General features: G+C 43.5%; 1 protein-coding gene and 1 pseudogene across 2 annotated transcripts; both read left to right on the top strand.

Moving 5' to 3' along the window:
• The first annotated feature begins 119227 nt into the window (after positions 1–119227).
• Positions 119228–237658, top strand: SATB2 (SATB homeobox 2). The gene is made up of 11 exons (XM_083628900.1): positions 119228–119365; positions 120486–120713; positions 145607–145783; positions 166102–166228; positions 166918–167041; positions 173222–173324; positions 179913–180385; positions 195852–196064; positions 201066–201221; positions 216461–216658; positions 236822–237658. Exons 2-11 carry the CDS (start codon positions 120545–120547, stop codon positions 237275–237277), a joined length of 2196 nt encoding a protein of 731 aa, XP_083485026.1. The 5' UTR covers positions 119228–119365; positions 120486–120544; the 3' UTR covers positions 237278–237658.
• A 45128-nt stretch (positions 237659–282786) lies between these two features.
• On the top strand, positions 282787–283998 carry LOC310743385 (transcription factor BTF3-like; annotated as a pseudogene). Its single transcript has 2 exons — positions 282787–282959; positions 283402–283998. The product of its transcript is annotated as a transcription factor BTF3-like (transcript).
• Positions 283999–288358: the final 4360 nt, after the last annotated feature.

Genomic DNA, 288358 nt, shown 5'->3' with positions numbered 1-288358 from the left:
GCAGGACCTTCCTAGAATGGGGTGTCAGAGGAGGAGAAGAATCAGTAGGACAGGGACTGTATGGCTGCTGGGTGGCAAGGTCAACCTATGACTCTTCTCTGTCTGTGCCCACACTGCGACTCTCAGCCTCCAGTCCTGTCCTGGAAAGGCCTCCTTCTCCGACACCCCTTGACCACTCAAAGCTCCTGCTTCTAGCACCTCCCAGCTCACCCCTTCCCCAGACTGCTCTCCTGTATCCCACCACCACAATCCAGAGTCTAAGGCTTCTTCTTCCATGTTGTCCCACTTGGGCAGTCGACTCCCATCACTCTTCCTCATCCAGCCAGTCCCTGACACTGCCTGGGCAAAGTCCGTGGGCCTTTTGGTGGACTGGAGACCTTCTTCGTCTTCTTCTTTGGCAATCACTAGTAGCCGAGTAAGATTGTCTTCCATAAACACGGTTTTAACAATGAGTCCGTAAGTGACTGTGGAGACCAATTCTGGACCCACACGTCCTTCCACAGTGGGGACATTGGTTCCCGGGCAGGAGTTGATCACGGTGTGGATTTGCCAAGCGTGCCTTCCTCTTAGCGCGTTTCTCCCTTGCGTTCTGATTTTGAGTGTCTTCAGAGTCCATGACACCTTTGGTAAAGGCTGTTCTCCAACTGGAGGCTCGCAGGCCAGTGTTTCCCAGATGTTGGTGTTTATACTACATTTTTTAAAGATTTGACTTGAGAGAGTCTTTAAACCTCTTTGTTGACCACCAGCATTACGCTTTCCATTTTTAAGTTCGGATAGAGTACTTGCTTTGGAAGACGATCATCAGGCATCCACACAAGATGAGCAGTCCAACGAAGTTGATGTTGAAGAATCATTGCTTCGACATTGGTAATATTTGCTTGTTCCAGTGAACTGGCATTAGTTCACCTGTCTTCCCAAGTGATGTGTAACATTTTCCAGAGACACCATTGATGGAAACTTTTGAGGAGTTGGAGATGGCGTTTATAAGTGGTCCATGTTTCGCAAGCATACAGTAAGGTTGGTAGTACAATAGCTTTGTAAACAAGCATTTTGGTTTCGCTGCAAATGTCCCCATCCTCAAACACTCTGAACTTCAATTGGGAGAAAGCCACACTCGCAGAGCTCAGGCGATGCTGGATTTCGGCATCAATGTTGACCCTTGTGGAAAGATAACTGCCTAGGTAGGAGAAGTGATCGACATTTTCCAGCGTTACACAATTGAGTTGGACTGGAGACCATAAGGGGAAGACAGCAGCAGGCTCTTAGAGGTCCTGCGATTACTTAGCACATGTTGGGTGGGATTGCCTGCAAACCATTGATATTTCATGCGCATGTGCTAGAGCATGAGCGAAGCATCAAGTTCTTTCAGCGCAAATTGGGGGGGGGAGCTTGCAGTCTGACGTAGTGTAAGGCAGTCTCTGAAGGGACACAGACTCCCCACCCCTAGAGGAATGGATGATTCATTAGTTTTCAAAACATGGGAGCAACCAGTTACTCCATGAGCATGCATGCTGCAGAAAGGGAAAATTAGGTATTTAGGTATTTCCATCTGGAAATGTAAAGAAAAAGAAGGTACCTTTTAACACATGTGGTGGACCTGTAAGGTGGTAAAAGCTTTCTGGGAGATGATATACAATGAAATTTTAAAAAAAATATTAAATAACTTTTGTTAAAAAACCAGAACCATTTTTATTAGGAATTATAGGTACCGATATTCCAAAGGACCAGAAAAGACTTTTTATGTATGGGACAACAGCCGCCTGGATGCTACTAGGCCAGGGATGGAAAGAAGATAAAGTCCCTACCAGAGAGGAATGGCAAGCTGAGCTGATAGACTATGCCGAAATGGCAAAGCTGACTGGAAAACTCAGGAACCAAGAGGACAAAAACTTTGCAAAAGAATGGGAACAATTTATAAGTTATTTAAGAGACCACTGTAAGCAGATGGAGACATTGGCAGGATTTTGATTTCACTTGTATTTTAACAATTACTGTGGAAAATATGGATTGATACAATACTTAGAGCTTAGAAGAAAATGCAGTTTTAAATGTTTAAATTGGGACTCCAGGGAGGGGGTGGGGATAGTCCTGAGATTCAGAGGAATCTCTGCATATGGATATGCATTTGAATTTCTTAAATAACTTTGTATTGTACTGTGAAACCAAATAAAAATGATTTTAAAAAAAGCCCCAAAGGGAAAATGAGGCAGATTGACCATAAAAGTGCAAACTGAATTTATCCCCCTCTCCTATGCGCAGGTCATTGTGGCTGCTTGTGCGTAGAGGAACCTGACTGTGGGAACCGGGTGCACATTAAGCTCCATTTTAGGGGCCACCCAGCCATGCGGGAGGCTGAAGGGAACCTGCTTCCTGCAGCATCAGGAAGCAGAGGGGAGCAGACATGAAATGAGGAACTGGAGTCTGAATGGAACAACCAGACTCTGTAAATTGCTGGTCCATTGGGGTTCCTTTTCACTCAGCGGAATGCCTTGGGCCAGCACTGCCTGATTTTCATAGGCAAGCAGCCTACCTGGTGGAAGTCAACACTGGGATAAGGGTTAAAAGGTAAAGGGACCCCTGACCGTTAGGTCCAGTTGTGACCGACTCTGAGGTTGCAGCGCTCATCTTGCTTTGTTGGCCGAGGGAGTCGGCGTACAGCTTCCGGGTCATGTGGCCAGCATGACTAAGCCGCTTCTGGTGAACCAGAGCAGCGCACGGAAACGCCGTTTACCTTCCCGCCGGAGCGGTACCTATGTATCTACTTGCACTGGCATGCTTTCGAACTGCTAGGCTGGCAGGAGCAGGGACGAAACAACGGGAGCTCACCCCATCGCGGGGATTCGAACCGCCGATCATCTGATCAGCAAGTCCTAGGCTCCGTGGTTTAAACCACAGCACCATCCGCGTCCCTGGGATAAGGCTTACGTCTACTTAAAAGGCAGGGAGACCCACCTGCTGAAATGATGTACAGTGGTACCATGGTTCTCAAATGCCTTGATACTCAAACAAGTTGGAACCCAAACACTGCAAACTCGGAAGTAAGTGTTCCAGTTCGCAAACTTTTTCGGAAGCCGAACATGCTCTGTTTTGAGTGTTAATGCTTCCGTTTTGAGTGTTACGCTGTGGTCTCTCTGTTTTTGCTATTTCTTTTGCGTTTTATATTTTATTTTTATTTTTGGGGGGTGACTGTGTGGAACCCAGTTCAGCTACTGATCGATTGATTGTGCGACTGCAGTACATTGTTTATTGCTTTCATTTTATGGATCAATGGTCTCGTTAGGTAGTAAAATTCATGTTCATTTGCTGTTTTTAGGGGTTGCTTTTAAAAGTCGGGAACGCATTAATCCATTTTGAATTACTTTCTATGGGAAAGCGTGCCTTGGTTTCGGAAGGCTTTGGTTTTGGAACGGAGTTCCGGGACGGATTAAGTCTGAGAACCAAGGTCCCACTGTAACCTCAACAACTGGTGCTTCGTTTTGCTTGCTTCACTCCCTGTTCCCTTTCCCCCTTTCATGTCATGTCTGCTAGATTGCGAGCCAGTGGCAGGGACTGCGTTATCTCTCAAACCCTGGACAGCACCGAGAAAAATTCGTAAGAGAAAGCGATGTCGATAGTGGGCCCGGCATGCAGAAGCTGACCTTGTTGTTGCTGTTTTCATAAGGCAAAAAGAGAATTTTGATGTCACCAAGTATTCCCCTGCTTGCCATAAATCCCTGAGCTCATTTTATTGGCTTCCTTGCTTGAAGGTCAGGATTAACCAGCTTTCAGGACTGGCACTCCTCTCTGCTATCTAGGCTGAAATAGACCTCCAAGTCCCACCGCTGCAAAAGAGCCAAAACCTTAATATAGCCGCCGGCCTGATATTCCAGCGCCGCCCCTGCCTTTGCTGAGCAGCCTTAATACGTTAATAACAGGGGTGCGAATAATATCAAGTGGCTTTTATTATTTCTCCTTGTGTGGTCCTGCACATTGGGCCCGGGGAGTATGTCGGCAGCGAAACCACCATCTCGCCCTTAACGGAACTCTAATAACCAGGGAGCCGGGCAAGTTCCTTATCTTTAAAAGGATATATTCCGTTTTCTTTGGTAAGCAAACCCCCTTCCCCTTATTTCATAATATTTCAGAAAGTGGTATCTCAACCAGCGCTTCGGGACTGAAAGGTTAACTGTTTGCACATATGGGGCACCTATCAAAGCATAGTTTCCTCTCTCTCTCGTTCTCGTTAAATAAAAAATTAAAAAAATGTTTCACCACCGGCATCATAATCCCTCCCACGCAACTGTGCACTCTCTGATTAAGTGCCCATTAGCACCATGGTGGGCTTGCAGAACTGCATCAATTAGTACTATAGACACCATGATTAATTCACATCCTGGAGGAAGCAGATAATGCCTTGTGTTAAAGTGACTTTTAATTAGAGAAAAATAAATAACGGAATGAACAGCCATGGCTTATTTTTAGAATACAGAGCGGGAAAACGGCTGGATCTTTTGACTTCTCCCTTGGAAGGCAAGTGGAACGTTTCAATGCGTGGTGAACAGAAGGCAATCTACTGTGACCCTGAAAGGCGTGTGTGTGTGTGTGTGTGTGCGCGCGCATTGTGTCTGTGTGTGTCTCAGAGGTCCCCGCAAGTCCATCAATAAGAAATCAATCTTAATTCACTGGCTACTAGGAATGCCTAAGATCTCATTGAGTGGATTAGTTATCCTTGCAGCAATCCGACCATGCCATCATTTGCGGTTGGGTCAAGCTGGAAACTGGGGAAGAACAATTTACACACACACCTCAGTTTGTTCAATCAGTGCCCAAATGTCATTTTTCTGGAGCTTGTACAAACAAATTTATTGTAAACATTTCTGAGCCACCCCTCGCCATTTTTAAGATGCCAGCGTAGTATGCAACCAGTTGTAATCACAGCTAGCGGATGCACAAATATGTGTGTTTCACTTCCTCTCAATTTCTTTCTTTCTTTCTTTCTTTCTTTCTTTCTTTCTTTCTTTCTTTCTTTCTTTCTCTCTCTCTCTCTCTCTCTCTCTCTCTCTCTCTCTCTCTCTCTTTCTTTCTTTCTTTCTTTCTCTCTTTCTTTCTCTCTTTCTTTCTTTCTTTCTTTCTTTCTTTCTTTCTTTCCCAATCTTAAGATCAGTTTTCCACATCTTGACAGCTTCTGATTTTTTTTAAGTCATCGCGAAAATTCATAGCATTTTAGCATGGGTTTCTCAGAACATACACATCCTTGCATACCTTCCAACATTTCTCCGATGAAAATAGGGACGTCCCCTTCCATAATGATCATTTCACTATTTATACCCCACACATCTGACTGGGTTGCCCCAGCCACTCGAGGCAGCTTCCAACATACATGAGGCAAAGGTAAAGGGACCCCTGACCATTAGGTCCAGTCGTGACCGACTCTGGGGTTGCGGCGCTCATCTCCTTTATTGGCCAAGGGAGCCGGCGTACAGCTTCCGGGTCATGTGGCCAGCATGACTAAGCCGCTTCTGGCGAACCAGAGCAGCACACGGAAACGCCGTTTACCTTCCCGCCGGAGCGGTATCTATTTATCTACTTGCACTTTGAGGTGCTTTCGAACTGCTAGGTTGGCAGGAGCAGGGACCGAGCAACGGGAGCTCACCCCGTCGCGGGGATTCAAACCGCTGACCTTCTGATCGGCAAGTCCTAGGCTCTGTGGTTTAACCCACAGCGCCACCCGCGTCCACATACATACAAACATAATAAAACATTAAACATTTAAAAAAACCCTTCCTTATACAGGATTGCCTTCAGACGGCTCAGGGGCCAGATAACTCCATACCCTCCAACATTTCTCCAGTGAAAATAGGGATGTCCTAAGGAAAAGTGGGACATTCTGGGGTCAAATCAGAAACTGGGATGGCTTCTCTAAATCAGGGATATCCCTGGAAAATAGGGATAGCCGGAGGGTCTGTCCTTGTATGCAATTTTGCCCAACACACACAGTTTTGCAAAGCAACCCATCCCCCCACATAATGCATTTCTGTATTTTGTTGCCACCAATGTATGCAGTTTTAGGGACCCCGATATATGCATTTTTGTAATAATTTCTCAGCTGGCACTGCAAAATGTCAAAGGATGGCTATGCTTCAGTTTTTGTATTGTTTCAGAAAGCACAAATTACCGTATTTTTGCTCTAAAAGACGCACCAGACCATAAGACGCACCTAGTTTTTGGAGGAGGAAAGCAAGAAAAAAAATATTGTGAATCTCAGAAGCCAGAACAGCAAGAGGGATCGCTACGCAGTGAAAGCAGCAATCCCTCTTGCTGTTCTGGCTTCTGGGATAGCTGCACAGCCTGCATTCGCTCCATAAGATGCACACACATTTCCCCTTACTTTTTAGGAGGGGAAAAGTGAGTCTTATAGAGCAAAATATACGATTCTCCTAACAGCTCTTGTTTATTCACAGGTCAGAACAGAACTGAACTGAAGGGTTCAGCCAGCCTGCTTATATAGAGCTCCAGTGCAACGTAACTGTAGCAGCTTTCTGTAACTATCCAATCACTGAACGTCACTTTCGATGCCTTATTTGCATATGTGGACCTGAACTATATACAGTATCCCCCTGCTGGCCCAGGGTGAGAACTTCAGTACATAACAGTTCGGATCTCTCAAGTGCCGGTTCTCTCCAGAGCTTTCCTCCAACCTTCCCTTTCTTCATTACATTTTCATTCCACCTGCCACTCAAGGAGCTCACGGAAGCTTTTTTACTCTAAAATAAGGTTCAAAATCGGGGTGAGTCTTATACACGGATAGTGCAGATGCGGGACGGGCGATTGGTTGCAGCTGCAAGCAGGAGCTTGTCAGCAGCAATTAGGTGGCTGATTGGTGGTTGCGTCAAGGGCTGCTGTGGATTGGCTGCCGCTGCAGCAATTGACAATTGTGCGTCCGATTGGCGAGTGGGAAGACACCCCCCTATGTGACACACGTGCGATTGGCAGCGTCGGGTGAGTGATTTTCGGGGCATTCCCCTCCCCCCAAAGCTCCACAAATCTGGGCAATCATCCCCCCAAAAAGCTCCACAACTCTGGGCGATCTCTCCCCATTTTCTTAATTTGGGGTCCCCCAAAGTAGGGGGCGTCTTATACACGGAAAAATACAGTAGATTGGACTGAGAGGAAAGCAACAGGCTTTATGCTACACCAACCTGGGCACTGCCCAGTCTGAGTGCTAAAACCAGGGTGGACTCTAGGCACATATAAAAAACCATTCTGAAAATGCTTTATATATATAAAAAAAGCCTTTTAAAAAATACATTGAATTTTCCATAAGGCTCACCATCGCCATCCAGTGTCACATTGTATATTGCACTTAAAACACACTTACAACGTTTTATTTGCAGCTGTATAACTGAGTCCCAGGAAAAGCAAGCAGAACAGCAAGCAATGCCACCTCTGTATTTGGTTTCAAGTTACAAGAAAGGAAGTTCTGACAAAACACCAGGAAGAGCTTTCTAACAGTAAGAGCTGTTTGACAGCGGAATGGTCTCTCTCGGGAGGTTGTGGACTCTCCTTCCTTGGGGGTTTTTAAGCAGAGGTTGGATAGCCATCTGTCATGGATGCTTTAGCTGAGATTCCTGCATTACACGAGGTTGGATTAGATGTCCCTTGGGGTCTCTTCCAACTCTTCCAAGGGACCCCTGACCATTAGGTCCAGTCGCGGATGACTCTGGGGTTGCAGCGCTCATCTCGCTTTACTGGCCGAGGGAGCCGGCGCATAGCTTCCGGGTCATGTGGCCAGCATGACTAAGCCGCTTGTGGCGAACCAGAGCAGCACACGGAAACACCGTTTACCTTCCCGCCGGAGTGGTACCTATTTATCTACTTGCACTTTGACCTGCTTTCGAACTGCTAGGTTGGCAGGAGCAGGGACCGAGCAACGGGAGCTCACCCCGTCGTGGGGATTCGAACCGCCGACCTTCTGATTGGCAAGCCCTAGGCTCTCTGGTTTAGACCACAGCGCCACCTGCGTCCCAACTCTACAATTCTATAATTCCGTGATCCTGGGTTGTTGTTTTCTTTAGCCCTTCCTGTTCATCAGAGAGACCCCAGGCTGACAGGATTTACTTTGGGTTGCTGTTTTATTAGAACTTAGAGATCTACCAATCGGAGGCAGGTGCAAAAGATGTAAACGTGGGATCAAATAATCCAGAGCCTAGGAATTTGTTTGGAGGACCAGAACTGAATGGAGCTCACAGTCCTTCTGCATCCAAAATCCACTCTTGCTTACCCCAAGCTCTCTTCATTCCACAGCACAGTTTAGCATGGCTGGGTGGGAATCGTTTTGTTGCTGCTGTTGTAGAACTAACGGGAGTCAGGAGTCCTTGCTGATATTCTGCAGATCCTTGAAAGATATCACAAACAATAAATCCAGATCTCTCCAACCCAGAGCAAACCTGCAAACGCCAAGGTTGCACATTCAATTCCCATATGGGACAGCTGCATATTCCTACAATGCAGGGGGTTGGACTAGATGGACCACGAGGTCCCTTCCAACTCTGCAATTCTATGAAATGCATACCGCCCAAATTATCATATCCCAAACCACTGAAAAGTTTAACTCAGAGTAGAACCACTGGTATTAAGGAACCTGGTGGAGTTTGCTTATTTGAAAGGCTCCACTGTAAGTAAAAGGGACACGGGTGGCGCTGTGGGTTAAACCACAGAGCCTAGGACTTGCCAATCAGAAGGTCAGCGGTTCGAATCCCCGCAACAGGTGAGGTCCCGTTGCTCGGTCCCTGCTCCTGCCAACCTAGCAGTTCGAAAGCACATCAAAGTGCAAGTAGATAGATAGGTACCGCTCCGCCAGGAAGGTAAACGGCGTTTCCGTGCACTGCTCTGGTTTGCCAGAAGCGGCTTAGTCATGCTGGCCACGTGACCCGGAAGCTGTATGCCAGCTCCCTCGGCCAACAAAGCGAGATGAGCGCCGCAACCCCAGAGTCGGTCACGACTGGACCTAATGGTCAGGGGTCCCTTTACTGTAAGTAAAACGTAGCAGAATGCCATCCTTGATCTTTGGGATATTTATTGCATTTCGAACGTCAGGTGATTTGCAATGGAAATTTAAATAAGTTTTTCCAAAGAGTTGTATTCAGATCTCTCACCCTGACTTCGTTTTTGCAGCTCCTTTGACAGACACATCTGGCGAGGGACTGCAATACCCACTATGTTCGGAAGAGGGTAGCATTAAACTTCTAATTACGTGGAAGAGTCTTCCTACAAACCTGGCAAATGTCGAAAGAGGAAGGGAAAAAGCTTCAGCCTTGGTGGGAAAGATTCCAAAAGCTTTACTAAATAACATTTCCTGAACACAAATCCTACGGTTTGGTTTGTTAAAACCAGAATCTCTCCTCAATTCTGACAGAGTAAATCCGTAATCTGGAATTACAGACGTTTTCATGGTGTCATGTCGCATTATCTTCACGCAGGGAGGCTGAATGGATTGGTCCAGGAATCGGGTAGGCTGAAGTGGTGCCGCTAGCTCTTTAAATACTTCCCCCTAACATATACAGCCACGGGTTTGGTTCAGGGATCGTGGGCCTTGTTGAGAAGGCAAATGGAAATCAGATTGGAAATAAAGCTGGTCGGAATTAATTTGGTCCGAATCGGACTTTTCTTAGCCAACTTTCCAATTTCCTTCTCTAAAGACCTGGTTGGGCAGCTGACATGAGAGGAAATCTTTGTTACTAGTCGGCCGCAGCGCAAGCTTGTCACCAAACAGTTCGTGGCAAGAGACTGGAACTGGCGAAAAGGCTTCCTGTAATACTGGCAGGACTTCAGCTGGGCATCGCCCGGGCCAGTTTTTGCGAGGCGTGAAACAAGTGGCCCTTCGATAAGAGCAGGAGAGCTTTCTGATGAGTTAGGGGCTATGGTTTCCAGTGGCATCCTGGGTTTCTCTGACCACCCACACTTGACTGAAGCTCGCCTGTGCTTGGTGTTTATCAAGGTCCTTCACATATCTCAGAATTGGCCCAGACGTGGCTCATATTGGTCTGATTAGTAAAAAGCAGACTGAGCCAAAAGGCAGGATTTAGTCAAAAGGCTGTGCAATGTTTTCCCCCTCCTCCCCTCTCCACTGGGATGCTAAGTTATATATATAATTGGGGGTGGGGAGACAGCTTGTTTTCAGTTCCGCAAGAACTGAACTCGGTCGGCGTGGGGTTGAAAATGCTGGGGGGCAGAATTCATCAGTCCTTATCATGTCTGCTTTTAAAACAATGTGTTTCTAGTCCTTATGAACCCAGTGTTTACAGGAACTCTTAGAGTAAGCCAGCACTGCTCACTTTATCAGACCCCGAGTGGGCTTCCCAGTTAAGTTCCTAAGTTAAGACTTCCTGATTTTCTTTCAGTGTTTCTGATGGGCCTCATGTTGAGAAGCATTATCCTCATCGAAACAGCAATTTATAAGGAGTATATATGACACAAGGGACGCGGGTGGCGCTGTGGTTTAAACCACAGAGCCTAGGACTTGCCAATCAGAAGGTCGGCGGTTCGAATCCCTGCGATGGGGTGAGCTCCCATTGCTCGGTCCCTGCTCCTGCCAACCTAGCAGTTCGAAAGCACGTCAAAGTGCAAGTAGATAAATAGGTACCACTCCAGCAGGAAGGTAAACGGCGTTTCCGTGTGCCGCTCTGCTTTGCCAGAAGCGGCTTAGTCATGCTGGCCACATGACCCGGAAGCTGTACGTTGGCTCCCTTGGCCAATAAAGCGAGATGAGCACTGCAACCCCAGAGTCGGCCACGACTGGACCTAATGGTCAGGGGTCTCTTTACCTTTACCTTTATATATGACACAAAGTAAATTTTGATATATTTTTGGGAGAAATGAAGGGAAGGTTGATGGTCAGTGGTCATGCCTCACCTGGGATACGGGCATGAACATGACAGAAGGAGTTGATGGTCCCTCTCAGAGCCTGGGCCTGGGCAGACAGAGGTTGCCACGGTGATGGGGTGTGGGTTTGAAGTGTCAGCAAAAGAGATTCTTTAGCAAGGTGTGCTGGGAAGAAGAAGTGTGTGGGGGGGGGGTAGAGAGAGACGAAAGATTGGGATCCATCTTGGGCAGGTTGGCCAAAGGCAGGCCGGGAGAGAAGCCTGGGAGTTCAGGGCTGCCCTGCTGTGGGGGACAAGCCCCTCTTGAAATGACCATGCTGTAAGATCTGGACTCTCTCCATGTAGAATGAAGGTGTAAATAGGTGAATAAACCATATTTCTTAAAGTTACAACAGTCTCTGCTGTGTCTCAGTTCTCTAAAGGAGCACAGACCCTGGGTGAGTGGCCGGAACCCCCTGGAATCTTGCAGAAAGTGGGGATGGCACCCAACTTTTGTAATACCAGGAAACCTCACCCTCATTTTCCCCTCAATATTCCTCAATTGCAGTACATCTGACAGCCACGGGATAGGGGAAAATCCTGCTGGTGCAACTTCTATCAATGCACGCATGCGCTCTGATCTCTCTTTTGTTAAAGTCCAGCTCTGGGACAAACGGATCAAAATGCAATGGGCACAATGGTGGAAATGCATTTTCATTCAGAAGCCAGAAGGAGGGTGGGCAGAGGGAGATCTGGTGCCAGTCGACTTTCAGTGCTTTGGGGGGCAGCGTGATATTGTCTCAAAGGCAGAAGCATAGCTCAGGGGGCACAGATATTCCCCACTCCCTATTATTATTACTTTGTGGTTCCATTATGCCAGGGCTAGGGAAGGCGAGGCTCAGTAGATGATGTTGGCCTCCATTGCCCGTTGCCCCCTGCCAGTGTGGTCAATGACCAGGGATGATGGGAGTTGTAGTCCAGCAACATCTGGAGGGTCACACAGTGTGGTGTGAGAGCCAGTGTGGTGTAGTGGTTAAGAGCGGTAGTCTTGCAATGTGGGGAACCGGGTTCGCGTCTCCGCTTCTCCACATGCAGCTGCTGGGTGACCTTGGGCTAGTCACACTTCTCTGAAGTCTCTCAGCCCCACTCACCTCACAGAGTGTTTGTTGTGGGGGAGGAAGGGAAAGGAGAATGTTAGCCGCTTTGAGACTCCTTCGGGTAGTGATAAAGCGGGATATCAAATCCAAACTCTTCTTCTTCTTCCCCATCCCTTGCACTATGCCTTTGGTGGTACTATGATGCCTTCTGACAAAACAGGAGAATTTTGGTGATGGGTTCTGAACAAGAAAACTATAGCTCTAGCTCTGTATCTAGATAGATTTAGATAAAAAGGAGTCCCTACCTTAAAAAAGAAAGTGGTGCTGTTGTTCTTATTGCTGCCTGGGCTGCCGTTATACAAGGAAGCAGCAACAACCCACTGCAAAGTCCCCCAAAAAGGAGCACTGTATTTTTCCATGTATAAGATGCCCCCATGTATTTTGGGGGACTCCAAATTAAGAAAACACCCCTCAGCACTACCTGTGTATGAGACGAGCCCCAATTTTAAACCTCTTTTTTTTGGGTCAAAAACCCAAACCCCTAGTCTTATACATGGAAAAATACGGTAGGTAGCAGAGAGGTAGATAAATTAAAACGTTACAACAACTTCTGTGCCAAAAGGATGTATATATGCTGGAAGCTGCCCAGAGTGGCTAGGGCAACCCAATCAGATGGGTGGGGTATTATTATTATTATTATTATTATTATTATTATTATTATTGATTTAGTGTTTTTTTTTAAAGAAAACAAATTCCTTCTTGCAGAAATACACAGGAGCTCCTGTTCAAAACAATCACCCCAATTTGTCACATTGTGCCTCCTCCTCCTCAGAACGGATGCACATTCATAGCATTTTGGGGCACATCTAGAAGTACCAGGAATTAAGATGCCATTCAGCTGCTCAGCCATTGCTTAAGCACTTTTAAAATTCCATGGGAGGTTCTTACACACGTATTTAATGCCTTCTGAAATCAGTCAGTACAATTTAAAGAAGTGCTTGACTTTGCCCAGGCGAAAACCTTTATTTGTGTTGACCCGTGTAGACGACTGCTCCCTTCTCCCTCAGACTTTTCTGAAGCATGTAAGGGGTTTTGTCTCAGTCTTCCATCCAACCTTCCCTAAATAAATTTGATGAAAAGAACCCTGCTTCTTAAAGCTGCCCCAGTTTCCAGAGTCAAAGGAACTGGAGCATTATGCTGTTTTGATTTTGTAGATCTCAAGGTGGATAATTTAACCTTGAATTATGTATCAAAATCCCCTGTTTCAGCATAAAGGCTTCCTATGTGAGCATTTAATGAATAAGACCCTTATGGCTGCAGAGAAGCTAGATTTATACATTCCATTAAACATGCTCTTCACAGGCTAATTAGCCGGTAATTTCACCCTTGCTTGTAATATACACCAGTTTATGGTCAATAATAGTAAAATGTATGTAAACCATGCTCTTTATTAATAAACATTATGTGCTTCTAGCTTTCCAATAAAGTAATGGATGACTCTTCTCCCGCTCATTGCCTCGGTGCTGTCAAAAAGTCAAGAAATTGGAAATATCCATCGAATGCGTGGAAGTGAAAAGGGAAATAATGCGCAAGATGTACAGGTTCCACTGGGTGTCTTCATACCATCACGTTTCACATCATCATGACGTCTGAAGAAGGCAGGCTGTCTGGTCCAGCCTTATCCCTCTGATCACCTGCTTCCAAGGGCACAAGGCTTCCCTCGGCCTGGATTGCCCATTTGGTGATGCCAAAGAAGGATGTATGGCCACACAAGGAAGAGGTGTGGGAATATCACCCCCCCCCCCGAAACAACAAATGGCTGTCTTAAAGGACCCCTGACCATTAGGTCCAGTCGTGGCCGACTCTGGGGTTGCGGTGCTCATCTCACTTTATTGGCCAAGGGAGCCGGTGTACAGCTTCTGGGTCATGTGGCCAGCATGACTAAGCCGCTTCTGGCGAACCAGAGCAGCGCACGGAAACACCGTTTACATTCCCGCCAGAGCGGTACCTATTTATCTACTTGCACTTTGACATGCTTTCGAACTGCTAGGTTGGCAGGAGCAGGGACCGAGCAACGGGAGCTCACCCCATCGTGGGGATTCAAACTGCCGACTTTCTGATTGGCAAGTCCTAGGCTCTGTGGTTTAACCCACAGCGCCACCTGCGTCCCTTAATGGCTGTCTTCTGGCAAAATGTCTTAGGGCAGATCTACACTCATGGTTTTTCACATTAAGGAAGGGTTAAGGAATGGTTTTGATAACATGGATGGACACGTGACATCCTACTGTTTATGTTCATAATGCCTTATTACCTTGTCTTTTCCCCCGCTTAATTTTTAATCGTTTTATGCTCCACCTGTCTGTGAAATCTGGCCCACGAGAACGATCCTGATAAGGATCTGGCCCATGGAGCCAAAATCCTTTGCAACCCCTACCTCAGAACCTAGACTAAGGGTCAAACTAAATGACATATGAAATGCACAATTACATTTCCATGAGAAGGACTCTTTGGAGAGGAAAACACCTTCCGGCATGCTGTGGTCCCAATCCATACCAGGACTACTGCAGGTGCCTTTTCATTTATTTAATGCAGTGATGGCCAAACTTGGCCCTCCAGCTGTTTTGGACTACAACTCCCATTATCCCTAGCTAACAGGACCAGTGGTCTGGGATGATGGGAATTGTAGTCCCAAAACAGCTGGAGGGCCAAGTTTGGCCATCATTGATTTAATGAAAATGGGATCGCTCCTTTAGCATTTAGTCTAGTTTCTCCTGACAACACTGTTTTCTAGAGCTGAGCACTTAAAACATTTCCCCAAGGAGCTCTCCAGGCTACAAATTCTATGACTTGCACTTTCTCTCACACACTTTAGCACTGACTGACAATTGGGAGCCAAGATTGGAAAGGTGCCGTGATGCTGATTTCACAGCGAATCTCCTGTCTCCACTTCCAGTTCTAATTCCACAAACTACATCAATTTGTTGGTTTGTTGAAGAATTGACAATCACCCTTCCCAAAGAGTCCCAGGGAGGGTTACCATATGAATAAAAACAGCCATAAGTAACATTAAAAAGCAGATTGACAATGGGTGACAATACAGAAGCAGATAACAACCAGATCATCGTCATAATAATAGGTGGAGAGCTTTATACTCCAAGTCATCTAAATTAGGTGCTCCTAGTTTAATTTTTTTTTTTAAATGATAAGCACCTGAGAGCTGTTTCCTTTCTCGTCCTAGCACAACTCTCTGTCTCTCTTTCTCTCTCCCCTCTCCAATCGCAAGGGCTGTAAGAAACGATGTCAGAGGCTTCTGCCCAATCCCAGCTCTCTTGCCATCCAGCACCCCTTCTACAAGTTTGTTTACAGGGCTTGTTGAGAAATGGAATCCAAACGTGGAAAAGAAAGAAAGGCAGCAATGCCCATCAACTTTGGTGGGTGGCTCAAATATGTTGTTTTACACATCACTTGGGAAGACAGGCGAACTAATATCAGTGTACTGGAAGAAGCAAAGATCACCATTCTTCAACATCAACTTCGTTGGACTGGTCATGCTGTACGGATGCCTGATGATCGTCTTCCAAAGCAGCTACTCTATTCCGAACTTAAAAATGGAAAGTGCAATGCTGGTGGTCAACAAAAGAGGTTTAAAGACTGTCTCAAGGCAAATCTTTAAAAATGTAGTATAAGCACTGACAACTGGGAAACACTGGCCTACGAGCGCTCCAGTTGGAGAACAGCCTTTACCAAAGGTGTCATGGGCTTTGAAGACACTCAAACTCAGGACGCAAGGGAGAAACGTGCTAAGAGGAAGGCATGCTTGGCAAATCCACACTGTGATTAACTCCTGCCCAGGAACCAATGTCCCCACTGTGGAAGGACGTGTGGATCCAGAATTGGCCTCCACAGTCCCTTATGGACTCACTGTTAAAACCGTGTTTATGGAAGACAATCTTACTCAACTACGAGTGATCGTCAAAGAAGAAATTATTGGGAGGGGGGTGAAGGACTTGTACTGTTAGGAGTAGGCACCTATGGCCAGAAAGTGCCATTGGCCCACCCCCTCCTGCCTGCCTCCTTCCTTGCAACCGGTCCAGGCAGTGGCAGTGTGGCCACCTTCCTACTCCTCCTTCATCTCAGTGTTGTCCTAGTAACACTCAGGGAGGAGGATTGGGTCGAATTAGTTGGCTCTGCTTGGCATTCGTTCCAGCTCTGCCTGTCACTGTGTCAAGGAGCTGTCAAGGAGCCAGGTCAACCACAGGGCAGGCACAGAATGCAACCAGCTCCTTATTAACAGAAAATGACAACACAGCAGAGTCCTCTGGTTCTACTTAATCCAGATAAGACGTTGCTGAAACTGACCGCTGGCTCCGCCCTTCCCCCTCTAGCCTTTCATTCTGGATCGCACCCAAGCAGACGAAGGCTGCGTCGAGAGGGCAAGCTCATTCTCTGGGCCTGTGTGGCCCATTGCTCAGCAACGTGCAGGACTCTCCTTGATTTACCTCGATCGTGGTGTCAGAAGGTGTCAGGGTCTGAGCAGAGGAGGAATGGTGGAGACCACCTCCCCAGCTTGACCCTTCCAGGGAGGAGGAAGAGGAAGGCAGTTTAGATTTACAACAGGGGTTTGAGGGAGGTCACAGCTCAGAGGCAGATGAGGGGAAAAGTTGGGAAGCAATGGGAGAGGAGGAGGAGGAAGCAACGGGGGGGGGGACAGCTGACGGACACAGTGTCTTTAGAAAGCATTCCAGGACACACACACCCCAATCTCCCAGAACCCGGCGAGCCTTGAAAGTAGGAGAGCAAAAAGCTCAAAGACAGAGGGCAGCACCCGTAGGAGAGAGGATGAGAATGACGAATGCAGAAGTGGGAGAGACAAGTGGTGGAGATTCACTCGGGACAATGCCATTATCCAAGAGGCTGGGTTCTATAGCTTCTCTCTGTAAATACTGAATAAAAAGCAGACGGTAAGAAACACTCTCTTGTCTTTGTACATTCCTGGGCAACAAGCTGGGAGTCACTGGCAGCAGTCTGACAGAGGGGGAGCAGAGCAAGGAGGACTGGAACTGTCCTGCTGTTGTGTAGCAACGCCAATGTGCTGGTCCCAAGGGTTAACCGTGTGGCGAGGTCCGAGTCCAGTCCAAGGTCGATGGTGCGGTATGGAGGCCGTCCGTCAAAGCTGTAGCTGGGTCCAAGGCGGGGAGTCGGGTGTGGTCAGGAACTCTGGCAGAAGAGCAGGACAGGGTGCAGGCAGGAACAGGCTACCAACAATGTTGCTCCCGCAACCTGGGACTGGGGCTGGCTAGCTTTTATCTGCCCTGAGGCATAGGGCGGCCCCGGTCCACAGGTGACTCGCCTCCCCTGGCCTGGAGGCGAGCCCTCCTCCTGTGGGAACTTAGTTCCCTCTGCCTCTCTGCCCTGAGCCTCTGCAGCTCAGGAGAGGCTGGAGGGTTACTGGAACCAGAGGCAACCTCAGCTTCCCCTGACGGGGCTGAGAGTGGAGCACCTGCAGGCAAGGGGTCCTCCATCACCTCAGGAGCCAGAGCAGACTCAGCTGGAGCCTGCACCTGAGGATCCAGCACAGGTGAGGACCCTTCAGGCTCAAGCCCCAGCTCAGCTGGTTCTGGAGGCGGGGACTCCTGTGCAGGTTGGGATTCCTCAGGTTCAGCCTCTGAGTCCGAATCCCAGGCCATCACAGCCAACTTCTGACTCCTCTCTATCTGAGTCTGAGCTCACACTGTGGCTCTCAGCCTCTGACCCTGTCCCAGAAGGCCCTCTTTCTCCTTACCCACTCGATCGCTCTCAAACCCCCTGCTTCTAGCACCTCCCCGCTCATCCCTTCAGCAGACTGCGCTTCAGTGTCCCACCACCAGGCTCCAGGATCTAAATCATCATTTTCTGTGCCCTCCATGGGGGGCTTGGGCCTCCATCACTCTTCCTCATCCAGCCAGTTCCTGACACAGTGGCTCTGGCTCCACCAACTGCTGGGGTCTCTAACTTCTGCCTTAGCTGCCCCGCCACTGGTGCGAGCCATATCATATCAGCATAGGTAGAAAGCTCTTCTTCTTCTTCTTTTACAGGCCGGAACTGCATACATCATTAACGACGCATATTGTTCTGCTGGAGAGGAACAAATCACATCAGTTGTCCATTTTATAGCGAAACGGTTTGCCTTTAGAATTCGGTTGCTATTCCAGTAATAGCCACACGCAGTGACCAGATGTTTTCAAACTGTTGTCACACAATAGACAAGGAAGGCCTGAATAACTTTTTGTCTGTGTTTTGTTTGTGACCATGGAAGGCAAAGCCTGGGTGATGAATGTCTCCTCCTAGGCAGCCGCCATTTTGTTTCTGAGGGAAATGCTTCCATTAGTATGCATACGAGTGTGCTCTGATTTCTTTCGGTTTCTAGCAAACATGACCCAAAGAAAGAAATTAAATTATCTATCAGGTTAAGACAAGCAATCTCTTTCACCACAGCTGTATAACTAACTTATGTCTAATTGTTTGGAATCTTCAGAAGGGTTTGAGCATTTTTTTATTGTCTTCCTCGCCACACAATAGGCTGGGCAAGTTAAAGAGCTCTAAGTTTTCAAAGGCGAAAGCATTTGAGCGTCTGCCAGAACATATCTGTTTTAACAAACAAGCTTCAGGGTACTTATTAGTTGGCTGTGGTTTGCAAGCCATGAAGCCCCTGGAGTCAGATCTGCTGATCAAATAGTTAATTTCTGTATATCACTGAGGCCATTAGATGAAAAGTGAAGCTCAACTACATATAAATATGGGTTTTGGTTATACCGCTGTAAAATACTTTCGGCTTGGTACTCCAGCAAATGAAATATTAAACATTAGTAGAAACCAACGCTTGGCTTAGAGCAGGGTTTCCCAAACTTAGGTCTCCAGTTGTTTTTGGACTACAGTTCCCATCATCCCTGACCACTGGCCCTGCTAGCTAGAGATGATGGGAGTTGTAGTCCAAAAATAGCTGGAGACTCAAGTTTGGGAAACCTGGCTTAGAATCTCCTGATGGGGAACAGAGTGCCTTAGAACTTTGGGACTGAGTGCAAAATTGCTTTGATTGTCAGGAGGAGATGTCAGTGTGATGGCCTGGGATTCGGACTCGGATGCTGAACCTGAGGGATCCCAGCCTGCACAGGAGTCCCCGCCTCCAGAACCAGCTGAGTCGGAGCTAGGGCATGAGCCTGAAGGGTCCTCACCTGTGCTGGATCCTCAGGTGCAGGCACCAGCTGAGTCTGCTCTGGCTCCTGAGGTGATGGAGGACCCCTTGCCTGCAGGTGCTCCACTCTCAGCCCCGTCAGAGGAGGCTGAGGTTGCCTCTGGGTCCGGTAACCCTCCAGCCTCTCCTGAGCTGCAGAGGCTCAGGGCAGAGAGGAGGAGGGAACTAAGTTCCCGCAGGAGGAGGGCTCGTCTCCAGGCCAGGAGAGGCGAGTCACCAGAGGATTGGGGCCGCCCTATGCCACGGGGCAGATAAAAGCTGGCCAGCCCCAGTCCCAAGTTGCAGGAGCAACATTGTTGGTTGCTAGTTCCTGCCTGAACCCTGTCCTGCTTTCCTGACCTGAGCTCCTGACCCACCCTGGTTCCCTGCTTGCAAGCCTGTTCCTGACTTCACCTGACTCCCTGCCCTGCACCCAGCTTCAGCTACTACAGACTGCCTCCATGTTGCACCTTTGACCATGGACCGGACTTGGACCCCACCTCTCGGGTAACCCACGGGACCAGCACCGTCAGAAGCTGAAGAGGTAACAGGGTTTAGTGAGCTGGGAGAATCCGTGGCAGAGAGAAGTGTAGAATCAGAGGCAGAAGCTGAAGCTGGCAAGTTGGAAGAGGGAGGTCAAGAGGCACAGATGAGTCAGGCTGCTGAAGAGCCATGGGTGGCTCCCCTTCCTGCTGCGACAAGCTCCCCTCCCAGAACCAGGAGAGGCATGAAAAGGGCAGAGGAGAGATCAGCTGCACACAGGCGCCGTCTCCAATTGCTTGGAAAAAGGCCCAGACATAAGAAACCAGAGGCCTTTCTCCTGGGCATGGTGGGCCAATTGGTGCCAAGGAAAGATAGGACGTTCTTTATGTACGCTACAACAGCAGCAAGAGTTCTTTTAGCAAAGTATTGGAAGATACAAGAACTACCCACGCTGGAAGAGTGGCAGACGAAGGTGATAGACTATATGGGACTGGCTGAGATGACTGGCAGAATCCGCGACCAAGGGAAAGAGACGGTGGAAGAAGATTGGAAGAAATTTAAAGTTTATCTTAAGAACTGTTGTAAAATTAATGAGTGCTAAAATGTCATGGGTAATGTAAAACAGAATTGCAGTGACAAATAATTGGGTAAGAGAAAAAGGATCAAAGAAAGTGAATTTTAAGTAATTGAAACTAGGGGTTGCTGGAAAAGTTTAAAACAGGGATGCAGAAAAGGGAGGTCTGGGGAAGTCGTTGAAATAAGGTTTAAGAAAAAGAGATTATGAAATTATACATGTTTATATGTTTGTTTGTTTATGTGTTGTTAGTTGTATTGTCTTTTAATATATGTTGGAAAATCAATAAAAATTTATTTATTTTTTTAAAAAAAGGCCCAGAGAGGAGGGAGGTTAGCCGGCTGTGGGGATGCAGGGACCTTTAGTCTCAGCAACTGATTTAATGGTGGAAGACCCACAGGGAACAAGCAACATTTAGAAGACACAGTGTTAGTTCCCCACAGTCCAGAGATTGCTCTGTGCGATTTTCTGGTGCACATAAGCAAGATTAGACCAGGCTGAATTTACTCTGAAGACAGTCATTGTCACCTCTGCAGCCTTTTCCTTCCCCCTACACTCAGGTGAGCAGAGGTCCATGGATGAGCCAGGAATTGATGTAGGCCTTTGCACACATTCACTGCTTAGTGCAGATGACTTCCCAACTTCTTGAACTATAGATCCCTATATTACGTGCTGTAAAGCACATAATAACACAACCATTCTGTAATTTGGCAGCTCTGGATTTGGTCAAGGTAGACGACCACTGTATACACTGACTTGATATCCAAGGAAGGAAGGTGAGATAGAAATGCAATCCTGTATCCTTTTTGTCAGCTGATGCCAATTCACAACTGGTCTCGAATTCTGGATCCCATACATCCATACATGGCTCAAATATCTGCACAGGGCTCAGCAAATGTAACATATATTGAAGGAGATGACCAAATGATTCTGCAAACAATTCTCCCCGAATCAATTTGATCTGTCCCAGCAAGCACTTAATTAAGTAAATTTTTAACTGATTGCTCTTCATGGCTTATCCATCCATAAGCAGACATCAGTTGTTACTAATTAGTCTGTGACTCAAAAATTCTTTGACAAATTGTTTATAGGACTGGATTTCATGCTGCGAGTTGCTCATGAATAACTCACTGTGACTACCGCTCCAAGTGTTTGTTATTTGTGGTGAGTGGCTGGTCTCAACAAGTCATCTGGTTTCCTTGCCAACCGGGGAGTCAATGTCCATCAATTGATAGAACATCGGAGATGGCTGAATGATTAGTCAGCAGCACATATTCCCCCCCCCTTCTTTTTCCACTTCCAGAGTTTTTGGGAACAGAATTTCCCTCACAAATTGTTTACAGGGGGGACTTTTAAAAGTTTGAGAAACTCCTTAGCCAAACAAATGTTCAGATTGCATAGCTCCATTTACTGATAACTATAGTACACAATAGGGAACTCTATTTTAGCTTTATTTAAGCAAAGGCATTGTTGTGTTTCAAGAGTGGTCAGTGAGGTGCGGTGGGCAGAGGAGGGTGGCTGCGATGGCGCAGCTATGTGGTCATATTTAGAGGAGAGGCAACAGATTGGTTCCATCTGTGTGCTCATGCATCGCCAACTTTTTGCCCCACCCCCCACCCCTGGTGGCAGTTGGAGTTTAAATGCATCAGCAGAAGTGTTGCTGCTGGCCTTTAAAGTCCTAAAGGGCCTCTGCCCGGTATATACCTGAAGCAGCGTCTCCACCCCCACCATTCAGCCCTGAGGTCCAGCTCCGAGGGCCTTCTGGTGGTTCCCTCCCTGTGAAAAGTGAGGGTACAAGGAACCAGGCAGAGGGCCTTCTTGGTAGTGGCGCCCGCCCTGTGGAACACCCTCCCATCAGATGTCAAGGAGATGAGTAACTATATAACCTTTAGAAGACATCTGAAGGCAGCCTTGTATAGAGAAACTTTTTAATGTTTAATGTTTTATAATTTTTTAATATATGTTGGAAGTTGCCCAGAGTGGCTGGGGCAACCCAGTCAGATTGGTAGGGTACAAATAAATTATTATTGTTGTTGTTGTTGTTGTTGTTGTTGTTGTTGTTGTTGTTGTTGCCTGGAGGAGTACACTTACTCTTGATGTAATCACACTGAGACTTTGATTATGGAAATATATATATATATATATATATATATATATATATATATATATATATATAAAATTTTATATATATATTACACACACACATACATACACACACACCCCCTCTAAGTTTATTATAGGAAATGCATGTTGGATAGGAAAAATCCTAGTTCTAGCTAACAAAGGTGGGGACACGAATAGCCATGCTTGCTCTTTCCTCTCTGCAGGAATGAGACAAAGGATGCTACTCGCTTGTTTCAACAGAGGCTCAAATATCGATTTTCTACAAGTCACAAAGTCAGAGAAGCAGGTATTTAAGTGCCTTCAAGAAAGATAGTCAAACATGGTGGAGGGAAATTATTTTCCTAGGGGCGTGAAAATCTATAGCTGTACATTTGTCATTTGGCAATGCAGCTATTACAAAGGCAGGGTTCACGGGTTCAGATCCTAAGAAGGCATCACCGGGGAATAATTAATGTTGTGACACTTGGTATAGAGGAAGAGGAGTGAACTTTAAATGGAGACCGCCCTCTGAAGAACCATTGCAGGGTTCATTTGATCGTAAGTATGAGGATAATAATAAGAGAGGTTGCAACAAAACACCAGGTAAGCTTTTATGATACGGAGAGAACATTGTTCGGCAGTGGAGTACTGAACTGGCCTGCTGTCAGGTATTTTCAGGCCTTTAAGATATTTTGCAATTCCCACAGGAAATGGAATCCTGGGAACAGAACATCAAACATATCAAACTGTAGGGAAATGGTGCGTTTAGGGTGCTATAAAATCTTCTTCTTCTTCTTCTTCTTCTCCTTCTTCTTCTCCTTCTTCTTCTTCTTCTTTGGTGATCACTCATAGCTGAGTAAGATTGTCTTCCATAAAGACTGTTCTCCAATTGGAGCACTCACAGACCAGTGTTTCCCAATTGTTGGTGTTTATACTACTTTTTTAAGATTTGCCTTGAGACAGTCTTTAAAGCTCTTTTGTTGACCACCAGCACTACGCTTTCCATTTTTAAGTTCAGGCCTGTAAGATATTTTGCAATTCCCACAGGAAATGGAATCTTGGGAACAGAACATCAAACATATGAAACTGTTGGGAAATGGTGGATTTAGGTTGCCATAAAATACGACAGGCCTGGCTCATGGTTTGAGTGCCCTATGGCGAAGTGCGAGCTGTGGGTTCCCTCCTCTGTTTGTGGGTCTCCTTGGGGGCAATAGCAAGTGGCTATGAGTCACCATGTAACATTTCCCACAATGCCCCAGAGTGATGTTACATCAGATGCCCCAGGGCATTGTGGGGAATCTAAAGCAGCATCAGTTAGTAGTAGTAGGCATAGAGAAAGAATTGTGGGAAAATAGGGGCTTCATGTCCCTGCTACATCCAAGGAAACCCACATAAGAGAGAAAGCACAGAAATGCTCTGATTGGAGGGAAACTTCAGCCCATAAGCAGGTCTACTGAGAGAATTCACATAGGAGTGAAACCTTTTAAAGTTTTTAGTATGTAGGAAGAGCTTTGGTTCGAATTCAAACTGTATTCCATCTGGGGGAAAATAATAATAATAATAATAATTTATTATTTATACCCCGCCCATCTGGCTGGGTTTCCCCAGCCACTCTGGGCAGCTTCCAACAAAACACTAAAATACAATAACCTATTAAACATTAAAAGCTTCCCTAAACAGGGTTGCCTTCAGATGTCTTCTAAAAGTTTGGTAGTTATTTTTCTCTTTGACACCTGGTGGGTGCCACTACCGAGAAGGCCCTCTGCCTGGTTCCCTGTAACTTGGCTTCTCGCAGCGAGGGAACCGCCAGAAGGCCCTCGGCACTGGACCTCAGTGTCCGGGCAGAATGATGAGGGTGGAGACGCTCCTTCAGATATACTGGACCGAGGCTGTTTAGGGCTTTAGGAAACATTTGAATGCTCAGTTTTCATAGGAAAAGCTTCAGCTCCAGTTCCAGTTTTACCATATACGGGAGAATTTGTGAAGTACTGTATGTAGACAGTGGAAAAGTTCAGATCTTTGCAGAGCACATGGATAGGGCCCCATGGCTAGAGAACAATACAGCACCAAGTCATATGAAATGTGCACTACATGGGGGGCCACTCAGAACTCCCTCCGCCTTGAAGATTTCCAAAGCAAACTAAGACCCTGAGGAAGGAAGTCAGAGATGTCTCTTGCCAATGCATTTGACAATGAAGGTGCTACCTTTATTGTTGAATGCCTTCCCAAGAGACATTTCAGGCTTCCTTTCACCAACAGGTAAAAACCTGCCTTTATTTGGAAAGTTGGACCAATGACTGTTTTTTGTTAATTATTGCTGTTGTCCTTTCTTGTTAGATTTCGTTGTTTCTAAAGTTTAATGCTTTATCTAATTGTTGCCATGTGATTTTGTATTCTTGTACAGTGGTACCTCGGGTTAAATACTTAATTCATTCCGGAGGTCCGTTCTTAACCTGAAACTGTTCTTAACCTGAAGCACCACTTTAGCTAATGGAGCCTCCTGCGGCTGCATCGCCACCGGAGCACAATTTCTGTTCTCATCCTGAAGCAAAGTTCTTAACCCAAGGTACTATTTCTGGGTTAGCAGAGTCTGTAACCTGAAGCGTCTGTAACCTGAAGCATATGTAACCCGAGGTACCACTGTACATCACTTTGAGTAGAGGTTTCTTGCAGCAAGCTGACATAGTAACAATGTTGATCCATTTCATTTCATTTTTATCCTTCCTTTCCTTCAAGCAAGGTTACACACACACACACACACACACACACACAGAGAGAGAGAGAGAGAGAGAGAGAGAGAGAGAGAGAGAGAGAACTTGATCTCCACAACAACCCTGTGAGGTAGTAAGGCTAATCATAATTATAATCCACCTTCTGGCTGATGGGCCTGATGTCCTCAACTGGGAAAATACATTATTTCGTAGCAACAAACAGATTCATATTTTATTTGGAAATCCCATAAGAAAAGGCACACAAACAGAATACACATATAAAGTGGTACCTCAGGTTAAGTACTTAATTCATTCCGTAGGTCCGTTCTTAACCTGAAACTGTTCTTAACCTGAGGTACCACTTTAGCTAATGGGGCCTCCTGCTGCTGCCGCCCTGCTGGAGCCCGATTTCTGTTCTTATCCTGAAGCAAAGTTCTTAACCTGAAGCACTATTTCTGGGTTAGCAGAGTCTGTAAACTGAAGCGGATGTAACCTGAAGTGTATGTAACCCGAGGTACCACTGTAGGTTGCTTCCAGACCCACTATTTTGGGGATTCAGTCACACACCGGCAAATTCAGATTGTGCCGTTATAGTTCCTTGGGAAATCTTGTGCAACAAACCTGCTTCCCTCAGATCTTAAGGCCTTTTTGTGATAAGGAAAGTGAGGGAAAACTCACTGTGGAAAGTTTGGGATAGCACTTACGCCGACTCTCCGTCATCTAACCTCCCCACAAATGAAGCAAAATTAATGCTCACTGAATAGTCAGCATTGTCTAATCTCCTCCAAAATGATTAGAAACAGATGCTCAACAAACAGGTCACCTGGAAGCGCCCTGGCTCTCTGACGTGTGTCAGTCAGGATTACATAATGGATCCCAACACAGACATTTTCACCTGCTAAGACTGGCTTTGCAAGCTCTGCTGACTCCTAAATTGGAGCTGGTGAACCAAAGAGGTAGATGAATCTGTCCATTTCCATTCTCTCCATTTCTCCCTTTTCCTTTCTTAAATTCAATTCTCCACATTTCCATGTCAGTTTACTATTTTTAAACAAATTTTTAAATTTTTAAAATTCATCATGAAAATTCATCAACACTTTGTTATGTGTAGTTGTTTTGACTAATATAAACATTTTTCAAGCAATCTCCCCTAATATAATGCATTTCTGCATGCGATTTTCACAGATCTATGCATTGTATGCCCATTTTAACATAGCACATGCATTTATTTACCATATGTTTTGCTCTATAAGACTCACTTTTTCCCTCCTAAAAAGTAAGGGGAAATGTGTGTGCGTCTTATGGAGTGAATGCAGGCTGCGCAGCTATCCCAGAAGCCAGAACAACAAGAGGGATTGCTGCTTTGACTGCGCAGCGATCCCTCTTGCTGTTCTGGCTTCTGAGATTCAGAATATTTTTTTTCTTGTTTTCTTCCTCCAAAAACTAGGTGCGTCTTGTGGTCTGGTGTGTCTTATAGAGCAAAAAATACAGTACGTATTACTTGGTTGGAGATCAGAATTGCAAAATTCAGAGAAGCGCAAATTTCAGAGGTTGGCTTCTGTTTCGGTTTGTGTATTGTTTCAGAAAGCCCAGGCCACGTAGGTTCACCTTTAAATGCAAACGGAATCAATTTCCTCCCTCATCCTTAGTTCAGGATAAGACGGCAGCGTCTAGGCCGCGAAAACTCAGGATCCTCCCAGCTATATTAGGAGGAGCTGTTGTTGGCTGAGCGCAGAAGAAACCTCACAGCCCCAAATTAAGAACAGCGCTGTAAGGTTTTAAAAACCTAATTAAAGTAAATATGTTGAAATGATTAAAAGGCACACACCATTTTTCAAGATAAAAGTTTATTATAGTTTTAAAAGGAAGCTCTTTAATTTGAAATGGAAAGTTTATGAAGCTGCAGAATAAACCTCAGCTGGGAGTAGGGGGTGGGATAACAGTTTTCAGATGTTGCAAATATCAGACGTTAACCCCAAGTGATCCTGCCACAACACTGTTTTCCACAGTCTATGACACTGGAAAGCCAAGCCCCCGATGTCCGTTGAGCGAGTAACGGGGGGGGGGGGGGCAGTTGCTGCAGGTTGTCACCTATAAAATGGTCCTTGACCCAGACAGACATTCTCAGAGGGAAGATTTAATAGCAGGCAACCTTACGCATCCAGTGACATGCGAGGTGAACGTGAATTATGAATTATGGTGCTGGAGGAGACTCTTGAGAGTCCCATGGACTGCAAGAAGATCAAACCTCTCCATTCTTAAGGAAATCAGCCCTGAGTGCTCACTGGAAGGACAGATCGTGAAGCTGAGGCTCCAATACTTTGGCCACCTCATGAGAAGAGAAGACTCCCTGGAAAAGACCTTGGTGTTGGGAAAGATGGAGGGCACAAGGAGAAGGGGACGGCAGAGGACGAGATGGTTGGATAGTGTTCTCGAAGCTACCAGCATGAGTTTGACCAAACTGTGGCAGGCAGTGGAAGACAGGAGTGCCTGGCGTGCTCTGGTCCATGGGGTCACAAAGAGTCAGACACGACTAAACGACTAAACAACAACAACAACCTTACGCGTCCAGTGACATGCGAGTTGAACATGAAGCAAACCATTAATGTAAAGATGTACTCTGACATGTGAGTTTTGCAAACAGATGTGTTTTAAAAGTAATAACTATTAAATACCTTAGAGGTGAGTTTTCGTACTCTGAAAAGCACTGCAGAAAAATTGGGTCTAAAGTCTAAAAGATGCAACAGAGAAGCATGAATAGGCTCTCTCCTTCCATCTACATTTTAATGGGTTAATAGCAGCTGCAGGGGCTGATTTAGCTTGAAAGCCACAGAGCTGAGAGAGCGTGGTTTTTGAGATGATGATAATAATAATAATAATAATAATAATAATAATAATAATAATAATAATAATATTTTCTTTCCCTGCCATCAAAGAGAAAGCTTTTAGCTAGATTCACATACTCAGAGATGCTGGAATTTGGGGGAACTCAAATTCCACACACACCTATTTTAAGGTGACAGGGAGGCCACACGCATTGGTTCTCGGAGCTGTTGTCATCTGGAATAATTAAATGGTTTCGTTGTGTTTTTAATAGTTTGTTGGGAGCTGCCCAGAGTGGCTGGCACAACCCAGTCAGATGGGTGGGGTATAAATAATAAAATTATTATGATTATGATTATGATTATGATTATGATTATGATTACACCTGGTGTGTGTACAGTACATTCTGTCTGCCACAGAAACAGGAGCGAATGGATCACAAGAAGATCAACAGTGGGTGATCAACAGCTGTGTGGAGCCCTCAGAATGGAGGGTCTCTATGAACTAGTCCTAGAATGTGATCATATCCCAGATTTTCCCTTGACTTGACCACGTGAAAAAGTCCTACCTAAATGGATGGTATGCTCCTGGACAGTAGCAATTTGGAGCGATTCTGCCCACTTGTGTGGCCCAAGTCCATCAACAAAAACTGAGGGAAGCCCAGAAGAATTTGCTTTTCTTCACAACCACACCACCGCAGTGAGCAGAAATGGCAACGCTCCGTGTTTACTCCCTTCTGCGCTATCCGATAGCATTGAAATTAAAACGGTCTAAACAAAGAGCCATCGAGGCCTTTTACAATGGAGTCGACGCGGCTCTGATAAAGCCCAAAATGGATTCTTCTGTGCAGACAACATGTCGCGACCCTTAATTTGTTTGTCAGATCCAAAATGCGAATCCTAAAACACACACACACACTCCCCTTCAGCAATGGTGATTTCCCTCTGCGGCAGGACCGAAGGATGTGCTGTAGTCTTAACTGTTAACATTCAATCTCTAGAAATTATGCTTGGTTACATTGCCAATTAGATTGGCGTTTCCTTGTGATTTTGGCAGAACCTTGTATTAGTCAGGAAGATCCTCAGAGGCTGGGGAATCAGCATGACAAAGAGGAGCTGGTCCTGACCTTTGTCAGACAGAACACCCACTGACTTCTTGGACGGCTTCCTCAGCTTTTAAGAAGTCAGCAGAACTCCAAAGAATTGTTTTTGGCCTGGGTATATTACTAGCTAGTCTTATGAGTGGAATTTGTGTGTGTGTGTGTGGCATGGTATCTTTATGAAGATAATAACTAGTCTTTGGAAAGCACTATATATATATTACTTGTCAAGACTGTTAACGTTTTAAAAGTGAGTTTCTCTTCCAAGTGAAAATGTAAGGCACATTGGAATCTGCCTTATAGCAACTCAGACAGTTGGTCATCACTGTCAATTTTGACTGGCAGAAACTTTCCAGGATTTCAGACAGGCAACATTCCCAGTACCTCAGATGCTGGGGACTGAATTGAGGACTTTCTGCAGGCAAAAAAAAATGCTCTACCACTGAGCTATGACCAAAAAAGGATCTATTGAAGGGGGAGCAGGACTGAGGAGACAGGCAGCATCCTCTTAACCAGGGGTCAGCAAACTTTTTCAGCAGGGGGCCAGTCCACTGTCCCTCAGACCATGTGGTGGGCCGGACTATATTTTGAAAAAAAATAAGGAACAAATTCCTATGTCCCACAAATAACCCAGAGATAAAAAGGTAAAGGGACCTCTGACCATTAGGTCCAGTCGTGGCCGACTCTGGGGTTGCGGCTTTATTGGCCGAGCGAGCCGGCGTACAGCTTCCGGGTCATGTGGCCAGCATGACTAAGCCGCTTCTGGTGAACCAGAACAGCACACGGAAACACTGTTTACCTTACCGCTGGAGCAGTACCTATTTATCTACTTGACTTTGATGTGCTTTCGAACTGCTAGGTTGGCAGGAGCAGGGACCGAGCAACAGGAGCTCACCCCGTCGCGGGGATTCGAACTGCCAACCTTCTGATCAGCAAGTCCTAGGCTCTGTGGTTTAACCCACAGCGCCACCCGCGTCCCAACCCAGAGATACATTTTAAATTAAAGCACACATTCTACTCATGTAAAAACACCAGGCAGGCCCCACAAATAACCCAGAGATGCATTTCAAATAAAGGGGCACATTCTACGCATGTAAAAACAAGCTGATACGCGGACTGTCCGGGGGCCAGATTTAGAAGGTGATTGGGTCAGATCCGGCTCCCGGGCCTTGGTTTGCCTACCCATGCTCTTAACTCTCAACGTGTTTTGTAACACAGAGCCTAGACACATACTGCCATCAAAGTCATTTCAACAAGAGCCCGGAGAGAAAAGAACGCTGAACCCTAACCCTAAAAGAGAGACCTTGTCTTTCTTGCTTCAGGCCTTTGTACATGGCAGGTGACATTCAACTAAAACATACGTAGGAAAAACTCCCTCAGTTTTTCACAGCCAATCATAGCCTGCGCATTACAGATGCCTGCTAAATATCATTAGGGAGGGGATTCCAGAGAGTAGGCACTGCAATGCTAAAAGCCCTGCTTCAGCTTATAAAAACCATTCTAGCCAGGCTAACTAAGTGCAGAGCGATTAAGAAACAATGGAGAACCAAGTACTCAGCCATTAAGGGTCATTGGCAATGCTATGAAGAGTGGGCGGAGGCAGGAGAATGGGCAGGTGATGGAGGGAGCGTGATGTCACAGGAAAAATGGTCCTTTTTGAAATCTAAAAGTGTTCTGGGAACAGGAAGTCTGCTGCTTTGTACCCAAGCTTGCTGAAGCTATGAGAGGTGCAACGAGAGACACGCTTGGAGCATAATGTACTGCACCCCCCCATTGAAGACTTTAGGTGTAAATATGTGTAAAATAAACAATATTTCTCAAAGCCACTAGCCTCCACGGTGCCTTGATTTACCCGACGGAAAGACAACCCCTCAGCAGAGATTGGGGGTGCCGCACAACCTTCTTAACAATCTGTTAATATTTATAATTCCATAAGAATTCTTTGGCTGGACAGATTTTGTTCTGTGTACATTCCAATACATTTGAAGCTCATTCTTTCCCCCCAAGTAATTCTGGCCACTGTAGTTTACCCCCACAGTGTAACTATTCCCAGCAATACCTTTTTTTAAAAAAAACAAACTACAGTGCCCAGAATTCTCGGGGGGGGGGGGGACTGTGCTTTATTGTGTGTACGCGGCCTTAGAGATCTGAGACGTGAAGAAATATTAGGTGCAGAAGAACTTTTCCTTTCCTTTACTGGCTTACGTACCGAACAATAAACAAAGGATCTGGGTGGCAAACATTACTCATCCACAAAGCAGCATAAAAATACTTAGCCGACATCTGGAAAGCGAGACAATGATGGTTGAGCTATACATCAGAAAAAGCCTATATAAACAGAAGAATCTTAAGTAGACGTCCAAAACAAAGTCCCGATAGCCGTAGCATAACAGTAACGGACAAGGATTTCCACAGCACAGGCACATACTAGAGACTTGCGGAAGCAAAGTGCTAACATCATGCCATACCCTTCCTAGTGCCTCTCCAGCTGAATGCAAAAACTGGGCGGTCGTATCCGTCCCTCTTTATATATACTTAAAGAATTTGCGTAGCAGGTCTTCTGTTTTATGCTTGCGCCGGGGTGAATGATTTTGATTAACTCGAAGGCAAATCACAGCTTTGTTAGCGCATTCTCACTCTGAGCAGCTCTGCCTGATTCCTTTGGAGTTGGCTAATGCCGTTTTCTGTGCATGTAATTTCATATAATCTGATCATTCTGCATGCTTTTTTTTTTTAAACTGTCACTTACATGGGGGAGCAACAACGATGCCGGAAGAATTTCCTGGTCTGCTCTGAATTAGGGGGCCGGAGCAAAGCTGCTGAAGATTCCTTCTCTACCTAAAGCGTTTCAAAACTCCCTTGGCTGAGAGAGGGGAACTCAGATATGGTCTGTTCAGGGTGTTCTCTGCAACCCACACGTTGTTTAAAGATGGTGTGCTTTAGGATGGATTCGTGTGTGTACGCAAATTGCTGAAGAGCCCATCAAGGGCCCATTCATCAATGTGTGCACACTGAAAAAAAGGGTGTGTGAGATCTTTCCGACCTGTCCTGATTCCTCCCTCCTATAACCACTTGTTGTTGTTGTTTAGTCATTTAGTCGTGTCCGACTCTTCATGACCCCATGGACCAGAGCACGCCAGGCACTTCTATCTTCTACTGCCTCCCACAGTTTGGTCAAACTCATGCTGGTAGCTTCGAGAACACTGTCCCACCATCTCGTCCTCTGTCGTCCTCTTCTCCTTGTGCCCTCCATCTTTCCCATCATCAGGGTCTTTTCCAGGGAGTCTTCTCTTCTCATGAGGTGGCCAAAGTATTGAAGCCTCAGCTTCAGGATCTGTCGTTCCAGTGAGCACTCAGGGCTGATTTCCTTAAGAATGGATACGTTTGATCTTCTTGCAGTCCATGGGACTCTCAAGAGTCTCCTCCAACAGCATAATTCAAAAGCATCAATTCTTCGGCGATCAGCCTTCTTGATGGTCCAGCTCTCACTTCCATACATCACTACTGGGAAAACCATAGCTTTAACTATACGGACCTTTGTTGGCAAGGTGACGTCTCTGCTTTTTGAGATACTGTCTAGGTTTATCATTGCCCTATAACCACTAGCTAGCCATAACATACTGCCATCTTGCTATGAGAACTTATATTTGCGTACAGCAAAGATGATCTCTCCCTTAGGCTAAACTTGTAGTGACTAGATAAGGGTAAAGGGTTTGGGGTGGTAATTCAAAACCTCTCCGGTGGCAAAGGTGTTTTTCCTTTTTCAGAGGGGTGGAGCTAATTTGGAAAGGGGGAAAGTATTATTCCACCTGTGGTGTTTTATTTTTTAAAAAAATGAAGGTAGCATGGCATTCTATCATAAAAATGGAGCTTTGACTGAGCAGGGCAGTTTGATCTTGACCTCTCTCTTCCTGTTCTACAATGATAATTAAGGCATACCTGTTTTGTGGTGATCTGCGCAGACTGCTCATAAGTTACCGGGATAAATGAAAGGAGTTGAACAACTTGAGACCAAGATACTATTGGACTATATGGAGATGGAGAAATTGACGGCAAAAATAAGAGTCCCAGGACTCAGCTACATTAGTCGAAGAACAGCGCATTTAATGCATTATAAACATACAACAGCAGATGGCGCCAGAGAGCAAACAAATTTTCTATGCAATTTTTACATAGGGTTTTTTCTTTTCTTTTGTTATAATGATTTAATTTCCGACATATTTATAGCGTCCCCCCACTGCATGTAGCTCTACCCCCAAAAGATGAAAAGTTTGTCGAAGAGTGGAGACCCTTTTTAGATTATCTGAGAAAATACTATGGCCAAATGAAATCACAGGTAGGGCTTAAAATATAAACAAAGCAATGAGAACGTAATGTAGGATATATGCTATAGAAATAAATATTATATGTAAGGCAGTAGATAAAAGGATTTGAACAGAAACATCATGGAAGTAAGGATGGGAAGTCAAAATGCAAAGGGAATATTGTGTGGAAACTTAATTGAATTTGTTAAATTGTAAGAAGATCAATAACAAATTATGATAAAATGTCCTTTGCTGTGGGTCGGAGGGAGTGAAGGGTAGGGCCTTCTAGGTAACTGCACCCTGACTTTAGATGTCCTGTCCCTCAGAGACTTAGGACTCAGCTGCAAATAAAACGTTTTAAGTGTGTTTTAGGTGCAATATACAATGTGTCACTAGATGGCGATGGCAAGCCTTATGGAAAATTCAATGTGTTTATAAAAACGCTTTTTAAAAAAGCATTTTTCAGAATGGTTTTTATATGTGTATTCCATCACAGATGGTCTGAAAGTCAGCATCAAAAAAACGAAGATCATGGCCACTGGTCCCATCACCTCCTGGCAAATAGAAGGGGAAGAAATGGAGGCAGTGAGAGATTTTACTTTTTTGGGCTCCATGATCACTGCAGATGGTGACAGCAGTCACGAAATTAAAAGACGCCTGCTCCTTGGGAGCAAGGCGATGGCAAACCTAGACAGCATCTTAAAAAGCAGAGACATCACCTTACCAACAAAGGTCCGTATAGTTAAAGCCATGGTTTTCCCAGTAGTGATGTATGGAAGTGAGAGCTGGACCATCAAGAAGGCTGATCGCCGAAGAATTGATGCTTTTGAATTATGGTGCTGGAGGAGACTCTTGAGAGTCCCATGGACTGCAAGAAGATCAAACCTATCCATTCTTAAGGAAATCAGCCCTGAGTGCTCACTGGAAGGACAGATCCTGAAGCTGAGGCTCCAATACTTTGGCCACCTCATGAGAAGAGCAGACTCCCTGGAAAAGACCCTGATGTTGGGAAAGATGGAGGGCACAAGGAGAAGGGGACGACAGAGGACGAGATGGTTGGACAGTGTTCTCGAAGCTACCAGCATGAGTTTGACCAAACTGCGGGAGGCAGTGGAAGACAGGAGTGCCTGGTGTGCTCTGGTCCATGGGGTCACGAAGAGTTGGACACGACTAAACGACTAAACAACAACAACAACAACATCACTGCTCAGTTCCCATCACTTAATTAAACCCCCTTCTCCCAGGCTTCTGGAGAGCTTAGCTGACTCCATTGAGATGTTTTAGGATCGTCTGTGATATGTAATGAAACTGCAGCTGGTTAAGGGTGCTGTGAATTGTAGATCATTGAGGGGAAAACTATGGTCCCCAGGATTCCTGGGGGGGGGGGGAGATCAGGTGCTTTAAATGTGGGTCTTCCCTGAGACTTAGTCAAGACAATATTTAGGTGCTGTTGGTTGGTTAAAAAAATAATAAAACCGAAGGACATGGATTTCCCTTTTTTCTAAACAGAAAGGGTTGGGCGCACAGCCTGAGAGTTCTCTTGAACCTCACCTTAGTCCTGGGAGCTCAGAGGGTGGCTGTCGCCAGCCGTGGTTTTGCACAGCTTTGAGTAACATTGCAACGGCGTCCCTTCCTGCAGAAGGCGGATCTGGCCCCTGTCAGACATGCTTAGGTCAGATCCTGGTTAGAATATAGCAACGTGCTCTATCTGGGATGCCTCTCCAGAGGATCCATATAACTCGTGCCAGAATGCAGCTGCCAGGGTGGTATCAAAGGCTGTCATCTTAGAACATTTGATTCCTGTGCTTTCCTAATTGCATCGGCTCCTTGTCTGTTTCCGAACCCAATTCGAAAAGCTGGTTTTGATCTTGAAGGCCCTGAATGGCTTGGGTCCAGGGTGTCTGGACTGCTCGCTTCCACATGAGACTGTCCAGCTGTTGAGATCTTCAGAGGGGGATCTGCTCTGCATCCCACTGTTTTCTGAGGCCAGACTGGTGGAGGACTCAGCCTTTTCCAGGGCTGGTGCCTCTCCCAAGAGGTGCATTTAGACTGTTTTCGTCTCTCCTTCCAACAGATGCTGAAGACCACCCTTTTTCCATAAGGCAACTTATGAGCTGGTTGTCCCAACTCAAGGGTTTTTGTTGATGTTGTTTTTAAAAAGACTCTATCATCTATCTATCTATCTATCATCTATCTATCTATCTATCATCTATCTATCTATCTATATCTATCTATCTATCTATCTATCTATCATCTATCTATCTATCTATCTATCTATCTATCTATATCTATCTATCATCTATCTATCTATATCTATCATCTATATCTATCTATCTATCTATATCATCTATCTATCTATCTATCTATCTAATCTATCTATCATCTATCTATCTATCTATCATCTATCTATCTATCTATCTATCTATCTATCTATCTATCATCTATCTATCTATCTATCTATCTATCTATCTATCTATCTATCATCTATCATCTATCTATCTATCTATCATCTATCTATCTATCATCATCTATCTGTCTATCTATCTATCATCTATCTGTCTAACTCTATCATCTATATATCTATATCCCTTTAAATACAATTTGTTTAGAATTTTAATTTATTTGATCAAATTGTTTTCCACAACTGCCTGTACATTTTTTTCAGCCTTTTCTTAAATTATTCCATTTGTAATGTTCTGTTGTTAGCTGCCTTGAGCTCTCTTGAGGAAAGGCAGGATATCGTTGTTTTCGTTTTGTAATTTAATTTTAACGCACCGCAGTCTGGGGGCTGAAAAGCAGCCTAGGAATGAACTCCAGCACAAGCACCGCACTTTATGATTATTATTCCTGGAGAGGGGGGACTCACATGATTCAGACGCTTTTCCAGACCACATTTTGTTTTGCTGCTCTCAAGAACTTCTGGGTCTGAGTCCGGCTCCTCCGTGTGGTGAATTACAGGACTGCAGATGACCTCTTTTCAAGGAGGGACTTTCAGGCCCTGGATTGAGTCACCCCAGCCTTGCTGGTCATTGGCTTTTTCTGGATAGGAAGGCATACAAAGATTCAACGACCAGCCTGGTTGGGCAAGTCAGTCCAGGACCTGAAAGTCCCTCGCTGGAAAGGGGTCGCCTGCAGTTCAGTAATTCGCCACAAGAAGGAGCTGCATACTTCCTGTTGAAACCTGGGCTTCCTGTTCCAGCTGAGTCTTGCTTGAGCAATGAAGTCTTACTAAGCTCTGCTGTGGTCCTGCCTCTTGTAATGTCCTTCAGGCCTAGCTTCTGGCTGGCTCTTTACTCCTGCCTCTTTTGTCCTTTGGTCCCCCTGACTTGCTCTTCAGTTCTGACTGTATACCCTCCACCATTTTTCCGATGAAAATTTGTTGTTGTTGTTGTTTAGTCGTTTAGTTGTGTCCGACTCTTCGTGACCCCATGGACCAGAGCATGCCAGGCACTCCTGTCTTCCACTGCCTCCCGCAGTTTGGTCAAACTCATCCTGGTAGCTTCCAGAACACTGTCCAACCATCTCGTCCTCTGTCGTCCCCTTCTCCTTGTGCCCTCCATCTTTCCCACCATCAGGGTCTTTTCCAGGGAGTCTTCTCTTCTCATGAGGTGGCCAAAGTATTGGGAGTCTCAGCTTCAGGATCTGCCCTTCCAGTGAGCTGATTCAGGGCTGATTTCCTTCAGAATGGATAGGTTTGATCTTCTTGCAGTCCATGGGACTCTCAAGAGTCTCCTCCAGCACCATAATTCAAAAGCATCAATTCTTCAGCGATCAGCCTTCTTTATGGTCCAGCTCTCACTTCCATACATCACTATTGGGAAAACCATAGCTTTAACTATACGGGCCTTTGTTGGCAAGGTGATGTCTGTGCTGTCTCCAATGAAAATAGGGACGTCCTATTCCATTGTCATCACCATACTTTTATTCTTTATAGCTTGCCTATCTGACTAGGCTGCTACAGCCTCTCTGGGCGGCTTCCAACATACAGTGGTTCCTCAGGTTACAAACGCTTCGGGTTACGTGTTTTCAGGTTGTGGACCGCGGGAAACCCCGAAGTACCAGAAAGGGTTACTTCTGGGTTTCACCACTCATGCATGCGCAGAAGTGCTAAATTGCAGACGTGGTGCTGCAGGTTACGAACGCTGCGGGTTGCGGACGTGCCTCCGTCACGGATTACATCCACTACCTGAGGTTCCTCTGTATATAAAAACATAATAAAACATTCTGCATATTTTATTATGTTTTTATATACAGTGGAACCTCGGGATTGCGGAATTGGCCAAACTGACAGACAAATTACGTGACAAAGATATCTTAACTGTGATTTTAAAGATGAATGGGAACCTTTTACGAAATATTTGAAGAAACAACAATACGAACTGGACTCCTCGGCAGGTTTTGAATAAACGTTCACAAAATCTTTATTGGCAATATACAGATAGATAAATTGAGGACCATTACAATTTTATAACATGCAGATAAAAACATATGTTGAGAAACCAGAGATAGGAGCTGAGGGAAGTCGCGGGGAGGGATTGGGAGGGTGGGCATATGTTTAGGAGGGGAGGGGGGAAATGGGGGAAAAAACAATGTGGATGATGTATTTTTGTTAAAATTATTGTGTTGAAATTCTTAATAAAAATATTTTTAATAAATAAATAAAATTCACCACATGTTATAATTTGAAAAAAATAAAATAAATAAAAATAAAAACATAATAAAACATTAAACATTTATTTTTTTTAAAAAACCTTCCCTGTACAGGGCAACCTTCAGATGTCTTCTGAAGGCTGTATAGTTTCTTATCTCCTTGACTCAGTGGTCACACGACTGCAAAACCTCCAACATTTCTTGGATGAAATAGGGGTGTCCTAAGGAAAAAGTGGGACATTCCAGGATCAAATCTGAAACCATGACGGCTTCTGTAAATCTGGGAATCTCCCTGGAAAATAGGGACACTTGGTGAGTTGGGCTTGTCCCATTGCTCCTTACTCACGTCGGAATGTTGCCCACGGCCCAGCACTGACAGCATCATATGAGAAACTAGAAGTTAACGAAAGTGATTCTATCATGGCCTTTCCCCTGGTTCACTCATTTGCTATGTGCAGCGGTTTTGATTACAGTCGTACCTTGGTTCTCAAACGTAATCCGTTCCGGAAGTCCGTTCAACTCCCGAAACCGTTCGAAAACCAAGGCGCGGCTTCCGATTGGCTGCAGGAGCTTCCTGCACTCAAGCGAAAGCCAAGTCGGATGTTTGGCTTCCCAAAAATGTTTGAAAACCAGAACAATCACTTCCAGCTTTTGGGTGTTCGAGAACCAAAACGTACAAGTACCAAGGTGTTTGAGGACCAAGGTACGACTCTATTACTGTAGGAACATTGTTCCCTCTTGTGAGTTCTCCTGCACAGTCTAATGGAGTACAGGCCAGTCAGTGGAGTCAGTGAAAACTGACCTATAAACAATTGATTTCAGTGGGAGTTTGACCAAGCTTGGCTACTCACATATGTATAATAAGCAGGCCCTTATTTTCCGTGAATCTCTGGGAAACAGAGGGTAAAGGTCAAATCCATGCCACACATTTGAAGCACATCCATTGGACATTTAAAGCATGTCACTCTACCCCCCAAGAATCCTAGGAACTGTAGTCCCCCCTCACAGGGCTAGAATTTCCCGAATCCTTAAACTACAGTTCCCAGAATTCTTTGGGAGGAGTCATGTGCTTTAAATGTCCGTTGAATGTACATTGGATGGTGTGAGTCTGCCCAGAATTGGTCTCAACAAATGTATGTGTTTGTCATTCTCTGGAAAACATATTTTAGGCCAGCCTCAGTCCTCCCAAACCATACACACTTGGGCAGAAAAATCAGCATCTATTAAAAAACAAGGATTATCTTGCCTTCCTCAGCATATTTGAATTCGAGGATTAACATTGTTCCTCATTCTTTCTTTTATTTCTCACTTAATTATTAGGCAGTCTCTTTGGATTTTGAAGGACTCTCTGTGGCTGGACTGTGATTCGGGGATGCCATTTCCTCCTCATGTGGCTTATTCCCTGCATAGCACTGAAGCCATGTTTGTGGGACTGCTGTCTGCTGAAATAGGCCTACAAGTGGTGTGTGGTTCTTTCAGAAAGTACCATGGTTTTCCTAAAGACCATCAAACATGTGGAGAATATTCCTTGTGCTCCAGAGAAATGAAGAGAGACAGCACTGGAATAAGGGAGTTTCCCGCCAAATAAGGGAAGGTTGACAGCTATGCCCTAGAGAGTGCTTGAAGCAGAAAGCCGCCCCCAGATGATACAAGAATGGATAGGTGAGCAGTAAATTCTTTTAAAGTAAAATCATCCAAAGCATTCTTTGTAAAATGAATGTGTGGTGTGTTAATTGTTGTTGTTTTTGCAGGGAGGTGAGTCAGAGCCGATTAATTATTCCCGTTTTCCACCAGATGGGAAGTAAGCATCTTCTTTTTTTCAATGAGCGTATAAGGGAAAATGGACCATACAGACACACACACAAAGTCAATTCTCACACAACATGCAGACAAAACATCAAAGCCAATCCTCATTATGTTCAGTGTGTGTGTGTTTTCTAAAAATGTTTTTTAATGAAGATTCCTTAAGTATACAAAAACAGTGAGATGTCTCTTTCTTCAAGTTATGATTTCTACAATTCAGTTGCATTTGTTATGAGACATTCATGATACATACAATGTTAAAACAAACAAAAAAAATTTTTTTTCTTTCCAGTAGCACCTTAAAGACCAACTAAGTTAGTTCTTGGTATGAGCTTTCGTGTGCATGCACACTTCGTCAGATACATCTGACGAAGTGTGCATGCACACGAAAGCTCATACCAAGAACTAACTTAGTTGGTCTTTAAGGTGCTACTGGAAAGAAAAAAAAAATATTTTTTTTTGTTTTGACTATGGCAGACCAACACGGCTACCTATCTGTAACATACAATGTTAGGTTAGGAAGAAAAGAGGGGGAGTGGGGTTGGGTGGTTACCGTATTTTTCACTCCATAAGATGCACTTTTTTCTTCCTAAAAAGTAAGGGGAAATGTCCGTGCGGCTTATGGAGCGAATGTGTGATCCCTGGAGCCAAATTGCCCTGGGGCAAAAATCAGATCGTGCTTTTTTTTTTTTTTTTGAAAGAGGGAAGTGGGTGTTGAAACAAAGCCACTGATCCTTTGCCAATCGGGGAGAGAGATAAGGGATGCTAGAGATAAAGGAGGCTGCCTGGGAGCGGGGAGGTAAAGACAGCAAACTTGGAAAGGGGGAAAACAGGAAGACTAAAGCAATAAGGAGAGAAATTAGAAGAAAAGGAAGAGCAAAAAACTGTTCCAGCTAAGGAAAAGACACTAAGGCAAACAATAGGGAAGGGAGCGTTGAAAGGAAACATCTGATCAGTAGGATCGGAAGAGAGATAAGGGATGCTAGCGGAGACTGCCTGGGAGGGGGGAGGTAAAAGCCCATGGATCCTCAGGATTTTTACATTGGGTCACCCCAAATTCACCATCAGATCACATAGCATGTCCATGGCTACAGCCTGCACCACAAAAATCATACACCCACTGTTGCGTGGGGCCGCAGTGGCGCAAAAACGTGGTTACAAAGCACGGATCCTTAGGATTTTTGCGTTGGGTCACCCCAAATTCATCATCAGATCACATGTCTGTGGCCACAGCATGAACCACAAAAAACATACATCCACTGTTTCGTTTAGAATTTTTTTTTTCTTGTTTTCCTCTAAAAACTAGGTGCATCTTATGGTCCGGTGTGTCTTATGGAGCGAAAAATACGGTATGTTTCTATTCTTCTACTTAGTGTATGTGTGGGGTTTTGTTTCAACGTTATGTGTATGGGTTTTCTCACTATTCACTTGTTGTGTTTCCTTGGTAGAGGGTGGCCTAGGGTGTGATTGGTTGTCCTTGGGTGACTGTAGTGAGATCTATTTGTGTGTGTGAGCGGGATGTGTGAGTGTGTATTTTAAAAAACAGGTTAGCTAGTTTGATTTGTATGCTGTTTTGTCGGTACCTTGTTGGGCTGTGTACGTGATAAAGGGGAGCCATACCGGGGTGAAGGTGTCTTCTTCTATTTGTCCCCGTGTCAGTTTCAGTTTTGGGGTTAGTTTTTCTAATAGGGCTGTTTCCCATACTACTTGATATCAACGGTCCATAGTTACTCCTGATGTTCAGAGTGTGTTGATGTTGCAAAAAGTACCTGGTAAATGCAAGTTAGAGGTGAAACAAATTTGCTGCCTGTAAATCCTTGTTGGCAAAATTCAAAGTCTAACGTCTACTAAGTTTTAATATCTGGCAATAAACTGGCTATGGTGATGGTTTTCACTGTTCAGAATTAATAGTTGTTGGGGGAGGTTGTTCTTTGCTTAGGAGTAGGGATGGGCGAATCTCTCCATTTCAGTGTCTCTCAGATTCTTGTCTTTCCACTCTCAAGTTCGGCTCTCCACATTTCCTCATCAGTTTGCAATTTTTTAAAAAAGAAATCTCACGAAAATTCATCAGCATTTTAATGCAAATTTCTCCTACTTTACTCATTTTGCAAAACATTTGCAAAATAGAATTTTTTGTATGCTCTTTTCACTAATAAGTGCATTTCTATGCCCACTTTGCCCTGATATATGCATTTTTGTAAGTATTGCTTGGCCATTGCAAAATTTAAATAAGTGTCAAATACGAAGGATGACCCTTTCTGTAGCCTGGAAAAGGAAATGTACTGATAATGTGCTGATAAGTGTGGGATGAAAAAATGACGAATGAGAAGACTTTTCCCACTCATAAGGTTTTATTAAAGCATTTTTAATAATACAATAAGATAAAAGAAACTAACCTAAATAAAAACAAAAACAGAGAAAGAAAGAGAAAAGAAACAGAAAGTTTTGGGTCTTCCCAACTTTTACATGGGAGTTTTCCTTTCCTCTCCCAGTCTCCCACCCTGGGAGATCTTCCCTTCCCTGCATCTCACTCAGGTTCCTGCCACCAACCACCTACCACCTTCATGTGTGTGTAACCCTTTGACCATGAATGGGAAGACTTATAAGCACTGCATAAGCAAATCAGGATGAACTCAGGATCAGTGGCATAGCATGGGTTGCCAGCGCCCCGGGCTGCATGGAAGGGGAGTTGGACATAGTATGCATGTGCATTCAACTGCCTAACGACATCCACGTCACCCAGAAGATCACAGAAAACAAAAGTTGTTCTGTTGTCTGGAGAAATCACTTCCTGCTTCTCATGGAGAAATCATTTTCTCTTGAGTCCAGTGACAGAAGTGAGCAGCTGTATTAAGTGCTTAAATTTTGCACCCTTAACAATTTTGCAGTCGGGGCAACTGCCCCTGTGCCCCCCTGCCCACTACGCCACTGCTCAGGATGAATAATCATTCATATATAGCCTCCCTACAAAAAAAAAAATCTGAAGAAACTCTTAATAAAGACCAGGCACAGTCTAACCTCTGAGTAAGCTTTGTGAAAGCAAATTGGAACGAACGCTCAATAGGCTGTTGGATGAGCCCCAAGAGTGGATCTATGCCCTTTGCTCTGGGGTAAGAGGGGTCTGAGAATACGATGAGACATTGCCTCTTGAGGAGAAAACCACAAAGCAATCCTGGCTCTCAGATGCAGGTATCTCCAGGCATGGGCTTTATCTCATTCACACCGGGTATTTTCAGGCATATACTTAAAGCATTTCCCGTGTATGCCTAACAACAAAAAACGTGTGAAGAATCCCACAGGCCAGCCCACATCCTAGCCAATGGAAACGACCTTTCCAGCTCGGAAAACAGGGCTTGCCAGACTGCCTCGGGAAATGTTGCGCAAATATAAACCTTGAAATGAAAATCAGGGAAGAAAACGAAGGGAAAGCCTCGCCAGCTCGTGTCAGTCTGCTCTTCACCTTGCAGCTTTTTCAAAAACAGTCTCCTAAAACCGATACTCTAAATGTGATTAAACTCTGAGCGCTCGAGGCTTCAGCCAACCAAACAGACTTTCAAGTGGCTTTTCCTGTTAACATAATGTTACATGTAAGCAGTCGGCTGAGCCAAGTTTTACCAGGAAAAGGGCTCTCAATGAAACGTCAAGCTGGGTTTCAGCAGGTTCCCCGTTCCTTCCTAGATTTACACGTCTGGGGCTGCGCCGATCTGCAAGTGGCGGAGGAGGATTAATTCTACATCTTGCAAATAGGTTAGCATTGCCTGTGATAATGAGACCCTTTAACACACACACACACACACACACACACTCATACGCCCACCAGAATAATTGTACCGAATCCTGCGAAGGTTCAACCGTTTCATTAGCAGACTGAAAACAGCAACGTTTCAGATTTCATTGAAATCAGATGTAAATGCCTGCGTTCCAAGATCAATTGGAAACAAAAAGAAGGGACTGCGTTAAGCCACGGTAACTAGACAAGGAAGAGCCGGGCAAATTGTCAGACAAGAGACGCGATGCTGAAATAGTTCATCTGGCACCACTAGCTTCTCACGGTCATCCTCTGCAGTTACTATGAAAGAAAAAAATGGTGTGCATTCAGGTAGCTGTGTCCATCGCAAGCAGGTGTCTTGGTATGCAAAGGGTAAAGGGGACCCCTGACGACTAGGTCCAGTCGTGACCGACTCTGGGGTTGCGCGCTCATCTCGCTCTATAGGCCGAGGGAGCCAGCGTTTGTCCTCAGACAGCTTCCAGGTCATGTGGCCAGCATGACTAAACCGCTTCTGGCGAACCAGAGCAGCACACGGAAACGCCGTTCACCTTCCCGCCGGAGCGGTACCTATTTATCTACTTGCACATGACGTCCTTTTGAACTGCTAGGTTGGCAGGAGCAGGGACCGAGCAACGGGAGCTCACCCTGTCACGGGGATTTGAACCGCCGACCTTCTGATTGGCAAGTCCTAGGCTTTGTGGTTTAAACCACAGCGCCACCCGCTTCCTGTGTCTTGCTATGAGCTGCATCCTAATTGACGGGTTTGTTTGAGGACCACTTACTCTTAAAAAGCACAGGAACAATCCAGTTAAAGTGAAGCATGTGTACGTCCTTTTAGTTTCAGTGGGAAAGTTATGCATATGCTTAAACTTATTCCACTGAAATAAATGGAATGTGAAAGTACTTAATTTGTGCTGGACTGGGAGTCGGAGGAAGCCATCTCCAGTTGCTGTGCCAGGTAGCTGAGGCATACAGGAAGTTGTGTTCCATCAGGACTTATTCACAAAACTACTATGTGTACAACGACAGCTGCATGACAAGGTGACAGTGTGTCAATCCAGGCATCTCTGCTTCTCCACTTCCCGTCCTTGCTGCTTCCTGTCCTATCAAACTGCATCTCCCAGCAAGAACTGCCACCAAATCTGTTCTTACAACCAATCTCACCACTCCGCTTTTCAGTTTACATACCAGAGGGGTGGAAGTCCAAAAACTGAACTTCCATGCCCTTGACATTGTCTTTTGGAATGGAACTTCAGGAAGGAAGGCTAGGATTCTGTTGGACAAGCAGAAGAGACGTCTCTTATAGAGTGGTGGAGTATCTTAACAGTTCCTTCTAATTTAATCTTTGAACCCAAGTCCACGCCATCTGGAACTACTAAGATAACGTTGGAAGCACTCGTGGTTTACTTTCTGAGACCCTTTAATTAATGTGTATTTTCTCTGAGAAGCTGAACCGATTGTGGGTTGGGTGTGTTTGTTGCCTCCAGTATTCAGGAGAGACCACCCGATTGCTTCCAGTGAGTATTCAGGACTGATTTCCTTATGAATGGATAGGTTTGACCTTCTTGCAGTCCATGGGACTCTCAAGAGTCTCCTCCAGCACCACAATTCAAAAGCATCAATTCTTCAGTGATCAGCCTTCTTTATGGTCCAGCTCTCACTTCCATACATCACTACTGGGCTTTGGGTTTCAGGGGCACCCAAAGTTGTTTGCCATGACAGTGGAAATACCAAGCCCATCGCTTCTTCCAACTGAGTCAGGAGAAAGGTGGAGGTCTCCTGTCTGACCCAGTTTGCAATGGACTTAAGATTGAAGCGTTTATTCTGCCCTTGCCCCACATTCCTTTAGACATGCGCCCACTTGCACTCCCATCCCTGTTCTTGAAAAAGCCATTTCTGCTCCAGCTTGCCCCATTTGTTCCCAGCTATAAGCTCCAGCTCATTAAACAACATGTGCATGGCTTTGCATAGAGACAACAGCCTGGGGCTGTTTATGTGACCATTTCTGCGAGATTGATTTTTTAAAATGAATGCTTTATCTGCCTGAGTTATTTATAAAATGTGCGTGATTTTTAAAAATGTAAATAACTTTCAACCTATTGAAGAGCAGTGTGTAATGTTAATAAAATAATGAAGAACTGAGAACTGGAGGAGAGAATTGCTGGATCAGAGCAAAAGCCCATCGAGTCCAGAACGCTGTTCATACAGCAGCCAGCCAGGGAGATTTCTTTGCTGACTCAGAAAAGACAGACTCGTAATGCCTTTCCGATGCTTTAACACTCCTAAAATAAATGCCACACACACACAAACACACGCCTCAGTATAGGCTCCTGCACACTGGCGGAGGAACGGGGGTGCGGAGGGAGCGGACCGGCCCTGGCACCACTATTCCGGTAGGGTGCCATTGCAGCTCCTCCCCCGACATGCGCCGCACACCCCCTGCACGCCAGGAGCCACGCCCCCACAGGCGGAGCTTCATGCCCCCAGAACGCACATCGCACCCTCGTGGGCGGCATGCCACGCCCCTGCAGGCAGTGTGCCATGCCCCCGGGGGCGCCAGCCACGGCCCCACCTGCTCTCCGCCCCCAGTAGTGGAGCATGCAGCTTTACCACTGCTCCCACAACGTAACACCAACAAGCAATGCAGGCTAAACTCAGCACACAAATAATTACCGTATTTTTCGCTCTATAAGACGCACCAGACCACAAGATGCACCTAGTTTTTGGAGGAGGAAAACAAGAAAAAAATATTCTGAATCTCAGAAGCCAGAACAGCAAGCGGGATCGCTGCGCAGTGAAAGCAGCAATCCCTCTTGCTGTTCTGGCTTCTGGGATAGCTGCGCAGCCTGCATTCGCTCCATAAGATCCACACACATTTCCCCTTACTTTTTAGGAGGGAAAAAGTGAGTCTTATAGAGCAAAAAATACGGTAGTTTAGATGGTCTATGAATAGGTGCAGATCCTACTCAGAGTCAGGGATACAAGAGATGTTCTGAGATATGTGCAATTTGGCCATCAAGTGAAAGGGCTCTTCCATAGGCTAACATTGGAGGTAATACACAATGTCACCAAGGGATTCCTGGCATCTTCAGGGTGTGGTGGTGGTCAGATTAATGTAACTGGTCAAGTGAGAACATGTACGGAGCACAACTAGGATGTGATCAGGAGATGCTCCTCCATCCCAGCAGAGCCTGTTTATCATTCTCTCTAACCTCCACCTAGTGTTTGGGCTTGGGTTCCAAGTTGCCCTTATCTACTAAGGTTGTTTATACTTCTTAGCAACCTTCCTAACGAATGCAACGCTTCACTTAATTAAAGATCACACAAAAATGGGTTCCACTCTCATGGGAAGTCCCTTCTGTGAAGTCCCCTTTATTAACCCATGTAGTCATCTATATCATTCCTGCTTCACTAGGCCCAAAGCCTAGTGTAAGGGCAAGACAAAAACTGAACACAAGGTTTGGGAATCCCTGTAGAGACTCCCCCACTTCAGAGCATATTGCTAGGGGTGGTATTCTTTGAAGGTTATCCCGAATGATACACTGAGATCCTGCCACACACACCTGCCTCAGGCACACCTTCATATCCATAGATAAAGGTCTGTGAACAACTGCCATGTACATAAAATGCTGTGTTTGAATGTGTTATCTTTAGAATACTGTAAAGAGAAGTTTACCTTACGCAAGAGGTTCCACTCTGGGTGAAAGTGGAAGGCCGGTGTTTTTCCATTTCAGTGAGTTAAACTACCTGATCGCTTATCGCCCCAAAACCTAAGCTGCAGCTCTCATGGCAGGAGAGGAAACTTGAGAAGTCAGAGATGGCTAGTAGCAGTTGCAGCAGAAAAGCTGTGCAATGGTCAACAAACTTAGGATCTCTCTCTGGGATATGAGAGAGGAAAGTTTACTGAACTACTTAAAGGACTGCATCACACTGATTGTTTGCAATGTGCTATTTTATCATTTTGTTCTTAGTAACATTTACAGTGGCACCTCAGGTTAAGTACTTAATTCGTTCCGGAGATCCGTACTTAACCTGAAACTGTTCTTAACCTGAAGCACCACTTTAGCTAATGGGGCCTCCCACTGCCACCGCGCGATTTCTGTTCTCATCCTGAAGCAAAGTTCTTAATCCGAGGTAATATTTCTGGGTAGCAGAGTCTGTAACCTGAAGCGTATGTAACCTGAAGCGTATGTAACCCGAGGTACCACTGTATATGCAACTAGTTTTAAGACTGTTCTGCAGCAAAGCTTTGAATCTCATTCTTGGGATGGAAAGCTCATTTATTTCTGCACAAGGTCCAGATCAGGGATTAATTTTTATTTCATTTATTAGATTTATATTCATTCTTTATTTTATTTATTAGATTTATATTCATCCTAAAATCTCAGGGCATTTCACAAAAAAAATACAGGATAAAAACAAGAAGATAATTAAAACAAAGCTTCAAAACAATAACTTCTCCTTTCCATAGACACATTTTAAAAGCTGTAGAATATTGATCAGCCCAAGGCCTGGTTGAAGAGGAACCTGGCGCCTAAAAATATATAATGAAGCTGCCAGATGAACCTCCCTGGGGAGAGCATTTCACAAACAGGGAGCCACTACAGAGAAGGCCTGTTCTCGTGTTGCCACCCTCCAGACCTCAGTGGAGGAGGTACACCAAGAAGGGCTTTAGATGATGAACACAGATTCTGGGGCGGTTTATATGGGGAGAAGTGGTCCTTTGAGGTTTTGTAATCCTGAGCCATTTAAGGCTTTATAGGTCAAAACCAGGGATGCGGGTGGTGCTGTGGGTTAAACCACAGACTTGCCGATCAGAAGGTCAGCGGTTCGAATCCCCACGACGGGGCGAGCTCCTGTTGCTCAGTCCCTGCTCCTGCCAACCTAGCAGTTTGAAAGCACGTCAAAGTGCAAGTAGATAAATAGGTACCGCTCCGGGGGAAGTTAAACGGCGTTTCTGTGCACTGCTCTGGTTCACCAGAAGCGGCTTAGTCATGCTGGCCACATGACCCGGAAGCTGTACGCCGGCTCCCTCAGCCAGTAAAGCGAGATGAGCGTCGCAACCCCAGAGTCAGTCATGACTGGACCTAATGGTCAGGAGTCCCTTTACCTTTACCTTAGGTCAAAACCAGCCCTTTGAATTGGGCCTGGAAACTAACTGGCGGCTAGCGCAGGGCCAGGATCAGTGTAATATGCTCAAACCATCTTGTCCCAGTGAGCAACATGGCCGCTGAATTCGGCACCGCGGCAGCTTCTGAGCCGTCGTCAGAGGCAGGGATTCCACTGAACAACACTAACACGACAATCACTGTCCTGATGTCCTCCAGATATTTTGGACTACAGTTCCCATCATTCCCAGCCAGCATTTGGCAAAGCCACTGTGTAACCACAGTGGAGTGGAGCGAGCCCAAAGTGTCTTTCATAACAGTGATTTATTGTGCCTGTATGCAACTTAAGATGCAGTTTCCAGACACTAAAACAAAAACCTGGCCCCTTCAACGGGGGAGCTTGAAAGCCAAAACAGAAAAAAGGGGGAAGCGGAACAATAAATATAGAGCTGTGTTTAGATATAAATATTATGGTATGTGTAGGTTTGCTGCCAGACATGAAAGACAGTAAAGCTGTCCAGATACAGTCTAGGAATATTCTTTCTGATGCATACAGGTTCAGCCTTTGGACTTGGGAACCCAATATTTTCCAACATTAGGTGGGTTATCTTTATGGGCACTGATTTGCCCTCCTAGCAAGGCAGAGACCAGGGAGAAATTCAGCTGAATTTTGGAACAACCAAGGACCTTCAATACAGGCCTTGTTCCCTGTTGCTTTTTTCACCTGTACACCATGGTAACCTTTAAGTACATAAGAAGGTCCTGCTGGATCATGCCATTGGCTGATTTCTCACAGTGACCAACTAGATCCCTGTGGCAAACTCACAAGAAGAGCCTGAGCACAAGAGCTCCAGTTTCCTGCAAAACGTGTTCTCCCTAGCAGAGAGCGCGTGTTGCGGTGGGGGATACAAGCCACCCCATTGTTGCTGGGCGGATTTGCGGAGGGACCCAGGCAGTGAATTGGTTAATCGGGTCGCTGGGGAGATCTGCTTGTTGCCAATTTTGAAGGAGGGGGTCAGAGGTTTTAACTACTGGACGCCCAACTTTGAGTGTCCTCTTGGCTGCTTGCACCGGATCACCCGCCCACCCTCCCTGTATTGGGGGGGGGGTTGTTCGCTTTACCTTGCTATGCCTGTCATGGGGTCGTCTGCTTTGAGGCAGGGGCCTGGTAGGAATTTGTCCATTTGGCTGACTGGCTGGTGCCATTTGGTTTTGCCTACTGCGTAGCAAATCGTCACAACTTGTAAGGTTGGCGGTTAGGCATTGGTTCAGATGGTTGGTGGAGGGGTAAGCGCCTACCCCTCCAATGGTGGTGCGGAAAGGGAATTCCGTTAAAGGAATCCAGGGGCTTGCCATTCTTTTTGTCCTTGTCCCTGGCATCGGACTTGGGCCACCAGGAGCATGAGGGTGAGAAGTGAGGGACTGAGGCCCAGCTTCATTTTCTCCCCAAAATTTGTTTCCCTGACTGGCTTCCGCTGGAATCCGGAAGTCAGTTCTGTCCCTGGGCAAGGACAGATAGTCGGAACCAATTCCTAAGCAACCACTCACTTGGGTGTATTTAAATAAGGTTGTAGCCAAAATTGTGCCAAAAACCCAAACCAAAATTGATGTGTGATGTGTGAGTTATTGGGGGGTGGCTTGGGGACCTCGACACGCAACAGGTATTCAGGAACAATACACTGTGAGTTGGTGAGCTGCAGATCAGTTTCTTGTGACCTGCAAACCTCCAAAGCCAGGGCTAAGTTCTCCATTGGCAGTACCTAAGGGGTTTGCCAACTTCTTCCTCCTATCACAGATCCACGGTCAGGGAGAATTGCGTTGTCACCTTCCAGGGCGGCTGTCATTCCCCCCACCCCAACCGCCTCTGACAACTCTCCATTCCAACACATCTGCTTCATGAGTGGCAAATTAAAATGTCTGAATTGGGTAGAGACGGCCTGCCGCCAGCACACATGGCAAGCATGTGAAGTTGTGGCTTTTGCTGAATTCCCCACTGGGGCACGAGGACAGAAATGTTTTGGAACTCACACAAGAGGGAGTTCCAGGCAGCCGAAAGAAAGCAACAAGATTTTGCAGGGTTGGGGGAAAGAGCCAGAAAATATTTCTGTTCAATTCAGCTGTCTTGACTGCTCCTCTAATATTTTTTTGTTTTGTTACCAGCTTTGTGTGTAGAAACATCTGTCCTCTGTCCTCTGATCTACCTCTGCTAGGGAGAAATCAACTTAGAACCATTGGCTCAAAGTCACCAGCTTCAATAACAGTGGGAACACCATCAAAAACCTAAACCTAGAGCCTGTGCTTTTTTTCCTGGGGGAACGCAGGGGTACGCATACCCCTAAACATTTTGTGAATCTTTGTACTTTTGTCCATTTACTGTATTCATTTTTCCCAGTTTGAACTATAAAATGGTGGTTTTCTTTAGTCAAAATGAGAGTACCCCCAAACATTCTTTAAGGAAAAAAAAGCACTTGCCTATAGCTACCTTGGAACGAAAGAATTATTCCAGACCCTCCAAGTGTCCTTATTTTCCAGGGACAGTTCCAGATTTACAGAAGCCATCCCGGTTTCGGATTTGACCCCGGAATGTCTCGCTTTTCCTTAGGACGTCCCCTATTTTCATCAGAGAAATGTTCGAGGGTATGGAGTTATGCGACCCCTGAGCCAAGGGGACAAGTAACTATGCAACCTTTAGAAGGCATCTGCAAACAGCCCTGTGTAGGGAAGTTTTTTAATGTTTAATGTTTTATCATGTTTTTATATACAGTGGTACCTCGGGTTAAGTACTTAATTCGTTCCGGAGGTCCGTTCTTAACCTGAAGCACCACTTTAGCTAATGGGGCCTCCTGCTGCCGCCACGCCACCTCACGATTTCTGTTCTCATCCTAAAGCAAAGTTCTTAACCTGAGGTACTATTTCTGGGTTAGTGGAGTCTGTAACCTGAAGCGTCTGTAACCCGAGGTACCACTGTATGTTGGAAGCTGCCCAGAGTGGCTGGGGCACTCCAGTTAGATAGGCGGGGTAATGATGATGATGATGATGATGATGATGATGAAGAAGAAACAGGACCTCTCTATTTTCATCGGCAAAATGTTGAAGGGTAAGTCATTTCTCTTTCCAGGAAGTGAAAAGGAGCCTGGTGGATGTATGTGTGAAAATGAGGTGCCCATATTCCTATCTTGATAAAAGTTCTGTGGGTTCCAGCACAAAGAAAGAGGTGTTGGTATTCCATACGAGTGAATACCATCACAGAAATACCACACAGACAAACACATCACATGCACACACACACTTAAGGCTGCTCTTCTAAACATACGTGGAGGCACAATACACATATTACAAACACCTAGAAAAGATCTTTCCCTTTCCCTTTCAGTAAGCATGTTTAGCATCAAATTAACTGTTCGTGACAGCTAACCACAAGTTATTAAACATGATTTCGCTGCTATATTGCAAAGCCCACTGGAGGTAAGGGAGGAGATACAGAGACAGGCTGTTGGATTCCTTGCTATTTGATACAAAGGGGCTTTCAGAAGGAGAGACGTGGAGAGGCTTGCAGTTTAAAACGATTTTTACTTCTCTTCTGCCCTTTAAAAACAGTTATGTGAGCTGAAAAAGACTCGTGCTTTTCTCCTGGCGCAGACCCACCCTTTTCCACCGCTCCCCACGGCACCCCAGCAAATCCTTTCTGAGTGTTCAGCTGCAAAGTCTTAAAGATATTAACAAGCTTGTGAAAAATGGCTGTGGGTAGCCAAGTGAGCAGAAGCATTCGAAGTCTGTGTCAAAACTAAATTTGTTTGACAAGTGAGACCCAAATGTTTGAAGCTGGCATGATGAAAGGCTTTTCCCTTCTTTTAATTCCACCCCCCCCCCTTAATGGCTAGCAGTGCAGTTCTATACATGTCTACTCAGAAGTAAAGCCATATTGAGTTCAGTGGAAATTACTCCCAGGTAAGTGCATGTAGCGTTGTAGCCCAGGGCAAGAAATAATCAGGTTTCCTCTTGTGGAAGAGTTTTATAGATGTGCAGAGGAAAACATAATTTCCTATCTGGCAAGGAAGCTGAGTTGTTGTTGTTGTTTTAACCCTCAGATGCAATCCTAAACATGCGTACTCAGTTACCTGTGGTGAACATAGGATCAGGTTCTACAGAGACAAGGCCAATGTGAGATAGGGAATACAAACAGGGAAACAGGTGCACACAGAATGAGTATACAGTGGTACCTCGTGTTACATACGCTTCAGGTTACAGGCTCTGCTAATGCAGAAATATTACCTCAGGTTAAGAACTTTGCTTCAGGATGAGAACAGAAATTGCGCAGCGGCGGCACGGCGGCAGCAGGAGGCCCCATTAGCTAAAGTGGTGCTTCAGGTTAAGAACAGTTTCAGGTTAAGAACAGACCTCCAGAAGGAATTAAGTTCTTAACCCGAGGTACCACTGTATATAAAATTATGTATAGTTTGAAATTGTGCTATTGCCTCAGATCACATTTGGTCCTTTAAGAAAAGACTTGTGAGGTGAGGGCTCATGTCTCCTTGCAAATTGTACCAGCAAACCCATAAATCACCCAAGGTGAAAAATCTGGGTTTGGTTAATGGCAAGGAAGGGCACTCTCTATGTGCTCAGAGATAGTCCCATCTTTATTGTGGGCCATATGCCCTTAAGGACTGGCCTAGAAGCATCTACAGTTCACCAGTCTTCTTTCTTGCATCTCCCAGGGTTTCCCCCCCCTTTTTTTCTTGCATCTCCCTGGGGTTAATCCAGAATTATCTGTGTTGTTGTTGCTCAAGGAACCCACAAAGGCTCGTTCTCTGCTACAATTTCATCCTATTAGGCGGCTGTCATCATTGCTTGTGCTTGCGTATTAGAACGGCAACAAACATTTCATTTGGCCCAAGGAGGGTCTGGGAAGGACAATATATTTAATGTAACAAATGGCCTACTCCCATGTACCTTCCCATTGCAGCGGTACCTATTTATCTATTTGCACTGGCGTGCTTTCGAACTGGTAGGTTGGCAGTAGCTGGGACCGAACAACGGGAGCTTACCCCGTTGCGGGGATTCGAACTGCCAACCTTCTGATTGGCAAGCCCAAGAGGCTCAGTGGTTTAGACCACAGTGCCACCCGCACCCCTGGCTTAGTAAATACAGTATAAGAGTGAATAGAGGTGGACTGACCACAGCAGAAGATTATTCCATTCTTGGGCAAGGTGATTGAGCGCGTGGTTGCTGAACAACTCCAGGCACGCCTGGAGGATGCGGACCATTTGGATCCCTTCCAATCGGGATTCAGGCCTCATCATGGGACTGAAACTGCCTTGGTCGCGCTGGTTGATGATCTCCGGCGAGCTAGGGACAAAGGTGAGAGTTGTTTCCTAGTTCTGCTGGATCTCTCAGCGGCCTTTGATACAATCGACCATAACATCCTTCTGGACTGTCTAGAGGGGCTGGGAGCTGGGGGCACTGTTATACAGTGGTTTCGCTCCTTCCTCCTGGGCCGTGTTCAGAAAGTGGTGGTGGGGGATGAGTGTTCAGACCCCTGGGCCCTCACTTGTGGGGTGCCTCAGGGTTCCGTCCTCTCCCCCATGCTTTTTAACATCTATATGAAGCCGCTGGGAGAGATCATCAGGGGGTTTGGACTGGGTGTCCATCAATATGCAGATGATACCCAGCTCTACCTCTCTTTCAAATCAGAACCAGTGAAGGCGGTGAAGGTCCTGTGTGAGTGCCTGGAGGCGGTTGGAGGATGGATGGCGGCTAATGGATTGAGGTTGAATCCTGACAAGACAGAAGTACTGTTTTTGGGGGACAGGGGGCGGGCTGGTGTGGAGGACTCCCTGGTCCTGAATAGGGTAACTGTGCCCCTGAAGGACCAGGTGCGCATCCTGGGAGTCATTTTGGACTCACAGCTGTCCATGGAGGTGCAGGTCAATTCTGTATCTAGGGCAGCTGTCTACCAACTCCACCTGGTACGCAGGCTGAGACCCTACCTGCCCGCGGACTGTCTCGCTAGAGTGGTGTATGCTCTGGTTATCTCCCGCTTGGACTACTGCAATGCGCTCTACGTGGGGCTACCTTTGAAGGGGACTCGGAAACTACAACTAATCCAGAATGCGGCAGCTAGACTGGTGACTTGGGGCGGCCGCCGAGACCACATAACACTGGTCTTGAAAGACCTACATTGGCTCCCAGTACGTTTCCGAGCACAATTCAAAGTGCTGGTGTTAACCTTTAAAGCCCTAAACGGCCTCAGCCCAGTATACCTGAAGGAGCGTCTCCACCCCCATTGTTCTGCCCGGACGCTGAGGTCCAGCGCCGAGGGCCTTCTGGCGGTTCCCTCATTGCGAGAAGCAAAGCTACAGGGAACCAGGCAGAGGGCCTTCTCGGTAGTGGCGCCTGCCCTGTGGAACGCCCTCCCAGCAGATGTCAAAGCGATAAATAACTACCTGACATTCAGAAGACATCTTAAGGCAGCCCTGTTCAGGGAAGTTTTTAATCTGTGATATTTTAGTGTATTTTTGGTTTCTATGGAAGCTGCCCAGAGTGGCTGGGGAAACCCAGCCAGATGGGCGGGGTACAAATAATAAATTATTATTATTATTATTATTCACACTGAACAGACTACAGTGGTACCTCAGGTTAAGTACTTAATTCGTTCTGGAAGTCCGTACTTAACCTGAAACTGTTCTTAACCTGAAGCACCACTTTAGCTGCCGCCGCACTGCTGGAGCACGATTTCTGTTCTCATCCTGAAGCAAAGTTCTTAACCTGAAGCACTATTTCTGGGTTAGCGGAGTCTGTAACCTGAAGCGTATGTAACCCAAGGTACCACTGTATCATGCAAAACAAAGATGGCTGCTGGGAGGTGGTGCTGGCCTGAAATACGTATTTCTTCCTTCAGTGAAATTGTCCTGTGGGACCTGTAAAAATGGGGTTTAACGGGAGACCCACTGCAGGCCGCTGCAGGAGCTGTTCCCTGGGTGGGTGAAAAAGCAGCAGAAAAGGAAGGGCACAGACCCTCCAAGTGTCCCTATCTTTCAGGGACAGTCCCGGATTTACAGAAACCGTCCGGGTTTCTGATTTGATCCCAGAATGTCCCACTTTTCCTTGGGACGTCCCTATTTTCACCAGAGAAATGTTGGAGGATATGGACTTATGTAAGGACGTGGGTGGCGCTGTGGGTTAAACCACAGAGCCTAGGACTTGCCGATCAGAAGGTCGGCGGTTTGAATCCCCGCGACGGGGTGAGCTCCCGTTGCTCGGTCCCCGCTCCTGCCAACCTAGCAGTTTGAAAGCACGTCAAAGTGCAAGTAGATAAATAGGTACCACTCTGGTGGGAAAGTAAACGGCGTTTCTGCTCTGGTTCGCCAGAAGCAGCTTAGTCATGCTGGCCACATGACCCGGAAGCTGTACGCCGGCTCCCTTGGCCAATAAAGCGAGATGAGAGCGCAACCCCAGAGTCGTCCGCAACTGGACCTAATGGTCAGGGGTCCTTTTACCTTTTACTATGGAGCCAAGGAGCTAAGTAACTATACAACCTTTAGAAGACATCTGAAAGCAGCCCTGTATAGTGAAGTTTTTTTTAATGTTTAACGTTTTGTTGTGTTTTATATATGTTGGAAGCCACCCAGAGTGGCTTGGGCAGCCCAGTCAGATGGGCAGAGTTTGAATAATAAAAATATTATTGTTATTATTGTTGTTATGTTGTTGTTGTTGTTGTTGTTGTTGTTGTTGTTGTTGTTGTTATTATTATTATTATTATTATTATTATTATTATTATTATTATCTAGGATGTCCCTATTTTCAGGGAAATGTTGGAGGGTATGGACTTTTGAGCTGCCTGAAGTAAAAGAAGGAAACAATAAATATAAAAATTGTATGGCTTATGGTCCCTCTCAGGGTGGGGGAGGACAAAGCAAACTCCAGAGATGCAAAGGCCAAAGGCCACACATGGACCAAACTAGGTTCACCCATACATTATTATATAAAAACAAAGCAAGGTGTAGTGAAGACAGAAACGCAGGAGATCATCTCTGTCGTATGTTTTAGGAAGAATATGGTGCAAAGCCTTTCTGGTTGGCCTAAGGCCCAAACTACACATCATGTTTCCTTCCTCGCTGAAGTGTCAAAAATCACTCTGCTTTTTCCACAGTGGCTTTATTTGGTGGTGGTGGGATTTTTTAAAAAAAAAACACACATTTAACGAAAATTGCAATTTTTCCCTTTGGTGTTTGTTGCTTATAACATTGTAATTAAAACTGTTTTTCCCCCTTTAAATCAAAGATCTAAAGATCACCGTTGCAACCGACAACAGCAGAAAACAGTTGGAGACCGAATGTTATTTTTCGGAGTGAGAAATGGAGATTTCTAAACGGACTTGTGATTCTCTAGTTTGAATATTAGCCATCAGAAAGGAGCAAGAATCTTAGAAGGAGCAAATCTGTCTAGAAGAATATGAGGAGCTAGCGCCCTTCCCCATAGTCAGTTTGGGGGCCTGCTTTCTGTTTACACCAGAAGGACCAAAAAGATGCTCTTGAGTGTGGAGAAATTTCCTACGATGACACAGGGTGGCTCCTTCGATTTTTTTTTTTTAAGGTGGCAAAGACAGCAGCCATTTGAATGCCAGAGAACGGCTTCCGAGTGAATATAAAAGAGCAGACAGCTCCACTTATTCCTGAAATTAGATGCAATCATATCTGTGAATCACAGAGTAGCAAATCACAGTAATTGACATTACAATGCATTATCCCACTGTACTACCTAACTGCAGTGTACCGCCTCAGCAGAACTACTCCTTCGTGACCTGGGCTGTTATTTGCCTAAGGCTCTGAGCCAGACCAAAGCGATAAAACTACAAAAAGAAACGCTTTCTGCTGCAGAAAAGGCGCAAATTAGAATGGGAGTCAAGCCCCCAGCTAATGCAAGACTAGCATCTTCTTGTTCACAGTTTGCATAATTAGAGATCATGAATGGTTTTGTTATTGTGCTAAAAATACTCTGGCTTTGTTTAAATCAGCTATTTCATTAACAGCATGACTTTTGCACAAGCATTAGCAAGGTAGACAGGGCAGCGGAGGGAGAAGCTATATCCTTTAGTTAACACTTGAAAAGTAAATTCAATTTTCCCCCCACCGCGTCGCAGCCCACTTAATTTTGATCCGCAAAGGCACTTGAGACAATTTGAGGAGACCCTGTTCTGCTATCTACCCTGTGGTGTTAATAAATGATACCCGCTCCCTCCCTCTTTCTCTAAGCGGTGGGGTGTGCAAGAAAGGCTTTCTGTGGCTATTTTCCTTCCCGAGAAAAAGAGCGCCAGAGTTTTACGGTGTCCCTGTGCAAATGGCTTTAATTGTGACACACTTACAAGTCGAGGGGGGAAAGATGAGAGAGTAACAAATGCAGAATCTGGGCTGAGAGTCTGAAGTCCAGGAAGTAGCCAGGCTGTTTCTCCTCAGTTGTTCTGATTCCAGGGAGAACTCATTTTAGGAAAGAAACACATATTTGGCATGTACAAGATCTCAGGTTCCATCATGGCATCTCCCTAAACGGCCTTGGTCCTGTATACCTGAAGGAGCGTCTCCACCCCTATTGTTCAGCCTGGACACTGAGATCCAGCGCCGAGGGCCTTCTGGCGGTTCCCTCATTGTGTGAAGTGAGGTTACAGGGAACCAGGCAGAGGGCCTTCTCGGTAGTGGCACCCACCCTGTGGAACACCCTCCCTTCAGATGTGAAGGAAACAAGTAGCTATCCTATCTTTAAAAGACATCTGAAGGCAGCCCTGTTCAGGGAAGTTTTTAATATTTAACGCTGTATTGTTTTTAATACTTGATTGGGAGCTGCCCAGAGTGGCTGGGGAAACTCAGCCAGATGGGCGGAGTATAAATAACAAATTATTATTATTATTATTATTATTATTATTATTACTCCAATTAAAAGAATCTTGGGTAATGGCGGGGTTGCAAAAGACCTCTGTCTGACAACCTGATACGTTGTCAGATCACACTGGAGGACTGGGCTAGTGGGACTGAAGATTTGACTCAATACTAGGCAATCTCCCAATTTGGGAGACCAAATCGTGTCAAAAGGTATCCTTTTTTGGAGATGCCTTTTATTAGTCACCGATGGTATATGCTGGATTCTGATAGACCAATGCTACAGATGTTATTAACTCAAGCCTCTATTGGTATATTAGAGGTTTCTTTCCATCTTTGGGTAATAACTAGTCTAGCTGCTGTGAACAGGAGGGAAATTAATTCTTTAGATTTAAGGGTAGAATTTGGGGTTAAATCTAGTGACAGGAAGGCAAGTGCCGAATTAGGAGAGATACAGTGGTACCTCAGGTTATGTACTTAATTCGTTCCGGAGGTCCGTTCTTAACCTGAAACTGTTCTTAACCTGAAGCACCACTTCAGCTAATGGGGCCTCCCACTGCCGCCATGCGATTTCTGTTCTCATCCTGAAGCAAAGTTCCTAACCCAAGAAGGCCCCATTAGCTAAAGTGGTGCTTCAGGTTAAGAACAGTTTCAGGTTAAGAACGGACCTCCGGAACGAATTAAGTACTTAACCCGAGGTACCACTGTAATGCAGTTTTCTAGGTTCCTAAATGAACTTAGAGCCTTCTGTATGCAAAGGATGTGATTTACCGCTGGACCATGGCCTTTCCCCAGTGAGAAGCATTATTTTTATTATTACATTTAAGCTTGCATGCAATTCTCACAGTCTGTATTCTTTTCTCTCTCTTTAGCATTTTGGTTTTTCCAGATAAGTTGACGGGTGTGTGTGTGTGCAGCTGCCAACTTGTTTGAAGATTGTCTGGCATCTTTCAGATTTGTTCCCTTGTGAAAGTCTCTTACATTCTTAAGTCCCTGATTCGTACTTCTTGCCTGACATGGCAGCATGGCATGCATACATAGCCAGTATACACAAGTGGTAAAAGCAATTTAGATTCTGTTCCCTTCCTTTGAGTTCTGTTGTCTCTTGTTCTTCTCTGTGCTCTCAAGACCAGAAGCCAAGCTCATTTACTCTCATATGCCCGTGCGGCATAATGGTTAGAGTATTGGACTATGATCTGGGAGACTCAGGGTTCGAATCCCCACTCACCCATGACCTTGGAGTCAGCCACCATCTCTTAGCCTAGCCTACCTCACAGGGTTGGTGTGAGGCTGAACTAGGGAGGACGAGAACTAGGGAGCTCCTTGGAGGAAAAGGTGGTATATATAAATGCAATAAATAAATAAAATAAAAGCACTAAAAATAATCAAATAAAAGCCCCCGTGAGATGAATTCATAAGCCATCGTTGCCACATCATAAGGCAGCAAGAACAGCAGCGTGTAAATGCTGACTCCCTTTTTCCGTGGTGATGACAGGCCAAAATAGGGCAACTCACCAAAGGCTGCTTTCTTTCAGACACACAGACTTTGGTGGCACAGGATATCCAAACACACACACGCTCCTTGGGGTAATTCTGTCCCATTTGTGGGCGGGATGATTTTGCAGCGGGTGTTGTTCCAGGCAGGACTAGCCATAAAATCCTGGAATAGATCAGGACTCGGAACTCCAGTGCATTATTGTGGCCACTGTGGTAACCTAAGAAGTCAATGGAAGGGTTTTCATGGGTTTCGGCAACAGATTTAAAAAAGAACGAAGTTGTATTTCTGGTAAGCGACTGAATTCAGTGGATCAGGAAAGGAACTGTGGCGTGATCATAGAGTTCTGGCCTTTCCAAGTTCCTAGTCTGTTACAGGGAGACCCTCATAAACAGAGGGACCTCAGAGTCAGAGGTCACTCTCTCGTTCCTGCTGAAGATCATGGTGGTTCATGCCTCTTCTTTAACGTTACAGGAACAAGGTAATTCAGAGAGCCTTTCCCAAAGGACCTTGGGAAATAAAGTCAACCAGCAGATAACTTTTGAATGGAGAAATGCTATCAGCTAGGGGGTTCCAACCTATTCAAGAGTTCAGATCATGTATCCTGGAAGCCTCAGAGACAGGATGCTGGATGCTGGGAATCACAAGTGGGGAGAGTGTGGTTGAGCTTGTGGGTCTTCTCAGAGGCATCTCGTTGGTCACTGTGAGAAGAGGATGCTGGAGGAGAGACCATTGACCTGACCCATCAGGCTCTTCTCATGTTCTTAGGCTGCAATCCTGTACACACTTGCCTGGGAGTAAGTCCCTTTGAAGTCAGTGGACCATACTTCTGAATATACATGTATAAGATCTTTAGAGCAGGTGTACCCTTCTATTCCCGATAACCTCCAGGACAGGCATAGGCAAACTCAGCCCTCCAGATGTTTTGGGACTACAATTCCCACCATCCCTGACCACTGGTCCTGTTAGCTAGGGATCATGGGAGTTGTAGTCCCAAAAAGATCTGGCGGGCCGAGTTTGTCTATGCCTGCTCCAGGAGAATCACAAAGAGGCCAACAAAAATGTAGAAAACACACACACACACACACACACACACAATTCATCAGATAGAAACAATGAAGATGTAGATTAAAAACAGCAAGTCAGACTTTCAGCAGCCAGAAACACCACAACCAGATACTGGAGAGACCTGTCAGGAGTAAGCATGGACCAATGGTACCAAATAGTATGGGAAACAGCCCTACTAGAAAAATTAACCAATAAACTGAAACTGACACGGGGACAAACAGAAGAAGACCCCGGTATGGCTCCCCTTTATCACAAACACAGCCCAACAAGACAATGACAAGAATCCACCAACAGCATACACATCAATATGGCTAACCTGATCCAAAATACACACCCACCCCACTCACACACGAAAACAAAGATCACCACAGCCAATCACAAACAAACAACCACACCCCAGGCCAGCCCCAACCTCTCTCACCACCAAAGAAACACAAGTGAACAGCAGAGAACCTGCACGAGCAACGCTGACACCAAACCCTACATACGTTAAGCAAAATAGAAACATTACCACCTGACCCCACCCATCTTCCACCCCTCCACCCCTTTTCTTCCTAATGTCTCAACAAATGAAACTGATTTGTAAAAATGTTACATGGAAAAAATACGAGAGACATTACACATACGTCTGTAAAACAAGAAAATCTTTAATAAAAAACAAAAACAAACAGCAAGTCAGCCAGTTAAAGGTGGGGCAGATATCAGTAGAATCCCAAAAGTCAGAGTTTCTGACTTGGGTGTAAGATCAGTATCTCCATTTGTGGGTGCTCTCTGACCAAGGGTTCATTGAGGGCTTCCCAGTTGACTGTACAAAAATACAAATATGTGGGCAGTTTCCTCCGGATTTGGGCACCCAGAGTATAAAACATTTAAACCCCTTTCTGCGGAATCACAGTAAAAAAAAAGTAAAATAAAAATAAAAATTCTTCTGAAGTGGGAAGCCAATAGCCAAGCCACCAACCATTCCCGCCAGAATGACTATCTTAAAATAGTTCTGAAGAGTAAATCATACTCTCAAGAATCCTGTGGCACCACAGATCATAAACAGAGAGTGGCTTTCCACCTCGCTCAGCAGCCCAGGTTGAAACGAATGTCCAAGAAGTCATCTCCAGGTCACCTACTTGGAGCCACCTTCTGTTGTGGTGACCATAAGATATGACCAATGAACACTTGCTCTCATGTGCTTGTATTGTGCTGAAATGTTCCTGGTTCTCAGATGGAATTTGTGAGCAGATATCCTTTAAAAATGGGACACGGGTGGCGCTGTGGGTTAAACCACACAGCCTAGGACTTGCCAGTCAGAAGGTCGGCGGTTCGAATCCCCGCGACAGGGTGAGCTCCCGTTGTTCGGTCCCTGCTCCTGCCAACCTTGCAGTTCAAAAGTACGTCAAAGTGCAAGTAGATAAATAGGTACCGCTCTGGTGGGAAGGTAAACGGCGTTTCCGTGCGCTGCTCTGGTTCGCCAGAAGCAACTTAGTCATGCTGGCCACATGACCTGGCAGCTGTCTGCCGGCTCCCTCGGCCAATAAAGCGAGATGAGCGCCGCAACCCCAGAGTCGGTCACGAATGGACCAAATGGTCAGGGGTCCCTTTACCTTTTTATCCTTTAAAAACATGGTGCTTACACTGAAATGAAAGTCATGGCTGCATACCAGTCAACCTGTTTGAAGCATAGACATGTAGTGTTTCTCAGTCGAGAATTGTTCATGCTTATCCTCAGTGAGCTAGATTGATAAATCTAGATTGATTCTTTTTTTTAAAAAAAATAATTTTTATTAACTGGCCAATCACATCAACTTAAATCACATCACATAAATTCCAAATTACAAAGCCAAATTTTTAAATTTTGTTGGGGGAACCCATACTTCAAGATCCAAAGGGGGATTCAGATCATCTTCTTATTACTGCGTTAATGTCCAAATCAGTCCCAATCAGTCCAAACAAAATTCATAATTCTATCCAGTCTTATCTTGGTGTTTCCACATCATATCTTGTTCATATAATTTCTATTTTTCCTTTACGATCTCTTCTGTTAGTCTCCTTAAGCCGATAAGCAAAATAATAATCCTGTGTGGATTTCCCGTTCCTCCACTAAGTCCAGATGGTTTCCATATATCTCCTTCGTAGATAACATCGCTCTTTCCATCATAAATTTGGCATTTGTCGCTCTTAAGTCCCACCGAGAAGTTGATCCACGATATGTAAACAACTCTATTTCTCTCTTTCTCCTCCCAGACCCAAGAGCTCCAACAATGCCTCCCAAAATGGTGACGGCATTTTTAACTGCGTCATTCCAAAACTCTTAGCTTTCCAGCTTCATCTTGAAACATTGCTTTGGTTCGAAAGTTTATCTCCACACAGCCTTAAATCCACAGCTTAAGTCCTTAGTTTCTGACTCATTAGGGGAGGGGATTCTTGTTAAATCACATAAGAAAAAGGAAGGCAGGTTTTCCCCCCCTCCCCCCTCAGTCATACCGTATCTTGACGTATCTTCTCATATTTTATTCTTGTCTTGTTATCAGAGATCTCTTCTGTCAGCAGTCTTTACTCCCCCTTTTCCTTGAAGCATGTGCAATTTATCTCGTCCAAATTGTTTCTTTTGAAGATGCTTGCAACTAGCGGCGCGAATCAGGGACTGCGTCCAGGAGTGCCGGAATCCCACAGGAGGGCTTTGTGCCTAGTGCCCCCACCCCCACAAATTCGGGGGTGGTATAGGGCACAGCAGGCAAGGGCCGTCCCCCCCACAATCCTGGGGGGGTTAAGGAGGCTAATTACCCCCATCATAGCCTCCAAATTACCTTGTGTGGGTCGGAGAGATGTTATTGTCAGCCATCTTCCGATGCGCCACCTAGTGGCCCCTCCATAAATCTAGATTGATTCTAGAGCTTGCCATCCACAAGTGTAGGGGTGATTACTTGATACACATTTTAAAACCCTCCTTTGATTAGTAATAATGATATAATAATGATTTGTTTTTTATACCCAGCCCATACAACAGGGTTACCCCAGCCACTTTGGGTAGCTACCAACAAAATCTAAAGGAACGAAACAAAATGCCAAGTGTCTATGAAAAGTCCTATACAGTGGTACCTCAGGTTAAGTACTTAATTCTTTCCGGAGGTCCGTTCTTAACCTGAAACTGTTCTTAACCTGAAGCACCACTTTAGCTAATGTACCTCAGTACATTTCCGAGCACAATTCAAAGTGTTGGTGCTGACCTTTAAAGCCCTAAACGGCCTCGGTCCTGTATACCTGAAGGAGCGTCTCCACCCCCATCGTTCAGCCCACTGAGATCCGGCGCCGAGGGCCTTCTGGCGGTTCCCTCATTGCGAGAAGTGAGGTTACAGGGAACCAGACAGAGGGACTTCTTGGTAGTGGCGCCCACCCTGTGGAATGCCCTCCCTTCAGATGTGAAGGAAATAAGCAGCTATCATATCTTTAAAAGACATCTGAAGGCAGCCCTGTTTAGGGAAGTTTTTAATATTTTATACTGTCTTATTTTTAACACTCGATTGGGAGCCACCCAGAGCGGCTGGGGAAACTCAGCCAGATGGGTGGGTATAAATATTATTATTATTATTATTATTATTATTATTATTATTATTATTATTATTATACCTTGAGTTTTAGGAAATCCTCCACTGAGTCTCAGCCTAACAGGTTTGCTCCAATGAAGTGGCCACATTCCTTAGTTTAAATGCCCCCAGACCCATCAGCAATAAGCTTACACTGAGTACCCTAACCTCCAAGTAATAGGCAACAGCCCTCAGATTATTCTAGCAGGGCCACTACAAGGTGTCAGGATGGTCTCTCCTTTGTTTCTCTCAGCCTAAAGGTAAAGGTAAAGGGACCCCTGACCATTAGGTCTAGTCGTGGCCGACTCTGGGGTTGCGACGCTCATCTCGCTTTATTGGCTGAGGGAGCCGGCGTACAGCTTCTGGGTCATGTGGCCAGCATGACTAAGCCGCTTCTGGCAAACCAGAGCAGCGCACGGAAACACCGTTTACCTTCCCGCTGGAGCGGTACCTATTTATCTACTTGCACTTTTACGTGCTTTCAAACTGCTAGGTTGGCAGGAGCAGGGACTGAGCAACGGGAGCTCACCTCATTGCGGGGATTCGAACCACCGACTTTCTGATCAGCAAGTCCTAGGATCTGTGGTTTAACCCACAGCGCCACCTGCGTCCCTTCTCTCAGCCTAGCATTATGGAAATCTCAGACATAAGTAAGTCATTTGGTTTTATACACCGAATAGGGACGTAGGATCCCGTCCCCCCCCCCACTCCTGCACTTGATAAAACGAGAGCAATTTGCTAAAAGCCTGAGGATTACCTACTGCAACATTTCACTCTTTGCTGATATTCACAGAGAAATTGGAGATTTTCAATCCGAGCAAGGTTGTGGAATTCACAACGATTAAACCATTTGCGGGTGTGGAAATGTGTTCCTGAGCGTTCCACCGACAAATTGTCTACAATTTGGGCTGAAAAAAGAGCAAGTGGGGGGGGGACATGACGTTACAGCGTCTCCAAAACCGGGAAGAAATAATAAATTCCAGCCTGATTTCTTCCCTGGTGATTTGCAAAGTCACCGCCACCTCCCATCTGGCTCAGCTAGGCTTCCTGTGTAATAAGTTAATAGAGCAATAATAGCTGATGAACTGGAAGAGCGTCGGGCGGGCAGGGGGGGGGAAGGCAGCGATGCTGCACTCGGAATGGAATGAGGTGCCCTTACAATGATAAACTGATCCTATTCCATCAAACCACAAAGCTGTCTCCACTCTTCATCCCATATAAGTGGGTGAACAAGGGCGGGGATGTGGGGGCAGGATCGTGGAATTGCTATCGCTCACTGCAGCTGTCAGGAAATGATACTAATTAGTTTAATTTGCAATAACAGAAGCACTTACTCTCCAAATAATCTAAGTTGGGAAGTCAGTGCGTATCTATATATATATATATATACAACGACACAGTTAAGAGACTCAGGAGCATGGATTTCTTTAACCTTTGACACAAAGGTCTTTAGGTAAAAGTAATGTGTCTTTTGAATTATGGTGCTGGAGGAGACTTGAGAGTCCCATGGACTGCAAGAAGATCAAACCTCTCCATTCTTAAGGAAATCAGCCCTGAGTGCTCACTGGAAGGACAGATCCTGAAGCTGAGGCTTCAGTACTTTGGACACCTCATGAGAAGACTCCCTGGAAAAGACCCTGATGTTGGGAAAGATGGAGGACACAAGGAGAAGGGGACGACCGAGGACGAGATTGTTGGACACTGTTCTCGAAGCTACCAGCATGAGTTTGACCAAACTGCGGGAGGCAGTGGAAGACAGGAGTGCCTGGCGTGCTCTGGTCCATGGGGTCACGAAGAGTCGGACACGACTAAACGACTAAACAACAACAATGTGTCTTCAACAGCTTGTCCTCCAAGTCATCACCGCATGCAAGCAAAATGTGGAGCTTCTACAGACTGTGCCATACTGTCCAAATGCGTTTTAGCCGTGGCGCTGGGCTTTGAACCATGATCTGCCAGCAGCGATGCTGAGAAGACACCTGTTGATATAAGAAAGAAATCCTGAGATGCAAAATATCAAAGAACCTATTTATTTGGACATGAAATTTGCCAGCGTGACTTTGAAGATATTGAGCTTTGGAAATGAAGAGTCATAACTCCGTGGTGGAACATTTGTTTTGCATTCAGAAAGTCCTGGGTTCAGCCCTTAATAATAATGGTTAAAAATAATTTTATTATGTATGTGCCGCCCATCTGACCAGGTTGCCCCAGCCACTCTGGGCGGCTCCCAACAGAGTACTAAAAACACAATAAAATATCAAACATTAAAAACTTCCCTATACAAGGCAGCCTTGTCTTGTATAGACATTTAGATGTCTTCTAAATGTCAGATAATTATTTTCTGGACATCTGATGGGAGGGTGTTCCACAGGGTGGGTGCCACTTCTGAGAAGGCCTTCTGCCTGGTTCTCTGTAACTTCTTGTCACACCAGAAGGCCCCCAGAGCTGGACCTCAGTGTCTGGGCTGAATGATGGGGGTGGAGATGCTCATTCTGGAATACAAGCCTTTAAAGGTCAGCACCAAAAGTTTGAATTGTGCTCAGCAATGTACTGGGAGCCAATGTAGGTCTTTCAGGATTGGTGTTATGTGGTCCCGGCGGCCACTTCTAGTCACCAGTTTGGCCAGGGCAATCAGAATAACGTCCACTATTTGACTGCTGATTCAGGACTCCAAACTGCGTTTTATATAACCGACTTTTTATTTTGTTCTGTGTATATCACAGTGCCAGTGTGGTGTAGTGGTTAAGAGCGGTAGACTTGTAATCTGGTGAACCGGGTTCACGTCTCTCTTCCTCCACATGCAGCTGCTGGGTGGCCTTGGGCCAGTCACACTTCTCTGAAGTCTCTCAGCCCCACTCACCTCACAGAGTGTTTGTTGTGGGGGAGGAAGGGAAAGGAGATTGTGAGCAGCTTTGAGACTCCTTCGGGTAGTGATAAAGCGGGACATCAAATCCAAACTCTTCTTCTTGTTGTTGTTGCTATGGCCAACGGCTGATGCAAATAAAGTTTCATTCATTCACCAGTCTAGCTGCTGCATTCTGGATTAGTTGTAGTTTCCGAGTCACCTTCACAGATAGCCCCATGTAGCGCGCATTGCAGCAGCCCAAGCAGGAGATAACCAGGGTATGTACCATTCTGGCGAGACAGTGAGCAAGCAAGTAGGGTCTCAGCTGGTGTACCAGATGGAGCTGGTAGACAACCGCTCTGGACAGAGAATTAACCAGCGCTTCCATGGACAGCTGTGAGTCCAAAATGACTCCCAGACTGCGCACCTGATCCTTCAGGGGCATGGTTACCCCATTCAGGACCAGTGAATCTCCCCCGCCTCTCCAGGAAGCTCTAGGAAAGGCTTCCAAACCCAGAGAGCTGTGCTGCCAATCAGCATTGACAATACTGAGCTAAAGGGACTCAATACAATGTGTCTGTGGCTTTCTCCCTCAGAAATCAGTCAGATCAGTGGGGCACAGAGGTCCTTGGGGGCCTTTGATTGATTGTACAGTGGTACCTCGGGTTACAGACACTTCAGGTTACAGATGCTTCAGGTTACAGACTCAGCTAACCCAGAAATAGTACCTCGGGTTAAGAACTTTCCTTCAGGATGAGAACAGAAATCGTTCGGGGGCAGCGTTAAGCCCCATTATCTAAAGTGGTACCTCAGGTTAAGAACAGTTTCAGGTTAAGAACGGACCTCCGGAACGAATTAAGTTCTTAACCCGAGGTACCACTGTATTATGTTCATAGACCACCAATGTCTATTGGAGATATTGCAATATGTCTCCATTTGTCCAGAATAAAGGATCACTTTATGGAAGAGATGGAAAAAATTTAAAGTCCCTACCAGAGATGAATGTCAGATCAAGTTGATGGATAATGCCAAAATGACTAAAATGACTGGAAGAATCAGAAATCGGGAAGACCAAAATTTTAATAAGAAATGGGGAAAAGATATAATTTATCTTAAAAACCATTGTAAACTGTTAAAATCGTTAGTAGGATTGGAATAACACTTGTAGTTTACCAGCGAATTTTGGACACAATGGAGAGGTAAAAGATTTGGATTATCATAAAAGATGCGGGAGGAAATGATTAACAATAGGCCCCACAAAGGGGAGGAGGAAAGTCAAGGAGATTCTTTGGAATCTTGTTTTTATATTGTATGTTGGATATGCGATTGGAAAATTGTAATTTGAAAAGCCAAATAAATAAATTTAAATAAGGTTCACTTTCCCAACTGCTGGAGCATCTACACGGGTTCTAGTTTGCAGAAAATGACGTTAACCTGTGTGGTCATGTGCTGAGATGGCTGCATAACTTCTTTCCACACACTGAACTTAGCTCAATACTGTCTGAACTCTGCATGCGGAGCGTTCTTCTGTTTGCTCTGAAAATTTCAAAAATAAAATACCGTATTTTTCGCTCTATAAGATGCACCAGACCACAAGACGCACCTAATTTTTGGAGGAGGAAAACAAGAAAAAAATATTCTGAATCTCAGAAGCCAGAACCACAAGAGAGATCGCTGCGCAGTCAAAGCAGCAATCCCTCTTGTTGTTCTGGCTTCTGGGATAGCTGCGCAGCCTGCATTCGCCCCATAAGACGCACACACATTTCCCCTTACTTTTTAGGAGGGAAAAAGTGAGTCTTATAGAGCAAAAATACGGTATGTTTGCCAAAAGAACAAGGAAAGAATGGGAAAGAACAGAAACCATGTAGACAATATTCATGGTCGGTGGGCACTCCACAAACCCTAATGTGTCCCTGTGCATGTCTAGAGAATCACAACAGACTCTTGGGAGAGGTGACCATGTATCTACTTGTGAGGAAAAGACTGACATGCGCCACTACAGAGTGTGCGCCACAAATTGCTTGCAGCATCGCTTAGAACCGCAGGTCCAAGTAGTCAGCTGGCTATATCGGTTATCTGACACCAAGGCCTTAAGCCGTTAATTAACTGCTAATATTGCAGAGTGGGAAATGACCCTACAGTTAAACAGGCCGCCAGACTGCAAGCGAAAGTATGTTTCTCCCTTCCTTTCTGTCTTTCTTGGGGCGGGGGGGGGGGATGAAGAATGCCAGCTATGAATGATAGCACGATTCTACTAAAATATGTAGATTCTCTTTTGGCTGTCTTTTGAATGGACTGTTATCTTGGTGCTGTTCTGTCCCCATGATGAAAAATACCTTCTTCTAAAGTATATAATTACCCTTTGTCACTTGTAAATTTCCCCTAGTTTCTGAGCTCATTTAATAATGCTGGAGAGAAGTTAACAATAAAGGGCTCTTGCCAATTTAGCACCTTGTACATAATGTACCTATAATGATAGTTTGATTGCCTGCGCCCATTATTTCCAGCTTCTGTCTATTTTCTATTACTACACAGAGAGCCATTCCGCTCGGCGGAAGACGAATGCAGGAGATGAATACAGATGTTCGCCTATAGAGAACGGCGCACACAAAATGGCGTTGGCATTAGTCAGGATCTTGGTTTTACTTCCTGCTAATAAACAGAACTAGGACTTGCCGATCGTATGGTCGGCGGTTCGAATCCCCGCGGCGGGGTGAGCTCCCGTCGTTCGGTCCCAGCTCCTGCCCACCTAGCAGTTCGAAAGCACCCTTAGGTGCAAGTAGATAAATAGGTACTGCTTTATAGCGGGAAGGTAAACGGCGTTTCCGTGTGCTGCGCTGGTGCAGGCTCGCCAGAACAGCTTCGTCATGCTGGCCACGTGACCCGGAAGTGTCTTCGGACAGCGCTGGCCCCTGGCCTCTTAAGCGAGATGGGCACACAACCCTAGAGTCGGTCACGACTGGCCCGTACGGGCAGGGGTACCTTTACCTTTACCTTTACCTTTACTAATAAACAGAAACAAAGATCTCTGTTGCAGGTTCCCCTGGCTTTGTAGCAGAGATGACCAAGAGTTGCACATCACTACCCCGATCTCATCTTCACATTGATTTGTCTCATAAAACAATGTGTTCTTAAGCTGAAAATTATGAAACACATCAGTGGCATGCAGTGAAACTTTTTCATAAGGGAACAGTTAGGGCCAGCGGTCCCTGCTTGCGAGGGCGATTGAGAGGGGGATGTTGTGTGCATGATGTCCTTGTTAGGTTTCTGTTATGCCACTGTGCAGTTTTTGGAGTCACAAAACTCTGTTGACATTCCAGACTGTTGGAAGTCTCACGGGAGACGGATGTTGATGTTACTGGTTTCCTGTTTCTTTGTTCTAATTGTTCACTGACTCTCACAGAGAGCAGATGCATATTCTTTTCTGTCCTGCGTAGTTAGAAATAAACGTAGCGATGTAGCACATATTTCTCGGCTCCTTCTGCTGCTTGGATACTCTGCGTAATGGAGGAGTATGCCTGAAGCGTACCTGAGAAGCACACCTGAAGGAGCGTCTCCACCCCCATCATTCTGCCCGGACACTGAGATCCAGCGCCGAGGGCCTTCTGGCGGTTCCCTCATTGCGAGAAGCAAAGCTACAGGGAACCAGGCAGAGGGCCTTCTCAGTAGTGGCGCCCGCCCTGTGGAACGCCCTCCCATCAGATGTCAAAGCGATAAACAACTACCTGACATTCAGAAGACATCTCTAGGCAGCCCTGTTCAGGGAAGTTTTTAATGTGTAATATTTTAGTGTATTTTTTGTTTCTGTGGAAGCCGCCCAGAGTGGCTGGGGAAACCCAGCCAGATGGGTGGGATACAAATAATAAATTGTTATTATTATTATAAATTATTATTATGAAGCCTCATCAAAGGCTTAGGTCATTAATCACCGTCAAAGGAGGAGAGCCTGATGGATTCGGAAGATACAACGAGGAGGAGAGCTACTTCAGCTCTGTCGTACGGAACCTCCGACAGTCCTGAGGTCCCAAGGTCTCGTGCGTTAGCATCGCGCCTCCATCCCTAAGCTGGGCAGAAGCTTTGGGAAGGAGGCACTAGGAGAACATTGAGGAGACTACTGAAGCTCAATCCAGATAAGACAGAGGCACTGTTAGTGGGTGTGTCCCTAGACCAGATGGGTGGGAGGTTGCCTGCTCTTGATGGGGTTACAGTTCCCCTGAAGGAGCAGGTTTGTAGCTCCCGAATCCTTTGCTGTCACTCAAAGCCTTCCATCTGCTTCGGCTGGTGGCCCAGCTACGCCCCTATCTGGACAGGGATAGCCTAACTACTGTTGTCTATGCTCTGGTAACCTCAAGGTTAGATTACTGCAATGCATTATACGTAGGGCTGCCTCTGAAGACAGATCAGAAACTTCAGCTAGTGCAGAGTTCAGCAGCCAGGTTGCTCACCGGAGCAAGACGGTTTGAGCATATTATACCCATCCTGGTCCAGCTGCACTGGCTACCAATTAGTTTCCGGGCCCAATTCAAGGTGCTCGTTTTGACCTATAAAGCCTTAAATGGCTCAGGACCGCAATACCTCAAGGACTGCCTATATGACTATATGAACCAACCCGGATCCTGAGATCATCTTCTGAGGCCCTTCTTCGTTTACCTCCTCCTCAAGAGGTTTGGAGGGTGGCAACACGAGAACGGGACCTTCTCTGCATCTCCCCATCTGTGGAATGCTCTCCCCTGGGAAGTTCACTTGGCGCCTTCATTATACACAGTTAGGCGCCAGGCAAAAACATTCCTTTTTAACCAGGCCTTTGGTTGACCTGGTTGACATCCTATACCCTTTTAAAATGTGGGTCTTTTGGGGGGGGTGTTATTGGGTTATTGTTTTTATTCCGTTTATATATGTTATAATCTTTTCTGTGAACCGCTCTGAGACCTCCAGGTTGTTGCTGTTTAGTCGTTTAGTCGCGTCCGACTCTTCGTGACCCCATGGACCAGAGCACGCCAGGCACTTCTGTCTTCCACTGCCTCCTGCAGTATAGGGTGGGTATAGGGCGATATATAAACTCAATCAATCAATCAATCAATCAATCAAAATAATAGTCCCCCTAGTCCACTGACCGCAGGCCACTGGTGCTTATCATGAGAGGCCCACCAGCCATGCCCCCAAGGAGAATGTGTAGCTATACAGTGGTACCTCAGGTTACATATGCTTCAGGTTACAGACTCTGCTAACCCAGAAATAGTGCTTCAGGTTAATAATAATAACGATGATAATAAATTTTATTTATATCCCGCCCTCCCCAGCCAGGCTCAGGGCGGCTAACAACAATCAAATAATCAAACAATCAAATAATCCAACATTCTAAAAACGTTTCATTATAAAAATTAATTAAAATCAAATTGATGGCAACCGTTAAGCAAAATTCTGTGCAGGTTGCCAGAGGAGGGAGTCAGGCTGAGCCCTGACCAAAGGCCTGGTGGAACAACTCTGTCTTGCAGGCCCTGCGGAAAGATGTCAGGTCCCGCTTTGCTTCAGGATGACAACAGAAATCGTGCTCCGGCGGCGCGGCAGCAGCAGGAGGCCCCATTAGCTAAAGTGGTGCTTCAGGTTAAGAACAGTTTCAGGTTAAGTACAGACCTCCGGAACGAATTAAGTACTTAACCTGAGGTACCACTGTACCAGCTTTGCTGACCCATAGACACTCAAAAGAGAAGCAGTATACATAATGACTAATCTATTAGATCACCTGGCAGTCACAGAATAACGAGGCAAAGGTTGCCGCAGTGGTTAGACTTTGGCCCGGGAGACTTTTGATCCGTCAAAACAAAGTTCACTGGGTGGCCTTGGACCAGGCACTTGCTGAGCCTCACTTTGCCAGCAAGGGGATTGCATGCCACGTCAAGACTGCCCTCCAATGCTGCAAACTTGGAAGTGCCGCTACAGCAGGTGATGTCATTGCTTCTGCTACCAAAAGGACTGGAACTGCTCACTGGCAGGTTTCTGCTCCACTACACCCCTAGCTGCAATGATTTCCCCAGATAGCTCTAATTGGTGGGGTTGGATATTCGGGGCCAGAAGGTCCCATGCTTGTGGTCCAGGCTTGCTGAATGGATTGGCCAACATTGGCTGCCAGCCTTGCTAGCGGAGGAAATCCAAGAAGCAGGGATTAACATCTTGTGCAAAATAAGATTAATAGAAATGGGCGCGCTTGTACTATATATTAAATTTCCTGTTTGTTGACTGGAGTGCAGCCATGCTTCCTGTATCTAAAATCAGGTTTGTACTGCCAGTCAGGCTAGTTGTTCTTCTGAAATGTACATGGGAAGAAGGGAAAACAGGGCCATTCGGGGATCAAATCAGAAACCGGGATGGCTTCTATAAATCCGGGATTTGATCCCTGAATGTCCTGCTTTTCATTAGGACCTCCCTATTTTCATTGGTGCTGGAGGAGACTCTTGAGAGTCCCATGGACTGCAAGAAGATCAAACCTATCCATTCTGAAGGAAATCAGCCCTGAGTGCTCCCTGGAAGGACAGATCGTGAAGCTGAGGCTCCAATACTTTGGCCACCTCATGAGAAGAGAAGACTCCCTGGAAAAAAAACCCCTGATGTTGGGAAAGATGCAGGGCACAAGGAGAAGGGGATGACAGAGGATGAGATGGTTAGACAGTGTTCTCGAAGCTACAAACATGAGTCTGACCAAACTGCGGGAGGCAGTGGAAGACAGGAGTGCCTGGCGTGCTCTGGTCCATGGGGTCACGAAGAGTCGGACACAACTAATGACTAAACAACAACATTTTCATCGGAGAAGTGTGGGAGGGTATGGAGTTATGTGACCCCTGAGCCAAGGAGATAGTAACTATACAGCCTTTGGAAGACATCTGAAGGTAGCCCTGTATAGGGAAGTTTTTTGAATGCTTAATGTTTTATTATGTTTTTATATATGTTGGAAGCTGCCCAGAGTGGCTGGGGCAACCTAGCCAGATGGGCAGGGTATAAATAATAAAATTATTATTATTGTGGAAGAGGGCATCACTGTTTTCATCAGACAAATGTTGGAGGGTATGAAATGCCAGTCAAATGAGTCAAGCTGAGTCAAACCGAGCTTAGCTCTTTACTCTTTACCTCACTAGTCAACTAGAAATGTCAACTTGAGAGCAAGTCTGGCCCTTGGCTTTTTAGATTCCTCCCTTTCACTTGCTAAGAAGACACTGGCTCAAGTGTGAAGACTTGAGTACGAGGTTTCTCTAAAAATATATTCCTATGCGCTACCATATTATGCTTTTAAGATGTGGAGATGATTTAGAGAGATAAGACAAACTGAACAGATGCCACATTGATGGTATGCAGATACATGCAAATAATATGCAAATTAGGAGCCCTTTATTTTGGGATTGTGTGATTCTGCTCCAGGCAAAGATGAAGTCAACTTTCTTGGACAGCCTTCTGGAAGCCATAGGATCTGGAGCTGGCGTTTGTGATTCTAAGCCTGCAGGTTACATTTGGGTCAAGTCCTTCACTGTAATGCTGAAGGCTAGCAACTTTTAAAAATTATTTTCACATGAAAGACAAGGTTTTTCTTTGTTTTGTTTTTTTTGTAAAGGCAGAGATGTAGAGAAAAACTTCACTTCTGCTTCTGAGACCTGGTGGCTTCTCTGCAAAAACGGGTGGCGTAGCTCACGATGATAACTCCCAAACCTTTCCAGTAAATAACTACGTAAATAAAGGAGCCTGGTTGTTCCTTTGTGCAATGTTTCAAGTAGCATTACTTACGGTGTAGCATTCTCCAGCAGTCTTGCACAAATGCTGTCCTGAGAGAGCATCATACAGATGGGGCAGGACTCTGCTGCGACATTTTTTATGAGCAGTCACAAAATCCCTTCAGGGCAATTGCTTGCTCTGCTACACTCAGGATAAGGTCAACAACGATCTTTTTCTTTTCTTTTTTTTCAAGAAAAGATTTCTCTTCTTAAAAAACAACAACAAGAAGACTGTTTTGATGTTGTCTAACGTCGCTCTGCATCACATATTTATTCCTCTAGAATGAATTACCAGGCTGGTTTGGGGTACTGGCAGACATACCAAATATGATAGTTACGTGCGCATCAAGAACTGAAACCAAAAAATGTAGGGCTTTGTTATTCTCAGGCACAAATTAAGAACAAGCAAGGATAAATCAGGATTTGCAAAGGCACAATTACAGGATTTGCAGAGACACAATTACAGCTAACCCTTGCTTGACGTTTTGAGAATCTTTTAACTTTGCTCACAGTCATCTCTCGTTCTCCAAGGGTCTGCCATTTCTTCCCTAATTGTTGTTTGTTACTCTCAACTCTCCCTCCTTACCCTTTCTTGTCTCCTACCCTTTGAAATTTAGACTGAAAATTCAGGGACTTGCATTTGTGCTCCCACCCATCCCCACTCGAAGGAACTAAGTAGTAGTAGAAGAAGAGTTTGGATTTGATATCCCACTTTATCACTACCCGAAGGAGTCTCAAAGTGGCTAACATTCTTCTTTCCCTTCCTCCCCCACAACAAACACTCTGTGAGGTGAGTGGGGCTGAGAGACTTCAGAGAAGTGTGACTGGCCCAAGGCCACCCAGCAGCTGCATGTGGAGGAGCAGGGAAGCGAACCCGGTTCACCAGATTGCGAGTCTACTGCTCTTAACCACTACACCACACTGGCTCTCACTGTTGGTACTAATGGGTATACCAGATAGATAGAATCTCATTCATCTAGCACAGAGACACCTATAGTATCTGAATTCACTTGAATGTTTGAATGTGTAGTCGAAAATTTAGATAAAGAGGAGAGCACAAAATATGGTCTGAAGCTCAATATCAAAAAAATGAAGATCATGGCCACTGGTCCCATCACCTCCTTGCAAATAGAAGGGGAAGAAATGGAGGCAGGGAGAGATTTTACTTTCTTGGGCTCCATGATCACTGGGCAACCCAGTCAGATGTGTGGGGTATAAAGAGTAAAATTATCATTATGGAAAGTGACATCGCTATTTTCATCAGAGAAATGCTGGGGTGTGTGGGACAGGTTGTTCCTGAGCTTCGTTCTTTGAGGAAGGTTGTACTAAAGGCTGACTGGGGATCTACTGTGAGCTCATCATTCAAACTGTGTGCATCTGTATCCACTCGTTGAACAGATAAATGTGGTGTGGATGTGCATGTGAAGGCCTCATCTGCCCTCTCAATCGTAGCCTCTACAACTACTTCGGATATTGAAAATGAAAAGGAAGGAAGGAGCACTTGGTTGCATTGAACTTTGTCTAGTTTGGCCCTATCGCATGGTTGCTGTGTGAACACAACTGTAAGAAAGTTCAGGATGCTTGGGTCCCATTGCAAATCAGTAGCAATGTGGGGAGACATTAAATGCTGAGCTCACATTGATTTCAACCAGATAAACACACCTAATTCGCCCTTGCTTGTATCTTTTAATGGAGGGGAAACACAGTTAGCTCAAGGCTAACACTATTTACTCGGAAGTCATCTTACTAGCCTCAACAGAATTTACTTCCTGATAAGAATCGAAACCACCTTAGGCTGTTGTTGCTATAACAATTCACTGCATCTTCAAATAATCAAATGATCCTCTGATGGATTTTTTTTTGTTCTGGGGTCACAGAGATTCAAGCTGGCGAGCGTTACGAAAACTATTCTCCCATAGACTTCAGAGGTGCAAATGATTTCCACCATCATTTACCTTTCATATAGTTTTTCATAATTTTCCATCACATGATTACTAATTTTCCCAAGCTACTGGTGTTTAAACAAAGGGCTTGTTCATTCCCAGCCTATCTTCAATTTCGGCTTGATCTTGTGTTGACAGGCGTCATAAACGCAGGGCTATTATGATTTTACTGCCGTTGGACGGATTGAGGAGTTAATCATTCAACTTTAATGAGAGCAAAGGGGAGGCAGGAGGGGAGGAGCTTATCGGCATTCAGGCTCCTCCCATTTGCATTGGCCAGACTTCCAGTTGGTGCCTTAGCCCTAAATCCATACCAGGTTTTGTTGGCGCTCCAAATAATCAACTAATTGATTGGTAGCCTTGCTTGGGAGGTCTCCGGGCCTCTTTCTTCATTTTCTCGCTGCCAGTTGCTCCCTAACCCCCCTACCAGCTCACTTGTCCACTTGCTAAACTGCAAGGCCTACCACCATCCATGTTCCACCTTCCTCCTAAGATAGGCATCTTCTCAGTGCCAGTGTGGTGTAGTGGTTAAGAGCAGTAGATTCGTAATCTGGGGAACTGGGTTCGCGTCTCCGTTCCTCCACATGCAGCTGCTGGGTGACCTTGGGCCAGTCATGCTTCTCTGACGTCTCTCAGCCCACTCACCTCACAGAGTGTTTGTTGTGGGGGAGGAAGGGAAAGGAGAATGTTAGCCACTTTGAGACTCCCTAGGGTAGTGATAAAGCGGGATATCCAAACTCTTCTTCTTCTTCTCAGCTCAGAGCTTGGCTTGCACCCGAATCTGCCTTTGGGTTGATGCATCTGTGCATCTGACCCACTCCTTCATACATGTATAGGCGTGGGAAAACCATGGTCCCCTGGTTGTTGCTGAACTACAACTCCCATCAGCCCTAGCAAAGATGGCTAATGAACAGGGATGTTGAGAGCTATAATTCAGGAACACTTGGAAGGCCAAAGGTCATCCACACCTGCAATATCCACGACTGCAACCATGGTTTCTTAATTATGGAATGCCAATCAAATGTTTTAGTAGATTAAACATCCAACGTGATGGATGAATCAATTCATTTGCATTTAGTCAGAACCTCACTGTAGTTCTGGAGGGAAGTTTTCAAAGAGGAGATAACCCTACAAGTGAATACATTCACACATGACATCATTTGAAAGCCAGGCTTGACACTGGTTAAAACTAAACACCTGTGGTTCCTGTTTCATAGAATGATGGAATCGTCAGGTTGGAAGCGACCCCGAGGGTCATCTAGTCCAACCCCCTGCAATGCAGGAATCTCAGCACACGGTCTCCCATCCAGTTTGAAACCACACCAGACCTCGCTTAGCTTTGCAGCTATACTGGCAGTTTTGTTGCACAGGCCCCTTGGTGGCTTCGGAATATCTACCAGCCATGGATACAAACTCAGGGTTGCAGTGTATGTAGTTCCAAGGAGATCATTCTGTCACACAAACATTTTTGTTGGCTTGAAGGACAATCTCTGCTCTTCACTCCTATGCCCTGCTCTGAAGAAGAAGAAGAAGAGGAGTTTGGATTTGATATCCCACTTTATCACTACCCGAAGGAGTCTCAAAGCGGATAACATTCTCCTTTCCCTTCCTCCCCCACAACAAACACTCTGTGAGGTGAATGAGGCTGAGAGACTTCAGAGAAGTGTGACTAGCCCAAGGTCACCCAGCAGCTGCATGTGGAGGAGCGGGGAAGCGAACCCAGTTCACCAGATTACGAGTCCACCGCTCTTAACCACTACACCACACTGGCTCTGAGGGTTCTCCTGACCTTCTGGAACAGATTTTGAGAGGGCACAGGGGACATGCAGGGGGAAAGTCTCATTGAGGTGGCAGGAACTGTAGCCTTGATTTCCACTGTCACAACAATCTAGTTGAATGTGGCCTAGAGAGTTTCTATTTCATTAAGTATTGCAGCGCTGACATGCCTGTGCAGCCTCAGGTGCGCTGATAACTTGGAGCGTGGGGAGAGGGAGATCTCAATCTGTGATTAGAGATTTAATAGATTAATTTGACATTCAGTTCGCTGAGGTTTGCCACTCTAACGATTTCCTTCCATTTTAGCACAACCAAACCCCAGTTAATGGAGACATGCTAACAAAGAATGACCTGTGCATGATTGAGGTGAGATTGCGAAGGAATGTTATACTTTCCTGGTTGACCATTCTGAGTTTCTGAATTGCAGCCCTAACTTGATGCTGCCCAGCGACACAGCAAAAACAGAGACGCTCTCTCCAGCTCGATACCTTTCAGCCTGCTGTTCCTAAAAGTTGCACTAGTGGGCGCCCCTCCATTTCAGCGACGAGATGGGAGCACCTTGTTTGTTCATTAGAGATCATCATTGCAGTTTATAAAGCAAGCCGGATAAAACCCGAAGAATTAGCTGTATGACTCACATGTACCGGGTGATACAAGGCAAAATATGGTACTAACCGTGAACTAAAGAAATAAGGATATGCTTTAATAGACTTAAAAGAGGCCATAAAATGTTCAATCAATTTAAGTGTAGGCTGTATATGTATTGATTTCTTTCCCCCACCCACCCCTTACAGCTAGAGGATAAAAATAGAGTTTGGAAGGAGGGAGAGGAAGGTGGAGGGAAAGGAATCGACAACATCCCCAAGCTGTTGCTCTCTGAATCATTCAAATCTGCCGAAAACCATTAACGTGTATAATCCATACAGTGCTGGCCCTCCATAGCTAGGATTCTATACCCTGGACAGCTGCAGGTGAAGGGGGAGCATGTAATAATAATAATAATAATAATAATAATAATAATAATAATAATATTTTATTTGTATCCTGCCCTCCCCAGCCGAGGCTGGGCTCAGAGCGGCTAACATCACAAAAACAACACAATATGCATAAAAACAGACATCAATTAATTAAAATACATCTTAAAATTAATTCAGGCAAGTTAAAATCTGGGCAGGTGGCAATTATCAGGTTGGAAATGAGAGTAGTTAATACTTGCCAGGACCAGCTATTTCCCCTGATCATACAAGGACCTGTGAGCGGGTTGGGGGCCTCCTTAGGGGTTGTTTTATACAAAGGGAAGTAAGTCAAACTGCATCCTGCCCAAAGGCCTGTAAAGCCATGACATCATCATCATTATGTTAAAAAAGATGGCAAGATCAACAGATAACTCGCAGCCTTTTTCACCCCTGGCACTGCATTCCCTTTCAGAGACTACGGAACAGTGGAGAATGGAGGTACCGTATTTTTCACTCCATAAGACGCACTTTTTTCTTCCTAAAAAGTCAGGGGAAATGTCTGTGTGTCTTATGGAGCTAATGCATGGTCCCTGGAGCCGAATTGCCCAGGATTTAGTGGAGCACAACCAGTTTTCCCGCACTAGGCACCAAGCTGAGCATGTGTTTCAGGGGATACTGTAACGACGACGAGCAATGGAAGGTGAGAGGTGGCTGGGAGTAACAAATTTTGGCAATGCACAGGGCGCCGCTGAAATTTTAAAGCCCAAAGTCTGCCGCTGCTTAATGCATGGGTAGGCAACCTAAGGCCCGGGGGCCGGATGCAGCCCAATCACTTTCTAAATGCGGCCCGCAGACGGTGAAGGAATCAGCGTGTTTTTACATGAGTAGAATGTGTCCTTTTTAAAAAATGCACCTCTGGGTTATTTGTGGGGCCTGCCTGGTGTTTTTTTACATGACTAGAATGTGTGCTTTTATTAAAAATGCATCTCTGGGTTATTTGTGGGGCATAGGAATTCGTTCATTATTTTTTTCCAAAATATAGTCCGGCCCCCCACAAGGTCTGAGGGACAGTGGACCGGCCCCCTGCTGAAAAGGTTTGCTTACCGCTGGCTTAATGTGAGCTGACAGTACATATTTTTACTGGTTTTTCCCCCTTTGCTTCCCCCACTTCTTTAAAATTGACACAGTCTCTCTCCCTCTCTCTCCCTCCCTCCCTCTCTCTCTCTCTCTCTCTCTCTGTGTGTGTGTGTGTGTGAGTAACTGTTCTTAACCTGAAGCATCACTTTAGCTAATGGGGCCTCCTGCTGCTGCCACGCTGCCGGAGCACGATTTCTGTTCTCATCCTGAAGCAAAGTTCTTAACCCGAGGTACTATTTCTGGGTTGGCGGAGTCTGTAACCTGAAGTGTCTGTAACGCAAGGTACCACTGTAATGTACACGGAAAGCTACAAAGAACTGCGGTGTGCAGTTCCTCCCTCCTCCCAGTTAAAGAGATATGTGATATATGGAGGACCGCAGCATGTTTTGGGTTGGTGTAGCCACATACACAATTCAGTTTCTTTTAAAGTGCTCCTCATTAGCTCGGTTACAAAGTTCCATGCAAATAAAGGAGCCAGGAGCTAGTCTCCTTTAGCCTCGTACCTTCAGCTGTGTTTGTGGTGATGCAGGAAGACTAAGCCTTCATAATCTGTCTTCCAGCTTCTCTTCTGTACCTCACCCCACCCCCCGCCCCGTCTGCCAAAATGTCCTTTTTCCAGCCACTATCAGGCACCTCTTTTTAGGAACCCTGGCTTAGCACTGCCCTGGCAACAAACGGTATAAATTGTGATCCAGCTGCAAGCATGCAAATAAAAACAGACCACAGACTTCCTCTTCTTTTTCTCTCCAGCTCTTCCATATGCGTGAGCCTGGATGAACCACAGAGGCAAAAGCATTTTTTTTAAAAAAAAGTGAAAAGGAAAATAAAGCTTATTCTTGCAGTGGGGGGCATAGCAACTGCTGTCAGCTGTGGGAGTGCATGCTATGAGGGGCACTCAGAGCCTCATATTGGGGTGGGGGGAGAGGAAGAGGTTTGGTACAGTTGGCCCTTAAAGGCAAACCTACCCAATTTGCCGTTGCTGAAAAAATATGCAAACCAAAAACACAGCCATCCATTGACATTCACCCTCCTCTGAATTTTGCAATGCAGTTCCCCAACCAAAGAATGTGTACCAAACATGCACATCATCATCATCATCATCATCATCATCATCATTATTATTATTACATTTCCGAGCACAATTCAAAGTGTTGGTGTTGACCTTTAAAGCCCTAAACAGCCTCGGTCCTGTATACTTGAAGGAGCGTCTCCACCTCCATCGTTCTGCCCGGACACTGAGGTCCAGCGCCGAGACCCTTCTGGCGGTTCCCTCATTGCGAGAAGCAAAGCTACAGGGAACCAGGCAGAGGGCCTTCTTGGTAGTGGCGCCCACCCTGTGCAATGCCCTCTCATCAGATGTCAAAGTGATAAACAACTACCTGACATTCAGAAGGCATCTTAAGGCAGCCTTGTTCAGGGAAGTTTTTAATGTGTGACATTTTAGTGTATTTTTGGTCTCTGTGGAAGCCGCCCAGAGTGGCTGGGGAAACCCAGCCAGATGGGTGGGGTACAAATAATAAATTATTATTATTATTACAATTTATAAAGCAAAGGTAAAGGGACCCCTGACCATTAGGTCCAGTCGTGACCAACTCTGGGGTTGCGGTGCTCATCCCACTTTATTGGCCGAGGGAGCCGGTGTACAGCTTCTGGGTCATGTGGCCAGCATGACTAAGCCGCTTCTGGCGAACCAGAGCAGCACACGGAAACGCCGTTTACCTTCCCTCCGGAGCAGTACCTATTTATCTACTTGCACTTTGACGTGCTTTCAAACTGCTAGGTTGGCAGGAGCAGGGATCGAGCAACAGGAGCTCACCCTGTCGCGGGGATTCGAACCGCCGACCTTCTGATCGGCAAGTCCTAGGCTCTGTGGTTTAACCCACAGTGCCACCCGCGCCCCTTATTACAATTTATACACCACCCTTTATCAGAAGATCCCAGGGCAGTGTACCACATTAAAAACACATTACAGAACATCAATGATAAAAAACCTTAAAAAGCATACTGATAGACAGCCTAATAATAAAATAGTCATCATAATAACAGTTCTCCAGCCACAATTTTCACAGGCCATAGATGATTAAATAGCCATAGGCCTGGGTAAAGAGGAATGTTTTTGTCTGGCACCTAAAGACATGAAGTGATGGCACTAGGCGAGTCTCTCTGGAGAGAGCATTCCACAATCAGGGAGCCACCAGAGAAAAGGGCCGTTCTTGTGTTGTCACCCTCCGAACCTCACAGGGATGGGGGACATAGAGAAGGGCCACAGATGACAAACACAAGGTCCTGGTGGGTTCATATGGGAAAAGGTGAACCTTAAGGTATTGAGGTCCTGAGCTGTGTAAGTTTTTAAGGGTCAACACCAATCCTTGGAACTGGGCCGGGCAGCCAGTGCAGTTGTGACGCAGGATTGGTGTTATACACTCAGTGTACTAGGGTAAAGTGTGCATTAAAATGCATATATCACTGACAATAACATACAAAATAATGTTTAAGCTGGGGGGCAAGGCCTGCAAAAATGTGTATAAGAGGCAAAACTGCCTACAAGAATGCGTATACAGTGGTACCTCGGGTTAAGTACTTAATTTGTTCCGGAGGTCCGTTCTTAACCTGAAACTGTTCTTAACCTGAAGCACCACTTCAGCTAATGTGGCCTCCCGCTGCCACCGCTCCACCGAAGCATGATTTCTGTTCTCATCCTGAAGCAAAGTTCTTAACCCAAGGTACTATTTCTGGGTTAGCGGAGTCTGTAACCTGAAGCGTATGTAACCTGAGGTACCACTGTACAAGTATGAGGGGAAAGCTTTGTGAATTTTCATGAGGACCTAAAAATATCACAAACTGACACAGAAATGTGGGAAACTGAGCATAGGACTGGAACAACGAGAAAAAGAGAGGTACCAAAATTGTCAGGTTTGCCTGTCATCTGTTTCATAAGGCAAGGGGCTTTGGTCATTTCCCAGCATGCTAACTTTTTCTCCTATCCTTTGGCTTTGAGCATCAGCTACACTGCTTTTGCCCAATAGGTCACTGTGTTTTAAAGAAACAGATAAAGGTATAGGGAACATGCTTTTTGAGGTTGGAAAGGGGAGCAGAAAAGAACTTGACCCATCATCTTCTCAATTTCCAGGCTGATTATATGGTCTTGTTTTTTTATGAGTGGCCCTATAGTGGACGTGTGTGTGTGTCTGTGTGTACGCACACGCACACATTCCTATTTACAATGCTTCAGAAACGTTCAGACAGTAAAATTTCCATGAACTTCCAAACCCGTTCACTCCCATAAAGTAAACACAAAGAGCCGTCCCTTCTGCTTGAAATAATGCTATTTTCAGAGCAATCATGCGCTGAGGAGACCAGAAATTGAGTGTCCCTCATGGCGTTGGGAGGAAAAGGCCCCACTGACTCCTGCTATAATGATGCAGAAAAGGCGAACGCTGAAATCCTCAAGCAATAAGTCCCCCTCCCTCCGTTCTTCTTCCCCTTTCTCCTCCCATTGTACAAAACATCCATTGGTTTTATTACGGCCTTGGATGTTTTTCAGTTTGGGGGGAAAGAAAGGAGAGGAAAGGAAGTCTGAGGTCTATTTTTGTTCGTAGATTTTCAATTAAGACAATTAAGCAACCCACACAATGTGGCAGCTACTCCCTTCTAACAGTTTCCTCATTTCTTGCAAAGACAGTTTACTTACTGTGGCTGCAACAGGCTTCCTGATCCTTTTAAAAGAAATTAGAAACAACAGCTAATAAAGAGACTAAATAGGAGGCGGGGGGGGGGTGGAAATAAGGCATGGAAAGTCACCAGGGAAATGCCAGAGTCCCGGGTTGCTTTCATGTAGCTACAAGCAAGGAGTATGTCGCAAAGAATTTTCTCCCAAATCCTAGCATATAAATGCACCGGAGGGGAGAATGGGTTGTGTACCAAAGAGAGAGGCTTTAATTGGTTCTGCAGTCACCACAGACTTCCTGCGGGCGACCATGCTATTCTCCTTGTACGTGGATGGAGAACGGTGTTGAGGCAAACAACTTTGGCCCAGTTAGAGACTGGCAGCTGGTTGTCCCAGAGCCAAGTCTGCCCCTAGCCACAGACTTGCTCTCCTCGCTGCCAAATCTTCTCTCTCTTTTATCCCCTTCCTCATAGGGGACGGGAGGGAGAAAGGCGGAATAAACAAAGGGAGGAATAGGACTGTGGACCCCCTCTCTCCGAACATATCCACATCTATGTACAAACTGGTAGCTCGGTCATCATTCTATAGCCTTGGAAGCTGGAGTTCTGGGTGAGACATCATGAATTCTTAGCACGGTCACAAACCTATGGGATTCCTTGGGAGAAGCTGTCACAGTGACTGGGAGCGGCCACCGAGACCATATAACACCAGTCCTGAAAGACCTACATTGGCTCCCAATATGTATCCGAGCTCACTGGAAGGACAGATCCTGAAGCTGAGACTCCAGTACTTTAGCCACCTCATGAGATGAGAAGACTCCCTGGAAACGATCCTAATGTTGGGAAAGATTGAGGGCACAAGGAGAAGGGGACGACAGAGGACGGGATGGTTGGACAGTGTTCTCGAAGCTACCAGCATGAGTTTGACCAAACTGCAGGAGGCAGTGGAAAACAGGAGTGCCTGGCGTGCTCTGGTCCATGGGGTCACGAAGAGTCGGACACGACTGAACGACTAAACAACAACAATGTTTCCGAGCACAATTCAAAGTGTTGGTGCTGACCTTTAAAGCCCTAAACGGCCTCGGCCCAGTAGACCTAAAGGAGCGTCTCCACCCCCATCGTTCAGCCTGGACACCGAGGTCCAGCTCCAAGGGCCTTCTGGTGGTTCCTTCACTGCGAGAAGTGAGGTTGCAGGGAACCAGACAGAGGGGCTTCTCGGTAGTGGCGCCCTCCCTGTGGAACACCCTCCCATCAGATGTCAGGGAAATAAACAACTATCTGACTTTTAGAAGACATCTGAAGGCAGCCCTGTTTAGGGAAGTTTTTAATGTTTGGTGTTTTATTGTGCTTTTAATATTCTGTTGGGAGCCGCCCAGAGTGGCTGGGGAAACCCAGCCAGATGGGTGGGGTATAAATAATAAATTAGAGGGGGGAGGAGGAGGAGGAGTAAAAAAAACACATTTTACGAGTTAGGCTGTCTCCACACTGTACTTTTAAAGAACATTTCAAGTGCACAACTTTCCCCAAAGAACTGTAGTTTACCCTTCACAGAGCTACAATTCCCAGCACCCTTAATGGGGGAAGCCCTGTGCAGCCGCACAGGACTGTAGCTGACAAAGTCATGCTCAAGAATAGACCCATCAAGATAAATGAACTTAATTTGATCGTGGCTCAGCTGCATCCATTGACTTTGATGGGTCTATGCTGAGTATGACTTAGTCAGATGTGGTCCCTGGTGTAGACATGATTCTTCCTGAACCTGCTAGAGATTACCTTTCTACACACCTGGCAGTGAACCTGGGTGCTCAAATAGGAGTTCAGGCACCTGAGATGTGGATAACATGCTCTCAATGGGACATGCTCAACAAAGAGGAGATCATCACCAGACAGAAACTGTGTGCAAGCCAGCCTTCTCCATGTGTTTAGGAAGAGCTGCGATGCAGCCCATTACGAACCCGTCGGTCTGTCATCATAAAGCAATTGTATCAGGCTCTCCTACACGTTCTCCTGCTGTGCCACTTCCTTTGTGTATGATCTTGCATCTGGAAAAGTGGCAGGCGTAGCTGCCTGAAAATGCCTTTTGGTTTCTTTCTTTCTTTTTCTTTGTAGAGAGATTTGAGAGAGGGAAAGAGAACTTTCTCTCCACCTGTCCAAGCCCCGCGAAAACAATTTGGCAGAGCTCACTGTGAAGTCTTGAAGGAGAGCTTTGCATTTCAAAGATGGCCTCTGTTTACAGCTGACGGACACACAAAAAAACACCCACGATATTGTCTGAGAGGTAATTATGTTAGTCAGTGAGTAGAAAAATACATTTTGTGTACTGTTCATGTCCTGGGTTTATGTAGAACTCTGCTTGACTCTTGCTCTAATTTCCAAGTCCACATTCTCCTGGCTTTGAAATACAGTGGTACCTCAGGTTACATACGGTTCAGGTTACAGACTGTACGGAAGCTGTACGCCAGCTCCCTCGGCCAATAAAGCGAGATGAGTGCCGCAAAAATATCTTGTTGTTCCTCCACTTCCGGGTCATGTGGCCAGCATGACTAAGCCGCTTCTGGTGAACCAGAGCAGTGCATGGAAACACCATTTACCTTCCCGCCGGAGCGGTACCTATTTATCTACTTGCACTTTGACGTGCTTTTGAACTGCTAGGTGGGCAGGAGCAGGGACCGAGCAACGGGAGCTCACCCCGTCGTGGGGATTCAAACCGCCAACCTTCTGATCAGCAAGTCCTAGGCTCTGTGGTTTAACCCACAGCGCCACCTTTAGAGACCAACTAAGTTTCTTCTGGGTATAAGCTTTCATGTGCATGCACACTTCTTCAGATACACTGAAACAGAAGTCACCAGACCCTTATATATAGTGGGAGGGTGGGGTGGGGTTTTTCTAAGAAGCTAGTAGGAGACGGGTATAGTAAACCTGTTGATGACTGTTAACGACTGCAATTAGTTCTACAGGAAAAAGCAAGGGATGGTATGCAGATGACCAAAAATAGCTTTAGCATATGTAAATAAATGCACAAGAAAGCTTATACCCAGAACAAACTTAGTTGGTCTCTAAGGTGCTACTGGACAATTTTTTAATTTTTTAATTTATTTCAAAAAGCTACCTGTTTGCCCAAGGCTTCCCCTGACCATTAGCACTGACACAACTTCCCTGTGCTGTCGCTGTTGACATCTGTGACGCTGGGGTGGTGTGTGTGTGTTTGGTGGTGAGAGAGGTTGAGGTTGGCCTTGGGTGTGGTTGTTTGTTTGTGGCTGGCTGTGGTGATCTTTGTTTTCATGTGTGAGTGGGGTGGGTGGGTGTTTTGGATCAGGTTAGCCATATTGATTTGTATGCTGTTGGTGGATTATTGTCATTGTCTTGTTGGGCTGTGTATGTGATAAAGGGGAGCCATACCAGGGTAAAGGCATCTTCTTCTGTTTGTCCCCATGTCAGTTTCAGTTTATTTCAGGTTGATTTTTCTAGTAGGGCTGTTTCCCATACTATTTGCTACCATTGGTCCATGCCTTTGGTTTTTGTATTTTAATATGCAGGACGTTTTGTTTTATCGTGAGGAAACCAGTCAGACATGAAATCCTCTAACCTGTAGTATGAAATGGTCCAGGAGTAAACTCTGCATTGCAAAATTTTTCTGGATGCATAGGTTAGCTCTCAGAGGCCAGATTACCCTACCTAATTGGTGTGGATCATGTGATTGCTCAGAGCATCACCTGTGAAATCCTTCACTCGAATGAGCAAGGGACTGCCACCCAGTCTTAACCAGTTATTGAGATTCATTCATTTCATTTATTAGTTTATAACATATGAGGTAATGTGTGTGAGTGTTGAACCAGGAAATCCCAGGAAATCAAATCTCACCTCTGCCACCAATTTGCGTAGCAAGCTACTTGTGTTCCTTATGGCCCCAGCCCCTTCCCTACTTGTTTTTGCAGAGAGAAAGGAGAGGAGAATAAAATAGAGAGGAGAGAGAAAGGACTCTAAAAACTGTAGTGAAAAGGCGATGGACCAAGAAGCAGCATGTTTGTGTCTTGAGCTCCTCTTGAGAGAGAGATACATTTTTAAAAAAAACTAGAAGCATTTTTACTTGGTATTATAGGTCAGGACATTAATAGGCAAGGTGTTAAATTGTTTTTATATGCAACAACTGCGGCAAGAGTGTTCCAGTTACAGATAGGTAGCCGTGTTGGTCTGCCATAGTCAAAACAAAAAAAAATTTTCCTTCCAGTAGCACCTTAAAGACCAACTAAGTTAGTTCTTGGTATGAGCTTTCGTGTGCATGCACGAAAGTATCTGAAGAAGTGTGCATGCACACGAAAGCTCATACCAAGAACTAACTTAGTTGGTCTTTAAGGTGCTACTGGAAGGAAAAAAAAATTTTGTTTTGGCAAGAGTGTTGTTAGCCCAGAAATGGAAACAAGAAGAAATTCCAACGAAAGAACAGCAGACAAAATTAATGGGCTATGCAGAATTGGACAAGCTGACAGGAAGGATCCGAAACCTGCGGGACCAGAGATTTATAGAAGATTGGAAGAAGTATATGAATTATTTGAAGAGCAACTGTAATCCACAAATTACGCTAGTGGGATTACAAGAAGTTTTGTAAGGAGAAATATACAAAGTGTTACAAAGTAGAAAAAGATAGTGATATTGGTTATGAGTTTGAAATGTAATAGGGATAAGAAATGCATACTGAGAGATTAGACTGGAAAATGTTCAGACAGGATTGATGGAAGTCAAAAATTTGAATAAGATGTAAAAGTATGTTTAATTATTGTTGAAAATGATATGTTAAAAAACTAATAAAAAATTATAGAGAAAAGAGAGAGAGGCCTACTCTTCCCCTGGCCAGTGGGAGATAACAGTACTGGTGCAAGCCTACACAATTAGAAGTAACGACTTAAGTTACAAAATTGTCATAGGCATTGTGAAGCACTTTGAAGGCTCCAAACATCATCTCTCATTTTGCTTCTATGTTCTAATGCACCAGTGTGCATGCTAAGCATTCCTATTGTCTTAAGAAAAAACTGCTCCTTTTCCCTTAGAGCCTGTACAGAGTCCTTATGTAGGTTCTCTATCGGTAGGAGAAAATAACAGAGACCAACCAGAGAATATTGAGAAGCAAAGCAGCTCGTGAGCCTGATCTTTATTAAACTGTTGCAACAGGGTGCTCACCCCCCAACGCAGGAGGGAGGAGGAACCCAGAACAAAGGTGTGCAAGCTCTTATATAGACTTTTGAATTTGCCACCCTGTAGCTCAAGACCCCCCCCCCCATACATCATACATACATCACAGAAGGGGCGGTCTGCAGCAGAATCCTGTCTAGCAGGAAACCTGTTAATGGGTTTACCTGGGCAGCCTGGCCATTCTTTTGTGATGATAAATACTTAATTCCTGAGTCCAGGTCACAGGCTCAACCTATTCACACACAAATGTGCCTTTAAGGCAGCATTTGTGAGCACAGAGACAACGGGGAGGCTTTTCCCATTTCCATCCAAACTGTAGAGGAATATTTGAGGTCACTGAAAGAGTCAAAATGGCTTTAGTTCTGTTTTCCTGTACTGTTTCAGACATGTGGTTTATTTATTTGTTTGTGTGTTTGCCTGGTACATCTATGAACATTTATTTTATATCTTAGACCTTATAATTCTCAGAACACTATGATGGGAATTGGCCAGGTCAACATGGAGGATTCAAGCAGACCTCGGCTGTTGACAAAGCTTCTCATGTGTTTCATTCATTGGGGTGTGGTTGGGCAGCCTGAAATCCAATCCATGTTTGCTGCTGTGCTGCCACTTCCAGCAGCTTCACGGCAAATGCAGTCTGATTCGCGAGCCTCACTTTCCACTGATCCACTAGAGGCATATTGTCGACGGTTTGGTCAAATGGACTGGTCCTTCAATTGTGGTCCTTCAATCCATCTCTATGCTATAATTCCTAGGCACATGAATACGCTTGAGGGAAGGGCCATTCTGGCTAGGGACATCACTCAGTTGCAACACCCTAAGCCTTTAATTAAATTCTGACATTTGTGTGATTTGGAGAACATAGCGGTCTAGCATCTGCAGACTCATAACAATACTTACCTGGGAGTAGGTCCAGGGCTGGATTTAGGTTTGATGAGGCCCTAAGCTACTGAAGGCAATGGGGCCCTTTATATGTCCAGCTGTCCTTTGTCAACAACAAATTGCCGCTGTTTTTGTTGAATATATGCTGTAGACAGCATCTTAAAAAGCAGAGACATCACCTTGCCAACAAAGGTCCATATAGTTAAAGCTATGGTTTTCCCAGTGGTGATGTATGGAAGTGAGAGCTGGACCATAAAGAAGGCTGATCGCCGAAGAATGGATGCTTTTGAATTCTGGTGCTGGAGGAGACTCTTGAGAGGCCCATGGACTGCAAGAAGATCAAACCAATCCATTCTCAAGGAAATCAGCCCTGAGTGCTCACTGGAAGGACAGGTCGTGAAGCTGAGGCTCCAATACTTTGGCCACCTCATGAGAAGAGAAGACTCCCTGGATAAGACCCTGATGTTGGGAAAGATGGAGGGCACAAGGAGAAGGGGACGGCAGAGGACGAGATGGTTGGAGAGTGTTCTCAAAGCTACCAGCATGAGTTTGACCAAACTGCAGGAGGCAGTGGAAGACAGGAGTGCCTGGCGTGCTCTGGTCCATGGGGTCACGAAGAGTCGGACATGACTAAACAACAACAACAACAACATATGCTATATGGTAATTTATGGACCTACACAACACAAAACACTGTTGCTGTATGTAGTTTTTATTTTATTGTTTTTTTATCTTATATTTTGGAAATGCACATCCAGTTTTTTTCTTCTTTAATTTTTTTGGAGGGCCCCAAGAGAGCGAGGCCCTAAGCTATAGCTTGTTTAGCTTATATGTAAATCCAGCACTGAGTAGGTCCCACTGAACTCAGCGGCGCCTGCTTCTGATTAGACATGTTATGGACTGCACTGCAAGTTTGCTATATTTTTGATGTTGCCGAAAGTAGCAATACCACAGGTGCCCCTAAAAACACAGTATGGTGCTTCTCTTTGTCCAAGATGTATGAGAAAGGCCAAAGGAAATTCGGAATCTTTCGGGTCTCATGGCATCTGAAGTTCATCTTATGATTTATGGAGGTTCTTCAGTTATCTGAAGTCTACATAAGGCTATATCGTACACAATGAACCTATGCCTTCTGCCTGAGGTTTGGCACCATCCAGCTTGATGCAAAAAACATGCAAACGGTTTTATTTATTTATTTCTTATAGCCCAGCCGGATGCAAACGAACCGCTGCCTGCTGGCTTGTGGTGTGCTTCCAGCCTGAAATTCCAGACCTCTGTCTTAGAGGACTTTCAAATATCTCCCCCTCCCCTTAAATAAATAAGACAGCCAGTGTCAAACTGACCTTTGTTTCAGGGCCTGAATGGATGAGTTATAAAGATCAGCTACACCGCAGAGAAGTATCTTCCATAGATGTGGAATCTTTCCCTCTGTGAGCAGCCAAAATGCATAGAAAATAGCTTGAGAATAAAGACAGAGGTATATCGGCATGCTCAAGATTTGCAGAAGTACCCACATGAAACTGAGAAGGGGAAAACACTAAGGGGCCAAAAAAAATCTCCAGCAAGGCTCAATGAAGAACGGACATGTTCTGTGGTCATGAAATGCCAAACATCTGGGGTGGTTGGGAAAAGAATGGTGCCAGCCACACAGTGAGCGAGGAAGCCATCCGTATCCCTTCACCTTGGCATTTGCCACTGTGGCGATCACACAGGGTCCCCGGATGTTTGACAGTCTGTTGACCCTGTGCCACCACTGTGATTGCTTTCTTCGCTGCCACCAACCCGTTTCTCCTCACGGGTAATCACGGAGTCCAGACAGTTGTTAACGTTAACAAATAATCAAGTTTATTTATAGGCATGAACAAGCTTATGGTTTCAGTTAATTTTCCTTGGCAGTTTCTTAATCTTAGTTCCTTAACTGTCCTATGCGTTCCTAACAACTTCAAACTGATTATTCCAACTATCTATCTGACTCCATCTAACAATTCCTCTCACTCCCTCACCACACAACTCAACCGACCCACAGACTTATATCCTCCCTCTTCCTTCTTCAACTCCCAACTCTCAACTAACTTCCACACACAGCTCCGACTCTCACTCTGACTCCTCCTATCAGTTTCTCTCTGGCCAGTCATATCACACTCATTTAACCCTTTCCATATGACCCATCTAGGAGGCAAATGCCACAGCCACCTTTTTGTTGAGAGCTTTTAAAAAAAACTGTTCTCCGTGAGTCATTGTCTGCAAACAGCCGCGGGCAGGAACAAAAGCTAGTAAGCAGGAGGGAGAAACCGTGATGAAAAGAGGGCCTGAGGTCAGAGTGGAGAAATGTGTGACACAGAAATAGGCTGCCTACACACCAACTCTGAGGGAAGCAGCTGCCTTCACAAGTGGGCCACCAGGGACAAAGTGCTCAGGCATGGTCACAACTTTTCAATTCGTCACAACTTTCTGGTTTTGGCGGTTAGGCATTGGAATATGTGTGCTGTGTTGGAGGATTGGGTATGCGCCATCTACCTTGTGATAGGAATTTTGAGGTCTTAGATATATGGTAATGTTCATAACCACACGTACCTAGATCAGCACAGGAAGACCGACCTGAAGCCATTTTGATTCCTAAACTGAGCAAATGTTTTCTCTGCAAGGTCAAAGTGGAAAAGCCTCCCCATTGTCTTTTCCTTCACAAATCCTGTCTTAAGGGTATGTCTGTGTTTGAATAGGGTGTGAGTCTGTGACATGGCCCAGGAACTAAGTATTTATCATTACAAAAGACTGACCAGGCTACCCAGGCAATCCAGTCAAGACAATCCTGCCAGACAGGAGAAAAACAAGGACAGGAGAAAAACAACATTCAAATTTCTGTTTAGACCGCCTTTTCTGTGATGTAGGTATGATGTATCTGAGGGGTGGTCTTAGGTTACACCCTTTCTGTGATGTATGTATGATGTTTCTGGGGGTGGTCTTGATCTACAGGGTGGAAATTTCAAAAGTCTTTATAAGGCCTTGCACAGCATTTTTCTGGGTTCCTCCTCTCTCCTGTGTGTGAGGGGAGCACCCTGTTGCAACAGATCAATAAAGATCAAGCTTACTAGCTGCTTTGCTTCTCAATATTCTCTGGTTGGCTCTGTTATTCTCTCCTACCAATAGGGAACCTATGTAAGGACTTTATATGGGCTCTTGGATACCCCATAAGGGAAAAGGGCAAATTTTGTTTACAACAACCTCTTCTCTTTTGGGTATTCCGTTAAAGGAATCCGGCAGTCGTGGATCCTGTTCGATGCCTTCTGGTGGCTAGGGCCATGGCATGACCCCCGGTGACATCAGGGGGGAGTTTCCAGTTGTATTTGCATCAACAAGCTCCTCCCATTGGTTGTTAACCCTGATATGACTCCCGGCTGTGCGGGGTGGAGTCTGGTATTGCTGTTTCATCCAATGCCTAAGCCAATACTACTCACATGCTGTAACCAATAAAAGTTGTGGCCTAATTTTGGCCGTTAACCTAAAATAATGTGTCTGTATGTCTTATTATAATCCTATGCAGGTGGAGGGTCCTCGACTCACAAGTACCATATTTTTCGTCCCATAGAACGCACCGCCCCATAGGATGCACCTAGTTTTTTTGGGGGGGGGGAAATAAAGGGAAAAAAATTTATTCCCCCCCCCCCGGCGCAGGGGCTGGTGCGGGGGAAGCCTGAGCTTCCCCCAACCCCAGCCCCCAGAACAGGCTGCCGCCCCAAGCCTTGCTCGCCCGGCGCGAGGCTTATGGACATCTGCCCGAAGCAGGGGGCGGGCTCCGCAGCTGGCCCCCTGCTTCGGGCTGCAGGCTGCAGGCTGCTGCCCGCAAGCCTTGCGCGCCCGGCGGGACCTCCCGCCGGGCACACGAGGCTTGCAGATAGCTTCCTGAAGCCTGGAAAGCGAGAGGGGTCGGTTGCCACCGACGCCTCTCGCTCTCCAGGCTTCAGCGAAAGCCTGCATTCGCCCCATAGGATGCACACACATTTCCCCTTCATTTTTGGAGGGGAAAAAGTGCGTCCTATGGGGCGAAAAATACAGTAACCTTTTCATTTGTGCCTACAAGAACAATTGACAACAGAAGTTCGCATTTTCCAGTCACAACTGGTGCTCGGCCTTTGTATGGAGGAAATCAGCAGAGCCACCCTCAGAATAGCTTCATTCAGTGGGCTCTGACCTGCTGTAGGCCCCTGTGGCATACAGAGGACCACATTTGTGCTTGTTCTTCCTGTGACATACAACACTTTGCACGCTGCGAGAAAAGGAAAAGGTTGCTTTTTCACAAAAGGTCAAAAGGCCTCAAACAGTTGCAACATCTGACAGTGGTTGTCAACCTGTGGGTCCCCAGATGTTGTTGGACTACAACTCCCATCATCCCTGAGCTCTGGCCTTGCTAGCTAGGGGTGATGGGAGTTGTAGTTCAACAACATCTGGGTACCCACAGGTTGAGAAAGGCTGCAACAGCTCAGAGAAATGCTGGAGGGTATGGAGTTGCGCAGCCTCGGAGCCAAGAAGATAAGTAAGTGTGCAACCTCTAAAGGTTGTACATCGGAAGGCAGCCCTGTATAGGGACTTTTTAAAAAAAATGTTCAATGTTTTAATATGTTTTGATATATGTAGGAAGCCATCCAGAGTCTCATATGGGCATGGTATAAATAATAAATAATAAATAATAAATAATAAATAATAAATAATAAATAATAAATAATAAATAATAAATAATAAATAATAAATAATAAATAATAAATAATAAATAATAAATAATAATTGAATGGAACATCCCTATTTTCACCAGAGAGGCTTCCCTGGCACCATCACTTCATATCTTTAGGCACCAGGCAAAAAGCTGTTAGACCCCCAAGCCAAAGAGATAAGTAACTATATAACCTTTAGAAGACAGGGAATTGTTTGGTGTTTTCTTGTGTTTTTATATGTTGGAAGCCACCCAGAGTGGCTGGGGCAACCCAGTCATATGGGCGAGGTATAAATTGTAAAATTGTTGTTGCTGTTATCATTATTATAAAAGACGCCTGCTTCTTGGGAGAAAAGCAATGACAAACCTAGACAGCATCTTAAAAAGCAGAGACATCACCTTGCCAACAAAGGTCCATATAGTTAAAGGTCCAGTAGTGATGTATGGAAGTGAGAGCTGGACCATAAAGAAGGCTGATCGCCGAAGAATTGATGCTTTTGAATTATGGTGCTGGAGGAGACTCTTGAGAGGCCCATGGACTGCAAGAAGATCAAACCTCTCCATTCTCAAGGAAATCAGCCCTGAGTGCTCACTGGAAGGACAGATCGTGAAGCTGAGGCTCCAATACTTTGGCCACCTCATGAGAAGAGAAGACTCCCTGGAAACGACCCTGATGTTGGGAAAGATGGAGGGCACAAGGAGAAAGGGACGACAGAGGACGAGATGGTTGGACAGTGTTCTCGAAGCTACAAACATGAGTCTGACCAAACTGCGGGAGGCAGTGGAAGACAGGTGTGCCTGGCGTGCTCTGGTCCATGGGGTCACAAAGAGTCGGACACGACTGTACTTGGAATCTTTTGCAGCATCATTCTGTTGTGATCTGGAGACGCCCAGAAGTGATGCAGGAAGGGGCGCATGGCCTGAAATGGCACAAATGTCAACCTTCCATTTTAAAAAAAATAAACAATGAACTCTCATGACTTCAGAGATGAACTAATGTGATTGCAACATGCACTCTGCAGATACTGGGGATTCAGATGTGAAATACAGTGGTACCTCGGGTTAAGTACTTAATTTGTTTTGGAGGTCTGTTCTTAAGCTGAAACTGTTCTTAACCTGAAGCACCACTTTAGCTAATGGGGCCTCCTGCTGCCGCCGCGCCACTGGAGCACGATTTCTGTTCTCATTCTGAAGCAAAGTTCTTAACCCGAAGTACTATTTCTGGGTTAGTGGAGTCTGTAACCTGAAGCGTATGTAACCAGAGGTACCACTGAGGTCCTTTGCTCTATCCAGCAATCCTACAGATTGAAAGGTTTCATTGTGCTGCACAGAGGGTTATTATTATTAGTAGTAGTAGTAGTATTTATATATACATACATACATGGGACGCGGGTGGTGCTGTGGGTTAAACCACAGAGCCTAGGACTTGCCGATCAGAAGGTTGGAGGTTCGAATCCCCACAACGGGTTGAGCTCCCGTCGCTCGGTCCCAGCTCCTGCCAACCTAGCAGTTCGAAAGCACATCAAGTGCAAGTAGATAAATAGGTACCGCTGTTGTTTCCGTGCACTGCTCTGGTTTCGCCAGAAGCGGCTTAGTCATGCTGGCCACATGACCCGGAAGCTGTACGCCGGCTCCCTTGGCCAATAAAGCGAGATGAGCGCCGCAACCCCAGAGTCATCCGTGACTGGACCTAATGGTCAGGGGTCCCTTTACCTTTACATGCATACATACATACATACATACATACATACATACCCCACCCATCTGGCTGGGTTTCCCCAGCCACTCTGGGCGGCTCCCAACAGAATATTAAGAACACAATAATACATCAAACATTAAAAACTTCCCTAAACAGGGCTGCCTTCAGATGTCTTCTAAAAGACAGATAGTTGTTTATTTCTTTGATATCTGATGGGAGGGCATTCCACATGGAGGGCACCACTACCGAGAAGCCCCTCTGTCTGGTTCCCTGTAACCAAACTTCTTGCACTGAGGGAACCACCAGAAGGCCCTCGGAGCTGGACCTAATGAGGAGAGCACTTTGCAAGCCACAAGTTCACAGATGTCATAGGATGCCCACTTATCAAAGGGGGTGGTTCTGGATCTGGACCTCCCTGGTGGGTGAGTTAAAGCGGGTGGATGATGTATTGCAAACAGGTTTCTTTCGCAGATCAAGGGAAACTAACACCTGACAGAAGTGACCCACTCAGAAAGATGGGGGGGTGTCTTCCCCATCCCCCACCAGTTTAAGGAACCTGATTTCATTAAAATCGGTAGCAGCATGTTTGGGGACCAAAACTTGGGGCAAGATGCTGTCTGCTCAGAAGCCACCTGGGAGCTCAAGATCAGACTGGCCTTCGCAGCATCTGTGCCAAAGGAGCCAATTGGAGTCTCCTTTTGCCGTCCCTTGATATTGCAGGCGCCTCGTTGTTTGAAGAATCTGATTCACGAAAGCCAGCGAGGCGGACGCTGCGAGTCGCAGCCGGTCCCAATCCGCACAAAGGGAGGGAGAGAGGGAGAGAGGGAGAGAGGGAGAGAGGAGAGAGAGAGAGAGAGAGAGAGAGAGAGAGAGAGAGAGAGAGAGAGAGAGAGAGAGAGAAGCGCCTTTGAGCCGCTCTAAGAGCCCGCGCGTCTCTTTGACGCGGCTGTCTGAAGCCGCCTCGGCGAACGGGTGTCCAAAAATCTGGCTCGCCCAGGTGAGGCCCGCCTTGCTGGCAGCCGGATCCAAACCACAGCCCTTCTCCTGCGTGGCATAGCGATTTCAAGCCCAGCTGAGCGAGCCACCGAGATCTGGGGCTTGCGGAAGCTGAAGCCTTGCCAAGAAGGCTCCGTCCTGCCCATGTGGTCTTTCCTCCCAGGTCGCAGCACTGTGTGCCAAACTCGGTTATAATGCGGGAAGGGAAGTTTCCCTTCCCTTCCAAAGGGACTTGTTTGGATGATGAAGTGGAGGGGGACTCCCGGCACACCCCCCGCTCCAAGATTTGATTTCCAGGTATTTGTGCTTAAGGACCGAAGCTTAAAGCGTGACTCCGAGGCTGGCGACGCTTCGACCATTCCCAAGCCGAAAGGCGCGCGCGCTCTGCGCTCCTGCGCACTGCGAGGCTGCAAATCAGAATCCCGCAAACTTTTCCGCTTGAGAATGGACTGGTTTCCCCGCCTCCCCTCCCACGAAGAAATCCGGGGGTAGGCTCGGTTTTCCCCAAGCCGGCGGCGGCTAAAGTGGCAGCACTGAAGAGAGAATCATGTCGCTGATGGAAAGGCCGGCAAGGAGACTCGACCACACCGCCCCGAAAACAATCTGCGAAGCCTCGACGATTGTGGCAAAGGAGGGAACTGCAGAACTGGGACGAAGTCTGCCAAACGGGGTTAGAAGAGGTCGTGAAAATGGTCAGGTCCGTTATTGGCAGTCAGTGGCGTAGCGTGGGGGGTGCAGGGGGGGCCGGCCGCACCGGGCGCAACATCTGGGGTTAGGGCAAATCCATGGGTTAGGGGGCGCAAATCCACGGGTTAGGGGGCGCAAATCCACGGGTTAGGGGGCGCAAATTACTTGCCTTGCCCCGGGTGCTGACAACCCACGCTACGCCACTGTTGGCAGTCGCTACAATTGCGATCCAGTAGTGATGTATGGAAGTGAGAGCTGGACCATAAAGAAGGCTGATCGCCGAAGAATGGATGCTTTTGAATTCTGGTGCTGGAGGAGACTCTTGAGAGTCCCATGGACTGCAAGAAGATCAAACCTCTCCATTCTCAAGGAAATCAGCCCTGAGTGCTCACTGGAAGGACAGATCCTGAAGCTGAGGCTCCAATACTTTGGCCACCTCATGAGAAGAGAAGACTCCCTGGAAAAGACCCTGATGTTGGGAAAGATGGAGGGCACAAGGAGAAGGGGACGACAGAGGATGAGATGGTTGGACAGTGTTCTCGAAGCTACCAGCATGAGTTTGACCAAACTGCGGGAGGCAGTGGAAGACAGGAGTGCCTGGCGTGCTCTGGTCCATGGCGTCACGAAGAGTCGGACACGACTAAACGACTAAACAACAACAAGAATTGCGATTAAAATTGGGTTTGGAAGGGTAAGAGAGACGGGACTCCCTGGTCTAGCCTTGCTGGTGCTGAAAGCAGGAGACACTGAGCAGCTCACAAACGTATAGGCGGTCACTTCTCGATCGCTTTATCCAAGTTAAGAGGCCGGTTGGCTGTACCAGTCCTCCCTCCCTCCCTTTCTCACACACGTGCCTCTTCCTTTCTCGGTTTGGAAGGAGCCACGCAGCCACAAGCAAGCAAGAAATTCATCCAGGAAGCGGCGGCGATGCAGTTTAAAGGGCCTGGCTAGGGCATCTTAAGAGAAACTCTGGGCTTGCAGATTTTGTTCACATCTGATCCAAAACAGGGAGGTAGCCCCGAGGAGCTCTGTGCAACCTACTTCTAGGAAAAGCCGTGCTTCGCCAGGAAGGCAGCAGCTACTCTTGGACACGCTCGCCTCTTTCAGAGATGCTTCCAAGCCAGTCCAAATAGCTCTGCTTAGCATCTTCCGCCCAGACTTTCAAACTCTTTCTCTGTGATGCACACACCGCACAGTCCCTTAAACGCACTTAGACCTGGAGAAGTCCAGCTAACTACCAAGGAAGGGCCCGATCCAGCCCAAGGGCCAAGCAGGCGACTCTATGCCCCCTCGCTTCGAGGCTCGACCCACTGGCGTTTACTTTGGAGTAGCGGCTTCTGCGATTTTATGGGCAGTAAATTACCGTAGGATTAGTCCTCTTGAGCTCAGTGGGGACTTCTAAGTAAGCGTGGACAGGATCTGTACGCAGGCCCCATCCGGATCCTGACCATGCGGGGAGAATGGCAGCGGGTGCTGAATTATTCTAAGTGAATCTACGGGGAGTCAGGCTGCAATCCTATAAGCACATGCCTCGTTGAACTCCATGCGACTGATTTCCGAGTCAGCGCTGTGAAAGTGCTTCACTTTGACTGGATTGCGCCCACTCAGGCGGATTGAGCGCCCTTCTCCTTTCCGATCAGGGCTCCTGAGTTTCTCTTCCTTCTTCCCACAGGGCATCGACCCTTAAAAGTTTGTCCATCTTTTCCTCAGAAAGCCCTGTTCGTAGATGGCAGACATTGGCATAATCAGGGCGGCAGCTGACCCTCCCTAAATCAAGCAAATAAATAAAAATACTTAACTAAAAGTGTAAACAATCAGAATATTTGAAATTGAAGAGACAGGTTTTTCTGAGCACTTGGGGTCAAAAGAAAGCAAATTAAATCAAATGTTGTTGAGACATTTCATTCCGAATCTGCTAGGCGGAGCCAGACAGAAGATGACGAGAGGTGGGGGCCCCGGGGTCCTGCCACCCCGCCCCCCAACATAAATCCTGGCTATGCCCATGATGACAGACCCGAAGTCCTAAGTCTTAAGAGAAGTTTACCCATCTTTCTTGCTCGCTGAAGGTGGCTGCGTTCGCAAACCAAAGCGAAAACAAGCGCCCTGAGCCAGGAGAAGGCACGCGCGCGCGCAGAACTAAGGCGCGCGGCCCAAAGCGGAGCATTTGCAACTCGTTGGAGATGTCAGGTTTCCCCGCGTGCTGACGAAGCGCAGATGCCTCTCGAGCCGAGAGGAAAGAGGCGGCGAGGCTGTGTGGGTCGCCTGCGGTGGGGCACAGCCTGGGCAAAATGATGGGGAAGGGGGCGGCATCTCTGACACGCAGCCGGGACCCCTTTGGGAGCCCTCAGACATGTAGCGAGGGCGGGGAGAGAGGGATTTCTGAGCAAGGGTTTCCTGGAATCGGAGCAAGAAGCCACGCCGCCCTCCATTCTCTTAACTCAGGGTCTGGGAGGTCTCCCAATTCGGTGTGATCGCTGGGAGGAGGGGCTGGAGCAAAAGAAAGGTACCGGTGGCTGAAAACCGCAGGTGGGGAGAGTTGCTCTTACGCTCTGGCCCTGCGCGCGGGCTTCCCACAGGTATCTGGTTGGCCAAGGTGAGAAGAACCGATGCTCGACTAGATGGGCTGGATCTGATCCAGGGCTCTTCTTCTGGGCTTCTTCACACGCTTGCAGAATATGATGGTGGCCCCTGGATGTGGGTGACCTTAATTTAGCAATATTTGGTTTTGTTTTGTTTTAATAATCCCTAGAGAAAATGATCTCTAGCTCAAGGGCCATGGGTCAAAACAGTTTGAAAGAATCGTCTACCCTGTCGGTTTCAATGGGAGAACGTTGGAGCCTCTCCTTGAATTTAATGTGATTTTAAAAGGTGCTTTATCTTCCTTTGACTGAATCGTGCTCGTGGGATTAGCTGTTTCAAAATTAAAGTTTCCTGGGTGTTAAAAGGGGGTGGGTGGGCGGGGAGTGGGCAAGAGAGAAATAATAATAATAATAATAATAATAATAATAATAATAATAATAATAAATTTTATTTATTATTCTGCACCGCGCGCAAAGAGCAAACAAGCGCTTGGTGCCCCTCTCAGCGGAGAGCGCCACACTCCCTGCTAAGCCGGCAGCCAATCGGAGGCCAGCAGAGGCGCCTCTCGCGTCCGACCTGGTCTGTCTCTGCAGCCTGGGGAGCAGCGTGCGGCGACGCGGCCGCTGGCAGATGAAAGTCACCTCTCCGCTCCGTCGCGTCTCCGGGGAGCAGGCAAACGCGAACATTCGTGGCACTGGCTCCGCTCCGCGCAGCCGCTGCCCACCCTCCAGTCACCCTTGGAGCAGCTCCCGCCAGAGGGGCGCAGGCTGCAGCGCAATGGGATCCAGCTGGTTGCTGGTGGCTGACTGGCTGCTTGCCTCCCCAGAAAGGACCCGAGGGAGGTCGTGCGCCAGAGAGAGGGCGCAGAAAGCGGGCAGGGTGCCCGGGGCGCGGTGACAAAGCTGTCCTAGGCTGGCTTCACCCAGGCTGGGAGTGAGCTTCGCAATCTCTCTCTCTCTGCCTTCTCGATTCCCCGCTTCAGTCTGCAGTATGGGCACAATCAAACGGGCACGCATTGTCTGCTCTAAAGGGGGAATAAGGCACGTGGAAGAGGCGTGCACGGTGTCGGCTCTTTGGGCACTCGGTGGAAGAGGTGTGCTGGCGCAGCTCGATCCTCCGTCTGCCGTTACCTCGGTCAGATCAAGTCCCCTTGCGTTCCGCAGGACCTGCGTGCGGATAACTGGGGCCTTAAGCACCTGCAATCCTTACAAGGGCGTAAATCCCTCGAAACCCGAGTGGGGCTTAACAGCCGAGCAACTTCGGCTTTGAGGTTTTGTGACGATCCAGCGGCGTATGAACGTGAGATGAAATCCAGCATCTCGCGCGGAGCCTCCAGCTCTGCAATGGGTCGGCCCAACGTTGTTTAGAGGCTGCGTGGAAATTATGCCAACTCCTAGCGACTTTTAACGAAGCTAACGGATGCTTTGCACCCTTCTGTCTCAGAGGTGTGCCATAGTATCAATTGCCATTAAGGCTAATTAATATTATAGCACGAATGCTGGGAACAGTACAGTACTGGTACGAATAATGCCAGGGTATTGATACTGATCGCAGCCTCCCCATAGCCACTAAGCTCTCTGGGTCACCCTGAGCCAATCACAACCTCGTAGCCGACCTCGCTGGGTTGTTGGGACAAAAGGAGACTTGCTACATAACCACTTAAGCCGCCTGGAGCTCCTTTGGAGGAAATGGGGAATATGAATAAAGAAGTACAATTTAAAAACCAGTGTGGCTAATAATTGTAATAAGCATTTATATACAGCGCTTTCATCCTTCAGGCGCAGGTATCGTGTTCCAGCGAAGACCTTGTAACGTCATCGATGGGACTGATAGATGAATATACAGGGAAACTGAGGCAAGGAGAGAAAAAGAAGCTTTCCTCCGGTCCCACGGCGATTTAATGGTAGAAGTAGGAGGATCGAGTCCCTTGCAGTTAACCATCTTATTATTCTGTGCATGTTGCTACAGCAGCTTCCACACCAAATCTTGCTACTACGCACCTATCAACTCCCGCCCCGGGCCCTTCCTTTCTCCCTCTCCTGGGTCTGCCGCCTTTTCCCGTTTCTTAGCGCGGCGCAGTGTCTCCATTTCCCGAAGTCGCATCTCTGTTTGCACGCGAACCCACAAAACGCCCAGCGAAGCCGATAGGAAACCCGGGTCGAACTACCCGGAGAGGGAAGCAGCCTGGGAAACAGCAAGCAAATTGTGCATCCGTTTTATTTTTTCTTCTCCATAATATTGAGTTTTTAATATACGGTTGTCGTTTTCGATTATTGTAAGCCGCCTTGGACGGGCTTCTCCAGGAAAAGCGGCAGGCACATATTTTAAAAATCCACGCCATTTACTTCAATGAATTTAAAGACCTTCGGCGGCAAACGTACACCCACTTAATCTGAGGATGAACTCAACGGGGCTTATTTTCTTGTAGACATATATAGGCTTGCAGTGCTGGAAGTAAATCGTCCCGCTGAAGTCATGCCCTGTAGCAGGTAGAGCGCTGGTACTGTCCCGCGTGGGATACTAGGTTCACACGTGCACATTCATTACTTTGTGGCTTCGACGTCCATTCAGCATGACACGTGCTTGCGCTTCAGTTTAGGTCTTCGCGCGTGCACCAAAAGCGTAAGCAACCATCAGCACACACACACCCTCTTCTGCTTTTAACTAATTCCCAGAGCGGGATACCCGTTTAAAATAAATCCTGGCACTCCGGATTAACTGGTTATGTTTAATGCAACCTCTTGACCCTTAGCCCGCCTACTGAGAAAAAAGACGCCTCCGTGGTTATTTCAATAGGCAAGGGTTGCGCTCGGCCTTTCCATGAATCCAGAGTAGTTACTCCGGTTTACTGGCAGAGACCCTGCTCCCCTTTCTCAGCCAGATTGCTCTCCCCAGCACCGTTTTCTATCTATTTCAATAATACAATTCCATTTCTTCTTGCGATCCTACCTGAACTCAGTAGGACCGACTTCGGAGCAGTCTCCTATAGGATTGCTTGGTGAGGCGACGCGCGGCCTTGGAGCTTAAAAAGCCCCGCAGGGACTTGAGTCCCAGTAATGTGATGATAGATAGATAGATAGATAGATAGATAGATAGATAGATAGATAGATAGATAGATATAGGATCGGGCTTGTCAATAGACGTTCCCTCTCATTTCCCGTTCCCTTCTCTCCAGCCGCCGTCACGTGGCCCTGTTGGCACTGGGAGAGACGCGCAAGCAGCGCGCACCACTAGGCGCCACGACTTTGACACGTGTCCAAATAGGCGATCCTTCCTGGTGGGGAATGTTTGCTCGTCGCCTAAGCAAGCCTGCGCTCCCCGTCCGATAGATCGCTGGAAAACGTGGGAGCAGCGAAAAGGTAAGAGAGAAGATAAATTTGCCGAACTTGGCTTCTTTGCTCAAAGGCGTTGCTTCTGGATCCGGGGCGGACCAGAAGCAGGTTTTCTTGGGAGTGAAAGGCCACGCAGAAAGGTCAATAGAGCTTTACTCCCAAGAAAGGCCACTTTGTAGCAAGTCTCACTAGCAAGATAGGAAGGCGACTTCCTAGCAAAAAGGTGTCGGAGATGGCAGGCCCCCGGGTGTGTGGAGAGGTGCGATGACCCGTTTTGTTGCACGGATGAAGATTTCACACGTGCCGGGTCCGGAGCCTCTTAAGAGGCACTCTTACGGACTCGGCAATGGCTTTCCCGGAGCCCGGTTGATTTAAACGGGACTCCCGGCCTTAACGCCGGCGCTCTGCCTCCATGTGGTGTACCGCCTTGAAGGTGAGACTTTGGCAGGATATGAGCAAACCCCGCGCACGCCCAACCCCAGATCCCCTTGGCCCCGCGACCACAAGCACGCTGACTTGGTGGTAAGCGTCCTTGGCTTCAACGAGACCCTTCTAGGGTGTAAACTCCGCCAAGCTGGGTTCTCGGCAAATTCCTGCCCAAGGATCGCGATGGTCTTTTGCGCAGGAAAGCACTGGCAGAGCAATCCTGTCTCCGCTTTCTCAGATGTAGGTCCCGGGGGGTTCAAATCCGGGTAGAATTTTGAATCTTCTCAGAGCAAGCCTAACCATGTCTACTCGGAAGTAAGTCCTGTGGAGTTCAATGGGGAGTTTGCTCCCTTCGATTGCCACCGAACTTTCTTCCAGGTATGGGAGGGGTGTGCGCGTGTGTCGGAGCTGGGGGTGCCTTCACTAAACCGACTTCCCTCCGAAACGTTCCGGCTTAAACCAGGCCGCCTCTCTCACCTGTCTATCAGGTCTCTTTCTTCAATCAGAGGCAATAAAGGTGTCGCTGGGGGAGGGTGGGGGTTGGTCTCTTTAGCGGTGTGGCATTAAAAGGCAGAATAATTGCCGACGGAGGGAAGAGAGCCAAGGAGTTCTCGCCTTAAAAAAAAAAAAAAGGAAGAAGGAAGAGGTGGCGGGGGAGAGAGAGAGAGGGAGAGGTTGAGTGAAGAAAGCCGAGGAGGAGAAGAAGAAAAGCACCAGACGAGCCCCGCCGCGAGATGGGGACACCGGAGTAGCTCTCTCGCCTCGCTGCTTCCCGGGAGAGAAGCCAAGGGGGAAGGAGGCGGGCGCTTCGTGGACTAGCGGCGGGCGGCCGCGGCCTGACCTGGTCCCGCGTGGGTCCCGGAGAGCGCGCGCCAGAAGGAGGCCCTGCGACCGGTGAGCCCCCAAAGGCGAGTGGGTGGGTGGAAGGCGCCGTCGGGGGGAGGCTCCGTCGCCTGCCTCTGCTAGCCAAGCGCACAGAGGGCGCTGGGGGGGAGTGTTTCCTCGGGAGGAAGCGCCCGAGCTCCTCTGCTTTTCGCCACCATTGGGAGCCCCTCGGGGCGGAGAGCCGGAGAAAGAAGGTTCGGAAAGGAGGCTGGGGAGCAGGGAATCCGCGCGCGCACTCTTCTCGACGCGCAAGGAAGGGCTTTTCTCAATACTCGCGCGTAACAAGGGTCCGGCATTTGTGGAGGGGGTGTTTCCGGACCCTCTCCCCCGCTTGACAAAAGCCGGTCCTGTCATTCTCCCTGGCCACTGCCCCCTCCCCACCCTGGTCACTGCCCCGTCAGCCCTTCCTCACCCTTGGAGATACTCGCGTGTCTTCGGGGGGGGGAGGGGAGGGGAGAGGAGGCTGAAATGGAGGTGGGGGTGTGAGGATCTAAGCAGACTTTGCACCGCACCTGTGGACCTTTGAACTTCATTCTTGGAACTGCTCCGTTTCCAGCTGATTCCTCCCCACGTCTTAACATCCAGGGTCAAAACAGAGTGCTACAAGGTCTTTCTCGCGCGCTCTCTTAGCGGGTGGCGGTCAATTTGCCTGGCAACACCCCATATATTTGGGCCGTAAAAAAATCCAGGAGGGATGCGCGCAGAGGTCCCAAACTTTGGCCAGCCGCCTCTCCAAACTCTCCTCTGCAAAGTCCCTTGAGATTAGGTGTAAGCCTTGAGGCGAACCGAGAGCTGGACTTTTGCTTTTCGCTTTGCTTTGAGATGTTTTCGTCCACCGCCGCACAGATTAATTTTGTTTTTAAGCCTAACGTTATCTTTGTGATGTGCCTGGGAGAAAATAAAGCACATGCGGCGGCGGGGTTGAATCAAAACGTTGCTGTTTTTGTTGTTGTACTGTTCATCTTGCTGTGTCTGAAACTTATTTTATCGATTTGCGTGTGTGGCGAGGGGGGAGGCATTAATGAGCGATCGGAGATAATTATCGGTGCAAATCTAATTAAGAAAATAACATATTTGCAAGGTCATAGGTTGAGATCGGTCATCGGGACGGCAAAGGGGACGCCCCCCCCCCAGTTCAGGGAATCCGCTATGTGGGTTCAGATACCGAATCAACACGTGTTTGGGTGCATAGCGTCCTGTGCAAAACGAGGGTGCGTTCAACATCACCCGCTCTTCATGTAAATCCATGTAGTGGTCGTTTCGACCTGTTAATTTTCCTTTAAAAAATAAGAAGAAGCGAGGGTGGCTGAGACGCGATTTTGAAATGAAATCGAGGTGCAAAACAAAACAAAACAAAACCCCTTTACTTCTCTGCTTTCTTTCACACCTGCAGATAATTAAGAGTGTGAGAATATACTGAAAATCTTTAATAAATTTGAACCACGGGTTTAAAAAATAAATCACGGTTTTGGGAACAAACCGAGCCAAAGGATTTTTTAAAGTTTGCGCGCGACCTACTAATTAAATGTCCATAATATTCCAGCCGTGATATCCCCCTTGGTGTAAATGCGCGGACGCGTGAAAACAAATTTAGGATCTCGCCTTTTTGTCTCCAGGCGATGCAATGGCAGCGTGGATTTCTTAGCTTCCTGTGTTGTGCTTCCAGGGTCATTTGAGGGAGAGCAGAGTTTGTGCGTCATCAAGGCTCGGCTACGACCTCCAGGTCTGAGAGCCAACTGTTGAATTGGAGTTTAATTTGAATGGAACTAGGGTCGGCGTGCTTTTTAAAATCGAAGGCGTCTGCTTTATCGGTCACAAGGGCGTCTATTAAACAGTGAGAGTTGGAACAAACGAAATGACACCCCCCATCTTTTTAAAAAAATAAAAACCATTTAGATCTCTGGCGCCACACCCTTGTTGAGACATTAATTGTGTGCAGTCACGGAGAGGATACAATGATGTGTTTATTTATAGCATTTCTATCCCATCTTTCACATTTAAAAGCATAATCGCTTACCTGCATGATAGCAATGTATAAAATATTTGTGGGATTTACAACACCAGTTAGGGCAAACTGAATGATGTTCAAAACTGGTCGACAGGGAACAATTAATTTAAAACCAATTGGCGTGTAAATAAAACAATACGAGCTGCCAAATTGTTAACATCCAAGTCTGAATTAAATAGGTTGGTTTCATTAGAAAGCGTTAAAAATTAAAAAAACTTGATATTCCCCGGCCTAGACACACTTGTTTACCTGCGCGTGAACCACCATAGATATGTGGTTCACGCGCAGATAAACAAGTGTGCTTAGGCCGGGAATATCTAGTTTATATTTTTACGCTTTATAATGAAACTAATGAAAATTACTTAACAAGCTAATGGACACGCGGGATTTCGGGGCAAGTCTTATTAAACAGCTGAGTGGTGATAATTAACATTAACAACAACTTTTCCCAGGCGCAGGTAAATTATGTGATGGGTTTGGGGGTCTTCCTCGCTTTTCAGATCGGATTAGGCGACTTCCCTTTCCAAAGTTCCCTAGCTCTGGAATGTTCTGATAGATCGAGTCTGGGTGCGAGAGATGCGTGTGTATTTCAAATTCTCCGAAACGCCGAAATCACGCGCAGAGTTGCCGCATGCCTGATAAACAGCCCGATCCCTGTGCTTCCATGGAAGTAATCCATAGAACACAATGGGATTAACTGATCTGCAAGTGGGATTGCATCCCACGGTGTGGCAGAGGTATTCCTTTGAGAATGATCTAAAAGCAGAATTTAATAAAATTCTGAGAATGAAAACAGGCTCCTGCGGCGTCCCCCGGTTAATGTTTAACATTCTTTTCTCCTCCTCTCTGTTCTGTTATAGTTAAGGCCGCGCGATCCATAACACGCTTGGATGGAAACAGTTTTGCTCTTTATGGGCTGCTTGCTGAAACGATGTAAGCCGCCTTGGGCGTCTCTTCGGAGACAAGAGGTGTGTAAAATACCCCAAACAAATAAATAAAGGTCTTTGAGAATCTCTTCCCAAATTTGTGATTAATAAGAGGTTGCCCATTCGTACTCGGTTAAGTCAGAATCTTCCTTCTTTATCACCTGCGCTAATCCCCTTTTAAACGGTCTCCTTTGCAAATCAGACGCATTCAGTACTTGACACACTTCTCTATAAATTTGTTCCATAACTTTTTTTTCCCTTATAGGAGTGGGTCAATAGGCCTCCCTTCTTCCTTTAAAAGGGTTCTAACACATCTTAAACAAACGTGATTCAGTTCGGGGTGTAAGCGAGCGCAGTTCACGGGATGCTGCAACTCAGATTATACAGGTTATAGAGCAGACGAGGGCAGGCCAGGAGGAGATTTGTCTCCTTGCGCTGCTTAGTCGTTTCTCAGGAGTTTGCGCGCGACTCCCCTAACCCTTTAGTCTTCTCCAGCAATGAGTGCTCCCTTTTGCGTCCCTGAATGGGTGTAAGGCGTGTGAGCGAGGCCAAGCTGTGTTAATTGTGTTCATGCCTTGAAATTCGCGTTTAACGCACCATTCAGCTCAATGCCGGTATTTGGCCTTTAAAGTGCAGGCGTCCACGGCCTCTTTTATACGCCAGCTGCCACAAACCATTCGGCGTGCCCTCTTGCAGAAATATGTTTAGGATGGGGCGGGGAGAGGAAGAGGCGACTAATCCTAAACTCGTTCAAGTTCAGGGGAGCTGGGTGGGATTGTAATAGTTTTTATATTGGGAGATCAGCGCAATCCATTTCAGCTGAGTTTTATTTCGAAATAATAGAGACAGATAAAATCTCAAACGAATACCGAGTCTCCTTATTACCTATTATACCTGTTATATCTCAAGGGGTGGGGTGGGGGCTTCTGCGTCAAACCCGTTTCCTAAGCACATCCAGGAGGCGAAAGCCGTCTCGAGAACTTTAGCAGTAAGAGGGAGACGCGATAAAAGCTGGGCATTTTCTCCTATGTGCAGACCGACTGCGTTAGGCACGTGAGACTTCTACCTTGCCGAAGCTAAGCCCGTCTGGTCAGTGCCTGGGAACCCACATGTAAGCCGCCTTGCGTTCCCTGGTAGAAGAAGAAAGGCGGGCTACAAATGTAAGAAAATGAAATTAAAATGATATTAAAAATGCGTTTATTTGGGATAAACTCCCATTAAGGACTCATGGAAAACGCGCCCAATGCAGGGTGTGAATCGAAGTGTTCCCAGTAATCCAGTTTGACCGCGTGAGATTGGAGATTGGCTCCCTCTGGAATGTAACTATCGGCGGAGCAAACCAGATTCCTTTCCACCAAGGGCGAACCCACCCTTTCGGCCTGTTTCGACCGTTGAAAGGTTGTACAGCTTGGTGGGCTCAACTTCCGAGAGAAAGCGCAGAATAGGATGACATTCCAAATCCGACGAATGAGACTTGTATAGCGCTTGCATCTGTCCAAAGCGCTTCGAGGCCATACTACTACTGCTTAATCTCAGCCTTTAACAGGGCTGGTATTTATGACTATGTTGCTTGAAGCGAGTTAGTGATAGAATAGCAGGAGGGAAGATTTGAGCCTGGGGTTTGTTGCCAGGGAAAGAGCCCGAGCTCAGCGGTGGAGCCCGCTGCTTTGCATGCAGGTGGTCTACTCGGTACAAGAGCGATGATTCCCAGCTCAGTATGTGCACCCGCTCCCTCCCTCCCTCCCCCCCAGCACTTGAGTCTCCTAACCTTTGAACAAGTAGTTCTTAAGCGGACTGGGATCCTGAATATGTACAGGTCCCATTGGGTTGATGTAAGGAAGAAGTTACAGGGAACCAGGCAGAGGGCCTTCTCGGTAGTGGCGCCCGCCCTGTGGAACGCCCTCCCACCAGATGTCAAAGAGAAAAATAACTACCAAACTTTTAGAAGACATCTGAAGGCAGCCCTGTTTAGGGAGGCTTTTAATGTTTAATAGGTTATTGTATTTTTGTGTTTTGTTGGAAGCCGCCCAGAGTGGCTGGGGGGACCCAGCCAGATGGGCGGGGTATAAATAAATTATTATTATTATTATTATTATTATTATTATTATTATTATTATTACGCCCCTCGCTGCTTCATCTGAGCTCGAGGAGGAGAAGGGACGGAATTCATCTGCACACCTTTTGTCCAGGGATGGGGAAGTTGTGGCCCTTCCAATGTTGTTGGATTACTACAGCTCCCCTCATCTCTGACCACTTTAGCTTTAAATGCAGCCTCCATCCCTCCCCGCAACAGAGCACGTGAGAATTTGCAGGTTTTACGCAACCGTGTCCCGCTACGTCTGCCGGTGAGTGAGAATGCGGTCGCGGCGAGGCAGGTAGGCAACACCAGGGAAACTTTATCCTTCGGGCTCTGGAGCTGAGCGCAGATAGGCGAGGAGGAGGTTACTACAGCGCGCAACCCGAGAGACGCTCCCTCGTCCTTCGGCGCGCGACACCCGGCCTGAACGCGCGGGGGCGCTGCTCCAAGGCGAAGCCTTTGGAAAGCCGCGCAAGAGCCGGATGCCCGGGACGCCAACCAGCCTGGTCGCCTCCTCCGACTTGCAGCGCAGAGTCTTTCCCTCCGGATTATTGCATTGTTCAAAGGCAGGTTCGGGACCAGGAGGACCAAGCCCCGTTTGCTCTGAAAGGGGAAGCACGGGGATCCAGTGCAGTTAAGCTGGGGACTGCGCGGGGAAAGGAAGCCCCCTTTGCGCCTTTATGACGCCGCGATCCAAAGGAACCTTGTGCGCAAAGAGCAAGCCTCCTTTCCCCGCTGTCCTTGCCAGCGCATCCCAGCGGATGAGCAACAGGAGTCCGCGGTGGTGTTTCTGTTTTTGTGTGTTGATCCTCGTTTCCAGTTCAGGATGGGCGCCTCCCGCTTGGCCAAAGGGAGATGGAGAAGGAGGAGGAAGGCCTGCAAAACTCACAGCCTTCCTCTCTGGAAGCAAGAGCAGGACTGGCCCTCGTTATCTCCTCCTCGTCTCCTATACTTTAGTCCAGCAGGCATTTATTTCCCACAGCCCTCTCCAGCCCATTAAAAGAAGTCTCTTACAGACACTTCCTTGGGAGTTAGGTGCCGTGGAATTTAGAGGGAGTGGCATTTCCGACAATGAAAATGCAATTTAAACGCGCATCGGATCTATGTTTAGGATCGGAGGGCCCATCTCTCCACTACGACAAACGGAGGCGTTCCTCCGCTTCTCACCTTCGGGAAAGTTCATTCAGTCGGCTTTGTTGGCAACTGCGAAGTGTCCCCCCCCCTTTATCTCAAGAGGGGACGTTCGGGCCCTTTCTCACGTTACACCGAGCCAAATTTAGTATATGCCGGTAACTGGGAGTTGCGGCCAGTCTCAGGTGCCTGAGGCGCACGCGTCTCTGATGCGGGCACTTTCCACATTCGAAACGGACATGTGTGTGTATATAGATACACACATATACAAACACACAAAAGGTGTACATATATATATATATATAAGGTGTATATTTCAAGCATCTTAAGTGAAACGTGTGAATTGGGTAAAACATAGACACGCTGCCTTTCTCGCACGCAGCCTTTCACTTTTAAATATGTCCTCCAATCACGTATGAGGACATAGCCTCCCTCTTCCATAGACTGTCCATTTCCCCCCTCTGCACCTTTCCCTGTATGACTTTGGCGCGCGCGCGCGCACACACACCCTGCGCGCAGACCCTTCTTTGCTAAATGCACCCCCAGGTTGCGATTCACAGCCTATTTACTCCCACAAAGTTCTGCAGCCACAGCCTCTAATCTTCAGCCGGTGTCGCTGCCCTGCCAGTGTCGTCACTGCGGGACTTCTTTGAGAAGTCTCACGGTGTAATGCTAGCCTTACCTACTCGGAAGCAAGCCCCACTTGGGTCAATGGGCCTTACTCCCAGGTAAACAGGCATAGGGTTGCAGCCGAAGGCGCAGGGCCCGGCCGGCTACAGATATTCTCTTGCTCTCCATAGAAGTCAAAGGGCCTCTCCTCTCCCACTTCCTGGGCCTTTCCTCGGAGGCCGCTGCGGCTGCCTGGACGGTATTATTCTTGGGCCCATTCCGCAGAGCCGGTGGCTTGAGGCTGCGGGTCTCCGCCCGTTCATTGGAACGATGTTAATTCACTTCCATGGCGGCCGGGCTCCAGGAGGAGGCCGTCGCGGATTTCTTCGCCTCCCCTAAGAAAGGCAGTGGAATTCCCTCTCCCAAAAAGAGGCTTTCCCCGACGCCTCTGATTTTTTTTTAAAACTAAATAGACTGTAAGCCCTTTGGGCGAACTATTATCCTCTCCCCGGGCAGATAAGAGACTCTTTTTAGTCAGACAGAGGCGCCTCAAGGCGCAATTCGTCAGCCAGGGCGCTGGGAGCCGAAGCCAGCAAATAATTTGGAGGGTTTGCGTGACCTTGGCTCCAGAGCTTGTTGCTTCTGCAGACCTCCGAAGTCTGAGCGCTTGGCTCTCCAAAGGAGATGGAGAGAAAGACGGACTCTGTAAGACAAGAGTTCGGATGTCAAAAGAAAGCATCAGAGAGGCTCTCCTTTGGGTTATTAAATCCAGATCGGAAAGGGGGCGCAGAAAAAGGAACCCCCCGCGATTCTTACGGAAGGAACGATGCTGCAAAAGTACTTTCAAGAATGGCTAATGCTGTGAGTGGCTTGACTGCCAAGGGAGACCCCCACCAACCTAAAAGGGTCTTAGTTGGTTTAAATCAAGCTACAAGACGTTTTGACCCGAAATGTATTGAGAACTCTTTCAAAGGACAACCTCCATTTTATGCCACTGGATTTGCCCTGAACTAAAGAGTCCTCTGTCTTGGTTTTCCTTTTTCCTTTTCAACTACTCAAATATGCCAAAGAATAAATGCCTCCTCGAGTTGGATTATTTTTTTAAAAAATGCTGAAAAAGTAAGGTTGTTAGATAATGCAAATTGATTTTATATTTAGCAGGAGGGGGGAAAAGTTTTTCCTCCTGTTCAAATAAAGACAATATGTGAAAACGATCAACTAAGAAACCATACATAATTTGAAACAGAAAACGCCTTTATTGAGCGGGGAGGATTTGTAAATTTATTAAAAACTCTTGTGCCCATCCATTTATTCCACCCCATGCAAATGTGCTTATTTCCGCAACTGAAGCATACGATATTATTATTATTATTATTAAAAACAAAACACTTCGTAAGAGCCACTTGGTAGATGTTAAAAGGCAATAAGTTCAGTTTCATGCCGTTTTACAATAATCTGAGTTTAGGAATAACAAGGCTTAAAACCTTTTGGCGCTCGGACAGTCACAAGGGTTTACTTTTCATAAGGGGTTCCGGGGGGGGGGAGTTTAAATACGTCAAAAGAAATCCAAACTGAACGAGGAAGGAAATGGCGAAAGAATAGAAGCTACATTCGCAAACCGTTGCGACCAATTTTATGCACGTATTTAATTGTATGCATTATTCAAAATGATCCCAGGAGCGGCTGAATAATTTAAAATCAATAGTTTCCCTAAAATCTTTATAAAATATTAACACTTTATAAAATATGAATAAGTTAACAATCCGGTTGTATTCGCTGCAAGGAGGTTGAACTTGACCGTCCTGCGATCAGCCTGTTCACACAGAGCGGCGGCGTGAAACGCGATCAGGGACCAAATGGCAGTCAGGATCTTCAGCTCGTGGGCTACATGAAATCGCTCATTTAAGGAGCTTGGGCTGACTGTCTCCAGCCATCGGTGAGAAGAAGAGTGACGAACCAACCAGGGAAAGGGGAAGATCCTTCCTTTAAACCTAATCCTACCATCAGAACAACTCCCTAAAAACCGCGCGTTCTTCCAACTTTGGCCACCAGTCCGGATCCTAAAGGTAAGAGGACCATTGCCATTCTCCTACTACCCACCGGTTTCTGAGATAAGGCCTCCTGGCAAATTAAAACAGCCCCTAACCCCGCCCGGAAAATCCCACTAGATTTAACTTCTTTTTTTAAAGTTCTCACACATTCAGATCTTTTCCTCGCTCCTTTTCCAAATCCGCACAATTTACTTGCACTAGTTCGGGCATGGTTTTGCCAATGCTCCAACTTCCAGTCGTTTGCAAAGAACACCACGGACACCGAACGACATGTCCAGGACCAGGGCAAGAAGATAAGAGACATAACCCTCACCTTGAGTCGTCGGAAGCCTACGCCCGTGCCCCAAAAGTTCAACCGCGCACGCGACCTTCGCCCTCGCCTCCCCCCCCCCCCGCGCCTCTTGCTGCCAAAGCAAGATGAAGACGTCTGTACGAAGGTCTTCAAGAAAAGATCTCTTAAGATCCAGAAAGAAAGAAAGAAAGAAAGAAAGAAAGAGAGAGAAAGTTAGTTCATCCTCTGCTGCAGAACCGCTGCCTTTCCCGGGATGGGTGGGGCCCTCTTGCAACCTACTCCGATTTCAAGTGGAAACGATCTGGAGTTAATCTCTTACCCGGATCAGGGGCTTCTCCGTGGTTCCCAGACTGCCAGCCAGCAGCACTTCCTAGTGCGGGCCGAAGCCCGGAGAAGAAAAGAGGAAAAGAGAGTGGCGAGCCCTCTGCAGTCTATAATGATTCCCATCCTTTGGAGACGCGAGAAGCGAGAGAGCAAGAGCCGCCGCCGCCGCCGCTCCGCTTGCTGCGCCAGGCTCCGAGCTCCAGCAGAGCCCAAACCCCAAAGAAACAACAAGCGCCCTTGACCGAAGCCCAGGCATCGGCGGGCGACTGTTACTATGTTTCTTTTCCTTTGCGATTGTGCCCGCGGGCGCGTGGCAGCGGGGAGCTGCTCCAGCTTTTGTTTTCAAGCCGTCGAAGGCAGGCAGGCAGGCAGGCAGGCAGGGCAGGCCTCGGGCCCAGATCGTCGCGGTTCTTCTCGACATTCTCCAGGGCGAAGCTCGCGGGTCAACATGACCTTGGGAGCAGCACGCACCTAAGCGCACAGGAAAACAAGAAACGAAACCAAAACCCACCCACTCCGCTTCGCTTTCGCGGCAGAGATCGAAGGGATCGACGGCTGCTTTGGGGTTCCGATTGCCCCAAGTGTGTGTGTGTGGGGGGGGGTCTTGCGGGACAAAAGCCCGGGCGCTTCGGCTTCTCTCAACTTTCTGAACTTCGGATTTAGGAGGGCCAAGTTAGGCTCTCCATGGATCACTTGCCTTGCCGTGGCGAAGGGGCTTGAACTCAGAGAAGCTATGAGTCACGCCGTGCAGGGCCACCCAAGATGGACAGGTCATAGTGGAGAGTTTGGACCAAACGTGATTCACCTGGGGCAGGAACCGGCAAGCCACTCCAGTCTCCCTGCCAAGAAAACTCCGTGGACAAACAACAAGGAGAAGTTAGGCTCTGCGAGTGCAGGCGCACCTAGCTCTGCAAAGGGTCCCTGCGTGCTTATTTCGGAGCGACTGAACGAGAGGGAAAGACTGATTTACAACACCTTCCTCTGCGAGGATGTTCTGGAGCCTGTTCCATAACAATCGAATTCTGATTATTTTTTACTTTGGTATAATAAACTGATAGTGCAACCCCATCGGAGTGGCTGGGGGAACCCAATCAGATGGGCGGGGTACAAATATAATAATAATAATAATAATAATAATAATAATAATAATACAACCAGCAATAATAATAACAATTAAATCAAGCAAGTCAGCCCCTGGGTTGTAATCTAAACTGTCTCATCTGCGCTGCAGGATCCCGAATCGGAGGTTCGGTCACAATTACTGCCATGTCCTGCTCCCCGCACAGCGCCACCATTTAAAACATTTAAATGTATTACAAGTTGTAGGGCAAAAGGTCGGACTAAACCGCTCCCTTCGCAAGATTGAAACGCGTCCCTCTTTGGCCGCAAAAAAAAAAAAACCCCAACGCGCATAAACGCACAACCCCACGCACGCTTCCGAAGAGGGTGGGTGGGTTTATTTTGACCCTCTAGCGCCACCGTAAAACAAACAAGCCGGGCTCTCTTAAGGTGGACGCGCCAAGTTCCGGAGCTTCATCGGCAAAAGCACCGAGCTTTTGGGGTCTTTTTTTTTTTTAGGCGCGGTGCAGGGGGACGACTTGGAGGGTGTGGGGAGAGAAGGAGGGGCCGGGGGTGAGCGGCTACCCGTCTCCATAAGAAGATGCGGGAAGAGAAGTTTTTTCAAAAGGGGAGGGATTCCTTCAGCGCCACCTTAAATGATGCGCGGGTGCCGCTTCAATTCCGAGACAGAAGCAGGTCCCCGTGGCCTGGCCTGGGTGGGGCGGAGGAGGCGAAGGGAGCGGCGGCCCCCCCTCAGGGAAAAGGAGGGTGTTGAGCGGCTTCTCTCCCCCCCCCCCAGTCTATTAACTACCCCCCCAAAGGGGGCTGGCAACGGCTCCCCTTCACGGGGCACCGCAGCCTCTTCCGTCCCTCAGGGATGGCCGTTTCGAGCGGGAGAAGCGTCGCCTCAGCTCTCTAACCACTGAGCGGCACCACCATGACCTCTCCTCACGGCCGCCCCCGAAACAACAACAACAAAAGACCAAACCCCCCCTCCCCCCCGCCAACAAAGCGGCTCCGCAACCCCGGAGGTTCTCGGCCGCCTCACGAGCCTCTCCCCACCCCACACGCGACCCCTCACGCCACCCGTGCCGGACGCCTGGAATGCGCGCGCCGAAAAGCGGCACGCGCGAGATAGACCGTTATCAGGCTGAGGAGAGCGGGGGTCGGTTTGGTGGGAAGAGCGGAAAGGAGCGGGCGGCGAATGTGTGCGCGCGGTTATTCGCTCGCGCGCTTTCTCCTCAGGACTGAGGCGGCGGTTGAGGCGGTTCCCGCTCTTTCTCCCCCTCATATACCCGGGGCGGTGGCGGCTCCCTCTCCCTCTTGTGTGAGGGCGCTTGTTTGGAGGCCTCGGGTCGCTGCGGACCCGGGGAAGGAGGCGCCCGGAATGGACCCTCCCGCGTTTCCCTTCCGCCTCCTCGGGTGTCCCGGGCGGCGGCGGCGGCTGCTCTTCTCCCCTCACTCGCTCCCTTCTGCCGCCCCAGCAGTCAACCCCCCTTCTCTCCCCGCCGCCCCACCATTTCACACGCCTCTCCTCCCTCCAACCCGGCCCCCTTTCCCTCCGCGTTACTTCCCTCGCTCCTTCTTCTCTCCTCCCCACCATTCCCGCCTCTCCCCGCCCGCCTGTCCCTCCCCGCCCGGCGCCTTAAGTTTGCTCTTCTTCTGCCTCGCCCGTGTGCTTGCGCGAACCGCCGCGTGTCTCCCATTTATTATATATTTATTGGGCTTTAATTTCCTGCCAGGCGAGCCTCTCTCTCTCTCTCTCTCTGTCCTCCGCCTGCATGCATGCATGCAAAACGGCAGTGCTGGCGGCCGGAGCAGCAGCAGCAGCAGCAGCAATCGCAATTTGCAACCCCCCCCTCTTTTTTCTTTTTGCCAAGGCTCTATCCTGCCCCTAAGCTAACGTAGGGAGACTATTTTTAGGGAAGAGAGGAGGAGGAAGAAGAAGAGGAGGAGGGGGGGGGGAAGAAAAGAAAAGTAGGAGGGGAAGCAGAAGAAGAAGAAGGGAGGAAGCTGAGCTGTTATTTTGGATTCCAAGAGGAGGGAAGGAGGAAGGGAGGGGAAGGCATCGCCACCAGAACCACACCAACCCTAAAGTGGGGCGGGTGTGGGGGGGAAACAAAAAAACAAACCCCAAAGCGAGGAAGGACAACCCCAGAAAAGGACTCACTTTGCTTGATGACTCAACGCAACTAATAATCATTTGTCTCCTCTCTGGCGAATCCCTCGTGTTGTTGCTGTTGCTGCTGCTGCTGCTGCTGCTCTCACTGCCTGGCGGAGGGAGAGATTGAAAGTGACACATCGGGCGCTGCTTGCCTGCTCGGCGGCCACCAGAGCACCGGCTCCTGCTGCCTCTTCTTCTCCTGCTCGTTCGGGATAGCATCTCTCCCTCTCCCCTCTTTAGAGGCAGCCTCTCCACCCCTTTTTTTCTCCCCCTCCCCTCTTTGATTTCTCTCCCCCCACCACCTTTTTTTTTTTTTTTTTTTTGCTGAAGGTGAGAGAAATTAGTGTTTCCCTCCCTCTACTTCCTCGTCGATCCCAGGGCTCACTCTGATCTCTTCTTTCGCATTCACAACCACCTCGGGTGCCCTTTCGGGAAGAGCTCTTTCCTCCAAGCACCTAAAGCCCACTTTGGCGCAAGACGGCGAGGCATCCTGACCTGGGAGCTCAAGCCTCCCTCCCCCCAAAACCATCGGGACTTGAGGTGGCGGTGGGTTGGGGGAGACGAAATAGACGAGGAGAGAATAATAACGTGCAGAGAGGAACCCAGAAAACTTTCCACCCTGGATTCTCTACTTTTGATCCATGGACAGAGCCCAACTCAGCCAAGTTACGGACAGACTATAAGCAGTAAGTACTCCAGGAAAGCTCTCCGATATCCACGGCGGTGGTCCTGAAAGGTTTCTCTTAAGCAGCTAGATCGAAGCAAACAAAATAATTTACGGATGTCTCTCGCTGTGACGGAGGTGCTTTTGGCTGAAATGTTGCTATTCTATATTACGCTCCCATTTGTTTGTTTCTGCGTGACTCCGCAAACTGCTCTAGCCGTGGCTTTTCTCTCTCTTTTTTGGTTTTTGCTGCGCTACGTTGTGTAATCAAGCTTGAAAACTCAATCTGCTTGAGATAGCAGTTCGGCACAAAATATCGAACCGACCTGCCAATGCACATTCTAGCAAAGGGGAAATCCCGGAGGATGCAGGGATTTTTCCCCCCCTTCCCTGCCGATCAAATTTGTACTTTAATGTTCCTTTGCCTAAGAATAAACAAAACAAAGCGGGAATGAAGCGGGAAAGAATAGACTTAAGGCATCGATTTCTAAGTGTGTTTAAAAGCAGAGAGGAAGATGCCTGGCACGCAGTATTTTTTTAAAAAATGCTTTTTAAAAATTAAGTTTGGAAGTGGGGTTACATTTTTAAGTGTCCTTAGGTGTCAAAATAGATCTGCCTGCCATTCCTTCCTAGTTCTCCCGGTACTGGACCCATTTTTAAATGTATTACTAGGTACTTAATTGAAACTCTTTACTGGTTCGCACGCCATCTGAAATGCGTTAGTCTATTGAATACAGTGTACTGCATACTTGCTTCTAAATAGATTTGTTTGCCCAAGTCCCTTGCTTTTCTAAATTGCACTCGACCCCAAAGACGAAAACCGTAGCCTGTAAATAGCTTCGGTACTAGCAATAGCTTGGTTTACAAAGCTGAAGTTGAATGAATGATCAACTTCCGTGACCCTTCCTTGTTAGCTGCCGGCTCGCGAGCAGCAGCAGCATCGGAAGCGCGTTCACAAGTCAGGTGCAAAAGCGAAGCCTTCTGGCTAAGGTCCTCCATACTTATGCAGATCGTTTTAATTCTGGCTTGAAGTGCTCTTCCTTTTTTAATGTATATGTGATTAATTGATACATTCAGTTTGGATGCTTCTGAAGTGGTACTGCTCATTTCTTTTCTCCCTCTTCTTCTCTCTCTCTTTCTAGGTCCTTGCTCCTTTTATTGTGATCTGCCTGTGGGAACATTGTCTCCAACTCAAAGTAGTATGGACCGGAGAAGTGAGAGTCCCTGTCTAAGGGATAGCCCAGACAGAGGGAGCGGCAGCCCTGATGTCAAAGGTCCTCCCCCTGTGAAGGTGGCCAGACTTGAACAGAATGGCAGCCCTATGGGAGCCCGAGGGAGGCCCAATGGCTCTGTCACCAAATCAGTGGGAGGTAACAAACCTAGTTGAACTAATGTATACATAACAGGCTGACGGCTGTGTTACAATGGCACAGGGTGTCAGGGTTCAGGTTGGTGAAGCTTGAGTGTCTCTTGGTGTAGGGTTACAGGAAGAATGACAGTGGCAGACTGCTAACGTCCCTCTTGCTTCTTTCATCAGTAACCAACAGCCTCATTATGGTTAAACAGGAAAGTGGTTTATACAGAAGGTGGCATATTTTGGGCATGTTGCCACTGTGTATGAGGTGTTAGTTGGTTATGTCACTGTTAGAGTTCTTAGCTTTTCCTGGAAAGCTTAAAGGTGTTCCGTTCTCTGCCCCTGTGTTAGAAGGACATATAAAATGTTTTGGGGTTTTTTGTTTGGCTTTTGTTCTGGGTTGCTTTCTAAATCGTGGCTTTTTTGCACTGTTACTGTATTTGCATCATGGGACAAAGATATTAGTTCTTTAACTCAATTAAAAAGGATCTTAATTATATCCCTAGTATTTTACAGTTTAACCGGGAGCTAATTTAGAATATTTTATAAAAGTTTTGGAATTGTAAAGTTAAGCTTATCTTGTATCTCAGAAAGCGGGTTGGGGTTTTTTTTTTAGTCTTGTAATGGGGAAAATCTAGTCATTTTTGTTGCTAAGAATGCATGGAGAAAAAGAATTTATTCTTCAATAGTTTATGAATGGCTTGTTTCTAAATAGGAGTACCGGTAAATTGCTGTACTATACACCTTATGAGTCCAGTTTATTTGCCATACTGTTACTGTACCTATTACTAGTCTAGCTTATTTGAGATTTATGGAATCTAGTTGAGTAGCTTAATGATGTTCTAGGGTTGTGATCCCAACACACTTACTTGGAAGAAAACTTCATAGCAATCAGTAGATATAATACCAAGTAAATGTACAAGATAATAACTTTATAGAATACTCTCCGAAACAAAATGGGATATTTTTTTCCTTTTATGGACAGTTGCTAGAGTGATTTTTTAAATGCACTGATAGAGTTGTTGGACAGTGTATATATCATTTTCTCTAGATACTCTTTCTTCCATGTTCTGTGGTGTGATTTCAGTGTCTCAAGTAGATGACTTAAAATCCCAAACATGCAGCTGCTTAAAGATCTTTAGTTCTGAATGTCATGATTTCTCACTTCTTTTACCTTATCTTTGGACCTAGATATAAGTGCAGGATCTAATATTTCTGCACAGTTTCTAAAGAAGAAAAAATACATACAAAACAGGTTGTTCTGCAAAATATGTAACATATTACATATGTCAAAAATCTTATTGCATAGGAAGAAATGCAAGAAAATACGGCATAATACCATTGCACTGCTTTTAACAAAACATTTCTTGCTCAGTGGGATTAGTAATTGCCAAAGATTGTTAAGAAGCTGTAGGTTGAGGTTATCTTCTTCCCTTAAGTTAGTTATCTGTATATTCTAAGATAATCTTGAGTAAAGACAGCTAATAGTGGATACAAGAGTTTAGACAACGCTTAGAGAGTTGGTGAATGAACCTTTTTCTCACTGTTGCTCTTATTGATTTGTTCTTAGAGGCAAAAAAGAAAAGAAAAAGTGTTAAATTAAATATTACGCTAGAAAGAAAGTTTAAAAAGTAATAATGGAGTACTTGTGGATTTGCTGCTGACTAAATCTTTCTGTAAATATTTCGAGATATGCCCTGCAGTAGCTGGGGGCTATTTGAAGCATTATTGCTTTTTAAGAAAGGGTTTGTGGGTTTGTGTTAATGTCTTTTGGGTTTCTAATCTACACTGAGGTGTGTGTGGGAGGCTTATTTTTAAATTTTGGGCTATGTATGTTTCCAAATTGCTTCAGTGCTTTGCCACAAGAAGGTCACAACAGTTTGTGATATCAAACTGTTCAAACTGTAGACGTTCAGTCAAGTGTGATGTTGGATAGAGGATTTTATTCAGTTTTACATGGAGACTTTCATTACTGAAGGCCAGCTCCTAAGGGGTTACCTTCATATGAACTGCTGATACATTTTTTTCTGTTAACTTCTTTTTTCATAAAGTTTCTTGTAGTCCTTGTACTTGTTGGCTAGTGTTCCATTTTTAAGTAAGAATGAAAAAATGTTTGATTTCTCAACTCAGCAATACATATTTTTTAAAGTACTTTTAAGTCCTACTATCTTGATAGGGCAATGTTTGTTTTAAATTGATCTTCATTTTATATTAAAATCTTTTAGGATAACTAGCTTAACTGTCTCATGAATGGCTTTTTGCTACATCCCTTTCTAAAACGACGACACTTTTCAGTACAAATCACAATGTGGCTTTAAAAGCTGTATTGCAATGGTATGAAAGTTGTACCTTTACTGTAACTGTAACACTCAAATACGATTTTTATAGAGGTGAAAATAGTTATACCAGCAAGGAAAACTAAGGCCATATGTAAAAATCTCTGGCCTATGAAAGTTAGTTAACAAGATACTATCTAGTTACGTTAATATTCAACATGTAGTATAGTTAAAAGAATTTCCAAGATTTTTCATGTATGGTGGGTTTGATATTTAATGAAAAGCTGAGGAAAGTTCCTGAATTTCACATCAGTTGCTTTAAAAATAGCATGACTATAGAATCCTACTTCTCTTGTTTCTCTTTGGGGGTGAAAGTAGATAATACACGGATTATCACTATGTTCTATTTGATTAAATAATGAGTTAACAGATCTGAAGACACGGCCAAGTGATGAACCTATATTGGTAGACTTACTATTTTTAGAATTCCTTATTCTTTATAATGATATCTCTAAGTAAAGGCAAAAACTCGCAAGGATATGCAATTGTACTTCACTGTTTTTTTGGGAGGGGAAGGCATGGTAAAATAGATTTTACGGGAAGTTGTTCTGTAACTAGTGGCATAATAGCTGTTCTAGAGTGAAACATTTTTTGACATTGGGAAGAGAGATAAAAGTCTTGAAAAATCCTAAACAAATGTTAAGCAGGGTGTGGTAGAAGTAAGTTTCCCTGGGGACTTAAAAACCTTTTACTATTTACAGTGTTAATTTTAGTTGAAGTAGTCAGGGTTAACTTTTTTTGCCTTAGGTATTCTAGCACTTCCTGCAGTTACCTAAGTAGTCTGTTTTAAACATCTATGTAATAAAACAGAAGTGCTGTGATACTCATGATTGGCAGTTTTTATAGTGAGACTGTGGGAGAAAAAGGCGAATATCTCTTTAAAACACATATGACGCCTGGGAGAGAGGTTAAAGCAAGCAAGAGCTCTGTGGTGTTGACAGCTTTATATCCCTGCTGGGTAACATTCACTTACTAGAATTGGCGTCCCCTCTCAGTTAGTAATTCGCTCCATAAGGATTTTGAAAAAGGATGATTAATGGCCAGGAAACTCAGATTTGTAAAAATCCTGATTAAAATGTATCTGTGTTCACGATTCTTCAATTCTCATGTGCATTTACATTTTATTAGTCTTTAAGAGATGGAAAATCAGTCTGAAGAACTCAAGTAAAAACTGTGCTTAATAATTAAGGCTATGATCCTAATTTTACAGATTTAGAAGTGTTAAAATCAGTGGGGGTTACTTTAAACAAATCTTCTATTTTGTCCTTTGGTGAAATAAACTGAAATATAGAATCCACTAGCGCCACATGCTAAAATCTAGTATAATAGTAGGATATTTCACCTATACCAATTGATTCCTATAGTGGTGGTAGAAGCTTGAAGTGCATCTTTTTTACGATGTTAATACTGATTCAAAAACTATTAGAAATTTACCTAAATAGAAGTTGAGGGGCGGCGGCGTGTTTAACAAAGTTATATTTTAATATTTTATTGGAAGACCAACCTTTTGTGCTATTTCTCAATGGGCTATATAAAATAAAATGATAACCTGTACAGTTTAAATGTTAAGAGAAATACGCATATTTTGATACAGCTGTTTTGATTATAAAATATTCAGTTTCTGTCTTTTTGGAAGTTAAATATAGGTACACTTCTTAATCTGGTTCAGTGTTTATCAGATAAATGATAATTATGTTTTAAAAAGCTAGCAGAATAATTTATAGCTAGGCCTTAATTGGTGTTAACTCAGAATAAAAGGCCCATTGCATTCAGTGGGAGTTACTTCAAGAGAAGTTCAAACATGGTTGCAGTGTTAGATACCAAACATGAAGCCCAGTGTTATGAATATTTCTTTAAGTGTCATTGAATTCAGTGTTTCTTACATCCAAGTAGAATTACAGCCTTTGTTTTCAGGCCTCGCGTACTACTGTTGACAGCAGTAACATATAAGTAATTACTACTACTAGTAGAACCAGGTGTAGGAGTATGTTGTGACCCTTTATTACTGTTGACAAATCTAATGATGGGAAATCAAGGTTAATGTTTGAAGCATTCAGATAGGACACATTGATCAGAGCATTGATATAAGTTGTCATCTGAATATTGTGTGTGACAACTGTTAATGTGATTTACTGGTAGAGAATAATACTTTGTATTTCATTACTGTTCCTTCTATTCATTGTAACTGTGTGAGAGATATATTGCATTTCCTTGTATTTGTAAAGGTTGAATATACCTTGATAATGAAAGCTAGTTCAAATGACAAAGACAGGTTTTCTCTTGCACAAATTTGGATTACACAAATTTTATATAATATAACATGTTGGATAATACACATTTTTTTAAAAAAATAGTGCATGTTAACATTTTTAAAAGTATTGATTCATATATATATATATATGTTACAAAACTAAACCCTCTAAAGTAAAATTTGAGGAACAGTATTGCTCTTTAGATAGTATAATGAGTTTTATACTTTTTTACATCCGTCTTTGTCTTTTAAACATGAACATTGCATACACTTGGAGTCACCTAGTATGCCATCTCCTTTCTCCCAGTGAGAGAATAGTCTTCTGTGATTTCTGTATTAACAGCAAATCTGTAGTTGATTTGGTTTCAAAATATTTGCAGCTCAGCATCCACAAAAATATAAAATATCATCCAATGAGGAGTCATCTAGGATCATTTTGGAACATTTTACTTGAAATGTTCTTCATAAAGTTGTAACCATAAGAGATTTGAAACATCAGTATTAGCTCTAAGTCTTTTATGCATGTTTGTTTATACTTTGGAAAAATTGGATCAGATGCTTACTTGGAAGTAAATCCCAGTGATTTCAATAGAATGCATGACTGTTAATGTTTTGAGAAACACAGTCATGTTTTGGATTTAGGTGCAGAGTAAATTGTCTAGTCAGGCTTTACATTGCCTGTCTATCTGCATGTGCATTAAATTTACTTGGTTAGAAGTGTAGCTGAGTTGATTGAGAGAAGCATGCTTAGGATCAAGACCATTATAATATTTTTCCAAACTTCTCTGTTGATCAGGGCCCATTAGCTCCTTTATTTCTGTTAATGTAACATTAATACAGACCATATTTCCCTAGAAAGTGAGCAGATCTGTAGGCTTTTTTTTTGTATGGATAACAAAACAGTATGATTCATTTCCAATTAAATGTGTTTTGGACGAGCCAATATTCTTATGTTTTGTACATGCATTCTGATGCTAACATCTATTTACTAGAAACCAAGTTTAAATGATTTCTTACTACATAGCACTGGGGCTCTAGTGTCAGCAGAAGTACATGGAGTAGACTAACTCTGTGTCTTTCAGTCTTGTACTAAATGTTGATATATGATAGGTTTTTTAAAAAAAATTCAAATCTATTAGTAGCTTATCTGCTGAAAAGTGGTTATGGTCAATGTAGCCTATCTGTGTATACAATAAAGTATACAAAATGTAACATTTTCTCCAATGCACATTAACTGGTAATAGTGGAATGCATTGTATCACCTGCGCAAGAAATGTATTTCAGTATCGCTTTATAAATCTTGATGTTAATTTTTTACACTGAAACTGTGCACTTAGAAGTTGGAGAAAAAAAGTGGCGCTTTGTAAAAGGTATACTGTATACTATTTTGACAGACTTACATTCTGTAGGACTTCAGAGCTGGGCAAAGTGTGACAGTTAATGACAATATAATGTAGAATGTATGCTGATATAATTCTCAGCTAATTTATTGTTACCAAAGCAAGCCACAGAAAAAACCCCTGACGGTAGTATAGTAAGCATGAAAGTGCAACAATGAAACAATGCATCATCATTATTGTTAATGAAATTCATTTTCTCTTTGGGAATAACTGAAAATTATGTGGAATAAGTGAAAATTAGGAAAGCATTAGGCCATTATAACCCAAGACATTAAGCAGACTAATCTCGTTCCATATCATATAACGTTGGGTAACTTATACGGGTTATTTACTGGGTTCTTTTCAATAACGGTCAACAGCATTTTAAGATTAAAATACCATCTTTTAGGGTACTAGGGCTCAGCTCCTGCCTGTCTAATGGTGCTTCACAATCCAAGATAGTGCTCAGCTGACACAACGTGTGTATGTGACAGCACCCTCTGAAAGAGAAAGTGCTCATTTGGCAACACAGAATATTAACTTTGAACTATAGTGTGTGCTTAGCTACCCCCCCAATAAATGATGAATCAATCCTATGTTAATTGATTCCTACTGTATAAACTCCTCAGAAACAGATGCACTTTCATATGAAGACATTCTATAAGTGAAACTGTTTTAAGAGCTAAAGCCACAACTGACAAACATTTGAGAAACTGAAGATTTCAGAGAAATGTACTTAATTATCTCTCCCGTGCTGCATTTTCCCACCACATTTAAGCTGAGCATTCATCAGGGAGTATTAAGCATTGATCTTGTGTTTGTGAAGAATAAGTTTCAGTTAATTTGGAGTGCAGAAAAAAAGGATCAGCATTGTGCAAGGCTTTCTCTATTATCGTATCTTTTTAAAGATTAGCACTAATATTTTCTTTTAGGGCCTTCATTATGTCCACTGTATTAACAATATCAATTCTAAAATTAGTATAGTTATGCCAATTTTACAACAGTATTGGGGTAGTAAGTTCAGTAGGCTTTCTATTCTCTAAACTTACTTTGATTGCTTTGAATGTATTGTCTCTGCTTGTTCATAGCAATGCATGAGTTGTCCAACAAATTGATTACCCAAGTGATATAATATTTACTTTGTACCAAATAATTCCCCCCCTCTCTATAACTTTTAATTTTTAAAAGTGTTTGATGCAAAAATATTTAAGATTAAAAATTAATTTTGCTAATGAGACAAGTAGAGGATATTTCTAGAGGTGTTCTGCTCTTTGGGGATTTAACACAACTGTCTTACAATAATGTCAATAATTTAACGAAAATCTGTGCAGTCTTAGACACAAAAGTCTTAGAATTTAAGGACTGTTTTACATGTAATGGGTTATGGAAATGAATGAGTTTACCACGTTTTAGTGAGTAAAATGTAAAGTGCAAGACAGCTGTGTGTGTGTGTGTGTGTGTGTACACACATGTGCATTTTCTGTGCAGAGCTACAATTAGCTCTGTGTGTTAGTGGTAGTGAAGCTAATGCAAGCATTTTTCAAGTTATGGCATTCGCTGGAAAAATGCAGTAAACTGGTTGTGTGAGATGCAAACCATTTATTGGTGGATGTTTGATGATGCAGTTAGAATTGTTTACATGTCTCAATTGATGATGATGATGATGATGATGATAATAATAATAATAATAATAATAATAATAATAATAATAATAATAATATATTTATACCCTGCCCATCTGGCTGGGTTTCCTCAGCCACTCTGGGCGGCTTCCAACAGAATATTAAAATACAATAGTCTATTAAACATTAAAAGCTTCCCTAAACAGGGATGCCTGCAGATGTCTTCTAAAAGTCTGGTAGTTGTTTTTCTCTTTGACATCTGGTGGGAGGGCTTTCCATAGGGCGAGTGCCACAACCGAGAAGGCCCTCTGCCTGGTTCCCTGTAACTTGGCTTCTCGCAGCATGGGAACCGCCAGAAGGCCCTCGGTGCTGGACCTCAGTGTCCGGGCAGAACGATGGGGGTGGAGACGCTCCTTCAGGTATACTGGACCGAGGCTGTTTAGGGCTTTAAAAAATATTATTATTAAAAAATGAATTGGACCATTTCCCCAAGTTTTAGGTTGTTAAAGATTGCTGTGCTGTTAAAAATTAATAATTCTATGTGTGTTCAGTAGGACTAGAAATATACTTGCTATCATATGACTTGCTTCTTTGCAGTTTATGAGCAGTTATTCATGCCTTTCAGTAGTTATTACTGAAACTATGGTCAAATGTTCCTACGTTGTATCTAGAGATAGCAGGATTATGCATACTATAATATAATCTTTGCATCTGTGCAAAATAGAATTTCAGTTAAAGAAGAAACATACAAAAGGAGTCTTACGGTGGTATCCAATAATGCACTTCCGTTAGTACAGTAATTCCCACTCATGCAACACAACTTCCCTTCCCTCTCCACTTCACATGTACCCTTCCCAAATTTGGTACAAATTTAGGGAGTGCACACAGCAGGGGAGTTTTGTTGCATAGACGAAAGTCAATTTGCTAACAGAAGCATGTTGCTGCATTCTACTCCTTAAATAATGGCTGGTTGACACAATACATCACCCCCAATGATTCCAGATGTGAATCAGGTAGTTATGGATATGGAAGACATTCATTTTTCCAGCAGTTTTTCTAACTGGTTTACTGCCCTGTTCCCATATTAGCCTGGTTTGCATATAATGCTAAACCATGGTTTAGAGTTATATCCATAAGCAGGAAGGAACCTTGCTCTTGCATAGTTCCTCGCTTCCTGCCTCCTGTTCAACTGCAAGAAGAACTTAACAGGTATTTAGTTCCAACTTTCAGTTTATCCTGACTTGTGTCATATGTACCAGAGATTGTGGTTTAAAACAAACTCTAGTTAGTTAAACAAGCCAGCTTCAAACCCCATAGTTCCAAGTTGGTTTGTTTTGATGCTGACCAGAATTTGTTTTAAACCATGAACGTTGGTTCCTCTGATATGACAAGCTAGGATTAGTGGAAAGTGAAACTAAACTCTGTTAAAGTCTTCTCCCAACCTCAAGGGAGAAAGAAGGAAGAAAGCATTTGAGCCTGAGACTTTCCTTAGGTTCCTTCCTGATTGTGCATGTGGTGCCAAGCTGTGGTCATCATGTTGATCCATGTGAATGTGCACCCATGGGCAGTCTGTGTACATGGAGAAGAAATGTATTCTGCATAGTAAAATTGGAGATATATGCAGACTTGAAAAGCAACTTGAATCCTAGGAAATATGTTTAAGATCATAACCTAAAATCATATAGGTGGAAGTTAGTTCCATTTAAAACAATGGAAATAGGTTCCCACATCACATTTTTAAAGATACAAGGTGTCATTGTTAACTGGCAGATATTTACTTGTTACATGACACTGTTTCTTTGGTAAACAAAGAAACTTGTCTTCAATAACTTGATTTGCAGTTTTTCATAACATGTAATAGTGTTGGGCCTAGAAGCTACTTAAGTTTATCTCTAAGATACGTGGTTTAGGCTACAAACCTATTCACATTTACGTAGGTGTAAGACACATTGAAATTAGTGTGGCATTAGTTCTGAGTTTATGTGGGTAGGATTGCACTGTTAGTTGGACTAATATGAGACAACATAATAATAGTATTGTGAGAAAATTTTCTTTTTTGTTTAGCGTATTTATTTGTCAGTAGGTTTCTGGGTTTTTATTTCATTCCATGTAAAGGTGTTTAGGATTATGTTTAGGATCTTCCTTTTAAAAGATAAATATTGCTGATGCAGTCATATTACAAATGAAGCATGCCCTTTGAATAACCTATATTTTAAAATGGAAAATAAAATCATATTTTTATGTGATGTGCCTTTCCATTATTTATATGTTACAACTGAATATGCATATCTCTTAGATTTGCTATTTTGTATTTTATTGGCTATTAAGGAATAAAAATCTCACTTATGAGTTATGCATTACTTTGCAGTAAAAGGTGCCTTTCATAATGTCTTTTCCCAACTTACAAATAACTTTTTTGCCATAATACTCACATGCTAGCAGAGCAACATGATAGATGTCTCCTTAAGTGTCGTAGTAAAAGAAAATGACTTGAATTTTGAGGCTGTGGATAGTTTATGTTGTTTTGGACCAATTTCCCAAGCAGTGATCGAAAACAGATTACAATAACAATTATACAGTCAGAAGATGCAATATCCATTTCTGTTTTAATTGGGTGAAAGAATAATAAAAACATCATTAAGAAAAATGAGATGGACCTGTCACATAGTCTACCAATTTTTAGACTTTGAGAAAATACAGAGTAACTGAACTGGTGTTTAGTTTACTTCATCTTGTTAGCTAAAATCTGTATTTATGGTGGAAAATATGCGACTTGTGCTCACAGACATGGACAAGTTTTTAGTAACTGCTGTTATTAAGATTTTAAAGTAGAGGTGAAATAATTGGGCTTATGCCTTTTAAATTCAGTGAGAGGAAGCACTTCCTGTTGCCAGTTTAATTCCCCCTCCCCTTTGTTCATTACAACTTGATTCGTTTGTCATCTGCCAGCTTTATGAAATGGAAGGAATATCTGAGTAGTGGAGACAGTGAAGTTTTCTTCCCAAAATGTGTCTTGGATCCTAACTTTTGTTCCATGAATGGAAAATAATTCACATTCATGGAACAGGGCTATTCTGCCTTACCCATCCCTCCCCAGGTCCCTGAAAATATGCTCCTGGTTGTTGGATGGTACAGGATTTGGTGCAGCAAGCTACAGATGGATGGAGAGTTCATAAAAACTTATCCTTATTACACAAACAGAGGAGCAACTAGGATGTAAACCATTGTACACTTTTCTCAGCTCTTTGTCCTAATTCATGCAGCTACTTTTTGTGCTCCATCTCCCCACCCCACCACTGCAACCTTTCTCTCCATGAATGTACAGTGTGAAAGCTGTTGTCTGAGTGGCGTCAGTTCCCAGTTTAATGGCCTCAGTTCCCAGTTTAGTATGCTATTGCAAACTGTTGAAGTACTGAAGCTGGGCCTGCCTGTCGTGTAGCATTCAGCTGACCTCTTCACCAGTGACTACCTGCATTTTTCCTCTGTGGGGATAGAAGAAAAGCTTTCAGAGTGGTGACTATAAACAAGTCCTGCATCTAGATCAACTGAATTAATAATTAGGGATAAAGTAAGGTCTCTGGCAAACTGTAAGCTTTGTTATGATGAAGTTATTTGCAAGGTTCCCAGTACAGTGGGTGTGTTTGCTTATTTCAGAGCTTTCCAAATTTTTCATGTTGGTGAAACATTTTTTAGACATGCATCATTTCATGACATAGTAATTCAGTTTTACTAGCAAACCAGAGGTTAGACTAACCCTTTTCCAGCTCCAGAAGGAGCAAGGGGAGCGTTCGCGCAACACACCTACACACTGCAGCCGACAGACAAACGTGTCTCGACAGACAGTTTGGAAAGCTTTGGCTTGTTTGTTTGTTGAACTCTGTAAGCCCGTAAAACTGACATGATCCTCCCCAGTCTCTTAAAAATAGTATTTGCCAAACTGTACACCAGAAAATTGTAATACGTGCAATATTCAATTATGATACAATAATTTACCAATATCATACAGCGTAACAAAAGTGTTGTGGTGGAAATAAATGGTGATTATTTCTGATAAAATAGGAAAAATGAAAGATATTAGAGCTACCTTATTACTAACAGATTCTATTAATATCACATAAGGATGTAGTGCATCTTGTACTTTATTGTACTTCGTTATTCTAATACAAAATAAAAAGGCTCAGTTTCTCTATAAATGTACAACTTGCTGCCTGCTTTCTCTGACTTTTGCTGTGTTTTCGTTTGGACATGCATACTGTATCCCAAATTCTTATAAACTATTAATCAATATCAGATCAATAGCGTTTGCTTTTCTCCTAAGAGATTGCCATACATGTTGCTTTTGAGAGATGAGTCTTTTATATTCCAATACTATCCCTTTTTAAATTACAAGAGGATCATTTGTAATGTTATATCCAGTAGTATTTTGGATTTCTTTTATTGCCAAATTTCAATGTATTAGTCTAGGGGTATGTCCGAAAATGTAAAAAATTGCCCTCAAAGCCCTAGAGTGTCAACATTTATCACTGACATTTGGGGATATTGTGCTTAATTGTGTTGGTGTAAATACTAACTAAATAATAATGTGTGGAAATTCCCCTGAAAGTTTATAAGCATTTTCCCAGATCCATTTTCAGATTTCCTGTTGCATTTCTTTTGCAAGATCCATTTTGTTTGATCTGAATTTATTGTTGGTTCCAAATTAGCTTGAATTTTATCCATACAACCTAATGCATTGTTTGATTGCTCAGAATTATTATTTCAATCTCCTTGCAGTCTCACAATGAACCATATATTACGAGTGATTGTGTAATTATGTATTTGACTTGGGAGATATTGAAAGGTGAGGTATATGCTGATTTCTTCCTGAATTGACTTTTAAGTGTTCCTGCCGCTTAGAACAATGGTGCCATGAGAGGGCAAGATTAGGAAGAAAGGAGCCTTCCCATTTGGATGTTTAGACTGCAGAATATACGGTGGCTCAGAATATGATTTAGTGTAGCGTTCCTTGGTTCCTAAACTGGCAGAGTATAGAACCATATTTTACTTGTGATGTAAAATGAGGCCTTTCAGACTACCAATTTCCTTGTACAGTAATCCAAGATCTTTATAGCACAGTTCAGGTGGAGACTAGGCAGAAATAAAAGCAGGTTGTATAGTAGGAAGGTGATCTCATGGAACATTTATCCTTACATTTCAGGCTAGGAGCTTCTGGAGTCTAGAAACAGAATTGTTAGTATATTGTGCAGATGATTCAAATCATAATGGCAGTACTTTGTGAGCAAACTAGTCACAGTAAATTTGAGGATATTTCTACAAGCAACAGCATTATGCACACACCAGCAAATTGATTTTCTTAATATCCATGTACATATCCTAGTTTGCAATATGTATGTTGCTGTTCATTCAGCTTGCATAGAACTGAAAGGTAATAATACTTCAAATTCTTTGATGAAAAGTTAACTAATAAACCTTTGTTTGCAAATTCAAGGACTCTCAAAAGTTAAATGAACATGGTGTGAAATGAATATTATTAACATCTGTTATTGCAAGACCATTCTACCTATAGGGAAAATAGGGTAATAGTCTTGGAAATTGATTATAGTAGCTGCCATATAATGTTTGGCTGCTTTTTTTTTTTGCATTTTGGGTAAGTAGACATAGAGTATAGTGAATGATAAGCAAATACAGAGATGTATGTTTGAAGTAAAAAGTTTTTTTAAATATAAATTCTTCAGAATCACCCTTGGCACCATCAGCATGCAGGGCTAAGACTCACCTTGGTAAAGTATACAAGAGTGCCCCTGAATGAGGATTTATTTTTTATATGCATTGGACTCAATAAACTTCTGTGCACCTGGAGGCTTCCTCCCTTCTTTTCCTGTTCTTGATGCCTTCCCATGTTTCCCTTTTTCTCTGTTAGGTAATATAACCTAGTTTACATATGTATAACTGAATTGTGCCAAGGCAGCCATAAGCTTGGGAGCAATGGTGAGAGGAGAGCAGGAAGAAAAAAGAATTATTTTCCAACCTCGGGCCAGACCCTGGTAACCATACAGTTCAGATGGCTTAGAAGCAACTCAAGGGACAAAGCAAAATAATTAGTATTTGGAATATATTAATAGGGTTGGTTTATATGTAATAACAAAAGTGCTTTGAGATTTTTTTATTTAAAATATAAAACGGTATAGAAATGAAATAATGGGGAAATCGTAGTATGGCATTAAGTGATCAAGCTCTATGCTTGTGTGCTTCTTTCTTCCCTTGGATAGGTTGCCCAACTTTGGATGTAATGGCAGACTCTGGTTTGACACTAAATTGGAACCGAGGGAGAAAATTGGAGTATGTAAAGAGAGTAGGGGACACATGTGCTAAGGCCAATGATGTGGGTTTTCTGGGAATTTTTGGATAGAGAAAAATCCCAGAAAACCTTTCTTTTCAAATTAATATAATTAATGTAATTTGCACCATAAGTTTTTTAGTTTGCATCAGAATTTTTTCTGATGCCCTAGAGCATGAACTAATTTAGCATGTTTATTTTACTTGTATTCAGTAAACAAAGCTAAAAACTTTGAAACGGCCAAGCTTGCCTACGCTTTATTTGAAGTTGGCACCCATTGATTGTTACTAATGAATTTATAAAACAGAATAAAGCACTGGATAGTTGCCATATGTCCTCCTTTTTCTGGACACCTCTTTTTCAGGATTAAAATTTCTGTCCGGGAGGATTTTTAAAATTTGGCAGAATGTCCAGGTTTTTTTATTTGGGTTTTTTGTTTGTTTACAATATCCCAATAATTTGTTAAAATAGAAACAAATTTAAAAGCCCCATGCATCGTGCTCCCACCCCTTGTTTTTCATGAATGGAACGGGAGAACTCTGCAGCATGTCTGCACCCTTCTTCCCAGGGCCAATGAGGAACAGTGGCTGTAGGCCAGTGTTGTGGTCACATGGGCGTTTGTAATTGCGGCACCCACGGCTCTACTCTGGCAGGCTCGTTAAAGTTAAGAACATTGCTACTAATAATATACCACAGTTTCTATAGCCTACATATAGTAGGGGTATTTAAAATGAGAGTCATCATAGCAATCCGTTGTTAAACGTAGAAGTCTGTAAATATGTTCTCCTTTTTCAAAGTATAGCAACCCTAGCACTGGAAAATCTTCCACTCCACATTTCTGTCTATAGCCTAATGATCAAGCTCTGTAGCCATCAAGCTATGACTGTACCAACATGCTCCAAATCATGCTTTATTGTTGCATTTAAAATGGCCTACAGTGCTCTAAATTAAGAGTGCTTCCCTTCATCACTTCACTTACATTTCCTTCTCATGAGCTATATGCCTTCATTAGGTTCTGTTTTACTTCTGGGTGCTATGTCATCATTGGTCAAATACAATCAAGTATTTAAAGCAGGAGTGTTTTTAGAAGTCCTTAATTGTTTTTAAATATGTTTTTATTTTATTTTTACTTGTACTGTTTTACCACCATGTTTTCCCATTGTGTGCTCTTTTGGGAAGAAAGACAGGATAGAAGTTTAATAAAAATAAAATAAAATACCCTTAGTTTTGGAGCCTGAACAAGCCCCCTCAGCTAAATTTTCTGCCTCCCATCCCAATTTTGGTGGCAGTGAGAAAAAGTTATTTTTAAAAGTAGACATAGTGGTAGGGTGTGCTAATCTCAGGGCCCTAATGCAGTTGTAAATCTCTCCCTCCCTCAGATTGATTGAGTAAATTGCCCCCTCAGCTGATTTGCACAGGATTGTGTCCCTGTGTGTATGTTTACCTGTGTGTGTGTTTGTGTGTGACCATACCCACCCCTTGCATGTGGCACCCAGAGGGTTGGTCAGAGACTAATGTTGTTCTTAGACTAAAAAAGATTAGCTACCCCTGATTGAAATCACCATTTAAAAATAATTATTACAAAGGATATGAGTTGCAAAACCAAATAACGTTGATTGTTTTGGAACAATGAAATCAAATTTCTGTACTTTTGTAATCAACCATTATTTACATTTTTTGTAGCAAATAGATCTTGGTTTTTATTAGAATGGTAGGAGATACTTAAACAGCTGCAATTTTATTTCAACTGAAATTCAGCTAACAAAGCACACAACATCCATAAAAGGCTTCAGTTTTTAAATGTGATAGTGTCTTAAGGCATAGAGCAGAGGGTGCCTGCTGCTAAACAAAGTGTGTATACATGTATACATACCCAGATTCCTGCGGGTATGGAAAGCAAGGGGCCCTTAATCTTGCCTTTGTTGAGGTCATATCATGTTAAAAATAAATAATTAGGCACCAATGATATGAGAGCATTGTGACCTCATGGATTATTTACACAAGTTAAAATACCACCAAACTACAGTACATCATGAGCAACACTCTTGGACTTGGGTTAGCAGGCCCCCATAGAAGACCAAGATGAAAAGAATGTGTGTGGGGTGTTGTGTGTGAATTGTGGGACCTGGATTGGTGAAGAGGGGAATTTCCATTTCAGTTGCTTTGGAAGGAGGAGCAGGGATGCTAGCTATCGCTCTTGAGCTTCCTGCGAAGTTGAGAGGGCTTTGATCACTGGAGTGGGGAGGCTGTTGCAGTCCTGCTGCCAGGAACCAGGTGCCACCTTTGCAGATGGGAGCAGACCCACCCACCCTGGTGGAGTGCGCACTTGAAAACTCAACATTCCCACAAGGCAAGAGAGCCTGTGAACGTGTCATAAGGTAAAGGTAAAGGGACCCCTGACCATTAGGTCCAGTCGTGACCGACTCTGGGGTTGCGCGCTCATCTCGCTCTATAGGCCGAGGGAGCCGGCGTTTGTCCGCAGACAGCTTCTGGGTCAGGTGGCCAGCATGACTAAGCCGCTTCTGGCGAACCAGAACAGCGCACGGAAACGCCGTTTACCTTCCCGCCGGAGTGGTACCTATTTATCTACTTGCACTTTGATGTGCTTTCGAACTGCTAGGTTGGCAGGAGCAGGGACCGAACACCCCGTCGTGGGGATTTGAACCGCCGACCTTCTGATCGGCAAGTCCTAGTCTCTGTGGTTTAACCCACAGCGCCACACGTGTCATACCTTGTCTTTAAAAGCTTGGCAGGAGGGATGGAGAAACTTGGTGGGCCATCTTTGTCATTTCCCTGCAGTTTTGAACTTTCTGCCTTCCTCCTGAGTGCACTGTGTCTGCTACTGAGCTTGTGCCATCACTTGCCTGAATAAAGATCTATTTGTTTTGATCTTTCAGGTAAAACACCTGTGTCTGGATTTCTTGGGTGGGAGCCAGGACGTAGTATTTGCCTGGGCAGTTTGGTAGTTCATCTTTTAGCCAAAATATCAGCAAATATTTTGTAATCCACATTGAGCAGGGATATGGGGCGGTAGTTCTTAAGTTGTGTCTTTTCAGACTCAGTTTTCGGTATAAGCGTAATATAGGCTTCCTTCCACGACTCTGGTGCTTTTTTCCCCTCCAAAATTTCATTACAGACCTCCTTTAGTGGTTGAATTATCCAATCCTTCAAAGATCTATAATATTTTGAGGTTAGGCCATCCGGCCCTGGAGATTTGCCCAACTGCATATTCTGGATGGCACCTTCTACCTCCTGTTCTGTAATTTTATGGTTCAACATTAGCTTGTTTTCTTGAGAGATTTTTTGTAGTCCATTTGTTTTTAAGAATTGGTCTATATCAAACTCTTTCTGTGGCCCGGCAGTTTGGTAGTTCAGTCCTGCAGGTTGTCCACTTGTTGTTGGACTACAGCTCCTATCCTCCCTGACCATTGGCCATGCTGGCTGGAGATGATGGGAATTTTAGTCCAACAATACCTGTAGTGCCAAAGGTTTTTCCAACCCTGCAATATAATATATTGTATAGTAGAAAAATCCGCTAATAATAATAATTCACTAAACTTGCCTTTTAAAATCAACAGGGTTTTCTAGTCTCTTAAGATGTGAATACAGTAGTTTCTTCACTTTTCTTCCTTTTGGAAAAAGCTTTTACTGTAAACTTACATATGATGACATCCTAATATTTCAGTACAAGGTCTATTTGTAGTTTCATTTTTAAGACATTGTAACGTGACCATTAAAATTAATTGTGGGTGGAATCTGGCATAGAAATTGGCATTTAAAAATTATAGCTGTGCAGGGAATTCTCTTTAATTCTCTCACCCTGAACCATTTTTTAAAATGCCGCAGGCATCAAAAGCACTAGTATGTATTAAATAGGTGGTTTTATAAAAACATCTAAGGTACTAGTTCTAAAATGGCGTCACTCTTTTGAAGTGAAATATTAGTATATTTTCCATTAGTTCATGTTATTATATATAGTAGTGTGGGATATTTGTAAAACAACAAATGAAATGGCTAAGTTGTATTAAGAAATAACTAAGTTATGTTATGTTTTGTTTTTTAATATGCATTAACATAAATGGAAAAGTTGGGTTTGACAGGGTTTTTTTTTTTCTCCTGGTAAGGAATTACATCTTCAGAGGAAAATAAAGATAGTAGCAATATGTATGCTATCTTTTCTTTAAAATGATGTATTTTATCCAAAGTTGTAGCTCAGCTGATTGTAAGGCTTCTGTTAGCAGATTGGGGTGGCATGCAATTTTTAGCAATTTCCTCTGCCCCCAGATTTTGTTTTGGAGCATCTTGCAACCTTCTGGAGTTGGTGAGGGAAGTATGGAGGGTTGTAGGTGGGAGACGTATTGCTGAATATTGCTACTATCAACTGAGTGGAACTATTGGATATACAGTATTTTCCTCTCTCTCTCTCTCTCTCTCTCTCTCTCTCTCTCTCTCTCTCTCTCTCTCTGTGTGTGTGTGTGTGTGTGTGTGTGAGAGAGAGAGAGAGAGAGAGAGAGAGAGAGAGAGAGAGAAAGAAAGAGAAAGAGAGAGAGAGGATGGGTGAGGGGAAGGAAGAGAGTGAGCTAGTACTGTAACAAGATTTGTTGCACTAGTCATGTGGAAAAAATCATGAGTGTGTGTTTTCTCAGATACTGAAGTATGTGTTGGACAGTACAGTATCTTAAAGAGCAGCAACTTTTCAGTTTGTGAACCATTTGTCTATGAGCTTGCTTTTTTAAAAGAGCTATGGCTTGTCTGTGAGGTTGATTAGCTTGAAACAGCTGAACATTGCTGTTGCTTTTGATCAGGGATGAAATAATTAGGAAAACTGAGACTATCATTTACAGTGTTGTCACTTTCTTACTATGCAGTGCTATGCATGACTGTCTACTTGTGGTGGACAATGCAACTGTGATCATGAGGCAATAACTCTTCTCCATTTGGCTCTTACAGGTTCTTTGCTTTGTGGTAGAAAATATATGAATCTTAATAATAATAGAAGATAAGAGTTAATCATTTTACACTGAATTTTCTCTTTATCCTAGGAAATAGTGTTTTTTCACTAACAAGTGCCATCCTATTGTCTTACCTTTTTTTGTCCATTTTGTTTTGGTACTTACTGAGTTGTTTTGTGTTTTTCTTTGCTTTTACAGTACAGGGGGGGGGGGAACCAAAGGGAGAAAAAGCAAATCCCATTGGATAAATGAGCTTTACTCCCAGGTTTATAGGACTGCAATATCAGGCTACTGGACAAAATGAATTATTACTTGCCTTGGATTTTGGCTGCTTCTTATAACTACACATGCACTAAAGATACTAGAAATAAAAACACTCCCCCCATTTCAGTTACATTAAAGTTACAATTGTAGACTCACTTATTTGGGAATAAGTCCCACTAAATGAATTGTGGCTTAATTCTGAGTAAACATGTACAGAATTGCACTGAAAGTGTATTTTTTAAAAAGGAGTAAAACCTGAATGTAGCCAACTACATTAATGTCTGTATTTCTCATCTCTTCCAACTAAAGCCATGACCTCTCTGTCAAACCCATTGGACTCTGTGGATACAACACCTAGAAACATAGGATTACATTGCTCAGTCATTTCTCCATCTTCACCTCTGGCCTATATGTATTCAGTGAGAATGACAGGCTCTAAGGGTGTATTGAGAAGTTTCTATATGCCCTCTATTGCCCCCTCCAGCCCTCTTATCTACTTAGTGCAGGTTAGTCAGTTCTTTTACCCTCTCTGATTCTGGCTTAGACACCAGATGACTATATTTCTCCCCCCCCCCAGAAGTAAACAGGAAAATCATCATTTCCTGAGATGTGGAGCCTGTTGTATCCCCTTTATTCCTATGCTCTCCCAATCTACCTTTGGCTTGTGATTATCTTTTTGTGTTGGCTTTTATAGACAGAAGAGTCTTTAGAAAACACATAGCATTTGTTTCAACTTGAAACTTGTTCAAATAATATGACAACCATATTAATTTGCCAATTGATAAATAACTTGTTCATATTACAGATTGTTGACCCAAATAATTTTGTAATCTGGTTGTTGTATAGTGCAGTCCTATCCATGACTACTCAGAAGTATGCTATGTTGAGTTCAGTGGGACTAATGTGGGACAGTATCCCTAATGTCATGTGTCAAAATGTGGACCAGCATTGCAGTGGACTGCCAGTACAATCTCTGGCTGTTGTATTTCCAGAGCAACGGGTAGGTGTGATTTAATGGAAAACACATGATTTTGACCTTCAGAATTCCTATGAGAAAAATGATAAGGCATGATAACTTACTCAACAGATGACAGGAGTGGGTGCCTGGCCCCTTCATGGGGAATTTTGTGGGTGCTCGGGCACTTAGAGCTTCAGGGAGTTGGCACCTATGATAGATTTTGGGCAATCATTTAAGGAAGCCACACTGGTGATGGTGGTGTTAGTTGAGGCATCTTCAGGTTCTGCTCCTATTCCAAACTGAGACCCTGTTACAAATTCTTGTTGTTAACATCTCTTCTCTTTAGGCAAACATTTCCACTTCTGTATCTGCTAGGTTGGCAGGAGCTACAGAACTATAGGCTTCAACATAGTAACAGCAAAATTTTCTGTTACAAAAATGTGAAATGGGCACCAGCTCCTGGGGATGGAGTCCTTTTGGCCCCCTGAATATTTTTGGTGTGGGGGCTACCCCCATGTCCAAAAAGTGTGGAGGTAAAGTGTGGAGCCAAGCACAGTGTGGCTCCAGTGGACAGCTCTTCCTCCTCCTCCTGAAGAGGAGAAGGAGAGTGGAAGTGGCCTTCTACTGGTAGTGCCAGGAGGTGGTGGAGGAGGAGCCGCCGGCCATTGAAGTCATGTGCTCCCCCCTCCCCCGTTCAGCTTCTCCCCAAGCTCCTCTCAATGTCCTGATGTCAGGTGTGCAACACTGACTCCCTCCCAATGGCCCTCACAAGCTGGTGCCTCTGATGTGAAAAGTTTGCTGGATCTGAAGTACTGTAGAGCTTGGACAATCCAGTTCATTTGAGTGGCCATTAGAGTAATAATAATAATAATAATAATAATAATAATAATAATAATAATTTATTATTTATACCCCGCCCATCTGGCTGGGCCTCCCCAGCCACTCTGGGCGGCTTCCATAGAAACAAAAAATACAGTAAAATATCACACGTTAAAAACTTCCCTGAACAGTACTGAAGAGTACTGCTGTATTAGGAAGCTGGGACAGGCTTTGTACTGAGAACCAATTCTTTTTATCTAGTTTCTAGACTCTTTCCCAGATGTAATTGGGTACAAGGTAATATCCTGATGATGAGTCTGAGCAAATGTAGTCAGTGCTCATTTAATGTTTGGAATTCCATTTTTATGGTCTGCATATTCTGAATATAATGTTGTAAATAAATAGCAATGGAAATGGAAGCTTTTGATGTTCTCACAACTGCACCAGAGGAGAGGGGTTAGATAGTACATGAGCCCAAGACTCATACTGCAGTAACCAGTAATTTTCACTTTTTGTACAAAGGGGATGTAGACTAGAACATAGTAAATATATAACAAACTATATTTAATCGGGTACAGTAAAGTTTTGTGACACAAAAAGAAAAAGCAAGTGGAATTTAAAGTTTGTTCAGAAGCAAGTTTCACGGAGCTTAGTGAGATTTATTCTAAGTAAATCTGCAAAGCTTAATAATTTTTTTTTGTATGCATGATGAATGTCAATGTTCAGTCACTATGTTGATAACATTCTACTGATACTATGTTTCTTCTAATCTGCTTTGTTGAATTAATTATAAAGGGAAAGGGTTGATACTAGTAACACTTGGAGAACACAACTACATAGAATTACTCAATAAGATCATGCCAATGTTAAGCATATTTAAGTTCCGTTGATTTTAGTGGGAGAGCTAGAGATATGCTTAGCTTTCTTTCCTGTTGTCTGTTAAAAGCTAACTTTGGCTGGATTACATCCTCATATGTGAAATTTGGCCTTGTTTATAATAGGAAAAGGATGCGGTTGGCACTGTGGGTTAAACCACAGAGCCTAGGGCTTGCCAATCAGAAGGTCGGCGGTTTGAATCCCCGCGACGGGGTGAGCTCCCATTGCTTGGTCTCTGCTCCTGCCAACCTAGCAGTTCGAAAGCACCGCAAAGTGCAAGTAGATAAATAGGTACCCCTCCGGTAGGAAGGTAAACGGCGTTTCCGTGCGCTGCTCTGGTTCGCCAGAAGCGGCTTAGTCATGCTGGCCACATGACCTGGAAGCTGTACGCCGGCTCCCTCGGCCAGTAAAGCGAGATGAGCACTGCAACCCCAGAGTTATCCGTGACTGGACCTAACGGTCAGGGGTCCATTTACCTTCACTATAATAGGAAAAGATTTGTTTTCTAGACAAATTACTTTTCCTTCCCCTGCTTTTTAAAACTTTTTTCCTGGATGTGGGAGGACTAACAAAAAATATTTACTACATCATCATACAATCCCAATTTTTAATAATTTTCATGGGCTTCACATGCTGTAATACTGCACTGTTAGAATGAACCAAGCTTTTGTATGGGAGTAAGTGACACTTGTTAGAGTGCAAAACGTATTTATTTTGAAATAGATTTTAATCTGGCAAGAAATAATTATGTTGTTCCCTACTTTCATCTGCTGATTTTCATACTGAATTAGGAGAGCAGGCAACCTCTCATGCCATAGGGCTAAAGGTGGGAGTACAAATATGATATATTGCAATGACAGAACAAAGGAGCATTGCCTAATTAGTTGCTCTTCTTGCAAGGTTCTCAAATCAGCATTGTGAGCATCTCCATTCCAAATGAAGGTAGCATCTCATGGTTCAATACTTTTCACTGGCCATTTTACTAGCATGAAGCTACAGTATATCTTCATGCAGCAGAAGTAAGGGAGCCATTGACCAAGCTTTATAATGCGTGGCTGGAAATTTCTTTTTTAGAAACTGACCAGTGTTTGTGATAAACCACTGCAATCTCAGATGGGGGGAAAGTGGATTGAAACACTGACCCAGTCTTTCCCAGATCTGTGGGAGGATGAGAAGAGCGGGGAAAGTGTGTAAGCCTGAGGCTTCACTTCATTTTGTTCCAGCACATGTCAGTTGTGCTGCCATTGTGTTATGTGTTCAGCCCATTCTCTGTTTACCTCCTTTTTTCTGCCTACCCCCCCTTCATTTGCTCTGTTATCCAACTCTCTTTACATGCTAGAGTGCTTTCTTTCTTTCCCCATCCCTTTTTTCAGTACACCTTTTCTAGTCATCTTGTTCTGTGTGTTCTCCACTATTTCTGCTTCTTCTCTCTAAGTTTGGTGGCAGCACTACACAAGACTTGCTCTCTCAGATGTACCTCAGTGCCTGAGATACATGTGGGTTGTGCAGCATAGTTGACTGCAACAAACTGGAAAAAACTGGTGCCAACTTCAGGAGGAGCCATTGAATCCAGTGAGAGGAGAAGCAATGCAAATATAGTGATGCAGACATTCTTATATTTCCAGGTTTTTATGAGCTTGAGAGAGCTTATATATTTCTAGAAAGAGGTGGGAAAGAACAGCAAACCATGGGTAGTTGGAATTCCCTAGGAGGCAGCAAATGTCAAAGAGGAGACTGCAGTTGGCCGTGCACCTTATGTTGTGCAGGCCTGTGCTCAAGGCTGGGAGATTGCTTAACAAAATAACCTCTGGTGGGTCCCTTCTGATCCTGGCAAGCTCCTGGCTGTGTAGTTACTTGGTGACAGCAAGAACAGACAGCCATTTAAATTCCCTACAAGTGCTTTATTGGGGTTAATGTGGGAAATTTTAAAATATCTGTTTGCTGTAGCTGCTGCCAGACACAGATGCCCTGGGGTGACACAAGTTCTGACTGGCCCTGGGTACCAGTTGCTAATTCCTGTGTTAAGGCATTAGAAAGCCTGAGCTCATGTCCTGTTTCAGGAATATATTTTGTGGGTATTTTTAGCTAATTCAGTTTTAATTCCCTATATGTAAAGTAGGAAAATTAGTGGTGTATATAATTGGATTGTTCTGAAGATGAGTTTTTCAGGATTGAAAAGCACTTTTACACAATTAAAAACTATAGACATGATGAATAATATACTTGATTTATGGTAAACTGGACCTAGGAAGTTAGTGGTTAGAGCAAAGTGATAATGATTATAATGTGCTTGATGATTTATTTGAAACAACTCAATGACATAATCTCCTTCTGAAGACCTTTTCATAATCTATTTATTAATCTTTAATAAATGTTGAAGGATTTTTGTGTGTGCTTTGTTAGCAAAGAGAGAAAAAGAACTATTCCATGTAGTTCACAGTTATTCTGTGGTGGTGATTCCTATAAGCTTGGCCTTGTGTACTTGAAAAACCACCTGGTTCCCTATAAGCCTACTTGACTATTCAGACCCTCTTGGAAGGTGCTCCTCAGAGTGTCTCTGTCTTTTTGAAGGTGGCAATGTAGTCTTCTCAGTTGTTGTACCTTTGTATCTTTGGAGCTTCCCGCCCCTATTGGTTTGTCAAGTGCCCACCCTAGCTGCTTCTAACCAACACTTTAAAACATTTCTATTCTTTCTAGATTTTAATGGAATTTGATCTTATGGCTGTTTGAACTGATTTCTTGTTTATTGTTCTGCTTTTGTATAATGTTAATAGATATGTATAAAAACGTTTTTAGCTGCCTTGGGAGTCTTTGACTGAGAGGTGGGATAAGACTATTTCAATTTGGTGATGAACACTAGCTTAGATTGCTTTTTTAAATGGTTAGACAAATCCATAGATATTAGGTCTGCTAGCTAAGTGGAAATCCCACGCTTAAGAGGCAGTGCACTTCTGAAACCTCGGTGCTTCTGGGTGTACAGCAAGGGAGGGCTGTTCCTTTAGGACTTGCTTGTAGGCCTCCCAAAGGCATCTAGGATCCTGGATTACCCGGAGCTTTGGTCTGATCCAATAGCTATGGTCTCTAATTGTGGATTCAACCATCTTTTCCCCTCCAGGTTTGATGATTCCTGTCTTTTGTGTGGTGGAGCAGCTGGACACTTCTCTCGAATATGATAATCGAGAAGAACATGCAGAGTTTGTTCTGGTTCGCAAAGATGTGCTTTTTAGTCAGCTGGTGGAGACAGCACTCCTGGCTCTCGGATATTCTCACAGCTCTGCTGCTCAGGCACAAGGTACTGCATAAAAGTATTTGATTGTTTCGTCACTAGCATGCAGTAAGTTCTTCCATAGTCTCAGGATGTATTCTAAAGGCAAATAAGGAAGCTAATAGTAAACCTTAAATCTGCTTACATTACATGGAGGAAATCCCATTGAACAAAAGCCACTTTGCTCCTTTTTCTGCTGTGCGAAGCTCAGCTATGCCAGCATTTGGCTTAGTTTGTCATCCTAACCCAGGCTCATGGTTAAGCTCCCTGCAATCTAACCATGAGCTGTTAACCAACGTTTGTTCTTGGGTACAACATGTGGTTAGTTTGGAGAGGGCATCACCATGGGTCCAGGCTAAGCCAAATCTTGGCTTAGCTGGGGGTGGCAGCAAAAAGGACTGGAATGAGTAAAGTCACTGTCAGGAGCCCACACATGCACGCTAAGCCAAAGTTTGGCTTTATATGATATGCAGACCAAGCCATTAGCAGATGTTCCTGATAAATATAAAGACTTTACAACAACAATAATTTCTTCCTCCAATAGAAATTTTATAGCTGATTGCTTCCTAACAATTAGTGAGACAAATTAAGGAAATCTACTTCAGTTGTCTGGTTAGATTTAGATTATAAAAATACTAGATTTGAGAGACCTTTCTATGAAGGAAAAAATGATTAAAAACAAAGCCAAACTTTTAAACTTACAGTCCAGAACTGAATATATTAATTGTTGTAACAGATGAATGTTTTAAACCTTATGTGTTATGCAGCTTTTGTTTTCAGCATATGCGTTTACCTGGAGAGAAGCTGAACATTCCCTTACAATTTTAATGTCTTCTTTCTTTCTTTCTTTCTTTCTTTCTTTCTTTCTTTCTTTCTTTCTCTCTCTCTCTGTCTCTCTCTCTCTCTCTCTCTCTCTCTCTCTCTCTCTCTCTCTCTCTCTCTGATCTGTCACCCAGTTAAAGAAATCTCGGTTGTTCCCATGAGCTTTAGTTGATTACTGATTAAATTTACATAAATTGAATGAGTGAAAACAATGACAAGAAGCATACTTAGTTTTTAGATGATGTATAGATGTATATGTGTATTATAGCCGGCATCCTATTAGAAAAGACATTGCCTTCCATGAGTGAGAAATGACCGCTCCCCGCTTAAAACGGGGGGCGCCCTTTGCGTGGACGCGTGCAGCCCCTAGATCTGGAGCGGCTCCAACAGCATAGGCTTGGCTTTGCCTTCCCTCAGGTGGGATACCTGGAGGTCTCCGCCTACCTCAGTCAGTTGTCCAATCCCACCTGGGGGAAGCGTTGCCAAGGAGACCAGGCCAGGTATGGGAGGGATTACCTGCCCACACAATAGAGGGAGGATCTTACCTGGGAATCCTCACTTGGCTCCAGAGCTTCCATGAGTGAGAAAAGAGAGAATGTTTATTTTAATATGTAGCTTTAGAAGTACTTTAATATATATTTTAAAAGTCTGCTACCCAATTTATTCACAGTACCTTTTTGTAGACCATAGGTACTGTTTATTCAGTTAATCTAAACGATTAATTGTTTAACAGTACAATCCTTTACATGTATATTTAGCAGTAAGTCCCATTTTGTCCAACGGGACTTACTCTACTTTTTAGGATTGCAGCTGAAATGTTGAAGCCCTAACCAGCATCACCCCACCCTAAAAAGAGGAAGTTGCTGAAATTATTTGTCTCTGCATTTTAGTAGATTCTTTATAAAGGAGTGGAATGATACTTCTTGAGTCAATAAAAATCATTGGTCTTTGCTTTTTTATATATATAAATAATTTGGATGGTTTGCACAGTTATACTAATTTAAGGCTGTGATTCTAAGCATGTTTACTTGCAAATTAATTTCACTTAATTCAGTAGGCATTCTTGCTTAGCAAAGCTGGTTAGAATTGGACCACAAGTGGTTTTTAAATAGTTTTGGGGCACAAACCAGTATTTTCATTATTTACTATAAAAATGCACCTGACAAATTTGGATATATTCTGTAAGAGTTTCAGTTGTCAATAAAATCTAGGTATCCTGGAACATGGACTACTAATAAAACAGAATTTTGAATGATTTTAAAAAATCAAAGCAGTGTGATAAAGAATATGAATCATCACCAGCTTTATGAGCGAGCTTAAGGGTCTAACTGGAAATAAAGCGTATGTGTAGTAATAGTCTAGCGATGTTGCACTCAGTTACCAAACATAAAAAAGCAAGAAAAGTGTTTTAAAAGAACCACTTCATGCCATTTTAAGGACATTTCTTTTTGAATATAAAGGTCACTATATCCCACTGCTTCTGTCATGCTGAACCAGCTTCCTCTTTGACAGCACTATCCATCTTGGTTAACACAGTTGCTTAACATGTTGTGAGCTAACATGTGGAACATTCTGAATTAAGCAGCCAAGGCATCATTCTTGGCATCTACAAAGGGAAGGAGATCCCAGGAAAGGGTGCTTTATGGAGGCATGCAGCTTCATTCACTGACCCACACACTTGCTGAGCATTTCACTAGGGGAGGTATATGGGAACTCATGTGGAGGAAGAGAGATGGACTCAAATAGGCTACTGCCTGTTTCATCCTTAGGAAACAGTAGCTAGGCTAACAGGTTAAACATTTATTTTCTTGGCTTGCATATTTTGTACCTGTCATGGTCCAGAGACTGCTCTGTGTTAATCCAGATGCTTCTACGCACATTGGAGTGACTTAGAAAAAATACTTGGAGGTAAGGCAAAATGCTACATTTTATTCTGGGGCCTAATGTTAGTAGTTGCCACCACATCACACTTTTAAAAACATTTTACTTCTAGCCATCCTCTGTGAAGCATCTATACAGTCAGCTGCTGTGAGTTTCTGCAGCATTTGCTTACCATATAAGCTGACTTTCCAACTCACCATCTATCTGTAAATGGACTGTATGCTATTTTTTCCATGGACAAATGCCTTTCAAAATTTCAGTACCTTTTTTTGAATGAGGTGTGGAGTTGAGAGAATAGAAACTCAGGTGATATGACTGAGCTGCTGGGTTAAGAAGGGAAGATATTTCAGTTTTGATACTTGGTTTGCGGTCATAGGCAAACTGCTTGTCTCAATCTTTCCCAGAAGGCAGTTTCTGGTTGGCTGGTACCAAACATCTCTCTGGGAAGTTTACAAGCAGAACATGAGGTCAGCAATATTCCCATGTTGATTTTCACCAATATCTGGTATTTATGAGTGTATTGGGGAAAGGTTCTCAATAACTGAGTTCATGTTTGTGTCAGTCCTTGGCGTCTCTAGATGGGGGTGGGCAAGACTTTAGTCTGAAATTCTGGAGAGCCCCTGCCAGTCAAGGTAAAGGTAAAGATAAAGGGACCCCTGACCATTAGGTCCAGTCGTGGCCGACTCTGGGGTTGCGGTGCTCATCTCTCTTTATTGGCCGAGGGAGCTGGCGTACAGCTTCTGGGTCATATGGCCAGCATGACTAAGCTGCTTCTGGCGAACCAGAGCAGCGCACGGAAACGCCGTTTACCTTCCTGCCGGAGAGGTACCTATTTATCTACTTGCACTTTGACATGCTTTCGAACTGCTAGGTTGGCAGGAGCAGGGACCAATCAACGGGAGCTCACCCCGTCACAGGGATTCGAACCGCCGACCTTCTGATCGGCAAGTCCTAGGCTCTGTGGTTTAACCCACAGCACCACCCGTGTCAAGGTAGACAGTACTGAATGAGATGGACCAATGGTCTGACGCAGTATAAGGCTTTTCCTATATTCCTACATTGCCTCTGAGCTATCACCACTGACAGGAAATGTCTCCATTGACACAGTTTAGATGTCTCAATAGACAGAATTTGAATGGTGCAGGGGAGAGGATCCAATAGTTAGGTGGGAAGTTGTGGTGGGCTTGGCAGTGTGAGTGAGACTGGCACCTTCACCTCCTGGAGGGGTGTCCTGATTTTTGTTCTACTTGCCTGCAGGTAAAGGATAATATAGCTATTCAGACAGTACTAATGGGAATGTTTAAGGTCAGGTGTATGATGTTTCTATCTAGGTAGAAATTAAATGTGGATTTAAGTGACTCAGTGAAGAGTTTTTGCTATCCCAAGCAATTGCGTTTATCTCTGTAGGGAAGTCTGCTTCACATATTATGAAATTCCTGGATGGAAGACACATCTGAATAGGAATTATCATTATCTCCTTTCATGCAGGCTGTCACATACAAAGGTTATACAGGGTGAGTCCTTTAAAAGAGGCCTTGTGGATACAGAATACACATACAGACTCACCCTGTATATGCGAGTAGTACATACAGCTGTTGAGAACGTCTTGCAGGGTACGCACTGAATACATAATAAACCCCCTGCTTGTCCCCTGAGAAGAGGGGCTGCAGTGGTTGTCCATGGAGCTGTGTACTCTGGTCCATGAAGCTCTGCATGTAGAATCAGGCTTTCAAGGACATGGGTGGATCAGAAGTGAGAGGACGTAAACTGGATACACACCCCAACGTGCATTTGAGTGCAGATGCTCTCTAATCACATTTCAGTATTTTCAATGGATAGACATCTCTGCTTGGATGCATATTTAATTTGCATCCCGTTTTAGCCTGTTCCTGATCCAGCTAAAGAGATCAACACTTGGATGTCCATTTCCAATGCAGATCTCCTTCGCTGGACTGGAGTAAGGTGTGGGGTAAAGAAGGAAGCTGAAAGGGGATTAATGCGTCTTCTTTATGCCCTGGCACACTTTCCCCTAACTATGGGGTTTTTCCATGCATTCACATTTATAAATAGAAAGGCAATATTTTAAAATTAAAATTAAGAAACAGAAGGAAACATTGTATTTTGATATACCAGATTTTTCATCCGTTTACCCCACTTTAATAGGGAGGGGGAAGAGAGATAGGCTGTAATGTAATAATATAAGAAGAAAGGAGCAAAATAAACCATGAAATGTTTTCATGGGGCTACATTTGTATATTTTATTTCTTAGATTAGTTTGTATGTCTTTGTTATATTCTCCTTCCTCCCAGTGTTACGGAGAAGGGTTAAACTTCACACAATTTTCCTTTTCATCCTGTTATATCTGCTTAGAAAAAATGCCCTGAACTGGCATTGGAACCAGAGTTTCTTACAATCCAGCCCAGGAATGGGGAGCCTGTGTCCCTCCAGATGTTCTTGGACTACAGCTTCTATATACAGTACCTGATAATTGACCATGCTGTCTGGGGCCGTTGGAGTTCGACAACAGCTGGAGAGCCACAGCTACCCCACCCCGCCCCGATTTTGCGATAGCAAAGAGCTCAATGTCTTTGGATAATTGTTCATGTACAGTAAAGAGAATCTGAGAGATGGAGAATGAGTCTGGAAAAAATGTGTGAGTGCTTCAGCATACCGCAGTCATTTTTATTTACACAATAACACTACGACCGGAGCCTGGATAAAGAAATTGTATCTCAAGTGGCATCTGAAAGACTAATCCATGAAAGCCTATGACATTATAACTTTGTTAGAATTCACTTCATCAGATGCAAATGAAGTCTTGTCTATGAAAGCTCTTGCCATAATAAACTTTGCTCTCTGGAAATTATATCTCAAGTGTTAACCATGTAATCCAAGCAGTTGATAGAGCAGGGATCCCTCCCCCCCAGTTCAACAAGGGTACTATTGTTAAATCCCTTTATTTTTGTTTATACTGTTTTCATTTTAGTGTCAAATGAACACTGATTGAAGAGTCACCTTTATTAGCATCCTGTCTAGTCAAGTAATGGTTTAAAAACATTCAGTCACTCTTCAATAGCACATACACCCACTTCTGTTTTCCAGCACAACCAGAGTTGTTGATGGTCAAACAAAGATAGAAAATCATTTCAGGAAAAATCATACAGCCATTTATAAACAATCTCATAAGTTCCCATTCAGCCTCATTGAATGTTGCAGGTGTCCTTGTATCTATTTTACCGCAAGATTATACTTGACATCTATGTATTTGTTGGCGCAGAAGAGAAAATTTTAAGTTGTGGCTTTTTCTTTATTATAAAATCAGTTTTGTTATGTACTGAGTTGAATAGGATCCAAACTGCAGCAGTCTGATTGGTCCTAGAACAATAGGATCCAAAAGGCAGCAGTCTGATTGGTCCTAGAACAATGCAGCAGTATGATTGGTTGGCAGGAACCACCCAATCATGCTCCAGATAGAAGTGAATCCACAACCTGATTGGCTTACAGTAGAATTCCGGAATTAGCCAATCATGTGCAGCCCATTGTGTAAATAATGTATATAAAGCAGATACCTTGAGGGGACTTTCATTCATTCCTCCTCACCACTATGAGCTGAATAAAGAACATGAAAGCACTTTGCGACTCTGAGTATATTTCAAGTTTGTAATGTTAAAATAAATTATTGTTGAAGTAACTTTGATTATGTGCTGAACACCAGATTAGTATATTAAATACATGCATATTTAAAAGGCATTTCCCTGACAGATTGCTTAAAAATAGTTGGATGGCTTAGAATTTTAAGATAAACTTAAGGCTTACTACTTTAAATATCTTTGTACACTTGATAGTATGGGAAAAGGTTGGTCTTGCACTGGGGAAAATAATGTCTTAATACTGTTCAGCTACCATATTTTCTGCTCATTATATTTTCATGTTAATTGTACATTATTCTTACTCAAATGAGTTCAGAGAAGTTTTAACATAGTAGTTTGGCCAGGGCCAGAATGCTGCTATATAATTTTAAGCTCTGAAGTTTTGTACGTGTGCTATAATTTTAAGTGATAGTGTGTGTTAACTCTGGTATCTGGGCATAGCTGTTTTCCAAAGGCTTGCAGCATTACTCGTGTACACAGTCATAGAAAGCAGTGCACAAGGGCTAACGACAACTACTATTCACTCTATCACAATACTTTTGGTCAGTTATCTCTAACCGTTTTTTTTTCTTTGTACGCATGAGGTTGAAAGAGAATGTGTGTGCCGTTCATGACTCTTAGTTTTGTCTCCCCCCCCCCTTTGCATATTTTGTTTTTGGAATATATTTATTGCATAAGCATGGTTGGCGGAGTTCTCCTTCAGCTCCAGACAAAAATCATTAGTGGACTAAGTAGTAGATACTTCCTACTTACATTCCCAATGGAAACCCATGGCAAATACGTTGTTCATCCCAACAGCCGTTACCAGGGTGTTGTCTTTCCAAATCTGTAGCTTTTCAGCACCCTGTGTGAATTCTGTGAAATACTTGTAAGAGAAGTGGTGAGGGAAAAATGTTGATTTTTAACATTATCTGGCAGAGATCAACTTCTGGGCAAAGAGGGCTTGCCAAGTCGCAAACTGAGTAATAGAGACAATCTTACATTTTTACTATTACTTAATTTTTCTAAGGCTTGAAATAAATTATTAATCTATACACTGTTTAGTGAAAATAAAATTGTTGTTTTAGCAAGCAGTTGCAATTCAACCCCCCCCCCCCGCATGCAAGTCACATGCATTTAGTGTTTCATCCTTATAAATAAATAGGTAATTTGACAGTAACCTGTAATGTTGTTACAATAAGAGTGGCATTGAAAAACATTATTTGTGATGCATTTTGAGATTCTGGTTAAAAAAACCATACATCTGGCAAAGTGGACTCTAGTCCACAAAAGTTTATGCCGTAACAAAATTTGTTCTAATTTAGAGCTAAAGAGCAAGTTTTCCCTGGGAACAGAGCGGGGCAGGGGAAAACCACCCGGATTGTCCCTAGCAAGCACGGGTCAAGTGGAAAACCACTCAGACCAGCACTTTCTAGGCATGGGATAAGTAGAAGTGTGGGTGAGCCCCAACCCTGCAATCCAAACCCCTGTGTGTTGGATTGGGTGGCAATCAGCCTGTGGAAAGCCCCTAAATGGGGTGTTCTGGGGGAGAGTCTGAGCCAGTTCAGGGTCCACTGGATGCTCAGCAGGCCCCACTGCCATCACTAGATAGCACTAGGCTTGAAATAGGAGCATGCTCCACCCATGCCTTTTGCCCGGTTCTGTATTAGTGATGGGACTATGGATGTGGTGGTTCGGTTAGTGATGGGGCTATGGATGTGATTATTTGGCTCCTGATTTATTGACATGTATCTATAGAACACAGCTTATTAAAACATGCTTTCTGTTTTCAGCTTTGTATTCTTTAGGTGTACACTTATAAGTGTGGTGTGTAAAGTAGACTTGTGATTGTCCTTTTGTACAGACTCCCCACCCCTCTCAATCCCCAGAAAACTGAATTGTTGTGTGGGTCTAAAGGCCCATGTTCAGCAAAACAAGTAGAGTAGTATCTTGGACATTTAAAAAATGCAAGTATTTAGCAGAAGACTTTCAAATGGTTCATAAATAGGCAGCTTTGATTCACTTTGTTTAATTTCTTAACAAGATGATTATAGAGGGAAAAGTCACTATGCACTTTAAAAGTCATGTGACTTTGTGATGCCATATGATGTCAGTACACTGCAATGCCTGGATTTCTAAAATTTGAGGGAGACCACCTCTGTAACTCTCATATGAAGAATGGAGTATTTATTCATGCATTCTAAACAGCAGCATAAAATATTCCACAAACCTTAAAATGGTACCACATGATTGCTTCTGGATAAGCAGTGCAAAGCATCACCAAGGCAGGTATAGAGTCACATTTATTTTGCTTATGATACATTTTTAGGATACAAGTTTTAGGGTGGTCTTTTTGGTTTTTTTGCTAATTCTTTCTGCAGGGAGTGACTGAAGGTAAGTGTGAAGAACTTGTTGCAACAACAAATGCAATATGTAACTTCTTTCACCCTGAAACTCCATTGTAGATAAGGAGTAGCTTCGCAATTGGGTTTGCAGGATTTTTGTGAATGACTGAAGAGAAGCCAAACAGTGCTTTCTTTATAAAGCTCAAATAGTTGACTTCGTCAATCCTGGGCTATATGAATGATGGGAGGGAGGAGGAAAAAGCAAACTGAGACACTAGTTCTTAAATGTAGGTCTTGTAAGGACCAGCTGGAATGAAAAGAGTTCAAGAGAAGAGGAGCAAAAAGATCCTGGTCTCTCAGCACAGCTGATGGAGAGGCTCTGCAGTCCCATCTCTCCCTCTGCTATAGCCAGATAGAATGGCTGCTCATTCATATCTCCAGAATTCTTCTCCCCCTGCTTTTGTTATCACTCCAAGTATGTTGTTGATGGATGCATTGCCCATCTCATCCATTCTCCATTGCATGGGGACATTTCTCATCAACTAAATGGTCATGATTTCAAATAAAATGCCTTGGATTGATTGTATTAACATCTGAGCTCAGATGCATACAAGCAAAAGGGGGGAAAAAAGTCCTTCGGGATTTTGGAGCAATGAAGTCTCCTCCTTTAGTATTTTTCTTCAACATATGCCTTACTGTTAGAAGTGATTACCTTGGCTCCTTGGAGGGTACGGTCGGTGTGTGTATGTATGTTTAATTTATATGTCATGAAGTTGTAGTTTGCAGAGGAGAAAAGCATTTTAAAGAAGTCCTTTTTTTGAATGGCAGCCAATTCAATTTGGAATATTGCTTATTACAATTAACCAGACAGATTCTGCTTGTTTCTCTGTCACTGAATCTTGCCCCTCCCAGAGTTGGAATTGTGGTGTTCCCTGTTGAAGCTAGATGCAGACCAGATCCATATGTGAGTTAGAGCAAAGATCTCCCTCTTTATACCAGAGCTTAACATTTTCCTTTCCACGGTCCATCCCCTGGGGCATCCATATCCATCTCTTACTTTACGAGCAATTTTCAACCATTATTTAGAAAAAGATTGATTTCAATGATACATTTTAATGAAATTTACCATTTGTACTTCAAATGCTTGCGCGCTTCCCACAGGCATCTGGTGGACTATTGTGAGAACTGGATGCTTCAGTAGATGGGTCATTGACTTGATCTAGCAGGCCCCTTCTTATGTTCTTACATAGGTCCTGACCAAAAGTGCATATCAATTGCTACATGGAACCATTAAAATGTTTTTAGTTTAAAATCAAATGCACATTTTAACAATAGTTTCTGTTTCATTCATTAATTAAATATATATATTTTACCCTGCCATTTTGAAAAAAAGAATGTTTCTGAGGTGGCTTAAAAATAGTAAAAGTAAATAGTAACAGAGTAATCCTAACTGGGATGTGGGTGGTGCTGTGGGTTAAACCACAGAGCCTAGGGCTTGCCGATCAGAAGGTCGGTGGTTCGAATCCCCGCGTCGGGGTGAGCTCCCGTTGCTCGGTCCCTGCTCCTGCCAACCTAGCAGTTCGAAAGCACGTCAAAGTGCAAGTAGATAAATAGGTACCGCTCCGGCGGGAAGGTAAACGGCGTTTCCGTGCGCTGCTCTGGTTCTCCAGAAGTGGCTTAGTCATGCTGTACGCCGGCTCCTTCGGCCAATAAAGCGAGATGAGCGCCGCAACCCCAGAGTCGGTCACGACTGGACCTAATGGTCAGGGGTCCCTTTACCCTTTAATCCTAACTGGGGCCAGTGACAATCATAGCAGTGGAGTCATCACTGGATCCAAATCCCTGTCCTCCTCCTGCCAGTAAAGCAGAACTTAGAGGGGATGGTTTTATGCCGATTTTTGTGGTGCCAGCTCCAGGATGGGCACAGCTGAAGCCCTTGTGGGGATCCACAAGGCTTCAGAGCCTACAGATCCAAAGCCTCTGGCACCCTGTCCCCAAATAACCGATTATGGGGCTTTGCGTAGGTTATTGTTGGTGCGAGAACTACCAACAGTAGCTTGCCGCCCACTTGTGCAGAGGTTAGACTTTCACCTCAGTGGACTGCACCCCCCCCACCAGTGGAGGCTGGTAAGGAGGCACCTGTGCTGCTTTCTACCCTTCCTCCACTGTCTCTGAGAGCCAGTGTGGTGTAGTGGTTAGGAGCGGTAGACTCGTAATCTGGGGAACTGGGTTCACGTCTCCGCTCCTCCACATGCAGCTGCTGGGTGACCTTGGGCTAGTCACACTTCTTTGAAGTCTCTCACCCCCACTAACCTCACAGAGTGTTTGTTGTGGGAGAGGAAGGGAAAGGAGAATGTTAGCCGCTTTGAGACTCCTTCAGGTAGTGATAAAGCGGGATATCAAATCCAAACTCCTCCTCTTCTTCTTCTTCTTCTCTAGCATCAATATTAGCGGATTAGGATTTCAGCTGAAAACATCCAATAAACCACTGCAAAATCAAACACCAGGAAGGCATTAAAAAATGCAACAAGCCATTTAAATTTGGAGCTTACAATTTAAAAGAGATAAAATCAATCGGCCAAACCTCAAATTCTAAAATGGCAACCAATAAAAGAAAGATACATTACGAATTTTCAAAACCAGGTTGAATAATATAATTTATATTTGCATGAGCTCAGGAGTAGGAAATGGGTGCATGGAACAATATGGAGCCTTCCAAAGATGGGGTGCCACTATGGAGAAGGCTTGCTTTACTGTCATTGCCTGGCTAACCTCCACAGGTAGTGGTGCCTTGCATAATGGGTGGGGTCATATTGGAAAAGGGGATCCTTGAGGTGTCCTGGTTTCAAACTGTGTACAGCTTTATAGTCAAATACCAACATTTTTAATTGTGCCCAGAAATGCATGGGAAACCAGTGTGATTCTTTTAAAAGTGGTGAGATTGTTCCGTGTAACCCAAGTCTCAAAAAAGAGTCTGAAATATCAATTGTGTTGCCTCTATATCTGGGCCAATATTTTGACTGTTCTTTGGGAAAAAACCTTTGAAATTAAATAACTGCTCCTAAAATAATCAGCTTCAGAAAGCTTTATTTAATTCTTGGACTAATTGTGTTCTCTTCATAGAGTTTTTATTAATTCAGTCTAGTTACTTAGATTAGATTAATTTAATATAATCTCTGAGTTAGGGCTCTGTCATAATATTTCCCAAATGTGAAGCAGCATCTATTACATGAGACTAATCTTCATGCAACAAAACGCAAAACTTCTATATAAAGTTACATGGCACTGAACTGAGACTGATAGTATATATTATTATACATTGGTTGAAGGGGATGGAGGAAAATAATGCAATCTTATATACATGCCTACTCAGGAGTAAGCACCATTGAGTTTACTATTGGCTAAATGCATATTTGATTGCAACCTAAGCCATATATCAGTGCAACTCTCTGAAAGATAAAAGCAGCAATGTTAAGCACTTCACGTTCCCATTCCTATGCGAAGATTACAAGAATTGAGTGCAAGACCTTCTGTATGATCTGTGGTCCTAGGTGTTATATATGTTCACAGAATATTAACATGAGCAGACTACTCTGTTCTCTTCAGCTTTGTGTTACTGTCAAATGAGCATTTTCTTTAAATAAAGGAAATACAGCTATGTGGGAACCACATGCAAACCAGAACTCAGCTTTCTTACTGCTTCAGAACTAGTTATACCACAGCAGAACTGTGTTAGGTTTCTCGGCGGGCTGTTCATTCAGCTCATGGGCCAATTTGTGTGGGATTGTGGGAATAGTCCACTCTGTTAATGACATGGATATGTTGCAGCCTGCATAGCTGAGCCAATTTTTCTGTAGCTTTCTTCTTGGTACCTAGGGGTAACAGCTGTATTAGGAGATTTATTTGAAGTGGAAAGTCAATGAGACCACAGTCGGACTAGTCCTCAGAACTTACAACAGAACCTCTCTTGCATGGACTGACAAAGTTGTCTAGGAGGAGAAGGCTTTGTTTCTGCTCAAGTCTCATTGTTTACAATAGGAAGGGAGGATGTGTCAAAGGAGAATCACATGCCTATGCATGCCCACACCCCTCAGCGCTATTACAATCATGATAAACATCATCTTAATATTTGCAGCTTTGATTATGACCCGCAAATGTGTCTGTAATACGCCCCTTTAGCATATGAGCTGCCTGCTGGCCTGTATCTATGTGTGTCATTATTTAAATTGTGATCCATTAATAAAGGAGAAAATACAGAGAAGGAAACTATTTTGTAGTAGCACTGACCAGTTTGAGCAATATGGCAAGCCCTTTGCTTATTGTTTGTAATGAAATCTCTTCTGAAGTTTATAACATGATAACTTGACATGCCGACATATCTTGTCACAAGCAATCTTTAGCCAATTTGGCAGCAATTCTATCTTTTATTGAAATTTGGATCAGAAATGAACTCCGATAGAATTCTTCTAGAAGACAAAAAACAAATGTTAAGTTTGGGATGCTTAACCAAGTGAAGGGCCTAGTTTAGGCCTATTGATTCATAATAAAACTGAAGGTTCTAGCTGGAGAATGACCTGTTTTTAATTCTTAGAATTTAAGTTCTACTCAATAACATTGAGCCTATATATATAAGTGTATACTTTAGAACAGTGATTTAGTGATTGGAAGATACCCAAAGTTCCCAGTCCAACAAAGCTAAAAGTATCCAGCAAATGAATGCTAAATACTCATCCTGTAACTGAAGGTCACCCTTCTGTTCTGTTCATAAATTGAAGCCTCCGAGTCAAGCACATTGGTTAAAGTGTAATTCACTATGTGTGGTTTTCCAGGTGATTTGTAGGTGCATATGTCACTGTTATCACATTGTTTATTCCTGTTTGTCCACTGAATTGTTTATTACAGTAGACCTGAGGCTTATGTGGTGAATGTGGGGTGGGGATGGCTCCTTTTGTATTGACATTAACATAGTAATTTGCAGCACACAATAAACATAATCATAAATCAATGCGTTGGTGAGCATAATGCTTTCCTTGGAGAGATATTATGAGGTTTAATTAATTAATGTTGGTAAAGTGTTTTGAGATCCTCTGTTCCAAAGCAGTTTGGAACAGCAAAGCTGTGTTGAAGTAAAACCCTGCCATCTATTCTTACCTTATCATCAGGGCCGGCCCTATGATAAGGCAGAGTGAGGCAGCTGCCTCTGGTGGCAGATGCTGAGGTGCAGAGAGGGGACAGAGCTATGAGTGCCATGTAGCCTGCCTGGTACCTCCTATGGTAGCCTGCTGCCCTAAAGTACAGTAGAAGATACTGTCCTACTTTCACCAGTATTGTAGTAAGATTCAACTACCAATGAAATTGGCTTCTGTGCATGCTGGGGGAGGCTGCCGTCTTGTCCTTTGCCTCAAGCAACAAAATATATTGAGCTGGCCCTGCTTATCATGCAGACAGTGCCATATGCAGAATTATACAAGTGCAGATACTTTGTAGCGTTCATTCAGTTGCTCCACAAGTGCTAAACTGTATCGGGTGCCTTGCTGAGAACTAGCGGCATTTTAAGTGCAGCGAGAACCTTTGTAGTGTAGGTGAAGGGAGTTGATACTAACCCTTGCTTTCTTGATCAGCAACACCTGAGCCAGGTAGTATAGATTTATTATTTGCTATGCATTCAATAGTATGTAATCAACCTGCTAGAACTGTGGGCACTTTAACTGATATAATGAACATTAGTTAGTTTTTGTACCATTTGGTGCAGTACTGTCATGTAGTGGCTGCTGGCTATGTTGTTGACATGTGATTCTATTAGAATCAGAGGTGCCATCTTGCATCTAAGATTGGGGGGTCCTGGCATGTGACGTTGCATCATTGGGAGGAGGCTGAGCACGGAGTTCAGCGTGGAGTGGCTTTCTCTCTCATGCTCAGGAGAAGCTGGCATAGGAGTATTATCTTAAAAGGTAAAGGGACCCCTGACCATTAGGTCCAGTCGTGGCCGACTCTGGGGTTGCGGCGCTCATCTCGCTTTATTGGCCAAGGGAGCCGGCGTACAGCTTCCGGGTCATGTGGCCAGCATGACTAAGCCGCTTCTGGCAAACCAGAGCAGTGCACGGAAACGCCGTTTACCTTCCCGCCGGAGTGGTACCTATTTATCTACTTGCACTTTGACATGCTTTCGAACTGCTAGGTTGGCAGGATATCTTAAAAGATGTCAAAATAAAACCTTACAAAGGAGATCAACTACAGAGTATCCTTTCTACATTATTTATAGAAGCAACAACACCTTTTGGGGTGTTCAGGTTATTACAGAAAGCATAATCTTCTTTTATAGCATATCTAGAGCCATGTAATTGAATGCTGCACTTACTGAACCACATTTATGTTATTTATTTATTTATGAATTCCATTTTACAGCAAACACATTCAAAAGTTAGTTCCCCAAAGAGAATTTAATATTAATCTTAAGAACTTTCACAGGTATGGTACTTTTGCAAGGGAAAAACAACAACATAATCAATGGGAACACTTAAAATGAAGTGTACTACTATGACTTAAGCAAAAGTTTAAAACAGAGTAGACTAGCCTAAACCTGTACAACAGCAGGATACAATCTGCTTATCTTTCAAATTTGAAATGGCAAGATACGCTAAAATATCACTTGTATAGTCTTCTGCTAAGATAAAGTCTTAGAATGAAGACATGTGATCGTCTGCTATTTTATGAGAATCATTTGCAGTAATGAGTGGCCTATGCTGATTAAGAGGTATTTGAAATTCATTGATAAACTTGTATATGTTGCTTGAGTATGCTGATACTACCATTCTAATTTCAGACCTGTTCTTAATATAGGTCATTAAAGCAGGTATTTTATTTGTATTTATTTAATTAAAATATTTGTAACATGATTTTCAATTCCATAAGAAACCCCAGAGGCAGTTAGCCACAAAATTTGAAAAATAATGTGTAAGCAAAATAAATCCAGAATGGAGAATCACTGTTCATCAATCAGATCTACAGAGAATGGCAGAAAATGAATTCGATCAAAAGGCTTGCAAAACAGAAAGGTATTTACAGCATGCTAGAATCTCAGTAAAGATGAGGCAAATCAGGTCTGATGAGGAAGGGAGCTACACAATCTGGGTATCTCAACTGAAACAGCGTATAGCAGACTGGCTGAAAACCAGCTTTCAGGCTAGCTTAATTTCGTAATTCTTACAGGTTAGTTATGCATTTGGACCAAAATATGCAAGCACGCACACACACCATATCACATGTAGTGATAGGAGTAAAGTTTGAATGGAGTTTGGAATATGATCATCTCAAGTTGAAACGGCCTCTCTCCATTGCAAGTTGTGCCTGGTGACTTGGAGTTCGTCTTCCTTGCAATGGAATTTGCTGCTGTTCTTGCCAGTTTCTTGCCCACTCCAAAAGTACTAAAAAGTCTTACAATGGAGAGGTGGAGGGGTTCCCTAGTAAGAAAAAGGGCTTATTAGGTATGGGCAAAGCCTTCACAGCTCTCTGCTTAACTGGAGACCCCCATGTTCAGGAACATGATTTCCTGCCAGAGAGCATGGATTTGTACTTTCCTTAGCCTTCCAGGGCTAAGTAAACTATTGTCCCATAATACAGGAAACCTATGATGAGCGGTTTTAGAAGCATCACTTCTAGTAAAGAAGAGGACTAGCAAGTCCTTTTCTGGCTTGAGCAGGTGATGCCTCCTGTTGACGACTGTCTCTTTCATTTCAAAAGCAAGTTTTTTTGGTGCCTGAAAAGGTTATAGGATGGGGAAAAAACATTCCCAACCCTCATATTTTTTCTCTCTCTTCTTGTGAGCCCTTAAAAGGTCTGTCAAATACCTAAAAAGATATGCAAGTAAAGCCTGTAAACCAGAACTGAAAATCAGTGAGCTAATCACTAATCACATAGCACTGGCTGAAGGAATAGTATGCATTTTCAGTACTGTAACAAAGAGAGAGGACTTGGAGCAGGTGTTAATGCGCAAAAAGCACTGAGCGTTATGGTAACACCTGTGTTTCTGTACTGTTAGCCAATACAATTTCTTCTTCATTTGTAAGGCAGAAGAGGAAAAGCACTGGTAGCAACAGAAACTAGCATTATGTCTTCTGCATTGCTTTTGTGCTAATTTCATAAAACAGCTCTTAGTTCTGAAACTTTCACTGCTTGTTTCTCCCCCAGTGTTGTTGCTTTAAACTTTATGGATAATATTGCCACAGAAATTCCTTTTATTGACTTAAGAGAAAAGCCTATTGAGTCATATAAGCACAGAGGCTCTGCATATTATTATCCACATAATAATAATAATACACTATGTATTTTAAATATAGGAAGACAAGTGTCTTCCAGCACTACACAGTTTTATGATTCTTTGTAGAACTTTTTAAAATATTGTGTTGCTTACTGCAGCAAACTAGCAAACATAAAAAGTAAAATAGCTTGAATAATTAGAAAGTCAATTAGTTGACATATATAATGTAACAAGTGCATAGACATGTTCTATCTCATTTTAAATGTAGTGCACACTTTTATTACAGAATATGTTATTGTTTCTTCTGTCCTGTTAAAAGTCAAGATCAAACCTATATTTTACCCAGTAAAGTATAGGGATTATTTCAAGCTGAACTTTATAATTCCAATAAGAAATTGAAACCTTCGATTTATCTATGCACTTGTCCTATCCTATTTATTAATTTGGTTGTATAGGCTATGTCCCATATTCTTTTTTAAAAAATATTTTTTTATGAAAAGTTTTCAAAATAAAGTACAATACTGTAAAAGACAAACTAATATGCAGAAAATAAATAAGAAGCAAGAAGAAAATAAAAAGAAGTAATAAAATAAATACAAGGTCCTCTATCACAATTATATCTTAACTCTTATTCCCCACACAGAAGAGTGAACCCTCCCAGCTCTTAACTGGGAGCTTCCCCCTCTTTCCCCAGCATCCCATTCTGGAGATCCTCTCTTCCCTGCTCCTTATGCAGGGCCCTTCATCTACTAAGCTTCATATTCTTGTTGGCCATGCACCAGTTGAGGGTGGCTACATCTTTAAAAGATCTTTACTAGGTAAAGATATCCAAGTGTGTTGCTAAGGGATCGTTAGATAGGTGTCAGACAGTACCATAATTTCTTGATCTTCGGTCAGGTCCATTTCCCTCCCCCCCCCAACATTCATCTTTATTAAAATATATTCATCTTGCTTGATTATTACCTACTAGAATGAGAAAGTACTCTGTAATCTACGCTTAGGATAATATTTTATTCTTTTGCTAATTATGCTATTTTAAATGTGCATTTTATATTTGACTTTCTTTAGTAATGTTTTCTTTTGAAATCTTTAAGATGATTTTTTTGGTTAACTTTGCTGCACTAAATGTGCACTCCGGTAGCTGACCTCTTTAGTAATGCTTTATTTTCAAATCTTTAAGATAATACTTTAGCTCCCTGCTAATTACGTTGCTTTGAACATATACTTTGTATTTTACTTTCTTCAGTAATGTTTTATTCTGGGTTGTTTTATTTGATGTTTCAGTGTAGGTTGTGAACCACGTTGAGATTTTTTTCTTAAAAATTTAAAGTGGTATAGAAATGAATGATGATGATGATGATGATGATGATGATGATAATAATAATAATAATAATAATAATAATAGTATAGACCCTTAGCAGTCATAAATGAAGCATATACACATATTACATTATTACAGTTGTGTTTTATGTATTTCTTACTGCCCTAACAAGATACAGAGGACTTCCTTCCACAGTCATGTTGAGTTATGAAAATGCTATAGTTGTCTGTAGTCCAGACCTTTAACATGTACAGAGCAGACCACATGTCCATACTCACCAAGATGGCTTTCTGATTTGCTTGGCAGATCTTCCTCAGTCTCATAGTGTAAACAATGTACTTGGGAAAATTAGGTATGAAAACCCTGGAGGGTTCTCAGTGACAAGTGTTTCATATAAGTAGAAAGGGCTCTTGTATCCCCCCTTTTTTTTGGTCCTCAAAGTAGGTCAATATGGAGCATTTGCAAGTGGCACTGTGCTGGCTGTTTTTTGGGTGGTGGGTAGGAAGAGAAGCTAAAAGCCAGTTTGAGGATTCTTTCACCTGTATGTGAATAAGTTCTGTGCTAGGAAATGATGCCCTTTAAGAAAAGCAGGCTTTATGTTGGCAAATGGAATATGGTATAAAGAGCCAGCTCAGAAGACATACGGTATTGTGAATGAGTTTTGTGTGTTATTGTGCAGGATCAGAGTCTAGGCACTATTTATACTATAGCATATTCAGCACCAGATTGTGAAACCTTAGTACTGGAACAGTGGCATGATTTTAATGTTTTGTTCTCTTTATGCCTGTTTTAAACACTTTATGTCAAGCAAGAGATACTTGTTTTTCTTCTCCTTGGCAGTCCTTCCAGGAGTGTTTTGACCCTCGAATACCAAGGAGTTTATTCCAAAGCATTTTGTTATGAGGTGTCTGTTAATTTAGCCTTCTGTGTCAATGGAATGTGCTGAACTAAATCCCAGTTTTGTTCTTCTTAATTTTGTTGTTTCTGAAATGTCATAATTAGCAACCTTTTGTTCCAGTTTTATACAGGAGCGAGTAAAAACATTCCTGAACTATTAACATTTTACTGATCTCTCCCCAGAATCTTAGTGCTGGCCATCACAACTGGGATGCTTTCAGTTTTTTTCTGGTTGTGAGGCAGATTGACTGCTATCGGGTTGAATAAGGAGGGCTGCTGCTCCCTGCTTGCACTGGTCTGTCTCTGATTAACAGAGGCATGAAGCAGAATTGGTACTGGAGCAGCAGGGACCAGTACTTGAGTTTGTGGATGTTTCTGATGGCATTGTTATACACACATTTTTCTTTTTTTCTTTTACCCACTTAAGTCTAGAGAGTCTAACATGTCTAAAGTGATATCCCGATTTCTTGAAGAGGAAAAATCAGGATATCACTTTAGACACGTTAGACTCTCCAGACCTAAGTGGGTAAGCGAGATGTGTGGAGTAAGGTCTGTAACTAATTGGAAGAAGGAAACTTCTATGGACAGGCTCATGGATAACACACTGTTATGTGTATGAGCTAGAACTAGCGTAATCAAAATCTTGGGCTCATGTATTTTCCCTTTCCTCTTTGTCCCACATGGCTGGGGAAGAAAGATGTCTGCAGCATTTACTTTCAGTTTCGAAGTATCCTGGCTTAGCAGTGCATACGAACTAGAGACTGTGGTTTAACATAAACTTAGGCCAGTTTCTAAACAAGCCATCTACAAACCATGGCTTTTGAAATTTGCTTGTTTAACTAGCCAGATTTTGTTTGAAACTTTAATTTTGGTTTGTTTGTAATGACAGGCCAGGATACTTTGAAAATGGAAGTGAACATTGCAGGGATCTATGGATCTACACATGAAGAGTGGTATACAGATTAACTAACTAGCTAACTAATTAACTAAATTTCTCCTGACCAGGCAGGAGAGGGGGAAGCTGGTGCCCGAGCCCAGGGCTTCACTCTGGCTTGCTCTAGCTCATGCATAGTTAGCATTATATGCAAACTAGCCCAATATAGTAGTAAGCCTCAACTCCCTGAACAAATAATTGGATGACTTGGTAAACTGCAAATATACATTAATTTGTGTGTTCCATTCTTTCATTTCAGGTATAATCAAACTCGGGAAGTGGAATCCTCTTCCGCTCAGTTATGTAACAGATACACCTGATGCTACAGTTGCTGACATGTTACAAGATGTCTATCATGTTGTGACATTGAAAATTCAATTACAAAGGTGGGTATTTCTGAGCATCTGCCCTCCTCTGAGCTGCTCTGCCGATCACAGCATTACTACTGAGATTAGCACATCCTGTCTTCATTAATTTCTGGGCTTTTGTTGAAATGCAAAACAAAATGCAGGAAGAGTGGCTCACCTGGCAGCTCTTCCTGGCCAATATTCTAACTGTTTTGATATGATATTGGAGTACAGACAAACTCAGTCAATCATTTAAAGAGCTTTTCCTCTAAGCAGTTCCCAGTTTAGTAGTTCCTCCAGGCCTGATCAAATACTTAGCACATTATATCAATCAGATAAATCCTTTTTTTTATGTTTCTTAGACTTATTTAGAAATTCAGAGCTAGAATTTGGACTGTAAAACTTGAGTCATGTTGCCTTTTGCTGAAAGCACAATGGCAGAGAGCTAGTTTCAATCAGAGGTAGGGAATGTGATAATTGTTCCAAGTTCAGGCTACAGTCCTGCATTCAGTTATCTTTGCTCAATCCTATTCAGTTCAGAATGTAGCTGGAGGAAATAGCTACACCATGGGAGGGAATGCTCACATTAAAAACCTGAAAGACACAAGCATGGGATTCTAACTTGTGTCTTGCGTCACAGAGCTTTATAGCTCTTGCATGTAAAGAGCAGCGATCCTTGCAGGTGATGTTTTCCATCTGTTTTAGTCTTCTGTTCTCTGTTTTCACAGTTGTTCAAAGCTGGAAGACTTGCCAGCAGAGCAGTGGAACCATGCCACAGTCCGCAATGCCTTAAAGGAGTTGCTCAAAGAGATGAATCAGAGCACGTTAGCCAAAGAATGCCCTCTCTCTCAGGTCAGTGCTTCTATCAGTGGCAGAGGTACTCATCTTTATGAAATCCTAAATTTGGATCACAACACACACAGATACATTTCGGGGGGGGGGAATATTGCATCCTAAAAGAAAGAGGAAACCCTAAGTTGTAGGGATTGTAAGGACAGGACCATAGGCAGGTGTGGTGTTGGAGTGAAAAGAGTATAAGCCGGAAGATAATTGCTCTCATCACTGTTATTTGGACTCCATCCCATGTTTGGATTTGAAGCATGTGTTGCCTGTTTTGCCTTTAAGCTTTCTTCCTGCTTGTTGTGATCTTAACCTCATCCCATGCAGCCAGCATGTGCCTAGCTATCTTTGATATTGACATTATGATCTAAGATATAGGATATAAAATTTCAAACAGGGAGCTATTTCCTCTAAACATTAAAAAACACAAATAAAATGTGTAAGTTAGCATTGTCAGGGTTTATAAATTAAAATCAAATCACAAATATATTGTCACTCATACACTATGCACTGATTCACCAAGATTAAAAACATTCCAGTTTGCATTGTAAACAATGTATATGTGGCAATACTTGTAGACAGGATTAGTAAAATAGAGGCTTTTGTGATTTTGCGGCTAACCAAAGGGGGAGGGAAAGGGAAAGGCAGTAGGATACAAATGCACTGGAAGGAGCACCAGATTAGCTTCCCAAGCTCATTTGCCTTGTCCTACTAGGACTAATTTCAGATCTTGGAAACAAAGTTGGGTCAAGCAAAGGCTACATTCTAACAGGCAAGATCAGGCAAATCCGAAGGTCAAAGTTCACAAGGCAAACAAGCAAGGTGGGTAGCACACTAGATAAGTGAGTAGAGCCCAGGCTGGAAGTTAGACAAAGCAGGGCTGAATGTGGCTTCTGTGTATAGCAAACCCCGACTGAACCTCAAATAGGACTGTGGTTCCACTGAGCAGCTAAGCTGATACGCAGATCTAGTCTATTTTAGAAACGGTGGGTTCTGTGGCATAGAGGAGGGCATGTTTCTACTATGATCTCCAACCTGGAGTCCTTTCATTCTGAGGATACATTGTGGCAGCCTTAGAAAGGCACTGGTGTCATAGGGTCCTCTAATGTTGTAACCCCATATCAGGTGGAGATGTCAAAGGCTGGTTCTGAGGACAAATTACTTCCTGGTCCAACATGTCCTCAATATCCATGAGGATTAAGGGCCAGGGCCCTGAGTCATGATACAAGGTATGACACGATCCACTTAGCCTCTCTGAAGTGGAATTCAGTGTTGTGTTTATGAGAATCACCTTTTTGTTCACTGTTGAATCTGAATTCTTTAACAATGCGGAATGAAACACAGTTCCCAGATGTTTTCTCCACAGACATGGTAGATCAGCTGCATATTGTATCAGTCAATTCTGCACAAAACAGAGTAAACAAGTAAAGTAGTGTAGATTGGCCCTGTCCCATCCTGTGGAACTAAGCAAACACTGTGAAGGATTAATATATGTAACAATGGCACTGATGAAGGCACTCTTTTTGTTTTACGATGTTAGTTTCCCCTTCCCACTTCTTTGTTGTGACTCATGTAGTGCAAAAATTGGGATGTTTTAGATAAGCTGTCTGTTGCCATCATTTGACTCTGCCTCTAACACAATCCCTTCTCCCAAATCAGTTTTAAGAAAATATTGTGCCAAATGTGAAATGTCATTACAACCCCCTTGTGATTAATATATTATTGACAGCAGCAAATTACAGAGCTGTCTCCTAGGAGTGAAACTGCAGAGTAAATGCTGCTGTTTATTAATGTGCTCACAATGCATCAAGTATTCCTCTGTAGAGAAGTGAAAGGAGGCAGCACAGGGAGTCCCTTTCCCACTGGTGACAGTTTTCTATTTCTTGTTCTAGTGCATGAGCTTTACTTCCAGTTCAGATGGGGATTCAGATTACCGTTAAAGGGAAAAAATGTGAACTCTTGATTTGCGTTTTTAAGAAACCCTCTCCATTAGATGTATTTTGTATCTGTAGCTTGGTTGCTCTTAGTATTAGGCTGTTAATAGAACCACAGGAAATCACCTTAACCAAGGATGGAATTGTATTATCCAGCCATTTCTGCTTACTAAAAACTGTGTAAATTACTTCAAACTTGTTCACGTGGCTTGCTTTCCTCCAAAGAGTTAATTCTTTTGAAGAGCAGGGTATAAATACCTAACTACATTTTAAACAATTAAAAAATAAATAAAGCTTGCAGCTTTTGTTCTAAGGAACTCTGGCTGAGGATTCAGCTAGATGTAATGGCTGATTTTTAGCTCCAATGACTGCCTTGTTCATGTATAAAGGGGGAGGTGTGTATGTACAGTAGATATAATTTAAACAGCAATAGGGGTGTGTGCCTTAATTTCTTATGGTTCATCAGCCAAACTCATATTTTGCCCATCCTGGTAAATGAGCGAGATTGTGATGCCTTTGGTGATGGACCAGAAGGAAGTGGGGATGGAAAACATTCAGCTGCCACCACCCACATGTGTATTTGCATGATAAAATTATATATATGTAGATATGTATACAAAGTCAGCTTCGTGTCTTGTTGACACTAAGATCAGGCTATATATTACAAATTTACCACTATTATAGTAGGTAGTGGCTTGTAAATTATGTAATGTGTGGGACTGGCTAAGAGCTTTGAAGCAGCTTACTGATAAATACTGATTCAGTTAATTAATAGTCAGATGCCATATCTGTGATCTCTGGAACCTAGGGCAAGCCTTACCACAAGATAATGTGAAACAAAGCAATTATTGAGATGAGACATCATTTTTCTCCCTCCAATTTTCATTTTAATATCACCAAAGTAGCATGCCTAAAGGGAGTAGGGTGTTCTTTTTCTAACTTTTGCTTCAGGTGTGAACATTATTTAGATGATAATGGCAGAACCCCAACTTTCATCACTGAGAGAAATTATTTTTCAAAACGAAGATATTCCACTTTGTGAGGGGGATAAAACATCCACAGCCTTGATTCAGATGATATAACCATGATTTAGAATGACTGTGAAAAAGCCACTGTGAGTTTTTCCAGTCCTACTTATCTCTACGTTATGTGTGAGAGGATGGGGGATAAAGCTTCTGCTTTCACTTTAGAACAAGCTACAGTTTTATGTTACATTCATAACTTGTAGAAGCATGGTTTTCTTTAGCTAAAGGTAACTCATTACAATGTCAGACCACAGTATGACACAACATCTTTTAACTAACTGGTTGAAACAAATCACAGTTCTCTGAGTTTTCACTTAATGGAGAATTGTGATTTGTCAGTGTAGCTACAGGCTTCATCTAGTTCATATGTGATCAGCTCAACTGAACCATAGTATCCACAAGTTAGTATCTGAACTCCTGAGCTTAGACCTGCTACTTCTCTGGCATTTCACTTCCAGTGTAGAGTTCTCCCCGAATCCTCTAATAGAAGAAGCTTGAACCTGTCTCCAGCTTTCTATCTGCATGGCTTTGTGGTGAAACAGGCCACTGAACGGCATCTCTTCTCTCTTGTCTAATCTTATTTCTTTTAAAATATCAAGCTAAATTCACTAGTCTTCATATATTGTGCTTTTGTGTGCATGTTTTTCAAGTTCTGCTATCGCAGCAACTGCACACGTTGGCTCTCCTTATTACTTGTCGTAGAAGCTTATCAAGGCTTCTCTGTAAATAATAACAATAACTATAGCCCTCTAAATACTGTTGGAAACAAGTTACAGCTATTTAATTTCAGCTCCGCTAAGTATATACAAATGATACAAAGATTCTGCCCTGAAATGGTACTAGGGTGGTTTAACCCTCTTGCCAGGGAACTCTGGGAACTGTAGCTCTCTGAGGTGAAGAGGGGTTTACTAAAACACTCAGCACCCTTCAAGCTACACTTTGCAGCAGTCTCTGGGGGAAGCTATGATGCTGCTTTAAATGTATAGCACAGGTGTGGCCTTAGATGACCCTATCTCCATCCTGAGGTTTGTATTCACAGCGAGTGCAAAAACAGGTTTATCATGTTCCTGGTGGGCTGCCATGTGTAGCTGGTGGCCTGTATTTCCCTTAGTCAGGGCATGCATTGTGCTGGCCTGTTGTGCAGAATATTTAACTTAATAAAAACTGTTTTTCATAAAAAAGTTAAAGGTTTTCTCTAGAGCCTCTTTTCCTTGGTTTTCCAACCATATAGAACGATTATCTGGGAGGGGGGATTATACCTGTTGTCCTAATCCTTGCCTTCCTTGCGGAAACCGATGCACAGCACATTGATTGTAAGGACAGCAGACATAAGACTACTTCCCCTCGTCATTCATTGTATATGCCTTTTTTGTTCCTCACTCCCACTCCCATACATAGAAGCACCACCTCTCTTTGGGTGTGCGTTACACTAGATGACCTGCTAGATCATCTAGTGCTAGATCTGCTAAGGGTGTGCCTATGACTAACCATGTTGTCTGAATGTTGGGAATATGCCCATGCTAAGAATGGTTTCATTTTAAGAGCTGGATAAGAGATTAGCAGGGCTGGTCCCCATTCTGTGGCTGTGGAAGTGCTGCCTGGGAGGTGGAGGTGCTAAAGATGCCTTTTTGAAGATTAGAGGGTAAGCAGGGGAAAGTGTTTGCAGCTGAGCTGAATCAAAAATTTCAGAGACAACTGCGACAGTTAAAGTAGTGAATTAACATCTGCTCACATACGACACTCTCGGAGAGGCCAAAAGCTTCCTGAGGGTGCTGTTGTGGCTAGTCTGAAAATTTCAAACTGGATATTTTACTGGAACATCCTCCCTGGGGTGAGGATGATCTGGTTTGGAACCTTGAGTTTAAATATCCCAGTTTCCCAAGCTGTTTTCCCCAAATCTATTTATCTTCAATGGTGAAAAAAAACTACAGATCCATACGACTGAGAATCCCCATATATACTATGTTGAATATACGGTATTGGATTTCTTGCTTTGATAATCCTTTTGAATATGGTTCTTACTTTTGTACTGTAGATCAGAATTATGCCAGAATCTTGACTTTGGAAATTAGGGACAGTTAATAAGGAGTGAGGCAGGTCCATGTTAGATATATGAAGAACCCATTGTGTTGTGTTATGGAAGTGAAATCAATTATGTTGAAAAGACACAAAAGAATTCAAGCAAATCTAATTTTTCCAAAACTACCCTTCATGGTTTAAGACTAACATTTCCTGATCACCCAGAATATATAGACAGCTACCACATTATCATTTTAGGGATTGTTCCATAGCGTTTGAATACATTTTATATATTTAGGAGAAATGGTAATAAATTGTGCTTTTCATGTGAGCTAGAGAGAATTTTGATGATTGGAAGATATAATAAGTTCTGAAATAAATAAAATGAATAAAAATATACTCCATAAAAGCAGAAGAGTAGCAGAAGAGCAGAGCCTTTTATCACTCTCTGTTCTGTGCGGCCAGACTCAAAACTAGTGGTGTGTGCTGAAATGGTAAAAAGATCTAGCACCTAATGTCAGTTTCCAGTGGTCCAAAAGTACCCTTTGTTTCAAATCCATATGCTTGTTTGATATTCTACTATTTTTAGTTTCATCTATTCACAGTAGCTCTGTAATTTGTCTCCTGTGTGGATTTTCATACAAGGATTAATGGCACGTTTCTATAAATTATATTAATTTAACTTATTTGCCTAACTGTTGTTCTGCAGCAAGTAGCACGAATGTTCCCAGATTCTTGGCTGTGTGGTCTTTGTTGCAGTTGGAAGCAGAAGAGAAACATCTGAAAAGCATTATTTGGATTATGCATGCTGGAGCACTAATCTTACCTTTAGGATCCGGTTCCTAAATCACAACTCTTCTTACCCTTTGTATTCCCTATTGTGACAGTGCTTCTAGTTATGCTTTTAGTAAGAGGATTCTTTTTATAATACCCAGTATAAATTAAAGTGACAAGTGGATCTAAACTGGAGACATAAGTCTTAAGTCATACAGGATCTTTCCCCCGTAATTAATAATGAAGGTAATTACATCTAGTGATACAAAATAGAAGATAAAGCCAATTTTGAGAGCTATGAAGTAGGTTTTATGGAGTGCCGTTCAGTTTAAGAATTAAGATTTGATGAGTTGAGTCTGCACTTATATATCATTTTCTTTTGAAAGGATTTTGATTGTTTTCTTTGTGGAAACACTTTTTCTTTCTCTCTCTGCTTCCAGAGTATGATATCATCCATTGTAAATAGCACATACTATGCCAATGTGTCAGCAACCAAGTGCCAGGAATTTGGGAGATGGTATAAAAAGTACAAGAAGATTAAAGGTAAATAAATTATGGCTACCATTCATTGCCATACCTCTGAACAGGTTTCAAATGCTTGAAATTTATTGTGAAATGATGAAGTGACCCAAAGGTGGGTTTGTATACAATATTATCAATATTTTTAAGAAACAAAGACTTTCTTTGGTTTAAGCAGACAGTGTATGAACTTGAACAAATTCTTTAAATGTTTTGTCTCAAGGTAAAAAAAGAATACTTGAAAATGTTTTTGTATATATGCACTTAACTTAAAACGAATCAAAGGAACTGCACAGCTTCAAGGCCGTTTAGTGGATCCCTTTCTCTTATAAAAGAAAAGGGGATGGTTTTCCCATTCCATTGGACTGTTGTGTAAGAGCATCTTCAATCACGCTGGAAAGCCTTCCCATATGGAATTCTCAGACTTTCCACTACAACCACTAAGTGGGCTTCCACTTTCTTAGCATTCAGTTTTTTAAAGCTCTCTCTCTCTTTCTTTCACTCTCACTCTCTCTCTCTCTTTCTTTTTAGTTAGTAAGTGTACAGTTAAATTGTTGAGTGCAGTGAAAGCAGAATGAGACCTTGATTTCATTCAAAAGGTCAAGGATCTAAGCCCAAATAATTTTCTGGATAATTGTGTGTGTGTTCAAGAGATTCGGCCTGTTTGTAGCTGCTCAGAAGTGTGTGTGTGTGTCTGTATGTGTATGCTTGAGGAGGAAGGGAAGGTGAAGGTATGTGTGAAATCAACAAAAGCTGCTCTAAAATGGCTCAAGTGGTGTTGATGCATCAGCTAAACGTGGGAGGTAAAACAACAATGAAAAAAAATCACAGGTATAGTGTGCATGAAAAATAAACAGATACAGAACTTTATTATGGTCATCTAAAACCATCTCAAAGGATGATTTTGGCATTTTTTAAATTTCACATCTTCTCAATTTCTTATGATTTTAATTTCCCCTTCATAACAAAATGTTTAGAAATAAGAATTTATTTCATGTGTGAGATCAGTGATTGTTTGTAAACTTCAATCTCAATGCATTCCTTGAAATTTAAAGAAAAGGGGCCTAGGGATTTTGAGTCTGGTCAGCAAGATTACCAACTCTTCAGGGTCAATCCAGTTGAGGCAGCAAAAAAGCAATTCTAATTTACTATTGTAAATGGGAAGTAGAAGAGGGTTTCAAAATTATTTTATTGGCACTGCAGTTGAACATGATCTGCTGTGTGAAATGTGTTTCTTATTTATGTACTAATGTCTCTTTTAATAAAGCAGTGGGAACTAACTGGTTCCTTCTTAATCAAAACCATGATTTCCTAAACATAAGCTATGTGATTCTGTTACAAGTTGCCACATATAGATCTCTTTGGTCAACCTTTTCCCCCTCCCACTCCATCGAAATAAACAAACAGTAAAATAATTATACATACTGGAAGATCAAAGTAAATATGACTAATGCACAGCAAAAATTTAAAAAACTCTCTGGAAGAAGAAAAGCATTAGGTTGCAGAACATATACTTAACATTTAAACAAATATAAGAAACTGAACAATCAATAATTTGATATCATTAGCAACAGATGGAAAAGCTTTATGCAAAGAGAACTTGAAATAAACATGCTCGCTGTATAGTTTGTGAAACCCATTACAAATGTAGCAGAACTATTTAGGCTTGAAATATTTTAAGGTTTTCACGCAGCTCATGGCTATGTGTCTTTACGCCATGTATATTTGATTTTTGGAGTTTGATTAGCTGCATCTGCATCTTCATATAAAGTTCTAAAAAGAAGTTTGGCTACAGTTGTCTATGAAAAAGCCATGGGCTTTTGTGGGTTTGGAATTGCTTGCTGAGCGAGATACACAGGAGAAACTGAATGTACACAGTCTTGCCAATTTCAGTTGTAAGCCTCTTGTCCTTTTTTACCTTTCTTACTTTTTGTCTTATTTTTACCTTTTAGGTTGTGAGTTTGCAAGATGAGCTTGTGGTTGTTAGTGTTGTTCTTATTGTTACTATTATTGTACCTATAATAGTATTATGCTAACAACAGTCATTGTTGAATCCCTCTTGGGCTATGTGTGCCATGTAATTATGAGAATTTGTATAACTTTCCTCATGTATGCTTTTCTGTTCAGATGAAAAAAACAAGCCAATTGAAGCCTCACTTGTAAATAAATCTTTAGTCAACAGTCAGCATAAACAACAGCTTTGGAAATAGTGTGATAGATATCCTTGTTCTTTTCCTGCCTTCTAATGTAATTCACCATTTACGACTGATCTCCATGACAAAATAGGATGGGTGCAGTTCAGAAAGAGTACTATTTCTTTTATTTAGCTGTATGCTGCTCAATTTCAGTATACAGTTGACGACCATTGTTACGGAGGTTCTGTTCCCAGTCCCTCTGTGTGTCGGTGGAGTGCATATAAGCGATCCCAACCCAGTTATCCCGACTATGCCCCTGTCACACCCTTTTCATGACATGTTGAGTGACATTTTTGGGTCACTTCCAGGTTCGGTGCAGGTTTGTGTGTGCACGATCGCTTTTTAGACACGTGTTAATTGGTCTTTTCCTGTGTAAATAACGAGACAGCATTTCCCCCCCTACACAGTGCCTTGGACAGTTTTGATAGGCAGATAAATATGTAAAGTGCAATTGTTAAACCAGCCTGAACAAGTTAATATTAATATGAATATTTTCTGTACCTCTCCAGTATTGGGGAGATACTTTAGCATGCCTCAAAGTTTGCATATCTTTATTTCACACTAATAACTTCCACACCCATTTCATTAGTGCAGGGAAGAATAAGGTATCTAAGGCAGTTTGTTTCCTTGTAAAATTTGGGAGACATTACAAAGACGTATCTTAAGTGTATAAATCAGAAGTCCATGGTCAGTTTTGGAGTAAGCATATAATAAAGAAGATGCCAACCCAAGTTGTTTCAGATGTGTGGAGAAAGTGAAGATTCATTCTCTCTCTCTCTCTCTCTCTCTCTCTCTCTCTCTCTCTCTCTCTCATCACTAAAACCTGTGGGCACCCATGGAAGCTGAATGTTGGAAGATTCGGGACTCACAAAAGAAAGTACCGTATTTTTTGCTCTGTAAGACTCACTTTTTCCCTCCTAAAAAGTAAGGGGAAATGTGTGTGCGTCTTCTGGAGTGAATGCAGGCTGCGCAGCTATCCCAGAAGCCAGAACAGTAATAGGGATCGCTGTGCAGTGATCCCTCTTGCTGTTCTGGCTTCTGAGATTCAGAATATTTTTTTCCTTGTTTTCCTCCTCCAAAAACTAGGTGCGTCTTATGGTCTGGTGCGTCTTATAGAGCGAAAAATACGGCACTTCTTCACACTGCGCATAGCTCTCTAAATATGTTAAAGGAAATATAATCTGTCTCTCTGACTCAGTCTCTCTGCTGATCTTTGGCTGTTCGACTGTCCTCAACTTTTCAGTAGTTTTGCGCATGTATCTGAATGTATTATTCAACTTTGAAAATGTATTTCCTAAAAGTAATGGGAGTTTTCCAGAGCAAATTCATACTGCTCTCCAATGTGCCCAAGGATTGCCTGCAGAATAGGGCATAGGTTCCTCAATATATCTGCTAACATTTTTGCAGCTGCTTCTCAAATATCGGAAATTATTTTCAAATGTTATCTTTTTTATTGATCTTGAACTTTGATACTCATCACTGCTCGCCAGCTTAGCTCAGTATTATGACATACCTTGTGTTGTGCTTACCTTCTTTTTTCAAATAGTATACTTTGAGGGAAAATCTGTGTCTTGAAGCTGTAGAAAGTTATTTAAATCCCAAATACTTTGGTGCTCAGCAGTTTCTCTGGCCATCATCTTGCAGACGCAGGAAGGCTTCTAGATTAATTCATGTTCCATGTGCTACTGGAGTAGTCCATCAATGGAACTTGCCTGTAGAAGCTCCTGTGAACTACAGCTTGGCTCTGGATAATATGATTTCTTGGATCATTAGCATGCATAGCGTTGTGATGACCTATTTTGCGCTAAATTTTTCACTTGTATGTAGTAGTCACAGGAGATCACTCCAGGAGTGACCCCGTGGCTGCCAAATGCTATGGTGGAACTAACCCTTTGGCCTTATCCATCACAGATGTGCAAATACAGTTCTGTTGGCCCGAGAGAGTAAATAGCAATAATGGAAGGTTGGGGTAAACATAAAGATAAATGTTGACTGGAAATGAGATTTTGAAATTACCCCCTTGCTCATAATTGGGTTAAGTGGGTTGTGATGAAAAGAAATAAGTAATTAAGATAATCACAGTTTTTAAATAAGTTACCACATGAAAAGCACCTCCCAGGCTATAGAGTGGTTCAGAGCCTAGTAATTATGTAGTCTGTGTAGCAGCATACCCCAGACAGCAACAAAACTGCCTCCTTGAGGCTGGTAGTGGTATTGTGACCTCATAAACCCATTATACCAGTGGCCAAACACATATGGGTTCAAAAACTATAATCTGGACAGAATCTAAGGTATTGCCTTTTTCTATACCTATGTTATGTGGAACTTACAGCTTTATAAATGGTGCTATATAGCCACATTTTTATGTGGTTGATCAGTGCAGTAGTATTTCTTTGATAAAACATTAAATTGCAGATGTGGCAATCTCACTTCCTTTCTAATATGGCTCTGTTAAACTTTGCCACCATTGGTGGGTTGACTGTCCAAAGTCCACAGGTTTAAATATATGCCATGGTAGCAATACAGAATATGATCTGGGCTATTAGAAAGTGACATAGTCTGCCAACAGGTTGGAAAACCTATTGGTAATGACATTTTCCATGCATTGGGGAAAGCTTTAAAAGGCTGGAAGTATGTTTCTAGTGCGGTGGTGCAAAAAAAGGGCCCTGATAATGAGGGAAATGTATGATACTGAATACTAGCCGGATAGTGTGTGCACTATTGCTTTAAGAGTTGGCAATGAAAAGGTTAATGGCCTAGCAACATTTCCATTTCAAAATGTTATTTTTATAGGGGTATATAACTTGGCTCAAAAATAGGGTCTGTGTGGAAACTTGGCAAGAATAGCATCAACCAAGAAATGTATTTTCAGTTTTGCAAACTTTGAAATATATTTGGCTGCATTAATTAACAGATTTAGGTCTCTATTTTTAAAATTCTTAAATACTAATTAGTAAAGAAGGCCAATCTTTACATCGGGGCAAACTTTTCTTGATTTTACAGCTGTATCAATGCAGGCATAATTTTGCTCTCTATATACTTTGTTGAAATGAAACAAAATATCAGGTGTTTAATTTTATAGTAGTTTTGATAGAACTTAAAAAAATGAAACAAAATAGCCCTCTAAAGAAAATACCTCACTGTTCACAAGTACCCTGTCAAATCTGGCTGTAATTCGGTAGAGGGCTTGAAAGTTTCTTAGAGCTGATTCGGATGTTACACATTAGCAGGGATTAAGATGCGAGAACTACTTGCACTTTTGAATTCTTACTAAAAATGTTTTATCTAAAGTACTGAGACGACAGGGTGTACGTTCCACATTTCAGTTTGAATTGCCTAACTCTGTGCTGTGTACAGTAGTTGGAATCTTGTGTGTATAGAATACTGAACTACTCATATATTTCTGCATGGGAGATAGAAAGATCTAGCTAAAAAAGCATTTTCCTAGTGAAGAAGATACTATTGAATATTTGGTGAAGTGGTCTACGTTATTAATTGGTTTAGTGATTTTTATTGGTGTATCGATTTTATTCATATTTTGTGTTTCAAATTATTTTAATACTATGAACCGCTTCAAGAGTTTATTGAGGAGTGTTAGGGTAGTTGAAGAAATAATGAAGCAACAGCAAGGAGAGCAGAAGTTTGCCATACTTTTCATTCCCATGTGATGCTGCTATGCATTGCTAATCTAACAGACATGTATGGGGATGACTGTATGTGACCGGATGTATATGCCCATGCAAATATGCATGGAAGTCATCTTGTGTGATTCTGATTGTTTCTGCACCATGCAGCTAGAGATGTGCATCCGCCCCCTTCCTGAAAACAGGGCTTGAGGGTGCACATTGCACTCTGGGGCACTGCATGTGATTTTTTCTGATGTGTGTGTCTTTCCTAGCTGTGTCCCAGCCTTGCAGGAATACCGTGGTACCTCGGGTTACATACACTTCAGGTTACATACACTTCAGGTTACAGACTCCGCTAACCCAGAAATAGTGCTTCAGGTTAAGAACTTTGCTTCAGGATGAGAACAGAAATCGTACTCCAGCGGCGCGGCAGCAGCGGGAGGCCCCATTAGCTAAAGTGGTGCTTCAGGTTAAGAATGGACCTCCAGAATGAATTAAGTACTTAACCCGAGGTACCACTGTATAGCACAAACAGACTGAAGCAGGAAGTGACTCTTGTTCTGGAATTCAGTATTTTTTTGCTAATATCCTTTTCCTATAGTGTTTACTGCATGTAAAAGTTATGGAGGTAGACATTACTAATTTTATCTCAGCGTAGAATATTGTGGCATTAGCTGATTTGGCATTAGACTGGTTGGAATTGCTGGTTGTATCAGGTTTTTTTTTATTTTAAATCCTATGTGTTCCACTCAAATTATGATATAATTATGTTATTTTATTTTTTTGAACAGTGGAACGAGTTGAAAGAGACAACCTCTCAGAATATTGTGTTCTTGGCCAGCGTCCCATGCACTTACCAAATATCAACCAGCTGGCAACCTTGGGCAAAACAAACGAACAGTCTCCTCACGGTCAAATTCACCACAGCACTCCGATCAGAAACCAAGTGCCAACTTTGCAGCCAATCATGAGCCCTGGTCTTCTTACGCCTCAACTCAGTCCACAACTTGTCAGGCAACAGATAGCAATGGCCCACTTGATAAACCAGCAGATTGCAGTAAGCCGGCTATTGGCTCATCAACACCCGCAAGCTATTAACCAACAGTTTCTAAACCATCCGCCCATCCCTAGAACAGTCAAACCAGAGCCAACAAATTCATCAGTGGAAGTCTCTCCAGATATCTACCAGCAAGTCAGGGATGAGTTGAAGAGGGCCAGTGTATCCCAAGCTGTCTTTGCAAGAGTGGCTTTCAATCGCACCCAGGTATCACATTTTTATTTCAATTTCTTATTCCAGTCCAAAATTGGAACATGGTTACATTTTAACAAAGATTGGTTGCATGTCATTATAAGCTCATCTAGGAAATAATGTGTTCCCTTACAACAGTTGTTACACATAGGCTTTCAAAATTATCATTTTTTTATTGAAAGGTTTTCATGGAATACAAGGGTACATTTAACATCTCTAATTTCAATTCATAGAGTCCTTTCTACAGGTCAGTTACATTTGGGGTGAGACACTGCTGTCATTGGCCTTGTGAGGTTGTGGGGAGAGGGGGCGGGAAAAGGAGGGGGGATAATGATCTTTCATTCTTTTGCATAGTGTATTTGTGGAGCATTTATGTTAGTATCACGAGGCTAGGCTCTTGAATGTTTACTTAAAGCCTGATCTAGATGATTTTGGGAGTGTAGGAAGAGAACCTCCAGATTTCCTACATCCTTTCTCTCCAGCTAGGAGGAAAGGCATGGCAGTTATCCCAAAAGAATCTATCTGTGTACTTCTGTCCTTGTTTGTTTGGTTCTTAGTACAGACAACAAGAACTCAAGGACAGTCCTGATCTTCAACCAATATCTCCTCAGGCTGTAATAGTTTGCTTGCCTGCTTGCTGTTTTAAATTGTTAAATGTTTTGAGATACGTTAATTTTTCAGTACAGTACTTCATTTCCAAATAAACATGCTGTTATAAAATATTATGGCCAGGGTATGAGTAAATAAAGGGTGGACAAAGAGAAACCGCTTTATCCTTTCCCCTCTGGCCCATTTCAGCTGAAAAATGTCCTTCCCAAACTGCTTTTTAAAGATGCATCATTCCCATATATTTCCACTCGGCAATTTGAGGGAGGTGATTTGGAGCTTGGAGTGGGGAGCAGGGAAAACAATTAAAGAGCCTGTCTTCATGTGCCCTTCTTCTGCTCATACCCAATCTACCTAGTCTGCTAAAGAAAACAAAAGGTTAAAAAAAATCATGGAGGAAATAATCACAGAATTTTAGGGTTGAACTATATGTGACATGCATATGTGTGTTTAAAAAAAGTGACAGTTTTGTGAGGTGGCAATTTGCAATAGAGAACTGAAGAGGAAGGGAGGCACAATTCTTTCTGCTGCCTACTATTTCTCCATTCCAAATCATTATGCTCCTCCTTACCATGGGCTTCTTTGTATGGTTGTGGGAGCTGAAATGCGTCTTGAGCTATTTGTTTATTTGGAGATCTTTGGGTCAGTTCAGAATAAAGGTGGCAGACAGGAAAGTGTAAGCATGTATATTAGGGATGGCTAACCTATGGACCAGATCTGTGCCCCCCCTTCCCACCTACACAAAGTCTTTTCTAACCTCCCAAGGTCGCCCTGCCAACAATTTGCTGCTCATAATATTCTTTTCATTGACTGATCCATGGTTCTGTGCCAGTGTGTTCACACATTGCCCAAAGGTGGCAAAAAGTTGTTGTCAGTGGTAGTAGCACCACATCATGTAAGTTGCCTGCCACTTTCTTAAATGTGAATGCTTCCGTAGTGTAGTGCTTGAAAATCTTCATTTTCAGCACTTCCCGTTGCTTTGTTTATGAGAACAATATTTGTTGCCTCGTCTCTGTGGGCCACGTCCCATTGCATACCGTGCAGTGGTGTCCAAACTTTGTTCAAAGAGGGCCAGATTTAATGAAGTGAAGGGCCGTGAGGGCTGACCAAAGGGCCAACCTAAGTTGTTGAGGTTTTTTTTAGGATTTTACTGCAGGAAATAAACTGCCACAAGGGCCGGATTAGCCCCCTGAAACAGACTTTGGACATGCCTGGCCTCACCTTGGCCACTAAAATAAATGTGGCTGGAGAGGGTGCAGCACTGAGATGGGAAGAAGCCTATCTAGAGAGGCTGTTGCTGTTTGCCAGTACTTCTGAGTGAAAAATAGACAGTGGTGGTCCAGCACCATGAAAATCAGTGAGTTAAAAGTGGGGTGTGGGAATGGCAGGTGACAGTGGAGACAGACAACATGGTGTCCTCCAGATGATGTTGAAACCACCAAGCCTAGGGCTTGCTGATCGGAAGGTCGGCGGTTCGAATCCCCGCAACGGGGTGAGCTCCCGTTGCTCGGTCCCAGCTCCTGCCAACCTAGCAGTTCGAAAGCACCTCAAAGTGCAAGTAGATAAATAGATACCGCTCCGGCGGGAAGGTGAACGGCGTTTCCGTGCGCTGCTCTGGTTCTCCAGAAGCGGCTTAGTCATGCTGGCCACCTGATCCGGAAACTGTACACCAGTTCCCTCGGCCAATAAAGCGAGATGAGCGCGCAACCCCAGAGTCGGCCACGACTAGACCTAATGGTCAGGGGTACCTTTACCTTTACCTAGCATGAACAGTGGTCAGGGATGATGTGATTTGGTTACTTCTGATGTAATAATATATACTTCTATTCTAAGGCAATGTACATGAAACACGTCCCATCCTTGCAGTGCACTATATAAATGCTGTTATTTCATGGTGAAATAGCAATCTCATTTCAAAATACTTTATCCCTGAATAAATTGTGTGTCCATCCAACATTTATGTCTATATTTATGTGCATGCATAAAAATGGCTGCAGTTCCAGGCAGTCATAGAACTGCATATCTCAGCTCCATCCTTGCACCTTGCAACATTGTAAGTGTAGGCCAGGAGTAGTAGCAAAGATGGCAATACTGTCTACTTTTTAAAAATCTCCTGGAGGTCTACTCCACACACAGCACAGGCCAGTTGTCTGTTCTAGTGGATTAATGATTTTTTTTGGCACTACCATGCTGAAAATGCCATGTTATGTGGGAACTAATTAACGTTCGCAGCATACTTTTATTACTTCCTTTCTGCTATTAAATTTATAAGACGGCTACAGCCAGCAAAAACATTCACTTTGAATCAAAATGACTGAATTTTTCAGGTTAGCCTTGAGGATATCAAATAAAAATTATAGTGGAATGCATGAGTATTTCCTTTTTCAAATGCTGTTTTTAATTTGGAAAAGGATTTCATCCCTCTGGAACTCTAACCTGTTTTGTTTGTATATGTGTATGTATGCTCAATATAATAAACATAGACAGTATTGACACAGTAAAATACTTTGAACTTGAGGAAGAGGTCAGCCGTTAATATTGGCTTTGTAGTTTTTCTACTACTGTTAATGAATAAAACACTATATTTTAGCAAATTTGTTAAATTTATAATGATAGTACCCAAGCCTACAGTGAAACAAACAAAAGCTATTCCCAGGGTCAAAAGCTTCTGGGTGAAATTTATTTATTTATTCACTTTATATCCCATCCTGCCTCCTGGAGGACCCCAGGCAAATTTTACTAGATAGTATGTGGAGTGCAGAACTGGGATTAGTGAAACAGTGAAATGTCAAATATTCGGAAGAGTGGTAAAACAAGCACTGCTACAATTTCCCCAAGAAAGTATGTATGCACTGTGCTGATCTATAACATTAAAAGTGGGTATCACCTTTATTCTTGCTATGTGACTGAACTCCCTAACAATTAAACACTCCACCACCACATTGACATTAAGTGTTCAGTGACAGCTCAACTTTTTTGGGTCCTGTTTCAGGTGTAACTTTGGTCAACTTACTTCAGTGCTGTTTCTCTCCCTTATTGTTTGGGTTCTTATTCCCTCTGTATTTATCTCATGAAATAATCTGAGGTGCAGGGGTTGACCTTTATTTGAGAGTTTACATGAGCTGGAAGGGCAATAACTTTCTAAATTGAGTTAATGAGCATTTGTATTATATATGCAAGGCCCCAGTTTCAATCATCGTCATTTCCAGATAAAAGCTTTCAGATGGCTGCCACAAACAAATTTGCTCACAGTGGGCTCGGTTCAGATGATCATTTCTCATCAGCCACTTTGATCCTCCCTTTGTGAAAATGAACAAATCGGGAAATCTTCCCATTAACTATGGCGAATGGCTTCAGAACAAGCCAGAATATGAAGCCATGCTTTGAAGTTGGCTTCATATCTTGGCTTGTTCTGAAGCTATTCAACATAATTTTAAAAAGCAAGGAACTATAGTTAATGCAGTCTTCCTAGTTTGTTCACTTGCTCAAAGGTGCGTTGTGTGCAGCCAAAAGTTTGTTCAGAGCTCTACTTATTAAGCCAGTTTATTTATTTCATAAAATTTATACACCACTTGGCTGAGGGGGTGGAGAGAGCCCCTCAAAGTGGTTTACAAAGAGAAAAGAAAAAAAGAGCCAAAAGAATGATAACCTAAACAGCTGATATTTGTATCAATGTGGGTAGTGTGCCTAGAAGATGGGAACTTGAGGTAACAGTATACCTGTGGTAAAGTTACAGAGAACTCCATATATGCCATATTCAGTTTGAGACCTTGATAGGTTGTTAGAATATGATGTTTGCAGATGCAGTATTAAACAGGAGGAGAGGAATTGTGATAGAAATATAGGTTGGGGAATAAATATGGCCGCTGGAGCCATGGGAATTAACAATCATATCTAGAGAGAAGGATGAAAAGTAAGGAGCAAAGGCTAATTTGCAAACTCACCCTACTTATATCTCTGGCAAGTAAATTAGATTAAGTTAAATACTCTGACAAGTATTAAATTTTACCTTCAAAATACATATTTATTTATTTAAAAAAAACATTTCAGTAAACTAGCTAATAGAATTTATTAATCCCTAAATGATGGACTAGTATTTAATCCTTATATAGTGAGTGGTGTGTTGTACATTAACCTGCAATTAAGTCCAGCTTCATAAAATATGTACTGTGGGGCTTGTTTAATAGATAAACTATTCTCTAATTTATTTTAAAGTCCAATGACCTACATACTTGGAGGCTGAAAAACCCCTTTTACTAACATTATTTCTCCCTTGAGAACTTCCATCCAAGTAAATCTGTTAAATGAAGTAGAGGAAGCTTTGATCCAAACTAGGCTAAATCCATTGGAACAAATTGCTGACACACATGTGTATTGGGGAAAGGGAGAAATCTCAAAATGAATCTTGAAATGTGGTTAGATCTCACCCTAGATGTAGTGTGGGGACCTTGTCTATAGTGTTTCCCCTTCCCCTTGTTCACGGACAATATAAGGAGGGATGTAGCCAGTTTCTGGATACTTTGGTATTGTAACTATATCAGAAGGACCTGCCCACTTCCTCACAAATCTGCCCAAATACTAGGTGACTGGAGAAAAGGTCATCGCAGTTGTAGTACTCTAGGGAGTCTTGTTGGATGCTAAATCTCCTCCTTTTTTTTGGCACCTGGGGATGGCATTAAAAACAGCAATGGCTCTGTTATACATTAGATCTGTTTTTATAGCTGCTGTACTTTTATCTTGCCCTGCTGCTTTTAGTAATATTCTCTACTGTTGGTATGCATTTATTCTTGTTCGTAAACTGCTCAGGGAGTTGTACAATGGGATATATATATATATTTTTTCTAAATAAGTCCACTGAGCTTACAAACTAAATAGTTCTTTGTATTAATCTAATGCAAGTTGCCTTGGGAGATCATTTGAAGGCAAAGTTTTAATTTTGTAAATAAATTAATAAATTAAAATTTTGGGGGAGCTTTGCTCTCATTACTTATTAATGGAATTTCAGAGAACGGATAAAATTACTACTACTCAAAATTGCTTCCTGTTGCTTCCCCATTTCAGCTTTCTACTGAACTCACTATGTTGTTCAACAGTGGTTGGATTTCTCAGCTCCTCTTCTGGCACTTAACATTTCCCACCTCCAAAGGCTGTACTAATGATGTCATCTAGGAACTGGGCTCACATTGCATCCAGAACAAAATGTTCCTTTAGTTTAATGAGCAGGGAAACCCCACATACCTTAAGAAAGGTTTGTGTACAAGATAAGCTTTCCCCTTCATGGCCAATGGCAGCACCCAGTATGATGAGGCAGCTACTGCTGCTGACAGCCCAGTATTGGGGGTGGGTGGGCTGGTTTTTGAGCAGGACTGACACTTGCTCCCCAGCTTGGATTTATCATGTGATGGCAGCAGGCAATGTTCTGCTGTGAGGAAATGGTACCCTGGACAGCTCCATAGAAGATTGAGGCTGAAGACTTCATGAGAGTGGAGCTCAAGTGTTGCTTCAGCAAGAGTCAGCGTTAGGCTGAGCCTTAAATAGGAGCTGCAGCTAGATCTACCATCAGTGAGAGGAGCCTCTTCCCTTAAAGGAAGTGGCAGCTTGTTCTAGCAGTTGTTTACTCAGTGTCAGAGGAGGACAGCATCATGTACTTGGGCTGGAGGGGTACTGGCACCACAGGGTTTTCTTGCAGACATGAGTGTGTGTTTTACTTGTATCTGTTTAACCCTAAGCTGTAAGCTGTCTTGGGTCCTGCACTGGGAGAAATGCAGGATATAAACAAAGAAGTGATTCTGGTTGGCTAGGTGCCCTATGGGCACGTTCCTCTCCCAGTCTGAATCCCCAGCCTTATCCCCTGAAGAAAGGGAGTGTGAACCTAAGGTCATGATAGGCAGAAAGCTGCTAAGTTGATGTTCCCTGGAGTGACATTATGTCGGTTCATTGTGGGAGTGTGTAAATGACATGTGGATTGCAAGTCATGACAATGCTGCTGTCACCACTGCAGTTTTGAGAAATAAGCCTAGCTATTCACGTGCCAGTTTATTGCACTTGAACTCTGAGATCCACCAACCAGAGCAAAAGACATACCTTTTGTATTATTCTTTGTCCAAGGATTGGCTCTACATTACAGAACAAAACCAGGTCTTTCCACACAAAAATCCACTCATAATTATCCTACTTCCTTTATTTCACCACTATAACATCTTGTTGTTACATTGTGAAATAATTGGGAGCCAGGAATCCTAGATGTCCTGGGTGATCTACCCAGAGATCTACCAGTAGATCACAATTGGAGTGTGCCAGAAATTGCTATATCAGGTTAAAAAATGCTTGTTTAGAAAATCATCATACCACAAGTAAAATTTATGTGTGAACGAATCTTTATAGTGGAAATACTTCCTTTTTTGCAACAACATAATATTTTTGCTGAATACTCCCCCCCCCCAATATCTATTGTAGAAACAAGGAATGGTTTGGCTTTTCTAATACACAATAAAACCCAGAGAGTGGAATATTTATTGAAATCTTTGGATGCATAAGCACTGCTTTCTGTGATGTCAAGAAACTGAGCATATTTCTCCTTCCAAACTTTTTAGTGAAAGTATTTGTGCTCCCACTTGAGGCTTCAGCTATAAACTGAGGACTAGCCCATTTTGTGGGCACCAGCAGGGTGATGTGTTCTTGCTCCAGGGATACAATTTATCAAGCCTCTCTATATATTTTTGTGTTTTTTGTTTTTTTTTAAGGACTTCCCTTTTTGTGAAATTGGGCCCGGTAGCCAGATTTCCTTAACTAGTTGGATGATTAGCAATACTTGTTTTATAGAACAAACACAGAAAATGGGAATATCTATGGAGCTAAAGATTTTTCTTATTGATAAAACTTGTCTTTTGCTTATATAGGTGGAATAGATATTGGCCATCAGAATGGATAATTGTTGAAAGCATTATCTTTTAAGATCCTCACTTTATTTCCAGTTGCTTTGTGACATGCAAGAATTTTAATTAGCAGCTGTCACCCACTTATTGTTTGTTACAGTATATCTTTCCTCCCCATTGAAATTTGAATGGAAACACATTTTAAAATCTGACAATGAGAAAGATACATTTTTCTGGATCTGTAGGCTGGTTTCAGTTTGTGGGCTCTAAATCACTTGTGAGGTGCTCTTGTGTGCCTGTCATCTCTTTTCAAAAGAATCACAACAATGGCAGCATCCATGTAACAAAATGTAAGTCTGTAGCCTTGATAGTTGCAAAGAGAAGATTAGAAATATGAGGGCAAGGTATAAAATAACTGGACGCAAGAAATATTGCAAAAAGTGGTTTTTTAAATATTGTGAATATAAATATATATATTTTCAAAGTAAAGGTCACTTTCTATACATTTCATAATAATAATAATAATGTATGAATATGAATCTCTGAATTGTTGGGTCAGGAAGAAACTAGCACAGCACTTTTTTTGATTATTTCCTTTGCAATAGATATGTAGAGAATAAATTGATCATGTAAAATTATGTATTGTGCCATCTTGATGAAAGCTGGTTAGTTTTTGCATTGCATGCTAAAGTTGAAGTGATATAGTGGATTCATATTGTATACAAAGGGAAGATGCCATTGGGCAAAAAGGGCAAAAAGGCTAGTGATTTGATTAGAAATGTCTTTTTTTTCTAGCTCATTGGAAGCCAAATATTATCTGACCTTTTTCTTGTCTGCTTGAAGAAGGGCAAGATAACATTTTCTTTTTTTCTGTATTTATTAGGGGTATGAATCTGCTCTGTATGAACCCTGACTCATGAGCAGAGGGGATGGGGATCTGTGCCTTGTCAGAGTGAAGCAGAGCTCCTATGAGGTCTGACAGGGCAGATTGGAGACCACACAGCACACCTCATTGCACTTTGTGACTCAGGCATAAAACAACAAGACTGCAGAAAGTACATACAATATTATGCCTTAGCGCAGAAAAACTATGTCTCATTCTCTAACTGCAAGGAAAATGCAAGGATGGAGTGGATGAAGGGTGTAGCTTTGCAGAAGCAAAACTCAGAGCGCATAAAGGAAACATCGGAGTGGGGACAAAAAAACCTCCTTTGTGACTGACACATCTTGTTTTCAATCAAAGGGAAAGATTTCCCATGGCTCTGTAATCACAGTGATTTGGGAGTGGGATAAAGAAATATAAACAAAACCACATGCAGGAAAATAAATCCCTTTTTTATTATACGCCCCCACCTGCTCAAAATCAGTTTTAAAGGTGCATAGCAAAAAGTCCGTGGACCCATTTGTGTGCAGTTTGCCACATTTGCTACACAGGGGCACCATTCTCTTGTCTGAAATTTTCAGACCAATTCCCCACAAAATACTAAGTGAGCTTAAGTGATTCCTTTTTTATATTCCCCCAACTGCAACAGCTGTCTTTGTAGGAAAACTACTGTGGCCACCCTTCTGAAATTTGGTAGGGTTCAAGCCTTCAGAAAAGGTGATTATTACTGCATCCTCCCCCCAAATCTCTTTCCTCAAGCTAAAATTAAAAATACACATTTTTCTAAAATATTCAAGGAATTCAACATTGTGCTGTAGTGAATGTCCCATCAGCTCAAGCTCTTCAGCTTGCCAGGTCGAATGAGCCTCCTTTCTTCCCTGTCACACACTGTTCTGGGGGTTCTCCCTACCTGCCGAGCCAATTTTGAGGGTGTGTAGGGGGAGGAGCGGGGGAGAAGCCCCATTGCACAACCCGAAGCTCTCACGCAGGACATGGGCTGATGGGACTCATTAGGTGAACCTTGCGAAAGGTGTCAGGTCCACTACCCTCTGGCTGTATTTGCCTGTAATTTGGTGGGCTTAATCCAAATTGGAGGGACTGCCATGCCTGCAAAATCCATCCATTTCTAAATTTACAGCCATTATTTTTATTCCCTGTAACAGTGATTTTTAGGAAACAGAGCTTTGTTTTTAACAAATCGGCTTCAGACTCAAAACATGAATTGAATCAAACAGACCACAGAGTGACTCGGAACAGATTGGACTGCTTCCTAAAGTGACAGATATAAACCCAGTTTGTAGCTGCTTTACACCTCTAGTATTTTTTAAAATAAAAATGTACACCATAGTTATTGTTCATATGTCTCTTAACATTAGTTACAAAAGCCATTTTCTGAAGCTAATTTTGTGCAATTTTCTGATCGCCTGAAATTTTTTTCATGCTGAGTGCTTTATGGCACAAGGGGGGTGGGTGGGAAGGGTGTATGAATTCAATAGGACTTATTCTCAGGAAATTGGAGATAGGATAGCAGCCTTTTAAGTTGTTAGAATTAAAAGACTTAAATTAAGTCTTAAATTAAAAGGACCCCTGGACAGTTAGGCCTTCTGAACATGGCCTTCCGCTTTCCTCCCAGCTCATAAATGTATTCTGGTTCTTGGAAGCAAATGTGTTGCAAGAATTTTGGATATCAAAATATGTTGCTTCCTTTGTGACGTCGTTCAAAATGGTCTACTTTATTAAATACAATACTTAGCAGTTGCATGTGGTTTATTTTGCTCTTTCCTCACAATTCCCCTGAGCTCCACAAGCACACACTGCCCTTCCTAAAAAGAGATACTGTAATAAAAAGAGACTTTATTAAGCTAATGTAATAGCAGCATTTTCTTTGAGGAGTAAAACATTTCATTTTTAATAATAAAAATTGAATTCCCATCATTGCACACTGTATACATTTTATTCAAATCAGCCTGAATGCTGCCGTTCCAAGGCTAAGGAGAGATCTCCTGAGATATATATACGTTAAGCATTAGTTAAATTAGTTTTAAGATTCAGACTCAAACCAATATGTGATAATGAATTAAAGTTTAAAGTAATACCAGTATTGAAAATGAGGACATGTTGTGAGACATAATGGTCATAATAGTAACTCCATAGCAGTTACAGAATTATCTTTTTTATTATATAAGATCAGAGACTAGTCCTTTAAATATGGGTGATGTGAAAATGTCAGTGAGCTAGACACGAGTGTTTTCTATAGCTAAATGCTAACATCTTAATTGTGTTGAATGTATTGAATGTATTGAATTGTGTTGAATGTATTGAAAAACCTTAAACCCAGCATTTTTGTCACATATCCAAACAGACCTGAAAACATAGAAATCCAAAATGGAAAATAAGAGAAATGATCTTGCTGAATCTCCACCTCCACTGAAACTTCAAATGGTGTTTCTTTATTTGATTCTAAATGATGAGATTTTTCAGTAAATCATCTTTGCATTTCCTGTTCACAAGACTAGGAGTGTCTTATTTTTGAATGTAATTGAATCCCTATTTTGATATTAGCCCTGGGACAGTACTGGGGGACTGCAGTTAGCTCTTCACATGTTACAGCAACACCATGAAAGTAGTGGTCAAAGGCCAGCATCCTAAATTATTTGGTGTCATCAGTAAACTTGGCCACCTTGTCGCTTGCCCCCCACTCTAGATCATTTATGAACAACTTGAAAATTACTGGTCCTAAATCAGATTCGTTTGAAACCCCACTGATTACATCACCCAGTTGCAAGAACTGTCAGCTTATTCCTACTCTCTTCTTATTGTTCTTTAACCAGCTACCAATCTATGAGGGGACTTCTAAGTTCGCTCCTGCGTTTTGGGTGAGGGTCTGTGTCATAAGCTTTTTGAAAAGTCCAGTACACAATGTCTACCAGATAAATCCACATGACACTCTCAAAGAACACTAAGCAATTAGTGAGACAGGACTTACTCTTGCAGAAGCCATGTTGATTCTTTTTCAGCAAGCCTTATCCTTCTGTATGCATGACAATTTTATTGTTGTTACTTTCCACCAATTTCCCTGGAACAGACAGTTTTCTGTCTCCCTTCTTGATCCCTTTAAAAATTTATGGTATATTGGCTGCTTTTCAGTCTTCAGGTACAGACTGATTTTAGGGACAAGTTGCATATTTTTATTCCAAAGGCCATCAATTTCAAGTTCCAAGTGCTTCAAGAACTGTTGAGGGGATACCAGTTGGATCTCATGATTTGTTCATTTTTAATTTGTCAGTAAGACTTAAATCGTTATCTCCTGTCATAGCTATTTGCCTCAGTTCTTCACGTTCCCTTCTTGAAAATGTTGGTCTCCATGTGGTTGTGAGCAGCTGCTGCAACAGTGATGTGGGATGAGCCCATGAAAAATCAGCTCCCACAATTCTGCTGTAATGTGTAAATTTATGCCATTAATGGTTCGATTGTGAGAACATTCTCTGTAACAACTGAAAGTGATAATATAAACTTATTATCACTTTTGGTTGTTGCAGAGAATGTTCTCACAATTGAACCATTGATGATTATTTTGAGGTTTCGTTAGCAGGAGCAACTAAATCATTTGTTACGAATACATTACATACTGTAAAATGTAAAGCCTCAGATACCTGGCATTTTGAAGACTCATTGTAAAAGTGTAGAATTCCAGATTTGCAAATCCTATATGTAGCACACTTAAAAAAAAAATTCCCTCACCCTCATTTTTAAAACACTTTAAAAAAAACAACAGTCATGTTGAAGTTGGAAGGCAATTCCTGTCCAGATAGCCGGCTATTTTATGAGTTGTCTCCCTGAGATTAGATAAATATTTGAGAAACAAGGTATGGTTACAGGTTTAGGTCTATACAGAGAATTTTGGGCAGTGATCCATTGCCCAGTTTTTTATGTCTGATGATCTTAAACTTGCATAACTACATGCAGAATTGGACCTCTAGAGTTGCATGGCTATTACTGTATAATTTGTCCCCCCCGCTTTAAGAAAATGCTCTGTTGGTATGAGCTAATTTAGCCAATGGAATTTTATAGCAAATTACAAATGTTGTGGGTTTTCGCCTCCTGCTTGTCCTCTGTAGCAGAAACATGCTTTGCAGAAATGAAAACAATCTCCAGCTATCTTCAGGCATTTCTCAAAAATAGCATCACTACAGTTTGTCTGGCTGGGCCAGTTCCCTTACCACACACCTGGTGTATATCACTTTAAAAATAAATTATGCCTCATTAAATTACAATTAAATGAAATCATGATCGTTTGTTTTTCTTGAAGGAAGATGCTTTGCATATTGAAAGCCTAATTTGTTGCAGGTGAGAAAAAGCTGAACAGATTATTTAGCATCACTTTATTCTTTTTTTTTTGTAATCCCGATTGTTGGTTAGTATTTGTATATACCATTTCAGAACTATATGAACATAAATGATAAGTGCTCTCATGATATTTTGTTTTACTGACTTCATTATCTATTTGCCATGGGTTATCAGCATAGTTTGTCAGTACAACCTATTTTCAACCTTGCAATGAAATAGATTTCATTTTTAAGACATTAATTTTGCATGGAAAAAATAGTCACATTCAACTATTTCCTAGTCTGAATCATCTTGGGGTTCTCCTGCACATCTTTCTTACTCTTGTAAATGTAACATGGGAAAGAGTTGAAAATAATAATAAAAACGGGAAAATGCTTCGACAATGCTGAACTGCTTTCATGGTCTTCTGATTCCACTGGATCCTTTAGGGAAAGTGGGCCAGCATAGGATCCAGCAGGTCATTTATAATTCTGAGCAGCCCTGACCTTTCCTCCAAACACCCCATTTCAGGTGCTTATGCTGGCTAGCTCTGGAAGTAGCTCCCACTTGATTGAAGTGTATGACAAGCCTCTACTGCCGCAGAGCCTTCCTCCATCAACAGCTCCTCTCCACTGGCATAGCCGATGGAGAGGGACTCACTGTTCATCCTATCTCACACATATACAGCAAATTTTGGAGGTTTGGATTGCTCCCTAAGCAAACCAGTACTAATAAATAATTAAGTTAAAAATTATTTGCCATTTTCTTAAGTACGAATAAGGTGACCACTCATATAGCTCTGTCTCCCGAGACTAATAAAAATTGAAGAATTTCTGTTCTGACTCATTACCAGGACTGTTAACTAGGATATTACTCTTCATACCTGTGTCCTGGCCTCCAAAATGCTGTAGGCTACTTAGCCCTGTAAGTCCAGAAAAGATGGGTGGTGGTATCGTGTGCCATAACTCTGTAGGATGCTGTCCTAGCTTGAGAAACATAGAAAAGCATAGTAAAGAAGAGGCTGCACATATACTTTCTCTTTCCCTATTGGATTTAAAATACAAAAAAGGATACATAAGCAGTCATTGTTGAAAATATTGCCAGAGGGGAAGGTGTTGAGGATCGGAGTAGATTGCCCATGGAAGGGAGGATGAAGAATATTAGGAAAGCAGTGATTGGGTGTCTCTTGTCTGATCAATTATTTGCAAAGCTACTGTAGTTATTAACTAGGTATAGTGTGACTTTTTAGGAAGAAACTTCATAATTTTGTAGTAAACATAATCATCTGTTCTCCTAGGCAAAGACATAAAGCGTATGGTAGCACAAGTCTCAAAGCAATATTTGAAATTACTTAGTAATCAGTAATATTTATATCCCAATTATTGTCAGGATGCTGTCAGTGGCTTCCGGCTGGTTGCCGTCCTTTTTTATTTCAATCTTTACAGAGAGAGGCTATAGAACCCAGCCTCTTGGATAATGGCGTTGTCCCGAGTGAATCCCCACCCCCCATCTCTCCCATTTCCTCATTAGTCATTCTCACTGTCTCCTCTACGGGTGCTGCTACGTGCCCTCTGCCTTTGAGCTCTTTGCTCTCCTACTTTTAGGGCTCGCCAGGTTCTGGGAGATGGAGGGTCTGGGGTGCTTTCTAATGACAATGTGTCAGCTGGGTGTTGTCCTGGCTCTCCCGTGATTTCCCAGCTTTTCCTCTCATCTGCCTCTGAGATGCTACCTCCCTCAAACCCCTGTTGTAAATCTATACAGTGGTACCTCTGGTTATGAACCTAATTCGTTCCGGAGGTCCGTTTTTAACCTGAAACCATTCTTAACCTGAGGTACCACTTTAGTTAATGGGGCCTCCTGCTGCCAACGTGCCACTGGTGCACGATTTCTGTTCTCATTCTGGGGCAAAGTTCTTAAACTGAGGTACTACTTCCAGGTTAGCGGATTCTGTAACCCGAAGTGTTTGTAACTCAAGGTGTTTGTAACCCAAGGTACCACTGTACTATCTTCTTCTTCCTCTTGCCTGGAAGGGTTAGGATGGGGAGGCGGTCTCCACCATTCCTCCTCTGCCCAGTCCCTGACAATTGCTTAGGAACACCTTATGTCCTATGCCCTTGCTAGCTTTCTGCGGGCCTAACTACATGCTATACGAAGAACTGAACCTCTGGCTTCTTTCATGTAAAAGAAAAGCTTGATGTATTTGATGAATATGGACATTGCCATATCTTGGCTTTCTAAATGAGGCAGCAAGCAATTTTCAAATTATTAATTTCTAAGATGAAGTATCTTGAGAATTTCTCATATTTGCAGCATTTTCTCCCATTAGAAAGAATTGACAGGTTTGCAGTGAATGAACTGTAACATCCAAACTCTGCCAAACATTTTTCTTCATAAGTCTCCTGTGCTGTTTAAATGTCTGAACTAAATTTACCAAACTTGGCAGATTCCTGAAGATGAACAGGGCTGCCAAGTGTTTCCAGCCTGAAGCAGTGAGAGTGAGAGCACTAATAGTTCTTAAAATAGTTTCAGGAGGCACCTGGCTATAATGGTAGTTTTACACTGACCCACCTGCCTCTTTGGCACCTCTTTGTTCAGGTTGATCTTAAATATATGATAGAATCTGAACAGAAATGCTCCTAAATAAACCACAGTCCCAAGAAAACAAGGTTTGTTTCTACAAAACATTCCCTGTGCTTTAACGTCTTATGAAGGGTCTCAGCATTGCAACCTGGCTGGTTACAATAAACACATTTTTAAAAAGACTTGGCCTTTTTTTAATTTTTTGAACCAGGGATTGCTATCAGAGATTCTGCGTAAAGAAGAAGACCCTAGAACAGCTTCCCAGTCCCTCCTGGTAAATCTGAGGGCAATGCAGAATTTCCTCAACCTGCCTGAGACAGAACGAGATCGTATATATCAGGATGAGAGAGAGAGGAGTATGAACCCCAATGTGAGCATGGTGTCTTCAGCTGCCAGCAGTCCAAGTTCCTCCAGAACCCCCCAGGTAAGGTGCAACCCTATTATAATTGCTTTCACAATTGTCCCGTTATCCAGAAACAGACGGGCAGGCATCATTTGAGATGACCTGTTAGGATTTTCCCATCTGGTATTCAGTCCACTTGACTGCTTCTTGGAAGCTTGATTTTTTAGGGTTTGGAGTTGAGCTAACAGGGTCATGTTATCTTCTGGCAATACTTTGTAGATGAAACTAGTTAGTATTTAATGCTGCAAATATAAAGAATGAGAATTCAGTGAACTACATGAAAGAATTCAAATGCGGGGCAGGTTGTGCACATCAACTGTGATTGAAAGCATCACAACACTGATGTGCATGTGGAGGCCCATGGAAATGAGGGTAACTCCAGTCTCTTCAGCGATAGAAAATGCTCCTCATACACATCTCCCCTGTATGCTTGAAGAGAACTAGGCAGTCACTGCATCCTCTGAAACGTATTGTAGCCTGTGAGCATCATAGCTTTTCCATTAAGTGTCTATGATTTTACTCCATGATTGCCATACTGATTGGAATGTCATCCAGTTCTTCTTCTAACTAATGACAAACCAGGATTTAAGCAGTCAGCAGAGGTCCTTTTTTGAGTTATAATGAAGGATTTGTTGAGGTGACTGCAACCAGCTGGTAGCAAAATGCATTTAGAAAATACAGCTCATCCAGAACACAACAGCTAGATCGTTTACTGTGATTTGCCACAGCATTTGAGAGCTTTCACTGGACTTTAGTTGTCTTCCGGGCATAATTCAAAGTGAAGATGCTTTAATACCCTAAATGGTCCGCGTCCAGGGTTCCTAAAGGACTCTGTACCCCTGGTGGCACTTAACTTTGGGGGCCGCATGCTAGAGCCAAAAGTGGTGCACAAGTCTAGGTACCCCAGAGCCTGGCGCACTGCTCCCCAAAGCAGAAGGTGGCTGAGAAGGACACAAGTGGCATGTGCTGGCCCTGGTTCCAGTGAATTTTATCTGCATCAGCGAAATAGATTCCATCAATATGCTTGTTGAAGGCAGCCCTTTTCCTGTGGCCTTGTTGGCCTAATCTACATGCCACATTGTGACCTACCTCTCTGCTGGCTTCACAGCAAGAGGGAAGCATTTTGTTTCCAACAGTCCCTCTGCCAGAGAAAAATCGCCTCCCTCCTCATTTCACTGATGCCTTGAGATCCTCATAGTACCTAACAAGAACAAGTTTCACAACTTTCAGGATGGTTTACAATTAAAAGAATATCTATATGTTCTCAGCGCCTCCCTGCCTCCCACAATCCATGCCGGAGCGAGAGACAGGTACCGAGACAAACTGTGTGTGAAGCCCACTCACCCCTGTCCCTGGGGGGAATTTGCAAGGATAATTACCCTCAATCATCATTGTTTTTCCTTTGCCAACAATCTCCCACTGTTGTGGGTGCTGCCTCCATTAAGGCAGAGTGGAACCGGAAGCCTAACTTCTGAGACCCTTCAATTCGTATTGTTATAATGAGGCTATTATTGGATTGTAATTGAAAACTTTAATTTTTTTATTTTATATGTGTGTGTGTGTGTGTGTGTGTGTGTGTGTATGCAAACTAGTATAATTGCTAAAAAAGCAGAGTGATTCTTTTTTAAAACAATCAGTTGTGTGTGTCATTGTAATTGTGAAAGGCCTGTGGCAATAAACAAAAAACATTTGCTTGTTGCTGGAAAGCTCTAGGATTAGTTCCCAGGCTGCCCTCCTTGGCAGAGCATGCCACAGAGAAGGTGCCACACCTGTATCAGTTCTTTCGCCTTAACTCTGAAAAAGGGGGCACCCTTGAAGGGTCTCAGAAGTTAATCTAAATATCTGAGAATATTCATGTGCAAATAAAGAGTCGATTGCATCCAAGGTAGCCAAGTGAAGGAGCTCCTTCTTCTGCATTATCTGGAGGAGTGTACTGTATATAGAAGATAGCTCACCCAGGAAAAGCATAATTTGTCAGCACTAGTAGTATACCTTCAGTAGTATACTGAAACAGGGGGAAATTCCTAAGTTATAAAGTGCTATAAAATGCACATGTGATTTCTACCCAAGACTTGTCACTTAGAAGGGACATATTGATGCTAGGAGACTGCCTTCAAAATCAGCCAAAATGGGTAGACAAGAGAAAATGTATTACAAATTAATGACAAATTTGTTCTGTGCCAAAGTTAATCCTATATACAAAATGTTGTTTCCATAGATACCAATCTGTGATATGATTTTGCAGTGTGGTGGGTAATCTGAGAATGTATCAAGAAATACAGTAAATACCCCCATTGTATTCCCTGTTGTTTTAGTTGTTATCCTTAGTTTGTAGCTTTACATTGATAAACTATTATTTTGAGATGTGTCCTTAATATTACGTGGCCTGTGCCAAACTAATCCAGTAAAAGAGTCCAGGGGTATTGAACATGAAAAGGTTTAAGTGCTGCTTTCTTTATTCTGTGGTAAATTTATTTAGTTAATGTCTATATTCTACACATTTATTTAGTTCTGTCATTTTTCTGTTTGAAGAAATGTCAACAAAACTTCCTGAAAACAGCATTTAAAAATTAACAATTATAAAAATACAAATCAAAAACTCATATAGAAACAAATGAAATAAAAAAGTTAAGTAGCAGCCCCACCAAACTCTTGTTTGCATACTGTGCCAGAATTTTTTCAAACACTAAGCTAAACCATGGCTTAGCACACACAAACTAATGTGCAGATTCTCTCAGAGTGAAGATCGTGGCCACTGTGCTCTTTGCCCAGTCCTGCTGCTGCTATCCTACCCAGCACTGAGCCATGTTTGCTATCGTGTTGCAGCTGAATCTGTCCCCCAGACAAACCACATGCAACAAATGAAGAAGAAGACTAGGTTTACAGCTCATGTAATGTACCATATTTTTCGCTCTATAAGACGCACCAGACCACAAGACGCACCTAGTTTTTGGAGGAGGAAAACAAGAAAAAAATATTCTGAATCTCAGAAGCCAGAACAGCAAGAGGGATCGCTGCGCAGTGAAAGCAGCAATCCCTCTTGCTGTTCTGGCTTCTGGGATAGCTGCGCAGCCTGCATTCGTTCCATAAGACGCACGCACATTTCCCCTTACTTTTTAGGAGGGAAAAAGTGAGTCTTATAGAGCAAAAAATATGGTAATCCCAAACCAAACCATGGCATAGCCCTGGGTAGCTGCAGTATTCACTCTGGGAACTCATTCAGGGCATGTGGAAACTGGGTTGCAGTCTCTGTCAGAAAGAGAAATAAATAAAACATATTTGTATTGTCTGTTGAAAACTGAGCAGAGACCGGAAACCAGGCAGGCCTCTTTCAGGAGTTCATTCTATAATCTTGGTGTCACAACAAAGAAGATTTGATCCTTATACCCACCCACTTTACTGCCGATGGTGGAATTACAATTATACTTCCAAAATTGCATGCAACTCCCAACTGAAGGAACACATCTTGCATTTTTCTAGGCAATATAGGTCTACCTCTGTTGAGACCTTTCCCCTCTGCTTTGATCTTGCAGAGGAAGGAACTGCAGTTGCATACTTCACAAAAAGTCAGAACATTTCCCCCTCTCAGCTGCTCACTGCTGAGCAGCTGAGAGGTGGAAGAAGACCCAGAGGGTGGGATAAAATCTGGCTGTGTTCTGCATGTGGGCTGAGGGGAACATCTCTGGGTTAAACATACTATTTATATTCAGTACCTCCCTAAATCAGGCTGTTTTAAGGTGCCAGCATGGGAGAAATGACATTACCGTCTTTTTCTATATACACGTTTGCTTAATTTAATGTTTCAGTTCCATAAAAAGCTTGCTAGATTGGTGTCCTAGATTGATGCTGTGTGCAGATAACTGCTGTTAGATAGAATAGCCTGTGCAATACAGTCATACCTCGGGTTGCGAACGCTGCGGGTTGCGTGTTTTCGGGTTACGGACGCATTGAACCCGGAAGTACCAGAACGGTTTATGCACATGCACAGAAGACCAAATTGCGTCACGTGCATGGCAGACGTGGCGCTGTGGGTTGCGAACACGCCTCCCACACGGATCACGTTTGCAACCCAAGATTCCACTATATAGGTTACTTGGCAGTTTCAGTGATGTATCTGACTTGTACTGCTGAAACTAGCAGCCAGTCTGAACAGATTTTCATCTGGTTTCTGGTTTGGGGGTAATGACCTTTCCCCGTCCATTCCTAACTTCTTGTTCTCTGATGGCTTAGTAAGTGGAAGTGCCAATATTCTCTGTTTATTGTCCTTCATTTGTCCCAGAAGTTGATTGGAAGTCATTCAATTAAAAGGAGTGCACTGGAATATGCAGAACTGCAATATGAGTTTAGGAGACCAAGGGCAGCACACCACACATACTGTGAAGCCTGGTGTTATGAATTTTTGTTCATTCTCACTGATTTCCTAGGTGAAATTAGGTGACTATCTGGGCAGCATAATGATGGGAAACCATACATACTCAAATGACATACATATAGCTTTAATAAAGGATGAGAGAGACTTGAGGGAGTGCATTAAATTGAGTAATAATTTATTATTTAGAGACCTCTATGCATTTACTCATTTTTTCTGGAAGAATTGGCTCTTCCTCCAAGGTATGCAGTTTTATGGGGAGAAAAAGCAAAAGTCCAAATACTCATGTATGTATTATATTGTATTTTCTGGCTAGCCCCATCAAGTGACTGCCTGGGATTTAATTCTTCTGCTATATAACCTTTCAGTTTTTTGGTATATGTGCTTCTATGTGTGTTGAGAGCGAGCGAGCTCTGTGTGTGAAGAGAGGGGGGAAGGGAGGGAGAGGGAGAGAGGACTGTGAACGTCCTATAGGAATGCACTGCAATTATTTCCAATCACAATTAACCTGATTAGAATAATGGACAGGAAGTGTCCCTCTGTAGCTAATGCAGTTTGGCATCAGCTGACTGAAATCCTTTGATAATTTCTGCACAGATGGCTGGGCTGAAAGCAGCACTTTTTTAATTATTATTTTCATGGTCTCTCGGTAGGCCAAAACCTCGACACCGACAACAGACCTCCCCATTAAGGTGGACGGAGCCAACATCAACATCACAGCTGCCATTTATGACGAGATCCAACAGGAGATGAAAAGGGCCAAGGTGTCTCAGGCTCTGTTTGCCAAAGTGGCTGCCAATAAAAGTCAGGTGAGTAGAGGGTTCTTTTTGAAAGAGCAGAGAAAGCTTCAAGGTTGAAATTGGACCCATCCCTCCCCCCATCATTAAAGTATATCGGTTGCAGCATTAGTAACAACATCAATGATCCCTGGAGAATCCATTGCACTTTGTCTTTTTGCTCCTAAATAATTTCTTTCTGCCTCTTTAAAGTGAATGGCTAGCAAAGACAAATCAGATTATCTTCCTTTAACTGAAAAGTAAAAAAAAAGAAACGGGACCATAAACTGCTTCCCTGTCCTCCACCTGGTGCAGTAAATCAAGAACCCCTGAAATTATAGTGTTGTACACATTTAACAGATTTGATTCCTTAACAGTTGTTTGATTCCTTAAACAATTGTCTTATGGGAAGCCAACAGAAAACCACAGATTGATTGATCACTGTATTCCTTGTAGTTTTAAAAAATATGAAATGGAAGCATTATAAAATGCTGAAAGTAATTCTGTTACCATCATTCACAGAAATATTGAATTTATTCTAATGTGTTACATGGATTTGTATATGAGGAGGATCCAATTTTTTCTCATGCTCATTTTCTTCCTCCTCTTCTAAATCATCATGTCTCCTGTTGCACCACTTGTTTTCAGTGCAGCCTGTGGGCTAATGCTCACAGAAAAGGCAAGAGCCCAGGCACAATATGAAATACATAAAAGGAAAATGCCATGGAGCCCTCTTACACTGTTAAATGAATAAAAATCTCATGTACCACATGGCAAAATATAATGAGACTGGAGCTGTTAAACGAATAAAGCTGTTAAAAGCATAATGCCACTTGGCACAACTACTGTGCATTTAACGGTTTTCCACTGTGTAATAAATGACATATGTGGTAAAAGTGCAGTAAATATAAAAACTGCACACAATTGATTTTGCAAACGTGCCCTTCGTCCTTGCCTGCATACAAATACCAAATACCAAAGATGTGTGTGCAGTGTGGCCAAGGCTGGATAGTCCTTAATCAGGACCCTTTTAGGACAAACTGAATTACCAGGCTCTTTCTGAGGTTTGGCTCCAAAATGCCTGAAAGCTTCCTGTCATTTTACACAGAAGAGTCTTGAAATAGAAAGACTGTGAGCCACCCAAAATAATTTGGGTGGCTCACTAGCTTCCGTCTGTGCCAACTCGAATGTAGAAATTCCAAAGGAGCCGGCCACCATCTACTCTCTAGAGCTAGAATGCATTAAACGTTCTTGCTGTGAGCATATAGAAACTCCAGATAGGAAAAAAAAAAGCAGGAAGGGTTTAAAATGTGTGAAAGTGACATTTGCTGTGGCTGTGCCCAATAATACTTCATGCATAAGCATTTTTGAGCATGTGCTCCTTTTGTTTCACAGGTCTAGTAGGTAGCACTGATTACTCTGTGATGCCTTAATATTAACTGTTATCCTGAAGGCACTTGGACTTTCTGTTTACAGTAGGTATAGGAAATTTGGTCAGCGCTGGTAACCACATCAAAATAATATACTATGAGCTTGAAGTTGCTATTTAGTATAATTTGCATATTATGTGTATATTTTCATGAACATTTTCAAACCATAGCTGGTTGCCATGGTGCCTTTATTGTACAACTTGAGTTCTGGGGAGGCTAAGACAGAGTTTGAGAACCAGTGGCACTTCCACTTTCTTATAGGGTCATCATCGGCATCCATCTGTTAGTATAAAGTTTGTAACAACCATATATGGGTGAGAGAGATACTAATCTCTGGAAAATTTATAAGATCCAACTTAACGCAGAAGCATGTCTAAAAGTACCTAGTAAGCCTCTAAATAAATTCCTACTGACAGCCAGAACTCATAAGTACATAAGAACAGTCCTGGCGGATCAGAATGTGGTCTATCACGTCCAGTATCCTATTTTCAAACATGAGCAGCTGGATGCCCTAAGGGCACCAATAGGACCAGTGACTAGTAGCAACTGTCATGGTAACACACTAACTATATGGCTTGTCACTCTACCCAATCTTCTCACCAAACGAATTCTTGAGCAAAGCAGTTTCAAAACAATAGCTCCATATGGTGCTTCTACAGAGTGCATGTAAGCACTCATTCCAGACCATCTGATTTTGAGGGCTACACATGTCCTGTTCCTTCCAGATTCCATAGAAGATAGGTACCAAAGCAAGTGTTCTCCACTGCATCACATTTTGATTTTTTTTCAGAGCTAAAGTCAGTATTTGTTCTGGTACTTATCCCAAGATAATCACATAAAAGAAAAAGAATCACATAGAGCAGCAGTGGGGAATTGGTTCCGGCATGCAGGCTAGGCGCTGTGGTCTAAACCACTGAGCTTCTTGGGCTTGCTGATCAGAAGGTTGGTGGTTCAAATCTATGTGATGGGGTGAGCTGCCGTTGCTTTGTCCCAGCTCCTGCCAACCTAGCAGTTTGAAAGCATACCAGTCTGAGCAGATAAATAGGTACCACTGCAGCAGGAAGGTAAATGGCGTTTCTGTGTGCTCTGGCACAGTGTCCCGTTGCGCCAGAAGCAGTTTAGTCATGCTGGCCACATGACCCGGAAAGCTGTCTGTGGACAAACGTCAGCTCCCTCGGCCTGAAGTGAGATGAGCGCTGCACCCCATAGATGCTTTTGACTGGACTTAACTTTCCAGGGGTCCTTTACCTTCCAGGGGCCCTTTACCTTTACCTTACCTAGGTATCTATCTTTCCCACCATCTGTAGGCATGGCTGCCCATCTGTCTGTCACATTATATCACATGACTTGTTCCTTCCCACATGTTTTGAAATTAAACTGTGTAGGATGTATGGTACTTTGAAGCCCAGATAATAAGCTGATGGTTTGGGCTTCACAGCACCACACAGGGTTCCATGAAAGCACTGGTGATCAGCTCTACATGTATTCAACTCTTTCTCATTTTTGCCAGACATGCAGGGGCATGTGCAAATGGGAGGCCATGAGATAGGACTGAAATGCACGTTCTGCTTTCTCTCTGGGTTATAACAGGATAACAACAAAGGTCTGCCACCAGATTGCATGTGGCCACCATATGTTGCCTGGTGCAGAGCACATTGGGGGCTGATGCAAGGGGAGGAGGGGTCCAAGCGTGTGGCTGGAGGTGGATGCATAGCCTTCCCTTCTGGCCACGCATTTCCGGCAGGAAGCCAGGCACTCTCCCGGCCAATCAGGAGGTAAGACTTGGGCAGGTACTGGGACTGTCGCCTTCCTTTGAAGGGGTGCGGTGCCTGGTGCCCAGCCTCTTGTCCTGCATGGATCTGATTGTCACTGGATCATCTGCCCTCCTGCCCCTTTTATATTTGCATGTGTGCTTCAGCCTGATGGTGAGCAAGCTGAACTGTGTATGGGCATTGTTATGGATTACTCAGTTGCTGTATTTGGGGCCAAGGGGGAGTTTTACCTGCAGACAGATTGACCCGTCTACAGGTTTTTGCCTGCCTCATAGCAAACACCACAACTTGGGCATTTAAGGCTGTGGGTAGTATCCTTTAAAACCAGGGTACCCCGTTAAAGTGGCAGAGCTGTCTGGGAGCCCAAACAGGGGACCATAGCATCCCTTCCGTTAGGAGGCACTGGCAGGAAAGTCACATTTGACCCATGTCCAGGGGCAACCTTCATGCCAGGGTCCACCCATCTCGGGTTCAACCTGCAGGTGGTTTGGTTGAAGGTGGATGCTGATCCAGTGCCTTTTGCCACTGGCTTACATATGAAAACAATAAATTTGTGGCCTAATTTAACCTAGCCAATGGTCTCCTGTGCCTTGTTTCTACTGTCAATCTCCATTGGCACACAGTGTTCCATATGTGCCTGGGTCATGCAAATGGTTTGTTCCTTTCTAATTCAGGACATGGCTGGATTTTAGCTGCACTGTATGCATATTTCATGTACAGAAGATCTGAGGAGGATAAAGCAGGGAGGGGGAGCTACAGCTGACTTTCAAAAATTGTGCTATAGCTTCAGAGGATTCTCATAACTTGCCATACAGTGGTACCTCGGGTTACATACGCTTCAGGTTACAGACTCCGCTAACCCAGAAATAGTGCTTCAGGTTAAGAACTTTGCTTCAGGATGAGAACAGAAATCGTGCTCCAGCGGCCCGGCAGCGGCAGGAGGCCCCATTAGCTAAAGTGGTGCTTCAGGTTAAGAACAGTTTCAGGTTAAGTACGGACCTCTGGAACGAATTAAGTACTAACCCGAGGTACCACTGTATTTCAAAAATCTGGACACAACGGGTGTTGAGCTTGCTTTTTTTTTTTTTTGCAAAATCTCAAAAAAGAAAGGATAGGAAAAAGAGAGTTTTTGAGCTATTTTTAATGAAATTTGCCAAAATCTACACTTCCGACATGGACTGCCATGGATTTTCCTGAACATTTCAGCGATTTTTGCCTGGAAGCTTTTTAAGAGGGCCAAATACCAGCTATGTCTGGGAAATTCCAGATGTATGGCAACCCTACTCATTCACTTGATAGTCTCATCAAGTGTGCAGTTCCTTCTCAATGTCAGCTACTGCTCTTGCCGTCAAAGAGTCTATCCACTAAATCACAATGTGATGAAAACTTAAAACGGTCAGTCTCTTATGATGATTCATATCATGTGGCTATGGCTGTCATCTACATCCTTAACTAGAACAAGAAGATAAAGTAAAGAATTCAAGGAATAGTTTGGCAAAACTGGTGATTAAACTCCCACAAACATTACGATAGAGAATGTTGCAGTTCAAAGGTAATAGGAATAATAGAGCAAAGCCAACTTGTCAAGGTTTCATTAAGCTTCATGGCAGAACTTGCCATTATAGCCAGTTTTCTAGCCATTCAGGTTTCTTCACTGGGTTATTTTAAATAATAATGAGCTTTATTTTAATCAAGATTATTTTAATCAAGAAAAGAACAAGTTCAGAAACCTGGCTCATTTTCTACTGCTGTAGATTCCCAATCACATGAAGAGAGTTAATCACTACTGAACATTTGTTTTAAAGACCTTTGCATGGGTACAATTAGAAAGTAATCTTTATGTGGTTAATAGCATGATTTTAGTCTCTTTAAAAACATACATCACACATTGCCTTTTTTGTCACAGATGCTGACATTTTCTGCACTGAAGATGTGGGTGAGGAAATATCCTTTTACATATCTATGAGTAGAGATTTTTTTGAATCATTTTCACTAAAATCTCTTCATTTGCCTACTCACGTATTTGCTGGTATCCCTGCAAAATGTCAGTGCAGATACATTCAATTCCTTAAAAAAAATAAGAATATGAAATGAACCAAGCTGCTGCTCAAGGCCAGTTAATTGACTTAGGTTACAATCCTAACTCCACTTATTTCTTTTTAAAATTATACCGTTTTTCACCATATAGGTCTCAAAGTGCCTTGTAACAATAAAATATACAATATGCAAAATTTAAAACATTAATTAAATCTCTAAAAATAACATCTCAATAATGTAAAATCTCATTTTTATTTTTATTTTTAAATGTAGAACCATTTGAAAAGCTTTCAGGGGGCAAAAGCCTCCTGACCAGGCCTTTGAAACTCAGTAGGAATGTTGCCTAACTTTTTGTGAGAGGGAGTTCTATAGCAGGGGTTGGCAAGGTTTACCTTGCCTGGGGCGGTTCACTCCAGTGAAGATCCCTCTGTGGGCCGGATCACGCGCACGTGCGCCTGCCATTTCCGGCATCTGCGCAGACGCGATTTTGGGCACCACGGAAGTGAGTCCCCATGCCGTGCTGGTTTAGCACAGCACGCTGTGGACTCGCCAAGCAGGTGGCTCAGTTGGGGGCAGCTCGTGGGCCGCTTAAATCACCCCTGTGGGCCGCTTGTGGCTCATGGGCCTTAGGTTGCCAACCCCTGTTCTATAGCACAACTCCTTGTTGACATGAGTTGTGATTCTGGCCCATAGGGAACCATTATTATTGCTCCCCTGACAATCTCACTGATTGATTTGGGGTGTACAGGGTAAATTGGTTGTTAAGTTATTCTGGGCCCAAGTGATTCAGGGCTCTGTACACTAGTATAAGAACCTTAAACCCGGCTTGGTAGCAGACAGGAAGCCAGTGCAGGCCTTCTGACACTAGTGTCATGTGTTGGTGTTTGGTTGTTCTCTGGAAGTAAGCTCCATTAAATTTATTAGGAGTTATTTTTGAGTAGACATGGTTAGGGTTAAGACATGGTTAGGGTTAAGACATCCATGCAGATGTCAGTGCTTGAGTGGTGGTAAGTATAATTTCAAGATAAATTACCCTGGGCAGCTTATTCCCTGCTTCCATTATGAACATTAATACATGGATAGAACATTGTCAGTGGTCTTAAAATCAATGCCCTTCAGCTTTCTAATAACACAGCAGTTACTGTAATAAAATCTAGCTTTCTTCTGCCAATAATTCTAGTCTCAATGTGTTTGAACATACAAAGTTCAAATCATTTCTGTATCTCTCTTGTGCTACTTACATTAATATGTGAAATATATATTTTATCTAGAGGCATTTGTGATTCATATGAGCATCCTGATCAATGCAGGTTTTACACCCGTCTTTCAAACACCTCCTCTGCTGTCTGCTCCACTTGGTCAAAATTTGGTGTGAAAAAGCTGTCAACCTAGCAGAGCACTTTTAGGATGTGTGTGCTGAACAGTGTCCTTGAACCACCCGTCCTTTTTGTCTCAGTCTTTTTGGTGTCACTGGCAAAGTTTTGTGTTTTTTCTCTTTGGTGCCTCCACAAATGCAGGAAGTGATACCTTTTATCGCTCCTCTTTCCTGAGTTCAGCAGAAAGACTTGGGTGGGGAGGTCTGTGTTAATGCCCACTGTACTACCTTTCCAAGCCCTGGATACTGGATCAAAGCAGGCATGACTTGTAGTCCTCAGTAGCATTTGGAGCAATGCCCTCACCTCACCAGCTTTTTGGCAACCCCTGTTTTGTGTTGTTGAAGACCCTTCTGGCTCACTACACTTTAGCTGAAAGCAACACACTGAGTTTCATCTACACCCACCAACCCACAAAAATTTACCTTCCTTGGCTGATGCTTCAGGGCATAGCAGTGTATCCTCACAACCAAACAAGCTTAAGGGAAAAAAATATGGTACTTCTCACAAAGAAGTACCCACACAAGAAGAAGCAAAAGGAAACCTGTTCTTATTGTGCTTTTGCACCATGCGTTTAATTCAAAAAGCAGGAAATTCCCATAAGCTAATATTGGGACTGTGAACTATCAAGAGTTGATGAGAGCTGTGTGGGTTTGTCTGGATAGCAATGGCATTTCCAGGACACAGAAAATGAATGTCTGGATAAGCCCTAATACATAATGAATAAACCTACAAGGCAAGTGTACCTGATCCTATTCTGTTCACATGGAATATTTTGTGGAGTTTCTGTATGTATGAATCCTTTTAACAACCGTTTTGATAGCTTTTTTTGGTTGACCGCTACTGCTGACCTAAATATGACAGAAGTAAAAAGGTCAGCTGGCTAAACAGGATCAATGATAAGAATGGGAATGAGCTTCATTTCTTTCTTCATCTACCTCCCTTTTCCTCTAGGGGGTTCCTTGTACATCATGCCTGAAATGCTTTTGTTTATTGAGCAGCCAAAAGTTTAGTTACCCTGCAGATTCTTTTGCTTTTTGCCCTGGGAAATACATTTGATTGGAGTTAGAGAAGTTTTAAAGTAGGACATCTATATGATACTTCCAAATTGCTAATGCTAATGCATCCACATTATTTAATACCGTTTAAGAGACTTGGTAGCATTCTTTATACAAATCTGTAGGATTGCATGCAAAACAGAATTACAAACTGAATTCCTTGCTACCATGACTACAGCCTTTTTTTTACTGTACAGTCATACTTTGGGATAAATACGCTTCAGGCTAAGTGTTTTCGGGTTGCGCTCTGCAGTGACCCGGAAGTAACGGAGTGTGTTACTTCCGGGTTTTGCCACTCGCGCATGTGCAGACGGTCAAAATGGCGTCATGTGCATGCGCGGAAGCGGTGAAACGCAACCCGCGCACACGCAGACGCGTAGATGCGTCTTAGGTTCTGTTCAGGATGCGAACGGAGCTCCGGAACGGATCCCGATTGCATCCCAGCTCTTTATTTGTGGCAATTGTCTTTTCCTTTGCTTAGAATATTTGAATGAGATCATGGAGTCAGGTTTTGCTATCCTCTGTTTTATTGTGTTTACATTAGTAACCCTGTTACACAGTGTCATTGTTTGTAATCAAAAACGTATATATATTGTAAACATTAAAACAGATTACATATGACATGCTAGAACCCACACCCAACCTGTCATGATGGTTGATTATGCTTGCATCCCACTCTTTCTTAGGAAGGCTCAGAGAACCTTCAGTGGGTTTCTCAATGGTCTCCCACCCAGACACTGATTACAATTGCCCCTGCTTTCGCTCCGGCATCAGATGTTTTGTAATTTGATTCTACCCATGAAAAACCAGCCTGAATTAGGATGATTTTAAAATAGTGCTTCAGTATGTAGTAGATTAATCTGTCAACCATCTAATTAAACAATTCAATAAATTATTTGATTAGAAAGGGGTAAGCCTATTTTAAAAAATCAGGCGGCCTATTTAATTTTTTTTTTCAAGGCTATTTTTTAAAAAATAAATATCAAAATTGAGAGTTCCAGGCACTATCTTAGAAAAGAAATCTTAAAGGGAGTCAGAGAGCAGGGGATTCACTGCTGCACCTGAAGGGGTGCCAATTTACACTGGCCAGGGTGGAAGGGATCAGATTTTCCTTTCCCTTTTCACTACACCAGATCCAGTATGACATAGCAGAGAGGTCTCAGGTTTGAGCCACTTGGTTTTTTGGGGGGAGGTGTCTGTGGGGCTAGTATCCTGCAGATCCTGCCCCAACCTTGACTCCAAACTCCCCATTTCAAGGCTTGACACTTCTTATAGGAGAACCACTAGCAGGACAAGCAGCTGCTGCAGCTCCTTTCCACTAGGCTAGGGAAGATGACATAATGCGTCTGGGGGTAGGGGAATTAGGGGTTAGGCGTACACTCAAATCCTCCATTTTCTCATATACAGGAGTGCCTATTCTAACGTGCTACATGTGAAGCATCTAAAAAAATGTTTTCTCCTGTTCAAAACTTGTTTTTACTTGTGGGCAAATTTTATACAGATTTGATGGATGAATGGTTCATATGAGTTTTAATCAGTTAGGGTGGCGATACGATGCACACTTGGGAATAAATCCCATTGAATGTAGTAGGTCTTCTGCACAGGCCTGGGCTGTAAGATTTCTTTAATCAGATGACCGTCCTTTAATCAGGTGACAATGCCTCCAAAAGAAGCTTAGGTTTATACGTGGTGGGCGTTCAGAAGAAAAATATTGTTAGGAATGTGCTTTGCGTTTGTTTTGGAGGTCATAGCAGGTCCTTGGAAAGGAAGCTGTTTCAGGGATGTTGTTTCAAGAAGTTGTAAGCCAAAGGGAGCAGAAAGCCTGCTTGGATACTGAAAGGCTATCCCAACCTAGGAACATTTATAGCTGGCGAACCAGCCTAAGCTGGGACTAAGAACTGCTAGCCACAGAAGCCACTTGAGACTCCAGTAACTAGTTGGAATCCAGGAGTATACCCAGACTACAAACCTGTTCCTTCACAGAGAGACAACCTCTACCAGGACTGGTTGTGCGCCAAATTCCTGGACACAGGAACCATCCATCTGCAGCACTTCTGTCGTATCAAGATACAGCTCAGTTTATTAGCCCCCACATGACAGACACGCGGCAATAGAGCACACCCTTTACAGCAATCTTGAAGTTTGTTACTGGACTTATTTGCATAGGAGAGATGCTGAGTGACGGAACTGGGCCACTAGTATGTTTAAGAGTGGGATGTCTAATAACAGCCTAATTCTATATACAGTAACCTGCCTTCCCCAAAACAATGTCACCAGGAACATTAGCCAAAAGCCTGAAATCAACACGAATGCCTCCATTCCAGAGAAATTCTGTACTGTATCAGCATTTCTTGCATGGAAGCAATTCTCTTGGAATGCTCAATAAAACACACATGGACTCCCTCTGCTATCACCTCCCTGAATACCCCCCCCCCAACAACTTGAGGGTTTAAACAAAAAGAAAAAAAAGAAAAGGGAGATTTATTTATTAATAATTCATGAGTTCTCATCGAACATGCACGAAGCAACGGTGCTATTCAATAGAGAATACTGTCATCTGTCACTGTTTTATTTGACATTTACACTTTTTTTTTTTGCTTGGTACTGCAAAACTTTCTTGGATGGCACGCTAAGATTATTTAAATAGAAAACAACAACAGCAGCAGAGTGCACACACTTTCTTACCTGGTGGTTTCTGTTTGTTTGGGCATTGTGTACGTTGATGAGATGGGCCTTGTTGTAGCATAGGGTTCTCTCAAATATTAGCCAGGTTGAAACCTAAAATCTGTTGTTCAGTCGAGCTGAATATATAGTCCTGAATGGATGAGTGAAAGACAGTTTGGGTAAATAGATGGAGGGCGAGGACAACAGTGACTAAAAGATTTGTTGTAGATAAGTGTACAAGTAGGCTGTGAAACAGAGAGAAAACAAGTAATAGCTGTTGTGAAAGAAACTGACACAAATGAATTGCCAGTGCTGATGCCAAATAAATATTTATAAATGGCATCAGAGGGAGGCCCAGTAGTATTAAATTGCAAGCATGAAGAGGGCATTTAGCACAATGACATTACGGAGTTAGGAAGGCTTAGCAATTTCTTGCTAATATTAGACTCATGAAAATCTTTCTGCTCTGTAGGTTAGTTATTATTTATAAAAATCGCAGAACCAGCTGATACATTCATAAGCTAATTATTGTAGCAGCTGGGTATACATGGTGCAATATGTCTGAGGCTGTGAAGTATCACAGATTTCTTGGGACCTGCTGTGGTGTGTGTGCCATAGGAGGCTAGATCCCTTAATCTGATCAGCCAAGCAAAGAGTTTCTGGGGAAACTGGATTAATATTTCCCTAAATAACAGGAATGTGATTCACCTTCAGAACTGAGCTCTGCTAAACATGCCATTAGCTTGCGTCCACTGGGGAATTGAGACGTTCTCAGGTGTCCTAAGGATGGGATCTTTGCCTGGTAGCTTCCCTTGCCAGAAATTAATTTGGTTTGCTCATATCTGCACACATGGTCACACTGCAGTCTAGTTTTCTCCTTAATAGCTCCACGGTCAAGACCTTGCAAGTTGCTTGGCAAATTGAGCACTATGCTTCCTAAAGACTAATGGCAGAGAGCACATAGACCATAATGAGGCCTATAGTGTCAGGCTAAGTGACTGTAATGAGTGCAGATTATAGCAGTGCTTATCCATCAAATGCAGCTGACTGTTGTGTGAGGCATTCCAAGATCACAAGCAAAAATGGTAGCAGTAAGTTGTCACGGGTCTCTTTTCAAATGGAGCCTTCTCTTAATATAACTGCCTGCTCTGACAGATCAGTAGGTCTTTGGGTTTAGATCACTCAGAACGTTGACTTTGAACAGGTGTGGGATTTTACTTACCCTTTAAAAAATTTCTTTAAGGTTGTAAGTCTCTCTTACAGTTTCCCTTGGGAAGTTTTAACCATACCTGCTTTAAACATCTGAAAGTGTGCAGTTGGAGACTTACTCTGATCAGTAAAATGGATGGAGAAATAGCAGCTTCTCCCCCCACCACAGATGGTTTATTTTACATTTCAAAAATTATTTCCTTCGTACTGCGGAACCCCTGAGAAAACACTTTAGAGCCGAGAATTTTGTTCTTGTTTGTTTGTTTTAAATTGTTATTAAAGAGGTACACAGGATTTGGGGGTGTGGGCGAGAGAATATTGGTGGAAAATCAGCCATCACCTGATTCTATGGTTAGCAACATACCAACTAAAATACCAAATGCAGATATTTATTCCAAGCAAATAATTAGATATCTCCTTTTCATAACCCCCCCCCGGCAGCTTATTGCAAGAAAAGATCAGGTCTGCACAAATGTGGCCTCTCACTTGTAAAAACAAGGCAGTGTTGTGTTACAGATTAGTTTATAAATCCCCAGTGGCTTCACAGTTCAGTGCCTACAGCTGCTGCAGATGGGCCTGGGTTTTTGTCTCTTCGCTGTGCTGCAGCCGGCAGTTGAAGGAGAAAATGGAATGATCAGGTTATTAACATGTAGGCCGTGAGGAAGAGGCTGCACAATGAGAACAGCTGGTGTTGCTGTCTTGGCTGATGCAGCGGAGATAATCAAATCTTGCCTCCCCCCCCCTTTCCTTTTCCTTTTCCTTTTTTTTTTTTTTTTTTTTTTGGTAAAGGCAGAAGACACAGTGGAGAGTTAGACAAAAAACGATGTGATATCATATGAGGTCTCTTTAATAGCACCTTGCATCAGGTTGTTACACCAAATCTTTCAATTCCTTTTTTGGCTTGTGAAAAGCCTTTCTAGTCAGGTCCCTTCATACACAGTTTTGAAGAAAGACATATTTAACCTTAAGAAAACAAGATCCAGCTCGAAATATTAAATTGACACAACCCCATTGAAATTGCTCAGGCCCCATGGATTTTAACAGGATGGAGATATGGTTAGTTCAGTGTTTAGACAATCCAGACAATCACTTGAGATGATGGGCTGTAGAACTGTCAAAATATTTTACTTAATGAAAGTTAGGAAATGCATGTTTTGTATGTTGCTTCATTATTATGTTGAATTTACTCTCATAAAGCCACAAGAAAGGGATGATTCAGTCATTGCTATGCAAGGTTGCCTACAGGTGTTAACAAAGATTTTTTTGCATCAAAGTTTGCAGATGTTCTGTGTATTTAAAAAACCATTCAATATAATTGCACTTTATCTATACACGTAAGTGGATAAAGGTGAGAAAGTTTGTCACCTATTAACAAGTAGTGTCTTTCTGCCCTATGGGTTACATTAATCATTTCTTATAATGGTATTGGAGAGACAATGGGGTCAAACCGTTGCATTAGCAGCACCGAAATGACCTCGATGGGGTACATGCCTAGGCAGTGTGTATGAAAGTCCTGGGCAGAAAACAATATTCCCCAACCTCACTGAAGTGGTCGAAAGGAAAACAGAGCAATATATTTGGCACCAACTTGGCTGAAGGAGTTGCTGGAAGGAGGCATACAAGGTGCCATCCAACCATCTTAGGGACTCTACTCCTTAGCCTTTTCTTCTCTTGAAGATATCCCACAAGGCAGTGGAGGTTTAGGATCAAAGTTTTCCTTCTCCTAGATGGGCTACCTTCCCAGCTTGATGAACCCCACTTGCCCCTCACTTCCCTCTACAGCAGGCATAGGCAAACTTGGCCCTCCAGATGTTTTGGGACTACAACTCCCATGATCCCTAGCTAACAGGACCAGTGGTCAGGGATGATGGGAGTTGTAGTCTCAAAACATCTGGAGGGCTGAATTTACCTATGACTGCTCTACAGCATATGCAGGAACTGCCTTTCGACTGTTAGACCCTTAGTTGGTCTCGTCCTCTCAATCCACCAGAGCCTGTCTTCGCATGCAGAGGAAGTCTCTAACTCACTGAAGGTTTATGACCCATCAGGTACTCTCACATGGTTTAGCCTGCCAGTCGAAGCCATTCCCAGGGTGTGGCCGCTGTCTCATGCTGACAGTTTCTAGGAGCCACAGGTGAAAGCTGAGTGCTGAGTAGGGACCAAAGGTGGACAAACTACCCCAAAAGGAGCCAGATGTGTCCTCCACCAGAGGTACTACCCCTCCCCTACACCTCATATAATGGCATAGGCAGTAATCAAACTGTTGGTTATTATAGGGAGGTTCTGTTCATGATTTCCCAATAAAATACATGTAAATCCATCAAAAATTACAGTAGGTGAATCTGAGGTAGAGGTGGGAGAAGATTGCCTGGTTCAGTGTCTTCTAAGCTTTTTCTTCACTTAGCTGTGTAGGGGTTCCCAAGGAACTCTACAAAATATCCTGGCGATCATAGTTCCAGGAAACTTCCTAGATTCTTTAAATAATTTGAATGTAGGGTCCACTGCTTTCCAGGTCTACTTCTTTTTTTCTAGTTATTGACTGTAACGCAGGCAGACTCTCCCTGTGTCTTGCCTTTGTGCTTTTCCAAACTGTTTGCAGGGCAGTGGGAGAAATTAGTTTGGTACACTTTTGAATGCAAATTCATCAAATTTGCCCTTCCTGAATCAATATGCAACAGTGGCGTAGCGTGGGGGGTGCAGGGGGGGCCGGCCGCACCGGGCGCAACATCTGGGGGTTAGGGTTAGGGGGCGCAAATCCACAGGTTAGGGGGCGCAAATCCACGGGTTAGGGGGCGGAAATTACTTGCCTTGCCCCGGGTGCTGACAACCCACGCTACGCCACTGATATGCAAGCAAAACGCACCTCTCCTTGGAAATTTGAACATTAATGAAATTTGCAATGCTGTTATCCGACAATAGAGTGCATATTTCAGGCAGTAATACATTCAGAGACGTTTATTAGGATAAATGCATATCATTTAAAAATAAAGAATACGAAATCACAAACTGATACAGAAATGGAGTGAACTTTAGATTGGAAAATGATAAAATGAGAAACCAAAATTGACAGATTTGTTCATCCTTAGCTGTCTGTCTGGTAATGATCAGTACTGCATGGAGTGCAGGTTTTCCCTCTGATTGTTTTAGGACTTTCTCTCAATGAGTTTCCCTTCTTGGATTCTGCCTGGGTGCCAAGTTCCCTCATATCAGTCCATGAAACCACAGATGCATGCAGACACACTCATAACTGGTGTAGTAAATATATATCATGTTTTTTTCTCCCTCATCTAGCACAAGGAAGATTTGTGTGAATGAGATTTCACACTGGGTGATTCAGTATCAGACATGCATGGAAGTGCCACAAGCTGCCTCTATTGTCCAGTAGAGCAAGAATAAGGGCTCCCATCTGGGTCAAAACTGAAGCGTCCTGAACTATTAGAAAAAGGTCAAAATTTGCCATTAGCGAACATATCACAAGTGCACGATATGTATGTACTAGGTAACTTGGAAGATGTTCTGCAGCAGGATTATAATTACCAAACTGGTGAGTCAGTTTGTAATGATTCTGAGCACTATAATGTGAGCTATGCTAAATAGGTAGCAAGTATTGGAAGTGGCACGTGTGATAAATCATAGCAGCACAATAAAATAAGCAGTCCCTTCAACCATTATGTCGTTCACCAGTTTACTAGTACTTAAAACGTCCGTTATTTTGACTTTCCACTGCAGGGTTGGCTGTGTGAGCTGCTCCGTTGGAAGGAAAATCCAAGTCCAGAGAACCGTACACTTTGGGAAAACCTGTGCACCATCCGGCGCTTCCTGAATCTTCCGCAGCATGAGAGGGATGTGATCTATGAAGAGGAATCCAGGCATCATCACAGTGAACGTATGCAGCATGTAGTCCAGCTTACCCCTGAGCCTGTGCAGGTCAGTGTTCTAACTGTCCATTTTAAAATGATTCTTTGCCCCACCTCAACTAGTAAAAGAATCAAAACGCAAATGGTTCCAGCATCTTCCAGATCTAGAAGCACAAACCTTCCAGTGTCTTTTTCAGTGAAAAGATTCCTGGATTGCCTTAGGGATCAAGATAGTGATGTTAGAAGCAGGTGTGTTTGTGTATTCATGAGCCTGTGTTCTATTTCAAAGAGAGCTAGCTTGAGACTACAATATTTTAGAGTTATGTCTTTGCATTGGTACCTGGGTTGCTGTCCAGTGTCTTTTTTATGTATTCTTCTGGCACAATTCATTAGACTAATGATTAGAAAATGGCACTGCTCCCTTTTATATTTTCAAATTCAGTTTCCCAATTTTTTAAATCAACATGCAGTAGGAGCAGGGTACGTGATGGGATGTGAAGACGTTTGTCTTCCTCTTCTTCCTCCTCCTCTTTCTCTTTAAAGACATATATATTTTTTTATGAAATTCTATGTTTTTGAGACGTGTGTAGGAAGGGTTGGTAAGGTGTCTGTTCCTTTAACTCATATTTAATCACAGATGGCTACTAAATAGAAATTTGATTTCAAATAAAAATTACCGGTCTTGAAAGTAGGCTCCAGTAACCGATGTAGGTGGTCTTTTGGCGCTAGTGTTTTTTTAATGTTTGACCTTGATAATTTAGCCTACTTTTGAAACTCTTCAAGCACATTACTTTTCTGCATAGTGTGTGTAGTTTCTAGTGACACGTTACACTGCATTGCAATGTGATGCATTTGTATTTGTCAGCAAGTTACAAAGCCTTGAATTAATTATTTATTACAATCAAAATATGAAAAATGAAGAAAAATAACTGGAACCAGCTGGCTGCTATAAATAGCAAAACTCCGGAGACTCTCCAACACAGTTGAAACATTCGATCTGTGTTTTGGGGATGCTGCACTTAAGGTATTGTTGTGCCTGTCTGATAAGCCTCCTGTGTTCTGTTAACCTGATGCTAAATCGTGATATTGGTTTGGCAGTGACAATCTCTATTACACAATTAACCAGAAATAATCAGTGACAACCAGTATCAAATGCACAAAATTGATGCCATCATACTCATGCTGATTGGGGTTTGTACGTGACAGTAAATGCATTTACTCCAACTATTTTCTTTGTTCAAGCTAATATTAATTCTTCCCAAATGTTGCTGTGCTTAGATTGTTCTGTCACTGGGATGCATGGGTTTTCAGTAACTGCTGTACTGTTAAAGGAGTCCATTAAGCAACATGTCTTATTAATATGCAGAGATGTTTTGTCTTTCCCCTTCTTTTCTTCATATACTTGCAGTAATCAAAATTTTAGAAACTATGTGTAGCTGTTTTATTTTAATTGATATCACAATGCAAGTTGAATAATGAATGGCAAAGATGAGTTTGAAATCCATTTTGAACCCTTACCTGGTAAGGAGGAAGACTGCTACAATAAATGATCAAGTTAGTATAACAGCAACAGTTGCAATCAATGTATGTTTTGTGTCTTTCATTCTGTAATAACGTTTGCGTTTCATGGTTTCAAGCATCTTAAAGGTAAAGGAAAAGGTACCCCTGACCGTTAGGTCCAGACGCGGACGACTCTGGGGTTGCGCGCTCATCTCGCTCTATAGGCTGAGGGAGCTGGCGTTTGTCCGCTTCTGGGTCATGTGGCCAGCATGACTAAACCGCTTCTGGTGAACCAGAGCAGCGCACGGAAGCGCCGTTTGCCGTCCCACCAGAGCAGTACCTATTTATCTACTTGCACTTTGATGTGCTTTCAAACTGCTAGGTGGGCAGGAGCTGGGACTCGAACCGCCAACCTTCTGATCGGCAAGTCCTGGGCTCAGTGGTTTAGACCACAGCGCCACCCGCATCCCTCCTTCAGGCTTCTTAATTGAGATCATCTATCTAAAGGGATGAATAATATCACTGAGAAGGAGCGACACACCCTTTCCTCTATCATTATTAACAGCTCTAATCCCCACTCAATTGAATACTAAGACAATGGAGATAGGGCATTAACTTTACCAGGTCCAGCACTGAGACTGGTGAAGTTGCTTTAACCTGTTGCTGACTCTTAGTGCTGTCTTAGTGCCAGTCTTAGTGCTGAGGCTGCAGAAGCAAAAATTTGCCACTAAAACTTCTGTGATCCCTAACTCTGTTAATGCTGATATAGGTAAAAATAATTCTCTAAACGAACTACTTTAAAATGTTATTTAATGTGAAGATATTAAGAACACCTGAACATTGCCTTTACGGTTCACATTTCCTGATATGGTAGCTCTTGGTGGTAGGCATTTTTATACAGTGTGCATATTATATCAAGAGCGCTTCTCAGCCAAAGGAGAGTATTTAGGTATTTATTGTGAAAGGTAACACTTACGTCACTTCTACAGCTCTGGATATCTATGCACACCAACGTAATGGCTAGGCAGCTATTCCCAGGTCCATACTCTGTGGAGCAGTTACAGCAGCTGGACCACTTCCCCTCCACCAGTTTATATACCTTCCCCTGGTGGTCTGCATGCAAAATAAATAAATAAATAAATAAATAAAATTACATATGCAGAAGTTGTGCCTAAAATCAGGATTATTCCTCTAAGTTTCATAGATTTTCTGTAATTTCTTCATGGCAATATGAGAAAAATGCTTAAATAGTCCTCAGTCCTTATTTTCAGTCAAATTATGATTTTAAAGCAGTGTGTAAGATGTCCAGTCTACAAAGCACATAAGGCAGGTGGGCAAAACGTAGTTATGGTGAAAATATTATTTTACTTGGTAATAGCCAACATTAGTCATAATCAGAACTGACTCACTTAAGAAAATGGACTTAAGTAACTTAAATCCATTTATTCCAATGTGCCTAAGTATGACTTAGTTTATTTGTTTTAAAAACTTTTATCCTGCCATTCATCCAAAGACACGAGCAGGTTGCAACAATAAAACAGACAAAAACAATAATGTTTGCTCTTTAGACCTGGAAAGCTACAGAAGTCTCAGCATGTGTTCATTTGTATTAGAATTGTAAAATACTTTTTAAAAGTACAATGCAGGAAACTATTATATAGTTAAAACTTAGAGGGAAAGCCTAGGCAACAGATTAAGTTCTAATTAAAGGCAGAGTACATTCAGTTTAATGTTGTCTAATATTTTCCAGTATGTATGACTCATTCTTGAGGGTTAGGGAGATATAAATATCCTTTTCTCCAAAGGATCGTCCTGTCGTAAGTTCCAACTTGCCCAGCATGACCCCTACCTTTAAAAAGTTATTCATTTGCCTTCCCAAATTTTTGTTTGATTAGTAATATGCAACCAAAGTACATTGTCAATACTGGTTACAGTATTCATGCCACTTAATTGAATGGTCCATCTTAAAGCTTTTGAGAGAGGGCATTTGAGGCCTCAAAAAATAAAGCTATTTTAATGAAAGTGTGTAAAATTAAGTCAAATGCTTGAAGTGAAATAGTTGCCTTCTGAGTTGTCATCTTTTTGAAAACTGATGCCTCACCACTTGGAGAAATGTGTGGCTATGCACTGTGGTTTTAGTTTTAATGAATGTTTGACCACTTTTCTTTTTAATAAGCTCTATTTGGATGTTTCATGACAGTTTATAGAAGCCTAGAACCCTAGTTCCTAAAAGCTTTGCACGCATTTTGATAAAACCAATAAGCTACACACAACAGGCAATGAGGCCTTTTATATTTGAATCTAAAATATCCAGTAGAGTTTCTTATGATAGATAGTTATTACAATTGCAGTGGAAAGCCACTGAAATTTTACTGTTGAAGCCAAACCTACCTATCACGCCATTTCAGCTGTTTTTGTTTAACATTCATGCCTAATGTGGCTAGAACTTGCTTCAGATTTTTATTAAGACTTACGTTTGCAACTTCCATTATAATCATACTATAACTAACATTGGGAAGAGGTGATACTTCCTTAGTTATGTATTATACTTAATGAATTACTGGAAAAGTATCTCAGATTGTTTTTCCAGTTTTGAACTCGTGCCTCCTCAACAAAACTCACAGAGAATTCTTTAAGATCCCTCTTTAACGTGCTGATCCCAAGCTATTTAAGACTTTAAAGGACAAACCCAGCACCTTAATTTTATGCTTGAGAAATGTACTGGTAACGAGTGCAAACTTTCCAGTGCTGTAATAATATGCTATTTGCAGCTTACTTGGGCAACTGCATTTTCCACAGTTTCAATTTCCAAACAACATAGAAACTAATTTCTAGAGAAAAAAATGCCAGAGCTGAAGCTGTCCAGGTCAGATCATATACTCTAATAACTGGATATTAATTGAGCAGAATCTTCCATAGGAATAGAAACAAGATCAGTAAGTCAGAAAACTAACACCAAAAATTGTGCATGATTTTTGTTATGCTCCTTAGCACAATGCAAAAATACAGATTGAGTTGCTCTCTTTGGGTTGCATGGATCTGCTCTTACAACAAAAAGGAGTATACATCTGTTGGACACAGCTTCTGGGATGAGGGCAGAAAGTATTGAGCACAGTGGAAGGAACAAAGCAGTAAGTTTTCTGGGCCAGATCAACCATTTGGTTGAAAGACACTGTATGATGATGATGATGATTTTATTATTTATACCCCGCCCATCTGGCTGGATTTCTCCAGCAACTCTGGGCAGCTTACAGCATATCTAAAAACATAAAACATGTTGAATCTATTCTATATAGAATCTGTGTTCCTAGTGAGTAGAATGGGTAGACTGAAGTATAGTAGCTGCTTGGTTATTAATAATCTGATAAGCATGTTGGAAAGGCTTATTTATATTTGTGGAATTTTATTACTGCCCAGTTCAAAGTGCTAGTTTCAATTTAAAAAACCCTAAAGGGCCTATGGCCAACATATCTCAAGAATCGCTTCCCCCTGTATCCAACTGCACACAAATAAGATCCATAGTAGAGTGTGTCATCAGGTGTTCCCTTCCTATTGACTCCAATGGGGCACAGCTCAGTGGTGAAGCATTGACTTTGCATGCAGAAGATCTCAAGTTCAATCCCTGGCATCTCCAGGTAGAGCTGGGAGAGTTCCCTGCCTGCACCATGGAGAGCAGCTGCCATGGAGAGCAGCTGCCAGTCAGTGTAGACAAGGCCTCTCCTCCTTCTGGAGGGGAGGTGTTGTGAGCGGGAGCCGACTCCCGCGTCACGCAGGGGGCGTCTTGCCCCCTGCCCAGCCATCACCGCTGGCGTGCCACGCCTCCCAACCGGTCTCCCAATCGGGAGACACCGCGGGAGCGTGGTCTAGCCGTTCAAATTCGGCCGCGCCAGCTCTCCCCCGCCATTGCCCTGCCGATTCCTGCGAGTCACCCACCCACCACTCCCTTTAGTGCGTAGTCTCTCCCTTGACCTTGCTATGGACCCATGGTTGGTCGCCCTGGTTGCCCAGGGGGCCTGGTAGGAGTTTTTTCCAATTGGCAAATTGGCACCGGCCTGTTGGTTTTTTTCGCCTACCTCGTAGCAATCGTCACAACTTTCTTGGTATTTGGAGGTTAGGCATTGGAATGTGTTGTTGGTGTATGGAAGGGCAAGGTGTGGCCATCGCCTACCCCTTCACTTATGGGTATTCCGTTAAAGGAATCGGGCGGTCGTGGATCCTGTTCGATGCCCTCTGTGGCGGGGGGCCATGGCACGACCCCCGGTGACATCAGGGGAGAGCTTATAGTTGTATTGGCATCAACAGGCTCCCCCTACTGGTGGTTAACCCCTCGTTAGACTCACCCCTCCTCCTGAGTGGGTGGAGTCAAATTGCTCTTGTCCAATGCCTAAGCCAGTACCTTCTCACATTCTGTAATCCATAAAGTTGTTGCCTTTTCTAGCCCATTAACCTTAACCTTATATGCCGTGTCCACGTGTCTTTATTATTCCCAAGCGGGGGGCGGGTCCTCGAATCACAATACTGAGCTAGATGGACCAGTGTTCCAACCAGTGTAAGGCAGCTTCATATGTCCCTGTGGAGGGAAGTGACTATGCCAACCTCAGCTGAAAGAGTCTTTTTGGCAGTATATTGGGGAAACAAGGGCGCTTAGATCCCTGAGAAGGTGATCCACCCCTTCAGTGGCAGAACACCATCCACAACTGCTGAACTTTCAGTGGACATACCAGAAGAAATCTTCTTATGACTTTAGGATTGCTCTATAACGCTGCAGTCCTATACACATTGGGCATAAGTCACACTGAATTCAGTGGGGGTGTAGTTCTGAGAAGAAATGCATTGGATTGCATTGCACTATGAAGAGACGTGGAGAAATTTCCACACCGCCTTTCAAATATGTGTATAGACAGCCCACCAGCAGTTAAGTGCTAAGTAATTATTACTATTTATTATTTATTTTCCCTCCTACAAGCGGAAATAATTTTGTTTCATTTTGAAAGTGAAAAATGTTTTCCCTGTCACATTTGAAATTTTAATAGTCCTCAATAAATAAAATCATATCTAATAACATAACTGGTTTCACTTGGCACCGTGATCTAGATGCATTGCAGTTCTGGAAGCATAAATAGTTACAGCCTTCTAAAGCCCAGTTCCTATTTGCTAAATATACTTGGCTTGCTTTAAATTCCTCTGTGTGCAGTCATTAATACAATCCTCTTTGACAGCATTTAATTAAAGTGCTTTTCTCTATTCAATTCATTAAAAGTTTTCTTTATATAATACTTTTTTTAGACACTTGAATGCTAAGGACTTGAAGTCCTCTCTAAATAATTTCTCACTGTTTGTTGTAAATCGTTAATTAAATTTAACTTAGTGTCTGCTTGATGTTGGTAGGGGAAATGAAAAATCAGACAAACTTTTTATTTGTGAAAGTGATAAAGAGTGTGCTCCTGGCGTTGGGCGAATGGGACAGATTAGGAATTCTGCTGGTTTACTTGCTGCCCAGCAGTCTCCCTGCCTGAGCTGACAGCTGGTCTTGGAGGCAGTATTGAGGACTCCTAGCCTGCTGGTTTTGAGGGACTTCAGCATCCATGCCGAGGCGACTTGCTCTAGTGTGGCTCAGGACCTCATGGCTGCTGTGATGACCACAGGGCTGTCCCAACATGTCATCAGCCCAACACAAGTGGTAGGCCACATTCTGGACCTTGTTTTCTCTACTGGGCAGGAAGAGGGTGGTCTGAAAGTGAGGGATATTGACATCCATTCCTTGTCATGGTCAGATCACTTCCTGCTGAGATTTAGATTTTCAGCGCCTTTTCCCCTCTGCAGAGGCAGAGGACCTATTGGAATGGTCTGCCCTTGGAGTCTATTTGATCCAAAGGGTCTACTGATGGCTTTGGGTGATTTTCTGGGCTGACTGCACTAGCTGTCAGTTAGTTTCTGGACCCAATTCAAAGTGCTGCTTTTGACCAATAAAGCTATAAATGGTTCAGGACTGCAATACCTCAAGGACCGCCTCTCCCCACATGCACTGACCCAAACTCTGCAGTCATCATCTGAGGCCCATCTCTGTGTGCCTCCTCCATGAGATGCCAGGGTGGCACCACAAGAACAGGCCTTTTCTGTGATGGCTTCCCACTTGTGTCTTCTCACAGAAGCTCACCTTAGTTACATATCTTTAGGCGACAGATGAAAACATTTCTCTGTAACCAGGCCTTGGGCTGATTAACATTCTATGCCTTCCAGTAGCACCTTAAAGACCAACTAAGTTAGTTCTTGGTATGAGCTTTCGTGTGCATGCACACTTCTTCAGATGTGTATCTGAAGAAGTGTGCATGCACACGAAAGCTCATACCAAGAACCAACTTAGTTGGTTTTTAAGGTGCTACTGGAAGGAAATTTTTTTTTTTTGTTTTGACTATGGCAGACCAACACGGCTACCTATCTGTAACTGTAACATTCTATGGTCATTTAAATGTATTTGTGGGAGAGGGTTTATTGGCTTGTTTTTGTTTTATTATGTATTTTATGTTCTCATTTTGTATTTTTATGTTGTGAACCACCCTGTGATCTTTGGATAAAGGGTGGTATATAAATTTAGATGATGATGATGATGATGTATGCAAGTGTTTGACTTACACAAACCTTTGTCACACTAAAAGAGCTAACAGAGAAAGGGAGGTTTATTAACTTATTTATGGGTTTATTGACAGCCTGAATCCAAAGAGACTTTTCATTGTAGTGGTAGAAATGGAAGCAGGTGTAGCAAGTATGGCAGAGTTATTCAGGATAACTTGAAGTGGCGCAATCTATGTAGCTTCATCCCACTTGTCATTAAAAAAAACCCAGCCTTCCCTAACTGTTCAAAAAGCTGGGTTGAACTAAAGTGGTGGAGCCAGGAGCAGTTTGATGGCAATCAGGATCCAAGCATGTCTCTTCAGTGAAGAATCTGCAGCACAGGACAGTGGCAATTTATGTGGCAGCACTAGTTTACTAACTGACGCATCAGCTCACTAAACACACAGTTATGATATAAGAAGTGTTTGCACAACCTGTTGTTCTCTGCTTTGGGGAAAAAACTATTATGAGTTCAAATTCCCTATAAACATCTTAAACATATGATTGCTCTTCGTGCACCCAATACACCAGAAGGGAAACTGTCAGGTTGACAGAAATTATTATAAGTGAGACCTACTTGTTTGTGAATTAAAAATGTCCATGTGCAATGATTTGTGATCTTGAGGACTGCTGGCAGCATTCATATACCAGCAGTTATGACATTTTACGTGGTATGTTAGGTATATTGCACACAATGTTCAGTATGTTCAGTTTAGGTGTATTCTGAATAAGTTATCAAAGGTGCTGGATATCATTTTTGGAAATCTACAACGTATTTTAAAGGAAAACAATCACAATACCATGCATCGTATGTTGAGCAAGGTGAATTATTAATCTGCATACTAAATTAGGACAGATATCTAAAGTAACTTTATGCTTTATGTAAATTATACAAAGATTTTAGGAAATAGTCCTAATCAGGTCATTTGGTCTGTGTATTTCAATTTCTGAAGTGTTTCACATTGTTCATTATTTTTTCCACGTTTTAATAACCCAAAGAACTAATTTACATTAATTGTGAGGATTTTCATCATTTCATCATGGGCCTTAATATGTGAGGATTTGTTGGGCAAATGGGGGGAGGGGGATAGTTCACTATTAATACATTATTGACAGCTTAATGTCTTGGCACCTAGTCAGCCCATAAGGTATAATAAACAGGAAGCTGCCTGATGTGAGAGCAGTCAATAGTATATTCAATCAGAACCTTTCAGTTAATTGCTAGTTGACCTCGGAGATTTCCTTTAGTAAAATACTTTCCTTAGTTTAGACCTAGAAGAATCAGCAGGGAATTTAATACTTTGCTGAGATGTGAGAAAGTAGAGTTTGGTGCTTTGATTCATAGTCATGAAATACATATAGAACAATAATTTCACAAGCTTTGAAAATATTGCACACCTATAGCCTTTTTCAGTGCCTGCTGTTAAGTGTCAGGTATTGAGACTTGCTAAAAAGGTAGATGGGAAAAGCCACAAATGACCTAAGACTGGAGAGGATTTATGCTGGAAAGGGGAGCTGAAACAGGACTACTGGGCAGGCAAGGGGACTAGGCAAAAGTCAACATCATTCAAGGGAGTAAGACAAAGCAGGCAAGCAATGGAATGAAAAGCAAGGAGCTGAGAAACAATGGGTGCTAAAGGCAGGGCTGTGAATTAAATTGCAATGCAAATCCTTTCCTGCAGGGTTGGGAGGGGATTAAAAATACTGAGGATATGGTCCAAGGAATTAAGGGAATACAAAGTTGTTGAGTCTAGGCACTAAGAAGACTTCATATAGAATGAAAGGTCAGGGCTATGTTTTGTTGTAGGCAGAAAATATAAATAGCAAACCATCCTGCAAGTAAATAAATGACCATCTGATGCTCATATACAACAAACACCTTATTTTATGGTAATGCATTGGGAATAATTCTGCCAGTTGTGCCTTCTTCTGGCACTCTGGCTTGGAATTCGTAAGGGGAGTAGTATGGACCAGAAAGAAGCATGGTGCTGGCAGTGCATATATCGATTTTAACGCCCAGATGATTGTTTGAATTTAAGTTTCTAGCTATATGCACAAATGGTGCATGAAACAAATTCCCAAATATAGCAGCACCACTTCCCTCCACATTTTGTTAGACAACCTAATTTGATCCATGGTAGCATTTCAAGCAGAATTTTAGATGCAAAATAGGGAGACTCTGAAGGTAAAGTCTGTGTGAATATGTGTACATTCTTATTTTCTGTCAAATTGTTGGCATCAATAGAAATGAGGCAGGCAAATAACTACATTGAAAGGATGGTGGTTGATTCATGTGCATTTTGTGTAGTGGCTCATTTGGCCCAGAGAAGGAGAAGGAATGGGGAAATGATTAAGTACAGGAGGCAGAAAGTGGCTGCATGTAGACAAAGAAGTGCTTGATAACATAAATATGTTGTCCAAGAGCCAGTATTTTTGTTTAGTTCAGATCTAACTATTCATAAGTTATGAGTTCAGCATGCACAAGAAACAAAGTCTGTGGCTGCCTAGTGTTTTAAGTACTCTACTTAGCTTCTCTAATTTTGGGGGCTGCATATCTTAATATGATCTAGATAATCTACAAAGGCAGGCAGGCAGGAAGCCACAAGGGCAATTCCTGACCCTGACTAACATTAAACCATCTGCTCACTTGGGACAGGGAGGCTGCATGGGGAAATTTGTAAGAAATAAATCTACAATCAGTCTTCTCCTTCCCTTCCTTCCCTAACCCCCTTCCCCCAAACGTGTGTGTGTGTGTGTGTGTGTGTGTGTGTGTGTGTGAGAGAGAGAGAGAGAGAGAGAGAGATTTCAATCACCAGTACTAGTTCCAAAGTGGGTTTCTTTATGAGACTGAGTGATTCAACAACTAGCCCAGCCTCATTTAATGCTCACTCACCTAGTAAACTTCTAACTTGGACGAATACGTTTTTGTGCTACATGAGCACCCATTTTTTTCTTAGGGCTTGTCCAGAGAACAGATTTTTTTGGATGGATGTTAGATGCAACACATTCATTATGCTTGACACCTGTAAACCACCCAAGACCTGTGCTAATCCCTTTGCTTGTTCAAACCGCATTTGAGGATTAACGCCATGGTTTAACAGGGATTCCTACAAATATCTGAGCCACTTTGTATCCTTTTTCTGGTTCTGGTTCCTGTTCTAGGTTTATGTGAAATAGTGCAGCAAGTCATGCATGAAGATGGTGCCTTTCTGTCTATATACCATATTTTTCGCTCTATAAGACGCACCAGACCACCAGACGCACCTAGTTTTTGGAGGAGGAAAACAAGAAAAAAAATATTCTGAATCCCAGAAGCCAGAACAGCAAGAGGGATCGCTGCGCAGCGAAAGCAGTGATCCCTCTTGCTGTTCTGGCTTCTGGGATAGCTGCGCAGCCTGCATTTGCTCCATAAGATGCACACACATTTCCCCTTACTTTTTAGGAGGGAAAAAGTGAGTCTTAGAGAGCAAAAAATATGGTAATCTAGAATAGTGTTAATGAAATATTAGTGCTATTTTTCTAAGCATCATTGCTTATTATAAAGAACAAGTCATAGTGAAATTACTCAGAACCATAACTCAGAATTTAGCTTATATAAACACAAGTGAAGAGAACATGTGCTCAAGTCATGGCCTTCCACTTTATTGAGGAACAAATGCATAGTTGTTACTCAGCTGTTGAGGAGATCAGCTCACTCATCTGCTGCAAAGAAATGGCATATTCCTAGCATTTAGACTGCAATGTGTATGTCCGCTGAGAATATAGGGTGATTTTACCAGCAAGTCTGGCCATGGAGGATTAAAATGTTATATATTCGGAAGTGTATTGAGCAGCTTGGGGGAGCCCATGACCAGCACCCCCTGCACATTTTTGACATTTATTTATTTTAAAAGAATGTTTTATAATTTTACAAAAATGATGGGAGGAAAACACAAGGTTCAGAAAAGGGCAACCAAAATGATCATGGGAATGGAGCGATACCCTGTGAAGAAAGGTTGCAGTGCTTGGGACGAGAGAAAAGGCAAGTAAGAGGTGACGCGATAGAAGTTTATAAAATTATACATGGCATGGAGAAATGGATAGAGAAACATTTTTCTCCCTCTCTGGAGGCAGCCATGCTTCCGAATGCCTGTTGCCGGAAGCCACAGGAAAGCAGGGTGCTCTTGGGTTCAGATCCTGTTTGCAATTGGTTGCCTACTGTGAGAACATTGGCTGGATTCAGGAGGCTCTTCTTATGTTCTTAAGCATACTGCTTAATTGTAACAAACAACAAGGCAGATAGATAAAGACAAGACAGAACTTTGATCTTGCAGACATTTTAATGTCGCGTAATGAAATCAATCAAGCAGATAAACTGAAGATAATCTTTGCTCATCATGTGTTTTGTTTATGCATTTGAAAAATGAAGTGATGAAAGTGATACCTTCATTAGAAAATGGCAGAAATTAGTCACGTTTAGTCTGAATATACTGGAATCAAAAATCAGTACTTTCCTGTAGTAGTATCTTAACTGATTCCCTTTTATGTTCTTTCTGGACATATGAAGCCGCCTTATACCAAGTCAAACCATGTATTCATTGGACTGGTGTTGTCTACTCTGTTACCCTTTTCAATACATATTTCAATGTGTTTGTGTGTGTATGATATAAATACATTGGAACAGATCTCAAGAGGTTTGTTGAAAGAGGACAACAGAGATAGCACCTGTCTAACATTGAGTGGACAGGAATCCCAGCAAGTTACATGATTTAACTGACAGTGGCTCTCCGAAATCTCAAGCTGTCTATCATTATCTGCTATGTGGCCATTGAATTGGAAATGCTGGGGACTTGGAACCATCTCCATGCAAAGGATGTGCTCTGCCACTGAGCTAAGACCTTTCTCCTTCAGCCTCCCATTCTTTGCAATGCTTTTTAATTCATTTATTATGCTCATTTAGCTAGTGCTCTTAGAAAAATCAATTTAGTGCCTAAAAGTCATGCAGATACATTTAATACTGTTCCTTATTAAAATTCTCAGAAAAATAATAATCCTGTTCCTTGCTAAAATCCTCAGAAAAATAGGAACATTTTCAGATAAATGTCATTAAAAAAAAAGACTCAAAAGAGATATTTCAACCTTGATGAAATTAAGTTCAATGTATATCACACCTTGGTGGTTCAATTATCTGTGATACCAGTGTTTACTTCATGAAGCAATTATTAAACCCTTTTAAAAAAGGCAATACATGAAAAATGCCAGTAGCATTTTGGTTACAATATTAAAGGAAGCTAGATGAAAGTGAACATATATATATCCATGTCAGACTTCCTACCATTTTGCACGCTCATATTGATTTCTTTTGACATGGTCTTCATTTATTGAGTACTATTTTTTTTTTTAAACTCCCCTGTCCATAACTGTACATGCTGTGAGCAATTGTAAAAGGAAGCCAAGGTATATTAAACCTGCCTGAAGTCAAAATGTAATCTAACACCTGTAGTCTGTAATTTGTCATCACTTCATAGACAGTTTTTTTGGGGTGTGTATGTGTGGTTTTTTTTTTTTTAATAACAGTTTGAATTTTCCTCAGCTTGTAACCTTAGGATACTCTGCAGTCCAAGAAAAGTGATGGAACTAAATCACAGTATTTAATGGAGTTTTATTGCATCAAGGTGCTAAATCACGGCTCCAAACAAACTCAAAGAAAATACTTCTGTTGGAGCTTTGTAATGTAGTGCTGCCCTGTTTAGCTAAAGGACACAAATACCTTTCACAGCAAAATAAAATAAAGTCTTAACCACTGCTTTGAAAGGAAAAACAAGCACAGGTGCAAATTGTAACTTCTGCTACAGTTTCTCATGTAGACATTCCTAGCAGCTAGTAAAGGTTCTTGGCAGAAAATTCTATCTAATTAACACTCTTGCCAACAGGACGCCCAGACTAAGATTGTGTTGAAAGGTGCCGTTTATTTACCCAAGCTTTGTTGTTATTGTTGTGCTCTTCTCTATATAAATTGGAGGCTGTAGAATGGTATGATACAGTTCTCTATGGGTACATTTATTGCATCTGCAAACATCTGTTTCAAAAATGTAAATACACAGTGCACCCTTCAGCATAAACATACACTTCCAAAGTGCAGCATTTAAAATGAGGTTCTAGAGATTTAATACACTCTACGTCTGAGACACCTGAATGAGACATTGAAAAGTAGTGAATATATGAACAGTTGATGGGTATTTGACATTGGGAGATGTCATTTTGTCCAGTGCTTTTTAAAGAAACTCAGTGGTTTTAAACCAGTGACAGCTTTAGGCTGAATATTTTCTGCTGTAAGCAAAGTTACTAGTATTGTACATTTCAGTAGTCAAAAAATGGAAGCAAGTTTGGCTTGTCATGAATTTCACATGCATTTGGAATCAGCTTACAAACTCTGTGAAGCTGTCCTAGTTCACTGTAGCCACATCTGTCTCTCCTACCAGATAATTCTCTCCTCTGCACATTATTTTATTTACTGTTGTTTCTGTTATTTTGTTTTCCTCTGTACAGTGGTACCTCGGGTTACATACGCTTCAGATTACATCCCTTTCAGGTTAATAACGGACCACCAGAATGAATTAAGTACTTAACCCAAAGTACCACTGTAAAGGCCTCCCAGAGCAACTAACAACAAAGTTAAAGCAACTGAACAATCCAAACAAGTACAAACAGTATTGTTAATCAGTAACCAAAAGTCTCACAGTTAAAAAGTGAAAAGATTTAAAGATCTGAAACCCACCAGATTTGAAAATTTGAAATTTGAGGAACCACCACTAAAAGGCATCACCATCTAACTCACCTTTGCTCAGCTCAGCTAGTAGAGCAGGAAACTCAAAATCTCAGGGTGCTGTGTTTGAGCCCCGTGTTAGGCAAATGATCCCTGCATTACAGGCAGTTGGACTGCCATCTTTACATTTCTATGATTCTGTGATTCAGAGAAGGGCTTCCAAGGATCTGAGGGTGATCTTAGTACTTAGCAGATTCATGTGGAGAAGGCACACAAATTCTAAGCTGCTTAGGACTTTAAGGGATGAAAGCACTTGGAAATGAACTGGGAGCCAGTGCAATTGTGTTCACACTGGCAAGATAATGTTCCGTTTGACTGGTTCCAGTCAATAATTATGCCATATATTTTAAACCAACTAAAGTTTCCAAGTAGCCACATACAATGTGTTGCAGCAGACTTAAACAAAATGTTTGCCAGAGCGTACATAACCGGGACGCGGGTGGTGCTGTGGGTTAAACCACAGAGCCTTGGACTTGACGATCAGAAGGTCGGCAGTTTGAATCCCCGCGATGGGGTGAGCTCCCGTTGCTCGGTCCCTGCTCCTGCCCACCTAGCAATTCGAAAGCACGTCAAAGTGCAAGGAGATAAATAGGTACCACTCCGGCGGGAAGGTAAACGGCGTTTCCGTGTGCTGCTCTGGTTCGCCAGAAGCAGCTTAGTCATGCTGGCCACGTGACCCGGAAGCTGTATGCCAGCTCCCTCAGCCAATAAAGCGATATGAGCGCCGCAACCCCAGAGTCGGTCACGACTGGACCTAATGGTCAGGGGTCCCTTTACCTTTACATAACATTATCATAAATCCCTTACAGTTTCCACACAATGACTGTTATGCCATAGAAATAAAAAGGATTATAAAACATTTCTGTAAAACAGTGAAAGGAATGGAAGGATTGTTCTTATGTCGCATAAGAAGGGTCATTATCCTCCCTCCCTGAAATGTGCTGGGTTTCTCTTCCCTACCCACTAGGAAAGAGCAAGGCAGAACCACAGTTTCTGCTGCTTCAGGTGAAACGCCACTGTTGGCAAATGAATGGTTCACACTTGTCACCCTTCTTGGCTGCAGCTGTTAAAACCAAGGGTGGCCCATGCATGAGGGAAGGTGAAGCCATTTGCCTCAGGCAACTGAGCTGCTTTCCACCCTCCCTATGTTTTGATTATTGATGTAAACCTCTATAATGAATTTTGTATAGTTAAGTTTTTACCTCTGTCTTCAGTACATTGTATTTTATTTTATTGCTATGGCTAGTGGCTGATGCAAAAAGATACTTCTGATTCTCCCTGCCCCTGCCGTGTTGCTGCCAGCCCCATTGGGGCTTCCCATACCACGGACACAGTGCTGTTGCCCTTGGTGCTGCACCCTTACTGCTGCTGCTGTGTTGTGACAGCAGTGCGGGTGCAGGCAAGGGTACAGTTGTAGTGATTGGGCTGGCAGCAGCACGGGAAGAGGCCTAGATCTGGGGTGGGGGGTGGGGAGCAGTAGCAGGCCGGGCCATTTTATATACAGTGCCAGAGTCAAACGTCTCAGGCCATCCCTGATTCAGACTCATTACAAGAATTCCACAAATTGTTAAATCATGGGGGCCACTTCACATGAGACTCTTTCCCTATATCCTGTTTCATGCCCAACACACACACACACACACACACACACACACACACACACACGGGGGCTCTTACATGTTAGTAAAAAACAGGACTTTATTGAGGCAGACAAAACGTTCAGGAGTCACGATTCAGGAGTTCAGGAATCCTGCAAGACATTCAGAACTGGATGGAAGCAACAAAGTTCTCCAAATAGTTACCATGCCCTGTCTACCAGTTTAAAGGGAAGGTGTGATGTACTCATTCACAAGACCTGCTTGCTCTGTGAGAATGATGGAGTTGCAAATGTGTGCTCCTCTGGGATGGGTCTGCTCCTATCTGTGGAAATGGAGCCTGGCTCTATAAATTTCTGGATTTCAGTAATTTAAGCCTATTGATTTCTATGAGTTTACTCTGAGTTTTGCTAATGTTGGCTTTCACTCTGTGAATAGCTGAATATAGCACCCAGGGCCAAATCCACTGGGGGCAGGGAGCCACCGATTGGTTCTTCTTCATCTAGTGTGACTTAAACCCTTTTAATTGATCTTCATGGAGTTTCCAGTTCCTGCAGCATTTCCCACTATTCCTTATATAATTATTTGCTTTTAGTTCTATGAGGACTTTTTTTTGAAAGCTCAGTGGTCTTCATCTTCCTCCATCCATATCTTTTAATGCAGAAATGTAGCAGAGGCTTTTACCATCAAAGAGTGATGAGAAAAGGTTTCACCGTTCCACATATCAGGCAGCTTTTAAAGACACTTGGACAGTATAATTAAAACAAAAACAAAAATACCAGCCTTACACCAAAAACTCTCGCTTGGCTACTGCAAGCAGTGGAAAATCCATAGTGGAAGGCACACTGATGTTCAGAGAAGCTGGTCCATTATTAACTGATATTCTGACTGAGGAGGCTTTGATCAGTTTTCTAGCAACTCCAGAGTTCTCTGGAATACAGTTTGAAACCTCTGCCGTAGCTTATTACAAGTAATACAGATCATTCCCTTAATGATATACTACATTATATATTTTCCTAAACTTAATCATTCCATATCATACTTCCTTCCCTGCAGGCGTGTACTATTATTTTTTACACATGGTTCCCAGCTGGATTTCATTGTGGCCTTCAAAACATATTGCAATGTTGTGTGATTTAATAGGAGTCACTTATCTTTTCAAAGTCAACTTTCATCATATTAGATATCTGTATGTTTTCTATCTGAATAGACTAATACCTCAGAAAAGTGAAAATGTAATACCTATGAAAAGTAGTTTCCCCCATCAAAAAAACAAAAGTCTTGTGCTTTAGCTTTCTTATACAAATGTAGATCCCTTTTCAACATTAAAGTGAATATGCATTAGAGAAAGCAGAAACATTTGAGACCTGTGGCTAGGGAACAAAACATGTTTCAGTTCTGATTTGCAAGGAGATGGGAACTGATTTGGGGAAGAAATAGGAAGTCAGTTCCAGATGGCCAAAATTGAAGTGAAGACTTGCTTGTGCTAATGGCGAAGTGAAGGGAGGAGTGAAAGCAGAGAACTGAATCAAATTTGTGCTATGATCCTGAGCACAGTTACTTGGAAGTTAAGACATTTGACTTATTTCTTAGGAACAATGTTTATGACAAGAGACTCTTCACAGAACTCTGCCATTTTCAGTTAAGATGTTGCTTCTACAAAGTGCATGAGATGGCTTATTTGTTAACTGACATTAAGCCACAGTACCCTGACTTGGACATCCCAAGGATCTTTGTCTTAATGGAAGCTGGTGAGCATGAGAAGATTGCCTAGTTCTGAGGCTCATGGTTATGGAGACTGGAGTACTTGTCTGACTTGGGTGTAATCTTCTTATATGCAGTTGGATTAGGGCCTGTACCAATTGGCCACCTGTTCTTCAGATAAAGTTAACAAAGAACTAGGTGCATTTTCCTGTTTAAAATGTTTTACACTCTCTAGTCGCAACACTGAATATGGTGCCATATAAAAGCGGAATGAACACCCTCTTCAACAAACCAGTACAGTGGTACCTTGGGTTAAGTACAGACTCCGCTAACCCAGAAATAGTACCTCGGGTTAAGAACTTTGCTTCAGGATGAGAACAGAAATTGTGCTCCGGCGGTGCAGCAGCAGCAGGAGGCCCCATTAACTAAAGTGGTGCTTCAGGTTAAGAACGGACCTCCGGAACAAATTAAGTACTTAACCCAAGGTACCACTGTATGTCGTTTTGAAGCCAATTTCATCGCAAATTAAACATTTTAATGTCTTAGGTGTATTGTTTTACATATCCCAGGTATTTAATACTTGTCAGGTTGGCTTGAATCTGGTTTTCTTAGTTCCACTTAACTGAAATTAAACAGATAGCCTTTCTTCTCTTCTGTGATGTACAGTGGTCGCTGTAGTTCTTTCAACCCCTCTGACAAAGGCTGCGTCAAGAAGCTTTGTACATGCGCCTTTTTAAAGTGCCTGTGCTTTCAGGATGGTTTCTCACATGAAATTTCCCCTCCTGAGCGTTAAATGCAAGACCAGAGATTTATCTGGCTGTGAGTACATGAGCCAACGGAGCTATCACTCAAGAGAACACACAAGACAGATATCAGTAGAGCTTTGCCTATTGACAACTGCAGAGGAGCTGCAACTCTGTTGATAGGGATCCATTGTATGATTGCATTCTTTCCCCTCTAGTACATATAGCCAGCCATGGGGTTACTAAACCAACATGGTAGAGAACCAATGCCAGCTCCTCTTCCTCATGCAAATAGACTCCAGACCTAATTTACACTGGATGCTGCTCTCTGTTGGGTTGGTGGGAGTGGGGTTCATACTGCTCCTTTTCTTGCTGTGTTGCAGTACCCCTAGGGATAAATGTACAAGCATTAAGATTATACTAAAAAACTAGTCTCAAAGCAAAGCAAAAACAAAAGAAATACTGAAAAGAATCATCTTGTGGAGGCCTGGAACAATGCTCCTTTTGATAAGAGAAAGAAGTTGATATTTCTCATTTGGACTAGTTGCTCTCGCATTGTGTTGTTGTTTTTCCTGAGCCAATTTATTTATAGCAAATAATTGCAGCATTCCTTTCTGCAGCATGGCTGGAGTATGTTTGTTTAAGACACGCAGATCACCAGAGCAAACGTTGGCCTTCAAGATGAGCAATTCAGGACCTACCGTGTAGCTGCTTAATGAAGTTAGGGAATTGAATGGCTGGACTTCTCACTTCGATGGCAGCATGCTGCTTTGGACCACACATCCATGTCATCATTGAAAAGTTATGCAGCAAGAGTGCCAGTAACATTTATTTCAACTCATTACATTTTCTAGGCCCCACAAGTTTTTTTAATGCTTAGGACGTAAGCCACCTTCCATCATAACAGGAGAAGAAATATATTTCTTGAATCTTCCAAGGCTGATAATTGAGGATAAGACTTTCACTTTACCCATAGTTTCTCGTGGTTCATGCACACGCGTGCACTCTGCCTTACAAATGGTTCCATGTTTCTCCTCTTTAACAGTTCTGGTCTTCTCAGATCTAAAATTGAGAATAAAAAAAAAAAGCTGAAGCACAGATTTTGGGTAGTGTTATATTTTTTCTATGTCTTTGGTTTTAAATTATTGACAAGCTGGTTTGTATTTTATATATTTGAATAAATGTAATAATCATAATTAGTAACGTATTAATTCTATTACATTTGGTGTCATGGCAGACTTACTTTAAACAGGTATGCTTTTTTCAATTTTCAGGTGCTTCATAGACAGCAATCCCAACCAGCAAAGGAAAACTCACCTCCGAGAGAAGAGGCCCCACCTCCACCTGCAGAGGACACGTGTACCAAAAAAACAAGATCTCGTACTAAAATTTCTTTAGAGGCTTTGGGCATCCTTCAAAGTTTCATCCATGATGTTGGCCTCTATCCGGATCAGGAGGCCATCCACACTTTATCTGCCCAGTTGGATCTGCCTAAACACACCATCATCAAATTCTTCCAGAACCAGCGTTACCATGTGAAGCATCATGGGAAGCTAAAAGAGCACATGGGCACCGTGGTAGATGTGGCAGAATACAAAGACGAGGAGCTACTGACTGAGTCAGAGGAGAATGACAGTGAGGAGGGCTCTGAGGAAATGTACAAAGTGGAAACCGAAGAAGAGAATCCTGAAAAAAACAAGGCAACTGCTTCAGAAACTGACCAGAGATAATGTGAAAACATCACAGGAAAAGCAATACATTGATCCAATTTTTTATTTTATTTTTGGCTTCTTCTTTTTAAAAAGTTTTTTTTTTAAAAGTGCGCATAAAGTTGGGTTTCCCCCCCAGTGCGCATAGAGTATGTGCAAACCGAACTATTATTTTGCATAGCCCAATCAGACATTCCCTTGTAAAAGGCACTTGAGTCTTACACTTTTATGTTTGACTGAGACAATGTTAATTGTAATTCACGTATGATTACATCAGCGTTAACCTTGCACTTATGAAAGGACCTTCTAGCAAGTTACAGGAAGAAATAGACCTATGAAATCAATGAAGGAAATGATAACGGCATATATATATATATATATATATATATATATATATATATATATCCCCACGTATATGAAATTTGCATGGGACATAACAATCTGAAAGTATAGACTGTGAAATGAGCTCGTTAAAATATGAGTCTTGTTTATGTATAAAAAAAACCACTTCACAATGAGTTGCTTTGGCTTTTAGATAAACTGCTGCCTGCTCTCAGGGTGTGGTTACTATTTTGAAATACCTATTTATTTTCTATGTTTATCCCTGTTATATATTTTTTAAATTCTTATTATGGCTTCCACTTTGGCAGCTTGATGGGGAATTTTTGAGGTATGCATTTAAAAAACCTAGAGCAGCACTGCCAAAAAAAATTAAAGTGAAGGAGAGGGAGAGAGAAAATGGGGGACAAAATCAGGGCACCTTAACAAATGAAATCCCAAACCAAGTAGTAACTTTAAAAAAACTTTAGTATATGATGCACATTTGAAGTCACAGAGCATGTTTTGTTCTTTATCATTTCTGTAGCAACCAGGTGGATTTTCATGGACTTTTTAGTGGGGGGGGGGAAATCAGTGCACAGTAGACTTTGTCTACTAAAGCAGTCTTCATGAAAAGTTGCTTTTATGAGATTTAATGTGTGGAATTTTACATTGAGCCACATTTTATAGTGGTGTTATGTGTTTTGGAGGCGCAAACCATCTACACTGTTGCTGTGCAACTTCTGTCAATTTCAGTGGGGCTTGTGCAGCTGTAGTTCTTGTTCCTTTGCTCCTCTAGTGTTTGTCTGATATTAATGTTTGGAAATTTACTCATTATGTATGCTCAAATTGCTTTTTGACAAAGCTTTCACAAATGAAATCGTAAGACTATATCACATCGATCACTCTGGGCAAGTCTGACTGGTTCTTAAATCAGTTCTCTGATGGTTCTCTGGTGCTGAATTTCCTTCTGTATCTCCTTTATTCCCTTTATACATCTAGAGTCTTAAAGCTCATTATCTCAACGAGACTAAACACTTTCAGCAAACACTCTTCCAAGGTATGGGCTTCATGAGGTGCATGGCAGACTTGGTGGGAACACATTTTCTGAACTTGCTGCAGTAAGAGTAAATCAAGCAATTTCCGTGTAGTCACTTAACTTGTCATAAACTGAAACCTTTTCCCAGTGACCTAGCATAGCAATTCCATTACATAAAGCAGAACTAATGCTGACTGACTCTTCAATAGTACAAGCATTAAAGCTGCAATTTACTATAGTTTCCAACAGATTTTTGAAGTCGTGGTTTGGTAGTGACACCGGCAGTGTTGCTGTTGCCATTTGGACTCTTAAACCCATTGGTAGGCTTCCTTTTGACATGTGCTTTGTAACTCTTAACAAAGACCTCATGCGATATCACTTGGAAAGCTATTTTATGTTTCTTGCACAGACATTGTAATATATAACTGTTAATACTATTTATATATTTGAAAGGTATAAAAGGCAGGCATTAAAAGAATTCTCTGTATAGGTAGTTACCAAGAACGTAACAACATACAGGGAGAAGACATGTTGCAATACAAGCTAATTCTAGCTACTCAGTAACCTCCAGAGTTTTTAAAGGGACTTTTCCAAAATCAATATTTGACACCCACAACGTATCTGTATCCATTTCATATATCATTGAAAAACAATGTTGGCTTGCTAACTTAAACTTTTCCTCCTTTATTTCTGTAGTATGCTGCAGCTTTAATCAGAAATTCAGTAGGCGCTGCTTTATGTTCTCTTTCGAGTTACTCTTTTTAAACTGTTATCAGAAACTCTTGCTGAAATCACTACGTATATGTAATACTGGTCAATCTCTCATAAGGTTATTCATCTCTTTGATGGCATCAGCATTGGTTTCTTTTTAAAAACACTTCAACCTAAACAAATAAATAGTAGGTATTTTCTCCCCAGTGCTGAGTCTTGCCTTCCTGCCCCCAACACTGCCAATTTTTGCAGTGGTTCTTCTAAGTGAATCTGTGGGCATTTTCGCCTGTGGTCTTGCCAGATCTTTGCGAATTACAATGCATATATGTCTATTTATTCAATATTCATCATATAATATCTATTTGGAAAAAGAATTTTTTTTTTCTCGTAGTGCCTCTTAACAAAGCACAATTTTCCGCCTTTTTTGTGAAATAAGAGAAAAGAAAAAAAAAGTGTTATTGCGGTATCAACAATGTGAATGAGGATTAACATATTGTAAATGTTCTTTTCCCATGTAAATCAACTTGATCTTTGTTATCACTAAGTGATAATTAAATTTTAACTTATGTGCATTGTTAGTCTGTTAGAATTTTTTGGTTGTTGAAATAAAACACATTCAGTAAATGACATACCCATTCGCAATGTCATTCTTTGGGGCCCCTCCGTTTCCCTTCCCCTCTCCCTGAATTGATATGAAACATAAATCCCTTTCTTGTATTAGAAATGCGATCCAGGCAAGTACAGTTTTACCCTGCCTGTGTTATCTTGCAAGCTGCTTTTCAAGTTTCACATGTTTAAAAAACGGGTTTGAATTTGCAGAGGTGGGCTGGGGGGGAGTATGCGTTCCTCTGGACGTTCAGAGGCTAGATCCTTTAGGTTAGCTTAACGACTCAAAGTCGAACTCAATAGAGATAAACAGCTTATACAGATGGGAATGTTTTGTTGGGCTTAAATGGTAAATATTTTATTCCCTACCTGAAATGCATGCAATGCAAATGGATATATATGCTCAGACAAACATGGGTGAAGGTGGAAAGTAAATTTAGCTATCTCTTAGCAAATCAGATTGCAGAAAATGCAAAATTTCTGTTTATAGTTTACAACACACATTCCCCGGACATAAAAAAACCCCCATTTCCAGCAGAAATATCTCACTGAAATATACCCTCTATGGAATGGTAGAAAGAATCAGGTAACTATAATTTGGAGAGAAGGTTCCTTTTGCCTCAAAGTCTTAAACACAGACTACTTTTTTAGTTTGAGTCCAGTCCTTGGAAGACAAATTATTAATACTCTCAGCCTAGCTGATGTGGTCCAAAGGAAAGCAGCCCACATTCAGGGAAGTTTTTAATGTGTGACATTTTAGTGTATTTTGGTCTTTGTTGGAAGCCGCACAGAGTGGCTAGGGAAACCCAGCCAGGTGGGTGGGGTACAAATAATAAATTATTATTATTATTATTATTATTATTATTATTAGTCGGGTACCATCTTGGCTGCAGGAGTGGCCGAAAGGAGACATACAAGGCACTATCCAACCATCTTAAAGATTTATGTAGCCTTTTCTTCTACCAAAGATATCCTGCAAGGCAGCAGAAGTTTAGGGTGAGAGTTTTCCTTCTCCTAGATTGGCCACCTTCCCAGGTTGACGAGCCCCATCTGCCCTTCACTTCCCTCTACAGAACATGCAGAAAACTCCCTCTTGACCATTGGATCCACTATTGGTCTCACCTGCTCAATCCCCCAGAGTCTGTCCAGGATGTTTAGGGAGAAGCCATGACAGTTATACTCTTATATTACTGCTCTACATGAATAGCGTAGATGGGGGTCTTGCTGTCTGGGCAGGTCCTGACATCATCAAATATCCTAATATCCATAAAGGCAGTTCCTTGTATTCCACTTCTCTGTTGCACAAAGGCTTCCAGGGCTAAGATTACAGTCATTCATTTATTTGAAAAAACACATTTCTGAACTGCTTTTCCTCCATCTGGATTCTGGGGCGATATGCAATAGGCATGAATAAAATTAAACATGCCGCAAACACAGTAAAATATAAATAAAAAATAATGATAAATACAGTGAAAGGCAATAACAACAACCATCTTAGAACTGGCTAATAGAAGTCTTTTCTGTTCATTCTTGCCTTCTATTACTCCTGCAAGAAAATCCAAGCCTTCCCCCACCCTTCCTCACTGAGTTAATACCCTCCAACGTTTCTCTGATGAAAATAGGGATGTCCTATTCAATAACAAGATCACTAATTTTATTATTTATACCCCACCCATCTGACCGGGTTGCCCCAGCCACTCTGGGCAGCTTCCAACATATATAAAAGCATAATAAAATATTAAACATTTTAAAACTTCCCTATGCAGGGCTGCCTTCAGATGTCTTCTAAAGATTGTATAGTTACAGTACTTGCCTACTTGGCTTGAGGCTTGCATAACTCCATAACCTCCAACATTTCTCCCATGAAAATAGGGCTGTCTTAAGGTCCTGTGGGTTAAACCACAGAGCCTAGGACTTGCTGATCAGAAGGTCGGCGGTTCAAATCCCCGCAACGGAATGAGCTCCCATTACTGGGTCCCTGCTCCTCCCAACCTAGCAGTTTGAAAGCACATCAAAGTGCAAACAGATAAATAGGTACCGCTGTGGCGGGAAGGTAAACGGCGTTTCCGTGCGCTGCTCTGGTTCGCCAGAAGTGGCTTAGTCATGCTGGTCACATGACCCAGAAGCTCCCTCGGCCAATAAAGCGAGATGAGCGCTGCAACCCCAGAGTTGGTCACGACTGGACCTAATGGTCAGGGGTCCCTTTACCTTTAAGGAAAAGTGGGATATTCTGGGGTCAAATCAGAAACTGGGATGGCTTTTGTAAATCCAGGACTGTCCCTGGAAAATAGGGACACTCGGCGGGTCTATGAGTTCCTTAACAGGGGCAAGAGTTGACCTGTCACAAAAGCATTTTCCCTTAGGGTTGAACTGACATTTCCCTCCTCCCACATGGGGATTCAGCCCCAAATGGCTGATGATGCACATCTTTGCTGCATCAGAACAGGCAAATTTGAATTTAAAATGAAGCTCCCAAGGCTTCTTTATGTTTTGCTTGTCTCAGGCTTATGTCTGTCTGTCATCTCATTACATGGATACAGGTTCTTCGGTAATCCACTTGACACAGCTCAAATTTGATTGACGTTTGCCCTCCCCCAGATGCTGTTGGACTCCAACTCCCATCAGTCCCAGTCAGCATAGCCCAATGCTCAGGGATGATGGGAGTTGGAGTCCATCCACATCTGAAGGGCCACAGGTTCCCCACCCTGGTTCTAAGGAACCTTTTAGTAGTGCAACAAAGGTCTGTATAGTTAAAGCTATGGTTTTCCCAGTAGTGAGAAGTGAGAGCTGGACCATAAAGAAGGCTGATCGCCGAAGAATGGATGCTTCTGAATTATGGTGCTGGAGGAGACTCTTGAGAGTCCCATGGACTGCCAGAAGATCAAACCTATCCATTCTTAAGGAAATCAGTCCTGAGTGCTCACTGGAAGGACAGATCCTGAAGCTGAGGCTCCAATACTTGGGCCACCTCATGAGAAGAGAAGACTCCCTGGAAAAGACCCTGATGTTGGGAAAGATGGAGGGCACAAGGAGAAGGGGACGACAGAGGACAAGATGGTTGGACAGTGTCCTCGAAGCTACAAACATGAGTCTGACGAAACTGCAGGAAGCAGTGGAAGACAGGAAGGCCTGGCGTGCTCTGGTCCATGGGGTCACGAAGAGTCGGACACAACTAAACAACTAAACAACAACAATGGGGTTTCAAGGAGTTCTTCCCTTTTGCAAAACAGGAATGTCAACACATCAACATCTCAGTTTGAGGAAGAACCAAGAACTGCACTTAGTTTAGAATAAATACAGTGCTTTTTTCTGCGGGTACGCAGGGGTACGCATACCCCTAAATATTTTGTTAATCTAATGGGAGAAGAAACTTTTTTAAAAAAGTAGTTTCTTCTCTAGCATGGTGAATCATCAGTTCCATTGCTACCCTGGAAGGTGGCCTCATTTGAATTATAAAATGGTGATTTTCTTGAGTCAAAATGAGAGTACCCATAAACATTTTTTAAAGAAAAAAAGCACTGAATAAATACATAAGAAAAGAGGTGGTGGGAGTATGATCACCACAGTTTTCTGGTACCACAGAGTTTTAACGGGCCAGGAAAGATCTGCCAAGCCATTGACACTGAACCTCTTTATAAATTTCAAGCAATCCAGAGGAATAGCTCCTTTGAATTTATTGCATTTCAGATTTCACTGAAGAGGAGCAGGTTTGTACAGGAAAGCGCTCTGGGGGGAAAAAAACATATGGCTACTTCTTACAAATCTTCAAAAAATGATAATTTGGTAGCTACTATGGCAGAAATATTTTTATTAATCATGCTTCTATTTCACCATACTTTACCTGCTGCTGTTGTGTCTTGTCAAACATATTTAAGTCTCGGAGACATATGTATTTCCATTTTAAATTGAACGTGAGTGGAAAAAATAAACAGAGAACTGTTTTGTTAATTATGGTCGTGAACATACTGTCTTTTTTTTTTTTTTTACCTACAATTCATTATTAGTTTTGTGCTACTTTTGCAAACATGAAGAGGAAGAGACTGAAACTCTCTGGCTTGATCAGGTTGGGATATCTGACACAGACTTGTTAAATGCTGAAATTTTATTGCGTTTCAAAGTGGCTTTAAAAATAATAACAACCATCTTACAAAAAAGCTCCCATCTCCGTTTAGAATAGCGCACAACAATGTTGGCAATGTAGTTTAATTCAAAACAAAGGAAAAGACCCAAGTCTGTTATAACACAAGTCAAGAAAGAAACAGGTGATAGAATTTTAGGAGAAGGCAGGAGTTTTCAAAGCTTGTTGATGCAGCTGTGCAGCGCACCCCGGGCTTCGGTCAGATATCCGCAAGCCTTTGGAGCCCCGGCTCAGAAGGCTTGCGGTTAGCAGCAAGCTCCGGGAGCGAAGGCAAGGTTGCGCGCAACCTCGCCCCCGCTCCTGGACCCGTTCTCGGGGCTGGGGTCAGTGGAAGCTCGGGCTTCCCCCACCCCAGCCCCGCGGCTAAAAAGGAACCAAGACAGCGAGCGGGATCCATCCCGCTTGCTATCTTGGCTTCTGCCAAAGCCACGTGCAGCCTCTCCCGGCTGGAGAGGTTGTGCGTGGCTAAAGAGGAAGCCAAGACAGCTAGCGGGATGGATCCCGCTGGCTGTCTTGGCTTCTTTGCTCTTTGGGCTGGGGGGGGGGGATAATTTTTTTTCTTTATCCCCCCCCCAAAAAAAACCCTAGGTGCGCCCTATGGTCCGGTGCACCCTATAGAGCGAAAAACACGGTAACTTTAACATAATAAAGAAAGAAAAAGCAATAGTAAAAAAAGAAGAAAGAAAATGAAGAAAATAAAATGTTACAAACCCCAAATATACCACCACATACATAAATAAGTCTTAATTAATTGGTTAAACTCCAACTTCATAAACATATTACTTGATTTCCTCTAACCTCTTCCAACTGAATTTCCTTGTAACAGAATGTAGCAATTTCCAATATCATTATTCCATATAACAATATTGCAGTTATAATCAAATTTCCTAACTTTTCTTATCCTACTATTTCTTATTTATTTATTTAATCCTGATTTAATCCTAGGCCTAATTAGTTCTTTCAAGTAATGACAAATCTTTAATATTACAATATTCAAATAGTCTTTAAATTTCTTCCAGTCTTCTTGATATTCTTCTTCTTTCTGGTCGCGGATTCTCCCAGTGAGATCAGCTAGCTCCATAAAGTTCATCATCTTCATCTGCCATTTTTCTACCGTTGGTAATTCTTGTGTTTTCCATTTTTTGGCTATTAAAATCCGTGCAGCAGTTGTGGCAGACAAAAATACTTTTATATCTTTTTTGGGCCTGAAGCAAAGTTCTTAACCCGAGGTACTTTTTCTGACTTAGCGGAGTCTGTAACCTGAAGCGTCTGTAACCTGAAGCATCTGTAACCCAAGGTACCACTGTCTTTGGCCTACAAAGCCCTAGGCTGACAGCGCCTCCTTTCAACAGATGTGTCCCCGGCTGAGGTTGGGTTTCCTCTGTATGTGGCCACGAATGGACCTTCCAAGCCCAGCAGCCTGCGAGTGGGTGATTGACAGAGAGCACTCTGTGTCCCTGCTTCCCTTCTGACGCCTGATGCTCTGTGCTGCTGCTGCCTGCATTTCAAAGAGCGGGTGGCTCTGCCACAGAAAAAGCAGCGAGAGCTTTCAGAGTGAAAAAGCTGGCATTTGCCTGCCAGCTAGCCTAAGCACAGGAAGCAAGTCCCTGGGGGCAAAAGACGGACGCATCCTTTTGTGCGAAATCCTACAATGAATTAGGATGCTGTTCAACTGCTGTCGTTGGGACTGCAGTCGCCGTTCTTCTCTAGGCTGCTTGCTGGAACTTCAAGGCATCGCCAGAAGGTATGTCTGAATTACAGTGAGTCTGCAACATGCCATGTGACCTCTGAGCCAAGGAGATAAGTAACTACAGGGGTACCTTGGTTCTCGAACTTAATCCGTTCTGGAAGTCTGAATGAATGAATTTATTAATACGGTCATAGACCAGCTTCAACACACACAATATCACAAATCATAAAAAATATCAGGAATACAAGGGACAATATGCAACAACAAGAATTTAAATATAAAAATTAAAATTAATTGTTAGCGTGCCCCCTGTAATTAACATTTAGGGGATTGGACATTATGGGATACCACTTGCTTCCTGCGATTGATTGCAGACGCACAGAATTTAGCTACATTTAATGTAGTCTTGGGCTTCTTGTCCTCTAGCAGTAGTTTTAGACTATGGTATTCCGATTCTTTCCTAGACTTTTGCAAAACAGGTGTAATAAAAGTCAAACGTATATCCTCATAAAGACAACAACGTAATAGTACATGTGAAGCAGTTTCAACTTGTTCTGGAAGTCTGTTCCAAAACCAAAGCGTTCCAAAACCAAGGCACACTTTCCCATAGAGAGCAATGCAAAACAGATTAATCTGTTCCAGACTTTTAAAAACAACCCCTAAAACAGCAATTTAACATGTATTTTAGTATCTAAAATTGATCCATAAAATGAAAGCAATAATCAGTGTACTGTACTATAAAATAAATAAAACAGTATTGTAGATGATATAAATTAAAATTAAATTTTTTTCTTACCTGCACTGATGATACCCATTGTTTGGATGGGGAGCTTTTATCCATTTCCACAGTCACACAATCAATCAATCAATCAATCAATCAGTAGCTGAACTGGGATCCACACAGTCACAAAAACAAATTAACGGAAAAAGCCTCAAAACAAAAAAAAAACGCAAAATAAATAGCGAAAACAAAAGCACCAAATACAAGCTCCAAATATCACCTCAGAACACAGCAATCGGAAACGGAAGGCTTGAATTACAACGAGGAAGCACAAATTAGCAGCGTAACAGGAAACACAGGGGGGCTCAAAACAGAGCATGTTCGGCTTCTGAAAAAAAGTTCGAAAACCGGAACACCTACTTCTGATTTTGCAGCGTTCGGTTTCCAAGTTGTTTGTGAACTAAGCTGTTCGAAAACCGAGGTACCACTGTTTACCACCTTTAGAAGACAGCTGAAGGCAGCCCTGTTTAGGGACATTTTTAATGTTTGATGTTTTATTCTGTTTTTATATGTGTTGGAAGCCACCCAGAGTGGCGGGGTATTATTATTATTATTATTGAATAGGACGTCCCTATTTTCATCAGAGAAATCGTGGAGGGAATGTTGGCAACATTGTGTGTGAACTTGACTCAGAAGGGCCAAGCAGACTTGTAGCGATTTGAGTAGAAGCTGTTTCCCATTTCCCTCCTTTTGATCACTGGTGCTCATTCCCCTTTCCCCACACTCCAGACACCTCTTTACATTTCTGGCAAACAACGGGGATGGCCTTATATGAACAGTGGCGCTCCTCGTCCAGAAACATGTGAAAGCAATCTCCTTTGCCTTTCGCACCACGCCAGTGGCAAACAGGAGACGAAGTTAGCGAATGCCACCAAATTGGCCTGGGACGCTGGAAGGAGGCGCAGAAAGCCAGAAAGGAATCCCTTTAGGCCGAAGTTGGTGGTGGCACTCTGCCAGGCTGCAGAGAACATCTCTTCTCGTTTTACAACTGCCTCAGAGGAGGTTGGAAGGAGAGCTATGTGAGCTGCGCACCAAAGGGCCTTATCTGAAATCAGAATACCTTATGCAGATGAAGGCTATTTGCATATTTGGGGTTGTTTTGCTAATTCTACTTCCCACCAAAGAATGCTGACTTATGTATGGACTGGGGCGGGGGGAAGGACTGGGACGAGGGCAACTTTGGGTCAAAGCCATGCTAAAAAATATAGCCTCCAGTGGCAGCTAGAGAGCAGAGGCTGAAGGGTAAAGCAGAACATTGGGGCACTGAAACGCGGGTAGCATACCCTCCAACATTTCTCCGATGAAAATAGGGACATCCTAATAATAATAATAATAATAATAATAATAATAATAATAATAATACTATTTCTACACCACCCATCTGACTGGGTTGCCCCGGCCATTTTGGGAGGCTTCCAACATATATAATAACATAAATAAACATTAAAATACAGGATTGCCTTCAGATGGCTCGGGGGTCGGATAACTCCATACCCTCCAACATTTCTCCAATGAAAATAAGGTAAAGGTAAAGGGACCCCTGACCATTAGGTCCTGTCGTGGCCGACTCTGGGGTTGCGGCGCTCATCTCGCTTTATTGGCCGAGGGAGCCGGCATACAGCTTCCGGGTCATGTGGCCAGCATGACTAAGCCACTTCTGGCGAACCAGAGCAGCGCACGGAAACGCCGTTTACCTTCCCGCTGGAGCGGTACCTATTTATCTACTTGCACTTTGAGGTGCTTTCGAACTGCTAGGTTGGCAGGAGCAGGGACCAAACAACGGGAACACACCCCGTTGCGGGGATTCGAGCCGCCGACCATCTGATCGGCAAGTCCTAGGCTCTGTGGTTTAACCCACAGCGCCACCCACGTCTCTTCCAATGAAAATAGGGCCGTCCTAAAAAGTGGGACATTCTAGGATCAAATCAGAACCTGGGACAGCTTCTGTAGATCCAGGACTGTCCCTGTAAAAGAGGGCAGAGGCATAGCGTCTTTGATCACTGCCCGTGGTGTGCGCAGGCACTGGGAGCAGGTGGCACATGCCAGAGGGTGGCACACTCACCTTCTGGAGCCCACTGTTTCCACACTGTGGCTGGATCTCAGTGTTGGACCGCTGTGCAAGGGAGCTCCTTTCCGTGGCAGATCCCAGCGTCAAAGAGGGGCACCACTGCTGCCTCTCTGACACTTCCACCCCTGGGTTACCTGGGGACGGAGGGAGCTGCGGCTGACCCAAGCACTGGGTTGCCTTGTGAGGAAGATGCCTCTGTAGTTCCCTCGCGTGCTAGATCCCAGCATCAGAGAGGGGTGGCAATGCTGCCCCCACTTCTCCACTGCTTCTGTCTGCCTGAAGACTGTGCCCTTCCCCTCCCTCTCAGCTGGCCCAGGTAAGGTAAAGGTAAAGGACCCCTGGACAGTTAAGTCCAGTCAAAGGCAACTAGGGGGTTGCGGCACTCATCTCGCTTTCAGGCCTAGGGAGCCGGCGTTTGTCCACAGACAGTTTTCTGGCTCATGTGGCCAGCATGACTACACCGCTACTGGTGCATGGAGGACCGTGACAGAAGTCAGAGCGCACGGAAACGTTGTTTACCTTCCCTCCGCATCGGTACCTATTTATCTACTCGCACTGGTGTGCTTTCGAACTGCTAGGTTGGCAGGAGCTGGGACAGAGCAACGGGAGCTCACCCCGTCGCGGGGATTCGAACCGCTGACCTTCCGATCAGCAAGCCCAAGAGGCTCAGTGGTTTAGACCACAGTGCCACCCACGTCCCCTGCTGGCCCATGGGTGGCCCTAAGGAAAAGGATCTGCTGCTGCTGCCCCAGCCCTGAAGGCTGGGCCTGGGTGTTGCTTCCCTTGATTGGGAACCTGTTGTGGGGGTACCGCTCAAAAAAATTTGCCCAGGGTAATGGTGTGACCATCTCACGCTATGCCATTGAAATAGGGACACTTGGAGGGTCTAGAACAGCCTTTCTCAACCTGTGGGTCCCCAGATGTTGTTGAACTACAACTCCCATCACCCCTAGCTAGCAAGGCCAGAACTCAGGGATGATGGGAGTTGTAGTCCAGCAACATCTAGGGATCCACAGGTTGAGAACCGCTGGTCTAGAAAGAGGTGGGAGAAGAATGCATTACCCTACCTAACCCTTCCTTTGGTTAGATGGTTGGATGGTGTTCTTGAAGCTCAATGGTTGGATGGTGTTCTCGAAGCTACCAGCATGAGCTTGACCAAACTGCGGGAGGCAGTGGAAGACAGGAGTGCCTGGCGTGCTCTGGTCTATGGGGTCACGAAGAGTCGGACACGACTAAATGACTAAACAACAACAACAACCCTTCCTTCCTTCCTTCCTTCCTTCCTTCCTTCCTTCCTTCCTTCCTTCCTTCCTTCCTCTCTCTCTCTCTGATTTGGGGGAGATCCGTGCCACATCAAAATGCCAGTGATGTCTTCTGTATTGCCTCTTCCTTGATTACAGAAAAAGAATCATAGAATCATAGAATCATAGAGTTGGAAGAGACCACAAGGGCCATCGAGTCCAACCCCCTGCCAAGCAGGAAACACCATCAGAGCACTCCTGACATATGGTTGTCAAGCCTCTGCTTAAAGACCTCCAAAGAAGGAGACTCCACCACACTCCTTGGCAGCAAATTCCACTGTCAAACAGCTCTTACTGTCAGGAAGTTCTTCCTAATGTTTAGGTGGAATCTTCTTTCTTGTAGTTTGGATCCATTGCTCCGTGTCCGCTTCTCTGGAGCAGCAGAAAACAACCTTTCTCCCTCCTCTATGTGACATCCTTTTATATATTTGAACATGGCTATCATATCACCCCTTAACCTCCTCTTCTCCAGGCTAAACATGCCCAGCTCCCTTAGCTGTTCCTCATAAAGCATCGTTTCCAGGCCTTTGACCATTTTGGTTGCCCTCCTCTGGACACGTTCCAGTTTGTCAGTGTCCTTCTTGAACTGTGGTGCCCAGAACTGGACACAGTACTCCAGGTGAGGTCTGACCAGAGCAGAATACAGTGGCACTATTACTTCCCTTGATCTAGATGCTATACTCCTATTGATGCAGCCCAGAATTGCATTGGCTTTTTTAGCTGCCGCGTCACACTGTTGGCTCATGTCAAGTTTGTGGTCAACCAAGACTCCTAGATCCTTTTCACATGTACTGCTCTCAAGCCAGGTGTCACCCATCTTGTATTTGTGCCTCTCATTTTTTTTGCCCAAGTGCAATACTTTACATTTCTCCCTGTTAAAATTCATCTTGTTTGTTTTGGCCCAGTTCTCTAATCTGTCAAGGTCGTTTTGAAGTGTGATCCTGTCCTCTGGGGTGTTAGCCACCCCTCCCAGTTTGGTGTCATCTGCAAATTTGATCAGGATGCCCTTGAGTCCATCATCCAAGTCGTTGGTAAAGATGTTGAATAAGACCGGGCCCAAGACAGAACCCTGTGGCACCCCACTAATCACTCTTCTCCAGGATGAAGAGGAACCGAGAAATTGCCTTGGAAGAGCCTTACTTCAGGTCTACGATCTTCCCCACTCCCGTAGGAACCGTGCAGAACTGTCGCAGCTCATTAAAACAATAAAGGAATGTGATGGAATATAGGGCAAAGGAGGCGTTGTGTTAGATCCCTTAGGAAACCTCCTCGAAACACAACAAAGGGAAAACAAAATGCCCCATGGAAACGACGCATGGAAAGGCCGCAAAAAAGAAAAAGAACAGCAAGGCAAGGAAGCTGCAGGCGTCCTTATTAATCCCTGGCTGGCTTGGAGAGCCACTTTGAAACTTTCCTCTAAATACAGATTGCAGACCAAAGAGGGCCTGTCAGAGCCGTCAATAAAAGAGGATATAAACCATAGGACAATTATGCCATATGGCAGGCTGCTTGCTCCATCCAATGAGCCTCGTTGTAACATGGATGCATTAAGAACATTTCCCAGTCCTGCTTAACCACTGGCACCAGCTATTTCTACGGGAAGGCTGGAGGGCAGCCTCCGTTGCCAACCCCTATTTGTGGTGCACAGCCAAAGAGCCAAAGAGCTCCTACAATGCAATCAAGGACAGCCGAGACACCCGCGATATTACTCATGCGGCGGTTTGCCTTGGAGAGTCACAATTTGCAATTCAGGAGCTGTTCTGAATCGTGGCAGCTTGGAAGGGGTGGGCCATTGCATTACGCAAGGACAGCCTTGCTGGGGAATGAACCACAGCTCAAAGGTAGAGCGGATGCTGTTCAAAAGGTTCAGTTTGAGGCATCCCCAAGCAGAGCTGGGACCCTGAACCTCGTTTCCTGACCTTCGGACTCAGAGCCGTCTTTCTCATAGGGCTTAGTGGTGCCATGGCGCCTGCCTCTCAGGGGCAACCCAGCAAGTGGGGGAGCTGTGTGGCTTTGTCGGCGACCTCCCCTTTCCCTGCATGCCTGCCAGCTGCACCCCGCCAACCATAAGGCTGGCGGGTGTGTAGCTTCCCTCCCAAGCCTCTGCAGGGATGGCTCTCCTCCCACGGAGGCTGGCAGTGCTCAGCTACGGCCACCCCAACACTATCCGTGGTAATTTGGGGGTGCTGGGCGGATATTTGCACCCTGGCACCGCATCTGCTAAAGATGGCCCTGTTCAGACTTTGTACTTTGGGCCTTGGCATACTGATTTGCTGCCAGGTAGGCCAGGGGTTCAGGATATTCTTGTTGAATACTGTAGGTCTCTGCGGGGTCTGAGTGTCCCTGGATCCATCTTTCGCCATTACTTTTCATAAGAGGGTAGAACTGATAGAAAAAAATAAGATCTTTGGGGATATCCTTCAAGTTAACCTTTATCCACATGAAAACAATAGGGGGTGTAGGAAGGAGAACTGTTGCCCCAGGATTCTGGTAAAAAGTGGGCAAATCTGGGAACCTTTTCAGATAACAACAATGGTTGAAAGACATTGACTGCCTTATCAGAGTCCCTCCCTTCCCTCTTTCTTTTAATTTAATATTTGCCACTGTCTGCGGTGGTTTCTCTGGCTCAGGCAATGGAGTTCCTCTTGGCAGCTGACGGACCATTTCTTCACCCCAGAGTGCCCCATTGGGTTGTTGTTTTTTGCAGTTTTGCATTGTATTTTTATATTGTGATTTTATCCTGTGAACTGCCCTGAGACCGGCGGGTATAGGGAAGTAAACAGATTAAAGAAATAAAGACCCCCACAGGTTGCTTACCGTTTTGGGAGCTACTTTTAATTTCTTCCCACCCCAAGACAAAAAGAAAAGTTTGAGCTGAAAGTTTTCTAGGGGAAAACTATCAGCTCAGCTGCAGAAGCAATTAAATTTAATAATAATACTAATACTAATACTAATAATAATAATAATAATAATAATAATAATAATAAATAAATAAATTACTACTACTACAGTGGTACCTCGGGTTACATATGCTTCAGGTTACAGACTCTGCTAACCCAGAAATAATACCTCAGGTTAAGAACTTTGTTTCAGGATGAGAACAGAAATTGCGCTGCTGCGGCGCGGCAGCAGCGGGAGGCCCCATTAGCTAAAGTGGTGCTTCAGGTTAAGAACAGTTTCAGGTTAAGAACGGACCTCCGGAAGGAATTAAGTACTTAACCTCAGGTACCACTGTACTATTATTATTAACAACATATATCCCCAGCTGTCATCATTGTGACTTGGAGACCTGGGAATGTGTGGAGGTTTATCTGCACATGACTTGTGGCAGAGGGAACCGGGGTCGCTAAAAGATTGCAATTAGTTTTTACCAGGCATCTTGTCACAAAACATGTTGATGCTGGTTGACTTTCTGGAGAACTAAACCAAACCGTTTTATTTCCAGCCTATCCCTCATGCATTGATCTAAACCCTCATCTCAGATGGATCAATGCCCATTTGAAAAATCAACATTCCAGTGTGGCTGAGAATGGTAAATGTTTTGTTGCAGGTTAAAATCAATTAGATACGCCCCACCCTCGCCCCCAGTATGAAATGTCATCCTTCTCCATTGAGGGTCAAAACTTTTGAGTTCTTGAAGAGCTCCCTCTCCGTCTCTGTGTATAATATATCTATATATCTATCTGTGGAAGACTGGCAAAACATTTTCCTGCTTTGACAATAATTGATGGAATGAACAAAATCATAACACTGCTATAACAGAAGGTGCGTTTGAGGTCTGTTCTGAATCATATTTCCAAGAGGAAAGCCGCTGTACTCAAACACCGGGCTTCTCTGATAGAACGTGACAGTGTCTATGTCAGAAAACGCAGATGAAAAATGCAGATTGCACACGCTTTCCTTCTTCCAGGGTGAGATGGTTATTTTGACGTGGAGCTTGTTCCTTTTTGGTCAACTCTCCTGATTATGCTGCAGCTTTCCTAAGCTAAAATGGAAACGTGGGTGATCTCCACTATAGAATGATATGTTAAGGATCACCCGCCTCTTTTTCATTACTAAAATGCTTTCATGAGCGATGCCAAGAATACATTTTTAAAACTTGCGTGTACAAGTAATGAGGCACGTAACACATACATTATTATTTTTTGTAATCCCTGGACATGTGAGGATCCTGTGTTGTGTCTGTTAGCATCTTGGTGGAGAAAAATCTGCTTTGCTGGACACAGAGGAATTGTGGGAGACATCAGCTGGGAAACCCCAAGGGAATGAAGGCTCAGAGCCTGGGGAATGGTGGTGGGTCAGAAGGAGAAGAGGGAGGAAGTGTCGGAAGAGGTAATAGGGTTCAGTGAACAAAGAGAGTCTGTGGCAAGGAGGAGGAGGAGGAGAAGAAGAAGAAGAGTTTGGATTTTGAAATATACTCATTCGAGTCGAGTGTGAATTTCATGCTCTTTATTCAGCTCATAGTAGCAATGAATGAAACCTTCCCCAAAAGGTCTAGCTATATATACATTATTTACACAATGGGCCCCGCGTGATTGGCTAATTCCGGGCTGCTCCTGTAGGCCAATCAGGTTGTGGATTCACCTCCTCCAGAAGCCTGATTGGCTGCTCCTGCAGGCCAAGCAGGTTGCTGATTCACTTCATCCAGGCGCCTGATTGGCTGCTCCTGCAGGTCAATTAGGTCGCTGATTCACTTCCACCTGGAGCTGGATGGGTGGCTCCTGCGGACCATTCAGACTGCTGCATCCTGGATTCTATTGTTCTAGGATTCAGCTCAGTACATAACAGATTTGATATCCCACTTTATCACTACCCTAAGGAGCCTCAAAGCGGCTAACAATCTCCTTTCCCTTCCTCCCCCACAACAAACACTCTGCGAGGTGAGTGAGGCTGAGAGACTTCAGAGAAGTGTGACTAGCTGAAGGTCACCCAGCAGCTGCATGTGGAGGAGCAGAGACGCGAACCCGGTTCATCAGATTACGAGTCCACCGCTCTTAACCCTACACCATTTTTTTTAAAATAATAATAATAATTATTATTATTATTATTATTATTATTATTATTATTATTATTACACCACACTGGCTCTGAAGTTCAGAAGCAGAGGTGGAATCAGGAGAGGTCAAGAGGCAAAGATGAATCTGACTGGTGAAGAACCTAGGGGTCTCCTCCTCCTGCTGCGACTAGCTCCCCTCTCCCCTGGTCTCCCATAACCAGAAGAGGTATGAAGAGGGAGGAGCAGAGACAGGAGTGTTGGCGGAGTCTCAGATTGCTGGGAAAGGAACCAAGGGAGGAGGAGACTTAGACAACTGCGGGAAGGCAGGGACCTTCAGTCTCCACGACTGCCTCCTAGGGGGAAGACATGCTGAGAAGAGTTGCTGTGCTCTTTAGGCCTAGCGCTCTTAAGCAGACCTTGTTTCTCCAAATAAAGAGGGAACTTCACTTCATGTGATTTATTCCTGACACCTGCTCCTGACACAACTGATGCCACTGTGCCAGGAACATGGGACCTGTGGCCGTTGTTGGATGGCGGCTCCGTTAGAATCCGAGGGAGCAATTCTTAGAATCATAGAGTTGGAAGGGACCTCAAGGATCATCTAGTCCAAATCCCTGCAATGCAGAAATATGTAGCTGGCCCTCACAGGGATTGAACCTGCAGCCTGGCGGCTAAAAGATTGAAGTTAAATCCTGACAAGACAGAAGTACTGTATTTGGGGGACAGGAGGCAGGCAGGTGTGGAGGACTCCCTGGTCCTGAATGGGGTAACGGTGCCCCTGAAGGACCAGGTGCGCAGCCTGGGAGTCATTTTGGACTCACAGCTGTCCATGGAGACACAGGTCAATTCTGTGTCCAGGGCAGCTGTCTATCAGCTCCATCTGGCACACAGACTGAGACCCTACCTGCCCGCAGACTGTCTCGCCAGAGTGGTGCATGCTCTAGTTATCTCCTGCTTGGATTACTGCAATGCGCTCTAAGTGGGGCTACCTTTGAAGGTGACCCGGAAACTACAACTAATCCAGAATGCGGCAGCTAGACTGGTGACTGGGAGCGGCCGCCGAGACCACATAACACCAGTCCTGAAGAACCTACATTGGCTCTCAGTACGTTTCCGAGCACAATTCAAAGTGTTGGTGCTGACCTTTAAAGCCCTAAACAGTATTGGCCCAGTAGACCTGAAGGAGCATCTCCACCCCCATTGTTCTGCCTGGACACTGAGGTCCAGTGCTGAAGGCCTTCTGGTGGTTCCTTCGCTGCGAGAAGCCAAGTTGCAGGGAACCAGGCAGAGGGCCTTCTCAGTAGTGGCACCCGCCCTGTGGAATACCCTCCCACCAGATGTCAAAGAGAAAAACAACTACCAGACTTTTAGAAGACATCTGAAGGCAGCCCTGTTTAGGGAAGCTTTTAATGTTTAATAGGTTATTGTATTTTAGTGTTTTGTTGGAAGCCACCCAGAGTGGCTGGGGAAGCCCAGCCAGATAGGCGGGATATAAATAAATTATTATTATTATTATTATTATTATTATTATTATTATTATTACTACTACTACTACTACTACTACTACTACTACTACCTTGGCATTATCAGCACCACCCTCTAACCAACTGAGCTAACCAGGTTTGACACTCAACTCTGACCACTGGACATGCTGGCTACGACTTCTAGGAGCTAAAGTCCCTCAACATTGGGAGGGAGCATGGATTCCCCATCCCTTTTCAGAGCAACACACCATCCTGGCTGCCTTGCCAGTGGTACACTGTCCTCTTAACACACATGCAATTCGCATGCACAAAAGTATCAGCCATGCACAATGCGATTGCATATGACATTGAATCCACACAGACAACCATTTTGCCAGACGTCGCCTCTCGCATTTGATCACACAGCTGCAGTTAATGCATATGGTAAAGGCCTTCTTATCGCTCGGCAGAACGATGGCGATAACAATAACCAAGCGCTCGTGAGGTGCTCGTGTCAGAGCTCGCCCCCAGGTAGTTCAGTCATCTCTATGGGCAACCAACCAATAATTTAAGCATCTCTTGTTAAGCGAAGTGAGGCCTATAATGATAGCAGCTGTACTGGCCTGTGTTCTTTCAGATCTTCCGGAAAGCGACTGACTGTTTCTTTTCAAAGTGCTGCTGATTCTTATAAACATGAACAAATGTCCAGATTGCTATAAGAGCCAAGTCACGGAGGGACAAATGAGACCCCTGTCTTAGAATTGGGTTGCAAATGAATTCCTATAAAGCTGAGGATGGGAAAAACCCGTTCCCTGCCAGCACTTCACCTGCCAACAGCAATTTTCCCCCAACCCGTTTTCTCTCAGTCGGGGGTTTGGGTTGGGGGAAGAATTCACCAACCAACATCCTGCTTTTCCCTTCTGTACTTTAAGAGGACTGCACTCTAACATACATGCTTTGCTGCTGCCCTCATATCATGAGAGCTGTTATGTGCAAGTAAGGTAAAAAGGTAAAGGACCCCTGGAGAGTTAAGTCCAGTCAAAGGCGACTATGGGGTTGTGACGCTCATCTCGTTTTTAGGCCGAGGTGGCTGGCGTCTGTTCACAGACAGCTTCCCGGGTCATGTGGCCAGCATGACTAAACCGCCTCTGGCGCAACAGAACACTGTGACAGAAACCAGAGCACGTAAACGCCGTTTACCTACCCTCCACATTGGTACCTATTTATCTACTTGCACTGGTGTGCTTTCAAACTGCTAGGTTGGCAGGAGCTGGGACAGAGCAACGGGAGCTCACCCCGTCATGGGGATTCGAACCGCCAACCTCCTGATCAGCAAGCCCAAGAGGCTCAGTGGTTTAGACCACAGTGCCACCTGCGTCCCTTATATGTGCAAGTGGAAGCGTGCCCAGTCTGTGGGGTGATGTCTGTGGTAAGGTAAAGGTAAACGGACCCCTGACCATTAGGTCCAGTCATGACCGACTCTGGGGTTGCGGTGCTCATCTTGCTTTATTGGCCAAGGGAGCCGGCGTACAGCTTCCGGGTCATGTGGCCAGCAGGACTAAGTTGCTTCTGGAGAACCAGAACAGCGCACGGAAAAGCCATTTAATTTCCTGCTGGAGCGGTACCTATTTATCTACTTGCACTTTGATGTGCTTTCAAACTGCTAGGTTGGCAGGAGCAGGGACCGAGCAACGGGAGCTCACCCCATCGTGGGGATTCGAACCGCCGACCTTCTGATCGGCAAGTCCTAGGCTCTGTGGTTTAACACAAAGCGCCACCCGCGTCCCGATGTCTGTGGTAGGGATGGGCAAATTGGTCCATTTAGTTTTCTCCCTGTTTCTCATTTCTCTTCCGTTTGCCACATTACTGCGTCGGCTTGCAATTTGAAAATGAAAGAAATGTCCTCATGATGATTAATCAGCATTTTAGTGTGCATTTCTTTTAATCTGTAATTTTGGCAAGCAAATTCCCCCTAATATAATTTATCGGTATGCTAAGATTTGCTAATACGTGCATTTTTATGTACACGCATCGGGGCACTACTCTACATTTTGTGTGTGTGTGCAAATGGTCTTTGTCTGGGGAGCCACAGAGCACAATTGAGGGGAAGCGCAACTCTGAATTAGGCAGGTTAAACCAGATTTCTCCCTTTTCCCTAGCTGGTGCTGAAGAACCACCACCTGACTGCCTAAAGAGGCAAGACTTTTTAAGGAAACTCACTTTCGGTAGCTCTTTTCTATGTGTAACAATGCCAGTCGGAAAGACCTTTGTGCCAAGCAGTTTCGGAGGCCAATGTCAAATCCATAAAGGCTGCAGCTGGCTTCAATTTTTTGCTGGAGCTTCGCCTCCTGTCTCTGACATTAATGAAAGTGCTTCGTCACTGTGACTCCATCCCAGGCGAAGGCCCTGTCTGTTCTAGCTTTGCCATGCTCTTAGTCTGCAGTCCTATGCATGTTTACCCCGAGGTAAGTCCCACTGGACCTGATGAGATGCAGGATGCAAGTGTCAATGTCCCCCTGGCTGGATGTGCCAGAATGGACCTGCGATTAATCCACAGAACTGTTAGGATTCTTGCTCCGTGTTTGCAGTCATGGGATTGTTTCTATCACATGACGGTGTATGTTTTCATTCCACAGTGTGGGAAGTGACGGAGACAGGATGCTTGTGTTACTGTGTTCCGTGAAGTGGGACTATTGCCCTTTGTTCTTTTTCTCTTTGCTGTCTGATGAGAAAGAAGAAGGAGCTAAAGCAGAATGCTCCGAGTGTATTATATGTAAATAAAAGTAGATTAGCCAAAATGCTGTGCTACTGCGTTCTGTTATGCAAACTGCAAATACTCTGCAGGATTCCTAAGTGTGCTGATGCTTCTTGGTATCAGTCACTGTGATGTTTGGGCTGAAGAAAGCTTTTGAAGCTCCCAAACGATCGACCAGGAGGGAGAGAACATGCCAGTTGGGCATGTGTCTCTACCAGGGTCCTACACGAGAGTAGGATGATCCTAATAGTTCAGAGGTCACCTCAACTGGGAGCTCTCCTGATGGCAACGTCATACCCTCCAACATTTCTCTGATGAAAACAGGGACATCCTATAACTCAGAAGCAAATTCCCAGGTGTCAAAAAAGGTTATTTAGGTATGCCACCACAAGAGCCGGATTTAGATTTGATCAGGCCCTAAGCTACTGAAGGTAATGGGGCCCTTTATATGTCCAGCTGTCCTTTGTCAACAACAATTTGTCGCTGTTTTTTGTGTTGAATATATGCTATATGGTAATTTATGGACCTAATAGGTATCTAAAGCCATTTGCACATAACAAATAGGAGCCTACACAACACAAAACACTGTTGCTGTATGTAGGTTTTATTTTATTTGTTTTTTATCTTATAGTTTGGAAATATACATCCAGTTTTTTCCCTTTAAATTTTTTGGGGGCCCCCAAGAGAGTGGGGCCCTAAGCTATGGCTTGTTTAGTTTATACGTAAATCTGGCACTGGCCACCACAGCAGCCCGTGTTTTGTTAGCCCCAAAATGGAAAACGAGCGAAGCCCCAGTTAAAGAAGAATGGCAACTTAAAATGACATATAGAATAAGAGAACAAGAAGAACGTTAATTTACAGACGATTGGGAAATGTTTATTGAATACATGGTGGGGGGGGGAATTGTGTACATTTGAAAACAGTGGCAGCATTAAGATAAATTCAACAGTGTAGATAAGTTTTGATGGATGTAATAATGGAATACTGAATGGTTTAGTTTATATAAAATATGCAAGGATTTATGTTATGCAAAATGAACCATGGAAAGAGAAGAATGAAAGTCATTGATATTTTAAGGTTGTTTAAATGAATATTCTAAAATGTAAAACAGAGAATTTAATTAAAAATTTAGGGGGGGAAATAGGGACAACCATAATAATAATAATAATAATAATAATAATAATAATAATAATACCGCACCTATCTAACTGGGTTGCCCCAGCTACTCTGGGCGGCTTCCAACATACTGGTATATAAAAACATAATAAAACATTAAACATTAAAACACTTCCTTATACAGGGCTGCCTTCAGATGTGTTTTTATCCTTGGCTCAGGGGTCGCATAACTCCATACCCTCCAACATTTCTTCGATGAAAATAGAGCGCGTAGAGCACGTTGCAGTAGTCCAAGCGGGAGATAACTAGAGCATGCACCACTCTGGCAAGACAGTCCGCGGGCAGGTAGGGTCTTAGCCTGTGTACCAGGTGGAGCTGGTAGACAGCTGTCCCTTTAACCTGAGCTTTCCCTCTGTGCCACTAAGTTTCTCTCTCTAACCCTCTTCCTTAGTTCCACATACAAGGGTACAATGGCATAATCTTTCATCTATTCCATGCTTGAAAGCCAGCATGGTGTAGTGGTTGGAGTGATGGATTAGGACCTGGGAGGCCTGAGTTCAAATCCCCACTCAGCCATGAGGCTCCCTGGGTGACCTTGGACCAGCCACCATCTCTCAGCTTCATGGGAGACCCATGTACAGGTGGGCTATGCATGCAGTAGCCAGAGAGCCTGCGAAAATGCACGCTATTAGATTTTTTAAAAAAGTTGCACCTTTTTTTTTTGCAGCAACAGACTGTTAAGGCTGCCCCCTGGAAGCATGTACCAAGAAGCATGCTGCCTTTTCTTTGTGTGTTTGTGCTGTGCAATTCTCTGATAACAGATACACATTTGCCTCTGAAGTCTTCTTTGGCGATCACTCGTAGCCCAGTAAGATTGTCTTCCATAAACACGGTTTTAACAAAGAATCTGTAAGTGACTGTGGAGGCCAGTTCTGGATCCACACATCCTTCCACAGTGGGGACATTGGTTTCCGGGTGGGAGTTGATCACGGTGAGGGTTTGCCAAGCGTGCCTTCCTCTTAACACGTTTCTCCCTTGCGTCCTGAGTTTGAGTGTCTTCAAAGCCCATGACACCCTTGGTAAAGGCTGTTCTCCAGTGTTTCCCAGTTGTCAGTGTTTATACTACATTTTTTTTAGATTTGCCTTGAGACAGTCTTTAAACCTCTTTTGTTGACACCAGCATTATGCTTTCCATTTTTAAGTTCGGAATAGAGTAGTTGCTTTGGAAGACGATCATCAGGCATCCCCACAACATGACCAGTCCATCGAAGTTGATGTTGAAGAATCATTGCTTCAACACTGGTGATCTTTGCTTCTTCTAGTACACTGATATTAGTTTGCCTGTCTTCCCAAGTGATGTGTAAAATTTTTCGGAGACACTGTTGATGGAATCTTTCGAGGAGTTGGAGATGGTGTTTATAAGTGGTCCATGTTTCACAAGCATATAGTAAGGTTGGTAGTACAATAGCTTTGTAAACAAGCATTTTGGTTTCCCTGCGAATGTCCTGGTCCTCAAACACTCTGCACTTCAATCAGGAGAAAGCCGCATTCGCAGAGCTCAGGTGATGCTGGATTTCAGCATCAGTGTTGGCCCTTGTGGACAGTCTGCTCATGTCTCTAATAATAATAATAATAATAATAATAATAATAATAATAATAATTTATTATTTATATCCCACCCATCTGGCTGGGTTTCCCCAGCCACTCTGGGCGGCTTCCAACAAAATATTAAAATACAATAATTAATCAAATATTAAAAACTTCCCTAAACAGGGCTGCCTTCAGATGTCTTCTAAAAATCAGATAGTTGTTTATTTCTTTGACATCTGATGGGAGGGCATTCCACAGGGTGGGCGCCACTACCGAGAAGGCCCTCTTCCTGGTTCCCTGTAACTTTGCTTCTCGCAGTGAGGGAACCACCATTCTCTGCATAGTTTGGCTGCTTAGACCCCATTGAAGATAACGGCCTAAGAGGTATTGGAATTGCAGCCACTGTAACACAGGAAATATGATTTACCCAAAGTCACCCGATGTGGTCAATGAGGGAGCAGGGATTTAAACTTGCCTGGGTGTGTGCTGAAGGGGATCTGTACGAGTTTCCGTAGGATTGCTGAATTATTATTTTTTTGCATGCAGTAATACCTTGTGGGCTTTTCTACATGTAGAAAGTGGATTTGTTTTCATTCACTCCATGGAGGAAGATTTAATGGGGCAGGTGCACTGATCAGGATAAAAAAATTAAGCCTCTGCCTCATTTTCTCACTGATAAAGAGGTATGTTTTGCTGGCAAAATAGATTCCCCAGAGGCCAGTTCTATTGGTGGAATTGAGTCATTTCATTCCCTGTATATATTTAACAACATACGCCACTAACCATTAAGTCACCCTTTCCAGTAGTTTCAAGCGTGGCTTTCTTAGTTTTTCTTTGCATGACGCCATTAGAACCTTAACACCCCCCCCCAAATAGTTTTGTATTATCCAATAATAAAAACAGCTATAAATTGCTAGAAACTATTTGGCACAGGTTTTCCCAGTATGGTTTTCCCAGTAGTGATGAATGGAAGTGAGAGCTGGACCATAAAGAAGGCTGATCGCCAAAGAATTGATGCTTTTGGATTCTGGTGCTGGAGGAGACTCTTGAGAGTCCCATGGACTGCAAGAAGATCCAACCTCTCCATTCTGAAGGAAATCAGCACTGAGTGCTCACTGGAAGGACAGATCCTGAAGCTGAGGCTCCAATACTTTGGCCACCTCATGAGAAGAGAAGACTCCCTGGAAAAGACCCTGATGTTGGGAAAGATGGAGGGCACAAGGAGAAGGGGACGACAGAGGACGAGATGGTTGGACAGTGTTCTCGAAGCTACCAGCATGAGTCTGACCAAACTGTGGAAGACAGTGGAAGACAGGAGTGCCTGGCGTGCTCTGGTCCATGGGGTCACGAAGAGTCGGACACGACTAAACGACTAAACAACAACAACAACAAATTTGGCACAGGGCGCCTAAGCACTTTGCAGCCTCAGTCCTCTTTCTGTGAAATGGAAATAATTGTACGGTAAGGCTGGGGAACAGGGAAATGCACTGGGCTGCACTATACTTTAAGGACTGGATTGTATATGCTGGATTGCTGTCATAATAACTGGCTTTGCTGCGAACGATACTGTGTGGATCTTGCCCATTAAGGCTGCCAGACAGCAAAGGAGTTGCACCCGCAAGCCAAGTGTTGTTGCTGAGGTCCACTTCCTGTAAAACTTACATGTGTTCGAGTTGGTCACATAGAATTGGGGAATGTGCTTTTTTTCAGAATCTTGGTGGGCCTGAACCCGGAACCCAAAGCCCTCCTGCCTGTGTGTTCTGTGACTGGACCATTCCTGCCTCCATCCCCCAAGTTTTATTCTGTGGCCTTGGCTGCCTTCGTACACCTCACCTTCCCTGCCCTTGTCATCCTCTGTGCTAAATATATTAGTGCAAGGCTGAAAGTAATAACAATAAAAGGGAAGACAAGGCGGAGAAAATATTAGGGAGCATATTAAGAAATTGACCCAGTTCTCTTTGATATTTAATAAACAGAGAGTCCTCCGAACAGTAGAATCCATTCAGCTAATTGGTTATTGGCTTTTCCCGAGTAAATATATCCACCTTAATCCTACCAGGTTCAGGAGACTCTAATCTGGTCAATGAGCCTTTGGTGATGAATGAAAATTCTTCATTCATTTTAACTGGCTTTTTTCCCTTTAGACTTCAAAAAAGACTTTCCAGCTTTTCCTTTCCTGTTTGGTCCTACTTTTGAATTTCCCAGACTCACGGGCTTGGCAGAAATGACGAGCAGAATCCGAAACCAGGGAAGAGAAGCAGCGCAAGAAGAATGGAAAAAATTCAAGGACTATTTAAAGAAATATCATAAAGTTAATGAAAGTTAGAATGATGTTGGACTGGAAAGTAAATGGTTACTATTAGCAATGGTTAAGACAAGGAAAATAAGGAAGAATAGTCTAAATTTAAATTAAAATAAGGGAAGATTTGCTGAACAATCGATAAGAATTTGGAATACAGAAAGGGGAGGCATGAGGAAGTCGGGGAAGATAGGATATGAAATTAGGATATGAAATGATACATGTTTTTTGTTTTGTTTTTGTTTTTGTATGTTTATGTTTGTTGTATTGTGTTTATATGGAAAAATAAAAATATTTTTTTAAAAAAAAATGAATTTCCCAGACTCAGAACTGCTCAGATTTAAGATTGCATTAATGTGACACTAGTCCTCTTCGGAGTGTTACTCACCAAACAGAGGACTCGGACGCAGTGAGGCCAGGTATTTAGCCCTAATGCTAATGCTATTCTAGGCTGCATCAACAGAAGTATAGTGACACAGTCATGGGAAGTAATAGAGTAAAGGTAAAGGGACCCCTGACCATTAGGTCCAGTCGTGGACGACTCTGGGGTTGCGGCGCTCATCTCGCTTTACTGGCTGAGGGAGCCGGCATACAGCTTCCGGGTCATGTGGCCAGCATGACTAAGCTGCTTCTGGCGAACCAGAGCAGCGCACGGAAACACCATTTACCTTCCCGCCGGAGCGGTACCTATTTATCTACTTGCACTCTGATGTGCTTTCGCACTGCTAGGTTGGCAGGAGCAGGGACCGAGCAACGGGAGCTCACCCCATCGCAGGGATTCGAACCGCCGACCTTCTGATCGGCAAGTCCTAGGCTCAGTGGTTTAACCCACAGCGCCACCCGGATCCCTAAGGGAAGTAATAGTACTACTCTATTCTGCCTTGATCAGACCACACCTGGAATACTGTGTCCAGTTCTGGGTGCCACAAGTTAAGAAGGATGTTGACTAGCAGGAACGTGTGCAGAGGAGAGGAACCAAAGTGCAGAGGCAGTTTTAGGGTAGAGCATCTGGTTTGCCCTCACTGGCAGGGGGAACCACAACAATGATGTACAATGGAGTCCCCCTCGAGTTTTAGCATTATGCAGGGCATTGCTGAAAAGTCCGCCACTGCAAGATGCTAAAGGGCCTGGAAACCAAGCCTTATGAGGAACGATTGAGGGAGTTGGATATGTTTAGCCTGGGAAAGCAGAGACTGAGATAGCCATCTTCAAAAAAACTAAAGGGCTGTCACATGGAGGAGTTTGGATTTGGATTTGATATCCTGCTTTATCACTACCCGAAGGAGTCCCAAAGCAGCTAACATTCTCCTTTCCCTTCCTCCCCCACAACAAACACTCTGTGAGGTGAGTGGGGCTGAGAGACTTCAGAGAAGTGTGACTGGCCCAAGGTCACCCAGCAGCTGCATGTGGAGGAGCGGGGAATCGAACCCGGTTCACTAGATTACGAGTCCACCGCTCTTAACCACTACACCACACTGGCTCATCCATGGAGGATGGAGCAAGCTTGTTTTCTCCTGCTCTGGAGGCTAGGGCTGGAACCAATGGCTTCAAATTACATGGAAGGAGATCACGACTCAACATCAGGAAGAACATTCTGACGTTAAGAGCTCTGTGACAGCGGAACGGACTCCCTCGGAAAGTGGTGGGCTCTCTTTCCTTGGAGATTTTTAAGCAGAGGTGTGATGGCCACCTGTCACATGATTCTGTGATTTTATGATTCTATGCCTAGGGCTCAGATGTTCAGCTCTTGCAACTGCAATAGCCGCCTCCCTGTGGCATTGGAATTCTTCAACCCAAGTTTTTTTTAACCTTCTTATGAAGTTAATGATGGAGTGCTTAAGCACAGCAGTTTCTGTGAGGCTTCTTGGGAGTGAGGAAAGATACGCAAAAGTTATTTGTGGCCCATCCATCTGGAAACCTGGGCTCCTCCCTCTCAAGCAGTGAGTCACTTCCCCTCTCTCTTAAAAAATGTTCCTTTTCCATTTAGCTTATGATTAACTGATACCTCACCCACAACAAAGTAGTTTCTGAGGCAATATGTTCCATGGATAAATAAAACGTATTGCATTGTAAAAGCAATGCAGATTAACAACGAAGGGGAAGAAATGAAGATGCAAAGTGTATGGCTGATCCCTCTCCCCTATTCCCCCTCCCCTAAAATCAGGACATTCTCAGCTCTCGAGTATCGATAGCTTGTTTGCGCTGGATTTTATGAGGTATTTGCATTCCAAATCGTATCGGATAAAGATGAAGAGTTAGCAAAGAAAAGAAGGGATGGAGTACGAGACCGTAGCTTGGGTCAACGAGCTTTGGGAATGGAAATCCTTAATGAGCGTCTTTACTTAGACAGCATCTTAAAAAGCAGAGACATCACCTTGCCAACAAAGGTCCGTATAGTTAAAGCTATGGTTTTCCCAGTAGTGATGTATGGAAGTGAGAGCTGGACCATAAAGAAGGCTGATCACTGAGGAATGGATGCTTTTGAATTGTGGTGCTGGAGGAGACTCTTGAGAGTCCCATGGACTGCAAGAAGATGAAACCTATCCATTCTGAAGGAAATCAGTTCTGAGTGCTCACTGGAAGGATAGATCCTGAAGCTGAGGCTCCAACACTTTGGCCACCTTATGAGAAGAGAAGACTCACTGGAAAAGACCCTGATGTTGGGAAAGATGGAGGGCACAAGGAGAAGGGGACGACAGAGGATGAGATGGTTGGACACTGTTCTCACAGCTACCAGCATGAGTTTGACCAAACTGCGGGAGGCAGTGGAAGACAGGAGTGCCTGGCGTGCTCTGGTCCATGGGGTCACGAAGAGTCGGAGACGACTAAACGACTAAACAACAACAACAACCTCAGTCACAATCCCACCAACTTTCCCTTCTTTCATTTCTGAGTTTTGCTGAGGAGTTATATGGCCTGTTCAAATAAAAGACATTAGTGAGGCTAATGACTCTTAACAAATAGCGCAGGATGAGAGCAAAGGGATGCACAGGCATATTTGTCACAAATGTTTAGCTAACTCATACCTGGACAAAGCTTTTAGTTTTGATCAACTCTGAGGTGATTTCTCACTCAGATGGTTACACAATGGTCGTGATCGTCTTGTGGCTGATTTCTAAAATGGGGGATGAAACAGAAAGGCTCAGAACAGCAAACTTAATTTTCTTAACTCCTAGTAGGTCACTGCCATTATCTCCTCTCCTGCCCCCTCCACCTTTTCTCTGCTGCTTACTCATTCCCCTCCTCCACTGCCCTGAACTGAAATGTTACCTCATGTATAGGTAAAGGTAAAGGGACCCCTGATCATTAGGTCCAGTCGTGACTGACTCTGGGGTTGCGGCGCCCGTCTCGCTCTATAGGCCGGCGTACAGCTTCCAGGTCGTGTGGCCAGCATGACTAAGCCGCTTCTGGCAAACCAGAGCAGCGCACGGAAATGCCGTTTACCTTCCCGTTTACCTATTTATCTACTTGCACTTTGACGTGCTTTCAAACTGCTAGGTTGGCAGGAGCAGGGACCGAGCAACGGAAGCTCACCCCGTCGTGGGGATTCGAACCGCCGACCTTCTGATCGGCAAGTCCTAGGCTCTGTGGTTTAACCCACAGCGCCACCCGCGTCCCTCACCTCACGTATACTTGAGGAGAAACTTCCAAATACATACAAGTAGCCGCAATTATTGGGGTATAATGTAGCTTTCTCCCATGAATCTTTGGTTCCTAGGTTGGAAGATAAAAAGGTCCCCTCTCCCATATGAATAAGAACACAAGAAGAGCACGCTGGATCAAGCAATGGCTCACCCATCTCAGCATCCTAGTCTCACAGTGAGCAACCAGCTGCCCATAGAAAGCACATGAAAATGACCTCAGCACAATAGCATTCTCTCTTCTTGCGGTTTCCAGCAACTGATATTCAGAAGCATGGTGTCTACTTAGCCTCCTATGTCTGATCCTCTTTTTAATTATTATTAAATAGTCTCGACCCTATATACCCGAAGGAGCGTATCCACTCCATTGCTCTGAGGTCCTTCTGGCAGTTCCATCACTGCGAGAAGTGAGGCTATGGGGAGCCAGGCAGAGGGCCTTCTCGGTGGTTGCACCCATCCTGTAGAATGCCCTCCCAGTGGATGCCAAGGAGATGAGTAGCTATTACAGTGGTACCTCGGGTTACATATGCTTCAGGTTACAATACGCTTCAGGTTACAGACTCCGCTAACCCAGAAATAGTGCTTCAGGTTAAGAACTTTGCTTCAGGGTAAGTACAGAAATTGTGCTCCGGCGGTGCGGTGGCAGCAGGAGGCCCCATTAGCTAAAGTGGTGCTTCATGTTAAGAACAGTTTCAGGTTAAGAACGGACCTCCAGAACAAATTAAGTACTTAACCCGAGGTACCACTGTATAACCTTTAAGAGACACCTGAAGGCAGCCCTGAGTGTTCAGAGAAGGTTTTAACGGCTGATGTTTTATTGTGTTTTTAATATTTTGTTGGGAGCCGCTGAGAGTGGCTGGGGCAAACCTAGTCAGATGGGCTGCATATAAATAAATTTATTATTATGATGATGTATTCAGTTGTCTGTATTTGCCCGAGCTTGAGTCTGGAGTGAGGATTCTGGGCCCTTGAGTTCTGATTTGATACATGATATCCAATCACAGAACATTTCAGGATTTGGGCCTCTGCCATTGGCCCTTGAACACTGACTTGTGATTGGCAGCTTGGAAGTTTAGACAGCCAATCACATTGGGAGTGGGAGTGGCCCAGGCCTTCAGAAATGTATATAAGCAATTGCTTTGCCCCTGTTGTCCAGTTCTGTTAGTTCAACAAAGGTTCTTGCTGTAATCACTGTGTCTTGCCTCGTGGCAACCCACCTACACTTCAGTAATAATGATGATAATAATATTGATAATTTTAAAGCCATCCAAGTTAGTGGCTATTACTGCCTCTTGCGGGCACAAATTCTGCAGTTAAACTGTGCCCATGTGTGAGGATGTACTTTAATCGTCCTGAACCTTAAGACATTCAGCTTCGTTGGACGTCCAGGAATTCTAGGGTTCTGCGAAAGGGAGAAAAACTTTCCCCTACCCACTTTCCCTGAATAATTTCATACACTTCTACCCCTTCGGTTCTTCTTTGCCTTTTCTCTCAGCTGAAAATGAATGGCCGCGCGACGCTAAGACCTTGAACATCTTGCTCTCATTTAACCAAGATTGTTCAGGAGATCCTCTTGGTAGATTATGCCGCATTCAAGATAGAGTTCATCCCAGTCTGCTTTCTATAGCAGCGCCCAAAGCCAGCTGCCCGAGTTGGCCGCTTTGCCTCGTCTTCTTGGCTGGTAAAACTGCCTCGGAACATAATGGAACATGGGTGCGATATAGGAAAAGGAAAAGGGCACATCGATAAAATGTGCAGCCAGGAGGAAGTGTGTTTCAGCAAAGCTGTGCATTTGTTTGTACTTAAAGCACCTGGCCATTGTCCTCCTCCCCAGTTGCCTTTTGCATACGAGAATACTGATTTTTTTTCAAGTCACTTAAAAGGTACTTGACCTCTGAGCGAGTTGTGCTTTTCTGCCATCGGTACTGCTATAAATCCATATTACTGTTCTATCCGAGTCAGTGGGGAAACTGACAACGACTCTGCCTTGACTTCGGAAGCCACCATGTTGAGGGATAGGTTTATGCCTGGTCATAAGGGCAGAAATGCCATCGCGGGGGGGGGGTCAAGGAGGTGAAGCACCAATTGTAAAGCAACGGATCGTTCGGTTTCAATCAGCGCATGGCAAAGCCTGCTTTCATTACGGTTTCCAAATGGGCAGGGTCGAGGGGGATAAACTGCGAGGCAGGAATTGAAACAGGAGCTCTGATGGTGACATCTGCGGGGGTCTTTGACCCCAATTATCAACTTTGACAACTGGGCTTTCAGGTTTCAGTGTGGCTAATGAGACTTAAGGGATAGTTCAAATACCCCTTCAGCTGTACGAGTCCTCAGGCTGGACTCCTCAGAACTCGGGTTCCGATCCTGGCACCTGCAGGTAGCCCTGGGCAACTCATGTACAGTCATACCTCGGGTTGAGCATTCAGGTTAAGCATTTTTGGGTTGCGCTCCGCGGCGACCCGGAAGTAACGGAGCACGTTACTTCCGGGTTTCGCTGCTCGCGCATGTGCAGACGCTCAAAATGATGTTATGCGCATGCGTGGAAGCGGCGAAACACAACCCGCGCACGTGCAGACACGCAGTCACATGTTACGTTCTACTCAGGATGCGAACGGGGCTCCGGAACGGATTCCATTTCCATCCAGAGGTACCACTGTATCTGAAACCTTGGGCAGTCCGTGCAGACAACATGGAGCTAAATGGAACCATAGTGTAGGTTAGGGTGACTTCCTATTGTCCCATAGATTCAGACTGGAAGTTTTCCACATTTGGACCTAGGTTGAAGAATTCCAGAACCGGCATTAGTTGAGCTGGATTCTTCCATCGAACATCCATTCACAGACACATGCAGTCTTGCATCTGAGGACAGTCTACTTTAATTTTTACAATCTTCTGGTAATAACAACAATAATTTTATTATTTATACCCCTCCCATCTGGCTGGGTTTCCCTAGCTACTCTGGGCGGCTCCCAACAGAACACTAAAAACAAAATGAAACTTCAAACATTAAAAACTTCCCTAAACAGGGCTGCCTTCAGATGTCTTCTAAAAGTCAGGTAGTTGTTTGTTTCCTTGACATCTGATGCGAGGGCGTTCCACAGGGCGGGCGCCACCACCGAGAAGGCCCTCTGCCTGCTTCTCTGCAACCTCACTTCTCGCAGGGAGGGAACCACCAGAAGGCCCTCGGATGTGAACGATGGGGAGTGGAGATGCTCCTTCAGGAATACTGGGCCGGGGCTGTTTTTCCCTCTAATGTGTTTTTGATACTTAAAAAGGGAAAGCTGAGGAATGTAAAAATTAAAGGGCACTATCGTTGAATGAAGCAGGTCTTAACTTTTCTTAAGAAAAGCCCTGCTATATGAAACCAAAGACCCATCTATCCAACATCCTGCTCTCAGTTTACCTGAGTAAACTTCTGAGTTTACTTCTGAGAAAACATGCATAAGATTTGCAAGCACTGCCGCCTTAGATTTTTTTTAAAAAAGAGTTTTGATAGAAACAGATTTGTAAAGCAGTTCTATGAGTGCTCATATCCTTGCTTCTCATGATGTGGAACAGTTAACTCTTTGCTCATCGAAACAGCAACTCTTGACTCAGAAGAAACTTTGAAAGAAAGAGTCTAGTCCTACTTGATTATTTTCCCCACCCAAAATGTTCGTTGCTAACTTAACGGAAGGTAATTGTTTTTTTAGCTGCGTTTGTGCTCCAATAGGTAATGACGAAGTATTTTTTAAAGCTGAGTTTCATAATGAGAACAGAAAAAAAATCGCTCTGCCTTGAATTATTAGCTGACAGCTGTGAGATCAGAAATATAAAACGTAGGCTAAGCCAGATAAATCTGGGTTTAAGTCACATTTATCTAAAATGACCAAAATTGAAAAATGAACCTGACTTCATATTGGGGGAGGGGAGAGGATCTAATGCTTGAGTATATATACACCAATAAATGTTTTCCAGATGTGCTGTCTATTAAGTGCAATAACAAGATCCGACTACTGTTTAACTTGAAGGCAATGTTGATTTTAATTTAGAACAAACAAGTTGGGGCCCACAAAAATGGAAAGGGAGGGAACACTAGGATGGAAAGGGAAGCAGCAGCATTTGGGGGGCTCCACTCCATCCCTCACCGTGATCCTATTTTAAGGTCTCCAGATTTTTTTCAATGAATCCAGGGACACTTTTCAACTTCAATGGATTTTGTATGGGGACTGATTTGTAAATCTGGGGACTGTCCCCAGGAAACAGGGACGTCTGGTAACATTATGACCTATTTACCTCCTTCCTCCCCTCCCTAACTCCCCCCTACTTCCTTCCCTTGTCCAGAGCCTCTAGACGCCTTCCCTTCCCTTCCCTTCCCTTTTTGCCATTTCATACTATGAGCTCTTCCAGACTTACCTTCCTTTGTGCACAAAGAAGCATCTCCACCCTCTTTGTTCAGCCTGGACACTGAGGTCCAGCTCCGAGGGCCTTCTGGCGGTTCCCTCACTGCGAGAAGTGAGGTTACAGGGAACCAAGCAGAGGGTCTTCTTGGTAGTGGCACCCGCCCTGTGGAACGCCCTCCCATCAGATGTCAAGGAAATAAACACCCATCTGATTTTTAAAAGACATCTGAAGGCAGCCCTGTTTAGGGAAGCTTTTAATATATGATGGATTATTGTATTTTAATATTTTGTTGGAAGCCGCCCAGAGTGGCTGGGGAAACCCAGCCAGATGGGTGAGGTATAAATAATAATAATAATAATAATCCATGCAGTGACAGGCTTTGGGCTTTTAAAATTCAGGAGCACCCTGTGCGACACCAAAATTCGGCACCCGCTGGTTCTTGCCTTCCATCCTAAGTCATTGTTGTGGCACTCCCTGTGGCACCCTCTCGGCTCAGCGCCCCGTGAGGGCAAATCAAACATATTCCCCTAAATCTGCTTCTGCTCAGGTGTGGTTCTATGCAATGCAATCTCACTTTCAAATACTGTTTGTGCCTTTGGGACAGAAACCCTACTCCCAGTTGGTACACGCCAATGGCCTCCTGCTGAAATCCTGTTAACTTTCCATACCACAAATGTTCTGGATGTGTTTTTTGTTTTGTTTTGTCTCCCATTTGTTGAGCTCCAGTGGAAGGCTGAATGGCTATGGTTCAGCGGTCGAGCATCTGCTTTGCAGGCACAAGGTCCTGATCCCTGGCATCCCCAGCTGGCAGTCATCTTTTCCAGGCTCAGAACATTCTACTAGGATAAAGGTAAAGGTAAAGGTACCCCTGACCATTAGGTCCAGTCATGGCCGACTCTGGGGTTGCGGCGCTCATCTCGCTTTATTGGTCGAGGGAGCCGGCGTACAGCTTCCGGGTCATGTGGCCAGCATGACTAAGCTGCTTCTGGTGAACCAGAGCAGCGCATGGAAACGCCGTTTACCTTCCCGCTGGAGCGGTACCTATTTATCTACTTGCACTTGGATGTGCTTTCGAACTGCTAGGTTGGCAGGAGCAGGGACTGAGCAACGGGAGGGAATCCGTCGCGGGGATTCGAACCACCGACCTTCTGATCGGCAAGTCCTAGGCTCTGTGGTTTAACTCACAGCACCACCCGTGTTCCCTTCTACTAGGATAGGGACCCAAAAACTTTAGGATGAAGGGAATTCTCTTGATATTCTCTGTGCTTTAATTTGCTTTCTTTCAGCAGAGTTTGATCAGAAACTGGAGTGTGTTAGCTGATTAGGGGGGGAAAAATAAGGACGTTTGAAGATTATAATAACCCTGCAATAAAAAGGCTATAAAAAGAGAGAGGTACTTGACCAAATTTCCAGTATTTTTGGGTTCTCTCTTGAAATAGAGGTAGACCCGCCCAGTCGTCTTTCTTCTAAATACTGGGTGCTGCATCTGTTTTTAAACCCAAAATAATACCTTTTGATTGGAAAGATTTCAGTAACATTATTTGTGCATTTTATTGAGCCGGAGGTTGCAATTATTAGCGTCACTAGGAATTTGGGACATATAAACACAGTCTTTAGTTCGCTTCAGAGCAAACCACATCCCTGGGCAATTATTGTTCTATCTAAATACCTTCAATCCGAGCTCTGAACCAGCAATGACATTTGTTGCTGGTGGTCTCTTTGTAAAACAGCTTCTGCCATGCAAATGTGGGGCAAATGAGCCCAGAAAACCCTGGGTTTTGTGGGGGTAAAGGCCTGTGACAGTGGGGGCCCATTTGACAGGGAGGCCAATAAAAGCTAGGCTCTTTAATCCTGTGTGAAAGCTTTGGGTATCTGTCAACTAAATGCCACGGCATCGGCTGTGGTAAACTAAAAGGCGGGGTCTTCATTCTCTCATGACCATCTTTCCAGGTCTGTGTATGGAGGGGTGGTCATATGCCTAGGGATGGGCCAGAGGCAATCCATACCTCTTATAGACCCCCCAACTGTCCCTATTTTCCAGGGGCGTCCCCGATTTAGAGAAGTCGTCCTGGTTTGTGATTTGATCCCAGAATGTCCCACTTTTCCCTAAACTAAAGGTAAAGGGACCCCTGACCATTAGGTCCAGTAGTGACCGACTCTGGGATTGCGGTGCTCATCTTGCTTTATTGGCCGAGGGAGCCGGCGTACAGCTTCCGGGTCATGTGGCCAGCATGACTAAGCCGCATCTGGCGAACCAGAGCAGCGCACAGAAACACCATTTACCTTCCCACCGGAGCGGTACCTATTTATCTACTTGCACTTTCACGTGCTTTCGAACTGCTAGGTTGGCAGGAGCAGGGACCGAACAATGGGAGCTCACCCCGTCGCGAGGATTCGAACCGCCAACCTTCTGATTGGCAAGCCCTAGGCTCAGTGGTTTAACCCACAGCACCACCCACGTCCCTCCCACTTTTCCTTGGGATGTCCCTATTTTCATTTGATGATCTCCTTCTACCGGTCCACTATAGACAGTGTCCTTTCATACTGCATCACGGTGTGGTATGCTGGTTAGACATCAACTGATAGGAAGTGCCTACAGAGGGTGGTGAATACAGCACAAGATATTATGGGCTGTCCTGTGAATCCGCTGGATGACATTGCGGAAGAACGTTGCCTCAGGAGAGTGAGGAAAATTCTCAGCAATGATTCACACCCTGGCTGGCACTTTCTTGATCTCCTGCCCTCAGGCAGAAGATATAGGAGCATGATTAGTCGCACCAACAGAGTAAAGAACAGCTTCTATCTGTGGGCTGCTGAATGAAAAAATAACAACAGGGCAACTGACTTTTGGGTTTGGTGTGTGTGTGTCAGTAAACGAGGAGAATTAAGACTAAGAGAGCTGAGTGGGGGGTGCTCGTGTAATCTCACTGTATACAAGTTGTACAAGTGACAATAAAGTATTTCAATATTTCAATATTTTCATTGGAGAAATGTTGGAGGGTATGGAGTTATCCAACCCCCGAGCCATCTGAAGGCAATCCTATATAGGGAAGGGTTTTTTTTTTTAAAAAAAAAAGTTTAATGTTTTATTATGTTTTTATATATGTTGGAAGCAGCCCAGAGTGGCTGGGGCAATCCAGTCAGATGGGTAGGGTATAAATAGCAAAATTATCATTTTGGAATGGCACGTCCCTATTTTCATTGGAGGAATGTTAGAGGGTATGGTCTTATTGTTATGATCACATATCAGCCACTAAATTACAGACTAATACCAACAGGGCAATTTCAGTTGTGTGTACACGTGTCTTAAAGCTATCTCGGAAATAAATTTCCCAGGCTCTTTAAAAGCCCACCTCAAAGGACAGGCAGGCTTTCAATCATACCCTCTCTCATCCAACCTCCTGTTTTCTAGTTTGAACCAATGGGGACTACAAGAAGGACAACAAATCCCAATGAATGTAGCTCTCCTCTCAGTGCCAGGGCCATTACTATGTCCCCAGAGTTCAAAGGTGCTTTGAAAATAAGCAGGTGCCCTCATCCTAATTTTCTCAGCTTCCTGGATTGGCTCGAGGAAATAACTGTTTTCTTTCTGATTTTTCTGGGCGAATTACCTCCCCACTGAAGTGTGTCTCACCCCAACTTTATATTCTTTTATATGCCAGACTAAAAGCAACCACCAACACCATTTTTGTTAGGCTTCTAGGGGCTGATGCCTGAATTCCTTCGCACGATGCTGTCAAATCTGCTATTTGTGAGAATTCTTTTTGACATTTCAGTTTATTATGTATTGTGTTTTTATATTACCTTGTCCCCCCCGAAAAAAACCCCTCCTTGTAACCATTTTTGGTGCAGGTTAGTATAGAAATATCTAAATAAACAAAATAATTTTTAGAACCTGGAGAGAGGGGGCCTGGGCAACCTCTCCCATGCCCAATTTCATTTCATACAGCAGCGGCCTGTATTCCGATATTTTGATTTATGATTTGTACCCTTTGTCATTTATTCATGTATTTATTTTTATGGATAGAAGGATTTAGCTATTGCTCTCTCACAAAACATCAGCAACATAAAAAGTAAAGCAGTAGAGAACAATAATTAAAATGGCTGGCTGCACAATAAACTGCCCTGAGACTTGTGGGTATAGATGCGGGTGGCGCTGTGGTCTAAACAACAGAGCCCCTGGGGCTTGCCGATCAAAAGGTCAGCAGTTCAAATTCCCGCGACGGGGTGAGCTCCCGTTGCACGGTCCCTGCTCCTGCCAACCTAGCAGTTTGAAAGCACGCCAGGTCAAGTAGATAAATAGGTACCGCTCCGGCGGGAAGGTAAACAGCGTTTCTGTGAGCCCTGGTTTCCGTCATGGTGTCCCGTTGCGCCAGAAGCGGTTTAGTCCTACTGGCCACATGACCCGGAAAGCTGACTGTGGACAAAAGCCGGCTCCCTCAGCCTGAGAGCAAGATGAGCGCCACAACCCCATAGTCGCCTTTGACTAGACTTAACTTATAGTAAAGACTATACTTATAGACTAGACTTATAGTAAAGGTAAAGGGACCCCTGACCTTTAGGTCCAGTCGTGGCTGACTCTGGGGTTGCGGCGCTCATCTCGCTTTACTGGACGAGGGAGCTGGCGTACAGCTTCCGGGTCATGTGGCTAGCATGACTAAGCCACTTCTGGCGAACCAAAGCAGCACACGGAAATGCCGTTTACCTTCCCGCTGGAGCGGTACCTATTTATCTACTTGCACTTTGATGTGCTTTTGAACTGCTAGGTTGGCAGGAGCAGGGACCAAGCAACGGGAGCTCACCCCATCGCAGGGATTTGAACTACCGACCTTCTGATCGGCAAGCCCTAGGCTTTCTGGTTTAACCCACAGCACCACCCGTGTCCCTCTTACCTTATAGGGCGGTATATAAATTCTTATTCTAATTATTATTATTAATATTTAAACAGCTGCATAGGCCTTTCTGCATAGAAAGGTTGTTAAATGATGCCTGAAAGTCAAAAGTGAGGATGCTGACCGGCCTGTCTGGGAAATGTGTGAAATGCTGGACTTCTGGTTGAGGCCAGTCCTGCCTCCATAACACTGTACGTTAGATCACATTTCTAAAACTTGCCTTTTTATGGACCATTTACTGCCATACTGGACTCCAAGGCCAAATTTGGAAGACTTGCTCTCAGTGCCATTTTGAGACATTCAGGGCAAAGACTTCCCATGGGGGGTGCCTCATCTCCAGAACGCCCTTTCAGGCCTCCCCCTTTTCAAGCTCCTTTGATCAGCATCAAAAAATGAATTGGTTTTGGCAAGCATCCCCCCCCCCCCGTCTTTGTTTTGAAGAAGAAAAAAATATTTTGCTGCTGCTGCAGGTCTGTTCCATCCTTTAAGATGTGTGTGTGTTTTTAATTGCTGCTCTTAGTCCTTTAATGGTATTGTTTCTAATTGCTTAGTTTTTAATTGCATTTTTATTATTGTATTTGATGTGGTGTTTTTTTTTTTAATGTAAGCTGCTATGAGTACTGTCGTAGAAGAGCAGGATATAAATTAGTTATTACTGACTTAGCTTTTCTTCGCTGATCCGCTGTTTCATCTCGAGTTGGCATCGTTTGCTCAGTGGTGTATTTCAGAGGATTGAGGCAAAATGGCGACCGAACCGTTGTGATCAGGGGTGCAAACTTGCCAACATGTTGTGACGTGAGGTCCTGAAGTCAGATTCCGAGGTCTCATGAGGTCTCAGACGTGACTTCCGGTACTTCATGAGGCACCGGATGTTGCGTTGGAGGCCCTGTAGGTGCTGAGCACCCACAACAAAATTATTTTCTGGCCACCTAGAGATGTGTTCTCCTGCCTTTTAAAAGACACACTTAGTGACCATCCTTCTGAACTTAAATGCAGGAATGGTAGCTGCCTGTTCTGTATGGGGGACTCACTCACTGACATTAGGCAGCTGTGGTCCATAAGGCACTTGGTGAAGAATCGACATTTCTGTATTGCTTGCCCTGAATTTCCCACTTCAACTGCTAGGGCTGTGCCATCCTTGTCCTAGCAGGTAGAATTCTGGCTTTAAAAAATGGCAGTGCACAACTCATCTTGGTTTTGAGTGTGTGAGTGCATAAATAAATATAGAATCAATCTTTATGTATGTAACGACAGTGGCTAGGATACTATAGGCGCAGAAATGGAAGTTCCAACCAAAGACACAGTATTTAGCTGGGTGAACCAAATGGCCTGATTTGGTTTAAGGCAGATTCCATACCCTCTGACATTTCTACTATGAAAAGAGGGACATCCTATTCAATAATAATAATAATAATAATAATACCCTGCCCATCTGACTAGGTTGCCCCAGCCACTCCTGGCGACTTCCAACATATATAAAAATATAAAGGTAAAGGTAAAGGACCACTGACAGTTAAGTCCAGTTGCGAACGACTCTGGGGTTACGGCGCTCATCTCGCTTTATTGGCTGAGGGAGCCGGCGTACTGCTTCCGGGTCATGTGGCCAGCCTGACTAAGTCGCTTCTGGCGAACCAGAGCAGCGCACGGAAACACCATTTACCTTCCCGCCAGAGCAGTACCTATTTATCTCCTTGTACTTTGATGTGCTTTTGAACTGCTAGGTGGGCAGGAGCTGGAACTGAGCAACGGGAGCTCACCCCGTCACGGGGAATCGAACCGCCGACCTTCCAATCGGCAAGCCCTAGGCTCAGTATCCACTTTGAGACTCCTTCGGGTAGTGATAAAGCAGGATATCAAATCCAAACCCTTCTTCTCTTCCACCCCAGCGCCACCCATTAAACATTAAAAACATCCCCATAGAGGGCTGCCTTCAGATATCTTCCAAAGGTTGGTTAGTTACTTATCTCCTTGGCTCAGGGGTCGCTTAACTCCATGCTCTCCAACATTTCTCTGATGAAAATAGGGACGTCCTAAGGAAAAGCGGGACATTCTGGGATCAAATCAGAAACCAGGACGGCTTCTGTAAATCTGGGACTGTCTCTGGAAAATAAGGACAGTCTGAGATTCCATTCTTCCTCATGGGAAAAGTCATGTTCTTGCTTTTTCTGATGAGTGTTTTCATCAAGAAATGCCATAAAGAGAAGGAGTTAAGGATATATAAGTGTTTAGTTTTAATGATAAAAAACATGTTAAGATATTTATAATATGACAGAAAATAGAGAAAGATGGAAAGGATTTGCTGAAACAATTAATAGAAGTGGAATACAAAAAGGGAGGTGAGAGGAAGTCGAGGAAACAAGGGAATGAAAAATAGAGTATGAGAAAGGTGTGACGTATGTTTTTAAATGGTTATTGTTTTGTTTTGTTTAGGGTTAGGGTTTTGTTTAGTTTAGTTTAAGGTGTTTAGGTTGTGTTTTGAATTGTTATATATTGTATTGTATTGTTTCTTTTTTTCCTTTTTCTTTGTTTTTTCTTTATTGTCTTTTTTCTTTTCCTGTTTTGTAATCTTTAAAAGTAATAAATATTATTTAAAAGAAAAAAAGAAATGCCATAAAGAGGCCTCTCTTTATTAAATATGGCGGGTGCTGGTCTGATATACGTTCTGGACAACGTCTGGTCAAGGTCTTTGTTTCTCTCTCTCTCTCTCTGTGTTAAAGAGGCGTCTTGCGATGTTGGCTGTCAGTTGAGGGCAGCTCTTCCCGGTGATGTAGGAAGCCAAACATGCCTTTCCGCCTCTGGGCGGAACACCCTGGCCTGGCCTTGTGGCTGCCGCGCATTGCGAGCTGCAGGTGTTCCGCAGGCTGCCAAGCCTGGAGCTAGCCCGCAGTTATGCTGTCAAAGTCATTTAAGCCTAATGTCTTGTGACAACTGTCTACCTGTAATGTGATAATGGGCTGAAAAGCTCTGCAAAATTGATAGGCTCTTCCCTCGCAGAAGGGAGATTTCCTCTGCGGAGAAGCCGTAAGAATACGCCGGTCGCCTCTCGTCACCCTTCCTGCAAAGGAGAAGTTGCTGTCGTCAAGTTTAGAAGTGGGGACTGCAACCAAGTGTTGCGGTGTAGAAGGCTCCCATTCAGAGTAGCCAGCCATACCTTCTTCCTGGATATTCCATTCCTTTTCTCTCCTTTAGTAATCCGGTTTCCCCCCTCACAGCAGTCCAGGCCCAACCCAAGACATTTCGTTGCCTGAGGCAAAGGACAAGATGGCAAAGGACATGTCCCACATGCAGAAGCAGTCGAGTGACTGGCCGCTGAATCTTGTTACCAACTCTGGCAATGTGATAGGCACCAACCCAAGGCACTGGGAGGCTTCAGGCTATTTTAGGGGTTTGAGGACAAACTGTGGGGCACACTCTGTTTCACTCTGCCTACGTCTTGTGTGCAGCCTACGTCTTCATTTTGTTCCAAATATCCAACCCTGAGAGGTGTGTGGTAGGCCTAGGCAACCCTTTGAGCCTTTCAGGTGTTGCTAGACTCCAGCTCCCATTGGTCATACTGGCTGGGAATGATGGGAGCTGGAGTCCGGCAACATCTAGAGGGCCACAAGTTTCCCATCCCTGGAATATGGTATCTGAACACGGAAGTCACCATTTAGCCTTCAAGGCTAATAGTTGGCAATTGGCCAGTCCTCCGTGAATTGGCCTAATCATTTTTGTAAAAGCCACCTCAGATCTTTAGATGCCTCTAAAATGTCTTTTAGGCTGTTGCTTATCCTGATATTGAAGCCATTTATTTTGCTTTGGCTATTTGTTTACATAGATCTCTTGGGTGACGAAGATACCTCAGGTCATTGAATGCCCATGCATACTTTGTCTGTTTACCTTCCTCCCACCCTCTGTGTGACTCTGGGCACTGGCAACCCACGCTACGCCACTGGCTTGTGGATAAAGAGCATGGCCTGCCTTGATATTTTTTTTTTGTTAATTTTATACTTTTGCAAATATTGGAGTATGTCAAGACCTCACCTCTTCTTTCCCAGTGGCACTCTTTTGGCCCCACTGACACTCCCCACCTGAGTTCACCATTAGAAGAGGCGACAACATCACAGGATTGTCTGAACGTAGCGTTGACATTTTTGTATCCAAACGAAGGAGCATCTCCACCCCCATCGTTCAGCCCGGACACTGAGGTCCAGCGCCGAGGGCCTTCTGGTGGTTCCCTCACTGTGAGAAGCCAAGTTACAGGGAACCAGGCAGAGGGCCTTCTCGGTAGTGGCACCCGCCCTGTGGAACGCCCTCCCACCAGATGTCAAAGAGAACAACAACTACCAGACTTTTAGAAGACATCTGAAGGCAGCCCTGTTTAAGGAAGCTTTTAATGTTCGATGTATTACAGTATTTCAATATTTTGTTGGAAGCCGCCCATAGTGGCTGGGGAAGCCCAGCCAGATGGGTTGGGTATAAATAATATATTATTATTATTATTATTATTATTATTATTATTATTATTATTATTATTAACAACCCAGTCCTTTGCATTTTCCCCCAGGGAGTAAGCCTGTCAAGCTCAACAGGGCTTACTTCTGAGTAAATATGGCTGTGTAGTTCAATCGGCTGAAGTTGCCAGGTTTCCAAAGAACAATTTCTGTACATATCTCAGGTGAGTGTTAAGCACCTGGATTCAAGCTGTAGAAGTCCTGTCCGCTTTCAGCTTGCTGCATATGTGATCCAGAATTGAGGATCTGATCCGGTGGAACAGGTAGGAAATGGATGGACGCGGAATGAACAGGGGAGGACCATTAAATCAGCACGGTGTAGCCACCTCAAAAGGATTTTATAGAATGTTCTACACAGGTTTGGATCCAGGCATAGTTGTGCTTAGAGCAGACCTGTTGAGATCAGTGGGATGTAAGTCAGTCATGACTCAATAAAGCCCCCTTGACTTCCATCAGTCTCCCTTGAACATGACTAAGCCTGGGTCCAGCCCATAGTCAATGTTGAGGACGAAAAGTTCGTTCAGACCCTGGAAGGACACATTCCTGTACTGTACAGGCTGGTTCTGGGATGTCTGACAACTCCTAATTCTAACCTCAGCAGTAGCTTTGACCCACATGCTGCTCCCTGTCACATCTGTGGACTTATCTTGCTCCTTAAAAAGGCCATTAACTCTGGGTAAATGATCCCTAGGCTGTTTTTAGAATAATTAAAACCAAAAGGCCAATAGTTACTATCAGCTGTCTATCAGCAAAACTTGTGTCTCCAAAATGTGGGTTCAATTTCTCGTTGTTAAAAAGCAGAAAGCCATATGGGGGACATTATCACGCATCTTTGTGAAATTAGCAGAACTATTTGAAAAACCCTGGCCTGTCTCTATGGAGCAGCGGCCCTCCCCTCCCCTCCCAACGTCCCCCCCCTTCCTTCTATCTTCCCTGGGACTATCAGGTGAAAGTACTTGCAGACATAAGTGCTGAGGTGGCTGTAAGTTGGCCGCCTTAAAGTTTGAACGCTAGAGATTACATGGAGAAAGTTGGACTCCTCCTTGGAAATGGTTGTCTAGCTCATAGAGAGATGGGACGGAACTCCATTTCCCTTGCGTGTACATATGCTGATCCCTGAACTTTTAGGTCATGCAGCCTCAGCCTCTCAAACAATTATTTGGTCTATGAAGGAACATAGGAATCTGCCCTGTGCTTAGTTGCAGAATTGGTCTCAGCATTGCCTGCACTGGGGGGAAAGGGAGATAGGTAGGCGTGGAGGCAGCGAAGGTGGGAGCAGTGGCCGCAGATGAAAGAAACCATCATGAATCAAGAAAAACTAACTAAGCTGCAAGCTCAAGTGCGCATCAGTGGGAAGGGTACTGCCCGTAGAAAGAAGAAGGTGGTTCACAGAACAGCAACAGCAGATGACAAGAAGCTTCATCATTGTTGTTTAGTCGTTTAGTCATGTCCGACTCTTCGTGACCCCATGGACCAGAGCATGCCAGGCACTCCTGTCTTCCACTGCCTCCTGCAGTTTGGTCAGACTCATGTTTGTAGCTTCGAGAACACTGTCCAACCATCTCGTCCTCTGTCGTCCCCTTCTTCTTGTGCCCTCCATCTTTCCCAACATCAGGGTCTTTTCCAGGGAGTCTTCTCTTCTCATGAGGTGGCCAAAGTATTGGAGCCTCAGCTTCACGATCTGTCCTTCCAGTGAGCACTCAGGGCTGATTTCCTTCAGAATGGATAGGTTTGATCTTCTTGCAGTCCATGGGACTCTCAAGAGTCTCCTCCAGCACCACAATTCAAAAGCATCAATTATTTGGCGATCAGCCTTCTTTATGGTCCAACTCTTACTTCCATACATCACTACTGGGAAGCTTCAGTTTTCATTAAAGAAACTTGGAGTAAATAACATCTCTGGTTTTGAAGAGGTAAACATGTTTATCAACCAGGGCACTGCAATCCACTTCAACAACCCTAAAGTTCAAGCATCTTTAGCAGCTAACACTTTCACAATCACAGGCCATGCTGAGACAAAGCAGCTGACTGAAATGCTGCTATCATCTTAAACCAGCTTGGTGCTGACAGTCTGACCAGCTTGAGGAGACTAGCAGAGGCTCTGCCCAAACAACCTGTGGATGGAGAAGCACCTCTTGCTACTGGTGAGGAAGATGACGATGACGTTCCAGATCTTGTGGAGAACTTTGATGAGGCATCAAAGAACAAATCAAACTAAACTGTCACTTTGAGTAAAACTCGAACATTACATGGAGCTGCTATTTTATATTGTGACTTTTTATTTGTAACATTTTTGTACTGATCTTAAGAAGTCTAAGATCTCTAATTGGAAACTCCCTTCAAATTGCAGCTCTCTTCTGTTATTGCTAGTGCACGGAGCATTTAATTATTCATGGCTGGGTTGAAAATACACAAAATTGAAAAGTACTACATAAAAATGCTAATAAAGACTAAATGTTTAGCATCGCCTGCACTGACCCATAGCAGCTTTCCAGGGTTTCAGACAGAGTGTCATCCCTTGCTGTAGCTGGAGATGTTGGTCTTTGAACCTTCTGCATGCAAGGCTGAGCCTCTCACAATGAGCTACATCCCTTCCCAACTGCGAAATATTCAAGTCCTCCTAGATCTGAAAGTTACGCAAGCGAAATTTCCCCTTACTAAATGTGAGAGCGAAAGCCAGCGATGAGAAATATGGGGCACAGGCTGTTAGGGGGAAAGCTTAGGATTCTTTTTTAGGGGCTCCATGTTGCACCTTCTTTCTCAGAGACGATGTTCAGAAACTCTGAGATAGGGCAGACTTCTCGGACATTGCCTCCATCACATGAAGAATGCTTAAAGGGATATGCTATAGGAGAGGAGCTGGTGCTTTAGGGAGAGGGTGGAGAATGGGAGCTTCTTAGCTCCATCTTCTCCAGAGTCCCTTTCATTCTTCAGGAATTGCAGGATGGGGAAATATCTGAATAGACCGTGTGTTTGGAGCTTAGTATCAGAAACTAGACGCGGGTGGCGCTGTGGGTTAAACCACAGAGCCTAGGACTTGCTGATCAGAAGGTCGGCGGTTCGAATCCCCTCCACGGGGTGAGCTCCCATTGCTCGGTCCCTGCTCCTGCCAACCTAGCAGTTCAAAAGCACATCAAAGTGCAAGTAGATAAATAGGTGCCGCTCCGGCGGGAAGGTAAACGGCGTTTCCGTGCGCTGCTCTGGTTCGCCAGAAGTGGCTTAGTCATGCTGGCCACATGACCCGGAAACTGTACGCCGGCTCCCTCGGCCAATAAAGCGAGATGAGCGCCACAACCCCAGAGTCACCACGACTGGACCTAATGGTCAGGGGTCCCTTTACCTTTACCACTGTAGATTTTGTTTACTTTTATCTTATTTGTTATTGTTTTAATACTATGGGTACATTCATACCTCATGTTGTGTTAGGTTCATGTTGCGTCTTTTCGGCTTGTGCATGCGGCAAACCCAGAAGTGTATACTTCCGGGTTTTGCCGCGTGTGCGTGTGCAGAAGTGCTGCTCTAATTGTGGACTTTTCAGGGGTGCGAACGGCACCCCGGAACGGATCGTGTCCGCAACTAGAGGTACCACTGTATTGGGAATTTAAATTTGTTCTTTTCCCCCTTCTGGCTGTGAGCCATACAAGTAACATTTTGTTATAGTTGTTTATGTTTTGTACATAAATGCATCATCGTTATTAAATAATAAGAATAAGAAGAATAAGAAGAATAAGAAGAATAAGAAGAATAAGAAGAATAAGAAGAATAAGAAGAATCTTCTTCTTTGGCAATCACTTGTAGCTGAGTAAGATTGTATTCCATGAACACGGTTTTAACAGTGAGTCCGTAAGTGACTGTCGAGGCCAATTCTGGATCCACACGTCCTTCCACAGTGGGGACATAAGTTTCCGGGCAGGATCACGGTGAAGGTTTGCTAAGTGTGCCTTCCTTTTAGCACGTTTCTCCCTTACATCCTGAGTTTGAGCGTCTTCAGAGTCCATGATAGCTTTGGGAAAGGCTGTTCTCCTACTGGAGCGCTCGTAGGCCAGTGTTTCCCAGTTGTCGGTGTGAAGCAATGATTCTTCAACATCAACTTTGTTGGACTGGTCATGTTGTGTGGATGCCTGATTACCGTCTTCCAAAGCAATTACTCTGCTCCAAACTTAAAAATGGAAAGAGTAATGCCGGTGGTCAACAAAAGAGGTTTAAAGACCCTCTCAAGGCAAATCTAAACAACAACAACAACAACAACAATGATGTAGTAATAATAAGAGCTGCATCAAGGGACCTCACAAGCCAGGTTTGAATTATCTGCTCACCTGGGTGGGCGTCTGTTGCTGCATGGTGCAGTTGCTCTGGGTCCAGGAAGGCTGCCATGTTCTGGCGTGACTGGGGAGGGGGTGACTGGCCCTGCCCACCTCCAATTGCGTTGGCAACCTCCCTTTGTCATTCACCCGCAGCATCCGGTCAGTAATGGGCTGGCGTGAGATTGTCGGGTGATGTAAAGCATTGAGTTGACTCAGTAGATGAAACAAAAGCGTATAAATTGTTGGAGATTCCCCCCCCCCCAATCTGCTTTTCAAGTAAAAGTGAACAACAGCAACATGAACAACAAGAAGATTTGACTGACAGAGCTGATTCAGCAAATGTAAAACCACAGAGCAGTCAACCCTGCATTTACAGCCCCCGTGAGGTTTCTAACGCAGCCAGCTCTGTCCCCAACTATAAATGATCCTCCCACTGTTGGTTTCTGGCTTGTTTAAATTTGTCCATTTCCTTTGTTTGAATCTCATAGTATGATGACCTTTCACACTTAGTGATTCGTTTAACTGCAGCGCAAATATACTTTCTCTGAAGGTGTTCATAGTCTGGGGTGCAAGTTTTTATTTCTGTTCCAAGCCTAGTTTTTCTTTCTTGCCTTTGTTTGATAGATTTAAAAGTGGGGTAATCTCTGCTCAAATCTCAAAAACACCTTCCTTTGAAATAAAGCTGAGCTTTATGCAAAGGAGATCTGAGTTCATATTCCAATTAGTTCTTTCAGATCACTGAATTTGGACCTCTTCCCCATCCCACCACCAAATATCTTTCACACTTGAAATGCTGATAATCTGCCCTTGTGCATTTTGGATTCCCTAAAATATGTACACGCCCTGGACACTTCCACAAGCCCGTGTAAACATTAGGTTTGCGAGGAGAAATTCATTTGGTCCATATTTTAATGCAAAGTGACTTAATTCCTATCTCCTGAACCACTATACAAACTGAAACATAGTGATCCTTTGAAAAAAAATGTGTTTCCCAAAAAATGTATGCAAAATCGCATATATTAGGGGAAATGTATTTGCCCCCAAAAGCTTCAGTTTAGTGAAAACAACAGACCCAAATGTGTTGTTTTAGAGGAAATTGCTTGTAAAATGTGCATCTTAGGCAAAATTAGATGCAAAAATAGATATAGTAGGAGCGATCCAGATGAACCTTCATACGTTTTTTTGAAAAATTGTATACTGATCCAGAAAAGGGGAGGGGACTGAATTTAAGACTGAAAAGCAATGAGAAACCAAAATGGTTCGTGCCATGCCATTTGCTGCCTTGACCCTTGTGCTTTGGTGAAAGGATCTATTATGCCACTCACTGCATTTTACACGTAGAGAGCCATCTGATTAATAGTCACAGAATCTCCAGATACAAGGGCCTCTCACAACCTTACTTAATAGCATTGCCTATGTACTGTCCTATCCTATAGGGACGCGGGTGGCGCTGTGGTCTAAACCACTGAGCCTCTTGGGCTTGCCGATCAGAAGAACGGCAGCTCGAATCCCCGCAACAGAGTGAGCTCCCGTTGCTCTGTCCCAGCTCCTGCCAACCTAGCAATTCGAAAGCACACCAGTGCAAGTAGATAAATAGGTACCACTGTGGTGGGAAGATAAACGGCGTTTCCGCACGCTCTGGCTTCCTTCACAGTGCCAGAAGCGGTTTAGTCCTGCTGGCCACATGACGCAGAAAGCTGTCTGTGGACAAACGCCGGCTCCCTCGGCCTGAAAGTGAGATGAGTGCCTCACCTCATAGTCACCTTTGACTAGACTTAACCATCCAGGGGTCCTTTAGCTCTCCTATATCCACAATCATGCAAGATACGCCCCACTGATTCTACTGGCACCTATTCTCAGCTACTTGCGGCATAGGATTGCAGGAATACAATGCAAATTGCTTGCACGCTTACGGAAAAGTCCCGCTCCTTCCATGTACGTTTGCCCAGAATTACAATTTCAATCTGATATTGGAATAAAACACGGTGACATTTTAAAATTGTGATCAGTGCACCCATCGATTAATTGCACCCCAATTGATGCTTTTAGATTAAGTCCACCTTTGCATCGGTTATTTAAAAAAACAGGAAAGGAATATGGGGTTTGCTTCTTAGTCCTTGCAAAATAGGAATGTCATGGAAATGTCTAGGCTGTGAAATGGTTAATAGCGTTCTGTACAGTCTTGTCCTTGGGCTATTAATGTGGCAAGGAAATCAGTTGGGCAAATTGCCCAGGGTGCTGTTGCTAAAGACCTATAATTAACATGTGACCACTCCTGGACCACATAGCAGTGGGTAATAAGAATGTGATGATACTCATCTATTTTCAGATGATTCATTCCCTTTATCCAGTTTATAAAAGGGGGGCAGGGAGGGGGCTCCTTCAATTAAAGCTCTCAATTATTCTCTGCCTCCAGCAAACATGCACTGGCAGATATCGTTCCATCTTCAGAGATACAGGCATGTGGGCATGCGACAAGAGTTTTCTGTTGCTTTCAGGAGTCAGGAATCGCTTCTTG

The sequence above is a fragment of the Podarcis filfolensis genome, assembly GCF_964270895.1.
Source record: "Podarcis filfolensis genome assembly, chromosome: 1".
Lineage (NCBI taxonomy): Eukaryota > Metazoa > Chordata > Lepidosauria > Squamata > Lacertidae > Podarcis > Podarcis filfolensis.
Note: the sequence above shows the minus strand (reverse complement) of the source record. Positions and strands in the feature narration are given on the sequence as shown.

Coding starts and splice junctions, on each gene's coding strand:
- SATB2 (XM_083628900.1), top strand. CDS start 120,545: ATGGACCGGAGAAGTGAGAGTCCCTGTCTAAGGGATAGCCCAGACAGA. Junction 145,784..166,101: donor CTCTGCTGCTCAGGCACAAG/GTACTGCATAAA, acceptor CTTTCATTTCAG/GTATAATCAAACTCGGGAAG. Junction 166,229..166,917: donor TTGAAAATTCAATTACAAAG/GTGGGTATTTCT, acceptor CTGTTTTCACAG/TTGTTCAAAGCTGGAAGACT.